Source organism: Odontesthes bonariensis, chromosome 14 (assembly GCF_027942865.1).
Source record: "Odontesthes bonariensis isolate fOdoBon6 chromosome 14, fOdoBon6.hap1, whole genome shotgun sequence".
NCBI classification, from domain to species: Eukaryota; Metazoa; Chordata; class Actinopteri; order Atheriniformes; family Atherinopsidae; genus Odontesthes; species Odontesthes bonariensis.
Genome location: NC_134519.1, coordinates 29,639,880 through 29,908,066, shown reverse-complemented (window position 1 = coordinate 29,908,066; position 268,187 = coordinate 29,639,880). Strand labels below are relative to the sequence as shown.

The 268,187-nt window shown below is 41.7% G+C and overlaps 8 protein-coding genes and 2 long non-coding RNA genes across 15 annotated transcripts; 6 read left to right on the top strand and 4 right to left on the bottom strand.

Moving 5' to 3' along the window:
• Positions 1-6,975: 6,975 nt before the first annotated feature.
• LOC142398408 (uncharacterized) lies at positions 6,976-7,608 on the bottom strand. The gene is made up of 3 exons (XR_012772788.1): positions 7,327-7,608; positions 7,155-7,207; positions 6,976-7,047 (listed from the first exon to the last, which is right to left on the bottom strand). It is a non-coding gene; the product is annotated as an uncharacterized LOC142398408 (long non-coding RNA).
• Positions 7,609-36,514: 28,906 nt separating this feature from the next.
• On the top strand, positions 36,515-43,803 carry LOC142399342 (protein shisa-like-2A). Its single transcript, XM_075483957.1, has 3 exons — positions 36,515-36,921; positions 39,102-39,238; positions 39,965-43,803. Exons 1-3 carry the CDS (start codon positions 36,740-36,742, stop codon positions 40,147-40,149), a joined length of 504 nt encoding a protein of 167 aa, XP_075340072.1. The 5' UTR covers positions 36,515-36,739; the 3' UTR covers positions 40,150-43,803.
• Positions 43,804-51,344: 7,541 nt separating this feature from the next.
• Positions 51,345-52,108, bottom strand: tmem125b (transmembrane protein 125b). The gene has a single exon (XM_075482387.1). The coding sequence runs from the start codon at positions 52,047-52,049 to the stop codon at positions 51,345-51,347; it is 705 nt and encodes a 234-aa protein (XP_075338502.1). The 5' UTR covers positions 52,050-52,108.
• A 9,253-nt stretch (positions 52,109-61,361) lies between these two features.
• LOC142399340 (low-density lipoprotein receptor-related protein 8-like) lies at positions 61,362-183,580 on the top strand. 4 transcript variants are annotated; one of them, XM_075483956.1, is made up of 18 exons: positions 61,362-61,540; positions 62,190-62,306; positions 97,556-97,678; positions 115,494-115,622; positions 127,044-127,433; positions 131,007-131,129; positions 131,392-131,514; positions 135,323-135,442; positions 135,959-136,084; positions 141,822-141,993; positions 143,075-143,302; positions 146,483-146,601; positions 147,009-147,148; positions 152,089-152,230; positions 152,567-152,719; positions 153,581-153,871; positions 154,652-154,720; positions 183,194-183,580. In XM_075483956.1, the coding sequence occupies exons 1-18, from the start codon at positions 61,474-61,476 to the stop codon at positions 183,394-183,396; spliced, it is 2,835 nt and encodes a 944-aa protein (XP_075340071.1). In that variant the 5' UTR covers positions 61,362-61,473; the 3' UTR covers positions 183,397-183,580. The 4 variants fall into 4 exon arrangements, with proteins under 4 accessions (XP_075340071.1, XP_075340069.1, XP_075340070.1 ...); XM_075483954.1 differs by lacking the exon at positions 183,194-183,580 and adding an exon at positions 156,315-158,756 and having other exon boundaries at positions 153,584-153,871; XM_075483955.1 differs by lacking the exon at positions 183,194-183,580 and adding an exon at positions 156,333-158,756.
• Positions 128,053-133,530, bottom strand: LOC142399341 (uncharacterized). Its single transcript, XR_012772863.1, has 3 exons — positions 133,318-133,530; positions 132,709-132,958; positions 128,053-131,155 (listed from the first exon to the last, which is right to left on the bottom strand). It is a non-coding gene; the product is annotated as an uncharacterized LOC142399341 (long non-coding RNA).
• Positions 162,053-178,369, bottom strand: LOC142399339 (KN motif and ankyrin repeat domain-containing protein 4-like). Its single transcript, XM_075483951.1, has 9 exons — positions 178,086-178,369; positions 171,332-172,783; positions 168,837-168,903; positions 167,879-168,199; positions 167,628-167,712; positions 164,591-164,810; positions 164,354-164,496; positions 163,952-164,152; positions 162,053-162,757 (listed from the first exon to the last, which is right to left on the bottom strand). Exons 1-9 carry the CDS (start codon positions 178,093-178,095, stop codon positions 162,665-162,667), a joined length of 2,592 nt encoding a protein of 863 aa, XP_075340066.1. The 5' UTR covers positions 178,096-178,369; the 3' UTR covers positions 162,053-162,664.
• A 2,448-nt stretch (positions 183,581-186,028) lies between the features above and the next one.
• On the top strand, positions 186,029-190,419 carry LOC142399542 (angiopoietin-related protein 3-like). Its single transcript, XM_075484266.1, has 7 exons — positions 186,029-186,646; positions 186,772-186,882; positions 187,381-187,474; positions 187,790-187,903; positions 189,532-189,627; positions 189,808-190,071; positions 190,199-190,419. Exons 1-7 carry the CDS (start codon positions 186,146-186,148, stop codon positions 190,417-190,419), a joined length of 1,401 nt encoding a protein of 466 aa, XP_075340381.1. The 5' UTR covers positions 186,029-186,145.
• Positions 190,420-192,487: 2,068 nt separating this feature from the next.
• LOC142399337 (phosphoglucomutase-1-like) lies at positions 192,488-201,523 on the top strand. The gene is made up of 11 exons (XM_075483949.1): positions 192,488-192,856; positions 194,538-194,700; positions 194,989-195,135; positions 195,381-195,506; positions 197,175-197,365; positions 197,508-197,662; positions 197,791-197,906; positions 198,017-198,152; positions 199,206-199,389; positions 199,542-199,670; positions 201,277-201,523. Exons 1-11 carry the CDS (start codon positions 192,599-192,601, stop codon positions 201,364-201,366), a joined length of 1,695 nt encoding a protein of 564 aa, XP_075340064.1. The 5' UTR covers positions 192,488-192,598; the 3' UTR covers positions 201,367-201,523.
• Positions 201,524-203,973: 2,450 nt separating this feature from the next.
• Positions 203,974-209,033, top strand: LOC142399338 (leptin receptor gene-related protein). Its single transcript, XM_075483950.1, has 4 exons — positions 203,974-204,898; positions 205,275-205,350; positions 207,080-207,266; positions 207,483-209,033. Exons 1-4 carry the CDS (start codon positions 204,883-204,885, stop codon positions 207,597-207,599), a joined length of 396 nt encoding a protein of 131 aa, XP_075340065.1. The 5' UTR covers positions 203,974-204,882; the 3' UTR covers positions 207,600-209,033.
• A 3,208-nt stretch (positions 209,034-212,241) lies between these two features.
• On the top strand, positions 212,242-261,842 carry LOC142399335 (3',5'-cyclic-AMP phosphodiesterase 4B-like). 3 transcript variants are annotated; one of them, XM_075483947.1, is made up of 19 exons: positions 212,242-212,343; positions 215,967-216,019; positions 217,236-217,294; positions 225,563-225,686; positions 230,735-230,982; positions 235,832-236,026; positions 236,122-236,158; positions 236,916-236,986; positions 238,800-238,849; positions 247,572-247,684; positions 255,125-255,218; positions 256,496-256,722; positions 256,845-256,943; positions 258,125-258,289; positions 258,582-258,681; positions 258,837-258,991; positions 259,119-259,241; positions 259,343-259,525; positions 259,625-261,842. In XM_075483947.1, the coding sequence occupies exons 4-19, from the start codon at positions 225,645-225,647 to the stop codon at positions 259,940-259,942; spliced, it is 2,220 nt and encodes a 739-aa protein (XP_075340062.1). In that variant the 5' UTR covers positions 212,242-212,343; positions 215,967-216,019; positions 217,236-217,294; positions 225,563-225,644; the 3' UTR covers positions 259,943-261,842. The 3 variants fall into 3 exon arrangements, with proteins under 3 accessions (XP_075340062.1, XP_075340061.1, XP_075340063.1); XM_075483946.1 differs by lacking the exon at positions 217,236-217,294; XM_075483948.1 differs by lacking the exons at positions 215,967-216,019; positions 217,236-217,294 and having other exon boundaries at positions 212,327-212,343.
• The last annotated feature ends 6,345 nt before the right edge of the window (positions 261,843-268,187 follow it).

Genomic DNA, 268,187 nt, shown 5'->3' with positions numbered 1-268,187 from the left:
TATCTTGGTCCCACTCTTAGAAATCCCATTTAAGAAACTTAGACTTTTTGCAAAGGTGAAACCTGCTTTTTTTTTTTTACTGACTATGGCCAAACGTGCATTTATCACCTACAGACTGGATTACTGCGATCCATAATACATCATGAAAAGTGCCTAACCCTAACCCTATGTCGTTTTTAGACTTACTATATAGATGAATTGACTTGTATCTAAGAACAACCACTTCCTTCTAAAGAAAAAGACTTCATATGTCCTAAAAATACCTTTACTTAAACACAGATGAAGATAATATTTCACATTTATACATTAAACTAATAAGTTGGTACGCTGGTGGGTGTTCCTTGTAATAAAGCACCATGTGATTGGGAAAAAGAGGAAAAAGATTTTTCTCGCTTTCACAGATTTAAAAGAAATCAAACAAAAACCCTTACAGACTCTTGCTTTTATTCAGCATGCTTCCTTTCTCATGATTTAGGACCATTGTACAACCAATGAGTTATTGTTCCTTTACTAAAACATATTGGTCATAACAAACCATTTGCAATATACCAATTTGAACAAATAATACATACTCCACAAGAATGCTTAAAACATGTTTTTTGTACCTCATGTACCTGACATGTGTTGATAATTAATGGTTATTATCAGAAGAACTGGAGCTTAGAATTGTCCATCTGGTTGGTCAGACACTAAATCTTATCTTTTACCTCAAACACCAATGAAAAGGGCTGAAATATTGCAGAGCAATAACAAATATGGCGAAAATTAGGTGCTGTCAATTTCTAGATATTTTGAGGTGAAGGTAAGGTGACTAATCAACTGAGTCTTGGGTTTTGTATGTGTAAAGCACACACTGGGATTTTTTTTATTATTATTTTTTTTTTTTACATGCAGGTGAGAATTCACAGTTACTTTTGAATTAGGTTAGGTTACTTTATTAGTCTCCACAAAGGAGAAATTGGTCAGACAGGGAGGTTACAGCACCATAAAACACATAAGAGGACAACACCAAGAATAAAAATGTAAGGTACAGGCTCAGAAACATTGGATGTCCTTACCCACTGCCCCTGTCCCATCAAGTCCACCCCCCCCCCCCCCCCATACACACCCCCAATACCAACCCATCCTCCAGAACCAAACACACATTCACTCTATGATAAATATCTAGAATTCCTTCATTCCATAATTTAAGAAAAATAGTAAAAACAAGGATACATTCATCCATGTATACCTCCCTCTCAGCTAGTACCCTCATGGTCATTACTCCATTCCATCACCACCTACAGTACAAACACTAACTGCAGAGGTCCCTTTTTGTCCCACTAAATCCCATTTTTTCCCAAGTTTATTCAACATCTTAATAGACTGAGGTATAAAGGAATGTTTGTAGCGATTGTGTTTACACAGAGGGAGTCTAAACCTCCTCCCAGAGTTTAAAAGAATATATTCCCCATTTAGTACATGATCACCATCTGATGCAATGACATTCGCCTGACTGATAGTGGCCTGCTCAAAGAGCTCCTGTGGGTTAAGGGGGGACATCACCCCCATAATCCTGCCTGCTGTTTTAATGAGGCTTGAGATTTCTGCCCTGTGTTTTACCGTGAGAATGAGAATATGCAATCAGTCTATGAGTCACGTTGCAGTTATTTGGAAAATCATTTTCAGAGCTTATTCTGCTATGACAATATTGACAGATGGGAAGAAGTCCACTCACTCTCTCCTTTTTCGCTGCCCTACCCACCCACCCATCTCCCTTAATTAGCTGCCGTCCTCACACACACGCTGAGAATTATTTGGTTTCAACTCGAGTTCAGGAGGACCATCTTGCATGAAGAGACCCATTTCTATTCAGTCTGTGAAAAATGAAAAAGATTGTTTCTCAAATGTGCTTTGAAACCCTCTGAAAAGATAATGAGATGAATACAAAGTTGTACACGAATTACAGTTTTGCTGCATGACTAAATCTGATGGGGTGTAAAATTACAGTTTACACTGATTAAGTCTGCTTCCTATGATGCTCTTATCAGATAGGTGAATGTTCTATTGGAAATGTAACAGGATCTGGACAAGAGACTAAAAGGAAAGTGAATACTTTTTGTTTTTGTTGCCAACATTAGAGATTTATAAGCAAGTCAAATCAACTTTATTCATATAGCACATTTAAAAAAAAAAAAAACATTCTGCCTATTGCCCGATGGCAGCTGGAATAGGCACCAGTCCCCCAGCAATCATGAATAGGCTGAAGTTGATTGAGAAAATGGATGGATGAAAGGGCGCATTTAAAACCGAGGCAGACCAAAGTGATTCACAGAATGAAAGCACAACAATAAGTAATGCATCATAATAGTAACAGAGACATCGGCTTGGAAAATAACATTGCTCAACTCCTGTAGAAGGCCATTAAAAAAAAAAAAAAAAAAGTTTTTAACAGTGATTTGAATTGTTCAAGAGTGGGAGTCTCTCTCTCTCTCTCTCTCTCTTATTTATTTATATATATATATATATATATATATATATAGCAGTTTAAAACTTTGGTTTCTAAACCTACACCATTCTGTTTTGTGATGGCTTGACAGCATGTTGGCTTTTAATGCCGTCTTTGTGGCCTCTTCAATGTGACAATGATTTGACTGTAATGTGCAGGTCTCACACGAGGATTTGTTTTTGTGACATCGGTGTTACATCCAACAACTGTAGGGGGAGCCAAAGAACAAATACATTTCCCAAATTCTGTAGTTTTACTTTTAGACTTTCGAAAGTAACAATGATTCATAATCGATCCTGTGACAAACAGGGAACCAGTGGACGGACTGCAATCTGGTGACTTCAGGTTGAGGTGGAGAAAAGCAGCTTACTCATTTCCAGTTACACACAGCTCTTCCTCAGGAACCTTGCACAGAACAATTTATTTTTTTCCACTGTCTGTGTGTATATATATATATCTCAATGGTTGGTGCCAAGAAACAAGTTTTCTTATATATGCAATTTAATCTTGCAATTTTTCTTGTGCATAGGTGCAAGTGATGGTGAGTGTGTCTTTCACCAGTCCTCTTTGACAATCTAATCTAACAAAACCTTGATTTAGTCAGAGAGGACAAGAATCGCCGACAGTGGAACACAAAAGGACAGGACAGATAAAGTGTTGACTGCCTCCCATTCTTTAGTGACAGGTGTGTGTGTGTAAGGTGTACTGTGGTGCGTATAGATGAATGTGTGGAAGCTTGTGTTGTGGTCTGTAAGTAACCCCCGTATCCACCAGAAATAAAGCCGTCCAGCAGTCAGACATCAAGCAGTGATGTTGACTTTCAACTCAGCATCAACCCGTGACCACAACCAGTTGGATCATCCTGGCGGGGCTTGGTGGAAAAGCACCAGTGGGTGGGAGCGACCCAGGCAAAACCCGCAGCATCCCCCCACCCCAGCAGGCCACCCCCGTAACATCACCGCACCAGCCCCATTGGGACACCCCCCCACCACTGTCCCCTAAGAGTAGGGCCCCCACACACAACAGGGCAAGCCAGGGGGATACAGAGGGGGGAGCGAGGTAATGGAAAACATCTTGCTGGTTCGACGTACCTGTGTCCGGCCACATCGAGCAGGTCCATGCCCCAGTAGCCTCGAGACCCTAACCCATAACCTATGTGTTGGTGACGCTGAAGTTTAGGGTGTTTTCTAACCGTGTGTGAACCCCAACTATGTGACTAAGGATCAGTGCGGAAAGGGAGGACAGCTCTACATTCCTTTGCCGCAGCCCCACTCCCCACAAAGCCCCCCACCCTTGAGCCAGCACCTCTAAACCTATCGTGCTATGGTGTGTGCCCTAAGTGTAATAGCTCTGAAGCTGGTGAGGTGCATTAAAAGAGGCGTGACATGAACCCACATCGGAGAGACACGTGGGGACAGGTAGCAACCACTTTTTGATTTCTAAAGTGGAGAATTAATACATTCACATATATAACTGCGAAGTGCATCGTGACAAATGAGTTTATTTTTATATGTAGAAAACCAAATTTAACAACTTGCTCGATATGTTAAGTAACATCCTATGTTACAATGCGTGGGTGGCAAGGCGTGGAAGAACACGGATGCGGACTTTCAAAAACAAGGTTAAAACAAAGCACGGCTGAGCCGGATGACAAAAACTGAACTATGAAAACAAAACATGACTAAGATAAAACAAAGAACATGACTTGGAAAGACATGAAAATACTTAGCTTGGCTGTGAACATGGTGAAGGGAGTATGGTGAATACGGTGAAAGGATCTCACCAAGGCTGTGAGAAACTAGAGAGCCTAAATACTGTGGGGACTGATGAGTGAATGAATGCAGCTGTTGAGAACTTACAGGTGAAGTGAATGAACTAATGACCTGAACATGGGGACTGAAAACAATGGCAAAACTAAATCATGGCAAATCTTAAGAACTAAACATGAACATAAAAACTAAGACATGACATAAACTAAAACATGATAAAACACAAAACATGGAACTCAAAACATGGGGAAAACCCCATGGACATGACAATCCTAAATTAAAGAAAATATATTCTCAGTGGCAATATGGTCACTCCAAGATGTATTTTTATGTTGAGAGTTAGTTGTATACACAGTGAAAGTCATTTCAAGTAAAAGCTGAAGAGAAAGAGAAGAGTGAAGAAAATAAGGGAAGTTCCATTTAATATTTTCATAATCAGGAACATTTTTAATGGACACGAACTGTGCCTAAACTATAACTGAACCTAAAGTATATTCATCTTTCCAATTTCATAAAAGACTAACAGTAGCTTGAAAGTAGTTTAGCTTGTTTTATCCTCCAAATCTCATTTCACACAAGTCTGGCACAAACCCACATAGATTTCAGGTCTCTATCACCTCATTTTATACTGCAGTCTTGCAAAACACAAACAGTTCATTTAATTTAATATGTAAGTAATAATTCCCCACACATTGGGGCAAACCAGCGGCTCTTTGGTTATGCTATTTTAATAGCTTTTACGTGATGTGCGATATTACTTTAATTATAATCTCAGATGCCACAGCTGCTGCGGGGCTGTTGTGTAATATGCTGCTGTATGCAACGAAACATGTGGGCTCAGATGGCAGCAGGCTCCTGCATGCAAAACGTGCCACAGTCACTGAGATTATTTATGAACTGGGAAAAATACAATTTATTTAATAAAAAAAAGACCTACATGCATAAAAAACAGAAAAGATATTTATAATTTTCCCTACTACAGTGCTGTGGAAAATGAAGCCTCTCCAGCAGACACTTCAGCACCAGTGATATTAATAAAGGGACATTCTTCTTTGATTTCTCCAGTGCATTTAACACAATTCAGCCTGATCTGCTTCGTCTGAAACTCCAGAAGACTCAGGTGGAGGCCTCAACAATCACCTGGATTAATGACTACCTGACAAACAGACCACAGTTTGTCAGACTGAAGAATTGTGTGTCTAACCAGGTGATCAGCAGCACAGGAGCACCACAGGGGACTGTACTCTCACCATTCCTTTTCACTCTGTACACTTCAGACTTCCAGTACAAGTCAGACTCCTGTCATCTACAGAAATATTCAGATGACTCTGTAGTTGTCGGGTGTATCAGAGATGGACAAGAAGCTGAGTACAGAGAGCTGGTGGACCGCTTTGTGGCATGGTGTGGGAACAATCATCTCATCTTGAATGTTAACAAAACAAAGGAGATGATTGTAGATTTCAGGAGAAACAGGGTCAGATCAAACCCTGTTTCCATCATGGGACAAGAAGTGGAGGTGGTTGAGGAATATAAATACCTTGGTGTTCATGTGGACAACAGACTGGACTGGAGACACAACAGTGAAGCAATCTACAAGAAAGGACAGAGCAGACTGTACTTCTTGAGGAAGCTAAGGTCCTTCAAGGTTTGCAACAAGATGTTGCAGACACTGCACGAAAAGAGGGATTTGTGTCACTGTGGACGGCAGTGAACTTCCGCGAATTTGCCTAATTTTCGGACGCACCTGGGCGCTTGCAGGCAGACAAACTTTAAGTTTGTTGAGCGAGAAAATCGTCGGAAACGAACCCGGCTCGCGGCGGGCTCTCACAGCGGGGTGCTAATGGCCCAGCGATTAGCACCCCGCTGTGAGAGCGCCTGGACCTCTCACTGGCCTCGCTGGTATTGGACAAAAAAGGCACGTGATTACATAAAAAAGCTCCTGTAAAGCTGACCGCCCATTGGCCAATAAGGTTAATATATGCATACTTTATATGGGCATATCATTCAGTAATTATGATTAATAATTGTGATTATGATTACTAATATTCCTGGGATGTTTGTGTACTTCTTATATTCACGTCATTCTTATAAGCTGCACTATGACTAGGCTAATGCAGGCATGAATGACGTGAATCTATTGAGAATGAAAAAGGAAACTTTTTTTTTTTTTTAAAGCGCTTTTATTGCCACACCACACAATGTACATAGCTTACTTTGTAATAAGAACCATGTTGATAATAAAGAATTGAAAACTATATACACACACTGCTGTAGCCTACAATATACACAATAAGCCTAAACGCCGCCGTTTGGAATCCGCATTCTTCGCATTCCTCCGGTCCCTGCAGGGTCTGCGGGAGTTGTCAGACGTCCTCATCCTGGATCAGAAGCTGGCTTCTGGGAGCTGTTGGAATAACCAATAAGTAATCAAAACATGGTCTATCCATGCACAGCATATTGACAACTTGTCTATAAAGTAACGAAAGTCATATTGACAGCGTATATGTTCTTACTCTCTTTCACTCTTCTGTGGTGAGACTGTGAGTATTTCGGGTTGGCTTCAAGACGCGCCTGTAGCACAGCACACAGGTCCGTCACGCAGCTAAAAAAACAACAACAAGAGGAATGAATAAAATGACCAGTGCTTAAAAGTATCAGTGCCAGAGCCGTGGTAAAAGTCAGCGCCGCTCACCCTCGATAGTGTCCCCGTCTACCTGGCTGAAGTTCGGACTGTTTGACACCGCCTCCTTCAAGCGACTCGTTACATCCACATTGTGAGGTGACAGTAGCCTGTAAAAACAACAGGCCTATGGTTAATTAAAAAAAAACTGCATTGACGTAACGTAACATCGGGTCCAACTCAACTAGATATTGGGAGAACATTCACTTATTCTTACCCTTGACCTGGATTATAATGCCACGGTGAGTTATGCAGGCGGCGAACTGCTTCCTATAAAATGAAAACACGAAATTCATTTTTTTAAATAAAGCAACTCACACTGGTTTTCACGTGATGGACACAATTAAGTTGAGTTTAGCCTAAAGCCACAGTCAATAACCTACTCTTACCGCGGTTTTCGGATTCTGTATCCGCCTTCTCTTGCGCTCTTCAACTTCTCTGGAATGCAACTTCAGTCCGTTCTCGACGGCCATCTTGCCTCCAACCTAGCGAATCTCTGGTCCATTCCCTCCAGCACCCTCTCCACGACCGTATCCACAGTGCTGGCCACCATACGAGACATCCCGGTCATAGCATTCAACAGGACTTTCATTTTATCTGCCTGTAAGCAAGTGAGTAAGTAAGTTTAATATACAGCACATTTAAAATCAGCGAGAACTGTCCCAAGTGCTGTACAGTGTCAACAAGACTAAAATTAAACAATAAAATGGTCATGTGCAAGTAGAAAAAAACACACAAACCTGTAGACCCGCAGAGAGTTGCTGGGGAGTTGAAAGCAAGTTGTCTTCCAGCCATTGTATTCCGCATACCAGGGCAGTTTTCAGCGATTTCTGTCTCCCTTTCTGCCGCCAGATCTGCTCCTTAAACTTTTTGTTTACACTGCACGACACAATGTTTCTCATACGTGATTGAACGAGAGCTTATGCGAGCCGTTAAGCTCCACCAATCATATGCGTATACGTCATTACACGGAATACTCGCGAGACAACCTCCCGTCCTTTTGCTATTTAATGTTGTCTGACCACAGCTGGCAATTTGCACTGTTTTGACACAAAAATGGACTCTGCAAGGACAAAGAAAAGACCTCGGCGATATTGTGACCATTGTGACACCGAATTAAGCCATACACAATAAAACACTGAGCGCACTACTGCACATTAAGTATACAGGCCAGATTTCTATATTTTTATTTCTATATTTCTATTTTATTTAAGAAATCTTTTAGAATATCGCTGTTGCATGCTTATTTTATCTTTATCTTATCTTTATTATTATACATTTGGACATCCAGTGCGGGCAACAAAGAAAATAATTTCATTGTTCAGGGAAACACGTTTCTAACTGCACACATGACAATAAACCTTTGAATCCTTGAATCCTTGAATTTTGCCCACAAAAAGCGGTTACAAAAGAGGTGTTTGGGAGAAAAAAAACCAGATATGCATCACCTGTCACCAGCAGACAGCGTGCACCTCTTCTTTTTCAAGACAACACAGCAACAAACTTGGCTGGAGTTGGAGGTGATGGTCAGGAACGTGTAGAAACAGGCCTGCCCACCCCCCACCTCACCTCACCCCACCCCACTTGAAAATGACTGTGGCAGCTCCTGACCTGATCACTGGCATTTACATATTAAAGGCTCTCCTAAGTAGGGGAGGGGAGGGGGGCATGGGGGAGCAGTTGCCAGGTCAATTTGCGACAATTTGGGCCAAGTTTTCACTTTTACCACCGCAAATGCAGGGGCTCAACGTATGCGGACATGTAAGGGGCCACATACATCCACAAATCCCTCTTTTCATGCAGTGAGATCTTCTACAAGTCTGTTGTTGAGAGCGTCATTTCCTCTTGCGTCATCTGTTGGGGCAGCAGCATCAGAACCAGGGACCTAAAAAGACTCAACAACCTGATAAGGAAGGCTGGTTCTGTTCTGGGAACGACTGTGGAACCTCTGGAGACAATAATGCAAAGAAGGATTTTGCATAAAATAAAGAGAATTATGGACAACCCTGAACATCCTCTCCATGAGACTGTTATCGGAAAACAGAGTCTCTTCAGTCAAAGGCTTCTTCATTTTGGATGCAAAACGGACCGCTACAGGAAATCATTCCTGCCCACAGCCATCAGCATCTATAATAACTCCTTGATTTAATTGAGTTACATCAACATTTAATTTCCCTCTGGGATAAATAAAGTATTTTTGAATTTGAATTGAATTGAATAGTCATTGATGACTGAAGGGTGAGTTTTCTTTGGTACCGGAACCAGACAGGATGTCTTCCACAACAGTGGTACCTTCTCTTGGGTCAAGCTAAGGTTGAAAAGGTGTTGCAGAATCCCACAGAGCTGCTCTGCCCAGGCCTTCAGGACTCGGGGGCTGACACCATCTGGACCTGCAGCCTTGTTCCGGTTCAGTCTCTCCAACTGCCTCTTCACCTGACTTCTAGAAACAGAAAAGTGGGAGGGGGAGGCAAAGGGGACAGCAGCATCTCCTGATTTGGTTGAAGACAAACTAGTGGAAGCAGAAGAATCCATGACTGAGGTGGAGGTGGAGATGTTACAGGAAAGCTGTGGGTCAGAGGAGGGTGGGATGTCTCTTTGGCTGGGAACAGGAGGGGAGGATGGTGAGCTTGTTCCTGAACTGAACCTGTTGAAGAATGTGTTCAGCTCATTTGCTCTGTCCAGACTTCCATCCATCCGATCCTCCCTCTGTTTGAGGCCTGTGATCTTCTTCATTCCTGACCACACAGCTCTGATATTGTTCCTCTGCAGTTTACTCTCAAGCTTCTTTCTATGCACCTCCTTGCTCTCTCTGATCTTGACTTTGAGCTGCTTCTGTATACTCCTCAGTAACTCCCTGTCTCGCTCCCTAAAGGCTCTTTTTTTCTTGTTCAATAGTTCCTTTAGCTCACTGGTGATCCAGGGTTTGTTATTAGTGAAGCATCTCACTGTTCTGGTGGGGATGGTGTTGTCCACACAGAAGTTTATATAGTCAGTCACACACTCAGTCATGGCATTAATATCCTCTCCATGTGGCTTACAAAGAGAAATCCAATCGGTTGCATCAAAACAACCCTGTAAGGCTTCAGCTTCCTGTGACCACTTTCTAACAGTCCTTTTTGTGACAGGTAGTCTCTGGACAAGGGGTTTATATGCTGAACAGAGAAAAACAAGGTTGTGATCTGATTTACCCAGGGGAGGTCTTGATCTGTCACTAAAGAATGGGAGGCAGTCAACACTTTATCTGTCCTGTCCTTTTGTATGAATCCTTGACATTTGTGTAAAACAAATCCAATGTCTTGTTTTCTCTGGTAGAGCAGCTGACAAACTGTTGAAAAGTTGGCAGTGTAGCAGAGAGTGAGGCATGATTAAAATCACCAGATATTGCCACAAAAGAATTGGGGTGTTGTGTCTGTATCTTAGCAACAACGGAACTGATGACATCACATGCAGTGTCGGCAACATCTGAGGGTTGAATGTAAACAGCCACCAAAACAACACTGGTGAACTCTCTTGGCAAATAATATGGACGAAAACTTACTGCCAATAGTTCAATGTCAGGACTGCAGAGACGACTCTTCACAGTAACATGTCCTGGGTGACACCATCTGTTGTTGACAAGCACTGCCAATGCACCCCCTTTCCTTTTCCTGCTACTCTTTAAATCTCGATCTGCTCGTACAGTCAGGAAGCCCGGCAGAGAGACGCTGGAGTCGGGGATATGATCCTGCAGCCATGTCTCAGTAAAACACATAATGCTACATTCCCGATATTCTTGCTGAGTCCTTGTCAAGGCTAGAAGTTCATCCAACTTGTTAGCTAACGATCTTACATTGCCCATGATGATGGATGGCAGAGATGGTTTGAACTTCTTCTTTCTCTCTCTCTCCTCTTTACTCCTGCTCTGCATCCACGATGCCTCCTTTTCAATTCCAGTGGGATTTCTGGCTTCAGTTGTCGAATTATTTCTGCTTTTCCAATGTTAATCAGCTGCTCCCTGTTGTAAACCACCCTGTTGCTATGGTTATGCATCATAACAAAAGAGCAAAATATACAAAAGTATTGGGAAAAATCAATCCAGCTGCACAGCATCCAAGGCAGGAAGGGACAGTTGTCTAAAAAATGCAATTTCTTCCAAGAAAAAACAGGAATGAAATTTAGAAAAAAGAAAAAATCTCAATGTAAGGTACAGAGCTACTCCAATGTGCGGCCACCCTCAGCGGCGCATTCTAGAACATAACTGAAGGCTCTGCCTCCCATTCTGCTTTTAGAAACTCTGGGAACCTCAAGTAAACCTGCAGTCTGAGAGTGAAGTGCTCTGTTGGGAAAATATCCAACTATGAGATCTTTAAGATATGATGGAGCTTGGTCATTAAGAGCTTTATATGTGAGGAGAAGAATTCTAAATTTTATTCTGAATTTAACAGGGAGCCAATTAAGATAAGCTAAAACTGAAGAAATATGATCTCTCCTGTTAGTTCTCATCAGAACTCTGTCATGAAGAGATATATGAGGAACATTTCACATTGTAAACCCAGTGTTATTATAGCCTGGATGACGCGTCCACAATCTCGATGAGATGGTGGTCTGGGAACTAGGTGTGCATTTTCTCGTATTTGAGGCGTGGTTTACGAATGCCTAGAGCCGTTTATTGGGCGCTTCGAATGTCTATCAAATGGCATCTGGTTCTTCCCATGCTGCTTTGCGCACGATTCATAGCCAATTGTTAGTGTTAGTGTTATTACAGATAATATTCAGTGAATATTCTGAATATTCAGCTATTCTATATATTTCAATATGCATAAGCATACATCTGAAAATAATAGCAATTCTAACCAAAATGTTTTTGCAAGATAATGATGGCATATCTCATAATAAGGGATAGGCATATAGACATGACAAAGACATGGCATATAAGCTAATAGTGTTCTAAATGATCTAATTAAGAGTAGGCTACTCTACTGCAGTTGACTTAAATAAGGTGTACATGATTAGTCTACTACAATTTCACTACACCCATATCATAACTGTTCATCTACACCGAGCCATACTTACATGGGAACTTTTATTGCAATTGTAACTGCTCTGATCGCTCCTTCTCCACTCGAATTATCCTCAGTAACCCCTCAACTGAAAGAAAGTGAGAGTTCTACCTTGTGTCGACTGGGCGAATGAGTTGCAGCTTGCACTCTTTTTCAATGACCTCTGCAGCAATAGATGAGCGGGCAGTCTTGTTCCATAGAGCGGAGCACTTGGCAAATGCTGCACGAGAGATCTTCCTGTAGAGGTCCTTTGAGTCAGCTTTTTTGGCATCCACTGTTGAAATCAAATTCAGAAGATGACACGCACAATGGTGATGCTTTGGAAGTTGATACTCAGAGAACTCGTCTTCTCCATCCATTAAAGCTTCCACTTCAACGGCCTCTGTCTCCACCTCCAGATCTTCATCATCCTCCTTGTTACAAACTGAACTGCTAACTGGAGACAAAGACAAAAATGAACAGGCACCAACACAGGTTTGGGTGAAAATGAACAGAGAGAGTTTATTGTTCACAGGTGAGGCTTAAGTAAAGTCACATCACCTGGCCTCAATCAGGGTTGTCAATTGAGAGCACACGGATAGTTAAGGCCCTCAAAGAGCATCAATCAACACCACACATGTCACATTTACAACAAGAAAAACCAAAACAAAAAGACATCGCAAGGAAAAACAAAAACATTACAAAGAGCAAAATCACATTTTGGTTCGGCAATCACCCAAACAGAAACCTAGAAAAGGCAAGAAGCTTCTCTTTTGTAGCTGGTTTTGTCATTAGGTCAGCAACCATTTGATCTGTTGGGCAATACTCCAAAAACACATCACCATTATTTACAGTAGATCTTACAAAATGATATTTGATGTCAATGTGTTTGCATCTGTCGGCTAACAGGATTCTTGCCATGTACTCAGCCTCACGTTGACAGTGCTACAGTTGGCTGCTTTTTGGTCTTCCAAGAAATCAGAGGACCATTCTTACATAGGCTAACACAATAACCAGATGCACTACGTCGGTCAGTTGCATCTCCTGCCCAATCTGAGTCACTCTAAGCCACCAACTGTAACCCATCATCACATTTCCTGTAACACAGCATCTTGTCAATTGTGCCTTTCAGATATTTCAGTACATGTTTTACAGTCGTCCACTGCTCTTCTGTTGGCGCACTGAAATATTGTAAAAGTTTGCTTACAACATAACTCAAATATGGTCTAGTGCATGAACTAAGATAGATTAGGCTACCCACTGCTTCTCTGTATTTCCTGAGGTCCCTCATCTTTTCATCGTCATCACTGTAATTCAGCTTTGACTCACAAGGTGTCGACCTGGGTTTACAGTCTTGCATGTCAAACCTTTCCAGCAATTTACCAACATAACTCTGCTGTGACAGTCACAACTCCATCACACTGGTCAAACGTGATACCCAGAAAATTCTTCTGTCGGCCCAAATCTTTCATCTGGAATTTTTCAGTAAGCATTTCCTTGACAGTTTTCATTGCTCTCTCATCACTGGCAGCAATGACCAAATCATCAACCCATATCAATACCATCACTTTCTCATGTTCGGTTTCTCTCTTGTAAACACAATTATCAGCTGGGTTTTGTTCAAAGTTGTTTTCACAAAGATAATCATGTAACATTCTGTTCCAGTTTAGTCCTTATTGCTTTAACCCATACAACGATTTCTCCAGTTTACAAACCATTTTATAATTTGTCCGAGTTTTTACGTCATAGCCTTCTGGCTGTTCCATGTAAATTTCATGATCAATCGGTGCATGTAGGTAAGCAGTTTTAACATCCATTTGATGGAGTATCAAATTTTCCTGAGCAGCTTTCTGCATTAACACTCTCACACTGGTAAGGTTTGCAGTAGGAGAAAAGGTTTCTCCATAATCTACACCCATCTCTTGACAGTACCCCTTGGCAACATACCGGGCCTTGTACTTGTCAGATCCATCAGCATTGGTTTTCATAGCATACACCCATCTACCCCCCACTGTCTTCTTGCCCTCAGGTAAAGTGGTCAGAGTAAATGTGTTGTTATCCTTCAATGATTTCATCTCCTCATCCATTGCATCAACCCACTCTTTTGAGTTGGATGAAGAGCATGCATCTAGCCATGTCAAACAGAGTTCTCCAGTTGCGCTCAGCAGTGCCATTCTGGTGTGGTGAGTATGGTGCTGATGTTTCATGTCTGATTCGGTTTTGGCGAAGTAGTGTTTGGTAACCCTGTGTAGTAAACTCAGTACCATTATCAGATCTGATGCAGGCAACCTTCCCGTATGGGGCTATATCAGCTAGAAACCTTTGTGTTGCATCCACTGTATCATTTTTATTTTTCAGGAAGTACACGAACACAGCACTGGAATAATCATCAGTAAAGGAAAGTGTGTACCTATACCCATCTTTGGACACTGAATCAATGGGACCGGCTAAGTCAGTATGTACCAACTCCAAAGCTGACTTGGCCCTCACATCAGGCTTCCTGTTCCTGCTCTGAGTGAATTTGCCCTGAACACACACTTCACATTGCATAGACTTAGGTGTTTCACCCTTGATTGTCATACCATCTACAACACTCTGTAACTTCTGAACATCATTAAAGTTGCAGTGTCCCAAAATCTCATGCCACGTCTTAATGTCATGGCAACTCATACATTGATCATCACAGTCATTGTTCACAGGTACAGTAGGCAAATAGAACAACCTGTTATGTTCATGAAAGAAAAAACGTGTACCGTCTTTGTACTGCAGAACGTCTTCACCCTCATGAACAAGGGCGTAACTTTGGGTCTACCATTGGGGGGGTTAAACTCGTAGCATATTTATTTATTTATTTAATCATTTTCTTGCTCGCTAATTTGCCATTCCTGTGTTAGAAATACATTGTGATACTTTTACTGATTTAGGCTACTTAACGTAAATGCAGCAGTTCACTTCACTATTTATGCCATAACGACACAGTAGTTAAATTCAGTGTTTAAGTACTAGCCAACATTGGCAGATGACAAGAACTTAAAGATTAATCAATTTCATCACTGTATTGGCACCTACATGCAGCAAATGTATTATGCACAATGCAACTCTCGATACATCACACAATACAGGGTGGCACACTGGAGTGCAGCTTGCACCTTTATTAGGAACTGATTTCACATATTGCCCACTTACTATCACATTAAGATTGCTATAAATTAATAATAATATTATTAAAGGAGTCAGACCTGTTACTGATGGTGAACTTGTCTTTAATGTCGGGTGTGTTTCCAGAGCCACTAAAAACAGCTTTAATCAAACCCCTACTGAAAAAGGACAATCTTGACAAGACACAAATGAACAACTACAAGCCTATCTCAAATCTCCCATTTTTAAGTAAGATCATTGAAAAAGCGGTTTTTCAACCACTTAATTACTTTTTAAAACAAAACAACTGCTATGACACCTTCCAGTCAACTTTTAGACAGAACCACAGCACTGAGACTGCTCTGACAAAGAGTTTAACAACATATGTCTGAATACAGACGGTGGAAAAATGTCAGTCTTAGTTCTACTAGATCTCAGTGCTGCATTTGATACAGTTGACCACAATATATTACTGAAACGACTGGAAAACTGGGCGGGTTGAACAAATTTCACGGAAAAACATATGTTTTGACTGTTAAGCCGGGTGAAGATTTAACACATTAGCAGTCATTCCAGTTGTCAACGCCGCTTAAAAAAGTGATTTTCTTCTCTTCTAGCATTATCCTGACAGGAGAACCATGCCAACTTTGGATGCAGTTATCTTAGCGATAGCAATAGCCTCAATATACATATCGTTGGAAACTTAGTTTATGGCCGTTCATGTGAGCACAATAACTTAGTTTTGTCAATTTTACAAAAGCGACTGGTTTCGCCTTGCAGGATCACATATAAGGAACACATGAGGTGAACGTCTTGGTATGTGCAAGACAACATTCAAGATTTTCGCGCTAGCTTTGTGAACTTTCTGAGCAGCCGTCACAGCCCTTTTCCATCAATTTAACTCTCGTTAATCCAACTCTTAGCACAACAAACCCCAAAAAAGTGTGACTGTTTTGGAGCAAACAGCAACTTAAGATACAGTTCAGTGACATTGGTTCCACACAGTGATCCCTGGCACCCTCTGGCACCACTCACCAGGTCCAGCGGCTGCGCATAAACAAACTTTCGGTAGAGAAATTGGGTTGGGTAATACCAAGTAGTCGGTTTGGGGGGGGGGTTACATTACAGATTATTTAAAACATGATACTATCTTGAAATGAAATGAATGAATAAAGAAAACAAACAAAAGTTATTCATTCAGAATATTATGATATTTTTTGATGATTTGATTTGATGATATTGGGGGGGTTATATTAGCTGGATCTGATTTTTGAGGGGGTCATGACCCCCGTAACCCCCGTGCAAATTACGCGCATGCTCATGAAGATCACTGTTGTCCCACTGTAAGTTGCAGCTCTCACAGAGAAAATATCCTGGGGATAGGAAGGAATGTACAGCACCTGCTTCAATGTAGAACTGATGAGCCTTCCTTTGCTGTCAACCAGACACACTTCAGCTTCTCCTCTGCGCTCTGCGACCCCCTTACACTGTGTGCCATCGGCCAGCTCCACACAGTGCGTCTCGGCCTGGAATCTTTCGTCGAAGCTCTTGAACAGGGCCAGGTCAGTGATGATGTGTGATGTCGCACAGGTGTCCACCATTAACCCCTTTCTGGTGACACCACGCCCTGGCCCACGATCACCAGTCTCCAGCATGAAGGCGAAAGTGTTGTCCGTCTCCTCGCTCACCCCTCGTGCATTGTCCTCCCGCTGCAGTCGCCGTCCACCTCGCCGCGTGGTACTCTTCCCCTGGCTGTACCACTGTGGACCACAACACCGCCTTGCAATGTGTCCTCTCTGGCCACAACGGTAGCATTCAATGTCGCCACTCTCTGTGCTCTGCACCCTTGCTCCCACTAGACCACTGGGCTTCTTTGGATGCGACCGGGCCCCCATCACATTGTCATCAGCTGCAGCTGTGCGCATCCCTTCTGTGCTCTCATAGCTGCGTAACTTTGTCTTCAAATCTGCAAAACTGAGAGTCTCATGGTTTTGGGTCGCGAAAATGGAGAATGGCTTGAAAGATTCTGGCAGCCCCTTCAAGACCATGGCAACTAAAAGTCCATCACTTGGACCTCTCCAGCATTCCTCAGTGCAGTGATTGAGGTCTCTGCACGTATGACATAATCAGTCACACTCTCAGTGCTCAACTTTTGCAGGGAAGTAAGTTTCTTTGTACAGACTGACGATGTGGGGCTTACCCTTGCCAGCATAATAGTCTCTCACGATTTTAAATGCTCCTCGTCCATCATCTGCAGCCTCTCGCATGACCAGGGACAAACTTTTGTCATCGAGAAACTGGATCAGTTCAGCATATGCTTCAGCATTCTTTGCAGCATCTTCAGCCATTCGCACTCTCAGCAGGCTCATGCAAAATTGTGTTCTTCAACTTCTGTATCTGAAGATGGCCCAAAAACTTTGTCTCCCACAATTCATAGTTCTTCTCATCTCCGTCGAACACCAGACGAGACCAACGAGAACTTGTCCTTTCACTCATTGTGCTAATGCTGGGACAAATTCAAACAACTATAAACTTCAGCGCAGTGCAGCGCATTCTGGGCCCATAACCTGTTACAAACTGAACTGCTAACTGGAGACAAAGACAAAAATGAACAGGCACCAACACAGGTTTGGGTGAAAATGAACAGAGAGAGTTTATTGTTCACAGGTGAGGCTTAAGTAAAGTCACATCACCTGGCCTCAATCAAGGTTGTCAATTGAGAGCACACAGATAGTTAAGGCCCTCAACGAGCATCAATCAACACTCCTCCTCACTGTCATTCACTTCTTCAGTTGTACCTTGATCGCAAGCATAAACTCTGAAGGCCTTAATGAAATTGGAGGCATTGTCAGTCGTGGTCCTCACAATCTTTTCTCGTATGTTATACTCGGTGTGAATGTCATTAAGGGCCCCGGCTAGTGCTTGGTAATTGTGAGCTCCTTTCAGCCTTTTGCAGGCGAGAGCAACAGAGCATCTCTCAAAACTAACAGGCTCAATCCATTGGGCTGTTACTCCAATAAAACTTTGTCTGTGTGCTGTCCAACAGTCTGTGGTAGTTGCAATGTATTTGATGTTTTCCATTGCACTCTTCATGTTGATTTTCATTTGTATCATGCTCTTTTCTATTTTCTCTCTTAAAGTGGTGCGTGACATCACACTATAACTTGGCACAACCTGCCCATTAACTCTATAAATCCAGGCTGCTCCACTACACTAAAAGGGTGCAAACCCTGGACAACAAAGTTTAGAACGCCCTTCTGAGACGATTTCATGCCGTCAAGTTTCTGCTGCTTACAACTGGTACCCTCACCAGCAGGCAATGTCCCCTTCCTCCTTGTTGCAGTTGTTGTCAGGCCATTGTAATGTCCAAGAAGTGTTTTCTCTATAAATATAATAACAATAATAATACTAATAATAATAATAAACTGTTAATCTGAATCATAATATATTCAAACTACAACTCAAATTCTCACAACCTAATCTAAAACATTTGCAGGGACAAGACTTAGCACCATGTAATGTGCAAGTGCTAAGACCATGAGGTCCAGCTAGCACGCTAGCTTGACATAGCTAACCTACCAGCTTTATCTTACCACTACGTTAAATACATAATTATTATGCTATTGCTGTGTGTCAAAATTCATTTAGGTAGCTAACAGTATAATATAATGTAATCTAACAAGACAAGGGCTTTTACTACAATGTTAGTAGTGTCTTGTGATCACCATCTTGAGTGAAAGATGAGCCACTGACCAGAGACAGCCTGGTTCAAGCAGACCATGAAGTCAAGCTATAGCTAACCTACCAGCTTTATCTTACCACTACCTTATAATAACTACGGTACTATCATATTATTTTGATGCTATTGCTGTGTGTCAACATGCATTTCGCTAGACAACATTACAATGTCAAGTCAGTAACCAAATTAAATATATATAACAATATGCAAAAGTCATAGACATTAATTTAGCATAGCAATAACTCTGCTTACCTCGATATGCTTCTTCAAACTTGATGGTGAATTCTTAAAGGCAAGCAACTCCTTGTTCAGAGGCCAACAGGAAAGGCACACAAACCTCAAGGAATCATCCTTGGGCCCTCTGAATTCAAAAAGGTGTTTTAAATATGGCCAAGGGTGGCTCACTGCAGATGTTTCAGTCAACGTTGGCTCTGGATCCATGATGTCGAATGACAGTTTGTCAGGCTGTCCGTTGAATGACAGAGGAGGCAAGTCTATCGCTGCTGCCAAACGCACGCTTTGCTATCATTGAAGCTGACAGAGCCACCTGATTGGTTTAAACATATTTTTGTGTAGGCAACGTTATGGCGAAACTGCATTTATAAAATGTAACGAGTAACAACACATATTGTAGAAATGTAGTGGAGTAGAAAGTATAGATAATAGCTGCAAAATGTAATGGAGTAAAAGTCGAAAGTATGCATTATTATTTTTACTTAAGTAAAGTACAAATACGGAAAAATTTACTCAGTAGTACAGTAACTAAGTAAAAATACTCCGTTACATTCAGGGCTGGACTGGGGAAATTTTTCAGGCCGGGCATTTTTAACCAAGACCAGGCCACCACCAGGTATTGAAGGGGAAAAAAATTAAGTGCGCTGTGACAGCATGTTTTTTTTTTTTGTCCCTTAACCACTGTTTCCACTCACTAATACAAAATTATTATGACTTGATCAGGTGCAGTGACAATGCATCCTTGTTCATATTTCACCAAAAATCATTCCCTTCCAAACATCAAAACCAATCAGATAAAATAGATATACAGTATATAATATCACTGCAAATATTGAATATCATTTTTTTGGATGAATGTTATTTTAAATCATTCAACAAAACTTGGATTTAAATTCTTCTTTTTGTTTGACAGTCCACAGGTCTGGCCAGTCACTACTGATGTCTACAGAGAAACAGCTAAAATGATGCATGCATCACACATCTCACACCCACTCACACTATTGTGATCACAATATTCACCAGCAGGACATACGCATCCCCCTCTTTACATTAACAATCTGGGCAAAGTGAGGCTCCACTTCTATAAAGTGGAGATGCATTTAGCTGCCTTTGAATACTCTGACCTGGTGGTGGTAGCCTGGCTCCTTGTGTCTGCCCACACTGACCTGCTTCAGGTTGGGGGCTGCCAGGGCTGCTGGTTTCATGGCTGGGGCCTGATCTGGGTCTGATCTGGGTCTGACTTGTGCTTCTTTACAAAGAAGTCTTTTCATTGTTATCTGTCCCTACACAAAATAAGACAGCCGGGTTAAACCTCAATATTGTGTTAATCTTAAACTCTTTGTCTCCATTCTTGTGCTTTAACTTACTTTAAAACCAACTCCAAGCCGAGCTGCTATAAAATTAAACCAGATCATGTAGGTTAGTCAGGTGAAGTAGCTTGGCTAAAGTTGTACTTTTATACCTTTATAATAACAAAAAACTTTTCATCAGTTTCATCTAACGTTACAGTTATGAAATCCTTATGAACTGTGTTGATTATACACTTACTGAAAACCAACAATGATTAAAGTGCTACATAATAGCTTCATGCTAACGTGACATTAGCCTTTCATAACTTTAGCCTACTCGTTTAGCCTAACAATTGGCAACAAAATCTCTTCTCTAAATGTGCAATCTTTAAAAACAATGATTAATTTGGAAATCACATTAAAACTTAACTCAAAATGATGTATTCCAGGAAAGTAGGTTCACTCTGACAGTACAACAGGACACTCTCTATGCCTGCCACTCATTTCAAAGACGCCGCGTTTCTGACTCATCTTTCAACTAGACTTGCCTGTCAATCAACTGGAGTGACACCTGAGGTGTCCAATCAGGCTCCAGAGGTGGCCGTTCGGGAGCCGGCTCTTCTTTGGGAGCCGAGTCAAAAGTGCCGAGCTTCACCCCTGGCCTGCCCCTCACCTCATTGGCCCAGGCTTCAATCAATCATGACTAAAGGGCCGATCTACCAGTTTATGCACCAATAGGAGGGTTTATATACCGTTATCCACATATTGTTTTAAATCTTTATTATATTATATTTCGTAAAAAAAAAAAAAGGCGCAGGCCAGTAAGTCATCAGGCCAGCGGGCAAATGCCCGGTATGCCTTACTATCAGTCCAGCGGTGGTTACATTCCACCACTGCACATAAGTACATCAGATTATTGACTGCGATTGGTTTATCTGGAAATACAAAAACAACAACTGATGTCGGAGACAAATATTTCTTAGGTGTGTCTTGAGTATGTTGCAGTGACATTGCAATGAAACAAACAACATTTATCCACATTTGATATTGTTGTGGACAAAAATTCTTGTTTCTAATTCTTGAATCTAACAGAGAACACATGCAGACTGATGCTTTTGTTTGGCCTTCTCCCTCTTGCTGTGGGATTAGTAAACCCCAAACAATGCACCCTTTTTTCTCTGAACATTTATGATTTCCAGCTATTTCTTTCAGGTTGTATTCTGACAATTTTCTCTCTGGAATTCAGGCTGCTATCCACTAAATTCAAGCCCAGCTATATCTTGGACTCGTGTAGACTATAGAAAAACAAATTGATCTCTAAGATGTCATCTGAGAGGCACAAAGATGGTCAGTACTATTTGTTATAAGGCAGGGTGAAGCAGCAGTGAATGGTGTTTTCACATTCTCCGCAGACTGAAATAGATTGAAGGCCGTACAGAAGCAGATAAATAGGGGGGGGTTGAGAGCCATGTTGAGTGGAGGGGAGTGAGTGATGTAATCAGAGACTCAGACATGCTCCTGAATGAACTAGTAATAAATGATGGTTGGACTTCAGCGAGAATCATTCATGCACTATACTTCAACTGTCTACATATGATGTATGCATTTCTGTTTTGTTTACAAGTTTGCGACGATGTTTGTGTGAGTGATTGTCATGGACAAGTGGGTAGGGGTTCTATCTACTACACTGCTCCACAATCCCTCTGCTACTGTCAAATAATCCCCTTTCTTTTGCCAATTTTTCCTTGTTTCAGGATTGGTCTGGCAGGGATAATCTGGGATTAGTGCGAGATGGGTTGCTCCTCACTCGAGGAAGAAATGTAAGACATCCGCAGGTCCTCTGCTGTCAACCTAAACATATTCCATCACACATCATTTCAGGAATATATTTAACAGAGCCAGTGGATTTATGTGAAGAATGGTCAACCAAGAGCAGGAATGAATATGGCCACTGCATTAGAGCGACTGACAGGCGACCAACAGCCCCCCCCTCCTTCCCTTTTCTCTCTGCCACAGATAATTCCAGCATTATTAATCACGTGTGTATGTGTGACAGTGACAACATAGTCACTTGATGGAAGCGGTGGTGGAAATGTCACTGAGAAATTGCATTAGAGGGAAAAGAAAGAAGGGAATGATAGAAACACTGTCACTTCCACAAGAAACACTTCTACAGAGCGCTGCACCTGTGCAAAAAGTGTCTTTGTTGACCACGGGGGGCTCGGATTTTGGTTTTGCTATGACTGGAACAAATCATACAGAAAGGAATGAGCAGCCCATTTCTGTGTCTTTTAGTTAAAGTATGGCAAATCAACTCTGACTTCAACATTTTTTCTTAATTTTCCAAAAGGTCAGGTCTTCAAGTACACTTAAAATCCTTCATATGCTATTCTTGGTCCAATAAAATATTAGACTAAGTATAACCGCAATTACAAAAATGTTAGCATGCTGCGTGCAATGAGAAAATATCACATTATCAAAATTTCTGATACTTCCATAGATATTCTTATTTTCATTCTGGGAAAAAAGCTGGAAAATGGATGGATGTAACTCCATCAACAGGAAGGAACAGACAGCTTATTGTGTACAAAATAGGACTGATCAATTCACATAATGATTTTCAACCCGTACTTCATACAATATATTCAGCTTGTTCTTTCCCATTATTTTGCAGCACTAACAGTGGTTTGTGTAAGCTGGTCTGCAATACGGAAAGATATCGCTTAATCAAGAGTGTGTGTGGCGTTCTTTACAAACTGAGCTTTAAATGACTTTACATGAATGTTTTTTTTTTTTTTTCTGATTCACTGTTTTTTATTTATGAACAAAATCCCAAGATGGGAAACAGGAGCATTACAAATCAATGATCAACACCCACCCACCCCACCCCAACCTTAGATACACATCACATGACCCATTAGGTCATAAGCGAAATAAAAGAAAAGAAAAAGTTAAGTTACAATTAACAGTAGTCAAGGCATGTATTTTTTACCTAATGCTATAATGACATCAAGTATCAAAATGTAGAAAGAGAAAAAAAAAAAAAAAATAAATAAATAAAAAATAAAAAATAAAAAAAATAAATAAATAAATCAAAATAAATTAAAAAAAACACACAAAAGAAAGCATGTGAGACATCTCATTGTGCATGATTCGCCAGCAAGTCTGTAACCCCCTCTGCAGTTCTTTCCCACATTTGTATTGTTGAAACTCTTGCCCCATGGATTCTTGCAGTAGAGAGTTCCATCATTATAACATCTTGAAAGTACAACAACCATTTTTTAACATGAAGCTTGTGTGGAGGGATCCACCTCTGAACAATTAGTTTTTTTGCTGCTGTTAGGCCTGCAAGCCACACTTTTCGCTGTTTCTCTGTACATTCAAACTGTGAGTCATCATTCAGTAACAACAAACTTGGTTGTAATGGAATCTCTATTTCTAATAATTCAGATAGGATTAAAGTTACCTTTTTCCAAAAAGACTTAACCTCTTCACAATCCCATACCATATGTTTATAGGTACCTGGAATATCTTTGTTACATAGACTACAGCATAGGCTGTTTGTGTGCTTCGCATGAAACCTATCAATGGGCGTCCAGTACGCCCTGTGACAAAACTTGAAATGGATCAACTGGTGATTAGGGTTCTTTGATGCACTGAAAACATTATCCCATACCCCTTCCCAGTCTATAGAGTCTGTCTCAAGATCGCTTTCCCACTTAGCTGCTACAGAGAGGGTAGAGTAAGAAGATTCTAAGAGCCATCGATATGAAAAGGTGACAAATCCTCTGCAGGGAGAAATTCGTAATTTATAAATAACAGGGTGGATTTGCACATTTGAGTCCCATGGTACTCCATAAGCATGTAGTGCTGACCGCAACTGGAGATAGAGAAAAAATGAGGATTTAGGAATATCAAAAAGTTGACAAAGATTTTGGAAGCTCATCAGTCCATTCCTGTTGTATATATCACCCAGCGTTTGAAGACCACAAGAAGCCCATGAATGAGATTGAAAAGGCATCTTACCAGAAGTCAGACCATAATTATTCCAGAGAGGAGTGTGCGTGTGTGCTTTCTTGTCACATCTAACCTGCTTTTCTATTCCTCTGAAATTTCTAATTGTATACTGTATTATGGGACCAAGGTCAATATGTTTAGTTTTGGACAAAGTGGAGAATAATACATCTTGGAGCCTTATAGGATGCACCAGGCCTTCTTCAATCTCCCTCCAGGAGGTTGGTGATGTGTCTAACCAAATTTTCAAAGGACGTAATTGGAAAGCTTGATGGTACAATTTGAAATTTGGCAGTGAGAGTCCTCCATCATCCTTGGCACGTTGTAAAGTGGAGAAGCGAATTCTAGGGTGTTTCCCATCCCATATAAACTTACGTAAAAGTACATCTACTCTTTTCCAATAATCATTTGGAGGTGGCAGTGGAAGCATCATGCTAATAAAATTTATTCGAGGGAGGACATTAATTTTTATTACAGATATTCTAGTTTGTAAGGAACCTGGCATTTTGCTCCACGTAGCAAGGTTCTGTTGTACATCTTTGAGTATTTTTTCATAATTACACTTAATAATTTCAGAGAGTGACGTCTTAACATGTATACCTAAATAAGTTAACTCTGATTTTACAGGGATCACGGAGGGTATTGCAACCTTCTTGGCCATGTTATTGAGTGGCATTAATGCAGACTTGTCCCAGTTAATTTTATAACCAGACATAGCCTCAAATTCATCAAATATGGGTAGTAAACCGTGGAGGGATTTCTGCAAGTCTGACATATACAAGATAATATCATCCGCGAACAAAGATATCACATGCCTCGACCCTTTGATTTGGATAGGTGTAATATCCTGATATTGTCTGAAAAACTGTGCGAACGGTTCAATAGACAGAAGGAACAAGGCAGGAGAAAGAGGTGAACCCTGACGTGTTCCTCTATGAACTGAAAATGGATCAGAGTGTAAGCCATTAGTGCATACCATCGCTGAGGGGTTTCCGTATAGAACTTTAACCATATCAATAAACTTGGGTCCCAAACCAAATTTATCCATAGCCACCCATAAATAATCCCAGCTGACTGTGTCAAACGCCTTGGCCGTGTCTAGTGATAGAGCTGCAGCCGGGGGACTCTGCCTCATGAGAATGATGAATAATATGGAGCAAGCGGCGTATATTATCTGCAGCTAAGCGTCCTTTCATAAACCATGTCTGATCAAAATGTATGAGTTTCCCCATATAATTATCCAATCTTGAGGCCAGAACTTTTGAGTATAACTTTAGATCAGAGTTTATTAAAGAAATAGGCCTATAGTTGCCACATTCAGTCTGATCTTTGCCTTTCTTTGGTATCAGAGATATGAGTGCGGTATTCATATGGTCATGAAAATGACCCTGGTCCACCGCCGCATGTATGGCCTCCAACAATACTGTGCCTAGGCTGTCCCAAAACTGTATTAACAGCTCTGGAGGGATACCATCGGGTCCCGGTGTTTTCCCCCTGGTCAGACTTCTCACAGCTTTAAGGAGTTCTGCCAGAGAGATAGGCTTACCCAATTCCTCAGATTCTGTTTGTTCTAAACAGGGCATATTTAAGGCATCCAAAAACGTATGGCATCTGCCCAGTTCAAATGATCCAGTAGGAGAATACAGGTCTTGGTAAAAAGACTTAAATAATTTATTTATTTCTTTTGGATCAAAAACTAGTTCCTTTCCTGGTGACCTAATAGAATTTATGGATGCATATTTCTCACAAGTTTGCTAGGCCTACTGCCATGGAAGTAGTATTTCTGTCTAACTCTGTGTATGAGGAATTCTGCTTTTCTTTTTAATATATCATTCAGTTCACGTTTGGTTGCTGTTAAACTATTTTCTACTGACCGACTATAGCATTTCTTAAGTTGGCCTTCAAGTATATTGCATCGTTGCTCCAATATTTTTACTCTCTGAGTTCTGACTTTATTTAAATTAGATGAAAAGGACATACAAAAACTCCTTATAAATCCCTTTGTAGCCATCCAAACAAATATAGGATCAGAGACAGAGTCCCTGTTAATGGATAAAAAGTCAAGTAGTCCTGTTTTAAATGCAGTAAGAAATGTTTCATTTTGCAAAAGAGTAGTATTAAATCTCCACCTCGGTGATTTTGTAATTTTGATCCCCACATCAATTTCGACTTGAACAGGATTATGATCAGATATTGTCATTGGTAGAATAGAGCAAGAATGTACGGCTGAGTTAAGAGAATGTGATAGGAAAACATGGTCAATTCTGGAAAAGGTTTTGTGACTAGAGGAGAAGAATGTGTAATCTCTGACATCTGGATGGCGTGAACGCCATGCGTCAAAAAGATTAAGGTTGGTTAAGAATGCATTTAGGCCACTAGATGCCTGATGTTGTGCAGCAGACACTACATGAGAGGACCTGTCTAATTTGACATCAAGCACTGCATTCATGTCGCCTGCAATAATCAACTCATATTCTGAAAATGATAACAGACTGGCTGAGAGCCAGGGGAAAAATGAGGCATCATACACGGAGGGCGCGTATATTGATGCAAAGGCGATTTTCTTCCCTTGGATTGAAGTACAAATTAAGGACAGACGACCCAGGCCAAAGTCACTTTGACATGTCATTGTTTTCTCAATAACCAGATGTAGATTCCGTTTAACTATAATCATTGAACCTTTCGTTTTAGATAGAGCACTGGAGGAAACAGCGATTTTGTATGTTTTATCCTGCATGCGCGAAACGTCCTCTATCTTCAGGTGAGACTCAGTAATGCACGCGATGTCTACATTGTGCCGTCGCAGGAAGCCCAAACACTTCACACGCTTTGTTTTGGTATTAAGACTTTTAACGTTCCAACATAATAATGATAACTTAACCATTGTCGTCCGATATTAATCTTGTGTCCGGTACAAGAAAGTATTTTGAGTCATTGATCCTGTATCTAAGGTTACCTCCCCCCAGTACCCTCCCACCCCCCCATCCCCCCCACAACTGTCTAGCACAGACCCGTGTAAACCACATCACGTAGTCAAAATCCTCATCTCACTTTCCCCATAAACACAAGAAACATTAAAATAAGCCCCATTATTAAGTAGTAGCCGTCGTATAAGAAAAAGAAAAAAAAAGCTTATCATGCGAATGAGTAAGAAACAAGACAAAAAAAAAAAAAACAACAACCTCAATGTAGGTTCTTTTTTAAAAAAAAAGAGCTGATTTAACGTGAACCTGAATAGCCTTCTGAACTGAAAGCTCCCATATAAAAGGGTGAATATGTCATGCATGCATTATGATATGCTTACGAATACTTGCAGAAATGTTCAACCTTCGCCATCCTCGTCTAGAACTGGCATGCAACACAGTCCAAGTTTAAATCAGTCAGTGGCAGCCGATGCGCCTTCCTCCATGTTAGCATTCATATCCATGCCATCCTCGCTCAGTGCAGGGAACGTTAGCATCCTTCTCGGGGAGCTGGTCGCTCGTCTGGGTAGCTCACTGCTGAACTTCTCCGCTTCTTGTACTGTCCCAAACGACAACTCCTGGCCTCGATAGGAAACTCGTAGGATAGCAGGGTAGATCAGGAATGTAGATAAACCTTTCGCCCATAGGTCCTTCCGCACAGCTTTGAACGCTGCCCTCTTGTCGCTGGTGTACTTGCTGTAGTCGGCGAAGAACAGCAGCTCCCTGCCCTCATTCACGATTGGAGTGTTGTCTTTCCTGGCCCGTCTGGCACCCTGTAGAATGGCCTGCCGATCCTGGTAGTTTAGGACTTTGAATATGAGGGTTTGAAGACTATTGGGCTTTTCGGTGGAGTAGATTCGATGTGCCCTTTCAATTTGTACGACTTTTGTTCCAAGAGAAGGGATCCATTTAGGCAGCATTTCCTGCAGGAATCTGATGGCGTCTCCTCCCTCTCTGTTAGCTGCTAAATTCACTAGCCTCACATTGTTACGTCTTCCCCGATCATCCAATTCTGCTAGCTTTTCTTCAAGCCGTTCCACGTCAGTTTTGACAGTAACAAAATCACGCTTCAGCCCCCTAGTTTCTGATTGAATGCGATCCACTTTCTCACCAAGGCCTTTCATCGCTGTCATATGTTCCACCAAGTCCTTTTGTAGTGCATTGACTGAGTCTTTCACACCACGAAGTTCGGTATGAAGAACCCTCTCCACCATAGCCTCCATTCTGGCTTGTTGTTGCTCAAGTGCAAGCAGGATAGTGTCACTGCTATTAGCATCCATGCTCGGCTTCAGACGTTTCCCATTGGGAGAAGTATTTGGAGATGGTGGCTTAATTTTGTTTTTCGACATATTTTAGACTGTTACTCCTCCGCCGTCGACTAATGTTAAATTTTAAATTAAAGGAGCCCGTAAAATTGGTTAAATTTGGGGATTTGTGAAGAGCTCAGAATTTTCTGACCATCGTGCTTGTCGGTCTCACGTGACCCCCCTACATGAATGTTTTAATCTCCAAGAGCAATTGTTATGTATAAAAACAGAATGTAATGATTGACAAGTCTCATCAACATATTTTATTTACAATAGAACATAGAAAACACATCAGATGAAAGTGAGACAATGTACCATTTCACGAATAGTATCAGTTTATCTTAAATCTTATGGCAGCCATCAACACATCTTAAAAATAATTCGACAGTCATGTATACCAGTGTGCAGCATTTCCACTTGTTTTGACAGCAGTCTGTACATTTTTGGGAACAGTTGCAAGACCTTTGAGAGAAGAATGTTGTTCTATTCTTGTCTGATATAAGATTCTGGCTGCTCAATAGTCCTGGGTCTCCTTAGTTGCATAGAACCACAAAGTGCTTAGCATGCAGATATAAATTGTTATGGTGATATGATAAATTGTGAGTAAGCAGTGGCTCTGTAAATTCTGTCATAGCATTATGCTATATTTACTCTGCTGTCCAATGTTAGACAAAGCATGTACAGATTGAACAATAGGGGTCCCAGGATTGACCCCTGGAGAACCCCTCAGGTCATAGCCATTTGGTCTGAGACACAGTTACGAATTTCAACAAAATATTTCCTGTCCTCGAGATAGGACTTGAACCAGTTTAAAGCACTACCAGGAATTCCCTTCCAGTCTTCTAACCTCTGTAATAAGATTATATGGTCAACTGTGTCAAAGGCAGCTCTCAGGCCAGCAGAACTAAGACTGAGACTTTGACTGCATCTGTGTTCAGGCGGATATCGTTTGTCACCTTGATCAGAGCTGTCTCAGTGCTGTGGTGGGGCCTAAAGCCTGATTGGAAAGTATTAAAAAGCATTGGGCCTCATGCAAGAACATTTTCGTATTTTTATTCAAAATTTCTCTCACTTTTTTCGTAAGAAGGTCTCGTACGAACACGCCACGTCAGATTCAACAAGCGCTCTTATCTTCGGAAAAAGTGTGTAAACGACCTGCGTAAATGATGAATCACACTCGTGCGTATCTTAAGTTCACGTGCACGAGGATAGTAGATTTGCATACTCCACGCCCAAAATGATACCAGATAAGGCTGTGCTTCCTCTCTCCTGTGCCAGGAAGTGTTGAGTGCTGAATCATGAAAATGGCATCAAGGCACAAGGCGCAAAAAGAACAACTTTACGGGCTCTGAGATTAAAGTTCTGCTTTCAGATATCCAAAAAGGAAAATCTGTCATTTTAGCAGTAGAAGCAGTGGACGGGAACTGCTAAAGCGAAGAAATGGGAAGCAATTACGAGTGCTGTTAATTCCATGTCAGCAAAATAATAAAATAAAAAATGGTTTCATATGGTTTCATATGAAAATGGACAGGCGATCGATGACTGCAACTTAAGCCGTGCAATAAGTTGTTGCCTCATCATGATGGCACTTTGATGGGGTGGTCCATGAGGGGGGTCTTCTGGCACCACACCTTCTGGTCTGCCTGGGCTGGTTCAGGTGGAGACCCTCGTTCATGGCAATATTGCGCCATGAACGAGGTATCGAGACACCCACCCTGGCCAGCTGCTCAGTGCGCTCCACCACAGCACGGGGGCTTTGATGCATGTGTCTCGTGCTCCAATTATGATTGGCAGTCCAGCCACGGGATGAAAGTCCCTCTTAATTTGTACTTGTTGGACAGCGGTGAATGGGAATTTGATGTACCATGGGTGATAAACTGATGAGAGTTTTGATGACCAAGGGGAGCGCACGACTCACAGAGGACTGGGACACTCCGATCTGTCTCCAATCTCCCTCTGAAAGGTTCCAGTGGCCAAAAATCCAAAGATGGTGAGGACCTGGGCGTGTGGTGGAATTGGGTTTGATCGGCGTGTTTCTCTCTGGAGTTGTGGCTCCAGCAAGCTGCATATTTGTAGCAATCTAAATCGCGATCTCAGCCATTCGTCTGTCTCCACACGCTCTCTTCCAAGAGCCTGACGCGCTAAAGGCATCCAAAAGTAGCAAGTCAGCCGCTGGTTACGCTTCCCGTTATATACAGATTCAAATTAACCTTCGATTAGTGCATATTTTAAGTCAAACAGAATAATGTCAGCATCATTGTTGGGTATAATGTATATATTTATTTATGTTTGCTTCAAAGTAATTAAATATACAATCCATTAGTCAACCAAACGTGATCGGAATAACAGCGGACTATTTTACGAAACTCCTACGACAGCTTAGCCTGGGCGAAAGCCGACTGTTGACTTGTCAAACAGTCTGGGAAAACCCAAGAGGAATCCGTTTCCATGGAGGGCGGGACCTTACCCAGCAACTTAAATTCATTGGAGTAACGGAGTTCCCTTAACCAATCATAATGTTTAGAAATGACGTTGGTTATGCGCCGAGGTTCATGCTTACTGTCGCGAGGCTCTAGCTCGCGAATCACGCTTCCCACATCCGCTTTCATTATCCCGGTACCATTTGATAAATCAAACTTTTCCCAAAGCCAGTTGGAAGGAGAGCTTCGACATCCTTGCCACTAACAATATTGAAGAGGCATTCCTCTTGCTCTCGTTTTAATTGTGTAATGCTCTCCAGAGTTGAGACAACTTCATGGATAGCTTCTAGCGTTCTTCCGTCGCCATGTTTATTTCCGCTGCGGTTGAACTACAATTATATGGACTACAATGGACTCCACGCGTGAGTTCTGCGTCACCACTCGCAACTGTTTGCTGATTGGCAAAACACTGAGCGAACCGAGGTAGGGGGATTTGGCCAGACTATGTGCGGAGCCAAAATCTTTGGGCGGAAGTACGTAGGATGGCGTCGCCAGGCTAACGACAGCTCTGGATCACTCGTAAATTCTGTTTGTACCTGAAAGAAAACGTAAAATACGAAAAGATTGGTGAATGCGCAAATTCTCTTAAATCTCTCGTACGGACGATTTAAGAACAAATCTGTGTGTACGAACGCTTCTTGCATGAGGCCCATTGTTAGACAGGAGAAGGTCAGTAAGCTGTTGGTACATAACTTTTTCCAGGACTTTGCCTAAGAATGGCAGGTTTGATATGGGCCGGTAGTTGTTCAGTACTGTGGCATCAAGATTGTTCTTCTTTAGAAAAGACTTAATGACAGGAGTTTTTAAGGCCTTTAGAGGCCTTAAAAGTGAGATTTTAACTAGATGAGTGAGTTGTGGTAACAAACTGCTCAGCACAGACTTTAGAAATCTAGTGGGCAACTCATCAAGGCAGCACGTTGATGAACTCAGACTGCAGATGATCTCTTCGACTGTTTTGTCAGTGACAGGTGTGAAATTTGTCAGCTCTAGGTGTCTAGCTGGCTCCAGAGTAGTTATTCGTGTTCTGGAAATTATTGCATTTCTAATGCCTTGAACTTTGTCATTAAAGAATATTGCAAACTCATTACACTTGGATGTAGAAATGATTTCTAAAGGCAGTGAAACTGGAGGGTTTGTTAATCTGTTTACTGTAGCAAACAGGACACGAGAGTTGTTACTGCAGTTTTTGATGATTTCAGAAAAATAACTCTCCATTGTTCTACGCAAAGTCTGGTTGAACACACATAGCTTTTCTTTGTAAATCTCATAATGAACCTGGAGCTTTGACTTGCGCCATTTCCGCTCTCTTTCGCTCTCCGGCACTCCCTTTTCTGTGCCCTGACCGACTCTTCTTTCCTCCATGGCGCCCTTTGCCTACTTTTTTACCATTCTAACCTTGACAGGAGGAATGGTATCCAAAACATTTAAGAGACTTGATGTGTAAGATTTCAACAGATCATCAACATTAGAACACAGGGTGTTCTCAAACCTAATCATTTGCATTAACTGTGTCCCTGTTCTGTCATATGAGTCTTCCCTGAGCAACTGCAGACCCAGCTGCTGGTTTGGGTGTAACAGAAAGGTTGAAGAAAACACAAAAATGATCAACAACATTCACATTTGAAATAACAACACCCTTTGAAATGAGTACATCTAGAGTGTGCCCTCTGCTGTGGGTGGCCTCAGTCACATGCTGAGTTAGAACAAACATTTGAAGGACTGAGTTCTGAAGGGCACTGTTGAAAAAAAAATATGTTTTTATAGTCAAGTGGAAATGTTTGTCAAACAGACTGAGACTGTTTATCTCAGTCTGTATATAGCATTTGAATCCAAACATATTTATCTTATGTAGCTGGTACAACATCTGAAAAAAATATTATTAGAATTGTTTAATTCTCTCCTAGACAAACATCTTACTGTTTTAAAAACATTATGATCTAAATATATTCTCAGGTTGTTTACCATATAATCACAGGCTTAGACATTTTTTCTGTACTATAAAATAACAATACTAAAGTTGCTCAGTTTGTACAGTATGGCAATTATGTCAGTAGGAAATCTATTTTGCTGGCAAAAGAATGAAACTGAATGAGTCATACTGAATCTGAATATCTGCTGAGCGGAACTCGTCGTGGAAATGAAAATGTCATGGAAAAATATCAATGTTGTTGAAAATATGAGTGCACTGACACACTAGCTCAGTCTTTTTGTGCCACATGGTCCAGTGCTACATAATAGTGGGATTTAATATAGGAGACAGAGACACCTCTGTGGTAGTAAGCACTAATGCATCAAAGCAACAAGATTTCCAGTTCCCAGGATAAAGCAAGTATGGGAATTGAATGACTGAATCTGGGAGACATGCCGACAGATGCTTCTGATGTGCCAATGCGTAGATGAATTTACAGTTTACAGTTCAGAAGAAAAAAAATGACCAAAGTGCTGTTTTTTTCTTAATCTAGATTAATATACATTGGCATATTATGAAATGTATAACTTTATGAAACAGATTAGTCCAGCATTATCAAAGGATTTAGTTAACCCATATAGCCAATAATTAGGTAAATCAGCATGTGCTGGAGCCGTAACCAGGATTTTTCAAATACCGAGGTCAAATGTTGCGATAAATCTTATTTGACAAAAAAAACATCCTAATATGTTGACTTTTTAAAATACAGTTTGGAAATGTAAATAAACAGAGATAAATCACAAGCCCATCAAGGAGGTGAATATGTAGGTGAACAAGTTTATTATAACAATGTGATCACAAAAGTAGAGTATTTGAGTGAGTGAGTGAGACTCAGTTCTTCCCCTTTCTTCCTCTACTGACTCTCTCTGTTCAACTCCCTCATTCTCATCCTCTCCTGTGTCATCTGTTTTAAAATATCATCATCAGCATCACCATTAATATTATTGTTATTATTAATATTACATTATTATTATTATTATTATTGTCACCATCATCACCATGCATGTGCATGACCCACTAAAAGGTCAAATGAATGAGTTGGGTTATTGGTCTAACCGATGTGCAAAATTTTAGACACCATTTGCAATAAAATCCAAATGGTTCATTTGGAAAAATGCAATCATTTTACCTAAGTAACTGGTTGAATCCACCCACTAAATTAACATCGTAGAATGTGCCAAACAGACCACAAGATGTTGGCTGTATTTTAGATGTATAGTCTCAATTCAATCCATTCACTCAACACAGAGAAGACAGAGGTATCATGCTGGGCCTGACAACTGGCTAAATGCTGGTAAAACTTGGCTTCATAATGCACCATGAGCAGCACAACTAACCTCAAGATTGTGTCATATGAGAGAGTACACGGGGTATTTCATTCAGTTATTTTGCCCCGTGTGCATCATCAATTGTTTTAAGTAAAAGAAAAATATAAGTTTCTATTAGTCTGCTTTATTTACATGTAGGAAGCCATATAGCACTGAACAAAACTGTAGCTAGTGAGGCTGAATGACCACTAACCACAGTTGGCACAAAACTGTCAAGCCCTGATTAAAAAAAAAAACAGTTAGCTTAACAGCCCAAGCCGTGTCCCAACAATTCCATTACAGGTCGCTACTTTTTTTTTTTTGAAAATCGAATTGAGAGAGATTTGTGTGCAGTGTGTTTGTGCCGACTGGAAAACGAAATAATAACCAAGGGGCTTTGTGACTGTTGCTTGAAATGCTGAGGACAATGATCTAGCATCCTCCTATTCCTAGCCGCGCTTTGAACACATATGAACATTATGAACTGTCACTCATTCTCACTGGCGATTGGCGAAATGAACTCACCTCCTTCTCTCTTTCTTTTCCCCTGGCCAGTTGGCTTTCCAAAGCTGAGTTTAGTTTGTTTAGTAGATTTCTTCATCTTGCTTCCATTTCCAAGCTGACTTTCACGTCGAAGCTGTGTAATATGATAAACATGTTTCCAATGGCGGGTGGCGTAAAAAAAAAAAGAAAAAGAAAAAAAAGTCGGGTGGCGTTTTTCCGCTCAGTTTTAAAATATAACGTGATGATAAAGGGAATTATGTGGACTTTATTTTCAGAAAAACAAATGAGAATGCATGCTGATCTTTCCACCAATCAAAGTCAGAACGATTTTAATCTTATATTAATTTGACATTTCTCTGAATAAAAAAAAATAAAATATTAAAAAAAAAAACACCGGGGAAAATACCGAGGTCATGACCTGTGTGTCCTCAATGCTGGTTACGGCACTGGCTGGAGTTTGTTTCTGCTCAGTGATGTCCAGATTCTGAATCTTTTCATGATTCAATTATAGATAATGAAATATGTAAAATCTCCTCAATCTTATGTTGTAAAACAGTGTTTTGAAATTCTTCCACAATTTGTAGGTGGAGTCCCCCCAGATTTCTAAGCCTCTGTTTATATTTACTTTTGAGAGACTCTGCCTCTCTAAGGTGCTCTTTTCATACCCAGTCAGGATCCCGACCAGTTGACAATTATCCTTATTTGCTATTTAAGAAAATAACCCACTAAGATGGAAAATCTATCATAGACTCTCAAGGGGAGGTGAAATCACCATTCCCGCTCTTTCTTATAAATACCCCTTTCTTTTCAAGCCTTTTCTTGCCCCGTCCCAACTTTTTTTTTAGACCTGTTGCTGCTGGCATATCGGTCTATGAGATTTGATCATTCATTTGCATTTCTACAATCTACAAACATGTCTGGTATGGGGAGTTGTGTATACAAGTGTTGTGTTGAACTGTGACATCGGGAGAAATGCAGTTTTAATGCGTTTTTTTTTTTTTTTTTTTTTTTTTTTTTGTCCTGTCCAGCATTATGGCAGCAGAATTGTAATCTGAATACCGTTTATGTCAAACACATTTGCTATGCCAAGGGAAGCTTTATGAATGTAAAGCTCCCCTTGATGCCCATCAACTCCTTATTTATTTATTTATTTTTGTTACAATACTTAACATGTGATAGTGCCGAACTGGACCGGGGGACAGAGAGAGAGGGAGAGGGAAGAAGGAAAAAAAAAGAACAGAAATATGAAGAGACAAAAACAATGAAAAATCAGACAACCAGCTGCTACACCTGTAAAAACAAAACTGAAGACAATCTACGGCTTTTGTGGGGAATCCAGCCTTAGAGACAGCTTTTTAAGGTGCACCTTGTATTGTATTTTCTATCAATATTCAGACATCACAGAGGAGTTCACCGTGCGGCTGCTTGTGCTCGGGGGTCAGTGCTTATGTATCCAATAATAATGTGAAGTGATCATTGGAGCTGTTCCCAGTAGCCTACACTGTTAAAACCTTACATTATACCAACACTTAATCCTGTGCAGTCATGGTTAAGGCAATTTACTTCTCTCTCTCTGTCTGTCTCTGAGTGTTTCTGTTAGAGAGGGGAAGAGAGAGAGGAGAGGAACAGAGAGAAGGGGCTGCAATCTTCTTCAGATTCAAAGTTGCCACCTCCGTCTCTCTGCGCGTTCATTCAGCGGGAGTCGCTCTGATGAAGAAACACACTTCTCCGCTTGACCACCGTGCTAAGGTCCCACCCTCCCAATCCCCCTCTTCGCTGTATTCACTCATCAGAAGTGCTTTATCTTTCTTTATTTCTTTCTTTCTTTTCCTGCTGCAACATGAGCGCTGAGTGCAGCAGCTACCAGAACACCGACGGTGTATATGTTCAGGGTTTCTCCTGCCCCAAACCGGGAAACGCTGCTTTTGCGGTGTACTGTTGTGGATTTAATGATGTGAAGTACTGCTGTGATGATCCCAACAGTTTTTTTCCCTATGAGTACGGATACATGTGGTGGCTGAGGTAAGTGTGCTCTGTTTTTATTCGACATAGCTTTCAAAGATGTTCAAGGCTAAGCTGCGCAATGCATGCTTACTTTATCAGCGGATTAAGTTGATGAAATTACAAGGCTGCCGTTTAGAGTTTTTTTAAAACTTTTTTCCCAACACTTTTTTTTAATGGTATAAGCTGGAATTTGTAAGGCAGCCAGAGAGCTTGATAATGGCTAACTAGAAAGAGCTGTTCCTGCGAAACAGCTGTGAGAATGCATGAGCTGAATTACCTTAATAAAGAAAAATCTTAAAAAGCTAAAAGATTTGAACATTTTAAAATTTGAATGGTGTCTCTAGCTGAAAGTATGCAAAAGTAGTTAAGATTTGAAGGATTTGAAATGATCTGAAGGATTTGAAGGATTTGAAAGGATTGAAATTATCTGAAGAATTTGAAGGATTTGAAAGGATTGAAATGATCTGAAGGATTTGAAGATAAAATTAAGCTAGGAACAGTTGAAATGGCTGAAAGTATGCTTAAATAATTATAAAAAAAAAATTATAAAGTGTGGTCTGACATGATGGGGATTGAACCCGGGCCACCTGCACGAAAGACTGGTAGTGTTGCCATCAAGCCATTTCGTTCTGTTAAACTGGGAGTGCATTTGACTTACTTAAAGATTACACAGACAGACACAGAGCTAGCTGCTGCAGCCGCGGGACAAATCTGAGGCGCAGACTGTCTTCCAACGCGTCTTGTGAGAAAAGTTGAGCAGCTAGAAAAATAATTTGAACACCATTAGAAGCAGAAGGCTTAGAGGAACTTAGCAAAGTAGTTTTACATCTGTGGAGTCAACTATATTTAAATCGAAGCAGTTTGAAACACTTGAAGCTGATTCAAAAATGGCAGATTTCCTCAAAATTTGACAAGTTGTTCAAGCTTAAAGGCTCATAGTTCAAAATCTGTCCATGTGAGCTCTTTAAGAGTTACATTGGCTGAAAGAGGACAAGTTTTCCTACATTTTAATGTATAATTTGTTTCTCTCAGTTAAACTGTATGAAAGTTATAGTAATTTGTTTGAAAAGTTGAAACTTATCAGCACTGCTGAATGTCTCACTCTAAAATCCAAGAAGGAACTTCATTTTCATATTTTTTAAACTGTCATATTTCAAAATTGGCTGAATATTTTTAAAAGATGAAACAATTGGTAACAGCTGAATGTCTTATGAACATTTTAAAATTTGAATGGTGTCTCTAGGTTAAAGTATGCTGAAGCAGTTACGATTTGAATAGATTTGAAGATTTTGAAGGATTTGAAAGCATTTGAAGATAAGGATTTGGAGAACTTAATTTTCATATTTTTGAAACTGTCATATTTCAAAATTGGCTGAATATTTTTAAAAGATGAAACAATTGGTAATAGCTGAATGTCTTATGAACATTTTAAAATTTGAATGGTGTCTCTAGCTGAAAGTATGCTGAACTAGTTAAGATTTGAAAGATTTGAAAGGATTTGAAAGGATTTGAAAAGATTTTAAAATTTAACATTAGTTTCAATGGGAAAAAAGTTGAACAAAAAGCTTAATATCTTAAAAAGTTGAAAAGTTACAAACACCAAAAATAATAGCAGGAAAGAGCTGAATGAGCTGAACATTTTGATACCAAATTTGTTGAAATAGCTCAAAGTATGCTGAAGTAGTTAAATGCCGAAAAACGGCGGAAGAATAATAATAAAGGGAAACAGGAACTTAATAGTGAGAATGCTTAATGCATTCTCACAATAATCTTCCTTCTTAATTTCCAGCCATCTCCTTATTCATGAAAGTCTGGGAGAAACCATTGTTTTTCATGCTCTGGGTCAGTTTGATGGATTTGAGCAGTTTCCCTCCACCGGTTCTTTTTTTCTAAGGAAGAAAACATCCAACAGTTGCTAATTAAAGCACAAAAAAAAAGATTTTTAAAAAAAGAAAGAAATTGTCATTGAGTTATTGTCATTCGTTCTTCTTTTATCTTACAAGTAAGTATGTTAGTTTTAAGTAAAGGTGTAGGCTATGGAATCTTAGCCTATGGTGCATTTTGAAATGCTGTTTTCTTATTGAGTTTCATGCAATACCTCACCTCACCCTCCCTAACCACGAATACATGTTTCCAAACTGATCAACCTCTCTCTTCTTCTCTCTTCTTCTCTCCTCTTCTCTCTCCTTTCCTGTCAGTATTGGTGCTCTGGTTGGTTTGTCTATTGCGGCAGTCGTCCTTCTTGCCTTCCTCATCACGGTTTGTGTCCTCTGCTACCTTTTCATCGTCACCAAACCCAGTTGTCTTGACAACGGCCTACCCCTCCAAGCGCCAGGTCAGGATGTGTGTATGCTATGTAGGGCTCCTTTTCAGTAGCCTACACAACAGACACTTTTCACTTGAGTGCTTCTTTCTGAAAGCATTAGATTATGAGCAGTCTGAGCATTTTCCAGAAATGAAACATTTTCCTGTGTGAGTGTGTGTGTTATTGTGCATTTCCCAAAAACACATTGAAGTAGAAGAGACTATCCTGCGATGTAGTCACAACCGCTAAGTGAGTTCCCTCACCACACCCATCATGGAAAATATTATCTTTCTGAACTAGATACAGATTCCTTGTTTGGGTAGATTCAAATATGAAAATGTGTGTGAGTGTGTGAGAGAAGCAAAAAGTGAGAGGGGGACTTAGACATGCTAGTCCCCTCACTTCCCACTCAACAACACACTTGAAAACAAATGTATTGTACACTAGTCAACCCGAACATATTGAACCTACCTTGGTACTCATGCTGCTCTGACCAGTAAGAACGCAGACAAAGAACATCTGAGAGTGTCATGAAGTGTTTGGGCGTTCTCTATTCAAGAAAAGAACCCATTAAGATGGAAAATCTATCATAGTCTCACAAGGGGAGGTGAAATTACTGCTTTTAAAAATAAAATTCAAAGCCAGAGCTGCACACAATTATCAGCTTTTTCAGACTTTCAGGAAGTGCACATGATATAAGTAATGAAAGGGTTTTTGGAGCTCTGCATCTTGCACAACTGTCTGTGTGCTTTTCAGCTGGAGATTCCAGTGAGGGACCCAGTCATGTGAGAGTGACCACTGCCTCCGGTCTGCAGGGATTCAGGAAACACTTAATGGGCAGGAAAGTGGACTCGGATAATGAGCCGTCAGATCCCGAGCGTCTTTTCCAGAGGTGTTTCACAGCTACAGTTACAGGTGTGAAAGTGGAAAGTCCCTCGTAGACCACCGAGAAACTTCTTGCTAAAAGAATAGGACCAGCAGTCCGCAGATGGAGATAAGAGGCAAATTTGTAAGCAACCAGAGTTTTCGGTGAACAGCTACGAGTGGGAGGAGACATGACGTGCTGTACAGTGAAGTGAAGTGATGGAGGGGGTTGTCTACAATGTAAATGCAGTGACGAGTGAAAAAAAAAAAAAAAACTTCTCATGGCTCGTCATGAGTGGAAGCGATCAATCCATATTCCTGGAATCAAATACATTCTTTGTCATTAGCAAGCGCTGAGCCATTAATGCATATACCATGGCCGGTCGAGTATCTTAGCCCTGTTTACGTTCTGAATGCACACTATTACATATATGCACATAAGGAGGATCCTGCAGATGTGAAAGAAAAGAAGGCTAGTTACACCAAAACAAGTAAAGGGTCTGTGCAGTGAGTGCTTAAAATCAGATTGGACCCTCAAGGTATGAGCTTTTAATTTGAATCTTATCTCAGGGACTCAAGGATGGGACTTTCCTAACAAACATAAAAAAGTTGTTTGTTCAGATGCTTAAACTGATGTTAATGTTTACATATGGCTGACAAACATCCTCATGTAAATGTCCCAATAATGAATGGAGGCTGAATGGGATTGTCAGACATTTCTAACTCAAGCATTTTTTTCTCCCAAGAACGGTCAACAATGGTTTCTATTATTCATTATGATGTTGTTTTTCACCAACTTAACCAAGTGTGTAACCGATCTCCTTTTTAGCATGTTTATTAACATTTATGAAATTGGTGTGATGCTAGGGGGCTGTGACAGAATATACTCCGGTCACGAGGTTAGGATGTTGCCGGTCAGCTGATTGCATGGAGAATGAGCAAATGACTGTGAAACGCGAATTCAACCAACAAGAACAACCTCAGAGCTCTGGCTGAGTTAACACCATGCTTCAAGGGACTTTGTCACTTTAAGTAAATACATGTTTGATCAGAAAGTAGCCGCACATTTAGAGAAACACTACAACAACAACACTACTACCACACCAACCACCAAGATGTTGTGGTGGCAGATCCAGTACATGCAAGTGCACAGATCTGGTGAATCTTTTCTTTTTTGTAATGGTCTTTGCTGTATTTCACCACCTTTAGCTGCATGTACCGTAAGAGAAATTGAATTTTGGTTCTTTTTCAGACAATATGTTGGTGTAGATTCTCAGTCATTCTCAGCCAGTTCATGGTAATCCTAAAAGCTTGAATAAATGCAACTGGACTTCTTTGATCTTGAAGACGTTTGACCTCTCATTCAAAAGGCTTTTTCAGTTTCTAAACTAGGTGGTAGGGAGTATCAGCTTATAAGCTTTGTCTCTCCTCCCAAGGCAGTTTCACAACCTTGGATCCTGTGACCAAAACTCATTAATTTAGACAGGTGGACAATCTACAGGCGAGACTGACACGGACGTTGATCAGAATCAGCCAAGTGTGAACGACCCCTCTCTGGTTTTAAGATTATACTCCCCACCATCCAGTTTAGAACTAGAGAAGCCTTTCGGATGAGAAGTGAAACATCTTCAAGATCCAAAAAGAAGTACAGTTCCCCCTTTTTCAAGCTCTTAAGATTCTTTTTCAAGGTATTATTGACCACTGGGTTTTGGGCCTGTGAAAAGCCATTAAACTCACACATACTCCAATCTTTAGAATTAAATTGATGACTTGTATTAAGAGAAATCTTTTAAACATGACACGGTAGTCTCAACTATGTGTATATTCTTGTTCATTTGTAATCACAATCAATGTTTAGGTGCTTTCAAATGAAATGCTGTATGGTTTTTTTTGTCAACTTTTGTGGCCAAATGTGTCAAACAAATACATTGTCTTGTTGTGGGGTGTTAAATGTTGACATGATAACGGATGTAGTGACACATCAAGCATCGATGTCATCATGTAAGGAGACGTCGGGCATCAGCTGAATCACATATTGAGATGCATTGAGACATTGAACGTTGGCACCATCAGATGAGCTGGGTGCCTGTAGGGAAGCGAATAAGGCAATACAAAGTCACTGTACAATTTCTGAGCCTTCATTTTGAGACTGCAACGTCTTGCAACTGTAATGAGATCAGGATGAAATACTCACTGACAAGTCTGAAGAATCGAGGAGAAGGAGAAGTATTATAGCAGGATAATAAGCCAAAGTACACTGCCAAAGGCTTCGTGTCTGGGGTAACTTTAATGTGAGTCTTGAGGAAAATAGCCCAACAAGCAAAGAAAGCTGAAGAAAAAGTTTTAGATATTCTCAACAGTGAGAACCGTCTACGGTTGTAGAAAGGTGAAGAAGTTGTGAATAATTCCACATTTAAGTGATACTGGACAGGAGTAACCCTTACCCAAATGATAAATAAGTAAAAGGTGTCCTGCCACATAAAGTGTACAGTATTTAAATAAAGAGCATCTCAACGAGTAGAAATTCACTTAAAATTACACGGCACAGTAAATAGCAGTATGACTCAGCTCATGTTGAAAAAGAATGGGCTGAAACTTTTCACATGGCCTTAACTCTGACTTGACATGGCCTTAACATTTACAAAAATGTCACATTTTAAAAACAAAATTAGCCAGTTTTCTAAGTTTGTTAGAAAATTTGAATACCTAGTATGAATATATATATATATATAAAAAAGAACTTATTGAACATTTCATTTGTAGTTTTTAGGCAGAAAGCTCCTGTTGTACTTGTGTCTATCACTTTATTACGATACAGGCAAATTTCAGCCTTGTGGTCTTTGGAGAATGTATGCTCTGCTGTATCTGGCCTTGATTTACATTTCAAAGAGTGAAACAGGAACCAGACAGGAATATTTGATTTCTTTTCATCTCATGTCCATGTATGCGTCATGACAGTGTTTTTCCAATGCATTCCATTAATATATGCAATGATTTATTCACAGAATTCTCGAAAAAGCGTCAATGAAATCTGAACCAAAAGCTGGCGCTTTTGCACTGAGAGATCAAATACTCCCCATGTAAGATATCACGTTGTTAAAAAGCGTTAGGCAAGCTCCACCTAAATATAATTTTCATTGGGAGAGATTTTTGATCCACTTTCTTATTAATCATTTTGTAAGTTTAACATGGAGATGTATAATTGAATTAAGCCACTGTGTTCATTCATTTGAGCAACTCCGATGAAGAAGCTTTTTTTCGGGCTCTCTGTCTGTGCTCCAAGCTGCTTTGAGAAAAAAAGTTTTGATTGATCCATTAGACTTAAAGTTTGACGGCTCATATTTGTTTCTGGCTTTTGGGATCTTATTATTTTCTCTTGAAAGGGTCATGGACAGTAAGCTTGAGCATTTATGAAAAAGTACTCACAAATCTGCAGATTGAGTCAGAAGTGTGATCCTGGAAGGGGCTTCAACAAGCTCACTTATAGAAGTGTTGTTAGCATCCCTATTCACTCGTATTAAAAAGTAATTTGGATTTTCCACATGGCCTTGATCTTCTCGTCTGTGGGATGTTTGTAAAAAAGGCACGAGATGAAGCACACTATTCAGCCTTGCGTCCAAGTGTTCTATGAGTGAAACTGTGTCTTGTTTCCTTACTCTGTTTGGGTTGTAGTGTTATCATCAACAAATGTTTATGCATTTTGGCAGATGCTTTTATCCAAAGCGACTCACAGGTAGGGTAAGGGGGTATTGCCTAAGGAACGCTACTGGAGGTACTCACTTTCATGAGGGGGATTTGAACCCTGGTCATCTATATGAATGGTGGAAATCTTACCTCTACACTATTCAGTCCCAGTCCAAGTTCTGCTCACTTAGCTAATAAAGCAAATCAAAAATCAGAGGCTTTGCTGCCTTCTGAGTGAAAAGGAAGCCAAGAGGGATCAAGGACCACTTATTAACATATGGCAAAATGTGGAAGCAAAACTGAAAAACAAAGCTATTGTAAATGATTGTTCTGGTGTTCACCATTGGTCTTAGAGGTTTGCTTTACCATGAGCAGGGGCAACAATTGGGTCTATTGTTTCAAGAATCATATTTTATTCTTCACAGTCCGTTAAGTTAAATGATTGTTTGTTTGGTTTAGATTTTATATGTTTGAACATTTTCAATGTGTCACTGTATTTCAGATAAAGCATTTAGTGTTTTGGTATTATTGGATTGTCTGATTCGATTTGTTGTATCCGTTCATTTTTGCTGAATCCTTCCCAGCTTCATCAAAATATGTGACTGAGGGTGGAAACAGCCCTGAAGCAGGTCTCAAACTTGGGGGCAAAGTGTGTCTTTGTACCAAATTTAAGTGATTGCCTGTGTGCTCTGCTTCTATATGTGTTTATTGATGTGATCAGCCTGTATATACCACAGTATGTTTCCCTCATTATTTTGGTTCGCTTACACAAATGTTTCCAATTTTCTATTTATGCAGTTTTTGTGTAAAATAAATCACATGCAAATCAAATTTATGTGTTTTTGTGTGTGTAAAATGTGACTGCAGCATCCCTGGTCATTAAGGTTATAAGAGGTTTAACTGTTAAATTATATATATATATAGGGCTTTGCAATTTAAAAAAAGAATCAGAATCAGCTTCACACAATTCCAACATGAAAGGGGAAAGTGTTGGTGGGAACTGATTGAAAAGAAGAAAAAAAACATCCACCATCTGATAAATGGACTTTCCACTTAAAGCTGATGTGAGCAGAGAAACTAGTGCTAATTTAATAGATCACAGTTCGCTTTGAGTTTGTCACTTTGAAGTTGCTGTTTCTTCAACTGGAAATGTCTTCTCAATCTTTGTGACTGGTTAAAAGATCTAGTTCATGAATTGTCACATTTTTGAAAAAGCTAAACATAAAATAGAGTAGAAAATACTTCATTCATCCCCAGTGGGGGAAATATTTTCAGGGATTGTATATTAGAACAGAAATAACAATAATGATAATAGATAAATAAATTTGAGAAGAACATGTGAGCAGTCACTGTTAAAAAGGCTGTGGGGGCAAAGGACCTCTCAGTCCTGCAGCGCATAGTAATGAGCCTCTCACTGCAGCTGCCAGGATGCTGTGGAGGGTGTGTTTATTGTTCACCGTCAGATAATATAACTTCCCCATCGTGCGCTGCTCCACCACAGTTCTGAGAAGGTCCAGCTTCTTGCCTATCACACAGGTGGCCTTTTTCCCTAGTTTGTCCAGGCGCCTAAAGTTTTTGTCTGTAGTGCAACTCCCCCAGCAGACAACAGCATAGAACAGTGCACTCTCAAGGACAGTGTGATAAAACATGCACAGCATATCACTGCAGACATTGAAAGACCTGAGCCGTCTCAGGAAGAAGAGACGGCTGTTGGTGCCAGTCACAGAGGTGGAGGTGCAGCTGGGCAGAGGAGGCCTGGTGGATGGAGCAGCCTCAGAGGTGGAGGTGCAGCTGGGCAGAGGAGGCCTGGCGGATGGAGCAGCCTCAGAGGTGGAGGTGCAGCTGGGCAGAGGAGCCCTGGCGGTGGGAGCAGCCTCAGAGGTGGAGGTGCAGCTGGGCAGAGGAGGAGGAGCCTGATGATGGGAGCCACTTCAGAGATTAGATATATTAGATACAGATTACCAAACATGGTAATTATGGTAGTGAAATTTAAAGCTAGTATTTTTTCTTTACTTTTTTTTTCTTTTTGAGTCTTTACTGCTCAGAGCTCCATTTCCCTCCTACAAGCATTCTTTGTCAACCCTGGTGACACATGACATGTGACAGCACTTAGTGATTAAAATCATAGAGTGTACTGAGTGGTAGCGGTAAGTGTACTGTATACGTCAAGTAGCAGAATTCATGAAATTTTCAAGCCTTGCTGGAGACAAATTACCTCCTTATTTAGTTGCAGATACGTCATTCATGTACAGAATGAAACCTGAATAAATTCTCTTTTCAGCTTGCACCCTCCTCAGACCAGCTGCTGTTAGATTTAACAGTTAAGTAAGCTTGATTTGTCATGTCTAAGGAAATAGATGGCGCCCCAATACCACTGTTACACCAGTCCAGATGGAACGCTGACCACTGTTTGGCAAACATAATATGCTCCATAATTATGGTATACTTCTTGTGCTTCGCACCAATTTAGGGTTTATAGATTAAGATATTGCAAAAGATAAGAAAAACTGATAACATTTTGCTCTAAATAATTAGATAACAGATAATATAGAACTACAGTAGTAGAATGCCATATCCACATTTCTTAATCTGTAGGAATATATTATTATGTTCACACCCAGACGGGCAGATTCTGAAAGTTGGGACACTGTATAAAATGTACATCCATTATCTATACCCATGGGCATAGATGCTGTCACTGGGCAAGAGGCGAGGTACACCCTGGATAAATCGCCAGTCCATCACAAAAAAATAACTTAATTCATAGACCAATATTTAATTCACAATAGAACATCGAAAATATAAAATTTTGAAAATGAGAAATTTACTACTTCATGAAAAATATTTACTCATTTTGTCCTATATTATGAAGCCATGCTGTTTTAACAGGTGCAGTATGTGGTTTAGCCTTGTCTTGCTGAAATATACAATACCTTCCCTGAAAAAGATGTCATCTGGATCGGAACATGTGTTGCTCTAAAACCTCATATATGCCTTTCCAGATGTACAGTTCCATAGGCACAAATGCATCCCTATACCATCAGAGATGTAGGCTTGTGCTCATAGCAAGCCAGGTGGTCCCTTTCCTCTTTTACTGCAGAGAATGCGGTGTCCATTATTTCCAATATAAATGACAAAATTTTAATTTGGCTGACCACTGAACAGTTTTCCAATTTATGTCAGTCCATTTTAAAGAAGCTTTGGTCCAGAGAAAAAAGCAGTGATTCACATTGCCAATAGTAACTGACGCCTTCCCTCCATCCCCACAGAGGATGTAGATTCAAAAGTGCTGTGGTTACAAATGTGCGATGTGATTACAGTGCCTCTGTCTGGCCTGAGAGCAGAAATGCAACTGTGAAAGTTCATCAGCTCAATTGCAGCATCTTCTTCCAGTCCACACGTTCTTATTTACTTCTCCTAGCTGATTTTTACACAGCAGATTTATCTCAGGTTTAAAATGAAAAAAGTGTTTTTCACCCCCTGCCTGGACAAATGAATTACAAAGGACTTACAGAGGCAAGACAAATTGTAAACCCAATCAAGTTACTCATTAACATCCCTTTGAGGGACATTGTGCAGGAAAGTTGGCTGTATGCCATGTCTTGCAACCTTTGCCCAGCAAGTGTCTTTATTATTTCAAAAGGAACGGAAGAAGAGGACAAAAACATAAGTCAGGACTTGGAGACACCTTCATTGTAAGCCTGTCGTATTCCGATCAGGTAAGCCTTTCTTTCAGATTAAAAGAAAAATGTTTTCTTTTGCCATTTGTGGAAGTTGACTTCTTGTTCTTCTTGTAATTTCTCTGTCAATGTTCAGTGTGTTTGCTGTATGAATATATATACCTTCACTGGCTAATTAAAGCTGTGTGTGCTGACCTGCATCACTTCCAAAAGAGTAATCACTCATCATTTTCTAATTTCAAAAGAAAAAAAAAACAAACTATCAAATGTATCTGATCTTTTTTAGTAAACGTGAATGTATAATATGTGTGTTTAAAGTCTGTGTAAAGTTAATTAGTAAGCAGTTTAGGACTACAGTCATGAATGTTGCTCAAGACTTAGCAGGCCAACTCCCAAACATCATGTGATGGTGACCGTGACAGAAAAAACTTTAATGGTTATCATATTTGTTGGTAGTGTCTCCTCCTCTGTGCCACAAAACACATTTTGTCTCGCTGAAGCCTCCTGTTGGCTCTCTGTTCACATGTTATTCAGATGTTATGTTCCTCAACATTCATCAATTGGGTAACCAAAGCCAATGGAACAGCTGACATGTGTCATCTGGTGCTCTTCCTTCCCGTATCACACACCTTTTCATTTTTCTGTAATGCTGTAAAATGTTCCAAATAAGGAATTTTGCGATTCTAACTGAAAGCTACTTGGTTGGTTGGAGTCTAAAGTAGGTTTATAAATCAGTTTGGATTTTTACTTGAGATGAAAAAATGTTCCCCAATTGTTGGAATTAGACTGAATTTTACGATTGGAGTGATCTGCCTTTTGGATGTAATTTTGGGAGTCTTGTTTGATTTCTTTGGTATGTTGAAGAATTTTTGGGACCCATCGTCGGTAGTGGACCAGTGAGTATTAAGAGTTTTATCCAGTACCACTAGACACTCTCCTGAGGAAAGCCCTACCAAGGTTGACATGAATATTTTTACAAATACATTTGATAACCACCACAACCAAAATGTGTTAAACAGGATATAGAATAGAAGGTGCCAAAAGAAAATGGAAAGGACAAGTAATATAAAGAGAACTTTCTCCAAATTTAATGATAAATGTTTCAAGTTTTTTCGATGAAACCAGGTGTCATATTCTAGTTCATAAAGAGGACTCAAATGCACACACACACTCAGAAAGCAGGTGAGTAATGAAGCAAAAATTAGCTTTAAACACTGCATGAAAAAATAGAAAGACAGAAGAAAAAAAAACTAACCAAACAAAAAAAGATGCAGCTGCAAAACCTCCCACAGGACTCAGGTAGCTGAATATGGAGGTTTAAATAGAGATCAGGTACTCAGATTAGTGGATGCAGGTGTTGTTGAAGCGGAAACTTTGAGATTGAGACAAAAGGGACAATAACTTGGGACCTCTGGTGGGTGGGAAAGATAGACGAAAGTAAAACCCAAAATGAACAAATAGCGAAGTCTAGAAGTGAAGTCTAATATCTAATACTGTGACATGGGCTTATTCAGCATACGTGCCATCCTCTCTGTGCTGTATGTAGTGAATCACCTCAGCAGTGCAATAAACAATAGGTCAATATTCTTTTAAGCTTAGGCCTAAAACAACCCCATCAGTGTGTTAAAAAAAATGCAATAGTTTTGGTTAGCTCCTTTTTTCTAGTTTTTTTTTCCTTCTCTCCAAATGCAATGTACGACATAACAAAATCACAGGTCTTGTAAAACTGCCTTCCTGTATAAGTGAAGCTTTGAGTCGTTCAAATCAAGTCACATTGAAGGTATATTCCAGTTATGTTCTTTTTAATTCTAAATTTTGTCTCTATGGTTCCCTAAATAACATTTGCTTGCATGATTATGTACCTTTGATGATACTAATTAAATGCAATTTGTTCATGATTTTATTTCTGTTGGTTTTGCCTCAGGACAGAGAAATGGGTCGGTGGAGCGGCACTATCTTTGTGGCAATTTTTGTCTGCAAGGTTTTCATCAGAAATGCTCAGTGTGCCCCTGTATTTGATGTTGTGGAACTTAAAGGCCCTGAGAGACATCTTCTGGTGGAGATAGAAGATCAGTCCAGCACTAACAGTACTCTCATTGAAAGTAAGTAGCAAAAAGAAACACTTGTTGGGTACTTTACCAGCTCCTTACTATTTGCAGCCAGATGTGTTTCAGGAACTAAGTATAATGTCTTTCATTATAATTAGAAGCAACACATTTTTTTCCTGCTGTTTTTCAGAACCATCCAGCTCTGATGATAGCCCCAAATCACTGGAGTGGTCCTATCTGGCAGCAGCACTGGGCACAGTCCTGAGCCTCTCACTCCTCATCGTGATGGCCATCAAGTTTCGCCTCTTCCATCGCTTTCTGGCTAGCTACAGACACTCCCTGCTCCAAGAGACTGATGGGATCAGCCAGTATGGTCAAGAGGAGTTGTCGTTCCCTAACGTGTCTGGTCAGATAGGCAGAGTGGGAAGAACTCAGAGGGGGCTGGATGACGACGACGATGGCTTCATTGAGGATAACTACATCCAGACCGGTGAGAAAGAGAGGGCAGAGAGAGAAAGCAGGGAAGAGGAGGGGGAGGACGTAGAGGACAGCGATGATGATCTACAGTTCACCATAGGGTGATTATATGAAAAGAGAATTCATCAAAAACAGCTTGTTTTACACTTACATTAAAAAAAAAAAATCTCATGCAAATCTCTATGTGGTTGAGGACTCCCACACACAAAGAGTAAGCTTTAAGTGAAGCTTTAAGTGAAGATTTAAAAAAAAAAAACATTTTTTATCCTTTATTTGAAATTGTCCTCCTTCTCATGATTTATTTAGCAACGCCGGAAGATTACATTTTTGACTATAGAGGGGTCCTAATACCTAGCTTGGATATAGCTAAAGGTTTATGAGTAGGTTTATGGTAAATAAAGAACTGGACATCCCAGAGCTGCTTAAAACATTATACACAGATTTTACTTTACAGTAAAGTTTATCTGTAGACGCAGGAAAAAAAAAAAAAAGATTTCAGCCTGAATTGGGCAATGTTTTTGACTGAACTGTCAATCTCTGGACAAATGGCCAACATGACTATGAACAAGGTATTTATTTTTTAGATGTAAAGTTGACAAACTTGTATTTTCTTATATTTACCTCAATCCATTTTGCTTCCTGTAAAAGAAAAAAATAGATCCTTTATTGCTGTGTTAAAATTTGAATTATTCAATTTTAAGATGAAAGATACTATATTTCCTCAGACAATGATAAATCGTCTCCATATTGATGTGGTGGAAAACACAAAAGTTGGTCTTCGTGTCCTAGAAGTGAGAATATGTCTTTGCACCTGCTAATCACATGAGCACAACACTCACATTCAAGTTGCCTGGTTTGGTTGATTACCTTTCGGCTGTGAATGAAAAACAAAGTGAGGAAACGATGTGAAACTCCATCCTCTTTGTTATAGTCTAAGTGACTGTCTGTTTAGTTTGAAATTCTATTTTCTATCTTCATGAATAAATTCACTCATTGTAAAAACACTTTGCCAGCTTTTGTTTTGCATCAATAGCCCGAAACTCACAAAACACACATACAACCCTGCTTTGAATTGTCGTGACACCTGCTCAGACTTTATTTACAACCATAACTACCCACACTTATTACTAAGATCTCTATTCAGAAAGTCAAAAATTGGTTAAAAATGTGGAAAACTGACATGTTGACAGCAGTCCTTTGTCCTGTTTCATAGTAATGGTAACAAGAAGACTGGATAGAAAATGTGTTTGGTCTTCAATGAGATGCTGACTCTCTTCTCTCTTTTGTTATTTTGACTTTGTTATTCTCCAGTGCATATCAACTTGACTTATTTAATTTAATCTTCCCTCTTTCGTTTCCAAGGAATTATGCCATTTAGTCCATTCAGATCAGACTAGTCCTGCTAGTAGATGTCTCTCTTCTGGCCTGACTCATCTGTCCACCTGAGACACTGAACACTCTGACAGCTCGACTCCCCAGCCTCCTCGCTCTGTTCAGTCTCATCCTTCTCCTTCTCCTCTGCTCCCTTCTTTTCTGGAGGTGTACCAGCACACTGTAGCCTACTACAGCTAGAGCCATGCCTGCCCCGGCAGCCATCAGCACAACACCTGACACCAGCATTTCTCTTCTGTCATAGCCCTGGCTGCCGATTGTGGCCAGACAGAGCAGCACCGTGCCGCACAGCGTCACTGCCAGCCCAACAGCTAAAATCAGTGCGGGGTCAGCCCTCCCACCACTCTTCAGCTGGTCAATCCGGCGTCGGCTGCGTACGCAGTTCATGTCCTGGATGGCAGAGCTGAGGAGCTGCTTGAGTAGAACAGCGAGGGCTAAGAGGCAGAGGGTGGTGCCCACCCCAAGACGCCATTCCCCGGACAGGCTGGTGGTGGTGGAGAGGAGACCCACGCCTCCAAGGCCCAACCCCATAATAAGAGCAACTGAGGCACAGTAGCAAAATAAGGAGTGCCGTGGCTCTCTGAACCACCATAGCTCTACTTGATCTTCCAGGACACGCCGCTGTGAAAGTGTGGGGTCCAGATAGAAGCTTGGAGTGTGACGCATCGGGTGATAGAAGGTCTGCATCTCAGGCATGGCAGCTCTCCACTCAGTCAGATCAAAACCAGGATGGTACCTTAAATATGTAGAACTTGGCTTGACGTTTGGCACTTGACGCTATAACAGGCACCACAATTATGCTATTGAAAAGTACTTAATCTCAATTTACTTACATAGTCCCACAATAAGTAACTTATGTTGCTGTTCAGCCTGCTGCATCCCATCTGGAAACTTTGGTCAAAGCACTACAATAATGACTTTGAAAAATCCCATTGTTGTTTCATCCGGTAAATTAGAGGATGTCCATCTTAAATACAAATAATCCAGGTTTAAGGGAGAACTTCCAGTGGTTAAGCATCCTTGTATGTTTCATTTGCTGCAGCTGCTTTAGGGAAAGAAATGTAGACGACAGAACTATCCTGATTCAAACTGGAGGAAGAAAATCAGCGAGGACTCAGCAGTGCAGAGGCAGGATCTCCCACAGTGTAACACTCCAAAGTGGTGGAGATGTCATGGTGACGTGTACGAAGCCCCTGCACGTGTGTTTTCACAGAGCCTTCATCACCACAGTGACTGTACTGCTGTCACAGATCGATAATATGTGACCTCTTTACGTTCTCTATCCCAGTGCCAGGCAGAACAGACACCCGTCCCCTCCACCCATCACACAGCAGCTCCATCTTGTCTAGTTAACTGGGAAAAAGACAGGTCACATTAACAGTGTTGGATCATGACTTGGACAAAGATTGGCGACATTGTTCACCATGCCCCAAGACAGAGAATGGGGTTGAACGATGAACACAATGACTGCGCTGCAGAAAGCAGGCGGTGGTATGTGGGAGCAGTTGTCGGGGGGGGAGACTGAGTGATGTCAGTATGTACTGATAATGGTGTGCCTGTGATCCCAAGGATAGCGTCATCCACTTTCTGAGCAGGCCTCGTAGATTTGCAACAGTGAATGCTGTATCTCCTCTCTAAGGCTGTCTTCCAGAAACACAGTCGCACAGCCGCCAATGCTTACTAAACCCAAGACAAATTCTTTGGCAGTTTATTTTAAACCTTCAGGCTAGCTGTTTTTTTTATTTACCCAGCTTTCATATGATGTATGTAAATGGAAGAGTTATATCAAGGTTTAAGTAAAATCCCAAATTTTTGCTTCAATAAATGAGTACTTTCATTTGTTCCCCACAAAACCCTAATGCTAACTGACAAGCTAGCACACCTTTTAGGCTTTGGTTTGGCAAACACTTGATATTCCACCGGGGTGTAATGTAACACAGGTGCAACAAATATTATGAAGGTCTGCATACGGTCTAGTTTATTTCACTTTCCTCTGTACATGTGTATACCATCCATCCATTTTCTATACCCACTTTATCCAACTTGTAGTTGTGGGGGGACTGGAGCCTATAACAGCAGTCATTGGGCAGGTCACACCCTGGACAGGTCGTCAGTCCATCACAGGGCCACACAGAGACAAACGACCATCCACGCACACACTCACTCCTAGGGACAATTTAGAGTCACCAATTTCCCTAACATGCATGTTTTTGGGCAGTGGGAGGAAGCCAAAGTACCAGGAGAGAACGCATGCATACACGGCGAGAAGATGCAAACTCCACAGAGAAAGGTCCCAGCTGGGATTCAAACCTGGAACCCTTTTGCTGTGAGGCAATGGAGCTAACCACCACAAAACCATGCAGCCTGGTGTGTACTCCCACATCATCATTACTCTTAATGCTAGGACACCTGCTTTTTTCTTGGAGCACTGAGAGAAATCAAGTCTCTCATTAACAGCTGATTTGGTTCACAACCAAAACTGTGAAATCAAAGCTTTATTTAAGGGGGGGGGGGGACTTTGTGAGACAATGTAGAATAATTGAACATTTGTAACAGCTGTGATGTTGTGAAAGTTGTGGAAAAGTCTATAAACCCCAACAATGATCAATCCCTAAACCTAACCAAGCTTTGCTCCTTTTGCCTAATCCAGCAATAACTGGCAGCCACTGTAAGCTGTGAGTGAAAGTAGTTCAAAACTATGTCGAAAAAGCTAACAACTAGCAGTAATTCTTTTGCACATAGACTAACAGTTAAATAAGAAACACTGCTACTGGATGGGATGTTAAATTGATTCTCCCCGGGGAATGTCCTTGCTCCTATCACCCAACGTAGGTGCACTTTGTTAGCAAAGAAGTAGCAACTTGTCAGTAATGTGCATGAATGCAACACAGAAAAAAATATCAGGGGAAAAAGCCACGTCATAATTGTGTAATCTTTAATATGAAACAATTTAATTTAAATTGAGTCTTTGAAATGACAGCAAATATATAAAGGCTTGGCTGCCCTGTGGCGTTTTCTTCTCCTTTTCAACCTTCACCAGTGATGAGCTGATGCTGAGCCTCAATGGTAAACTTTAAATGAGCAAGTCATCCACATCACAGAAGCAGCGACTGAGGGGACAATAAAATCCACTTTGTCCCCAAAATTATGAATGCATGACCTTCACGAACCTACAGTTCAGGGGAAGTCACCAATTATCACCAAATCTGTAATGTGAAAGAGAAAAACTAGCCTGATGAACAACAGAGACATAGGATGAGGGGCAGAATGCACAAAAGAAGAAACAGACAGGTGGACACACACAAATCTGCAAGAAAATGTAACAGCCTAATCTTACACCCATGGGGACATAGTTTTACAACAGTGACTAAAATGAGTATTGAATATAGAGTAAAATATGTGATAACCAAGGAGATGATCAGTGTTCTGTCTGCAGTAAATCAATTCTATGATTCATCAAAAGCTGGCTATTTGTAATCGTTCAAATAAAGCCACAAGGCAGGACGATTGATTCACAATAATTACTTTCGTTGTAGATCTGATGCCCTATTGACTCTGTTGGAAGGTGCCACCAGCAGGACTTTTGGTCTTGTTGTCACTATGTTAACAAATAAAGTGTATTTTTGTTCTACTGAAATAATGTGAAACTTAGCTAAACTACATTAATCCAGCAATCAAACAAAGCATGACAGGTTGCTGGCTCGTTGGCATCTTTCTCCTTTTCTACCAGATGTGAGAGGATTGCCTCTCACTTGCGTGCTGTTCTGAGACTGACACCAGAATATTACAGGCTCAGAAATAATTTAAAAAAAAAAGGATTTTGAAATCTGATGGACAGGTTTGGAAATAAATGACAAATTACTATTTCCTCAGCATGAAATGTAAGTGGACAATTTGTTGAAAAATCCTTTTCTTTATTCGTTTCTTGTCACGGTAAGAAATGCACAGATGGACTTAGGAAACATTTGTTATAACTTGACCTAAAGGGTCTCAGAAAACAATGACACTGAGCCTTTTCCTTAGTGGAATGCAGTCATTGTTAATACACATGTACATACCCTGCTATGGCAGGTGAAAATATAATAATTATTTTTTGTAAATTGACTTTGAACAGTTTACACTCAACCCTCCCTGAGGGTTATAACCTGTATTTACTGACATTAAAGCTAAAATTATTTTATAAAGCATAATTTCAAAGCTAAATCATAAAACTAACTACACTGTATTAATTGTAAATCTACTTGAAAAAAGACTTGCAATGAAACGTTATGCATCCAGAGGAGAACACGTGGGATTGTAATCATTGAGATATTATAAATGTCGATAGAATATTCAGTTTCTGTTCTTGATAGTTTCTGTTCTTGATAGTTTCATGAATACTGTTTGTGGACAAGAATCAAGCAGCAGGGGGCAGCAGTCTCTAGGTTTGGACAACAGTCTGCAGGATCGCCACACCGCTGCGTTGCTCGACAGTGGCAACTGCCCTGCGTGATTGAAATGTTTTCCTGCTTCAACACTCCTGTCTCAGATTGATGGCTCAATACTTAAGTTTTTTGCTATTTAATCCGGATGCTGGGGGATCTCTTTGCTTTTTTCTTTCACCTTCAGTGCATTTATCAGACATCTTCCTGACACTGTGAATGATAACAACAAACTGAAAGACTTAATCATTACTTAATAGAAACAGTACCACAGTCACAATTTCTGGTTAAAGACGACCAGGAGTGTGAGACAGTGACCACTGCCAGCATCCATTATTGTTATGCATTTAGTGTCCAAGCTGCTGCATCTTGTTCATATACAACACTGCAGCATCTGAGAGACGATAAACTAACTTCACAATTGTTAATTAGGTTGGTTAAACAAAACCAGCTTATTAAAGGTGCGGGAAATGAGCAAATGTGACTCTCAATAGAGGCCATCAGTGGATACTGTAACTCAGCCATGATACTTGTGCGTGCCAGCTTCTGCAGCTAAATGAGTGTGGAGAACTGCTAAACTTATCTGCTTGCTCAGCAAATGTTCACCAAAGGTTAATTAAATAAAAAAATGTTGCCCATCACACTATTTCCTGAGAAGCTGTTCACATGAGGAACTGCAGATCTCTTTATGCTATGTGAGGATGATGAATGTGACTGCTGAATCCATTATGTTTTCAGTGGTGTCGCATATCATCCCAACTGGCTGCGGTGATGAATAAAACGAACTTGCTACCAGTTTACCGATGGCAGGTAGCAACCTTGGTGAACAGAGACAAACCTTTGTACTTTAGATCTTTTTAGGCTCTATTTAAAGCTCATCAAATGATCTACCATGGAACAGAGATGATTGAAATTGTAAGTGCAATAATAAAAAGATGGCGAAAGAAAGGATTTTGATGTGTCATGAAATTTTGTACAGACATTCATGGTTTTCCCTGACATATCATCTTCTGCCTCCAGCAGGGTGAAGGACATTTTGAGCTGCTGGAATTTTCCTTTTATGGCACCAGAAGGATGGCTTTTAACTTTGTCCTGCAGCTTAAAATCTAACTATAAAAGAGATTCCAAAAAAATGAAAAATAGTACAAATTACTACACCTCCCCCTAATTCTAATAACAATAGTATATAACATAATTTTGTTTTAACTTAGATACGAGCCATCACGACAAATTTGGGACAGGAGCAGGAAAAGAGAAAACAGAGAGTCTTGCAGAGGTAAAAATAGGGAGAGGTTTGTCACTTTGTAAAAGACTTGATGGGTAAATAATTCAACAGTTAATGGTAGCTTGTCTAAGAGAAATCTCAGGGGAAAAAGCTGAAGAACCATAACAGATAGCTGGGATCTTTGGGCCCCCAGGCAGCACAGCATAAAGACAGACAGACATATCTGTGTGCCTCACTGGTTCTGGAATATGTCTGAACAGCGTCAGACTCACAGGTCATCGCTGGATCAACAAACGTTTAAATGTTTCCTGCAAATGATCCAGAAACACTGAGACCTTCTAAACTAAAGTGAAGTGGAAAGCTGTCATGTCATCACATGACATACCAATATTTTAAATCAACTTTGGAAATAATTTTATCTCATTGTTATCTATTATCTCATTAGATAATTTCTTGTAAGTGTATAAATATATTCATGTGTGTATTTCTATGTATATACGGATGCATTTACTGTATATATGCTTGTATATGCATACTTATACAGTTATTTGGCTGTCACTGATACAATGCCTTTTTTTTTACCTAATTTGCCTCTATGAAGCACTTTGGAGCTCTATTTGATAGATTCTATAAGAATGCTATACAAATAATATCCACCAAGCCCTGTGGTGTTAGGGTGCATTGGTGCACATCGCAGGGGTAACCTGCACTTTTGTAAAGACATAATTAATACTGAGTGATATATACAGGTTTTGGAGCAAAAATGTGCTTTCCATAAAACATCATTTTGGTTTTTGTGTACAATAGTCTCCTCTTTTTGGGAAAAGTGGTTGTAATACTGTATAAGCAAATATCCACCTGGTAACAGGTGAAATTAAGAACAGGCTAAAATGGCTCCTTGTCAGTATTTAACAGATAAATTGTTCAAAAGCAGGCATGATCTCATGAAATTGCTTGAATGAAGACTCTTGGTCTTTATATAAACTATCGTACAGATCTGCCGTTTACTTAGTTTCTGAATGGCCTCAGAAATGAACAAATCTGCTCCATATTATTTTCATATTCATGTTGATTGACAAGCTCTCCCCCACTTGCACCCTGCCTCCTGCCTTATCCTCAGCGTGCTAAAAGGATTTTCATTTAGTCATGACTCACTCCTCACAGCAAATTGACTGCAAAGTGAGTTTAGTCCGTGTTGACTCTGATGGCTGAGAATCAGATTAGCAAATAAAATATTGGTGGGATGCATGCACTACATCAATATTCATTGCTTTAACTTTTGCTTGATCGAGGCATATGGGCATGAATAAAAAAATACCGTATATTGTGTTACCTACTGTGTTGCAGTATGTGAGCTGTTCCTTTGAGCCTAATGCATATGTTACAGTCAGAGCCTGTTTTTCACGATGTGAGGGTAAAAGAATCTAAGCTAAAAACTTTGGATTCTCAATTGATGTGCCCGACTCAGTGTTGAGCAGCACCACGAGGAGTCGTTTTTCATTGAGCACTATTTGGGTTTGGATGTTTCGTGCATGACCAAATATTCTGATCACAGCTCAGATTCTGGTTCTGGTTTTGGCTGATACTGCAAAAATAATCATTTGCAAACCTGTGTTATTTCCATTCAGTCTTCTTCTGTTGCCTCATTCTTGCTTGGCCATTGCAACCATGACAACAGGTGCTAACTACCACAACATAATGCTTTAAATCATTCATTAATTGTGAATTAAATTACTTGTGCAAATATCTGAGTGTCTGCCGTTGTATTTATACTGAGAACAGGGGGGATTAAGTTATCTTTGAACTTATCATCATTTTAAATGATAATGCTGTCAGTTATGGCTGTGGCCTAGATTTGACACACGGTCTTGCCCAGGTAGAGAGCCACTGGATGTTGTACATACTACTGATGCACTTTTATCTGAAGACAAATGTTATCACATTATGTTTTGTGAGAGTAATGAAGCTACAGTTTGGTTAATGAAAGAGGTACATGGGGCATTTTATGTTGCTGCTGCCTTTTTAGAAACTGGGAAGCCTACAGTTCACCTTAACATTTGTGTAATTTGCATATAGATGAGAATCCTATCAAATTACTGCTTGGGGGGAGTGTTAATAATGGGGTTGTTGAACAGGATATGGTACCATACAAGATTTGCTGGTAGATTACCAAACGAGTGAGACTGAGTTTCTGCCACACCGAATCCAGTTGCTCTTCATCTTTCTCTTCTTTCTGCTTTCTATCAACTTCATGTGTTTCTTTCCATTGTTTACATGTCAAAAGATTTCCAAATGTGTTACATGTGTGAATGCAGGACTACATCCAGAGTAAAGTTCTGGCTAACATGGCATGGGATTTATAAATCGCTCATCAAACTGTCCCAGACTGTATACACAAAAGCACCACAGGGAAACAAAATTGCTTGACCTCCGGATTTGCTTCTGTCTGCTCCTGCTGGTCCCCCATCACTTTACCGCCACTACCTGTCTGTTGTGCTCTAAAATGGATTTCTCTGACTCAGTGGGTGTAACATGGTCTTGCAGGGTACTTTCAATCTCTTCCATATAACTCCCTCCCTCACAGAAGTCCTTCATTAACATTAGTTGAGTATTCAAACAAACAAACAAAACTATCATAAATAAAGTCATGGATGAAGACACAGCTACTACACAGCGTGGACAGGAACTCACAAGCTAACAGCTCAACATCTGGGGTTCACAGATGCTCCTTGGCATTAGCTTGTTCAGGATTATGTCACCTGTTGTTAACAAGCACTGCAGTCCACCCTCCTTTACTACACCTTTCCTATGGCAGTCAGAGGAGCAAATTGTTTAAATTTCTTTGTTTCCCTTAGTTGTGTGCATCCTTGACGTCTCCTCTTAAGCTTGGATTCAGGGTCTTATTTCAGGCATTACTTGGGCTTTTGGAAAGTTCAATCATTATTCAAGCACCTGTAAACACTTTTCTCACTGGTATGGTTACACATCAAATGAATTAAAAGAGAACAATGTTCTCACAGAAAAGAGCTCATTAGAAAAATCTGAAGAAGATACTAAAAAAGACCCAATATGTCCAGAGCTACTGCAGCAGGCTGCCACTCAGATTGTCTCCTCTCTTGACATCTTGTGTGTACAGTGTTGTAAAGCATACCTGATAATTTGATTTAGATTTTTCCTGCATCTACTAAACGACTTTGAACAATTCTTATCCAGCACATAACCTGCTCCATAATAACCATATGGTCTTCCTAGTCATAGCTGTTCCGTTTTATTCCTTTTTTTTTTTTTTTGGCTGTACTCAGAGGCACAGGCATCAGCGAAGCCCACAGTGGCAGTGTTTTCATCATAGTTTGCATCATCGTTGTATTTTTTTTCAAATACTTGAAAGGATAAATTGAAGAAAGAGGAGCGTTGAGGAGAGAGGAGAGGAAAGAGTTGGAAAAGATAGACTGCTGCATCTGTGGAGAGCAAGGACAGCATATCGTCAGGAGCACCCACAGAAACATATTTGGAGCGAAACACACACACAACAAACAAACAGCAACAACATTACCAGCAGCAAGTATATGAGAAGGAAAGTCATTGTAGTTACTGATTATTATTAAAGTCACAAAGTCACATGTAACAGTGGAGTGAGCATGTTAGTGAATGCATGCTTGTGTACGTGTGTGTCAATTATATGCCAAAGGTTTTACATGAAATGTGTATAATAATGGGGGAAGGGATGAGCCGCAACCACACTCCATTCCAGAGATCAATTAAAATTAAGGTAAAGTCCCAATATCACATGTTAGATTTCTATAATTTAACTCTGAGTGAACAAAGTATTATGTAGTTTATTATTTTCTCCATGATCAACTTGAAATAACACAGGACAATTTGGCAATTGTTTTTCTCTTTGGCTCCCCGTACAGTTGGTTGTATGATGTAACACTACTGTCATATAAACAATATGTGCACATATGCAGCCATAGCTACAAATTAATTTATTGTCACCTACCGGGCCACAAAGACGCCATAAAAATCACTCAAAAACGGTGTGTGTGGGGCTGGAAACCAAAGTCCTGAACTACTGCGTCTCTCAACCCTCGAGCGTCCCAGGGCAGCTTCAGGCCTTGGAACGGGTTTACAAGAAGGTACTTCAAAGCAAGTCAAGAGCACATAGCTCAAATTTATAGTGTTGCTTTAAGTCGAGTTCGTTTTATTTACATGTAGATAAAACAAATTTGACCAAAAATTTAATTCTATTCTATTCTATTCTATTCTATTCTATTCTATTCTATTCTATTCTATTCCATTCTGTTCTAATCTATTCCCGCCCCCACGCCATCGTCACGCTCCGTGCAGCCAGTGAGGCGGACGGAGGGGGTGTTCCACGGCGGAGAGTCGCTCAGCGGCGTTGCAACGCCACAACAAGAGCGGCTTTTGGGCTTTGTTTTGTGGATGTGAATGAGCTCCATCACCTCCTCTGGAAATGTGGACGGATATAAGGACATTGATACTTTTTCATTTGTTCGTCCTCAGGCTTCCTTTTTTGGAAGGTCAGTAGTGTGTGCTTTTCGTCCCATTTATGTGTTTTTCCCCCTGCTTACGGGACGTTAATTAAATAACATTCACTGTGGTGTTTAATGAGGGGCTGATTGGAAGCGCTCGCGGTACTCGGGGTATAGAAAGGACGCGCGTGCATTTGATAGCCAGAGGGAAAAAGACATAAATAGGCTACTTTTCCCCTCTATTGATTCGCACTGATATGGTTTATTACATTATGAGGGTATGTTAGCTTTTTTTTTAGTGCTTCGCTGTGGGTTCAGGGTGCGTAAAGCCCCCTGTCCGTCATGTGTTTCCCGCTGAGCATCACAGCCCACTGCATCAGAGGTAGTAGCCCCTCTGTAGTAGCCCAGACTGACTGAACCTTCGTCGACACGTTCTGTGGACCTGTTTGAGGCGGGGGGGCCTCCTCTGCTGCCGTTTCCCTACAACTATTACACATCCCGACAAAGCAGCAACAGAGAAAACACAGACGCCTCCACCGCCTCAACCAATTGACCCAAATGAACGCTGCATACCAATTAGGCATTCATTTGCAAATGACAGTTGAACTCCTTGCGGTTACTACTCCCCCATATTGGTTTGTTGCTCATCCAGCTGGACTCACATCTCCCCTGTTGTTTTTTCCCCCTTTTCTTCCAGCAACCGATGAGTGCGAGGATGGACAGTTTCAGTGCAGCAACAAAAGGTGTATACCGACCATCTGGAGGTGCGACGACGACGACGACTGCTCAGACAACAGTGATGAAGAAAACTGCCGTAAGTGTTATAAAGGAGGGGAACTGAGGACTGATAGAAGATGGTAAATGTGGGAAATGACCTGTAATAGTTCAAGTGTTACATGTCACTTAATAACATGTAAAGGCATACAGGACGGTCAAAAGAAATCGAATAAGAACACTTCAATTCCCTCATCTCTGTCATGTCAGTACCAACCCAATTTCAATTTGCTCCGCTGTAAGTTACGATAAATTGTGCTGTAATATACAATTTACTGAAACATAAAAACATCTCGGCTTATTGTTTTCCAGAAAGTATATATTCTGACCCAAGAAAATTGCTCCAAAAACGAAGCTACTTATTAGATTACAACCCCGGCAGAAAACACTGAATTACCCCTCTTGGAGGATGCACATCTGCCTGTTTTACTGTTTATTTATTTGCTTCTAAAAGATAAATTAAAGACAAAACCATTTCATTTAAAAGCTGTATGCTGCAAAAAGAAGAAAAGCGGAAACAATTTCCGGAATCATAAAACCAAATAGATCTCAGTTATTACTTTTGGCTTTTCTGACAGCATGAATTCTTCAAGGACTTCTCTAATGAAAAACGACATTCTTCATCAGTCAGATTCCAACTTTCTTATGAATCAATTCATCAGATCAGCTTTGCAGGACGAAGCCTCATCATTAACCACGTTTTAAAATGTTAAGTTTTAAGTCAGAGATTTGCCATGTTTCTCCTGATGTGAGAGTGGACGCTCTTTGCTCTGGTTCGAGATGCATTACCATCCTGATAAATGACCTCACTATCACCAGACCTTCTTTTGACTGATTATCAGTTATCTTTATATATTTCATTGCACCTGCACAGAACAAAAGCTCCAGCATCATCTCCTTGTCCTTACTCTCTATGACCGCTTGTCTTCAGCCCGCTGTAACCTTGGTTTTTTTCTGTTTTAGATGTTCTCGATGGTTTTTGTTTGACTTTTCTGAAAAGAAATCCCATTTCTTTTAGCCACTTTCATTGACTCCTGTTTCTGCCCATTTGTTTTTCCATTTATTTTCTACTTTCAGGCATGTTGCTTTGACTTCTCTCTCCTCTGATGCTTTGAAGACCTGCGTGTTTCTCTTTTACAACTTTCCCATTTTTGTTTGTATTTGCTCCAAATTTTGGACACAGTTGGCTGGAAGCAACCGACATCCTTTGCAAGACTCTGAGTTGAATAATCCTTTCCTGCCATTCAGCCAGATGAATCGGCTCCTTAAGCTCTGCAAGCACTCTCTTTTAACTGCAGACTCATATGCTTACTTACACGTGTGCATGTATTTTCTACAAAATGAAACAGCTGAATGAACATCCTCCAAGAATGGTGATCCATATGGTTTGTCAGGGGTTGTAGATTTTTATCATTAATCTCATCTGTAGATCATGGTCCTATACTGAATTCATCAAAGCTAGACTCTGGTCAGGATGGAAATGTGTATATTTACACTTCTTTATGTTAACGAGTTGTAATATCTGGTTAATGTTAACAGAAAATTCCCACACATCTTGCCTAGCTGCCAGTTGTTTGTAATTTAGTAGCATTTTTTGAGGTAGACTGGCTCTTCTATTTGCCTTTAATCGTCACTTTTTAGTTGCTGATTGTCTGTCGCACACACTGATTTTTTTTTTGAGGGGCATCAAAGCTAACATAATTTACAGAGAAGCATGCTTTTCGCGAGGATGTGTGTGTGTACGTGAGTGTTTGCCTGGGGCCCAGAGTGTGTGTGCAGGTGATTTCATCCTTTCTGAAAAAAGCTCAACAAGCGTGCTTTCCTAGAATGAGGGCCGATAGAGTGGAACCACTTTCCAGTCATCTTCAAACAAGAAGCTGCCCAGGTGAAGGGCGGATAGCGTGGTTCATCTGTCCGGTGCACAGAGCTCTGACATGTATCATGCTGTTTTGAGCGGAAATAACAGAATTACAACTCCCCTTTTTTTTGTTTGTTTTTTGACTGTGAGCCAGTGGCCTATATTTTGAAAGAACGCCTGCGCTGAAACCAGTGAAGTTGTGCCAAAGCTCTGCATGTTTGCCGTGCTGCTACGTTCTTTTGTGTCTGGGTTAATTGTGGCTGGGGAGGAATTTTTGCACCCCCCACGCAAGTGTACCACAGTCTGCATTTCTCCTTATACCTGTCTGTCTTTCTTTGTTCCTTTCTTTCATAAACTCCCACGCACTCGCACATACAGACCCGTGGTATTGTATAGACTCGCATCATAGCTCTTATGGGCGTCTGAAGGTGTTGCTGTAGTTCTCCTGTCTCAGAGCGGCAGGGCGTGTCCTCGGGCATTCACATGAAAGCAGATCATTTGGAGCATCTCTGCTCCCAAAACATCCACATGTCACTGCTTCTCATTCAAAAACAGATATACACAAATCCTGATGTTTGGAGAAAACCAGTGCTCTGTCAGGCTTTATCGTTTCCTTCGTGAATCAAGTAGAAAACTGTTAGTGAGGTTTTATTACCCCCTGCGTGTTTTCCATCTGGCAGAGCCTCTGACATATTTAGGGGCTTGAGTGAAAACACTCCCCGTGAAAACCTTTTAAGCTGAAACAAGTCAACCCACCATCTGACGATTAGGACAGTCAAGCTTTACTCGCCATTCTGTTAGAGACCAGCCTTCAGTCTGTGTCCATTTCCTATCTTTGTGTGGGTTGCTGTGTCTGCGTGGGCAGGCAGATGCAGAGGTTGGTTTGTCTGAGCAGAGACAAATCTTCTCCTGAATCGTTTCCCTGCAGTGTAGCACTAACAGGGTGAGGACATGAGTTGTTGAACGTTTACTGTCGCATCCTGTGCAGGTCTTGCCGTTCCTAGTTTCTGTCTTGGAAGTAAAGTCACTCTCACCTGTTGCTTCATAAGCCTCTTTTTTTGTTGCTGCCAGAAGACGGTCGATGTTTTGCAGCATGGGGTTATCTTGTTCACCTGATGCTGCACAGAGTCTGGATGGTTTGGGCTGAGATTGTACATGCAGCAAATACTGCGTGTGAATTACGCTGCTAGTTTTTTTTTAACGTAGACTAAACAGCAGTCGCGGTTGCATTTTAAAGGTAAAGTTTCTAGGAAAGTGGATGGCCTCACTTTTCAGGCTGCTTGTGTTCACAGTATATTATTTTACTGCACAGTGCAAAGCCACAGAATCCAGTTAAATATGCTGACATCAAAAAACCTCTGCTGCAGCTTTTTATTTTTCATGCCATTGTCACTTCATTTCTGGTTGAACCTAACAGAACATATATTAGTAATAATAGCCCTATTATTTCCCACTTCAGCGTTATACCCTCAAGGCACTGCAATTCTTCTATATTCTCCACCCCATTTCCATTGATCCCACCCCCCTCTTGTATTACCATACTGCACTCCCATCTCTCCATCCACCACACCATCCCCCATCATCCATGCTGTATTCTCCACTGACCTGTCATGTTCTGCACGCACCCACACATCCATACATAGTTAATTGCACTCATAAGAATGCCTAGACTCAAGCATGGATCACATTAATGAAAGAATGATGCACACTTACATATAGGCAAGTTAACTGAACATATATACTGGTCATTGAACCATTTTTTAAAGAAATTTAAACCACATAACATACACTAGGTGTTGGAGTCGTGTGAAAAAGAAAGTAAACCCCTTTTTGAGTTGTAAGGTCTTACAAAAACTAAGCCAAAATGCACTTCTGTCCACCATCACGGCTTCCATAGGAATTACAGAGGAGAAGTAGCAGCAAGGTGCTGCAGATCATATGCACTTGATTAGTTGATCATCATTACGTGTGAGCACCTCTATAAAAGCAGAGGTTTTGTGCAGAGGTGTTAGCACAATGCCAAGGAGGAATGACATCAGCAGTGATTGTTGTTAGGCTGTTGCTGCTCATCAATCTGGGAAGAGTTATGAGACTATTTCCGAACTATTTGGAATCCATCATTCTACAGAAAGAGAAAGACTATTAACAAGTAGAAAACATTCAAGACAATCTTTCCGGGAGTGGACGTCCCAGCAAGTTCACCCCAAGGTCAGACTGTGCAATGCTCACAGAAACTACAAAAAACCCAAGAGCTACATCTCAGACTCTCCGGGCTTCAGTTAGCATGTTACATGTTAAAGTTAATTACAGTAAAATTAGAAAAAGACTGAATAAGTATGGCTTGTTTGGAAAGGTTGCAGGAGAAAGCCTCTTCTCTTTAAAAAGAACATGGCAGCACAGCTTAGGTTTGTAAAGTTACATTTGAAAAAATGGACGGGACCAAAGTGGAGATGTTTGGTGTTCACGTTTGGAGAGAAAACCAAACACAACATATCAGCACAAACACCTCATACCAACTGTGAAGCACGGTGGTGGAGGGCTGATGATTTGGGCTTGTTCTGCAGGTACAGGACCTGGACACCTTGCAGTCATGGAGTCCACCATGAACTCCTTTGTATACCAAAGTATTCTAGATTCAAACGTGAGGCCATCTGTCTGACAGCTAAAGTTTGGCTGAAACTGGGTCATCAACAGGACAATGATCCCAAACACAGCAGCAGATCTACAACAGAATGTCTGAAAAAGAAAAGAATCAAGGTGTCGCAGTGACCCAGTCAGAGTCCAGACCTCAACTGAAATGCTGTGGTGGGACATTTAGAGAGTTATGCATGAACAAATGTTCACAAACCTCAACGAACTGAAGCAGCATTCTAAAGAAGAGTGGAGGAAAATGAGATGAGAGACTGATAATGGCATACAAAAAATGATTACTTGAAGTTATTGGTTCTGCAAGCTGCCGAATCATGGGGTGTTCTTAGATTTCACACACTGCTTTTGCATTTTGGCTTTCAGTAAATGATAACATCTTGTAATATGTCCTTTGCTGTATTTCATCAGGTTGTATTTACGTCATTTATAACCTGTTCATGACCAGGTGAGTTTCTTATGTCACCTCTTCACATGTAAAACCTTAAAAAAAAAATAAGGGTGTACTTTCTTTTTAACACGACTGTATTTTGTCTTCTGGTTGCGCAACTTTTTTCTGGGTATGATGAGATGCAAAGCCGCCCTGCCTCTCTCCTCCTCTGAAGTTGACACCTAAGAAGGCAACAAAAGAATTCTGTCGAGAATTCTCAGTCAGATTTGTGTCAGAACTCTGACACGAGACGACGTTTAATCCTCATCCTGATTACACAAGCATATCGCCCACTTTCCATCTATCAGTCCCACCTTCAAAGTTCAGAATGTCCGCTTGACTTTTTTCCTCATCCTTGGATGTGATAATGATCTGTTTCATCTGCATTCATGAATTTAACATTCCTACCTTCAGGGAGGCATTTCACATCATCACGCTGAGCTCAAAGTCGTCTTTTGTTTTCCTCTGGGATGCAGAGTCAGCAACAAAGTCTGGTCCTTCTTTTTCTGTTTCTGTTGCTTCTTCTTTCTCCTATTTCTCTCCTTTTACCTAATAAGTTCTGCAAATTTTTCATTGGCATGGTCACTTCTGAAGCGGCTGGCACTCTTCAACATTTCCTGTCATCACTGGGTGTTTCTTTCTGCCAAAGTCTCTCGGTGGGTTCATCCTCCTCTGCAGCGTTGTTGAAGCCAAAGGTCTTAGACACACTAAATCCTTTGAAATACGATGTATCCTCGAGCCCTTTATTATTGCTATTTTAATGGTTTGTTCATCAGTCTGTGAACCTTAGATGCTGTTGAGCTTGCATCTAACGCATTAATATTATGTTTATGGTTTTCTTTTATTTATTCTTATAGATTTGCCAGTTTTGTGTATATTTTGATAAAGTAATGCCCGGTGATTTATACATGAGGATCAGCCATCCTACTGCTGAGGTCAGGTTGTAGTAACAGAAAAGTAAAGCCACCATAAATGGTGCTCTGCCGTGTGAGATGGATGCTTACGGATCAGGAAAGAGCTGTGCTGTGGTTTTGGTTTCTCAGACTTAAGCCTGATTCCTACTCGGCGCGACCTCGCTCATACTAGCTGGTCGCAAATGGCGCAAACGGTCACGTGTCCCAAAATTCCGCCACGCCCCCCGTCGCAAGCTAGAAAATCCTCGCGCGGCGCAAGGGTGCGCACACAACTTTTTTTCTGACTTCACGCGCGCTCAACTGGAAACAGCTGACCAAGAAAAAGAAAAAATGAACACTGCAGAGACCGCGGTGACCGAGACGGTGCGCCTCTACAAACATCTGTACGACACGTCTATGAAGTTACACTGGGACAACGTTTGACAAAGTTTGTCTTGTTTCAAAGGACAAACATTCCACCTTCTCTTCTGTTTTTGCCGCAGCCGCTTAGCTCTGAGATACATATACAGTTCTACACCCAGAGTAAATTCATTCCGCATAGATGTGCCAGCCTCTGCTGACGTGACACCACAGGTGGCATTGTGTATGCTTTCTTCCTATGCTTTTCAGCTTGTTTCCTCAACAGTGACGCTCGCTGGTCTGGAGAGAACTGCAAATGTGACGCATTCTCGGCGCAAACTGCGCTTATGAGCTGAAGGAACTGTGAAGGGGCTGGCGCTTTCGATGACGTCATTAATGGTTCTCGAGCCAGAACAGTTGCGCGTTTGCGCCGAGTATGAATCAGCCTTTAAAAACACACTGGTTTTTATCCCACAGGGTCTGTGCTTTCTTGACTGTGTGGTGTAAAAGCATCTGTTTGACAGCAGAGATGATGTTTCCGGGCTTGTTGATGATCTGGAGCCACAAAGACAGTGAGATAAAAATATTGTTGAATTGACAGAAAGTGGTGGGGAAATCATTTTGACCTGTGGGGAGGTTGTTTGTGTTCCTATCTAACTCTTTAACTGTTAACTCTGCACAGCATGGAGAGGATTACCGCTTTATCTCCCCACACAATGAGACACCTTTTCTATGGGGTTGGTTTGTGTTCTGTTGACTCACTTCCACTTTGTGCTTTTTTATGGTGAACAGAACTGAAACAGAACGGACTTCTTTTCCATCGTTTACACTTTTTTGTCGCTTACGTGAGAAACTTCCCTGTATACATCAAAAACTTGAACCAGTTTGTGCAAAAACTGTTAGCTACTTAACTCATTGGCTGCCAGCCATTTTCAGTGCAGAGAGACCCATACTGCCAAGTGTTTTACAGTATTTTGACTGATTTTCCAAGACCCACAGAAAAGTGTGTCTTATGACTATGTACACACTGAAATTACCAAAAGAAAGAGTAGACTCTCTTCTTTCATCAGGAAAAAAAAGTTTGTTTCTACCATTTTCAGTCCTTTAGTAATAGACAGTAGAACATAGGTTGGTTTCACCAAAAACAGCTGTTTGACCAAAAAAACGGAGAAAACAAGCTTTTTTTTTGTGCAAAGTGGCACTGCTGCCACCTTGCGGGTAATTTTGCCAGTATATTCTCTGTTTAGTGTTTACAAGCCTAAGATTTAGTGACAAACTCCGCTAGATTGTCCCCCAGCCCGCTCCGTTAAAAAACGCAATTGACGTCTATAGAGTCTTTGGCAGTCAACGTTTTTTTTTTAAATTGACGTCTATAGACGTCAATGGCACCGAAAGAGTTAAAGTGTTCAATAACATAAAGCACATGGGAGGCCCTTTGATGCTTTTATATTTAGTTTCCACTGGGGAAGTGGAATTTTGGACGTCAGGTAATGAGAATCCACTTTGAATCAATAACACTGATTCCTGCTAGATGTTTCCTTATGATTGCTTGTTACTTGAGTGTTTGTCTGGGTTCTTGAGTGATTTAGGTCCGGACTCCTGAATCCAGATGTGGGGATGCCAAATAACAGCTGTCAAAAGTTATGTAGAATTGTAAGACTTCCATTCACAAAGTGTGCCCTCAGAGATGAAAGATTTTTATACAGAATAATTCAGTTAACTTTGATGGCATTCAGTTCAGTGCAGTCCGATACAGTTCTTATCATTTAATTCACTTTGATATTCATTTTCCATTGTAGATTAAAACAAATCAATTCCATAAATGTAGCATTGGTTAGACAAAAACGAAACATATACATATATTTGCAACTTCACACCACAAGAAAAAAGGCCTTCGACTTGATTTTTTCCTTTAATAGATATAAGTGGCACATTTGTTGGTGAAATATAGTCGAGTTGGTCTCCAGAACCACACTGTACTAATATGGTCTTTGTATTTGTAAAAACAGTCAACCAGATTTAAATGGTACCATTTAGACTTCGACTGGTTTATGGCGCTTTCTTTTTTTCCCCCCATTATAATAACATCTTTAATGTCAACATTAGAATCTGATCCATATTAATTCTTCTTAAGCACTATGTAGAAATGGATAAATGAATGAAACCCATCTCTTTGGTAAAAGTTTGGACAAAGTAAGTCTGTTGTGCACGTGCTTTTGCTTCCATGTCTCTCCGTGTCTCCTTCTCATGTGTGTGTTAATGTGCGACTGTGTTTATTTGCTGTACAACTGCTCTCTGTGTGTATGTGTCCATTAAGACGTCTGCAGCTCCAATTGAGCTATTATCTCAGATTAGTGTGTGTGGTAACACAAAGTTACAGAGAGAGTGAGGGGGATTAATGTTGGGGGTAACGGGGGGGTAAAATGCATCACTCAGCCGATTGCTCACATCTGCCGTGAATTTATCCTCCACTGCCAGCAATGCTTTAGTGCTCAACACTTAAAAGAAAAAATGTTTTCATGTCAACCGATTAAAAAGCAGATAATTCTCCAAGGACATACTCTGCAGTGGCTGATGAAAAATACTGTTATAGTTAGTTAACAGCAGCGCTGTGTTCTTAAAGTGGTTTATAAAGTGTCAAGTCGGGGCGACAGTGATGTAGAGAGAACCATGTGTGGGCATCATCTGCTGAAATGTTCTCTTTTCTGTAATGAGCTGAGACCTGCTTTGACGGAGCACCATTCAGTTGATAATCTTACAGAGGCTGTATCAGGGACGCGATAATTGATAAGACACGAGCTGGTTGTTTGAGAGGAACTGTCTCCTCTGTGAATCCAGGACTTTGGGCCACAGGCATCCACACAGACAGTCCCTTTCATCGTCTGCGCCCCCCCAAAATATTAAAATAAACAAACACAAACAGAGCCACAAGAGGGGATGTTGGCACTCATTATAAGAACTGCAGCTCCTCACAAATTTGGACTAGCTTTGGAGAAAAATGACACTTTATTTGACCCAACAGTCAAGCCTGGCAATCTTTGCTGACATCTCTGGGGATGTCGATCGTGTGTGGCAGGGACTCTCACATTATTTGGATTTATTTGTTTGTGGATGAGTGCACATACTTATCACAGAGCTACAGAGGACATTATTCCTCTCTCAAGTCAAGCTACAGTAAGAGAGAGCGTCAGAAGCACGTACGTTAGTGAAGTGGAATGATGAGCAATTGGCTGTGACACAGCAACCAAAGACCTCAGTCTCTTTTATTTTCGTTGATGATTCACTGGAGGCTGATGCATTATTAGTTCCACCTCTGCTCACAGTGGCATCATTTACCTCCTGTTTGCCAGCTACAGAGTGACTCACAACATCGCCACCATCGCGTTGTTGAATCTTCGCTGCCACTGTCTTCGGATCATCCGTACTACCGTCACATCTCCACCTTCAGTGCCTCGCTGGAGATGAGCCGAGGACAATGCAGTTTTTTTTTTCTTAAAAAATGTCACAACAAGCAGTTTCCTACAGTTGAGCAGGGCATTACAAGCAGATGTGGTGCATTCAAATCTCGTTCACTTCATTGTCATGGAGATGTGGAAGGGTTGGAATGATCAGTGAGGAATAAGATGATTTAGACAACTGCGAAAATGCTTAAAGGAGAGTGAAGAAGACTCAAATCAGAGGAACTAAATGTAGCTACTTTGAGGGTAGGGTAGATGTTAAGCATTTTTTATGTCGTCATTCAACATTCTTCTTATTGAATAAACTCAGTTTGAACGTTTTCAGATTCTTTACGACATTTGCAACTGGGCCCTGGTGCATCCTACTTGTCTCTTGTCTTTGCACTGCTTCTACAACTTGACTGAAGTTCTTCTCACATCCTTAATTCAATCAGCTCTCAGCTGCTGTATGCAGTGAAGCCTACAAAATGAGGTCGCGTGAACTGTCTGAAGACCTGCGAGACAGGATTATGACAAATTTGAGGTGCAGAAACAGATTCTGCCTCATTTAAGGTGCCCAAAAGCATAAAAGCCTCCATCATTCTGAAGCAGTAGAATTTTGGATCCACCAACGGGCTGCTTAGATAAACTGAGTTGTCGAGCACAAAGGCATTGATTGTGTTGCAACAGATGCAATGATCATTGTGAATGAGATCCCGGATTCTTTTGTGGAGATGGGAAAAGACATGCAGATTTACAGCCATCGATACCGCACTCAACCAATAAGGACTTTAGGGTTCCTAGATAGAAACCATTCTTCACTAAAAAGGCCAAGAGAGCAAAAAACAAAGAAAAACTTCTGAGTGACTCAAACAATGAGAAGCAAACCTTTGATCTGATGAAAGAATAACCAAACCATCCCAAACTAGCTCCTATTCCCAAAGGAGCGATGCTCAGTGCCTGGTCAGTAAACCAGGCACTGAGCATCGCCTCTATAATACCGTCCTCTCATTAAAACACGATGATGGCAGCATCATTCTGTGGGGATATTATTCTGTAGAGTCACATGGAGGAAAAAGAAAAGAAACGGCAATACACAGTGAAACAAACTGAGGGAAAACTAAATATGTTGAATTTGTAAAGTTTCTGAAAAGTCTGTCACACATAAATAGATGATGATAAACGCTGACATTTTTTCTTCTCAAAGAGAATTTAATCCTAAACAACTTACAGGTGACATGTACACTTGGATGTGTAGAGTTAAGAAGCTGGGCATCGAACCACTGGATTATCAATTCATGGACAGTGGCTCAATATCAGTCACAGCATCCTTTCCTATCCACTAAAGAAGCAATTTGTGAGTCTTTTCTCATAAAATTCAAAAGCCAAACCTGAGTTAAATGGAGATTTAATGGGGTCAAACATGGTATTACCTGAACAATGAGAAGAAATCAGAATGAGCCTTAAACTACAATATTTAGCTGTAGAGCTTTATGTAGGGAGGATTGAGTCAAATGACATGAGTTCCTTGTAATTAAAACGACTGGTTTTACGTGAGCTAATCAAAATGTCTAGACTACAGACTCCTGATGTGTCACTGTCTGCTCTGTGTAGCTCCATACAAAGAAAAATGGGACATTCTTTTGATTACTGGAATGTAATAAAACAGACTCTGACACACAAATGAGTTTATTCAGAGCACAAAGCTTTTCTGCAGGGTAGGTTTCTTCAGTGTTTTATTTCCTTAGCAAGACGCTTTCACTCATGTGAAATTTACATTTGAGACAGCAGAAGCCCCAGTTAGATTCTTTGCAATGTTTTGTTATTTGTTAATGCGTGTAGAAAGTTGTTGCGTATGAAATGGATGTAATGAATAACGATCCATCTTTCGGTTCTCTTATGAGTTAGAAATGCTGTAGCATTGCGAGAATTGATGTTCAATTGAAATTAGGTTACTTTTAACCATAATTTTCATTTTCATGCTTAATCGGCTTAAACATCCACATATGTAGCTCTTGATAGATTTCTGCAGCCACTTGAAGAAAAAAGCTGAGCAGAAATGGTCTGAAAAATGATGTGATGCTTTTGTAACGTTTGTCCTGAAACTGTGTGATGACACAAGTTCCACTCGAGTGGAAGTTTTCTCGGAAGTGGTATGGAGTAAAAGCGGGAGTGAAACGTTAGCTGGTAGATGGTTTGTCTGAGTTGTTTCTGCGCTTCATGTGCCTGGGGGAGGTGGGGTGTGATCAAAGCTTTGATGCTCAGCTCTGCCTGGAGATAGATGGATCTACAGTACATGCATAGCCATTGGCTTCTCGCACATGCAGTCGAACATGCATGGAGAGAGAATTGGAAACACACCAAAAACACAACAAAATGTGGCCTGTTTTATCGGATTGTGTGAATTTGTTTTGGGTTAGAAAATGATGTAATCTCTTTGGACATGGATCACCAGAGAAACGGGAACAAGAGGGATGATGAGAAGAAGGATGGGACGGAGAGGTCAGCCAACGTTTAGGATTAGGGGAAGAGGTGTGGGCAGGGATTAAGAGTCCTGCAGAGTCATTGATTTCAGAGCGTCTGTTACGCTGCGTTATTGTGGTGGTGCACATCAGATATACTGTTGCTGATATAGCTTAATAGCAATTACCTGTAGACTATAGGTAGAGGTCAGTGGTCAGAGGTTTTCTTAGGCACTCTACACAGTCCTGTTTTCTTTAGGTGTTGCCGTGTTAAAAGTGGAGAGGGATGTTGTGCCAAGAGCCACCAAAGCAACAAAACCGAAAGGAAAAAAAAGGAAAAACCGAGATTCAGATGAAGGTCTTATTCTAGAATATCAAACTAAAACAAATGGCATCTAGTTTAGTTTGAATGAAGACAATGAGAGCATCTTTACTGAGGATCCAACTCACTCCAGAACATCTGCTCATTCCATCAGAACAGCTAAGAACACCTGGTATCTCTCCTGCTCTCCTGTTGTAAGGCTGTTTGAATCAATTGTTCTGCGTTAAACTATTGATCAAACTGGTGAAGCAGGCTTTCATTTCAGAAGTACAGTTTTTGTTCAGCGTTAAAGGCCCTGTCACACTGTTGCGTATGAGAGAAGCGTATGAGTTGCGTATGAAAATTAATAATATAATTTTCATACGCACGAAAAGTCCTTGAAAATAAAGAATGACTAGCGTATGAGTAGCATATGAACTGCGCATGCCCAGCGTACGTTTCAACAAGCCTATATCAGCAGCCTTTCCACATTGCTCCATTATTGCAGTAGACGACGCGCTATCAACATCTCTCGAGACATTCATCTCGATCATGCCTCCCAAGAAGCAATCGTCGTTTGCGCGGGCCCTGGGCCGAGGAAAAGGCAAAAAAACACAAGAATCATTCTCACCCAAACCTGCTGAAATGCCTGATGCACCTGCCGCTGATGAGTTACATGCTTCTGAGCGATCAAGATCCCCAACTCCTCCTCCTGACCGCTCCTTTGAATCGTCGGTTGCCTGCCGCAGGCTATAAATACGCTAGCTGTACGGTACACCTTCATGCCAACATATGGCAATTTATGTCCAGCGTTCTCGACCTATCAGTAACGTACCTATATCGTACCTCTAGCGCAGTGGTTCTCAACCGGTGGGCCCCGCCCCCCTGGGGGGGCGCGGAGACTCTCCCGGGGGGGGGCGCGAGTAGACTACAGGATGAGGAAAAATAAATAAATAAAAAAAATAAATAAATGAATAAATCTGAAAAAAAAAAAAAAAATCACAAAAATTCCCTCCTCGAAAATGCAAGAAGTTGGACTATTGTTTGACTAGTTTCATTTCAAATTTACCAGGGGGTAGTATTTTGAGCCTGCGACGTCATGTAACGTCCTGTCGTGGGGGTGGGGCCGTGAAGGGGGAGGGGTGGGGTCGAGAGGAGGGGGGGCCCCAACTGCAATGAACCATCTTAGGGGGGGCCCCGCTTGCAAAAGGTTGAGAACCCCTGCTCTAGCGTATTCAGCGTTTGCCTAGCGTATGCTTAGTGTATTAACCATACGCACAAAAGTTTTGAGCATGTTCAAAAATTTATTTCTATACCAGCGTATGAGTGATAATTTTCATACGCAACTCATATGCTTCTCTCATCCGCAACAGTGTGACAGGGCCATAAAGCAAGAAAAGAAGGAAACCAAAAAAGTTGCACACATATTTTGTCGGACACATCTGCTGTGCCATCATTTTTATAATCTTATGCAATGTCACAACATTCATTTGCATCCAGAGTTGCAATCCTTCTCACTAAGAGAATCAGGCCTCTTGTGGAAAGTCTTCTCCAGCACATCCCAAAGATTCTCACTGGGGTTAAGGTCTGGAATCTTTGATAAACAATCAGTGTGTGAAATTGTCTCATGCTCCAATAACCACTGCTTCATGATTTGAGTCCAATCATCCTGAAATATTCACGTGTCATAAGGGAATAAAGAATCTATTGCTGGAAAAACCCAGCCAACCTAATTTTATTGGGCATATACCTCTGCTGGACCAAAAACCTGACCAACCTCTAGCAACCCCAGATCATAACACCATCCCATTTTTGAGCCCCTACACTTTCACAATGATTTGCATGAAAACTTGATCAATTTGAATCAATTTCAGTAGATTCATGTAGCAACAGTTCAAAACCAAAGCCTGCTCAGGGCGCATCTTTGTATTCCGATCCACCACAGTTGTAATGTAATGAGATATAACGCAGATTCACTAAAAGCTGCCAAGCTATGTCTGACCCACCCAACTTATACTGTGGCGATAACTTTATAAATGACCCCACTCCCATGATTATAATACTTGGGATTCCACCATTATTTATATTCATCCTTCAAAAACTGAGATTGGGAAGTTTGGAAAAAAAAGTATATGAAGTGATATCCCTTTTACTGTGTTTAATCCTCACAGCAGACTTTTCCATACACTATATTACCACAGCCTACTTTAAATCTCGACACCACATTTATTACTACAGAGTAGAAATAGTAAGTAAAAACATGCCCCAGATAAAGCTTCATTAAATTGCCTCATGCTACACGAGTGTGTTGTTCCACCTTAAAGCTGCAGTTTATTTCAGCCTACATATAGTTAAAAAGAAAGAAGACCATGATCTCAACACTGTGAAAACTTGCATTTTTTTATGCTAAATGCTCGCAAGAAGAAAAAAAAAGAAGGCTTTTGAGAGGTGAAGGCTAACTAATACAAGTGCAAGCATTTTGTATTACGTGTTGTTTTTCAGAATAACTTTGAGCGTTAACTCCATTTAGTTTGTGCTTGATTAGTTAACCCAGTGCTGCATGAAGACAGTTTTAATCCTAGGAAATGTACTGCTGCAGTATATATATTTTTAAGCCAATTAAACCCTAAGTAACATGATATGAAAACCACTAATGAATCACATCACTTCCCTCCTATTAGTTTAAATGAGGCCAACCAAAATGCTGCATCTCTGATGTGCAGCGAATGCACCGAGCTTTTAACGGAGCCATCGGAGCCTGACATGCATTAAAGGAACTAGTTTAGAATGTAGCTGCCGAGTTGATGTAGGAGATACAGATGTGTGGTCTGTGTCTAGAAAGCTGGATCATTCATCTGCATGTGTGTATGAATTATTTGTGTCCGGACCACACACACACCCTCCTGTTCCACAGAGCTTTCAGATTAATCCAATTTATTTTGATATATACATCCACATTTGATATAAATGAATTTGAAGCTTAGCACAGGGCATGTCCTGCATAGAAGCAGCATTCTGCTGTTTAGCTGACATTCATCAGCTCTGGTGGTGAGAGGGAAGCATTTAGTCACAGTTTGTGGAATCTGCCTCTGTTAGTGGGTGGCTGCCAGGTTCTTGGATTAAACGGTAGGCATTCAGTGGGACTTCAAAATATCGGCCCCTCACTTGAAGTCATCAGAAGCTTTCTTTCACTTCATGCTTGGTGGCTGAGCGACTCTAGCATGCTGTTTGCGTGTGAGAAAAGGGAAACAAAGGGAAGCGGAGCGGCTAATCACACACGTGCAGGCGTAAGAGAATGTGTGTGTTATGTTTGCATGTGACTGTCGGGTGCTGTTCAAACAGCAGCTGGGACTTTAATCTGACTGCGTCTTAATTACGCTCTCTTGCTACTAGGAGCGGATTTTCTAGAACAAGAAATTTGACCTCGGGCAATATTACAGTTATGTTAATTTTCGTCTGCAGTGGGAAATGTAAAATCAGCTCTCAGTACCTTGTCACAGCAGTTTGAGTGCTTCAGTCCTTAGGCCAGTGAGAGGCTTTGCTATGCAGTGGGCTTTGTGTTCCCTGTTCATGGAATCAGGTCTTTGCAGGCAGAAGAAGGGGAAATAGTAAAGATGTGGCTCACTCTCCGCTCAGGATAAAAGGCTAATCTACTACTTCACATTAACAGTCCTTCGATAAATAGACATTATAATCCAATGTGGCATGTTTCCATATGCAGGAGTGGCTGCGCTCTAGGCTCTCCTGATGCTCTTTGGGCTGGCGTGACTGAAAGCAGTGCGCACATTTGAACAATTCCTCTCAAATCCATAACTCCTGTAAGCTCAAGATGCATAATTGAAGGCTTCTCAAAAGTAATGAGAGCAGACATCAATCATTCTGAAACTCAGCCCTAATAAAATAACCCAAATCTTAATCCCAGAGAGCACTTTGACAAGCATAGGAGAACAAAGACGAAAGCTGAAGAAGTAGAGTTGAATGAATCCTGGAGCCTGTACACAACATATCCAGATATCTTTAGGAGATATCTTTGTCTGGTTTAACTAACCACAACATTAGAGATCTCACTCCACCATCGCCAGGTGTCAGTTTAGTAAGCCAACACAGGTTGTCCAACTCTGGGTATGTGCACGTTCATGTCAAACGGGTGCGGGTGGCATCAGATGACCAATCACAGTTGTTTTTCTAGCAAGCTGAAAGACTGCTGGAGCCAAAGCAGGAAGGTGATATGACATTTCTATTTACCATGGGCTCTAAAATGAAATGATAACAGAACTTTCAATTGCCCGGTGACTTTAATTAGCATAGTTTCGAAGGATTTTATGGCGGATTGTGGATATGAACATGAAAGTATAGACATCTTTTGATGCAGTTTAATACACTGCACACTCACGTTAGGAGAAAACAGAGAGGAAATGATTGATAACTCAGTGATGAAAAAAACAAAAAGGATTGCTTACAAATCTACAAGTCAACAAAAAGCAGTTTGAGTCATCAGCCTCAGTTTTAGCCTAAGTATTCTCTTTATTTGACATAAGATCTGCATCAAAATCTCATTTCTTGTGAGATTTTCATGCAAACATGTCCAGAACTTCTTGAGCTGAACCTCCCTGATGTGAGCAACATAACTAGGGCTGTAGCTATAGAATATTTTTGTAATCGAGTAATCTACCGATTATTCCATCGATTCATCGAGCAATCGGATAAAAAATAATTTTGCGTTATTAAACAACCCATTCAAAGAATGCTTAATGGAAATGATGTGGCTGTAAAATGATCAAGCAATTGGCTTTTATTTCTCAAAAAAACATACAGGTATTTATTCCAACTCCAACACTTGGCTCCATAACTAAGCCCATTTATTGCAACTTCCCCATTTAGTGCTTTTAAGAGCCAGTGCCCCTCGTCACTTAAGTGTAACGTTATTACAGCGGGAACTGGTACTCTTTGTCTTTGTCTTTTGCTGTTTTTTTTTTCTTCTTCATATTTTGAAGGTTTCCCGGTGATACAGGCTTGAGGAGGCAATGGGAAGTTGCTATAAGATGGGAGGGTTTTGTTGCGACTGAGTCATCAAAGCTCTGTCGTGAGCACTTCAAGCCAGATGATGGGGGTGGGGGTGCGTGTGTGTGTGAGAGAGAGAGAGAGAGAGATTCATTCAAATGAACAATCAAACTCGTTTCTTTATTAAAATATAAAATTAATTCATTTATACATTCATCAATATCCCATAGCCTACCATATGTCTTTGTTAAAGAGCATAATACAAAGTCTTTCAGCATGAAAGCACGTGATTTTAATGTGTGACAGCGTCCTGTAACAAACGAAACCGTGTGAAAATCCGATAAAAATTTGGGGAGTTATGATTATTGTAGTTGGGGATATACACCTTCCTTAGTCGAAATAAATGCAATGGGGGGGCATTTGGGACCCATCCAAGATGGCGGCCGCGCTGATACGTCAGCTCCAATAGGCAGCTGACGTATCTAGTCTATGAGGCGTCTACGTATATTATGTCTACGTGTAACACCATAGACATATAAAGATTTTTCCTTTTCTTTTTTTCTTTATATGTCTATGTGTAACACGCAATATAATACATCCATGGTTACACGCTTTAGTGGTGTGCTTCGTCAAAAGCGGTCCGTGTGGAACAATGATCCCTGTGCTGAGCAGGGAGCATAATGCGCATCATAGGAATTTAAGGAAGTTGAACGTTTTTGCCTCGAGGATTTTTTGTAATCGAGTTACTCGAGGAATCGTTTCAGCCCTAAACATAACAATCTCTCTGTTAATTTCCCAAGAGCGCATAACATTTGCAAGGAGCACGATTATGTGCAGCTGGTGAAGCGTTGAATGGATGTTCACCTTTTCATCAGTCTGTAAGTGTGGTGGTGCTCATCTTTTTTCGCCATGCGAGCGGTGTGTGTCGAAAGGAACAGCAGTGTTGGTTGTTCAGCTGGTCCGTCCTTTGGTTCTCTTAAGTATATTTTCGGTGGAAGAATCCAATGTCTTTTTCTGTTTTTGTGTTAATTTTACAAGTAATGTACGGACGGCTGTAAAAGTTGTTGATGTTGCATCAAAGCACCACAGTACCAAATTACAGCCTCACACAGCTGTAGATCCGCATCATAAACATCTTTCTCGGTGTGGTGGAGCCACCAGCTACTGTATTTTACTGTGACTTTCTTTCTGGATTGTGCCGGTTGGGTCTTAATGGGGATTGAAGGGATGTGGTCCGGGAGTCATAATTACTTCTGACAGATTTCTAATGATTGTTAAGAGGAGGGTCTCCTGTGTTTCAGCAATATTGAAACACAGAGAAGATTGCTTAAGTGAAGCAGAGGAATTGCTTTGGGATTCTCTTAATTTTTCCATTCATCTGATTTCTCATCTCATCTCTGACTCATAAGTCTTCTCACGTTCCTGTAAAGGAAGGTTAAACCGTTTATATCCATAAATGTGTGTTCACATCGGAAATGTGTGCTGGGACACCAGCACATCTGGCACATTTGTTAAGCCTAACTCCACTGGTCCTCTGTGTTTTTTCAGCTTTAATTATTGAACAAGTGGTGAAGTTATCTAACATAAGATTCCTGTTGTAACTTCAAAACTAAATGTATGAATTTAAATACTTTGTCCTCATAGAGGGGAGTTTTAAGCTCTGCTTTAGGGAATGAGATTCTGTCTTTTTTCTTTCAGAGATCTTTGAATATAAGCTTCAAGATAGCTTCTAAACTCCTTGCTGCACTGTTGGTTTAGAGCAAAAGACAGAGCTTTTGTTCAATTGTTGCAGGCTTGATGTGGTGGGAATGTGGAGCGAAGAATTGGTGTGGAATGTTATGTGTGTACAGTCAAGTTCTCCATTTTTCATGATTAAAGGCTTAAAAACAGGGAGTAGAAATAATGTCTACGGGGAAGCGGTTTGGTTATGTGATGAGCCTCGGCTCTTAATAATTTACAGCAAACAGAGCTGAAAGGTTGCAGCCTCTGCAGGATGTGGAAGCTCCGTTCACCAGGATCTCTGTTTGAACTCTGGACTGCAGACTGTGTTGTTTCAGGCTGTGAGGGAGGGGGGGCATTTGGCCGTAGTGTTGGTTTGCAGTTACTTCCACTGAAGCGTGCAGCAGAGGGTCTGCAGGGAAAAGATGGTGGCGGTGTCAGCTGTTCAGCTGAGGGACCCGTCCCCAAACTGTTTTATTTCCAGGATTTTTTTTTCTAAACAAGGGAGATTGTATCACCAAAAACTTTGAAGCAGGTCACAGACTGAACCAACTGGCTTGCTTTCATTCATCATGACGGAACCTTATTAGGAACGTTTGAAGGATAGCACTAATGTAGACCTAACCATATGCATGAATTCTACTCCTAACCGCTTTCAGTGCTTCACCCGAACCATTAGCAGAGGTTGGAAAACAAAGGAAATGGAAGTGGGAGAGAAGTAAAGACTACGGCTGAAAATATTGTGCAGAACGAATTTCGAAGCAAAGGAACCACTGTTTTACAAAGATCTTTAGATCTTTAGATTTTTGCAATTCCCTTCAACCTCCTTAAAACCATTGGTGCTCAAATAATCACTAGCAACACATTCAAAGTGGATATATTCATTGAGGAACCCCATGGAGACGTAGAACATTAATGTGCTCAACGAGTAATGAAAACGTGGTCACTACAATTTCTGAACCTTTTGTTAGACATGCTGTGGACCAACTGACATGAGATCGGGTTGAATCCTAAGTGTTTTGTACACAAAAGTTAGTTTTGCACAGTGTGGAAAAACTATTTGGATCTAAAAAGCTGAGACATAAAAGGCAACCATAAGAACTTGAATAAGGGCAACGGGACTTCTTCTTGGATCTTAAAGATATTTCACCTCTCATCCGAAAGGCTTCTTCAGAACTTGCAACATATTGTATTGCAAGATGGATGCTTTTAGTTGGACTAGGTAATGGTGGGCTGCACAGTGGTGTGGTGGTTAGCACCATCACCTCACAGTAAGAGGGTTCCAGGATCAACTCCCAGCTGGGGCCTTTCTGTGTGGAGTTAGCATGTTCTCCCCATGTATGTGTGTGTTCTCTCTGGGTCCTCTGGCTTCCTCCCACTGTCCAAAAACATGCATGTTAGGTTAATTGGTGTCTCTAAAGTTGTCCTTGTGAGTGTGTGTGTTTTTTTTTTCTCTGTGTCACCTTGTGATGGACTGGTGGCCTGTCCAGGATACACCCTGCCTCTCGCCCGATGACCGCTGGGATAGGCTCCAGGCGACCCGACCGACGGATTCATCGGGCATAGAAAATGGATGGATGGATAATGGTGATACATGTTGAATATTTTGGTATTTTCTCCAATCGTTCACTGAGATATTAATTACCAGAAGGTTATAGACTATACATACGAGGCGGGCCAGTTTCACGGCACCTTTGACCCCTCGTTACGTCTCTGTACTTTCCTACATGACACCAAGCGCAACGAAGGCGCATCGCTCCCGGCTTGAAAAGGCATGTGTGAAAGAGGCTGTGATATCCAGTTTGAATGAAAGGGATATAAATGAAAAAGCTGATGTACCGCCGAGCCTTACTTCATCTACTGGTGTCTTGGAGTGTCTGGATGCCTCCAGCAGATCCTTTGAATCCTGTGTTTAAGTGTGAAGTAACATCCATGTGAATGACAGGATTCAGGTTTTCCCAGCAGAACTCTTGTGGGGGGTGCTCCGGGAGTATGGAGTGCCGGACTCCTTGATACAGGCTGTTCGGTCTCTGTATGACCGGTGTCAGAGTTTGGTCCGCATTGCCGGCAGTAAGTCGGACATGTTTCCTGTGAGGGTTGGACTCCGTCAGGGCTGCCCTTTGTCACCGATTCTGTTCATAATTTTTATGGACAGAATTTCTAGGCGCAGCCAGGGCGTTGAGGGGGTCCGTTTTGGCGACCTCAGAATCGGGTCTCTGCTTTTTGCGGACGATGTGGTTCTGTTGGCGTGGTCGGGCCGTGACCTTCAGCTCTCACTGGAGCGGTTCGCAGCCGAGTGTGAAGCGGCTGGGATGAGAATCAGCACCTCCAAATCTGAGACCATGGTCCTCGGCCGGAAAAGGGTGGAATGCCCTCTCCGGGTCGAGAATGAGATCCTTCCCCAAGTGGAGGAGTTCAAGGATCTCGGGGTCTTGTTCACGAGTGAGGGACGAATGGAACAGGAGATTGACAGACGGATCGGTGCGGCGTCTGCAGTGATGCGGGCTCTGCACCGGCCCGTCGTGGTGAAGAAGGAGCTGAGCCAGAAGGCGAAGCTCTCGATTTACCGGTCAATCTATGTTCCTACCCTCACCTATGGTCACGAGCTGTGGGTAGCGACCGAAAGAACGAGATCGCGAATACAAGCGGCCGAAATGAGTTTCCTCCGCAGGGTGTCTGGGCTCTCCCTTAGAGATAGGGTGAGAAGCTCGGTCATCCGGGAGGGGCTCAGAGTAGAACCGCTGCTCCTCCGCATCGAGAGGAGTCAGATGAGGTGGCTTGGGCATCTGGTGAGAATGCCTCCTGGACGCCTCCCTGGTGAGGTGTCCCACTGGGAGGAGGCCCCGGGGAAGACCCAGGACACGTTGGAGAGACTATGTTTCTCGGCTGGCCTGGGAACGCCTCGGGGTCCCCCCAGAAGAGCTGGAGGAAGTGGCCGGGGACAGGGACGTCTGTAGGGGTGCAACGGATCAAAAATCTCACGGTTCGGATCGTTCCTCGGATCAGAGTCACGGATCGGATCATTTTTCGGATCAGCACAAAAAAAAAAAAAAAAAAAAAGACAAATAAACATGTTTTGTCTTTTTGTTTATTAACACTTTTAAATTATTAAATTGAAATATATAAAATCAACTTAAAGTGCACAATTAACATCTTCTTTTCAACATAATAAAAAAAAAACAACTTAAAGTGCAACATAAAAACACACCGATAGCGTTTGTGATCGCTTTAGCCCGGTCAGATTGTGAAGGAAGGGGCTGCCTAAATGCCGCGGTGATGAGCGGTTGTTCACCCGCTTTCGGTTTCACTCCTGTCAGTGAAACACCGGGGTGATGTCGCTGCAAAGTCTGCACCGAAGTCTAGCCTACTTTTATTTTCCATGCCCACTGTTCTACATGTTTTACGCTGAGGACAATAAATCACAAACGAGCCATAGGACTGTTTGCTTATTGAAGAGGGAACTGTTGCAGACTTTTACCCAGAGCGTGGAAAGTAGCTCTGTCCCTGGAAACTAGCAGGAATGGTAATGGCTGTGTGAGGACTGAACATGCGCACAATTTTTTTTTTTTTCATAAAGCAATCCGCGGATCATGTGTGTGCCGAACCGAAATAATTGATCCGAACGGATCACGGATCAATGATGATCCGTTGCACCACTAGACGTCTGGGTTTCTCTGCTCAAGCTGCTGCCCCCGTGACCCGACCCCCGGACAAGCGGAAGATAATGGATGGATGGATGGAACTTTGTATTGCAACAATGAGCATTGTTCCACACCTTATCTTTCAGTCAGTTGTTTTAAAGCTGCAGTCTGCAGGATTTGTTGTTGTCATACGTAAAGTCCTAATTTTTGGCATTTTAAGAGTTTACATGATCTATCAGAACGCTTGAAGTTGAAAACGGTGACCTCCGTAGTCGCAAAATGCAAGAAATGCTTATTTTTTAACCGAAAAATAAAAAGTTATTCAACTTCCTGTCCCGCCCCATCAAAACACATGAGAACTCGTGCACGTCTACGTGCACGCCAGATGCGCGTACACGACTCCTCATTCATCAACTCACCTGTCATTTGCGATCATGGAAGACACAGTAAGTAGACTAGCCCGTAATGAAGTTCAATAGTCTAGATAAATAAGCGTGGGGACGAGCCTACCTTGTATCGCGCGTGCACAATCGGTGATTGACAGGCAGCAGAGCCCAGCTCGTAACCTGATTGGTTACCTTTTACCGGTCCGGTCTGCAATTTTGTAAACAAACCTGCTGGCTTTGGAGGGACCTAGCGGGACATATAGGGGACCTAGAGAACTAATTTTTTTTTGTATTGGGGTATTTAATGTACTACTTTCAGAATCCCCGGACAGTTCCAGGCATTATGCTTGAAAAAGAGTTGCAGACTGCAGCTTTAACGTTTTGGCCGATCACAAAATTTTCCGCTTTTTTGGCACCAATTGTTCACTGGTGTTTTCCAACCCCTTGTTGCTATGCAGAAGCAATCAATAGTTAGGACACACCTACTCATTCAAAATGAATGGGAAGGTGTCATCAAGCTTTTAACTGGTGCTGTTGGTAACCACGTAGTTTAACTTGTATAAATTAAAGATTAAAGCCGCCGCCAGGTTAAAGTGAATTATTATCATCATATTTAAATGCAGTGTCCTGCTGGGTAACCTTGGATCGCAGGGTTCATGTGGCTCTTACTTTGACACGTCTCCAATCCTCCTGAACACTGATGCAGGCTAAACACATCCCCCGTGGCAACGGCACTCCCTGACAGCAGCAGCCTCACTCTCCCAAACCTGAAGTTAGAGGTAGAGGATGGGCAGATTGATCTCAGGCTGAAGGCGAACAAACCACATCATGGATACTTGGACACACACATAAGACATATGTTCTCCCAATTCTGCATGATTCACATAGGTCACATCTTCTGGTAAATCAGGAATTCCAGATTAATCTGGGAAAAAATTCCCATTCCTGGATCTTATAACAAAAGGCCCATCCATCTGTCAAGTGGGATTAGTTTTATTTGGAAGCTGCCTGTTTTTCTGCTCTTTTCTGATTAAAAAAGAAGGATTTAGGGCTGCATTGACTCTTAACTGCTGAAGTGCACACAACATGACCCTCACAATGGACTTAGAAATGCAGTATGAGCTGTCTAAACCTAGTCTGCCTCTGCCCACCTTGATTAGATTTTTCTCCTAAATAGCTTGATCCCACTGCATGCACAGTTTTTTTTTTTGATTAAAAGCTTGCTCATTACTTGACTTTTCATCACAGCAGTTTATATTTTTGAAGGCCCAACAGTTTATGCAGGAACATCACTAACATGTTGCTCAAGTTGACACAGGGCATGTCAGTCATTTGTACAGCATTAACCCTTTTTAACCCTTTTTGCAGCTTATGTGCAACGAATCAAATCTGACTCATGAAACAAGGCAGTCCATCTAAAGCATACCACTGCATTTCCAACCCAAAGATCTGCTACAGACTTATGTTTTTACTCCCTCCTTCGCAGATTCCTACTGCCAGTTTCTGGTGATGTTTTCCATATTTCACCGACATATCTGCTGCGCTGTTTTGACAGTCCTGGACTTTGTTTGTTCTCCTCGCTGAATCATTAGCTCACTGCTTGAATTCATCCAGAATTTTGCAGAGCCAGCCGAACTCTGCAACCATTTGTACAATTATTGTTTTGACTCCATAATGTGGTGCAAAATTCTTGGCTGTATCTAAACCTTCCAGTAGAAGTGGCAATAACATACTGTGTGACATTACAGACTGTTTGCATCACTGATGCTTCGATAGAAATTACATATTTAAGCTTTAAAGGAGGCACAGTACATACTGAAAGAGGCAGTCTGAGTCGCCTCATCTGTCTGTTCCCTCTACTGTTAAATTCAAATCATACACATTCAGAAATGTGCTATAATTATGCTAAGAGCCCTGTTTCTGGACCTTATATTTGATATCTCCCACTGATAGGAGTACTTTTTTACAAAGCGAGATATCACAATACCAAGCTATCAGTTCAATGAACATCATGATATGTCCTTGTGCTAGCTTTAAGGCTGCTATTGTGGGATTACACTTAACTGAGTGTTGTCGGCTAATGTGGGTCAGTTCATTATTCAACTGCACTCCTACTGAACAGCCTGTCATGAGTCACAGGGTCCTACAATGTATCCGGCACTTTTCTACATCACCACCACCTAGTCATGGAGCTCCACAAGGTTTAATTGCTTCTTCGCTTGTCTTTTCTCTAGTGCTGGTCACATCTGTCCCATTCTCATGTATCTTTTATGATTAAGATAACTCCAAAGCAGGGGCCTCGAACCTATGGTGTCGAAAAAAAGCGCTTCTTGTCCACTTGTCTAGATTTTACCAGAGGTCTGTGTTTTGTCACACATGAACAAACCTGATTTTAAATCTGGGTAATGCAAAAACTAATTCATTTCACAATAAGTCCAAAACATTCCAGAAAAATGTTATCAACTACCAGACAGGTATCATTAAAACAGTCAGGCAGATTAAATGTATTTTCAGAATAATGTGACATGATGACACAAAGCTTGATGTGAAAAACCAGCATGATGAGAGACCACCTGCTGGGTCTTCTCACATTGCCAGGCATCACATTGCTTGGTTGGCAAAAGGGCTCTTGAGCATACCCTGAAGACCACTTCCAACTGTTAGGACATACACTATATTGCCAAAAGTATTCGCTCTTATGCCTTTACTCGCATATGAAGTTAAGTAACATCCCATTCTTAAGCCATAGGGTTTAACATGAAGTTGGCCCACCCTTTGCAGCTATAAGAGCTTCAACCCTTCTGGGCAAGCTTTCCACAAGGTTTAGGAGTGTGTTTATTGGAATTTTTGACCATTCTTCCATTAGCGCATTTGTGAGGTCAGACACTGATGTTGGATGAGAAGTCCTGGCTCGCAGTCTCTGCTCTAATTCATCCCAAAGGTGTTCTATTGGGTTGTGCAGGCCAGTCAAGTTCTTCCACACCAAACTCGCTCATCCATGTCCTTATGGACCTTGTTTTGTGCACTGCTGTGCAGTCATGTTGGAACAGGAAGTGGCCATCCCCAAACTGTTTCCACAAAGTTGGGAGGATGAAATTGTCCAAAATCTCTTGGTAAGCTGAAGCATTCAGAGTTCCTTTCACTGGAACTAAGGGGCCAAGCCCAGCTCCTGAAAAGCAACCCCACACCATAATCCCCCCTCCACCAAACTTTACACTTGGAACAATCCAGTTAGACAAAGTACCGTTCTCCAGAACCTAGACTCGTCCATCAGATTGCCAGATGTAGAAGCATGATTCGTCACTCCAGAGAACGCGTCTCCACTTCTCAAGAGTCCAGTTGCGGCGTCCTTTACACCACTACATCCGACGCTTTGCATTGTACTTGGTGATGTATGGCTTGGATGCAGCTGCTCAGCCATGGAAACCCTGTCCATGAAGCTCTCTACGCACTGTTCTTGAGCTAATCTGAGGGCCAAATGAAGGTTGGAGGTCTGTAGCGATTGACTCTGCAGAAAGTTGGCGACCTTTGCGCACTATGTGCCCCAGCATTGACTCTGTCATTTTACGTGGCTGAGTTGCTGTCGTTCCTAATCGCTTCCACTTTGTTATTGTGCCAGGTCAAATGAACTAACAGTTTGTTTTTGCTTAGATGTGAAATTGTATACCATCAGATATGAAATATTTTGGTTACCTTAGTTAGAAATATGGTTAATTTGTGCTACTTGCATTCTCATGGCAGGCATGTTCCAATGCAAGACAACCCATGTCCTTTTTTCCCATCTTAAGCTCTGCTAATTCTGGCATCCAGGGAAGATGTACTTCTGTGATGAATGCAGTCAGCTACCTTGTTGTCAGATACCCAACTACAAGGAATAGTTGGCCAGTTTGAGGCGAGTGTGTTGTAGAAGCCCCATTTATCACATGACAGTGTTGGGGGACCTTAAATACTAACTCCACAGTGTCATGGAGCCCTAATTTCAGACCAGCCTTCAAAATCCTGAACAGAAAATCAATGAAAAACTCTGAGCAGTCTAACTCCGCAATTCAGTGTGACACAGTTGTCAGTCTTTGGACATGTTTTTAACCCTTTAAAGGGTGGGTTCCATTTTTAAAGCATGCGCAAATGATCAAATATGGTAACTTGCACTATAGAGGCAACTCGCAATTTGCTTCACTCTGACCTTAAAGAGAGAATATATCATGCTTGATTGAGTAACTGCAGATGTAGCACATGTGGCGTCACTGAGGGTCGGGAGTACCTTGCTATAGGGTACTGTAGCCATAAATAGGAAGGATTCCTGTCTGTCTAAGAAACAAGCTGAACCTAAAATGTCGTCAGTATAAATTACTCCAAGGCTTCCTCAAAGAGGCATAGGAGCTTTTTTGGCTGAGGCAGCCTAAACTCTTGCTGAAGTTGTTTGTGCCAGTGTGACCTGACAAGGAGGGACAAATAATGTCTTTTAGGAGGCTGAGGCCTATAATTAGCCCATGACGTGTCTTTGAGCAGTACACAAGGTCAGAGCAGTGAATGCTGAGCAGTGAACGGACACCAAGAAGTCTCCGTTTGCCCTGACACCCCATATGCTGGTCTGATGACAGGCTTTATAATGTCAGTAATTATGTCGTGAAATTTATCCTGCTAAAAAACAAACAAACCATGAACTTCTTTTGTCTTTGATTTTTCACCTCCACATTTTTGTATTCTGTTTCACGTTCCCTGTCATTTTTAAAGAAAAATCCTGTTGGTTAGAATTTGTGACCGCTATGTTCATAGATTTTATGATTACGCAAATGAATAATGAGAAAAAGGATGTAACGTCATGACACATATAAACATAAAAGCAGATCTTCCTGCCTATCAAACTGATGTACTGCTGCTTTTATTTATATGGCTTTGAATCACACATTTTGCTGGCTTTGACTGATAACTCAAAAACAAACAAAACAGAAATGGGCCTGGTCTAAAATAGCTACATGAGCTCAAGTTTACAGCCCAAAATATGCTGCTCAAGGAAAGTTTGGCAATCTGATGTTAAACTTTGATTTTCTCAGTTTGTCTAAAAAGCTAAATGTGCAGCAGTAGAGAGAGCAAAGGAGATTTAATCTGTGTGGTTTTGGATCAATACTTGATCTTCCAGTGCTGAGTCTTGGCTCTTAGTGTGATTGCGGTTTTCTGTTGCTCAATGTTGACCACACAGACCTGACTGACAGGAGGCCATACTGACTTCCTACTGACTCCCTTCCGATGGACAGATTAAACCAGATAAAGAAACCAACGGGACATTAGTCACTCTGATTGTAATTCAGCTCGATGGAGCCTTAGGATTTACAATAACTTAAAAAACATGACTGAAAGCAGAGCAGACTTTCTGCATCTGACATGTACAGAACAACATCAACGCGCAAGTGAACCTAATTGAATTATATATTACTTGCAAAAACTATTTTTAGAACAGCTTGTTGCAGGTTTTGTCAATGCCATGCAGCATTTTCCATACAGCCGTGTTATACCATTCATTTTCAAAGATATAATCATTTGCATGCTGGTTTAAGCGAACAGGATACATAATGTTTCCTGCTTCAACAACGCAACCCTACTTCACTCTGAGCTAATGAGGCAATTTGTCTTCTTATGCCCAGGAGAAAGTGCTTATCGCAGCATCACCTATAGGCTTCTCATGGCCACCAAAATGAAACCGCTGTCATTAATCTCTACGATAAATGAATGAATGAAAACATTTGTTGACTTTCCACAAATAGCTTTGGTGTCATCTAAAATAAATGACATACGATTATGACTACAACCCCAAAGTTGGGATAGTGTAATGTGAGCATAACTTCAAAGTGCAAAGATTTGAAAATCTCACAAGCCGATATTTCATTCACAATATAACACCGAACAGCATATCAAATATTGAACTATTTTATGACAAAATGTTACCTCACCCTGAATGTTATGGCAGCAACACATTAAAGGTGGGGTCTGAGATCTTGGAAAAACGGTTCCTGCAAGCTATATTTTTGAAAATACACAACCTTGCCTCTCCCTTTAGCCCACCCCTCGAAACCACGCCTTCAAAACACATGAACGAGTCACGAGTCTGTGAACGCGCAGGGGGGAGGGGTGAGGGGGGCTGACGGTTGATTGGCATGTCAGAATCCAATCATCGTTACTTCTATTGGTCAGACATTTCCTCTTGCTACACCCTCTACAATGGACTAAAATATTATTATTATTTTTTTCAAACATTCTATTTTAGTGGGTGCAATGGGGTCGTGAGGAGGTTTTCAGACAATATGATAAAAAATGCTCCAGAAAACATCTCATACCCCACCTTTAAGTGGAAACATGTCAGTGACACAATTGAATACAAAAAGAGAACCGCAAAGAGGCAGAGTCTCTAGAAGTAGAGATGGACAGAGCTTCAACAGCATGTGAGAAACTGTATCTTACAAATTGTGGAGCAATTTTTAGAATCACGGTTCTCATTGCTAAAGTGGGAAGATTTTGAATATTCCATCGCCAGCAGAACATAAAATCAGAGAGACTCATAGATGTAGAGACATCTCTGTGCGCAGCGGACGCAGTCAAACATGAATATTAGATGCCTCAGATCTTTTGGCCCTGTGGCTGGCTGCATGAAAATCACAACATGGGCTCCAGAAACCATTGTCTGTGAACACAGCTCACAGTGCTGTCCACAAATGAAGGTTAAAGCTCTATCATGCAAAGAAGAAGCGGTTTGTGAGCATGATTAAGAAATGCTGTTATCTATGCTGTCAGCCACAAAGCTCATTTGAAATAGACTGAGACAAAGTGGAAAACTGTTCTGTGGTCAGCATGCTTCCTACTTATCTATCATGTTTAAAATGAACTAAGATAGCAAAAACTATGGCAAGTATGGCAAAACTGATTATGTTTGTAAGTTGTTCATTCATTGGCCTGAGTGATTAACTGCATTTTTAAAATTTGTTTGCAATTGTGACCTTCAAGGGTAATTTAAACCAAATAATGGGGGCCAAATGATTATTGTGCTGCATTCCATCTCACAACAGTGCTCGCATTTGTCTGTGATAAGTACCTCCTGCGTGCGGATGTCTAGTTCAGCTTGAGTCAAGATGACAGACAGAGTTTGTTAACAACCTGTGGTCCCCAGATTGCGGAATTGCTGCTTCCCATATCTTCAATGCAGGTCTCAAGAGGTGCACAAGTAGCCCCGGGCCTCTGTGATGTCCTGTTTATGACTTCTGACCAACAGCTGTGTTTTTCTCACCACCTCCGCCTTGTTGGTGCTTAAAGACAAGGTTCATTCAAACAGACAAATAAATGAATGTTGCTTTGAAGGTCAGTTTTGTTAAATATGGTGACCATAATACAATATAATCACCATGATTATTTTAGCTCGAATTGAGGAGGCTTAATTCGAGTTGAAAGAATGATGGAAGTTACGATTATTATTTATCAGTAAATTCAATTCATTCAGCTAAACAGAAATTAATATTTAGATTGGTCAACTTATTAAAGAAGAAATAAATTAAATAATCAATACAAAAGAGCATTTTTAGCTGAAAACCTAATTTCTCAACCCACTTGCATATTTATATCTTTTACAATCCTAAGTAGTAAATCTACTACTGGAAAGCCACATGCAGCGCTTCGATTGCACCCCCCACCCCTTCCTGCTCAGAGCAAACACACCAGATCAGTAAGCAGTCACACAAAAAACGCTCGCTGCTGCCCTCAACGAGGTTGAACTACTTATAGACCACTTTTCAGAACCTTTCAGAACTTTTCAGCACCTTTTACAAAAAATGAAGAGCCCAGCAAAAGATATAGCAACCTTAACTTTAATAATTTTATGTAAGACTATGTGTCCCTTCCAAATATGACTGGCTGCGGCTCAACAATGACTGGAAATATTAATAGCAAAGAGTAAGTTGTCAGATACCCCTCTGCCTTCTGTCCCCCGTAATATCTAATTCTATGAGAAACTCTGCCCTGTCTGTATCTGTGGGCCGCTCCTCCAACACGCTTACACTCGGATCATGGTCATGAGCAGAGGGAATGTTTGTTGGGTTATACTGTTTCCAACTTGGAGCCAATTCACAGTTTCTGCATCCACATCTGTGCTGCTCAGTGAGGGTCCAACGCGTTGCTGAGCCCCAAAATGTGTAACTGTGCAAACTGAGCACTCTGATTATTTTTGGGTCTGGATCAATCTGAATTCCAGAAAAAAACAAAAACAACACACACCAGGCAATGCAGTCACAGAGCAGAACAAAAAACAGGGATGCATCATTCACACTCCTGCAAAGCTTCACTGACAGAGTAAAGCTGGGCATACACTGTGCGATTTTTGGCCCGATGTCGACAAGATTTTCACTCGTGCGACTATTTTGGAGATCGGGCCGAGTTTTGGCTCAATCGTGTGTCTCGCATCGTGTAGTATACATGGGGTAACGACAAACGATTAACCCCTCCCGACCACCTCCCGATCGATCGGATGAAAATCAAACTTGTTTGAATTCCTGGTTGCCCCTCGTGAGGCTCTCGCACAGTTGAAGCAGTTGCACGCGGCGATTTACCTCATCCTGTCACACTACGCATGCACGAACATAAATACGGAAAAGAAAATTGTCAACAGAAGAAGAAGAAGACAACAGAACAGCATGGCAGCACAACTTCCGGACAGTCCGACCGAGTCCGACGTGTCGTGTAGTGTGAGCAGCCAGATCGCATCAGACCATCGGATCGTACTGTGTGAGAACAGGAATCGTGAGCTGCAACGTTTTAACCCTTGCGATTTACTCGTACAGTATGAGCATAAATTTTCAGACCTCTTTGGTAACTTTTTTCATCGCCTAGAACCATAGTTTAATCCTTGATTTAAAAAAAAATTTTTTTTTTTAGAGAAATTGGATTTTAAATCATTTAACATTTGTGGAAATCAAGTAATGAGAGATGTTTAAACTGAAAAATCTCGGTTTTGAGTTAACCGCTCACAGACATCTCCAGTGTTATTCTGACCATGCACACTCCATTCATAGTTAAATTCACTGTTTTAGACATACCTTCATTATCCACTGTGAGAAATATTCACCTTTAAAGTAACTACAGATGTCTAAAGATTTGTTCGAAAGTTCAATATTTTCCTATGAAATGTGCAGTAGAGTTGAGATATGAAACAGGTTTACTTGAGTGCATTGCTTTAGTAAATGCAGCTAATTACTTTCCACTTCCATTGGTAGCTGATGCTGATGGGAATGCTCTCATTTTTGTCGAATGACTTTAAGATTTTTCAGATGTTTCTGGTTCCAGAGGGTAAAATTACAGAGATGATTCTAAAAATGTTTTATATAAAATGCAAAAAACACCTTCCAGCCAAGCTTGGTGGCTCATCTGACTCACCAAGCTTGTCGTGGTCATCTCTTAAATCAGCCCGCTATCTTGGCTTAAAGTATAGAATAATTGTCAGATGCTCCTCAAGGCAGAATACAGGCAGATTTAAGTTTTTACACTGTGACAGCTCATCAGGGTGAGCAAAACTGACATCGACATAACTAATGTATATACAAAACTACAAAGCACAGCATCAGTCTCATGCAACAGCAAACCTGTGCTTTATACGTCCAACGTGCACGCGTTTATGAGCGGTGTTTAAGAACGATGAAAAGAAGTAGAAGCAAAGAAATGTTGACAACATCGGCTCCTGGAGGTGAAGGCTCCAGGTGGGCTTGCCAGAGCGAGGCGCTCCTTCTCGTTATAGCTCCTCCAGGAGACATAACATGGGTGGGTGAACTCCTCCTGTACACAGCTCTAATTCTGTCTGAGTCACATTCCATTTGTAATGCTCATGATCAGTGACTTGCACAACATGGAGCTGCTGCTCCTTTTGATTCTTTTCAAACGTACAAAAGTCACGTCTCGGCATAAAGAGCTACCATTAATATTTGAACAGGAAGGTGTGTGTGTGTGAGGAGTTTACATGTGCTCAGTGCTGGGTTTACCTCAGTCATCTACAGCACAGTGGTGTTGCCTGTTTTTATTCACTATTGCACGTTCCATTTGATTTAAAGCATCTTTACTGTGTGTGCAACTCTCCATCATTACCACTTTTTCACCCTCCCTTCATTGCCTTACTCTCTGCCTAATGGATTGCTTTCTTCAGACACTCTTGTCACTTTCCTCTTCATCCCACCCTTGAACTCCCCTCCCTGAACATTTTAGAAATCTCTCCTAATTAAAGCCGAAAGTCATTCCAAGCAGATGGCACGAGTTGGCCTGGGTAATAATTGCCAAGCGTACCATGGCCCCTGCAGACCTTGACTGAAATGAGCGGCAAGCTCAGCTGGATTGGCTGAGGAGCTCACTTTCTGAGAGACACATTGCACGATGAGGGCACGTCTGACCTGCAGGGGCCGCATAACGGATCAGCGGGAGATTTTTAAAGACTTTGTCGTGCGCTCAAATGAAGTATTAAGCACAGTCTGAGCCAGCGCACGGTACTTTACAGGTTCTGAATTCTGCCCTCATCCCTTGTGTTGTTAATCTCCTGGGAGTCAGATTAATTAACACTATATTAATACTCGTGCACGGATTTGGATATTTGAGAATAGAGGGTTTGTTTTGGAAGTTAAGATGTTTAACTTGGTCCTGAATATGAATATGAATTTCAGTGTGCTAGATCCTCTAGAACGATTTGAAGGGAAGATCTTCTGAATTAAATTATTCAGTGTCTATAGGTGTGCCTTTAAAACTTTTCTTTTACCCCTGGGTCTCTCTATATTTCTCTTTCTCTTTGTGCCAAAGCTATGTAAGTGATGACTAAATTTTAGCAGGCGCACATGATGTATATTTCTTACATATTAATTTTTTTTTTAATAATACAGACACAGTACTTTTCATGGAGGAGTGGGCTAAAAGGATGTCTGTCTTCACCTTTAAATAAGGTATAGGGGGATAGAGGGAGCCGCTCACTTTCCACAACAATGGCGTCGAACCTTGATGACCCACAAGCCCGAATTCTTAAAGAGAAATGCTCAGCTTGTACAGGTGTATTCATACAAAGCCAGAATATAACTTACTATCTAATTTATTGTTCATAGCTTTTTTTTTCATATTGGTGATAAACCAGGAACTATGTTCCTCTGATCTATGGGAGTGAAAATTGGGACTATTCTAACCAATTGAGGACCTTTCTGACCTTAAATACCGTAAAAACTAAACTTAAGACAATAGTTTAAGAAGTACGAGCACAGCAAAAAATGGCTTTTTTTCTCTCTCCTTACAGCCCTTTAACAAGGCTTAAGCTCCCTGCTCATCTCTAAATGCTATATCTAATTGAAGGCATCAGAGCCAAGATCGGGGCCAGCTTAAGAAAAGTGGTGTAACAACACCAGACAAGTCTGCTGAGGGCTCGTTGTCAGTGATTTATTAGACCGTACTCCAGGTCCTGCTGGAGCAACGGGCTAAGGAAATTGATTAGCTCTGACCTCTGCCTGTGTCTGACTCTCTGGCAGAGCTGGCGGCCTTAGTGCTGCAGGTAGAGTGTTTGTTTTGTTTATCTGTGGAGTTCACATGTTTGATGATGCTTCGAACAGAAAGTTGGTGAGAATTTGAAAGATGACAATAACGATCTATTGGTTTTTGGTGATAGTTTTCTTTCTTATTACCTAAACAGACCTATTTCATCACATGATTTGGATTTCCAGGTCTGCCCTGCTATGTTCATCAGCTGTGACCAGTTTGGAGCTTTCTGCGGTAAACGGGTTTGGAAAGAAAACGCTTTTACCTCCATGAGATTGTAGAGTTGAGCGATTAACATTCATGTCATCTCTTTAAAAGCTGAAGGAGGAGACTGACTCATAAGGCCAAAAAAGATGAAGGGAGGAAGGAGTCGGCACAATGAATACGTTTTCCAAAAATAGGAGAAGTGGAGATAATTAGTGAATGGTGAAGTGTGAGAACCCTGCAGAGGGCTGCACAAGTATAATGTGAAGAATGATGAAAATGATCTCCTTTGATGAGAGCGATGATTGCTGGGATTCTGTTGAAGTGGCCGTTTTCTGACAGAGACTGAGCTCTGCTGCAGATTTTTTTTCTTTACAATGTTATTAACTGTTACGAATGTCTGTGCTTGTGTCTCTGAACAGCCAGGAAAACATGCGCCCCTGAAGAGTTTGCCTGTCTAAACGGACAGTGTGTCCCGGGGCGCTGGCGATGTGATGGGGAACCAGAATGTCCGGATGGCTCTGATGAAGCAGAGGAGACCTGCAGTAAGTTACTCATTCAGCTGCTCACATCTGATAAGGAGGAGAAGTGTTGAGTTCATGCTCAGTGGCTGAGGTCGGTTTATGAACTTATCACTCACCAAGTTGTTTTACAAAGTAGAGGTCAGCCAATTCAGCAGTTTGGCCAATTACAAAATTTGTCAGGGACATCGAGATCTGATCTCAAGTATTGGACCGATGTTTTTCAAGGTGTTTTTTTTGACTGATCCATTTTGGGGTCGCTGATTAACCTCTGTGGTTTACATTTGGCCGTAATATGGCCATTCTAAGGAGTTACGTCAGGAACTTGTCAACAACTTGTCTGCTATGTGGCAATATTTTAAGGTGGAAAACTTAAAAAAAAAAAAGTCAAAATGTCTGCATTTCGAGTATTTCTTAAGGCAGGAGTGACGGCTTCATTCAGTATAAAGCCACTTAGATCAGGCGAGTCACTCGCAACTCAGACTCAAAGTCTCCTTTTAAAACAACGCACACTGGAGGAAACTTTAGGGAGAAAAGCTATATGTTTCTGAGGGACAGCAGAGGGCAAAAAGGATTAGAGAGAATGAAGTCATTGCTTAAGACGACCAGCGTCCATGTTTTTTTTTTTTCTTCCACGGTAAGCCAAACCCTCGCGATTCTGCATATCCGACACAGTCCCACCAGAGCTGTGTGAAAAAGTCTGACGTGACTGCTGTTGGTTTTGCTAAAAACATTTGGAGTTCTGATTTTTGTCCAATATCACTGCGGAGCCTAACTTCACTTTGGATTGATTCCTTATTTGATTAAAAGCATTCGGTGCTGCGTGCCGAGCAGTTTCGTGGACCTCATACAGCAGAGCACAGAGAGCAGGCAGTTGAGACGCCAAGTGTAATTAAAACACACGAGTAGCATGTCCATGTCACAATAATGTAGGATTTATGAGAAACGCCATGGATGATAAGGGGGTTCTGAGCTCGGGCTGCATCATGCTCACACATCGGCTGGCTGTGCACGAGGCGCTACTCCCACAGACACAATGTCTATCATTAAGACGGTCATTTCAAGCATTCCCAACGGGCCTGTGCACATCTGGAAGATATCCAGAATGATATGATTATATCTGTGAAAGTCTGTTGCTCTGCACTGCAGAGATTTTAATAACTTTAATGTTGTGACTGCGCAGTCGGATGATGCAAGTACTGTATCAGATTGAGAACAACTCGGATCGGCATTGAGAACAAAAAAATCTTGGATCGAAACATCCATAACATTCATAGTTCACTTTTCAGTTGAAACTAAAATAAATTTTTTGGAATTTGCTTCTTCCATCTCTACCATTCACACAAGGATACATCATACATTGGAGTTTTTGACAAAGGCTTTATATGTGCCATCAAGATAATGTCATGGCAACCCTAACTGCTCGTGTTTACAAGTGCTTATCCCACCAAAACAGGTCATCAATAAACCCGCTGAGCGCATTTTTATTGATAAAAAACAGATATAAAAGTAAAGAAAAGAGGAGCAGGCTGTGAAATTTAAATGGTTCTTTAAGGGTTGTCTGACTTGTTTTCTTTTTGATCTCATCGGCGGTGTCTGCGCAGCATCTATTGCTTTTATTGATCAAATGTGTTGCACTTAGAGAAGAAAAAGCTATATGCAGCCTTCTGAATATGTTGGCATCTGTCAGTAGCATCTGGATTCACTGTCATGCCTACGTCTCGATCGATGTAGACAAGATTTAATTTAGCTCCCCCAGAACCTGATTTTCAGGATGCTAATTTCTCTTGTTATCTGTGCTCTGGTAGCAGTTGAGCTGTCTTGCCTGCCTCCACTTGCCCACGCGCTTCAATGCACCGTGCTGTCTGATGGCGAGGACTCCATTATATTTGCCAAACTCTTAGAAACAAGCATTGCAGGCTGGCTCGGTTAAAGTGTCAGTCTCACACTCCCACACACAGGTCGTGACGGACCTTCAGTTAGTTGACTTGAAAATCAAGCGGTGCCTCGAGTGTGTGACGTTTTTTAATCAGTTAGTAATTTTCTTTCTTTAATGCTCATTTTCTTTTTCTCCCCCTGGCTACTCGAGACTCTCTTGGGGTTACCGCTATCACACAGAGCTGAAAGCATTGCACTGATAAATAACATTGTCATAAAGAAACCACACACTCGAATGTAGGTCAGTATTCCACAATGTGGACATCATGATCCATATAGTAGAAACCAGTGCTTTCCAACTATAAAAACATGTAAAAGAATAAATAGACAAATAATATAGAGAAAAAAAAAACATTTAATCTGGGATATATCAGATGGAACATCTGTTCAGATGATTGCTGTGTGTTAAACACTGCAAGAATGAAATCAGTCCAGAATTGTACACAGACTGTTAATGTGCATGAAGTTTCTGATAGAATAGAATAGAAAAATACTTTATTCATCCCCAAATGAGGGAAATTCAAATTAGTCAAGTAGCTCAAAAAATGATAAATATTTGCAATGATTGTATATTAGACAGCAAGAATAATAATAATAATCTAATACTGCTACTAATAATAATCATAGTGATAATAAATGACTAAATAAATAAATTTGAGAAGAACATGTCAGCAGTCACTGTTTAAAAGCCTTACGGCTGTGGGGACAAAGGACCTCCTGAAGCTCTCAGTCCTGCAGCGCAGAGAGATGAGCCTCTCACTGCAGCTGCTCCTCTGTCCTACCAGGTTGCTGTGGAGAGAATGTTTATTGTTCTCCAAAACAGAATATAATTTCCTCCTCATCCGTTGCTCCACCACAGCACTGAGAGGGTCCATCCTTCTGCCTACAACAGAACCAGCCTTTTTCACAAGTTTGTCCAGGCGCCTACAGTTTTTATCTGAATTGCAACTCCCCCAGCAGACAACAGCATAGAACAGTGCACTCTCAATGACAGTGTGATAAAACATTTCACATCATCCAGATCCGGTTATTTTTTGATGTGCACTATGGATACGTGTTATGCGTCTTTGACATATAACGTCAACATCAGTCACATATACTGTATATTTGACAGACATAGAGAAACCTTTGCTGTTCATTTCGTTATATATTAATTTAGTTATTTTTCCCACAATAGGAGGGTTTCAGTTACGTCATCACGGGAGCGCGCAAATTTAAGTTGGTGGGCAGGAAGCTTGACTACAGCAGCACCAACATGGAGATGAGTGAATATTGTAGTGGTTTGGAGCCGGCATATAGGGAAAGGTATTTGGCGTTAGTTGAGAAATACATTGGGCGTGACCCATACTTAATGAAAATGTCTGAATTTTCGCAAGACCGGAACGATTTGCCGAAAATAGAGGCTGTGGATATAACGAGCTACCTGGTTCTTCAGACAATAGTTTGGAGGCATACAACTATTACCACAGTGGATGGATCAGCAAACTCGGAGTAAAACGTCTACAGAATGATTGTGTTTTGGTGTTCGCCAGGGTAAGTTTGTTTTCTGTGTTGTTTATGGTGCATAAATTGATTAAATGCCGAGATCCAAATGCTGACATTGTGTCTTTGTTAGCCTAATGCACAAGGCAGAGAGAGAGCGCGCGATTCTGTTGTCAAGAACTTGGGAGCTAATGTGCCCTGTTAGCACTTAAGCACTTTGTGGATACTACTGAAACGTGAAGATTGTGACGACGTGACAAATTTGTTGTGTTTAGATTAACCACTCTCAGAGATCGCATTAAAAACCGATGACGGTGTGTTTTGGTAACCCAGCTTGACCGTCGGAGCCCAGTCCACTGACTCAGTAGCCAACAACGCGCTGGGGCAGCCTTCAAAACAAAGCCCAAACGTAGCCCGTATTACATTACTGTTGATTGGCATTTAACAACATAATACTTTACTGCACTACTACAAAACAGTTAGATTTCGCACATACCTTTGACGAAGTGGTCACCGCAGACACGAGCATTTGCAGATTCAGCTCCTCCAGTCTGTAAACGTAGGTTAGCTATACACTTTTTGCGGCGTTGTTCTGTGAATTTTTTCCATTTCTCACCTCTATGGGCGATTACATTAGGTACTCGATAGTAACCCTTTCCCTTCTCTCGGTTAGACCGATTGCTACATCCAAAAACGGCACAAAACTGAGGCATTTTGGGCAAAAAAGTGGCAGACAAAACACAGGGTTTTCAATGGGACCCAGCTCCAGTTGCCCACCACTTAGGTTCGCGCGCTTAGAAAATACAGAAGTGACGTCAAGTGATTTCCCTTTGGGGATTATTAGGTATTATTTAACTTAATTAGATTGAATTTGAGATATGTAAAGGTTATGACAGTGAGTCATTAGCACATGGGTCAGTTTTCCAGTGATGCTCCTCACGGCTTCATTCAGACAAACCTTCAGACACCTGCAGATATTTGCCTTTTTCGCAAGATTGTAAAATGCATCAAGCGAGGTAGATTGTCTATGTCTTTATAGAGTCACGGTTTTCTTACAGCAGCATATCTTAAACACATGTTAGCTGAAAAGCAGTTGTTGTGTGAATGAGAGCGGCTGAAGATATCACTTTTGTACATATTGAACAGTCAGTGTTTAACTTTAAGGGTTTAACTGCACCACGCTGACAGCATAGATGCTGTCAACTGGAGAACAGTGTCATGTTTGCATGAAACTGTAAATGCGAGTTACAACAACATGTTGTCATAGTGGATGAGCGGTTAGAAATATTGATGATCTTCAGAGAACCGAAGCCTCAACTTCAGATTAAATTGTTTTCTATCAGTTTTCTCTTCTAAATCAGGCTGAGATGCTGTGAAATACCAACTTAGTGCTGCAGCTAATTATCATAGTGAAAACCATACAGGAGGAAAGCTTTACCAGGCAGAAATCTAACCAACAACCAATGCATTGTGATAGCTTCTGCACAGACCAGGCTCACATCCAACAAAGCTACGGTGAAGTGTCACACTTTAAAAGACCAATCACAGATCAGCAAAATGTAACCCATTATTTGAATGTAAGAATGTAAGATAATGCAATGTTTAGTCTGTATGAATCAAATCTAAATAAAAACTGTACCCACACTGACCCGATGAGGCGGAACACCCCAGCTTTTGACTTTTGACATATAAAAATGGAATTTGTGTATATTTAATGTTGCATGAAGTGTTAAATGGACTACATTCATATTTTTTTCTTCTCTTTTTGACCACTCAGAGCACCTTAGGTAATGATGTTGTTACATGTGAGTGTATTACTGAGTTTCTAACCTCTATTGTAACACTTTAAAGTCCTCGTTAAGGTTATTGTGGTAGGGCATTAAATGCGTCTAACTGAGCAGGAAATGAATCAGGGGAAAAAAAACGAATTAATCTTTCAAAGGATATCCGTTCAAGTTTTGATACATTTCGTTGGCTGTGAATGTGTGGGGTCAGTTCGGTGAATAATACACCTGCTGAGCAAAGCTCCCAATGTTACTTGCAGAATGCAAGGAGGGAGACAAAGGGACCTTGGGATGATAAGACGTTTATATTGGAAATCTAATTAAAGATAAATGAAGAAGGGATTTATCTCTTGGCTGCAGAATAGAGAGATAGAGATCCTGGTTGAGGAAAAGGCCATTTATATGGAAATGCTTCATGTATTTACATGATGTCATAGAGTCAGAAATTTTTTCACATTTTATTACTTTGGAATTATCGTTTTTGGTTTTCTTTGGAAAGAAAATCAGTTCACTTTCATACAGTTTGTTAGAAATATGGTGGTTTTGTTTTCAGGGTGTCGATAGACACTTGAGTTGCTGTTCAGTAAGACCTAAGTCCTAACCCTGCTGCCCATTGATGTTGTGATCATGTTTTCTAAGGGGGGGGGTCAGATTATGACTGCATCCTGAAGAGAGGAATTGCTAATGAGTTCCTCTTCATCTCAGCTGTCTTTCTGTTTGAGTGAATCCAGCTGTGCAGAGCAGTAAAGCGAGTCTCAGGGATGGACATTATATGAATATGTGCAGCATCTTATACAACAGCCTGCTCTCAGAAATCTTAGACTTTAAAGTTCAGCAGATACACTCTGAAACGCCACCAACCATCAGCATTGTGCTTATTACCCAAATTCAGTGCAATCAAAAGCTTTACAGGCTTCACATTGATCTGACTGATTTGAATTGATCAAAGTGTGGCTTGTTTTCTTGACCTGACAGTGAACAGAAAATCTGAATATTTCCACTTTGCTCGAACAAAAAGAAACCCCTATTCTAATGAAATCTGTGTCAAGCTGGACAGAACAGGCAAGCAACTTGTTACACATGGGTACAGCAGAGAGTCGCACAACATACTGGACCTAATGCAATACCATTCTAACAGAAACTTTAAGCACAACAATTTAAACTGATCTGTGACCTTGATACGCTCCATTGGAGGCATATTCCACCCAAAAACAAAGGCTTGGCATCAATGAACAGAGTGTAATGATATAACAGGTCCTCCAACACTACTTTTTATACTACAGTAAAAAACATGAGAAAATCCAGGTAACTTTTGATGTCTCCTTGAATTTTCCAGGAAAAATATGCCCGTGCACGTTACTTATGAGTAACGAGTTTTTATTGTTTCATTTGCTGATTTATTTTAGATTATTTAGCCTTTGATGTTTGGTTTTCCAATCCTCATGTTAGTAAAAGACGGGATTCATCTCTGACATGTCAGTAAAAAGGCAGACTGCAAAAATCCCCTTGATAGCATCCTGAGCATACTTTGACTTGCAGCTCTGCGCTCTCTACCTGCAAATGACCAAAGCAACACAAACGGGATTGGCTGATCCCACGAAGGTGCTCAGATTGTGCATATATCCATTTTTAAATATTATCTTAAACAAATGAAATTGGACATGATGGAAATATGCATGAGAGCTTTATGATTTTTTCAAGGACTAATGAAACACAGCATACAGCATCATGTTGTAGTCATTCTCGAGCATGACAAGACAGGATGCAACTCTCATGCTAAAAACCTTCATCTTGTTCCCCTCCCCAACTCGGCGGGACTCTCTAGCCTTCTCAGTTTCGCATATACTCAAACATGCACTGCACACGCTCAGGTTTGCACACACACTGCTAAGACATTTTGGACTTGGTGCAGCAGACATCTGTTCCACATTCATTCTGCCTCACTGAGTGCATCTCCGATTACACGCTGGAGTAGAATTAAACGGCAGAGTTGAGAATTCAAATGCAGCCCACACAGAGAGAGCTGAAAAATGAATGATTCTTTGGAGAAACATGAAGTACCAGAGCTTATAGTTTTGGATTAGAAAGTGTAATCAAGGAGGAAGTGGGCCCCTGCTGCCAGGTGTGCAGAAATGTCTCTGCTTCCCCACCACCGCAGTGACACTTCTCTGCACTCCAAGTGATGAGTTTTGAGAAAGTTGCTGAGTTTTTCCGCTCTGCTTTTCAATTCCTTTCTGGGAGTTGACAGGCTTGAGGGAACTTCATAGTGTTCCTCTTTCTTAAGGAGTCTTTCATAAATCAAGGACATAATCCTGAAGTAGTATCCATTTGAGAAATAAGAGGTATTCCTTCCAAATCACTGTGTTCTGCCTTTGATTTTGTCTTTTAGATATTATTTATTGTAGTTTATAGTAAACATTTTATCTTCTCTGAAGGAAATTTTGATGCATCCTTAAATAAACTTCCATATAAAAACCTCATTGATAATTAAGCTTGGCACCCTGCTGGGATTTTTCTCTGGGAGTGAACAATGAAGCTTTGATTTCATCTTTAAGACTTTGTAACTGGGAAGTTTTTTTCCTGGAAAGATGTCTGTATTGCACACACAGGATGCAACACTTTACTCCTCTGTGTGTATTCAATTCTTTGTAATTCTCTTCTTTTTAGGAGCCATCGATTCAAATAGCAGATATCTGCACCCTCTAAAGTATTTGATGGGCTTATTGGTCAGTCCAGACTGCTGGCCATGTTAAAACAGTGTCTAAAACAGCGTTCTTCAAGCTGAAAGACAAAAGAACTTCACTTCAAGTCTAGTTTTCTCAAACTGGGTAACATGTTCCAAAATGCACTGGTGTATCTTCAGTATCAGAAGCAACGGCATGATAGAGCATCCGCCATGTTTTATTTGGGCTCAATGTTCTTTTCCTCGTTGACATTTTCGAAGAGCTATATGAGAGTTAAAGGGTTAGGCTGCCTTTTCGTGCCTTTATTTTATTAGCAGTGTCTTTCTTGGCTTTTTCCATGTTGCTGTACTTGGTTAAGGTCTGCCGGAAGCTCTCTCATGGCGTTTTTTTTTTTTTTTTTTTTTTACACAGTCTGCATCCGTCACTTCAATTTGCTGAAACAGGGATTTAGAGATTTATTGTGACCTTTAGAAACCTTATTTTTCTATCAAAGATGTTGTCAGACTGCTCTTTTGTGGTCACAATTGGTAAAATAAAGCAGTGTTTCCCACAGAATTTTTGGAAACTATGGGGGGGGGGGGGGGGGGGGTGTAAATTCACGTGGCGTAAGTTTGTGCGACTGCAGATTTGATTTTATTTGATTGATTTGCACACATTCATTCAAATATAACAAATTAACAAAAAGGAATGTGTGCTGGAGATGTCAGAAACCCTTGTGGGCTTATGAGGAAACCTCATCTTGTCATTAAAACCCAATGATAACAATTGTAATAGAAAATATTTACAGGTTAAAACTAAACTTCATGAAAAATATGAATGGATCATATACAGTGAGTACTTATGCCTTTTTGAGAAACTTGAAAAGGTTGTCCTTAATAATAAAGGGTGTAGGAAGTACACAATGAGTTCAGGAACACATCAGAAGTGGTTTGGTGTTGATATCTTTAAAAACAAGAGAGCTATTACAAAATAAAAGTCTAAAATGGAATTAACTATGCACACTGAGTAAATGTTCTACCTAAAATGATTTTTCTGGAAACTAAAAGGCTGTGAAAGCTTTATAGTGAGTTCACAAACCCATCAGAAGTGGTTTGGTGTTCATTGGTTGAATATCCAGTGAGAACAAAAAAAGGCGTTGCACTTTTGCAACGGTCCCTAAGCCCTCCGGCTGCCGTAGTTCACTTAGAAGTATATTCGGCGCGGTTACTCTGATCTTTCGCCAGACTTGCTTACTTTGGTGAGTTGATAAAGCCTGTGGTATGTTAGTCTTAGTTTTCTGTAAATATTAATACCATCCTGAGGCTAATTGGTGCGGTTTTTGTGACGCTATTACAATTACAAAGCCGGAAAATAGGCGAATATCGAATGTAAAACCAACTTCACCCCGCTCCGCCTAGTCGGGATGGTTGAAACACACATGCGGGACGGATGAAACACCTTATTTTAAACATAAACTATTGAGCTTGCTAATTTTTTAAGCAACATACCGGACAACATACTAGTGTACTCGTCATTGCTCAAATTTCACATTATTTCTCATAATATAATTAGGTAAAAAAATATGTTTGTCAACGAAATCACGATGATTACAGCTGACCTTTATGCACGCGCACCCACTGATCTATAACGTGTGTCAATCGCCCCGACAGCGACTAATAACCGTAAACCTTTTTTTTGCCACTAAACTTCAAAACTCTGACATTGCACACTTTAGGACATGTTTAATTACTAATTCACCTGTTGTATAGTCATATTGGTTGGTTTTCGAGGAAATCGCTGGGTTTCAAAAAAAAAAAAAAAAAATCGCTGTGTTTCAAACGATTGGGATTCGGAAACTATGGCGGCCAAAAGGAAACTATGGCGGGCCGCCATAGTTTCCTCAATGTATGGGAAACACTGGGTTGATGTTTTGGGGTGACTCAAAACCAAGACTGATCGAAGTTTCTGCAACTGTAGAGCCTGGCAGTGTCGGAAGTTTAGGCCTATTTGATTTTTCATGCAGTGGAAATGATAGAGCTAAAAAGAGGTAACAGAGTTTTAGTGATGTGTCGTAAGTAAAGAGCTTCTGTTGGTTTTCACAAAGCAAATTCAGTATGTTGACACGTTTCTGTGTTCATCTTTGGCTGTATGTCAGCCGTTTTACAGTCCTGTTGTGGAAAACAAGATTCAGAAAAATGATCAAGACATGATCATTTAGTTTTTAGCTTTTGCAGAAACATTTTGGGCCAATAACACCACAGATTTGTTTGGGTAGCTTGAAAAAAAGAAAAAGCTTCAATATTTTTTTAATGTCAATCGCAGTTCTAGATGAGATGGTCCACACTTATACATTGCTTTTTTAACTCTACAGACTGCTTAACAATGAGATTTGTCACCCATTAACACACACATGAAAGGCGATCACATGGCTTCTCATACCACTGCTATGCTGACGATACCCAATTCTATTTGTCTTTCCCACCTGACGACCACACGGTCTCAGCACAAATCTCAGACTGTCTCTCTGACATATCAACATAGATGAAAGGCCCTCACCTCCAACTAAACCTCTCAAAAACGTAACTGCTTGTCTCCCAGCCAAACCAACCATACACCACAGCATCTGCATCCAAACTGAATCTTTAAAGTTTATGTTGCCTCTGTCGCTCGATCATGCCGCTTCGCATTGTTAACCATAAGAAAGATCAGGCCGTACCTAACCCAACACGCCACCCAGCTCCTGGTGCAGGCTGTGGTCATCTCCCACCTTGACTACTGCAACGCACTCCTAACTGGTCTCCCAGCCTGTGCTGTGAAACCTCTGCAGATGGTCCAGAACGCGGCGGGGTGTCTGGTCTTCAATCAGCCTAAAACAGCACACGTCACCCCTTTGTTCATTGAGCTCCACTGGCTACCCTTAGCCGCCCGAAATCAAATTCAAGTCACTGGTGTTAGCCTACAAAGTGTTTAATGTAACAGCTCCCATCTACTTGAATGCTCTCGCAAAGGCTTACGTCACGACTCGGTCACTCCGGTTGTCAAAGGATTGTCGTCTTGCAGTGCCTACACCACGCTTAAGACAGTCCAGACTCTTTTCATGTGTGGTTCCACGTTGGTGGAATGACCTACCGAGCGCTACCAGAACAGGGGCGTCCCTGAATATCTTCAAGAAACTCTTGAAGACCCAGCTCTTCAGAGAGCATCTCCTATCCTAGCACTTACTCCGTACTTCCCTACACCCTCTACTGCATTTTATCTTTCTGTACTTCCCTCTATGCCTGCACTCTATCTCTGCACTTTCACCCTTGACACTTCTGACAGAGCCTGACTAGTGTTTTTTCCTTCTATGTAGCTTATAGTTAGCTTTGACATTAGATGCAATGTTATATCCTCATTTGTAAGTCACTTTGGATAAAAGCGTCTGCTAAATGCATAAACATACACGCACACACAAACACTTCTTATTATATACAGTATTAATGCTCTCTATGCACGGCATGTGGTTTTTTTTCGGGGGCAAATGGGTTTTAGTGGCTTACCCAAGAACATTTTGACAACGTGTGGAGGAGTTGTGGATTGAACCACCTGAGGGGGATTTTTCACTGAGGACAACCACTCCACCTGTGTACCTGTGGCTCAGTGAGTGGAACGGATGAGAGTAAAGACTGCTGGAACACTGTGAAAAAAGAGATGGTAACTAATAGAAGTGAATTACAAAGATGGGTAGGTGGATGACTCAGTGCTCAGTTCTGTCTGCTAACAATAAGAAAATCCTGAATTTAGATCCATTTAGCGATTCCACTCAGTAAACAGTTAAATTTACGTTAGCTGTGCGAGGGACTGTAAACCTGGCCATGCTTTCCCACCAAATAATGCTGCTATAACTTCCTACCAAATGGATAAAAAATAAAACATTCAGTGTATGACTGTGGTATTATTTAGCTGATGTAGTAATTCTCAGGAAGCTTTGATACAATGCTCAATTATCTGTGCTGTGGTGCAGTCCCTGCTAATGCACTTTCCCCGTCTTGTAGTCTGTAAGCAGCAACTGTGTTCTCTTCTGTAGATGATGTATAATTCAAAGAGGAAAACATGGCGACGCTAGCCCGGTTCAATGTAGCAGTAAATGTGAGAATGACTTATGATATTGGAGCACTTTGTGCCCATTTCTTTTGTATTTTTCTCCGTTTTTTTAAGCTCTGAGAGAGACTGGCTTAATTTTATCTTTAACTATGAGACCCTTTTTTTGAGCTACTTGACTAATTTGAATTTCCCCCATTGGGGGATGATTAAAGTTTTTTTTCTATTCTATTCTATTCTATTCTATTCTATTCTAAGCATTGACATTTACAGGTGCACATAACTGAGAACTCACTCAAATGACTTTTTTTTTCCTGAAATGCAGCAAAAAGTGGATTTCTGTCATTTGTTCATTTTGTTCATTCAGTTGAACCATTGTTTAAAAGTGTCTTCACTGACCAACATTAAATTTGAACCCCCCCCCCCCCCAAAAAAAAAAAAAAAAAGAAATACAAAACAAAGACAAAAAGTTGACAAAATGCACAAGTAACATCGTTCTGGAAGATTCTACGCTCAGCTGGTTACTAGGTGACAGGTGAGGGTGTCGGGATTGGGTATAAAAGGAAGATCCACTAAAGGATTCGTTTCTTCAAGCAACGATGGGTTGCGATTCATCCCTTTGTGCCACACTCTGTTAGAGCATCAGCTTGGGTTCAGGAGTACTGCTACAAACCCTCATATCAATCCAGCTGCTGGTTCCTTCTCAGCACTGGGCTAACTTATCTGCCATCACATGGGTAGTCAGAGAAGCCAAACCAGGAAGGAGAAGAGTCCTCCATGTTTGGTGTCCCAGATTCTTGAATATGCTCACAGTTTGGTTTGTTCCCTTGTCAGTGTGTTTTTTTCCTGGCCTTGGAACAAGAGCTTAATGTGCCCTTGGCACTGGCCCTCATTTGTGAATGTTGCACACGAACCTAAGCATATCGAGTTCTTCTGCGACTTTCATCACAGTGGAATCACCTGGCTGATCAGCACAGAGCCAAGACAGCATGGTGTCAGCTCGGAAAGAGGGTTCGGTTGTTAGAGAACTGTCCAATAAGTTGCACTTGAATTAATCAGTGGCTGTGAGGTTGAAGCTCTAAGTCTAGGAGGATTCATCCCACCTTCTGTGCCAGGTGCACTCTTCTCTGGTGTACTTTGTTTCTGTTACTTCCCTCTCTGTCTCCTGTAATTATCTCCCTCCCCTGTGTGTAAATGTTTTGTTTACTTCCCTTTTCTTGTGCCAGTTCATCTTTGTTTTCTGTAACAAGAGTTCCATCATTCTCCCTCTGAAAGCTTTCCAGCGCTTGTGATTCTCTTCATGTTTCTTGAAGTCTGCTCTGGCCTTGTGATTTGGATACCTCTGCCTGTTTGACTGATTTCCTGTGTACCAGCCTGGCCTGATTAAATCACGGATATTTGAGCCTCTTGTTTTTCAGTAATATTGTTCAATAATCATATTTGAAAATATCTCCAAAACTGTATATTTAGATTATGTGTGAATGTATAATAACTACTGTAGCAAAAGCAGAATTAAGATATTGTACACACTATTAAATGACAGCACTAAAGAGTAGTTAATATGTGAGCTCAGAAATAATTGAAAGATCTTTAAATGACATTTCTTGGAAGGATACCTTGAAAAATACAAGACAGCCAATTTGTGGCTTAAAAAAGAAACTCAGACAAATTAAGATATTAAACAGAATGCATTGTACTCCAACACAAACTGTATAAATGGGTATAAAACCAAACAATATGGGTTCTAAAGCAAATCCAGTGAAGGCCCTTCACTGCTTTATATGTTGTAGGACAGAGGAAGATATTTCTGTGATGATTAGCTGTATATTAAAGTGGGGTTCAGGATAGGACTAATGTATTACAATAGTGAGGACAGCAGCGGAAAGTACTTAATATTAATTGAGTGTACTGTATGTTTTCTTGTGTGGATGAATCACCATCTGTTTTCGGCTGCAAGAAGCAGAATACTCATTCATTTAGACAATTAGGCTAAAAAACAATACACCCATGACATGCTTTAGGGTAGACTTACATCTACAGTATGAAGCCCATCATAGTGAATCATTTGAACACATTTTAGGTTTCATAGTGCATATTAATCACAGCGCTTGCCCAGTGCCGAATGGAAGATTCTCTGAACTTCTTCATTTAAAGCCAAGTACGGTAAAGGCTGTTAGCAGTGTGAAGGTCAGCTGTAGTGATGGAATGAAAAATGTTGCTTTCACGTAGTGCTGGGCGGTATGACCAAAAATACATATCACGGTATTTTTTTACGATATCACGGTATTTTTTTTTCATGCATAATTAGGTGTTCACAGCATTTTCCACAGAGCTAAGCTTGGTTCCCGGTTTCAAGCTTAGCTCTGTGTTTTTGGTATAAGTTGGGGATTGCGACTTGGCTAAAATATTTCCTGCTCGGTATTTCATACCTGGGGTCCAGCATCTTAATCATGTTCTTGAAGCCTTTCTTTTCAACAATATTCAGCGGGACAATGTCTTTGGCTATGTGGACAGTGATCGAATTTGTAATCTCATTCCACTGTTTGCTTTTCCTGTCGTTGGCAGTCCCTCTAGTAAACGCGTCTTGAAGTGACATTTGGCTCGACTTTTCTTTTGCTTTCCCCGTGTTACCTGCTGATGTGGCGGGTGCTGACCTTAACTTCATGCATTCTTGATATTCTAAGACATGCTTACAGCTAAGGTGATGGAGCAAATTGCTCGTGTTGCCACCTCCAGCGACAACTGTAGCCCGACAACACTTGCATAAAATGGTTGTTCGGTCGACGTCGGATTTTTTTAAACCAAAAAACTTCCAAACTACAGACACGGCTCCTTTTTTTGGCACAAGTTCTTCTGTGTCAGCATGTTCTACTAGTTCTGCAGCTTCGATTTCGGAACTTTCCATGTCTATCCTATCCACCTTCACCTTCGCGTAACGCAAGTGCTTATTACCACCTCGCACCCATAGACAGTAAACATGCGTGTTTAGAAGCGCAACACTGAAAAGGGTCCCGTCTCAAACAATGTTGCGTGACGCAGCGTTCCCCCCGGTATACCGCCCAGCACTACTTTCACGTCATCTGGGGTCGCGTAAGGGTGATCATTTTAAACAGATCCGGTAAAAGCTCACAGTTCAGATGAATCCTCATATTTCACTGTAATGATAAATAAAAGCTATGCAGTCAGTTTGTCTGTTGAGTATTTGGCTTTTAGTAAGTTGCCTTCTTCTGTCCCCAACACATTACGTTTTTTTATGAGATGTGAGCTTCCACTTATCAGTTGCTGCCATGAGAAGCAGTGAGGTTCCACTACTTTGGTGTGTGTGTGTGTTTTTTGTTTGGATCCTAGTGGAGCAGAATTCATGCTTCATTAAGGAAGCGTCGCTTAAAAGAACAGGACAGTCCGACCTCCACTCGGTGGATTCAGATTCTACTCGAGTCTGTGGTCTGCCTGCCTTTCCTCTTGCATCTCTTTCCACTTTGTATGGATGACTTTGATTTAGCTTTAGGATAAAAATCTTAGCAGTAATGCAGGAGTTCCTCTTCATTCCTTCCCCCTTCAAACACTATGTCTCTCGCCTCTTATGGACTTCCCTTTTGCTCTGAATTTCACTTTGGCATTTTCACTTTATCGCCCTGTCTTACATGTCTCCTTCCTTTTCTGTCAGGTTTTTACAATACGTGGACTGAAAATTCATTCTGACAGAACTTAATTTCCTTCTCCAAAGATTCCGCTTCATCGTCTCTTTCCTCATCTTATGCTTTCTGTGTTTCATCTCTACTGTCTTTGGTGCTCAGACATTACTCAGCTGTATTTGTTCATTTTGCTCTGTCATTTACATACTCTAATTGTTTGTGCTCGACAGTAGTGTCTGGAAAGAAGTATATTTAGTTTTACTGGAAAAGACACTCCGTATTTAAAATGCGTTACATGCCTGTCGCTTGCAAATATAGACAAGATGCAGACATCAAACTGTCAAACATCTTGACTCAATAGATTTTTAGCTTGGGAATCCAAACTTGTGAGATCACACTTCTTGTCTTTACAGCCTCGCTGTCTTATCTCTTTCCGCAGTTTAACAGAAAGACATTGAACATAATAGCATTTAATTTGATACACATGTCAAGAATGTACTTTACGATCCACTTTTCTTCTCGCTCCTCGATCTGTTCATAACTGCCGTTGCACATTTGACATTTACCTGCAGCTGTTTTTCTGTCCACAGTACATGTGTCAGAGAAATGTCACCGCTCAGCTTGCAGAAAACTTTAGCTGGAGATTTTCTGAGTCTGAGGTGTTTGTTGATGCAGAAACAGCCTCTGAGCACCGCAGTGGCCACTACTTTCCTTTGTTTCAGAGGGGTCACGGCCCCGCTGCATCAGCCGTCCTCACCGCTCGCTCCCCAGGCAGCAGCTGCCTCCCTGATTTCCTCTCTCTGCCTGTCTTCTTTCACCCTCTCTACATTCAAGGACATAAAAACACACTCAGGCAGAGATGACTGATGGGCTAAAATTACTCCTGGCCTGTGGGCGTGGTTGCAGTACTTTACATTTGAGCAAGTCTGTTTTTTTTGTGACTGTTATTTCATTGGTGAGGGCGGCTTCTGTGTGGGAGGGGATGGTGGAGAAGGTAATATTTGCTTTCCAGGAGCTTCTGCTATTGTTGTAATTATTTTGTTTTTACTATCACTCTTCTCTGTGCTCTGTTAGCCAGCAATTCATTTGCTACTGCCTGTGTTGGCTGCTTGTTCCACAGCAGATGAGACACCAAAGTGACTTATATCAGCTGCAGAGTCCCTTTTTTCTTTTTCTACAAAAGGCGCTTTTACCAGCCAAGATTAGGAGGTCTGATGCCACAGAACATTAGTTCGCCCTGCTGAAGCTCAAACAAATTCTATCATTAAACTTGTGAATGCCATGGAAGACATATCTCATTTAATAATTCAAATCTTCTGTATATTGGATTCTCATAAAAAAGAAAAAAAATGGATTTAAGCTTCAACCTAAACACAGCGTTCTGAGCTGTATGCCTGGATGTACTTTGTGTGAAAACGTGCCCCTGAGACTTTCACTCTGTCTGGTCTAATTACCCACAATGCAATTTACGCCCAACATTGCTTGTGACAGCATCAGAGATTCGATTATAGGTCATAAATGGTATTCATTATGGAGCTCGTTCTCACTCTTCACTCTCCAAATGATCTTGTTACCTAATTGTTTGCAGCTGTGCTGTCGTGTGGAGAAGTAATAACCACAAAGAGGGGAAAAGATTGGAGTGATGACTGAAGAAATATAACAGTTTAGTGGAAAAAGTATATCCAAAGAGAGTCGTATGTAGTAGTCCACGTTTATTATAACTATATTCAATTAAATATAAAAATCAGTTTAAAATTATTAAAATTTTACAGAAAGATATTTGTATCATGATAAGCATCGTCTGAAGTTCATAAGGCTGTTAGACAAAAAGGTTGTGAACATTCAATTATTGTGAAATAATGACAAAGATTTGTGTTGTTGATCCTTTGATATCATTCTGGAAGGCTTGAGGCTGAACTGTAAGGAAACATTTCTAATTAACAACATGCTATTCATTAAACGCACTGTAATCAGGATCAAACCGATTCTGTGCCAGCTCGAACAGATTGGCAGGAAGGGGGGGGGGCTGGGTCGTTCCTCTACTTTTCAGCCAAATGGGCACCCTTCTGCATATCTCTCTCCTGTGTAGGCAGCCCAGACGGTTAAATCAATTGGCCAAAGTGGCGTAGTTTTGGATGTTATAACTGCATCACATGAAATAAAGTCCAGCCATGTCTTGTTGTTGGCTTTGTTGTTGTCTTTATGGGACCATAAAACGCTTCAGTAACGGCCCTTCCTTTCTGATCTCTGTCCACAGGCAAACAGACGTGCCCTCCAGAGAAATTTGACTGCGGGGGATCCACCAACAAGTGCGTCTCGTTGTCATGGAGATGTGATGGGGAGAAAGACTGTGAGAACGGGGCAGACGAGGAGGACTGTGTGTCTGGTGAGTGAGTTCTGTTACCGTAATGAAATGAAAAACACAAACTGGGCGCATTAAGTTCCATTTTTCTCAGCTGATTGCATTTCAGGAGGGCTTTTGAATACAAACAGTGGCCATGACAGGTGTGCGGGAGTCACTGACTTTATGAAGAAGAATTTCAGGAGAATAAGATGAACTCAGATCCCACGTTGTTTTTATTTTGAAAGGTTTTATCCTCTTGATCTCATTTATTATCCAGAGGCTTCAGACACTAAAGCACAGTAGGGAACCCGCTGTATAATAAGACAGATTTGATGCAAACTTTGTTTTGAACCGCATCCACTTGACAGCAAAGTCCCCTTTGATGTGAAATCATTTCAGGTGCAAAACATCCAATATTTGGAGCTCTCTGCTGGTGTTTAGATGTTTCTGCTATTACGTTTTGTAGCTTTAGTCGTCCCACCGCAGGGCCTTCAGAACCATCAAAAATGATGCCACCTCACACACAGCCAATCACACAACTACTCTGTGTGGTAGCCCCCTCCCCCACACCCCTGCAGGGACTATCCTTGCCCTACTTCTGAGGAGCCGTGAAGAATCGGCTTCTCCTTCTTTTCCTCTCCCCTGCCTCTTCACGTCATGAAAAGGTGATTGAGGCAAGTGAGCTGTAGGTGTTAAGACTTTGAAGAATGTGCAAAATGGTGCATGTCAGTAAATGCACGAAGACAGAAAAAAAAAGAAGAAGCCGTCTCCTTATCTTGTGTTCATGGTGTTGTTGCTTGCCAGCACCTGCTGCTCCTCAGTTTTATGTGGGTGTTGAGGTTGTGTCTGGTGGGCTCATTTTAAGGCATTCATGTTCATATTAAGAATACATCAACCAATTATGAGTTTTTATTAGGAGAGGAAGCCAGATCTATTTGACTGTAACTATCTTCTGAATGACTTAAAATGGCCCCCACACACTCGCGCCAGAGCAAGCAGTAGTGAGTCTTTTGACATTCGAACTAATACCTTCTTAGCTTAGATGGCTTTTCGCTGTGCTGTTCATTGAGACTCTGTCTCGCCTGGACTAATCCTTCTTTCGTTCTAATGTCTGTATTGATGTGGCAGGCTTTAAGCCTCTCAGTGGTGACATGAGGGCATGCAGCAGGCTGTCGCACACTCAGGCAACGGCCAGCATCCCTGCAGGGGTAAAAGGTGCTTAGCATGGCCACTTGAGAGAGACTTACTCCCAATACCAGCAGAGAACAGTGCTTGATAGCATCACAAGTTAGGCCGACTGTGTGCTGCTTAGGCCAGTTTATCTGAAGACCGATTGGGCCCAGTGCCAGCACGAAAGATTATGTTTAAACCAAGGGCAGGATGCTTTTAATTATGAAGCATTGATTTTTCACTGTTACTGTAAATGAGCTCCAAATCCAAAGAGTATGTAGTTCAAATTTCAAGAATGTAGTTACGATAAGAAAAAACAAGAATAACACACAGATACATACTTACTTTGGTCAATTTGACAATTACCGTCTCCACCTTGCAATGCTCGTATGGATCGCAGTCACAGTAACACTGCTACTGCTGTGTGAGGGTGGTGGCTGACATTTGCCCCACTTCCACATCCTGTGGATTGCATTGATTTGTTAGACGAAGGAGTTTGTCAACTTTATTCATGAAATAAGTGTTTCAGATTTATTCATGATCTTTTGACCTTTTTTCTTGCATCTGTAAGTTAAAAAAAAATTAAAATCTTCCTCCTTTGTGTTTTTTTTCCTGACCCCATTCCTCCTTTGCACTGAGATGATTACAATATTCTTCTTATTGTAGTAAATGCTATTTATCCTTTGCTAAAAGTCTCGTTTTCATCAGCATCATTGCGCCCTGTTTACATAAAGCATCTACAAACCACAGCCTACTCAACGCAATGCTTTTGGACTTAAAACACAATCTCAATCTTCATTCCGCAGCTGCCCTGCATCGGCTGCTATGAAAAGGAGACAAACAACTTCCTAACTATGCGATGGCATTTTAAGATTTGTAGTGAAAGTAAATGGCTAAATAAGAGCCCTTTGAGTCTAAAACTATTATTACATGATGACATTTGAATTGATCAATTTGTCAGCCTTGTGTTGTAGTTTGCTAGCTTGAACACATCACCTCAACCTATAAGCTGCATTCCATAATGATGACTTTCTTCAATCTACCAACAAACTGCTGTAAAACTAAATGTCAAACCTCTGAAAACGGAGGCTAATTTTCAAAGAATGAATTTAAAGATGTGATGATTGTCAAACTGTTTTTTTTTCTTTTTTCAAGCTCAAACTAATTTATATGATTTAGAAGAAAACTGTGGACAGATCTGAGATTTTTTAAGAGACTGACAGATCTGTCTTTTTCTTCGTCATGCCCCTGAGGTAACTTCACCCTTCATGTTATCACCGCAGCCCTGATTTGTTCATACAGTTACAGCAGGGGCACTGATGTAAGGCAAAAAGCTGTTGCATGCGAAAAGCTCCGGTTCCTTAAGATGAAGAGAAGTCGGGGAGGAGAAATGGAAATTACCATTTGGTCTGAGCGTGTCTGGTGTCTGAGTGCGTTGCAAGTATGCAGAGTTCACTCTCCTTTGAAGTGAATCCTCCATCTGCTTCCATGCCATGTCTTCATTTTAAAGGTAGAGGATGAATGAATGAAGAAGTATGAAAGGATGTTGCAGCACTCTCGAGAATAAAAGCCACTTAATAACATATTTTCAGCTGCATTTTGTTCATGCCAGAAAAAGGCATTTTTTTGTTGTTTACGGGTGTCTTGAAATAATCTAAAAGCAGGCTTTCAACTTCACCCTTCCTCCTCTTTGCTTATGATTTTGTTTACTGTATGTGCTCCTTTTTATGTGGAACCTCATCCCAAAATACCAACGGAAAAAATTCAATTTCTTGTGACATTTTCATGAATTTGTCTTTTCTCATTAGATATTAAAAACTCAAAGTTCCCTTTTGCCATCGTATGCAGCATGGCAGAAATATATGCGGAAGTGGAGAACATACGGAATTTCTTCACAGAACAAAGCGATGAGACAGAAGAACAAAAAACAGATTTCCACATGGCTTCATCCCAAATATGTTCCGAAACATGTCCGTGCGCTCAAACCACCATGCTGGAAGCTGCTTGCATCAGCCGCTAGAGCTCAGAATAATCCACCAAGTCTTTTATTCACACTTCTGTTTCCTCTGGTGATGTGTCGAACCACATAACTACACCTCTTGATTTATGTCCTTTCACCTATCGTCAGCTTGGTTTTGATGTGAGCTGCCAGTGTGAGTGTTCAGTAGCACTCGATGAATAGTTTAAACCGAAGCCGAAGGCTATCTTTCATTGGTTATGATGAGATGCACCCGGGAAAATTCTGAAGTAAGGTAAACATCATTATCCTAATGACCAGGCCAGAGTGAGATTGGACCGACTGTTGTTATTGAACATGTTAATAGAAATTTCAATCTGCAGGTCGACCAAATGTGTACTAACACACATAAGCTCACAAATAAGTACCTCCATTTTAGTCATGGTACTGTGGCACATGGCGCCATGGCTAAAGATCTTTGAAAAAAAAGGTGTTGATTGGTTTTTATTTTGATAAGAAATGCAGCCTTGCCTAGTACATGGGCCTCTAAGGTAGAAGATGCTACGGATCCTCTCTCAGTACTGTGTACGAGTAGTGCTGCGTGTAACAATATCTGAAATTTGATGGTTTGACATTCACACCCACTTAATGGCGTGTTTGGCCCATAGTGTGGAGGTTAGAAAGGAGGAGGAAGTGATCCAAGAAAACTACAGATATAGCCACATAGACTGGCCGGCTGGCTGGTGTTTGACAGGGAGAAGCAATTCTAAGGGGCTACATCTCTACCTCCACTAGTTATTGACACTTTTTGTGTGAGCAACAGAGCTATGAAGCCATGAGTGTCTTTCAGGGGAGACTTGCGCTACAGGCACCCCTGTCACCCCCACTTTTCAGTGAAGCCAGCCCAAGTAGCTGTAAACCCATTTGGCTTCCTGTAATCAGACAATGCTTATAACCTGAACCTTCATTTCTGTTTTATACTACCACCTGCTGTCATTTTGGCTACTAGCTCCTCCTCCCCAGATTATAAACAGGAATTCATGGAATAACATGACCCGCAGCGTCAAGTTATGTTAGTAAATTAGTTATGTCCAGTATTGATTATAAAACGCTTGCACTTACTGGTGTTTAGATCAGCATTTTTATTTGATTTTAAGACATAAACCAATTTATACCTTCAGCACTGCTATTCCTTGCTATCGGCAAACTGTTGTAGGAAGTCCAGTTTATCTTGGGAGGTGTTCAAAATGAAGAGGTAATGTCATTAGGTGTCCTGTGTCAAAAATAAGCAACGAAGAGAAAGGTGCAGTAAAGAAAGATGTAGTCCTCTGTTCATCTGTTGTCAGTGGAAGCACCAATCAGCTAATAAGCTTTTAAAGTATCTTGTTGGCGTACTTTTCGATCTCAGTGCGATGTAATTAGTGTGTATAAGGTTTGTGCTGTTGTCCACATCCTACGCTAAATATTTGATAGGAAATGAGTAAAACTTTTTTAAAGATCTGTTTCACAAGTTTTCTCAGCAACAAGCATCATTAGTTCAGTTAATGATTTTCCACTGCCGTATAAAGTAGGCGTTAATATAAAAACTGAATTTCTGTCTCTGCATTTCTTCTGTTTATCATTTTGGATGCGTTTTTAAAACACGGTTGTTTATTCCCAAAAACTGATGAAGATGCATGTGAACTAGTCTTTAATTAGAGCTTGACTGTACATGATTTAGTGCCAGTTAAGATTATGCATGAAATCAAACACGCCACTCAAATCCAAGGTTTTCTGCTTACATTCTTGATCATACAACTCTTGTTGTTTTGGTTTTGTTTTATTTTTAAAAGACTCTCTCCTCGCTTTCATTTTCGTCTTCTTTACGTTAGCTTCCTCAGTTCTTTTTGACTCCTTTTCCTTGATACATTTCAGTGAGATGTGCTTCCTGTGTTTGCTTCGTGCCCGCTCTATGTTAGTTTGTATTTTCCTAATTGCTGTTTTGCTGTTTCACATCTTGTTTCTGTTACTGATTTCCAGACCTGCATCTTGTTTGTCATTATTCGTATCTGTGTTAATACTTTTTGGTTTCCTTTGTTCCTTGCATGATCCGTGTTGTTGTTTGCTCCTTCTTAGCCTGGTCCTGTTTCCCGCCTTACCCTGCTTCATGTTGTTTTTTTCTGGATTCCCTGCTACTGCAGAGCTTTTTTCCCCCATAATTTAGGTTTATCTTAGTTCCTTATCTTACCTTTGAGCCTGCATTTTGGTCCTTTTTCAGCTTTAAACCAGGACAACTAAGATCAGCAGGTATTGATTTGATTTAAGTTTGAATAGATGTGAATCTCTGAAAAGTACAATGTTGTTGGTTGTAGTTTATATCGTACTGTTAGCTATAGGTTAATGATATTTTTGTGGAGCTTCAGTGATGACGTTCACCTTGGGGTCCACATGGACTTTGACAGGCTTTGAATCTACCATCACATGATGAGTACACCTGAAGTTAACTTAATTTATACCACAGTCTTGAAAGCTAACAGCCTAATAAACCATCTTCCTGAACCAGAGAGCACCTTTAACTTACCATCTGCTTTTTTATGCTTTTGGGAGTTTGCTCATGCTTTACCCTCCTTATAGTTTCAAGCAGATTGGCTTGAATCCACTGTTTGTTTCAGCCAATTGTATAAATTTACAGAGTGCCTCTCCCCTTGCTAAGTGGAAAAGGAAATTTTGCAGACGTTCCCTACTAATTGAGTCATCCACATGTTGAATTATGTATTAAGTTGAATCTTGCCCTTACCAGAAAAAGCTCTCCCTGATCAACATTACTTTAAGCGGCAGCTTCAGAGACGCTCCCCGAGAAAGTTGAACTGTATCCTCAACCCTTAGTGACGTAGAGATTAATGTGCACTTATCCCTTCTGGCATTTCTTTGGAGCATGTCTGTCTACTGGAATCTACAGGAACAAGTCAGGATTATTGTGTTTTCATCTGTGTGTTGGCAGTTGCACTTAATGTCAGAGTTACTTTTCTGTCTGGTGTGTGCACATGACATCTCTTTACAGTGGTACTTTTGCCTGCTCTCCATATTCATATTTAGTGCTGTTTGCAAACAGCGAGGCAAACGGTTACAGCCAGCCTTCCTCACACCTGACTCCCTGTCCCTGTAGTGAAACTCATCTCCAAAATACTGTGTATTTCCAGTAATGAAGCTTACTGATGTCATTTCGCTAACTAAAATCTGTACAGGTTTTTTTTAGTGTGGCTGAATGGAGGCTATTTTGTCTTGTCTCTTGTCTCTCTTTTGTCTTCACCTATTTGCCTTCATTTAGCGTACCCTCTCAGGCAGTAATGATATCACTGAGACTTTTGACTCCCATCTTATTATCTTGTCCCAGTTGTGACTGCAGAGAAGAGAGTTATCTTTTCTGTTGCAACCGTGTCTGCTCTTTAACTGTGCATGGCAGCACAGGAAAGGGCAGGCACTCAGCTACTGGCCCGGTGAGGAACTGTGACCTGTTTGAACTGGCCAGCAGTGTGAGTGAATGTGTGTACGTATGTTATCGCTGCAGAATTGTCTTTAATGGAAGTTATTTGTTTTTGTGTCAATGACCTTTTCGGAAGAGGCTGTGACTCTAATGGACACAGTTCTCTGAACAGAGTAGATAGGTATGAACTCCCCTAAAGTCCCCTAACAGCTGAGAAGACGTTAGACTGCTGGGAACTAACTGACATGCTCAGGATACTGTGCGTGCTCACATAAAAAATGAATAGCTGTTTTTGCATGCCACCATCCAACCTGGATGCCCCTTTTTCCTTTTTCCTTCCCGTCGTCCTCTCACTCAAAATACATTTCTTTACCTTTCACGGTGGATTCTTTCATTATTCTTGCATCCAGATTCACTCTCACACACACACACACACACACTCACAGTCCACAGTTATCAGCTGTAATGCTAAGGCGAGCAGAACGGCCAGCCATCTCTTTCCTCTAGAACCGAGCCACTGGTTGCCGTTGGCAACAATCTCCCATCATCAAAGCTGCCAGAGAAAGTAAAGTGCTTTGCTGTCAGCTTTTGACTCTTGCAGCAGCGGTCGTAGGAAAGGTAAAAGAGAAAGGTTCCTCTGTTCCAACACTTCAAGCTTTTAACGAATTAAGAACGTTAATGGAGTTCTTAATTTGTCCACACTATTGAGTACTTTAATGGTATTATGCAAATTCTATTTTCTGCTAAGAAACATTTTGTGGTAATTGACAATAAAAAAATTAAAACTGAATAAAGGACCTTTGGCCATATTTGTAAAGGTATATTAAGAGCCCGTATGATTTCCATTCACAGTTTATAGTTTCATGTTGCAGATCTACTGGAAAACGTTTTTCATACTGTACCTCCACTTCTCACATTCAGTCTATGCTTGGCAGACTTTCAGCAAACCAGTTACATATTGCTGTAATTAGCTCTGGTCACACTGCCTGTTAAAGTTGGGACATTTCTTGCCTCTTGCTTTTCTACCTGTTTGTCAGCTACAGAAAGTGAGATCAAAATCTACCTGTCTCTACGCAGAGGTAAACACAGAGCTGTAAGAAGCAAATATTCACAAACTGGAAACAAAACGGCAAAACCAGTCGCCTTGGCCATATACAAGAAATTCATTTTTCTAAAACATAACTTCAAAATAAGTTAAAAAAAATACTGGTGGAAACCACTCTTTATTTATTTCTTTGCTTAAATATAAATTTTTTTAAGTAAGTGAGGAAAGCAACAACAGAACATAATGGCGGTGCAGAAATGTGCTTTTTCTTTGCTGAATCTTCATCTGAAAAGGACTGCTGGTATAGTAAATTCAATACAAATCAGTTCAATAACTTGAATAACAATAACATATATAACTTTATTTATCTCTGAAGGGAAATTACATTGAAGCTGTATAGCCTGTGTAGTATTTTAAGATCAGTTGTTTGTTTTACTGGGATCCAGTAAAGAGACATTCAAACGGGAGTGGTTTGTTCACACCATGTGGCTTTAGTTAAAACTCCGGCCTCAGCCTTCTGAATAAGCTTTATTATTTGCTTTGCTAGCCAAGTTAAAACTGTATTACAATAATCTAATCGGCTGGAAATGAAAACGTGAAAATACTTTTAAGAATCAGACTGTTATAGAAAAGATTTGACTTTAGATACATTTCTGAGATGATTTAAAAGAAAATAAAAAATCTAAGAGTTTTCTTCTGAAAGTTAAAAATGACACTTGGGTTTTTACATGCTCATAAGATTAAACCAACAATCTGAGCTCTGAAAGCCTGATGATCTACCACAGAGAAGTCTTTGGGCATCCATTATTTGACATTGGTAATGCATTTGTGAGACTATTCATGGGTGTGTGTCGTCAGCATAGGAGTGATAAGATTGGTTGTATGAGAAACCTTATGATAAACCCCAGTGGGAGTATATCCAGTTAAACAGTAGAGGACTTGAGGAATTCCACATGTAAAGCCAAAGGATTTGGGGATCCTGAATGTTGTTGTCCATATAGATTTATTTTTATATTTTTTATTTTTTATATATTTTTCATTTTTTAAATTTTTAAATTTAATTATTATTATTTGTTTATTTAGTCATTTATTATTATTATTATTAGTTAGTAGTATTTTTTTTTTTAACTAGAATTGGTATTATTGTTGTTGTTGTTGTTAATACAATCATTGTAAATATTTAAAAAAAATGTTGAGCTACTTGACTACTTTAAATTTCACCCATTAGGGGATGAATAAAGTATTTTTCTATTCTATTTCTATTTCTATTCTTTTTTTAATCATTATTTTACTTTATTTTTTGCATTGCTACTCATTCTAAGATAGGGCGCCACTTACAATTATGGCACAGGGCACAAAAAAGCTTTCTTTTTGTACAAGCAGCCGTACCTAACCCTCTAAACAGGCCGATAACAAAGATGAAACAACCCTCTTGGCAAAATGCTGGGTTCTTCTGTTGTTTACTTATCACTTAAAAATGCTGACTTGTACAACATCAGCACATGGTCTGTTATCTAAGTGTTGATCAAAAGTCCTAAAATACATTTACACTTGCCCCCACTGGAAAACTAAGTCTCTCCAGCGTAACCCGGCTACTCATGTACATTGCTAATGGTCTGCCCCTCGTGTAATAATGCTCATGCTTATTGAATCTCCTTAATTATTTAGTGCCAAATTAGGATGGAGTGTAGGTCGAGGTAAAACCAGGGCAGTAGTTATAAAACAGCAGAACCAGCAGCAGCAGCTTGTTTAATATTAATGAATAAAAAGCCTTCCACTGAACTGTAGCCAAAACACTTATCTACATTTCAGTGGCTTTGCCCAAGCTTTATTGGCAATCATGTTGTTGCACTGATTTGAATTTAACACTGATGTTTGCAACGGCAAAAATAGATAACGACTCTAACATATGGCATAATTACATAGGAAAGTAAGTAGGACACCACCTTGCACCCAGTGCTGTAAATAGCAGAATATGTTCACCCAGTTTAATCTGAAACATGATGCTCATGATGCAGCTGCTTTTCCTTTCTAGTGATTTCCGTTGTTTCTGCTTTATAATTTTCCGAGAACTTTTCCGAGAATTTTTTTTTTTTTTTTTTACCATATTCATAGGACACAAATGGCAGACTCGAGGACAGCTCGGCTAGCTCTAACTGGCTTGAGTCACTATATAAAAACTGATAAAAAATATGCTGCTGCATTACAGTTTGCTAATGCTGTGTAAGATGGGACGACAGCAATACATTCCTGTAAACGGCCCAAGGCAGTGGTGTGAAAGCTGGCATCCTCTTGGGTTTGTGTAAATATCAAATTCTTCTCCTCCCACAGCTGACCTCTGTGCAGCTGTGAGCTCACAGTGGGAACCCTCACTATCCTCCCAACCTGAATCCTTTTAGCTCAACATGACTAAATACAGACAAAGCTGGAAAAGGTAATGGGAGTATTTAGAGTAGCCATGATGCTTTCTTTGTAGAGAGGAGCAGAGTGGCACCTACATCAGAAAATGATGCCACATAAATGCGCAGTTTTAATTTGCAGCTGAAAGACGTCCCTTTCACTCATTATTTAGTTAGTCGATGAGACGGCTAAAATGAGCCTTTGCTAAAGCTTATATTTTCCCAATATTCGTACATGTTTCTGTCTCCTGAACACACAGTTATGATGCTCCAACATACTGGTCATTTTCCTACATACCATACAAAAAGATGTTGCTAATTTTTTTGCTGCACCGGATAAACTAGCTCAGCTAAGAGCTAATCAGCCTAATTTAGCTAATCGGCAAATTCATGCAACTTTTCATGGTTAATCTGCAATGAATTGACATTTTCCATTGTATTCATTTATTTACTTTAATTTCAAGAACTTTCATACTTTAAAAATTAAATCATGATTTTAAGGATCTTATTTTTTTGAAAATCAGCTTAAAAAACGTAAAACTTTGAAATACATTTCTAAACTGCCACCATCTTTTGTTAGCAATTTGTTGTGCTGCCTTGTCAGAATGTTTTGGTCATTTATTTTTATTTATTTATTTCTAACAATAAGGGCTCTCAAAATATGTAGACTAATTTGTTATTTCTTTATCCACATTTTTAAGTAGAAAGTCAAGATCTAAATGACCATTTTTTAAGATACCACTTCATGAAAACATAGTGAAAAAATTCTGTTCTAATGTTAATGATTTAATTATTTCCATCATACTGGTGAGTTCTTTGTCACAGATGGCAGGAAGTCGAGCCACAGTGAAAACACAAAAAACAGACACAACTGACACAGGCAACACAATTGAGAAAGATATTCTGAGAGAGGTGTCATGACAGAGATTCATCCCAAAGAGGAAAAGAGGTGGCTGGTAGCAATGAGAGCACGATTTTCTTTTGCTCCACAGGAGAGGAGGCCTCTCACTATCTTCTTGTGATTACTACTGTCATCCCCTCCAGCTTTATTTCAGCTCTTTGTTATGCTGCCTCTATTTGCTAGCAGCCTATAGGAGAAACTCTGTTTTTGTCTCCGTGTATCTCAGCCAATAAGTCCCCAGTTTTATTAATCTCTAATCTACCCACAGCTATAGCCCTGAAACTTTTAACTTGTGTGCTGTGTGCAAGAACTAAATTAATGATGTGATTACTGAACTGTCTGTTCTGAAGTTGTTACAATTCAGTGTATATTTTATTAGTCATAGTCTGCAAACTTCCTGTCAAAAACAGATATAGTGAAGCTGCATAAAGACAAACCATAATTTGATCTAATGTATACAGCAAATGCTACACATTCTTGCTTCGTTGACATGTCCCTTTGCTCTTCTTTGTTCTCCTGGTCCTCTAGATGCCAAGGCCTGCCCCACCGGGGAGTTCATGTGCGCCAACCGTAAATGCTTGGCCACCGTCTACGTGTGCGATGGTGATGATGACTGTGGAGACGGCAGCGATGAGCTCAAATGCACCTCCCCTCTGACCTGTGGGCCCAACCATCTCCGCTGTAACACCTCTGAGTGTGTACCGCTCATGTGGAGCTGTGACGGAGACCCCGACTGCTCCGACAGTTCGGACGAAGGGCCAGAGCGCTGCGGCGGTGACGGGGCCCCGTACCTGCCTAACCCCAGAGCCAACTGCACTGCAGGCGAATTTCGCTGTGCCAACGGGGAATGTATTCGGCTGACCTGGAAGTGTGACGGGGATCCGGACTGCAAGGACAAATCTGATGAGTCAGACTGTCGTGAGTCTCTTTCTTTTCTTTGCATCTCCTTGCCTGTCTCCCTACTGCATGTTCTCTGTTATTCAGAACTTCCCTTTCTGCTCACATTCATGCAAGAAAATCTTGTGCTTCCTGAAAGGCTCTCTGTACACTTGAGACATTGAGCTGAATGTGTCCACGTGATAGGGAGTTCTGAATAGGTGATCACAATTCTCAAAATGAAAAAGTTAAAGCTATTTAACACTTCTTGTTAAGCGTCAGAAGGTCAGGGTGTGTACACGCACAGTTTTCTGTGCTATTGACGTTCAACTGTTCTCCAATACTGAAAAGAAATGTGTAAAATGATGAAGTTAATGAAAATGTTCAGAACAGCAATTTTATTGTTCTTTCTTTGAGAAGTTTAATTCATCATGGACTTCCAAAGTTACAGCTTCACTGATTTCTTTTTGTGTGTGTGTGTGTGTGTGTGTGTGTGTGTCGACAAAGTGAAGTTGACATTACTTCTAGCTTTGTCAGACACCGTATCGTATCCCCACTCGCTCCGACAGTTTCTTTAGTAGAGCACACACAGTGAATTCTACCATCAGGACACAGTGTGTGCATAAAGGACACCACTTTCAGACACCGTTCAGCTGCTGTAGATAGTTTTATTGGTCGGTCACTTGGTAGCTTCCTCAAAACTCACTGCACACACTGCCCACCAAAATGCAATTTTATGTCTTTTTATTGTAGATACATCTACAAAAATTCAAATACAGTATGTTTTTGTCTTTGCAACACCTGCTAGTAACAATGCGCTGAAAGATGTTTAAAACAAGTCTGCTGCTAAGTTGCCTATAATGGGTAGGCATAACAGGTGGTTTTGCATGACATTATGCTTGAATGATTCATCGATTGGTTTCAGGTTTACAAACAAAAAAACAGAACATTAAAATGTTCAGGTGCCAGGACTGGAGGAAAGTGAGGGACAAAGCAGCCAATATTGGCCACTTTTGCTGAAGACCATTTAAAAAGATTATGAGAAAGTCTGGCTGCTTGGAAGCAAACTTTAAAAGAAAATAGGGGTGGCTCAGGACTTTTACCCAATACTGTAGTTTTATTGGGCAGCAGGGAGTGCACAAAATACCAGCAAAGCCTGCAGAATGAGTATATTGCTGTATGGGATTAAAACAGGATGTCTTGAAGTGTAGAAAAAATCTCAAACAATTGTCAGTTAGGTGTGGGTGGAGAAGGACACGGATGCGGATATTGAAAAAAGCAAACTAGATTTATTATACAAAAACAAAGTAACAACAGAAAGCGCGGCTGAGCCGGATACAAAAACCTGAACTGTGGAAAAATGATTTAACAAAACAAAACACTTGGCATAGCATGGAACAAAGACTTAACCGTGGCATGGATGGTGACGGGGAAGGATCTCACAAAAACTGAAAGGGAACCTGGAAACTAAATACTGTGGAGGGTGATTAGGGTTTGACTGCAGCTGATGGGGAAAACACAGGTGAGGGACGTGAGGCTGATGGCAGGGCAGGAGAGGGTGGCATGACAAATTAAACACAAGACTTGAACCTGAAACATGAGAACTAAACTAAGACATGACTAAAACCCAAACATGACCTAAAACATAAAACTCAAGACATGAGTCCATGGCGTGACAACAATATGCACCAACCTTCCTATTCATTTAACATGTTTGTACTAAGCAGGGACTTTGAGTAGGATTTAGATTTTTTTTAGGGCTGGGCGCGTTATTATCGCGTTAACTCGCTAATTATTTAACGCCGATAAATATCTTATCGCGCATTAACGCAGGTTTTATTTTTTTTATTATTTTAAAAAAATTTGGGGGCTTTTGTGCCTTTAATGGATAGGAAAGTTCAGAGACAGGAAGCAGAGAGAGGGGGAACAACATGCAGCACAGGGCCATCCGACTTGAACCGGGGCCAGCTGCAGCGAGGACTATAGCCTCTTGTACATGGGGCGACTGCTCAACCCACTATGCCACGGACCACCCGTTTTTAAATTTTTTTATTTTATTATTGTAAAAGTCTGTTGCTCACAGGCTTTTATTTTGTGAAAGTCTGTTGCTGTCTGCTGCGGAACCAGAAAAGAAAGTAATTGGCGGATCCACCACACATGGAGAAGGGTACGGAACTTTTACTTGGCCGTTTTCATTTTAAAGTTCTTCCAGACGGCGGAGTCGACAGAACCAAAGTCATCTGTAAACACTGCCAAGTTGAATCGTCTTATCACCGTAGTAGTTCCAGTCTAAAATATCACTTTAAAGGCAAAACACACAACTGATACCAGAAAGTCATTCAAGGAAACAGAAAAAAATTCTGATGTTAAAAGTGTGTTTGCACAAAAAATGTTATGGCACTTTCATTCATATGGCAGCACATTTAAAATAAAACTAAGTGCTAAAAGCTATTCACTACTTTTGAATTTTTGGATTTTGCATACAAATGCGATTAATCGTGATTAATCAGGGAAATCATGTGATTAATTAGATTAAAAATTTGAATCGTTGCCCAGCCCTAATTTTTTTTACTAAATCTATACGTTTCTGTCGATAAACAGTGAGTGAAGATGGGTTTTGTGATTAAACAGGTTTTCATATTAGCTGGTCATAGATGGGAGAGCCCTTAAGCTGATGTGTCACTAAGCCCAGACGCTCCCTCTATTCATTATCAAAATGTGCAGAGCACACATCAAACACACCTGTCATGGTGTGGGAGGATGTATCCGCAGTACTAAAAAAGACCGATGTTTTGTTAGCCACCAGATACTTGTTAAGAAACAACCAGTTTATGTTCTACCGTCACCGTTTTTGGTATGTTCACACACTTTTACATCGACATCAGGAATGCCTCACATCGATGAAACATATTGATGAAAACCAATGTGATAGATCACTATGTTGCCCACATTGTTCCTTGTTTGTGCTCATGAATATGTAACATGTATCTGTCTGCAGCACCAGATATTGACAGATCTCTACACTGATCTCTAAGATACACAGAAACGCTGTGCAGAGAGGACTGTATTGCTATATGCATGTACGTTTATACGTTGGTGTCCAGTGGCCTGGTCTTCATTCTACTCCCTCTGCTCTGTTCATCTTGTGATAACACCAAATCACGTCCCCTCAGTCACATATATTGCTTTTTAGGGGGGGTTAGAAGGGAGTTATATGAGCAGAGTGGGTGCTGCTGATGACAAGATTGTCTTTTCTTGGGATATTAATGAAATTTGGTGTGGCCTCATGCAGCTTCCCTCTTTTGGTTGCTGTGTTATAAAAGATCAGTCATTGCACACCCTCAGGCTGAGGGAAGCACCTAACTCAGACTGTGAACTAGTACGGTTGAAGGAAATTATATAATTGCTCAGTGATTATATACGAAATGACGGTCACTGCTTCTACAAAGTAGTATCTTAGTAATTTCTGCTTTTTATGTGGCAAGCAAGAAGTGTGGTGAAAAACCGACGGGTGAAAATGCAACGTCGTTCGATTCAACCCCAGGATTTCATCCTTCTTTTGTAGTGACAAAAGCCTGATTTCTCTTCTGTTTGTGTGTCTGCGTCTCTTGACAGCTCTGCTGACGTGTCGCCCAGATGAGTTCCAGTGTGGCGACGGTTCGTGTATCCACGGCACCAAGCAGTGTAACAAAGTCTACGACTGTCCTGACCACAGCGATGAGTCCGGCTGTGTCAACGGTGAGTTCTGCTTTCTGCGCGTCTCTCTGTCGGAATTAGCAAACGATTATTTAGGCAGTCCGGGGTTGCATTGATTATTCCATTGATTAATAATAGTAATCAGATAAGAGATACTTACATTGATAAAACAGACTAATTAAATAGATATTTACTATTATGATGTTGTTAATAGTACTGTCGAATGCCAGGTATTTGCTTTGTATTTAAGGTAAACCTGTGTCAGCAGTTCTCTTTCATTATCTCTGGTTCATTTATTTTACAGCCACCAGATGCGAAGGACCCCTGAAGTTTCAGTGTAAGAACGGAGAGTGCATTGACAGCTCCAAGGTGTGCGACTCCGTCAAGGACTGCAAGGACCGATCAGATGAGCCCAAAAAAGAGTGCGGTAAGATGGCCTTTAATGCACTCAGATAGGCGACTGCATTCTTATTTCAGCAGCTAGAATAATATATTTAACCAGTAAAAATGGTTAACTAGAACAAACTGGTATGATACTGGTATTTATTTTTCTGTGGTATGAAATGAAGGAAAGTTAATTGAAATAACAGAATCAACTGTTAATATTTGAATCAATGGAACTTGGACCTCAAACTGTCCAACAAAAGAGCTTTTACACATCTATCACGTTTGTATTCAAGTAGTTCATGTGGATCCATGTTTATGAAAACCTCTTTCCCATTATGAGAACTATGGAGGCCCACTTAAGTTAGCTGTGGCCTCCATTATTCAGAACAGGAGCCTGCATGTACCAGTTACCATCCCACAGAGGAAAAGCCTTCTGCTGTGGTAAACGCTGTTATTTCAGTCCTCTCATGCAGGAGATATTTAACAGATATTTCTGTTGAAGACTCGGTCATTCAGACTTAATTGAAACACACCTTCCACAGTGATGGAGTGAACCACATCGCGCTTGTGTTGCTGACTTTTCTTGCATTATCAGAAACTATATCAAATGATGTGTAATAAAAGCTGTCACAGACACAAGTTGGATCTCAGCCACATGTCCGTATTGCCATTTTAATACATTTTAACCTGTAGAATGTGCTGTTGTGTTTTTAACTGCACAGCAGGTTGGATCAGCTAAAAATATCTCTTTTCTACCTGTGATTGGGTTCTTACCTGTGAGCCATAGTTGTTATCAATCTCAGGTAAGTATTACCATTTACTTCACCCAGGGATGCTGTCCCAGGCTGCAACACGACCCAACAGACCTTAGCAGAGATTTAGCTGACATATTTTTGAAAAAGCTAACAGTAACATGTCGCTGCTTTCACCAAAAAATTGCAAGGAGAGTTACGGATCTTGTCAGGGATGTTATTAATTATTTGCTGAGCCAACCTATGAGACCCCTTGTTCCGTTTTAGTAAGACCAGCATTGCAAATTGTCAAAGAAAAACAACCAAAGTGCTCATTAAGGCATGAAGACAGGTTCGGTTGCATTCAGATTCATTGAAAAGTCGCGCACCTCCATGTCTTCGTCTATTTAGATCATTAGCAGTGAAATGGGCCTTTGAGCTGAGAAAAAAAGAGCCTGTTTGTAAAAGATATTACTAAGAGAGAAAGCCAGAGACAGACATACTGTGTCATGAAATGTCCTTTCCTCAGAGGGACTTGAAGTTGAATGAGAGAAGCGACAGCTGGCAGGGACGAAAATTACAGGAGTGAGACGGGTGTTCCGGAGTGTTGCTCCCCTCGCTTCGTTTCGCCTCCTCATCCGTCTCCTCCTCCCTCTCTCCTTCAACTCGTAACTTGTTCTCAGTTCGTTAAAAGCGTGTCCACACACACCTCCCTCGTCTCTGCTCACTCAGCCAGCAACTTGCAAGTTGTTCCTGAACCGAAACACACACAGAAAACACACAGAGACAGTCGTGCACCCGCCGCACGGAAACACGCTTAATTGTCGAGGCTCGGAGTGATTGCGTTGGCAGCATCGCCTTCCATCAGAGAAAATAAAGGCAATGCATTATCTCTGCACTCAGGTAAATGTTTTCCTGTCTCATTAGCAGTAATGACATTTTACAACAACACTGACCCATTACTCTGCACACCATTCAGTTATTAATGTTGCACCATCACTTTCAGTGAGAGGAACGGCTGTAAATATGTTGTCCGTGGTGAGACACTATAGTGACAGAAGCACTAGACAGATTTAGGTGGCGTACACAACAGAGACATGGTGTTTTCTCACCCATGGGAAAACAGAAGTAGCCTCTAAATCAGGTCTGTCCTCGGAAGCAGTCTGAAAAAAAAAAAAAAAAATCCAGTTTTTCCCACAGGGCCTCTCATGGGAGTCCTTTCATTCTCACCCCGTCTCTTTCTTGTTGCTCAAAGAGACAGGATGAGTGAGATCTCAAATAAAGCCCTTATCTTGGTCTGTTCCTCTGTCTGCAGTTCATTTCCAATGAATGGAAAGGGAATAGCGGGTGCCCCTGTGAGTGGCAGATTGAGACTTACAATGGAGCCTTGATTCTCCTCCCCAAGTGCTTTCACAACCATTCAGACTTGAATCATGTGACAATAACATCTCATTTGTTGGCCACATAGATAAACAGCTCACTGGTGTCAATAGCTGTTTTCACACATGCACTGAAGCGCTGAAATGTTGGAAAGATGTTCTGGGGCGGCGGCACTGGTAAATGCAAATATCGGCAGTATTTTCTCCAGACGTACAAACAGAGCTGATCTTCCAGAGGATTTACTGCCTGTGTGCAAGCGAATGCTGGTGAGAGCTCCTATATGCTGCCTTCCTCTTGTTTCTCCCTACTGTAGATACATTCAGATACATGCATTACTGAAATCAACATAACAAGGAGCCATATCTACTATTTTCAATGCGTTGTAAATAAAGCCGGGATTTCGACAGCTTCATTTCTGCATCATGTCCAGTCTCCAGTGCACTTTAAACAGAAACTCAGACATATTATCCCCAGAGTTTACAGCTAAATGATGAACAAATGTGAAGCATTTATCAGCTACAAAGAGTGGAGTTTATACCAAAAGCAGACAAGAAAAGGTTTGAATGTTGCACTTAGAATTATCAGGTGGCCAGAAACCCAAAAAAATCCACATGCATCCAAATGCTTCCTTAGGCCGCAGTTGGCTGATAGGTTAACTGTACTGTGTAGAGTTTACAGCTTCTCACACCAGAGTTCCAGCCTCTGCGTGGGATTTTCCAGGAAGGCTGTGTTTATACTGGAATTATGGAGCTTTATAAAACTTTAAAGATTTCAAATCATCATGAAAAACTTACAACCAGGTCTATGAATTATTTAAAGCTGGATCTGATATAACAGTGTTTTATGTCTATAAACCATAGAAATCCTGTATGTTTTATAGAAGAAGCTTTCGTTGAAGGTTTTTTTTTTGTACAGAAATGTAAACTTCATTAACCACAATAACATACTCGGTAGTAGTCTGAGTCACACTTATATGCACAAAGAGTGAGCCTTACAGATGAAACAGGTGTACTTTGTTCTGTTCGCTGCTGAGATATTCAACCAATGCAGCTTCATCTTGACACCAGTGACTGTTCAGCTGACGCAGCGCTTTACTTTTGGCGAGGTGTTCACTGACTCAGACATACACAAGCTCAGCTTACAGTGGCTTACAGATGATATAAAGCTCACCGTTTATTGACAAATGTCTAACGGGAGATTGGGTGGCATACTGTTGAGAATTAAGCACTCTGTTATTTAGAAGCAAGGATTCTCTTTCGGTTGAATCCATTTTTTTTCTTTATCAACACTTTGCAGCTGTCCGCCAGTCACTGTGCAGCTTTGCTTCAGGTGTGTTAAAAGCAAAGCCTGCATACTACTGACGCCATGCTGGAATCATTTCTTTGGTTTGTCGATGGGTTTACTTCCAGTTATTGATTCCTAAAACATTCCATTAATTTAAGAGGAGAAATTGTATGTAAATGTATGCGCCAGGCTGCCTCTCTACTTTCACTTTACTGAAAAAAAGGAGGGGGGGGGGCCTGAGTATGACACCCGAGAGAAAGTGATGATCATTACTACCACCAGCGTGAAAATAACACGAACCATTACAGTAGAGCGTTAGAGCAGAGCTGAAAGAAGTCCTTTTGAATCTATTTTTAGCTTCAGTTCACCACAGTGTCCCAGCCTCCTCCATTGTTGCCTGCATTTGACCACCATCTTCTTGTGTGTGTGTGTGTGTGTGTGTGTGTGTCGCAGGGTTGAACGAGTGTATGATCAATAACGGCGGCTGCTCCCATGTCTGCATGGACCGACCGATTGGCTTTGAGTGCCAGTGCCCCGCCGGCTACCAGCTGCTGGACAAGAAGACTTGTGGAGGTGAATAAACATAACATTCAGATAGATAAAGGTATGGCGCGGCAGGTCGGCTGCTGACCGTGCTGCAATGAATATGTGTTTGCGAGTGTCTGCGTGTCTGCTATGTTTGGCGTTTCGCTTTGGGCAGCTCTCCAGCTGTCTGTCTCTTTGCACCTCTGGTTGCTCCCACAGGGAAATGAATGCAGTCACACCGCTCTCACATGCATGTAGCATGTCCTTCACACCCTTTCCCATCATTTTAACACAAACACTTCCACATCACAGCCAGCGCTGAGGAGGGAGGTCAGGAGAAGTTGACAGGGACACACCCTCGAGTGTGTGCTTCTCCACCACCAACAGTCACGGCATTCATGTTCACCCATTATTGGAGTTTTATTAATTAATTAAGCTTTGGTTTATTTAGATATAAGGAGTTTTCATTTTCCCATCCTACCCATCATAAGGGTGAATTTGTCACTTTCTGTTTCTTCTTCCCTTTCCAGCTGACTGATTACCTTTCTTCTCTCCTCCCCGCAGACATCGATGAGTGTGAGAACCCAGATGCATGCAGCCAGATCTGCATCAACTACAAGGGGGATTTTAAGTGCGAATGCTATGAAGGATACGAAATGGACCCTGTCTCTAAGACTTGCAAGGCAGAAGGTGAGCTACGAAGGCGAGGCACCTGAGAGCAACGGACTGGACATGAGAAATAGTTTGTAAGATAACGGTCTGGATGCATAAAGCTGCGTGTAGGTTCATTACACAATACACACAACGAAACCACAATTAATGTAAATATGAGTGCTCAACTCCCACCTCCGGCAGAGCTTCAACCATGTCCCGGGGGAGGTGGGGGACATTGAGCCCGAATGGGCCATGTTCCGTGCCTCCATTGTTGAGGCGGCCGACCGGAGCTGTGGCCACAAGGTGGTCGGTGCCTGTCGTGGCGGCAATCCCCGAACCCGCTGGTGGACCCCAGTGGTGAGGGAGGCCGTCAAGCTGAAGAAGGAGTCCTATCGGGCCTTTTTGGCCAGTGGGACTCTGGAAGCAGCTGATGGGTACCGACAGGCCAAGCGGAACGCAGCCTCGGCGGTTGCTGAGGCAAAAACTCGGGCTTGGGAGGAGTTCGGGGAGGCCATGGAGAACGATTTCCGGACGGCCTCGAGGAGATTCTGGTCCACCATCCGGCGGCTCAGGGGGGGGAAGCGGTGCATCGTCAACACCGTGTATGGTGAGGGCGGGGCTCTGCTGACTTCAACTAGGGACGTCGTGAGTCGGTGGGGGGAGTACTTCGAGGGCCTCCTCAATCCTACCGACACGCCTTCCGATGAGGAAGCAGAGTTGGGGAGCTCGGACATGGGACCTCCCATTTCTGGGGCTGAGGTTGCCGAGGTGGTCAAAAAACTCCTCGGTGGCAAGGCCCCGGGGGTGGATGAGGTCCGTCCTGAGTTCCTCAAGGCTCTGGATGTTGTGGGGCTGTCTTGGTTGACACGCCTCTGCAGCATCGCGTGGACATCGGGGGCAGTGCCTCTGGACTGGCAGATCGGGGTGGTGGTCCCCCTCTTTAAAAAGGGGGACCGGAGGGTGTGTTCCAACTATAGGGGGATCACACTCCTCAGCCTCCCTGGTAAGGTCTTTTCGGGGGTACTGGAGAGGAGGATCCGCCGGATAGTCGAATCTCGGATTCAGGAGGTGCAGTGTGGTTTTCGTCCTGGCCGTGGAACAGTGGACCAGCTCTATACCCTCCGCAGGATCCTGGAGGGTGCATGGGAGTTCGCCCAACCGGTCTACATGTGTTTTGTGGACTTGGAGAAGGCGTTCGACCGTGTCCCTCGGGGACTCTTGTGGGGGGTGCTCCGGGAGTATGGAGTGCCGGACTCCTTGATATGGGCTGTTCGGTCTCTGTATGACCGGTGTCAGAGTTTGGTCCGCATTGCCGGCAGTAAGTCGGACATGTTTCCTGTGAGGGTTGGACTCCGTCAGGGCTGCCCTTTGTCACCGATTCTGTTCATAATTTTTATGGACAGAATTTCTAGGCGCAGCCAGGGCGTTGAGGGGGTCCGGTTTGGCGACCTCAGAATCGGGTCTCTGCTTTTTGCGGACGATTTGGTTCTGTTGGCGTCGTCAGGCCGTGACCTTCAGCTCTCACTGGAGCGGTTCGCAGCCGAGTGTGAAGCGGCTGGGATGACCATCAGCACCTCCAAATCTGAGACCATGGTCTTCAGCCGGAAAAGGGTGGAATGCTCTCTTCGGGTCGGGAATGAGATCCTTCCCCAAGTGGAGGAGTTCAAGTATCTCGGGGTCTTGTTCACGAGTGAGGGACGAATGGAACAGGAGATTGACAGACGGATTGGTGCGGCGTCTGCAGTGATGCGGGCTCTGCACCGGCCCGTCGTGGTGAAGGAGCTGAGCCAGAAGGCGAAGCTCTCGATTTACCGGTCAATCTATGTTCCTACCCTCACCTATGGTCACGAGCTGTGGGTAGTGACCGAAAGAACGAGATCGCGAATACAAGCGGCCGAAATGAGTTTCCTCCGCAGGGTGTCTGGGCTCTCCCTTAGAGATAGGGTGAGAAGCTCGGTCATCCGGGAGGGGCTCGGAGTAGAACCGCTGCTCCTCCGCATCGAGAGGAGTCAGATGAGGTGGCTCGGGCATCTGGTGAGAATGCCTCCTGGACGCCTCCCCGGTGAGGTGTTCCGGGCCCGTCCCACTGGGAGGAGGCCCCGGGGAAGACCCAGGACACGTTGGAGAGACTATGTCTCTCGGCTGGCCTGGGAACGCCTCGGGGTCCCCCCAGAAGAGCTGGAGGAAGTGGCCGGGGACAGGGACGTCTGGGTCTCTTTGCTCAAGCTGCTGCCCCCGCGACCCGATCCCCGGACCAGCGGAAGATAATGGATGGATGGATGGATGGATGGATGGATGAGTGCGTTATGGATATTTGCTGATGTGAAAACAAATCAGTATCGTACTGAGGAAGCTCCGTGGAACTGTTAGTCTTGTGCTATGGTAAACTATGTGGACTCTTTCTACATCTCCATCTTATATCAGTGATAATTTGTTGAATTCTGTCCCTTTGTTGTTGTTTTTTAAATGATCATCATGCATCCTCTGAAATAGCTGGTTAGAAGGAGGCAAAGGTGTGATGTGTGAGTGACAGAGTGTGCAGTGCATGACACACACACAGGGAGGTGCCACCTGTGTCAGGTCCTCCGGCTACTGCCGCTTACCCCTTTGAACTAACTATGATGCCACATATATCAAGCACCGCTCTCTGTGGCTCAACATTTGCAGGTAATTTAGTTTGTTGACTCGACCACAGACACTAACCAAGAGTAAAGTGTCCAGGGACAGATGCTGTGAACTGCAGCGCACCTGCCCGCAGCATTTTCAGGATTAAGGAATGTCCTAATCGGTCTGCAAAAGACACTGAAATGACAACACAAGTCAATATATTCTGCCTGCCACTGACTGGCTTCAGGGGTCGCACTGAGGACAGGCTGTTCAGAGGAACAGTTTAGTGGAATGAACTGACATTTTACATAAATACCAAACTGCGGTTTTATGTTAAGGGGAGGTTTTTTTGTGTTTTGTCATCTCTCACTTCGCTTTGTGAGGTTTCTAATTTGAATGAAAAGGTCATTTTGGTATTTCCTTCTTACCAAGGCATACTTAGAAATGCATCGTTGTGTTGAAGTCGATTTAAGTAATGTTCTAAAATTTTGTGCTGGTGCTTCTAAAATATTCCACAATAAATGCTGGTGTTCTACTGGAAAAGTTAGTTTGGAGCCCTGTGGAGAGATTCTAAAAAACGTTCCATAGAATTGAACGAATTGAATATTTACGAATTTATAATCCATCTATAACTAGAAATTCTTTGGAACATATAACTCTCTCCTTTGGTGCAAAAGTTGTCAAACCCTCCTTTTCACATGATCACAAACATCCTTCTTCAGTTCGGCTCTTATCGTCGTTTTGCAGCCGTTTGTGTACCTGACAGAGACGCTGAGGCAACCACTCTGTTTCTTAACAGCCAAATCTGTCCTGTGGCTCTCATCGCTTTACACAGTTTCATGAGTGACAGACTGATGTGTTCAGCCACGCTGAACTCTTATAATTAGGTACATGCAACTCTTCAGCCTCCTTCGATGAGTCATGAAGGAGGCTGATTAGTCCAATTTGATCCAACTTCATGTTTGGCCTGTTGTTAAAAGTTGCCTGACAAGTGGAAGGCAACGCAAGCTGCTAAGAAGCCTCTTGATTTTCTTTGACGTACAACTATGTCCAAAAGCTAGTATCAAGATGATTATACACAGTTTTTATAAGGTTACTCTTTATTTGCCTCTAAATTTGAATTATGTATTCGCCAGGAAAAAGAGCTTTAAATGAATCGTGTTAATTTGCACCCCGTGGCTGTCGAATGCTGCAACTTAATTTCCCCCAATTAAACTGAGCTAATATCAAAGCCTTTGCATTTGTGTGTGTGTATTATGTCTGCTCCCAAGCCTCTGTCTTGTGTATTTCTCCATGCATGAAAGCCCAGAGTGTTTGCTATCGGTTAATCTTGGCCAGGAAAGAATCGTGTGTCTGGCTGTGTGTCAAAAGCAGAATGGCAGTGAATGCAGCAATTCAGTCACTTTGTTTTGAGGCAGTGAAAACCGCCTCCACCGCGACAGCCCATAATGGCAGCAGGGGTGCAATTTCCCCTTTCGAGGGTTTTAAGATTTTTGTCATTTTAATGACAGATTTTGAGTAACACTTGGTTACAAACAACTCTTTCGTTGTTCAATCTTTGGGCTGGACGAGGAAGGAAAGGGCAGGAAGAGAGAGAGCATGATGCCCCAGTGAGGTAACGACACAAACTGTCAAAAGGGAAACTGGGGAAAGTGAACCATTAATGAGAGTATTTTCATACCTGCCTCTGTAGATAGCCGAATTAAGCTGCCATCCTATTACCATTCTGTGTCAGAGCGACACAGGCTCAAACAAATGTGGGCTGGAGCTGCTAGCCATGCAGATAAAAAGCCCTCACTGCATTCACACACTGCTACTGTCTGTTCCCCCACTCCATTTTTCCTGGGTAGAATTATGAGGAAAGATGCGAAGACTTGACCATATATTTGCATCTAAGGACCATTTTTAGAAGTGATTCTCATTAGAATGCATCCTGGTTAACCTTGTCAAAATCAGACGACTCCAAAAATAGGCGTGGGTGTACCCAAAAGGAAACAAGGGCACAGTGGGATGTAGGGACTCAGCACCAGTAGCAGTGTGTGATAACTGTATGACAGAACGACCGGTCTGTACGGGACATGTTTGCCATTTCATGGTGTTGGCAGCGCCACCACCAAGTTAACATTTATGGTTTTGTGGAACAAATGAACTATTAATGGGGCAGCCATTCAATCACATTTTTTCACCCTCTTATTTTTGATCTATGATTTGACTTGAGTAAAGACTTGATCAGCCCCAGCTGTACCTGCTGTCTGGTGCTAAAATTAGCACGTTAGCGTGCAGAAATGCTCACATTAGTGTCCCGCTTGAAGCGCAGCCTCAGAGCCGCTGGCGTCGCTGCCATGTTGTAGCGAGTAGCAGTCACGCTTTCTCTGCTCACAAAACTGGGAGAGGGGAATGGAAAACCTAATCACTTGCTTTTGAGACCTATTCTGACAGATTAGGGCTGTAATTCTCAGCTAAACTTTGTGGCAGTTACAGAGGGACTCAGAAACTGACATTTATTGTTCTATATCATCCGGGTGAGACGATGCAAAAAATTGATGATTTATATAAAGGTTTTTTATGTGTCCCTAATGGAAATGACTTTTCTCTGAGTGTTTGCTCATTCATACCTTGTAGTTCTATTGCCTGTGTGTGTGAAATTTGACAGCTTACTGTTTAAAGAGGTGCAGCCAGCTGTATAGATACCTCTGATCTAAGATATCTAGGAGCACACAACTTAATGATGCCTACAGAACACAAATGAATACTCCAACAACGCAGCCATTTAAAAAGTTTTTTTTGTGCATGCATTGTTCAGGGAGTAGTATGCAAGCCTTGTTGATTTATATACCCGAGTGTAAAAGATGACACTGTGAGGAAGCCTCATTGTTTTTCCTGGAGAGGAATGTCGAACTCCTTCCCCTGAAACATTAGGGTTAACAATTCCAGCTTAGTTATTGAGACAGGAGCACTAACAATCATTATTATTTCATCCCACACCCTGCATTTTAAAGCTGATTGAACTCTTCATTAGTTGATCACTCTTACTAACAGGTTGTTCATGCTGCTCTTTTTACAGAAAAAATGGACTCATTCACATTTTCTCTCTGACCTTATGCCTGTGTCATCTGTCTCAGATTTAACTCGATAAAACCCCGGTTGTTGTTTTCTCTGCGCGCAGGGAAAAGCCCTTATTTATTGTTCACTAACCGACACGAGATCCGCCGCATTGACCTGGTGAAGAGGGACTACAGCCAGGTGGTGTCGACACAGAAGAACGCTGTGGCGCTCGACTTGGATGTGGCCAACAACCGAGTTTTCTGGTGCGATCGATTTCACAGGAAAATCTACAGGTAAACTGCAAACAGAGGTTTAGGGTAGATTACCCAGCTGCCAATGCTGCCACTTTATTTACTCCAAAACCTGCCAGTTGGTGGAATGAAGAGAAACCAACAGCATAAACAATGTAACATGCCTCTGAGTGGTGCATGTGCATCCTTGTGTGCAGTAGGTACAAACAAACAGGCCCTAACTCTTTAAAACATCCCCATGGAGTGGGAGCATTGACCTTTCATTTGAATCACAAGTCTGATATGAGAATTTTACAGAACAAACATTGAAGTTGAGCTAAACTTTGGTATATAAACACACATGAATAAGAGCTCAACATTGTTGTGCCCTCATTGCAGTGCCTATTGATTTTTCAACAAATATGTCTCTTGAGATGCAGATTACACAGAAGGACCGTTTACAGGATACTTGATTAGACGAATTCTTTCATTGTTGCTCTCTGATGTGATGTCCTTGTGTTTGATTGCAGAGAATCTGCCCGTTTATCCTTTTCAGGAGAACTTTTAGATTATTCCACTCTTCCTCTTGTTATCCCAACCAGAGTTTCTCCCCAGAGTGCATTCTAACTGGAGCGCCGTGTTCTCTATATAAAATGGATGTTAAGAGAAAAAAAATTCTCAGGGGAAACCGAAATTGAAATTGGTGTTAGAGAGCACGGCTGCCTTGCCCTTGCCTCTCACTTCAGCTGGGGCCAAGTCATTAGCAGCCCCTGAGTGAGGCCTTGTCTATTCTGATAAGTGATCCACCCAAGAAGGACACTAACCCCTGAATGAACCTGCACAGTGGCCAGCCCAAGGCTATAACTCTGCTGTTTGACTTTACGGCACAGCAACAAATGGAGGTTTACTTATCCGTACATGCATCTGACGTCATATATAATCTGCGGGTTGGTGTGTATGCCTTCATGCTATATATTCACATCAGATATTTTAGAAAATCTATCAAACCAAACTGCCAGAAAGCCTTTCCGCTCCAACTTCAGACAACAATCCACTTACATCAGCTCAACATACTCCCCCACTGTCCTCCATTCTGACCCGTATCTCCCCCTCCCCCCATCACTATCCCCTTTGTTCTCTGCAGCGCTTTCATCCACGAGGCCAGCGACCCCTCCCAGCAGGTGCCGCTGGTGGATTCATCCCTGCAGACCCCTGTAGGCTTAGCTCTGGACTGGCTCCAACACAACCTGTACTGGGCCGACTCCGGAGACAAATCCATCTCCGTGGCCTCAGTGGACGGCACCAAGAGGCGTGTCCTCGTCAACGCTGACCTGAGTGAACCCCGTGCCATAGCACTGGATCCTCATCATGGGTACGAAGACACAGATGGGGCGTAGTTGTATTTCAAATTTTCACAAACTCACAAAACCAAACACCTCTCAAACCACACATGGAAATCAAACACTCACTGTAACGTGTAATATCAGCGTTAACGATTTTTATATCATGATAACAACGTATAATTGATCATGATTTATCTGTTTTGATCTGTTTAATGCCAGAAATTACTGAGTTGCACATCTAATTTTAAAAGATATGCTAATTATTAAGCAGCATGCCCGAATTTACATAAATTGTTTTATATCAGCATTAAAAGGTATTAAAGTTAGGTTCTATGCACTATCCATCAGCATTATTACGTACTTTCTTTCCCTTTCACTGAAATATTAAAGATGACGCCGATGATGACCTCAGATACAGATTCAGTGATTGATTTTTTTCTTAGAAAATAAAAAAGTATAATCCTCTTTCGGGACCACGTCTAATCCCGATCACACCACAGAGAACTTTTGTTGTGGGTGCATGAGAATTCAAAGTGAAAAGCTTGTGACCCATTTAGCATCGTGACTCAGTTTTTTTTTTTTTAGAAATTCTGTGCTAGATGATCGCTCCTAATCTGAAGCTCTGAATTTGTTCCAGCTTGTGCTTCGGCGGCTTTTCATGTTCTGTTGATCCGAACCCAAATCGTCTCAAAAATAGAGTTAATTGAACTGATGGGAAGCCTAAAATGAGGCGCGCGCACACACACACACACACACACACACACAGTCCCAATCAGAACAGCACCACAGGAAACCAGCACATGCAGACTGCTGAGAACCAGTCTTCTTTGCAGGAAAGATTCTCTTGATATCAGTAATAGATTACTGAGTTATTGCATATTTTACCGCTTTGATTGCTGTTGAAATTTTCTATGCTGTTGACTATGCTGAGAATAAGAGAATCATTTATTAATGCTTTCAATTTGTTATAGTTGTTGCTGCAGAACCTGTTCATCCTTAAAAATACAGAATTTTTTACAGTTTATGTGATGGAAATAAGTTGTTAATGTAAGGCATCTTTACGGAAGTCTGTGTGGTTCTGTGTGTGCTTCAATACACGGAATCCGAATAACTTTATCAATCCCCGTAGGGCAATTGTTTCATAACAGGGGTCCAACATTGTGGAAGTTGTAACATTAGATTAAGAAATTATAGTTGAACTTTTAGGGGTGAAAAAAATCAGCAGAGGATGAGAATATTATATAACTATATAGCCCTAAGAAGGAAGGGTTTCCTGTCACCTCAGTGGGGCATTCAGTCTCTTTCTCTTTGGCTGAAAGTGCTTCTCTGGTTAGGGATGAGAGACGTTTGTGATAGAGAAGAGTTCATTCCTGCATGCAGTGTCCTCTGAACCGAGCCAGCCTTCTGCTTCAAGTTTTTGGAATTGTTTGGTGTCTTAGTTTGCCTCAGCACACACACAAGCGCAGAATAGAAAATGACCCCGGCATAGCAGTTGCAAATATCACTGGCAGCATGGTGCTAAGGGCTTTGGGAGACTGGAAACATTAAAAACAAGCGATGATATGTTGCTATCATAGCAGCCTCTTGGTCACTTCACTCCAGTCGCAGTGGTTTTGTGGTGCTGAAAGGACAGCTATCAAGTACATTTGATCAAAATATTTTACAACAATTCCCTACAGTAATCTGGGTTTCGGAAACCTTTCATTCTCTGCGCTTTCAAAACAGGAGTTCTGCCGTTTTTACAGGCGAAACTACAGAAGGTATTACTCCTGCTGCCGCTTTTATTCTGTTCATGACTCCAGAACTAAGGCCACCAAATAAAAAACTATTTTCTTCTCTCTTCCATGAAAGTTTCAATTTAACATTGAGGAAAAACAGCTTTTCTTCATGAATTCAAGAAAAAACACATTTACAATGAGCTGAACTGACAGCTCGCACTCGTTTCCTTTTTTGTTCATCTTCCCAGTACACAGTTCTTGTCCATTTATATGAATTTTTCACTGTTTTTACCACTTATTCAATTCAGTTTGTTTATATGGCACCAAAACACAACACGTGTCTTCAATAATACTGTCCAATTCAAACCATTTAGTCCAATCAATTCATTGTAGTCATCATATTAATTATAATTATTCATAATTAATGTTACCTTTATCGTCATTTTCTATTTAGTTTTTGTGCCAGCAGTGTTTTTACATTTAAATGAGCGGTTGGAGGACCATTTGCGCACATTCATGGCTAAAAATGGGGACTGAAACAAGGCTCGTGCCAATGCTTATACCTTCATGATCCAGTCATCCATTTTTATCTACTTATCCGAGGTCGCGTTGCAGAGGCAACATGTCAAGGAGGGAAACCCAGTTATCCCTCTCCGTAGTGACTCTCTCCAGCTCCTCCTTGGCGATCCTGAGGTATTCCCAGACAAGAAGGGATAAATTACCCCTGCAGTGAGTTTAGGGTCTGCCCTCCTCCCAGCTGGAGGTGCCCAAAAAAAACCTCCAAATGAAGGCAAGAAGAAAGCCTCCAAATTAATGTCTTAAACACCTCAGCTGAGTCTTTTCCATGCGGAGGAGCAGTGGCCCGACCCCAAGACCCCTGCATGTACAAGCTCCTAAACTTATGTCTAAGGCTGAGCCACTTCAAACTCATTTCAGCTGCTTGTTTTCACAATTTTATTGTTTCCATTGCTACCTGTACATCATAACCATAACTGAGGTTTGGAGCATAATTGGACCAGTAAAGTAAAGCCATGCCTTTCCGCTCAGCTACTTTTTCACCACAGCGGACTGCAGCAACACCATCATTACTGCTGATGAAGCCCTGTTCCGTCTGTCCATCTTTCCGTCCTACGATCACTCATGAACAAGATCCCGAGATCGTCATGGTGATTGAGACTCATAAAAGAGAACCAATGCTTTACAAATTTGCCAGAAAGAATGCCTATGCATATTTGTGTCTTTGTGCGTACACACAGTTGTGGTCATGAAGCTGCGCATGTTGCCCAGTGAGTACTTGATTGGTCAGTGCAGAACCAATGGGAACTGCAGAGTGCAAGACTGAGCAGTTATAGACGCTATTCATAGTAATTAAAATATGCACACTACAACATCTGTATGCCAAAAGATTACCTTTTTTATGTTTCTAACGGTGGACTAACTCCTCAATAGTAATTCTATAATAACTCAATGACTTTGTTGTCCCTGTTTCAGCTTTATGTACTGGTCCGACTGGGGCACGCGAGCCAAGATAGAGAAGGCCGGTATGAATGGAGTGGACCGACAGGTGCTGGTGGCTGATAATATTGAATGGCCCAATGGCATCACTCTTGGTGAGAGGGGAATAACTGGGGTTTGGTTATTCTTTAATTAATGTTTTTACACACTGTGCTACATTGTACTTTATTTGGCAGCTGTGTACCAAAATGCAATCCTGAGAACTGCACTCTATTAGCACATCGTAAGGAAAGGTCGACAGTAATTGAAATATTCTTGGCAATGTTTAAAGGTAATGGCCAAAAACAGATTAACAAAATAATAACACCTCTATGGAATGACATTTGAAGTGTGTTCACACAGGGTAAAGGTGAAAATCTGACATTTGAAAAAGTAACCAATATCACTTCAAGAGATTTGTTGCTCAGCGTTCAGAGTTTTGTGCTTATCACAAGAACTGTCATTTCATGTTCAGCTTGGAAAAGCCTCGTCTTCACGTGTTCATGTTTGTGCGCTCCCTCAGATGTAGCCAACAGGCGTCTGTACTGGGTGGATTCCAAACTGCACCTCGTAGCCAGCGTGGACCTGAACGGAGCTCACCGCAGAACGCACATGTCGTCAGCAGAGAGCCTGGGACACCCCTATGCTCTGGCAGTGTTTGAGGTTTGTGTACGGCTTCACGGATTTCTCCCTGTCACACATGCCGTAACACTGACAGATTTGAAAGATTTCGGGCAGTTGTCTGTGATATCATCCAGCCTCCCACCTGCCATCATATCTACATCTACATCTATCTACACAGGAGCCTACTGAGTAAATGAGAATCTGATTAAAATCCTATTTTAGATGCTCACTTGGTAGGTCTCCTTGCTGCAATTTGTTTTCCCTTGTGGGAGTCACTGGCTGAGCATACTAAACAAATATAGCTATAAGTAGGAGAGCGTTCTGAAGCATATTTATTTTTGGTCACCAGCCAGCTTCCCTGCATGTGTTATATCCAGCTTGAATCAAATATATTTGTACCTTATGCAGTGTAAACATACTTTTGCTGACGGTAGTTGCAATATCCCAGCTGCTGCCACTGCAGCAAAGTCGTAGTCAGTTTAAAATCACCAGAGGCCTCTTCTTCAGTGGTGCTCCTCTCAAGCAGAACCAGTCTCAGTGGAACCAGGAATAGAAGATTTTGTTCATTAGCTGACTGAGACGGTCCTCCTACAACACCGCTGTGATTTGGTTGTTCCAGCAGGTATTAAGGCCCATATCACTGTCAGAAAAATATGCGTCTTCAAGTGGTTGTGTGAAATCTTCTCTTGACACAATACCCAGGCATGACATTAGCAGTGTGTTTTAAACCCAAACCGTGAAATCCTAATCAAGAAAAACGTGTTGCCAAAGTGTTTGCACTGCCAAAATGTAAGAAAAGATGGAGTGAAAGAAAGAAGTTTAAAAAAGTTATGTGTTCTTGTCACAAATTCATCTTCCCTGCTTCTCAGCCTCTCATTTTCCATTTCTCCTCCACTTTCTCCTGTGAGATATTTGTCTTTAATGTGTAATGTAACATGTTGTAAGCACACATATAAGTTCATGGCTTCAGGGTACATACAAACAGCCAATATGGTTGCTTAGATCTGAGATGTTATACATCTAACGCTACCTGTTCGAGCCCTAATTGGATGCTCCTGCAGGATGCGTCGTATTTATGACTTATGAGATTGTTTGGGTTTGGAGGACTTGTTGGCATTTGCAAGAATGGATTTCTGGGGAAAATGACCACTAAAGGTCAAATAATATTTGCGAGTTTAGCAAGACACAAAACATGTTCATGTCTGAACTTGTCAGTCAGAACAGCAACAGTAGAGTCAAACAAATCTAATCACGCCGTCTGTACAGCTAGCAGCAAAAATATTGAGCATCATTAGGTACATTTGGCTGAATTAAAAGATATTATTTGTTAAATACACTTAAATGAGTTATTGTGCTGAATGACAGAGATGAGTGTAAAGTACAAAGTACAATTAGATGAAAACAAAGAAGTAAAGAACAGGTACCTAAGAATACACAGCGTATGTACATTTCTGTATCATTACTTCTCTTCCATCAGCTGTGTACAGTATATCCGAGCCAATTTTCTGCTGTCCTCACTGATTCAGCACTGTAGTATGTCTCAGTGAAATTATGATAAATTCCTTGCGGTGCAATGCATAATCGATCCAGGGGGTTCTTTTCTCTCTGCCCTGTTGTGACTACAAGGTGACCCTCGTGTTCAGCATGCTGGACGTACACCAGCTCAGTGTTATTGAGTGGGGCTTGTAGTGTACATCACATTACTGTCCGTCCGATTCAGTGACTGACTCAACTAAAAAAAAAAAAAAAAAACACAAATACACACCTGTGCGCCGAGGCCTGTTGTTGTGGCGCTCAAAGGGGATGAGCCTGAAGTTTCTAAGGCAACGGAAAAGAAATGTTGGCTCCTGTCATTATTGTTGAAGGAGTAAACTAAGGAGACGAAGCAAAACCAGTCAGTTGGTAGATGACAAGTGCGGTTTAATATTAGCCCCATAGCTTCTGTATTTTGATCTAAATGGGATGGATATGAATCATTTAATGCTTAATGTTGAAACGAAGCACAAATATGCCAGACACTTCAAAACTTCCATTCATCTCCTTGACTCATTCATCACCTCATTGTTTTTGCATTAAAATGCAAATTAGCATCTTTTCACTTCTGCAAGATAAAAAGTTACACTTTCTGTCAACAGATAATTCTTAAGTGGATCTTTCTCATGGCCCAGTTTCCCTTTTATTAATTTTCTTCCTGTAAAATAGATTTATGTTTACCGTGAGTTAAGTACCATCAATTACTATCTTGTAGCTTGCATTTTCTTTCTCTACTCTCTCTCTTTAATTTTACTACTTTATCTTGTCTCAGTTGTCTGCAATCATGCACTTTTGTTGCTGTTGTTCATCTGTTTCACTTCATTGCAATTAGTTTGCTTTGTTGTTTTCACACTTAGTTGTGTTTTGAACTACATGCGTGCCGGGGGAAAGGTGAGGCTGATTAAGACGTTTCACACTTTACGCACAGGGTTATTAACATTTGCCCACAGAGACGATCAGGGGCTTGTTAGAAAGATCTTAAGCTGAAGTTTAACCAGCAAAAAACAGCAAGAAACTAACTTTAACCACCGACTATGATGCTGTGAAGACAGGATAGAAATTGCGGGCGCACATACTCAATGCACGTCATGGGGGATAATATTAGGACAATTACACGAATAAAGCTACTCACCAAGAAGCCAACCATCACGCACAGTGCTACCCTGTAAGTCTGTTCCCAACAATGCTGTAACTCAGAATGTATGAATTGTGCGTTGTACCACGGCACCTCGCCACAATGTTGGTTAATTGCATTTACGCATCACATATGATCTGTACATTGATCGAATGAAAATGTTTCCTGTTAACATACAAATTCATCATGTGATTGCGCTTTTATAGCAATGTGTCTGCAGTCCGATTACATTATGAAAACCGGCTCTCGCTTCAAATTGAGCTTTAATGTTGGTTGGCCAGCTCCCTCTGGAATGCCCCGGTTGCTAGGAATCCCAGTGTGCACATCACCAGTGAGCACAGGCAGCGCCTGGCTCCTCGTTGTGTTGCACTCCAACGCCGGCCGCACCTCTGCGCACAGTTCTAGGAGGATTTCCCTCAAAACGGCTAATGAGCCAGTCGCCATCATGTGCCATCAAATCCTCTCTGTCTCTGAACACACGCTCTCTTCGAATTGCACCATTTGCAAAGTCTTCTATTAACGCTAAAGCAGCCATTGTTTTTAATGGTATGCATTGCACCACTTTGCGAATGCTTTTATATCTACCCGTGTAATTGCAGATACATGGGTGTGTTAATTGTTTATCAGTATTAATTGTTCATGTATCTCAAATGTGCACATCACTGTCTGAGGACTAATTGTTTTCACATTTATTTATTATAACAGTTTCCCAACATCACCTTAGGTGTCGCCAAAGAATCAACAGCTGTAGAAAAGTGCGTACGCCAGCCCTGAAGTTGGCTTGAGGCACCGCACATTTCCACGATCATTTCGCTCTTGATACATCTGATCGTGATGCGTACGCCACTTTTTTATGCGTACGCACCCTTTGTACATGAGGCCCCAGGTCTCTTTACTCTCCCAAAGACCAAGGTAGCTCAAGCTAGCTTGCAAGCCCTACATCTGCGCTTTACACTACTCTGCAAACACTTCTCTACTTTACTCTAAAGTGTTTTGCTGCCACCTTGTGGCAGTTAAAAAAATATATGGAACTGTCTATGGTGTAGACTGTTCTTGATTGTCTTGGAGCTGTTGTTGGTCCTTTAGCTTTCCATCCACAAAAAAGACAAGCTTTTCATACGCATTCCTTAATTCTTCATTTTTTTTCTTTCGTTTTTGACTCTTTCCCCTCTTTGTATTGAAATCTGCTGTGATCGCCCCCTTCTGGTTCAAGATTACTTTAAACCTATCAACATTTGATTGCGGTTAGATAATCTACGAGGTCTTAAAACTGTTAGTTTTTTTTTTCAGGACTGCACGCAAGTCTGCATTGGTTAAATACCCCAAATCCCCAACTCTTTGTTGAAAAGATCTCGGTCAAATGAAGGGAACGTGATTTGTAAAAATGTAGTCTTTTTTGTCTTGAAGGCCTAAAGTGTCATGATGATGATGCTGGCTTTTCCTACCAAAAGCAGAAACTTTCAATTATTGAATAGAAAAGCTGAAACCACTAAACCACTTACTTTTTAGCTCATTCTTCTACATGCAGTTTAATCTCTGACAAAGCATCATGTTATATAAGGCTCTTGGTGTATTTCTATGTTTTGTTTGTTGTATTTTGCTGAAATGTGGTGGGATACAAGTATGACAAATCAGAAAGACTGGAGTAAAGCAGAAGTACCGTAGTTTGGGTGAGTCCTAAAAGACCAACCAATCAGAGCACATTATCCTCTTTTCAATCAAGAACAGACCATCATCAAAGTCACCTGGAAACCATTCATGTCAATGTATAAAAGCCTCTTTCTAGTGTCTATAGAGATATCTTATTGGAGAAATAAAACCTGCTGCAAGAGGGGATGAAGGTCAAGGGATCACCCTGATCTATGTGATGTAACCTCTATGGAGCACAATATCTGTATCAAATTTATTGCAAAGATTTTCCAACCTAATGGTGGTTGGATCGACCGTCAGCCCACTGCTGTTTCATACAGAGCCCATAGACTATAAATGTCAAACTTTTCATTTTCAATTTGTGATGGCAGCGTCTCAAAACATCAAACTAACCATGTAATCATCTCTGAAACCACTCCAATCAAGATCAGATCAAATGAACATCATTTCAAAAAGATACCTTCATATTTTATTTTAATGCTTAGGTTTTGCTTAAGATTTCACAAAAATCACGAGGTGTCCGTGACCTTGAAATCTTGGATTGTTGAGATTTGTCATTTTATGTTGAAGCCCAAATCAACCCAGATAAGTGTATACAGAACGTCCCGTGTGTATTCATACAGCATGAGCCGTATTCTGATGTTTTTCTCGTTTGTCTCAGGATCGGATCTACTGGACAGACAGAGACAAGGCGGCAGTCTTCATGGCCAACAGGCTGACGGGTGAAGATGTCCACGCTTTGGCCGAAAACCTCAACGACCCCCATGACATTGTGGTTTTCCACCAGCTCCGACAGCCACAAGGTGTGTGTACAGTAGGTGGGAGGAAATCTGCGAGTATCAGTGCGTTCATACGTAGAATCCTGCCTCAAAACCAGTTTCCTCAAACTGGAGAATCCACATTTACAATGAGCTGAACCGACAGCTCGCACTCGTTTCCTTTTTTGTTCATCTTCCCAGTACACAGTTCTTGTCCATTTATATGAATTTTTCACTGTTTTTTACCACTTATTTCCAGTTTAATCATCATAAATTCTTAATTCTCGTGCTTTGTTTGGAAACAAGACTTTGATATGAACAGTGAAATATGAGCACTATGTCTCTCTGACTCTGTGCCTCTGTGTATGATTCTATTTTCAGGCCCTGACAGCTGTAATCTGGGGAGTACAGCCAATGGAGGTTGTGAGTACTTGTGTCTTAAGGCACCACAGATCACTGAGCACTCGCCCAAATACACTTGCGCCTGCCCAGACGGACAGGACCTGGGGCCTGATATGAGAGGCTGTGTGCCAGGTGAGTGGGTTTGTCACGATTTGGAGAGATGGTGGACCCAAACAGAGAAAGTCTCAGGAATCAGGCTGATGTAAAGCAAATGTACTTTAATAAACTAACTGATGGGGAAACAAACTGAAAACTCTGCACAAACAGGGAGGCCAGTGACAGAAGACATGTATAAATCCAGAAGGCATGGCAATTTAATGCTGGACAAAACAGGTGAAAGACTGCAAACAAAGACTGAACAGGTGACAACAGCAAAAATATAGCTATGAACAAAGGGAAACGAGGCTTTGGCATATACTAAGAAAATGAATGAAAAATATCAGGCAGGCGTGTGGCAGCCAGTTAGCTTAAAACCAGGTGAGCAACAAGGAAAGGAAGCTAAAAAAAATAACAGAAAAGAAGCAAGCTCTACAACATAAAACAGGAAACATAACAAGTACCAACTGAGTATAAAACAGGAGTTTTACAGAAACAAGAGATGTACAAGGAAGGCATCAGTAAAGCTTAACCAAACCACAAGAACTTCTCAAACGTGAACTAAGGAGGAGCATTCAAAATGTAGCTGGTTTGAAGAATAAACATGGAAATCCAACAATAAGGTGAAATAAATAAATTAATTGCTAACCATGAATAATAACATTTAACACCGCAATGCAATGTGACCCGACATCTTTGCAACATGGTAAACATGTTAAATGTTGAAAATTTCGTTAAAAATATTAGCTCATCCTCAATTTGATGGCGGCAGCACATCTCAAAAAAAGTTTGAATGCGTCCATGTTCACCACTGTGCCGCACCCCTGCTTTAAAGTGTTACCAATGGTTTAGTTTTATAAGCTCCAGCTTTACGCTGTGCTTTTTCTTTCCTTTCAGCAGCACCAAGAGACGACATGTCAGCAACATCCTCACCTCCCGCTGGATTAACATCCGGCACCGGAGCAACTGGTGCTGAAGTCTTCTCCCCTTCCTCAGAGGGAGCATCACAGGCCGATGCCATCCCCCACTTGACCACAGGTCCCTCTGCTTACCCCGAGTCTCTCATGCCGATCAGCTCCATCAGGCCTCTGTCATCACAGGAGTCGAAGGCGCTGGGCTCCCACCCCACAGCCACAGCTTTGGTGGTCTCCACCACACCTGCCGGGGACAGCAGTGTCTCCCAACACTGTAAGCGGGATTTGTTCTAAAAATAGTCTAAATCGATAATATCTGTATGCCAAAAAATACTCCAGGTGTGTGAAATCTTTAATGAGCGGATAACTTAAATGTGTGTTCAGAAGAGAAATGTAAGGCCGCTGTCTTCATTCACTCCACAATCCCTAAATGACATTTCCTCATATGACCTTTACCAAGTCCTCTGATAAAGTGCCACTTTCACCTGAGACTTCTCATCTCCTGCAAAGAAAGGTTCCGCTCCCGCTCATAATACGGCTAAAAAATCTCACCCTCGCTGTAATGAGGACATTAATGTGAGCTATCTACAAGCCCCAGCAACCGTAGTCAGCTGATCTTGGAAATTACGTCGATCCGCTCATAAATTGTGATTTTGTGCAGACAGTCGTGGGTTTTGTGTGCGGCTGCATTAGTGTCGGCCCTGTGTGTGAGTATGTTGAATGCAAATGAGCTGCATCGTCACATTGGACTAATGGAGCCTGGATATATGGTCAGGGCGTTGTCAAAGTCACACTCAGGCCAAGCAATACTTTTCCACTATCTCCCTCGTTTATTACTATTATTTTTCCATCTTCTCTCTTATCTCTTATCCCTCTTATTTACTAAAACTCACGCCCGTGCATGCAGGGTCAAAGCTCTTCCAGCATGTCACTCTTTGTCACTGCTCTGCTCTGTCTCTCACAGATTTGCCACCCTGCATTTTCTCACACTCTCTCCCAGCTGTTTGTCCTCTCACTCCAACACAGGATTTTCTAACTTCATCTCTCTCCACAGCTGGAAGCGAAAATTTCCTTCTTGGCGAGAACCTGACGGTGGCTGTTCTGGGAGTGGTCATCCCCATTGGTAAGCCACCTGCAGCTTTGTTTTTGTCCACGATAAAGGCCAGTAGGGCAATGTAAATCTGCTGTCTGCCTGCGCCTGCTGTCTGTTGTCCATCCACACCCACACCCACACCCACACCCACACCCACACCCACACCACACCCACACCACACCCACACCCACACTGCTGCGACAGGATGAGAGAAGCCTGGTCCTCGGGTCTTCCTCACTGAGTGCTCTCAGGAGTCATTCTCCGTGCATCTGACATCTGCCATGCTGCATTATTCACCCTACACTGTGATGTTGTGTTGGGTTATGCTAAAGCAAGGTCAGCAGGCCTTTTGTCTGTAGTTAGCATATTGTAATGGATAAGATTAGTTGGTTAAATTAAACATGAAAATTGGTAAATAATCAGTAAATTGAAGTGCTTCTGAGCTACAAAAAAAAGGTCCAAAATGTCTAATACAGATCAAATGTAAATCAACTTTTGCTTTAAAGCTACTTGGTTTTAGCCGGCTCACATCTGGCTAAATTGGCTGCAGCTACGTGAATGTAGCTAATTCAGTGACACTGATCGGTAAGTTTGGCTTAAATTTGACAGTCCAGTTTGTTAAACACAGTGTCATTCAAACAGACTGTGATCAACCTTAAATTCCTCAGGCAAAAAGTCAGTACACAATTAATCTGAATATTTACAAGGACAAAGAACAGTGTTCAGACCCTTGTTTGTTTAGTTTCCGTCCACTTTAATATTATTTTTGAATATTCAGGTGAAAGGGCTTTTAGGGTGAAGTCTAATGTGTTGAGCATATGTAATTATGACCCATTTGCTCAGTTGCCTGAGTGTAAAAAGTGGGCCAGCTGCATATACCTCCCATAGCTTCACTGCTGGTTGCACTGGGACATTGTACAGACTGCATGTAAAAGATGGATGTAGCCACCAGGGAGCCAAGGGGGAAGTGTCTTAAAGCGAGATACCAATCAAGTATATCTAATCCAGCAAATCTTTCCCACAAGTTCCCACAAGTCCTGCTTCAGTGCCTGTTGTTATAGAGGATAGATGCTGTGGGAAAATCGACACGGTTTGTATGATGTGAAATATTATTGTTGTCTTTGCGTCCATAAAAGACACAAAGTATACGATCCTGAACAAAACTATTTGGGATGGACTGTTCTCATTGCATCATAAGGTAAGGAAACCGAACAGGTGAAGCACAAAAGGTGCAAATAAAGGCTGGAACCTTTAACCATGTTTTACGATGTGTTACGATGGAGGAATTTAAAGTTAAAAATCAATTTAAGGACTGATTAGCTTAGATGAGTTGCCATAACACTGCGTGAAAATATGATCCTAACAGATGCTTCAGAACTAATTACTTCAGACCTAATGATGCTTTGCATGTTAAGAATCTGTTGGTTGCCGTATGAGCCAACTTTCACCCGATGTTAAGCCGGGCCACCCACACACAACCTCTGTACCGCTGCCCCACCCCCTCTGTCCCCTGCATGCCTGTTCTGCTCCTCTCTGTGCCTGTCATTTCATGCCATGGACTCGTTCTGCCTCGTTAACGCTCCCCCTTCCCATGTCCCTGCCGCTGTGTGTTAAACGCATGCAGTTCCTATCGTTGCCACAGTGCTGTTCGGCCTGGTCTGCGCCGGAGTCTACCTGGTGTGGCGGAACTGGCGGCGCAACTCCACCAAGAGTATGAACTTCGACAACCCCGTCTACCGCAAAACCACCGGCGAGGGCGAGGAGGACGAGATCCACATCGGACGGACTGACGGCGTGGGGCACCACGTGCACCACCACCCGTACCCTCAGGGAGTGAGCATGGGGGTCGTGGGAGCGGGAGGCGGCACCTGCCCGCAGTTTATTGCCCTGCCTCTCGGGGGCAGCATGCCAGATCCAGGGACTCACTGGTACACGGAGCAGCCCATGCTCTCCACCGCAAAGTGACCCGCAGGGCCGACTTCTGGAGAAGGTGGCCGCTCAGGCACACGCGCACAGTGAGGTCAGAGGTGACTTGGACTGAGTTTGCTGAAGGGACAAACAACATATCATGCAGCCATTCCCAGCCATGTCCGATGCCAACTTTCATTGTAAAACCACCAGTGTTGATGAAGTAAGACGAACATGATTCCAGGAAAGGGAATGCATTCCTTCTCTGTGCTGGAGATGGAACTGTTTTTCTACAGTGAATTGGTTGCAGAATTATTAATGTGTGCTGCTGTGCTCCTGACTTTGACATAGGCTGGAATATAGAGCTAGAGTGGTCCAGCTTTTGACTTCTGCTTGAAAATTGAGTGAGACTGTGTGCTGTGTGTCTTACACTTTTGTGATGAGGCTGTTTCGTCCTTGATGTTTTTAATTTGGACTTTGAGTTATTCCTAGTTGGGTGTAGAGCTTTGGGACAAGCTGCTGAGGAAGCAAGGGCTCTGAAACTGGGACAGCGCTCTCGTTCGTGGGACAATCTGTACAGATTGGTGTTGGAATCTGTCACAAATGTGATTAAGTTGTCTTGTGTAGCAAATATTTTCTTTTTTTTGCTTTTCTCCTTTTATAAGAATCTCTGGCTCAGAGGCAAGTCTTTCAGGGTGTTGTCTGACATTTCATGTCGTAGTTGAACGTAGTTGGTCTGACAGGTTGTTTATTTGCCCTTTAACACCCCAGAGTTTTCAAATTCAGACATACTGCATTTGGTTTGTCTTCTTCCAAGGGAATTTTACACAGAAGCTTTCTAGTTTTAGATGTTGAAATGTTTGAGAAAAGCAATAGGCTGCAGCTATCAGCCAGCTGTGGCGTGATGCGGTTGATACAAATCATAGAGTGTCAATGATTTCATTTAGATGACCTGCTTTTGACTGTGACATATGCACACGTTAGTACACACGGGGCGCAGTGATGGTAAACTGGCGCTGCTCTCTGTGCCGAGACAATGTGCTTCTTTTTTTTTTTTCCACCCTCCGAAAACGCAAACAGCATGCATAACTGGTCCCCAACTGACAATGCAGCCATTCATTGTTCCATGCGAGACACACACGCACACACGCACACACACACACACGCACACACACAGATATTGTACATCTGTATCAGTGGCCTGCTCTCCTCCTCCTGAGATGGCTGTTATATGAGCAGACAGTTTCAGATAGTGCCATGCAGGAGGGCCCAGCTGGTGCCTGCATCACATGAACGAGTCGTGTGATGTAACCACGGAACACAAAAGTCACTCTGATGTAATGAGGCTGAGACCAACAAGTCCTGCTGGTGACCGAGTTTCACGCTGGTTTCACGCTGGTTTAACCCCATCAATGACACTGTCGCGCCAGTCCTTTAACCTTAAAATTCTAGGTGTGTGTGTGTGTGTTCGTTAATATGTATGTGTGCCAATGCTCATCCCACAGCTCTATTTGAACTCCTCTGTATGCTCTTTGTTGCACAACCCTCTGAGAATGCCTTCTGTATCGTGTTTTGCATGGAAGGGAGACGGCGTATGATCGCGTGTGGAAATGCAGGAATGCGAGTGTGTGTTGAACGTGTGTGAAAAGCTTTGAGGATGATTTTTGATTCGTTGGTTTGTAAATATGTTTTCATAACGTTTTTGATAATGTATTGTATAATGATGTAAAAGAACAGCTGTATATAAGATTTTAGATAAAGTGTTGACAGTTCTATTAATTTATTTGTACAAAGAAAAGCTTTGTTTTATCCACCAAAGTGGTTTGTGTTGTTTCTTGCTGTGCATCATTCACGTCCTCCTTTGTGTGCAACCCTTCTTTCTTTGTTAGCCCACATACAACATGGATATCTATCCCCAAAAAAATGCTTACACTTCCAAATGTTGGTTTCAACTAGAAGATTAACTCTTTTTTTTTCTCTTTGTGCCTTTTTGTTGACTTTTTCATATTTTTTTAGTGTTTTTTTCATGAAATGAACAGCAATCAGCCAACTACTGTACATGCAATGATGAGTTGGATTAAGACCAAACTGGTTCCACTTTTTGATTTTCTGTAATGGGTTACTTTAGAATATCTCTATATATTGTTATATAAAAAATACCCCAAAAAAACAAAAAAAACCTCGTAAGTCTGTGTCTTTTTGATTTATGAGTTTGTCCTAAAGTTGGAATGCTTTTGTGTCATTAAACACTTTTGAAACACAGTAAAACACAAGTTCAGCTTTAGATTGATGCATTTGCTATAAAGCTGAACTGATGAACTGATTTTTTGTGAGAACCCCTTCAGAAAAGCCAACAACCTATTGGTGATCTTTTAGGGCTTACGTCGTGTAGAAATATGAACTAGTTTTCTACAAAAGTGTTGCAACTCGCCATCTCTGAGGTTCAAACACTTGGCTGAATTTCTCCACTATTAAAAGTGCTAAACGTAGCATGTTCAGTGTAAACAGAGTCCAGAGAAAACGGGGCAGGCAGCATCATATTCATAAATCTGTTTTCCCTCAGTGAAGCAAAGCTTAGCGAGTCAGACCCCAAGCTGAAGCAAAAGCTTTAAGATATACAATGTTGAGGGGGTTTAGTAACAGCTGGAATAGGACTTTTGCCCTATTTTGTGCTAAAGGATCACATATGTTAAAGGTGTTGTTTACCATAGGAATCTCAGAGGATTTCTCCTAAACACTGCAGCTCTCCTCAACTCAGAGGAACCTTAAACACTTTTTTTTTTTACTTTGGTCAGACTGTCACAATTATGTTCTTTTAGTTCATGATTACTTGTCTTAAAATTAGTTACAGCAAACATTTTAGTTGTCTCTGTTAATTTTTATGCCACGATTAGAATGCTGCGTACCAGTAATGACACATGTTTGTAAAATATATACATCTTATGAGGTTTAGCAGCCCTCTCCAGGTCGGGAATGAGATCCTTCCCCGAGTGGAGGAGTTCAAGTATCTCGGGGTCTTGTTCACGAGTGAGGGACGAATGGAGCAGGAGATTGACAGACGGATCGGAGCGGCGTCTGCAGTGATGCGGGCTCTGCACCGGCCCGTCGTGGTGAAGAAGGAGCTGAGCCAGAAGGCGAAGCTCTCGATTTACCGGTCAATCTATGTTCCTACCCTCACCTATGGTCACGAGCTGTGGGTAGTGACCGAAAGAACGAGATCGCGAATACAAGCGGCCGAAATGAGTTTCCTCCGCAGGGTGTCTGGGCTCTCCCTTAGAGATAGGGTGAGAAGCTCGGTCATCCGGGAGGGGATGGACTCCTGGACGCCTCCCCGGTGAGGTGTTCCGGGCCCGTCCCACTGGGAGGAGACCCGGGGAAGACCCAGGACACGTTGGAGAGACTATGTTTCTCGGCTGGCCTGGGAACGCCTCGGGGTCCCCCCAGAAGAGCTGGAGGAAGTGGCCGGGGACAGGGACGTCTGGGTTTCTCTGGTCAAGCTGCTGCCCCCGCGACCCGATCCCCGGACAAGCGGCAGATAATGGATGGATGGATGGATGGAGGTTTAGCAGTCATTTTTTGGCAATACACCCTGGAAAATCTGTTGTACCCATCTGATTGTTCAGCTTGTGAATTAGATTTTTTTTTTTCCATGATTAATTGAAAGTAGGTTTTTAGAAATAGTGAAAGACTGACATCTTGTCAGCCTGCTTACATAAACCCCCCCAAAACAAATCATTGTGTTAGCCTGACCAGAACTGGACTTTTTGAAAGCATGTTCACGTTGGTATGACCAAAATCTCACATCCAAACTATGCAGTTGCAGTATGAATCACTAACCTAGACTCAAATGGGCCTATACGCTCTGCACAAGCTCCAAAGTCGTCTTTACGCATATTTTTATATACTGATAAAGTCAAATTCCCAATAAAGCCCTTTAAGATTATGTGTCAGCTCGTGGCCATTTAAAGTATTCTTTCAGATGGTCGCTCTGCTCTAATAAACTCCCGATTTTAGAACTGCAGGCTCTTAAAGACAACGTCTATGTAGTGAATTCAGCTACATGCACGATGATCTCCTGCAGAGAAAGTTTGAAGTGGGAGAATGTCTTGAACTCTTTCGAAGTCTCTCCAAGCTTCGAAAACCTCGATCAAGAAGCAGGCAACACCGAACATGTCTGCTGGTAAGGTTTTCTGTCTTTTTAATGTGAATATGTAGCACATAGAGCCAGCAAAACTTTGTTTACATTTGCTCATATTAACCCCCACAGAATACTAGTTGTGCAGCCTATGCGCTGGCAGTGAATCCCTCGGGCGGATACCTGCCCTGACTGAAATGTGTGTTGCATTCATCCACTGACCAAGTGATTCATCAGTAGACGGAAAAACTGTAGTAGACAAATCCAGTCCATTATCATTATTAAAGTAAAGGAGGGCAAATGCCTTTAAACTCAGCCTCCTTGTTGTGGCCCATTGGGTTCTTATGTAATAAGTCCACTGGTGCCTGCAGCAGACAAAAGAGGTGTCACAGATGTTCACTGCTGCACAAAGGCTGAAATGAGCCCTTTTATTCATTGTGACATTAAGGCCTGTATGGGTGGGGGATGGTGAATTTCGCTCCTGTAAATCTGTGGAACGTGCACATGCTGGCCTGCACGAATTTACATGTTGCCGTTCTTGTGTAGCTCATCAGAAATATCTGTGGTCGGTTCAACATGTTTTAGCCAATGGGAGTTTTTTCGTCTTCACCTCACTTTATTGTGCTGATGCTTCATGTGTGAACTTTTACGAACAGAAAGAAAATGGCTTCTCCGTCTATCTGTGCATCTTTGCTTTCTTTGTTATGTGATGTATTTTTCTCTGTGTCACTACAGCAGGACAGCCAGCTTAGCTGGAAGAAATCCACAGGGGGAATGAGATGGCTTTGCACAGTCGGACTGAAATCCTGCTTCTTCCTCTGTGCTTAATCCTTTTTTGTCTTAGCTTAAAAACATAAGTCTTCGCAGCAACTCCATCCCTCTGCCCTCTTACAGTTTCCCGGCGTCTCTGAGGAACAAAGGCCAGCCCAAAAAATCTGCTTTCATGACTGAGTCGTCCTGGCTGCCACATGGCTGGCTTGCAGGTGAATCTCATTGTGTCCACTTCTCCGGTGAAATTAGCACCAATCAGTGGGCGTCATGTTTATAATTGTCAGTCACACTTGAAGGGGATTAGATATAATCCCTTAGATACGGTCATTTTAACCTTCTATATTTCTGTATGTTGTTACTTTGGGTGTGTTTGGGTTTGCTGGCAGTGGTGGCAGCAACATGGAGGAACTGTGCCACCTGCTGGTCGGGTTTGTTACTACAGAAACAAAACTGATGAATGACTTCACAGTTCTAACTCTGCCAGCTTAAAAAACATGTTTGCTGGTTTAAAAAAAAAGAAAAGAAAACACAATATCTCTGGTTTTCTGTCCTTTTTTTTCTTTTATTGAAAGACAAACAGTGTATACATCAATATAGAAACAGCTAGTGAGTGAAATCAACAGGTTGGCTTCTTGGAATCCTTCTTGGAACTTCGTGTTGTTTGCAGGATGGGACAAGCATTTCGCCGGATTTTGTTTAAAGGGTGCTTGATTGCTGCAACAGAACTATAAGGTATACAGTAAACTTCCTTTAAAACAGATAGATGTTGGCATACAGTTTGATATTTTTTTTGATTATTCGTGTACATGGACAAATGAATGTGACAAATATAATAACATTTTAGAATAAATAAATTTTCTGTTGCATAGTTGGCAGAGCTAAGCTGCTACATGGATGTGCAAAGGTCAGAGATAAGTACAACCATCAAAAATAAAGACAACAGAAATCAGCACATTCACTGTAGTGCATCAGCAATCAACGGTTGTCCAAGCTTTAACTAACTGATCGTATACAGCCTCGCTGTAAAGCTCATGCAGCAGTCCAGAATTCAGAAACGTGAGCGAAACAGTTTGCGTTTTCAGTTCTGCGTGCCTCAGATATAAAAAAAAAAGACCACATGTGAGAAGATGAGTCATAAGCAGATCTCCAGTTTCCCGGTTTCAGAGAGCCCGAGCTTTGGCGTGGGCCTGCAGCAGGGCGGCTGTGTCAGTGTGGGAGCCTCGCATGGCGATGGAGAGTGCAGTTTGACCCCGCTGGAAGACAGGAAAGAAAAACACTGCTCAGTTAGTCAGGCCACTTCAGCTCACAATAAAATATTTCTAATGTTTTAAGAATCAAACTCATCAGTTTAACTTGTCTCATGGATCTTAGCTTGTGTCACATTGAAGCATGAATTAGAGTTAAGTCAGTGTGTTTGATGGTTATTTTTTACTCTAAGTTTAGTCTTTTGCAGTCATTTGCATCCGCTGCTCTCTTCCCTGCCTCCACTCACTCTTACAGACTGACAGATGAGAAACAGTTAGCGGATTAGCTTATCTGAGCCCAGAGAGGCACGTCTTGCTGTAGCGTCTTGCTGAACATTGGGTAAGCTCTATTCCAGTGCATCCAGACTGTCAGTCCTCTCACATCCACACTGTGGTTCTGCCATTCTGCTTTTATAAATCTTTAAAGGGATGGTTCGCCTCTTTTGACATGAAGCTGTGTGACATCCCATATTAGCAATATCATTTATTAAATTTGACTTACCCCCTGCTGCGTCCTGTGAGCCGAGTTCCAGCCTCGTTTTGGCGTTGACGAAGGTAGTCCGGCTAGTTGGCTGGGGTCACAAAAATAAAGCATTTTGCTTCTCAAAACAATATGCGTTCAAAAGAGCAATACATTTGCATCACAATATCGTTCAACAGAAAAAGTCAGACCTTACGATCGCTTGGCGCTATTTTCTCTCTCCCTTCGTATCACTACGGGCTGTGTAGACCGTGCAGACCGAGCAGTAAACACTGTCACAGGTGCAGCTATCGGCAGGTGGCTGTACGCATTGATATGAAGGGAAAGAAAATAGCGCCAAGCGATTGTGAGGTGTGACCTTTTTTGTTGAACGATTTTGTGATGCAAATATATTACTCTTTTGAACACATGTTGTTTTGAGAAGCAAAACGCTTTATTTTTGTGGCCCCAGCCAACTAGCCGGACTACCTTCGTCAATGCCAAAACAAGGCTGGAACTCAGCTCACAGGACGCAGCGGGGGGTAAGAAAATGTTCATAAATAATATTGCTAATATGGGATGTCATACAGCTTCATGTCAAAAGAGGCGAACTATCCCTTTAAGTTGGTTGTTGGCAGTTAAAATGAATACAAAGCTTCTTCTGCCATCTCAAACAGAATAGTGTTTCCCTGCTCGGAGGATGTATATTGGAAAATGAGTCTACATGCTTTATGCAGTGTTACCTGGTCAGTAAGCATCAGGTCACACTGGCTTCTTTCCAGCAGCAGTCTTGCAATGTGTGTGTGGCCCCTCTCAGATGCAAACATGAGGGCTGTAGTTCCCTGGCTGTCCTGCATGTTGGCGTCTGCCCCGCAGCTCAGCAACAGACGGACCATAACAACGCGGCCGTGTCTCACTGCCAGGTGCAGAGCTGTTTGGCCCGTCTGTGGGGAGAGAGGATCAAAGACAGAGAGTTTATAAAACCTGTTCTTCATCTGGATGAAACCTTTCCAGATTTGATATTTTGCTCAATGGAGCCTTCACGGGATACTTCAGAAACTCAGTAATCTGATTTCAAAAAGTTTGAGGACTCTTGAATGACAACAGAAAGGCACAACAGCATCACTTTGCACTGACTGTGTTACCTGGCTGGAGCGAATGTTAACATTTCCCAACTCCATCAGCTTGCGGACAACCTCCATCTCACTGGGCCCTTCAGGAGCCGTCAGTGAAGCCAGCATCACTGCTGTGTAGCCGGCGTTGTTCTGAACATTAACATCACTCACACCTGTGGCGTTGAAAGGATAATGTTGACAAAGTTCAATACTGTCAATGCACCAAACCCTTTGCTTGCACAGCAGCTGTTTGCGTGATGTGATCACCTGTGTGCAGCAGCAGGCTGACGATGCTGTAGTTGCAGTGGGACACGCTGTAATGCAGCGCCGTGTTGCCGTTGTCGTCTGCGAGGTTGACCAGGAAGGCCAGCAGCGACGGCGTCGCCTGCTTCACTTCTTTCAGGCATGCAGCCACGCCGCGGGCCTCAGAAGCCTCCTCTGCTGCTGCGCTGAACCAATGCTGGAACAACGTAACCAGAGCCTTCCTCTGAAGCACAGGGAACATGTTGTCGACATGTTGGAAGAATTTTATTCAGCAGTAAGATTTTAGAGAAATGGCTATTAAACTACCAATACCTAACATGAGCTGTCTGGAAAAAGAAAAGCCAAATTTTGCTTTGTTTGCAGCATGTATTCGCCATGGCCATCATTTGGATAACCTTCCGGAATATCATGATACTTATTTCTGTCCAGAGTGGCATTATTCTTCTGCCACAACTGACTCTGGATGATGGGAGAGTCAGACCGCTGCGTGAAGTCTCCAGTACATCCTAAGGACGCTCACTGGCGGTTAAGGTTGTCGCCAATTCATGTGTGAAAATGATGTCTCATGTTCCCTGAACCACTCTTTTACAGTTTTAGCCTGATGTATCCTGGCAATGTCATCCTGGCTGATGCCTTCAGGGAAGAAAAAATGTCTGTTGATTGGACAACCTGGTCATCCCTTATATCAGGGATGTCCAAAGTCGGTCCTCGAGGGCCGCTGTCCTGCAGGTTTTAGATGTTTCCCTGCTTCAACACACCTGATTCAGATCAATGCATCATTAGCAGACTTGTGCAGAATTTAACAATCTGTTGAAGAGATCCATTTCATCTGAATCAGGTGTGTTGAAGCAGGGAAACAACTAAAACCTGCAGGACAGCGGCCCTCGAGGACCGACTTTGGACATCCCTGCCTTATATGCAGGTTGTCAGCTGACCTCATTAGTTTGAAAACATCACTTTTCTGAAGCTGACCAACTGAAGCAACCCCAGATGCCAACGCTGACCTGCAGGCTTGTACAGTAGGCACTGGGCATGCCGTTCTTCATACTTTGAAGCACCTATCACTCTGGAACAGGATAAATATGGTCTCATTAGTCCAATCTTTGTGCTTCCCATCAGATTGAAGCCTTTGTTTTGGATTAGCCTCACCTTTTTCCTAAGACTACTCGGCTTTTTTGTGCCAGTACCCCGAGTTCTCTGTGCTTCGTGACTGTGGAAAATTGAACAGCATTGTGAGTTCTGCTGTTTATTTTTCATATATTTGATTTCATCGAAAGTTTAAATGACCTCCGGTCACAATCCTTCAACATTTTCTTCTGACTGCATCTCTTCCACAAAAAGGATGATTCACCACCATCCTTTCAGACTTTAAAAATGCATTGAACAGTTCTTCACCCAATTTCAGTAGTTTCAGCAACCTCGCTTCCTTGCTTTTTTTTGTTTGCTTCAATAATTTGAAACTTGACCTCTCTAGGATGGACCATCACACAGTGGAGACGTATTCTGCTCAGATCAGTTTTCAAGACATCCCGCCTACAAGATGACATCTTTTCCAAAGAAGTCCATCTATTTTTCAAAAGATGTGACGACCCCGCGTTGTTGCACCCTTTATCATGAGCTAGAAGAACACCTGAAACTCTTAATCGCTTTGTTTCCTCAGTGGCAGAACATCTTTGAAGGTTTGTGGGAAGAAATGGCTGAAAAGCGGAAGAAGTTGACCACCCCAAACTTTTTTTTTTGGAGTGTGTTGCAGGCCTGAAAGCAAAAATGGTTTTATATTCACAAAAAAAATTGAGTCGATAAGTAAAAAAAAGAAGGGCTGGGCGAGTTAACTCGTTATTATCGCGTTAACTCTTTAATTATTTCACGTCAGTAAATATTTTATCGCGCATTAACGTATGTTTTATTATGTAATTTATTATTGTACATGAACGCGCACGAGCACGAAGGTGCACGAGCGCTGTTCTGGCAGCAAGCATCGATCGTTGCCGTATTTAGTATATGATAACTTTATGTTTATAATGCTAGGTGCTAGCCAAGCTGGCTCTAGTTTAGCTTCCTGCCAAGCTTCTGGACACGTAATTCGTTCACGGAGCAGGGTACGCGCACAGGGGGAAGGAGGGGGAGGGAGGAGCAGATTGCAGTTTGATAGACGGCATCAGAATCCAATCATCATTAACGGTCCGTTCAGTATGATTGGATAGTGTTTTTCCTAGATTGTACGTTCTAGAGGCCACTAAAACTTTTCATATTTGTGTCAAAACTTTTAATTAATTGGTTGCAATGGGGGTGTGAAGAGTATTTCAAGCAATATGTAAAACAAATGCTCCAGGAAAAGAACCCCTACCCCACATTTAAAGGCAAAACACACAACTGATACCAACAAGTCATTCAAGGAAACAGACAGTGGAGCGAGGCTTCTACATAAAAATGCTGATGTTAAAAGTGTGTTTGCGCAACAAATGTTATGACACTTTCATTCATATGGCAGCACATTTAAAATAACACTAAATGCTAAAAGCTATACACTACTTTTGAATTAATTTTTGGATTTTGCGTACAAATGCGATAAATCCTGATTAATCAAGGAAATTATGTGATTAATTAAATTAAAAATTTTAATCGTTGCCCAGCCCTATAAAAAAGACATGACATATCTTGGCTTTATACTGTCTGTAATGAAATACCAGTCCACGTTCACCAGGAATCGCCTCATTTTCTTTTGAAAAGCATTTTCTACACGCTTTGGATAAAAGCGTCTGCAAAATGACCGTAATGTAATGTAATGTTGTCCAAACTTTTTGCTGATTTGGGGTTGTGCCAACCTGGCAGTCAGTTGATGACCCACCCCTCCACCTGAGCCACAGCAACTCAAGAGGATGAGTGAACCACAACAGTGTAGTTGTGGGCCTTAAAAGTTCTCTAAAAGAAGCTAAAACGCTTCACAGAACTGTAGAATCGAACGGCTATCCATCTCTACCTATGAGCTGATTCAATACCGACTCTGTATCTTTTTAGATTTGGTTTAAAGGATTCTTACCATGTCATCACTGGGGTTGTCCATGTTGTCCATGTGATCTTTGAGGAAATGACAAGCAGACAGAAAATCTGCACTCACCGTCTCCCTTGAACAAAAAGCACGAGTAGATGGGTGCATTAAGGAGGAAAAAACAAGACTAAATAGTTTACTTCCATGAGAGGAAATGCAAAAATTGGAGCTGTTCCCTGACATGTACACTTACATTTTTTCCCCAAACAGACAGTGACATGGTGTTTGTGTTTTTCTCTCACCTCCCACTGGTTTCTGAGCCAGAGTTTCCCTCCATCTGTTCTCTGGGGGTTTTTGTTTTGGCCGTTTTCTCTGGAGGCTTGGGTTCCAGCGGCTCTACACCTCCATCTGTTCGCCCTGATCCTGTTCCCAATGCTATCATATGTCTGCCTGGGCCTCTGTGTCTCTCGCCATCCACTCCTCTCCTCACAGGTTCTGCAGCTACCTGAGCAGCATCCATCCTCCAAAAGCCAGTGCCGCAGTCCCTGCGTTTCAGAACACCATGCATACCCTGGTTCACGCAGTCCTGAACGACCAGATTAGCACTTGGGATCATTTTGAATCTAGAGTAAAATGTAGGAAATTCAAGTATTAGATACCTCAGTGTTGGCAAATGACACAGTATGCATTTGCGTCATTAAGTTCTTAAAAAGGTTGTTAAACTCTTGGCATTTACGAATAAATTAGACTTAAAAATTAGCTTAAATCATTAAGAAAAATTGTTAACCAACCATTTCACCCACAATGTCAGAGCTGACTCCTTCAGGAAGGAGACCGTTTAAATGCATTGTACATGTTGTCTGTTGTAGGTCGGATAATTTAAGACCAATCAAAGCTTCAGTGGCTGGAACTGAATGTTGAAATGAAAGTTGGAGCGTAAAGATTGTCTGAAACAACCATATAGATTGTAGATGGACAAGAGATAGAGGTAGATAGACTCTTTTGACCTAGAGCGATGAGAAAAAAAATCATGTATTTGAGGCAAATGTCCCCTGTCTCACAGTTATTTTTAGACACAGGAGGCAACACTTCCATAAGTGACAACTTCAGGGGGAGTGGTGTTCATCCTTCAGTCTAAAATCAGGATGTCTTTCTTGGTCAGAGGTATGCAGCAAAAGCTTAAAGAGCCTCAATTTCAGTCAAATAACCAATAATCATAACTCTAAAGGATACTTTAGTCACACAGAGTTATTTACTAACCCTTCATTAGCAACCTCAGAGTGCAGGTTTTTGGGGCATCCATCTGTCTTCAGGGTGGATTTAGAGACTGAACAGACAACAAAAACACAGGAGACGATGAAACATCAGCAACGTTACATGCTCCTCATAAGATTCATGTTTTCCTTATGATTTATTTTCTTATGCATACAGCCATTTTTTTCCTCTAAATCACAGCTGTAGAACTACTGTAAAAGACACTATGACTCATACTTCAAGCGCTGTTGTACTCAGCTTTTTGCACTTCACAGTCTCTAACCATCTTATTTCTTAACGCTAATTCATACAACCCAACTCAGCATTATGAGGTTCACGTTGTGAAATAGAAATAAAAAGGATACATTCAGACTCCAGAAATCTGATGATGCTCTCTGGACAGCCTGACTTTATGGCTTGGAATAAGTGAAAAGGTTCCATTTTTCTTTCTTGTGAAACAAGTGAGCAAGATAGGGCTCATTGAAATAATTTTTGTTCATTTAATTCTTCTGTATTCAACAAGTGAAACCAAGTTTTTAATCCCTGTAACGGCAAGTCAACATCACCAATCAGTGACTTGACTGAAAATATTCTTTCACTTTTCAAAACATTTCTTTTGAAAGATGATGTGTTTTGTCAACTTTAGAAGGTAAAGTTTCCCTTGATATGCACTGAGGGAGGTGTTTAAGGAGTATGGGGTATCAGGCCATCTGTTATGGGACATTCAGTCCCTGTTCAACCAGCGTGAGAACTTTGTTCGCATTGCGAACCAAGCGTGAAGCAGCCGGTATGAGAGTTGGCACCTACAAGTCTGAGGCTGTGGTCCTCAGTCATAAAAGGGCGGAATTCCCACTCCAGGTTGGATGTGAGTCGCTGCCTCAAGTGGGGGAGTTTAAGAATCTGAGGGGTTTTGGTTGACAAGTGCAGATAGGAACGAATCAGAAGACTGAACAGCCTATTGGGGCAGTGATGTGGAACTTTTAACATTTTGTTGCTGTGATGAGAGAGCTGACCTGACAAATGAAGCTGTCAGTGTACCAGTGGATCTATGTTCCAGCCCTCACTTATTATGAGCTGTGGGTAGTGACTGAGAGAATGAGATGACAAATACAAGTGGCCAATATGACCACACCCTCCTAAGGGTGGCTGGGTTCACCCTTATAGTAGGTCCAGGCAGATGGCCGTCTTTCCTGCTTCTGGCTCTGCTGGAGCTTTCTTCCTGTTAGAAAGGAGTTTTTTCTTTCCACCGTCGGCTCGTGCACGCTCACGACGGGATTGAATTGAAGACACAATGCAATCTGTTGGTTTCTTAGCATGGCTACTTTTCTTTTTTTAACTAGCTTTGTATGAAGTGGACTAGTGTAGAATTAATTTTTTTTGATTGGACGGTACCTTTAAAGTGTCTTGAGATTTGTCGTGATTTGGCGCTACATAAATAAAACCGAACTGAATCGAATGGGTTGAGGAGCTCAGTCATCCAGGAGAAGCTCAGAGGAAAGCTGTTGCTCGCCTACTTTGAAAGGAGCCAGTTGAGGTGGTTTGGGCATCTGGTTATGATGCTTCCCAGGGAAGGTGTTTCAGACATGTCTCACAGGGAGGAGGCGGATCCAGGACTCACTTGAGAGATTATATATTTTGACTAGCCTGGAAAACCAGCGCCAACTGCTGGACGGCAAAATGTTTTGCCTGCGGTTGGGTCTGGCCTCGAACCACTTTTCATTTTGAAAATACTGCCCTGAATCTGGCAGATGGCAACGAAACCAATCACAACGCAGAGATGTGTTTTGAATCAACGCGGGCGGGGCAGAGGGTTCTGGTGCGGGGTTTTGAGGGAGTGACGACAGAGCAGTGCGACGTTGGGCAGTGGAAGCGAACATAGACAAGCGAAAGCACAACAAGAAAGATGGCGGCGGCAATGGAACAGCGCTCGTTTGATTCAGCCTTGGCATCAGTTTTGGAAGAGTCCCCTCCCACCAAAGCTTTCTGTCGCGCTTGGTCAGAGCGTTGGCCTATAGGCACAGACACGGTTTGAAAGACAACGGGTTGTGCTCATCAACAATGTTCCGTTGTATCCATTGATCGGAGCCAGACTAAATTAGACATCCAATCCATTTAGGCTGGTTTATCAGGCTATATTTTGACGGCAAAACCCTTTTTTGGGAGATGTGGGGGCTTACTCACAAGCCATAAAGTCAGACTTATCACCAGAAACAGAATTACTCTTGTTTGCCTTTCAAGATTAGTGCTGAACCAGCCTGCATGGGAACCCTAAAGGGTCAACCAACTTTGTAGCTATCATGCATTTTACACTACTATTTATTACTCTAAACATGAGAATGTGGACATGTATTCACATTGGCCTTCACTATAACAAACGTGGTCAAAATCTAACCGAGAAGGTTTTCTGTGCTTTCCTGTGGTCAGATAACTGTGCATTAATCGTTGCATCAACTAGCTAAACCCATCTGAGATCACAGTACCTCCCTGCTGAATCGTCTCACCTTCCCTGTCTCCTTCCTGTTTGTAGTAGGACATGAGGAAGTCAACAAGTTCCACCATCTCCTGCTGCAGGGAGTTGACTTTGGGATCTGGGTGATTTAGAGGTCTCCCCTTTTTTCCGGATTTAGTGTCTCCACACACACACTCCCACTGCTGGTCCAGGAGACTCTTGATCTTCTTAATGTGGTGAATGACCGCTGCCGTGTCTGTGCTTTCGCCTGAAGCATCAGTAGATGTTGCAGAGTCTTGTTGATGGTGCCCTTGAGTGTTTGTGGTAACAGTTCGTCTACAGGTGAAGGAGGATGCTTTATTATAATGTGGTATGGATCTCACCACTGTCTCGTCTCCATCCTGTTCCACCACCACCCTCTCTGCACGGACCCACGTCCCTGGGTTCTTAATGAGGTGCTCCATCTTCTCATCTTTCCTCCTGCTCTCCTCCTGCTGCTCCCTCAGCAGCCCCACCACTCTCTTGAGCTCCAGGCCAGTCTCATGGAGCTTCTGCTCCAGTGCCGCTACTTTGGCCTGAAGGGACGTTACCGTCAGCAACTCGTCCAGGTCTGTGCTAGTCTTCCACTCGTGCGTAGGATTTGAATCATCCTGAGCAACGCTGGGATTTCGAGAGAGCATGCTGTGGCTTTCATTCTGAGGCCTTTTGACATCTACTTTGCTGTAGTGAGAGGAGGCAGAAGGCTCTGCGGTTCCATTCATTGTGGAGGGAAAGACGTGTGGGACCAGGCCCAGACGGAGCCTTTCCCTTTCCTCCTGGAGGATGCAGATGTGTGCCCTGAGCTCGGGAATAACCCTGATTTCCATCTCCAGCTCCCCCACACGTTCAAGGGCCTCAGTCAGGCGCCTCAACAGCCCAGAGCAGTCCTGTGGGCGAGGGCTGTCCAGAGAGTAGAAGACGTCTTCACATGAGATGTTTCTTCCTCCGAGCTGATCTCTTGAACTCCAGACACTGTTTCGGTCATCTGTGGACTCGGATTCCTGTCTCAGTAATACCGTAAGCGGCAAACTGGAAGCACGAAGGAGGTGAGGTCTGATGTGCTCTCCGAGAGGTTGCTCATCAAACTCCTTGATTCTGGCCTCCATTTCTGCCAGAGATTTGAGCCCTGTGGGGGAGTGGGGCTGCCTGTAATCGTATGCCCAAGACATGTTGCCATGTTGATGGTAATCTGACTGCCGGGATCGGGGGCCAAGAGCTCCAGTAGATCCCCATGGGCTTGGACGGTAACCACACCCAGAAGGGTTGAGGTGCCTGGGCAGAGTGCTGGCTCGGGGGCCCTTGCTTCGGCGCTGAATAGGAACTCTTTTGATGGTGTTGCCTTTTTCTATGTCGTCTACATACTTGAGGAAATCCAGATCAATTTGGAATCCATAAGGGGTTTCCACCGAGTATGAAGGCTTCCCTTTAATTCCATTCTCTGTTGGTTTATGACGTGAGCTATTTCCTGTAAACAACAAATCCGGAAAATGTTTGCGTTAGTACATTTTTTTTACATGTTTAGAACTTTTACTACCATTTTGTCCCTCCATCACTGGCTGTCTTTAGTTCCCAAAGCAATTCGTTATCACATTGTCTGACTGAATCTATGGTATCTGACCAATTACACTAAATAAAAAAGTTTATTCCAGTGTTGTATGATATGGAACCTATTTCTTGGGGCACAAACATATACATTTTGGCTCTGACACTTTATATCTGTTGTTATACTTTTGGTGGGAGGCTTATTTTTCGAATTTTATGACTCAATGTTAGAGCAGTACTCCATTTACTCACAAGTGCTTTCCTTCTCTTTTATTCCTCATCTTTTCCCAAAGACTTTTTTTCCACACGCACTCATTGCTTCATTTCTTCCATGCACCAGGCAGCCATTATTCAGCAGTGGCAGGCCTGATCTTCACTTGATTACAGCCCTGCCATCTCGGACGAGAGCTGAAAATAGTTTTTGTGACTGTTTGGCCCAGCAGCTATGGCCACCAGTGCAAAAATATACTCCTACAGACACAAATACAGAAACCCATTGTTCTGACTCACTACTTTCCTTCCCGCCTTCTACTAGTTCTACATCTTCTTTCGGATCCTTGGTTTACTTTTACTGAGCTGCTCATGACTTTCTTTTCCTCAGTTATGTGTCAATTAAAGTATTTGACCGCCTTTTCTTTTTTTTTTAACAGCACAAAACAATGCCTCCTCTTTAATCTGCTGACTCTCCCTTCATTTCTTTATTCAATGGAGAATTCACTGTAGTCCCAGCGTCCTCTACCCCCCCTCCCTTTCTATCTGTACCTCCTCTCTCCTCCTTGGTTTACCCCTCCTCTCTCTTGACCACCAGCCTCAGCGGCAGCTCACTCTCATCTTGAGGCACCACAGCCACCAAGCCACAGCCCCAAACAATGTCAGCAATGCAGTAAACAGACAAACACCCCCGAATGGCCCTGACAGGAATTTGAACCTCTGTCATTCACACACTCTGATGGCCAAAAGTAAACAGCAACAAATCTGTGAGTTAAAACTAGCACACCACCTTTTTCGTGACTTTTTTTTTTTGCAAGTTAAAAACAACATAATGTCCACTTCACCTGGAGTTAAAGACACATTTAGCAAAAGACCATACAAACTTGCATAGCAAGCATGCACGACAGATGGGGTGCTAGAATGAACCCCAGCGAGCATGAGAAATAGACATCTGCTAATTTGAATACATTGAAAATGTCGTCTCTAAATATGCTTGTGAATAGAATCATCATTCCTTTGTGTGTTCACTTCTGTTACCCTCGTGTGTTATACATTCAAACTATTACAGTATGCTCTTATTCCTGTGGGGGTTGATAATGTCAGGAATCTTTCGGTCCCTGGATCTGAGAGGTCTAAGTTTAGCCCAAACGTGTGGCTGTAAAGCTACACTACATGCAAAGCATGGAGACCTATAGATACCGTATGTCTTTGCTGTACATGCTAATCGAACCCTTCAGGTGACACTGCTTCAAGAAGACAGACAAACCACAAAATAAACAGAAAACTTTTTAGTAGAGGCACATGATTCCCATTCTCTTGATCGGCACCGAAGCACAGAGCACCTGTCAGCGCAGACATCTCAATCAGTCGGCTCACTCATGCAGTTCAGAATGCAGACTGTCGGCACGCCTCATCTACAATGAAAACACTTTCAGGAAATACTTTCACATTTCTGCATAGATTTTTGAGAAGTGGGGACTTTAAGCTCAACGTGAGACGTCTAGAAGGAGAAAAATGAATAGAACAAAGGTAAATCCCATTTTTTGGGGGGGAACAGCTAATACACATTGAATAAAGAGGACATTCAATAACATATTCAAACCTGGATGAGACAGACTACCAGTTGCTGCTTACTTCAAGAGCATTTGTAAATGTTTGGTCTTGTACATACAAAACATGTGTCCAATATGAAACTATTTGAAATATGGTTGTAAAGTTTTTAATACAAATCTGATCCAAATTTCACAATCAGACTATCAAATTATTGCTTTGTAAATCCTTTCTCAGTTTAAATGTACCATAAATCACTTGATACTGCACAGAGTCAACACCGGTTTCAGACATAAGAGTATCATTTCTTGTGAGATACAAACATACACAGAACCGATAACGCTGACACGGTTTACAATACTCCGTCAAATCAGAAATCTAAATTCTAGAAAGTATTTGGATTCTATATGAAGGCTGGAACATTATACAAAGGATATCATTAGTTTTTTTTATTTCAGAAAAGAAAGTGAATATCTTCGTTGAAGAAATTTAAAGAACAGCAGAAAATCGTTTTGTTTAAAACTATCGTCCTTGAATTGTTCTGTACTCTCTTCTGTTCTAAATACATGTTGGATCATCTTCCAAGAGAGACACAGAAGACGTTATTAAGACTTTATTTGTGACTTTCCAACAAAGAAGATGAAAACAAAAGTGCTTGTTGTTGCCAATAAGCAAAATGGGGGAGTGCTAGGGTACAGCCGGGACAGGTTGCCAGTCCCCCAAAGGGCCAGCTCACTGTTTCTCACACATAAATATAGACCTTTAAGTTTCTCCCTGACCAGGTTACCACAGAGGAAACAATATAGCAGGGTTAGGGTTAGGTAATTCCCCAGTGTCATTACTTTACTCCCTCCACATTTCCGTGGCTTATGCTTTAATTTGTCTGCGCTTGGAGCGGTAGGTCCATCTCACAGGAAACCAAAGAAATGAAACGTAAAATATTTGCTTACCCCAAACAGGCCCCAACCAAACAGCAGTGCTCAGGGCAGCAGTCCTGCTGCCTCTGCACTCTCAACTTAACCCAAAGTCTGAGCTCCGTTTTTTATCTTTGGTTTTTTGAAAATCAAAGTTTCATTTGCGTTGAAACTCTTAATGTATCGTAGCTCCGGAGAAGATGACATTATTTTTAATTCTTGTTGTTTTTGCACAGACATTTTATTTGAGTTTCTCTCCATCTTTATCTTCCCTGTTCCCACAACAGCTGCTCTCCTCCTCTGGGTTAATGTGTCCCTCCTCAAGCAGACCTTCAGGCTCTCCCTGCATCCGCGTAAACCTCATAATCACAACATGCCTGTCCACAGCAGCCTTAACCAAAGCCTCAGATGAAATATTCACACATTGGGGTCATCTCTAAATGAAGCAATGATAAAGGCTTGAAAAATCTGGTGAGGACAGAGGACATTGCTGATTTAGTGATAAAGGATGCTGGTAAGGATACATACTGAGATGCAGCTCTTATCTGTTGCCATGTTAGTGCTGTGGCTTGGGAATGACAGCATAAATCTGTGTGTCGGCTGGTTACTCTGCTATGTTGGTCTAAACTGAAGTTTTGAGACAGCACTTTGGTATAGACCAAATAAAAGCAGTATGGACAAGCGAAGCCATAACAGAATTGTACAGTTTCTAATGACCCCCACAAAGAGAGGTCTAAACATACAGATGTCCATTAAATATATACTTTCTGATTTGATTTACTACCTCATTAAAGTTTAAGATCTCAATCACCAGCCAATCACGCCAATCCCTCAATCAAGTATTCCTTGTAAAATGAAACAAAAACTTTAATGTATGATTTATTTATTTGTTTGAATATTTCATTTTACAGACACACACAAGTCTAAAGAAATCATTTTTAGTGTCTTCTTTCAACCTCGTATTTACAAAGTATAAACAAACCTGGGATTTGATGCCCGCAGCTCTCTCAGAAAAATGAGGCAAAGAAAAGACAGAAAAGTTTATGGAAAACACAAATGTTCTGGCAGATTCTGTGATCGGCAGGTTTCATAGGTGACAGGTGAGGGTGTCAGCGTCGGGTATAAAAGTATCATCGCAAAAGGTTTAGTCTTTCCGAGTAAAGATGGGTCGTGGTTCACCACTCTGTGCCGAAACCCAGTCAGACAAACATCAATCGTCCTTTTACTCAACGGTCTACTGCTGCATCCAGAAATGTAACCTGTACCCGTATTACTCAAGGAAGAAGCCATATTTTCAGCTGCTTTTGAGAGAAATGGATGTCTGGTTCTACAAGCCAAAGATGTGGAAGACCACTGAGGATGTTTTTAGATAATGCCACAAAAGCCAGCATCTGTGGTGGTGTAGGGGTGCATTAGTGTTCATGGCATATGTGTGAAGGTACCATTGATGCAGATTATATAACATACGCAACCATCAATACAACAATCAGATGATGACCACGCACCGTGCTATTAAAGTGTCATCAAAAGGAAGGCGGATGTATTACAACAGTGTCCACAAACCAGTGACTATGCTCTATCATTTTATCCTTTTATCCTTTTGTTTATGGTCAGGGCTAAAAATTTAATAAATATGGTGAACTTGCGCTTCCTTAGCAGTGAGGCTCAGACCACTACACAAAGGTCTCTCAGTGCATTCTCCTGTGCCTCTTTCCTTCCTTCTGTCCATCTTTCTTTACAGTGTATACGTCTGCGTGTTTCACAGTTTTTTGTTCTCTTTCCCGGAAAAATAAAAATCTTTCCTCCCCTCCGCTTTTTGGCTGTACAGTCTGTGGTTTTTTTTCCACCACATAGCTCTAAACCTCATCTTCTGTTCATAGTTGATTTAGGAACCAAAGCCAGCTGTTTGGAGTCGAGCTCCCTTTTGCCGCCTGCTCTATCTGCCTCTTCTTTTTTCGACTCAATTTCCTTGAAATTTCTCTGTCTGTGATCTGTATTCATAGTTTTTTTTTGTCGTTGTCTCGGGGGTTTTGGACTACTGGTCCTTTTCCAAAAGCAACAGGGTCAGGGTTGCAATGTGGCATCTAAAGCCTCATTGCACGGCATGTGGGGCCGAAGCTCAGAGGATGAAACAGCTGCCAGGGGCAGAAAGAAAGCAACGGTATGTTAACACGGCAAGGTTAAAATAGAAAGTGAGCTGCCTACATGTGTGTTTACATGGACATGTGTCAATTGAAGTGGATTCCTTCACAGCATGTGTAAATTTAAATGCAACCAAATCTCATTGTAAATCAACGTGTTTAAATCATCTTTAAAAGGCAAAGATTTAGTATTGTAATAAGGGGCCAAAAGCCCCCCCCCAACACAATTTTTTTGATCGCTTCAACTCACAGTCAACTGCTTTTCTGACCCCGAATTTAAAGCAGCTTGTCCCTGATCCTCAGCATCCAAGGTCAGCATACAGCATCTCAGCTTTGATTAACTACATAATCTAGCATCCCTCTGCTGCCTGGAGAGATGGTATGAGTAGAATATTATATCAGCTCTTACCTTGTGACATGTTCAGCAGTTTCCCTCACTTGCTGATCTGAGGGCGTGTTTGTTAGACAGTCCACTACAGTCTGCTCTCAGCTCTGCCTGTCTGTGTCCTGAGCAGGCGGGGAGGTGCTGTCAGGGAGAGTGGCATGCCCCGGCTGTCTGGTAAATGCCACTGCGCAGCCCCTGCCATAACAGAAACTGGGTTTGCTTGTGTGTGAAAGAGAGCACGGAGCGAGGAGGAGCTTGCGAATATGCCTTCATACGGTTCCTCCTGTCCAACGAGAATGACAAGAAGGAGGCTAGACATGCAGAACCACACCCACTCCATCAGGCAGCAGCCAATAGAAGTTCGGAGGAGCAGCCGGTGACGGAGAACAGCAGCTTTGTTGGGACCCTGGTGACTAAAAGTCAAAGTTTGGTGCGTGTGTGGTAAGATGAGGTATGTGCTATGTCTCCACACTGTGCTCGGTACAAAATCATCTCAGATAACATCAGTGACCACCCAGTCCCTCCTTCTTTCAGAATGTGAAACCCTACTCTGTGTATGTCCTCTGTAATCATGTAAACAGGGGGGTGAGCAGAGGGCTCAGTGCCATCCTCCTGGGTTAATACTCTCAGTGCATACTTCTCGTTCTTTTTGGATCTTCTTTCAACATATCAACATCTTCCACTGAGGCATCACCACGATGCCAGGAAAGTCTTTCCTCTGCCGTAAATAGGGCAGTTGACCACAATTGTACATAATGAAGCAATGCTGTTCTTTACAGACAAATTTGCTGTGAAAAAATGGTAATAAATCAGATAGATGGTTTGTTTAAGGATGGTATTTGACAAAAACCTATAAAAACTGCACAGTCATTGTCATCATGTAGTTAAATCCTCGTCACCTCCAGCAGGTCCAACTTTTTGGAGATTTTGCACCACAAAATAAATCGTACTCACTTGTAGTGTTGTGCAGATCGATACTTAAGTATCGATATTTTACGATCCCAAATGTGTCCGTTTTAGGAACTTAGTGCGGATTTGTGAAAGTATCAATCCTTTCGCAAATCCGCACTAATTTCCTGTTCATAGCTACTTTTTTTAACGTAGTACATAGTTATTTCGCCATTTATAGGACCTTTTCCCTGCCGATTGGCAGGGACTAACTTACATCTCCTCCTGCCTGTATCAATGCGCCCCTTCTTCAGAGGCACAGCAGCTGGTTTTGATGGGATGAGAGTGGCTGAATGTGTTGAGCTGTTTTACATCCGAAAATAGAAATGACGTTCCATGTGACGTAGGGTCAGGGTACATCTTGACTTGTTCATTCTACAGGTCAGTTGCCATTATTTATTGTTGTTATTCAGGTTCTCGGCAGATCCTTTTGTTTTAGTTTCTCCAATCATCTTTTCTCATCTTTCGTACAACTGAAAATGCTCTATAAATAAAGAATAAGTGAGATAATCTGAGTTTTGCTGTCATTGGTTGGCTAGAGTTTGAAACACACTTTTTTTTTCTAATTCCCTTGTTTTAACATATTAAGCTTTCTTTTTTTTAAGTATCGGTATCAGTATCGACAAAATCACCTTTGGTTTTACTTGGTATCAGATCGGAATAAAATTAGTGTTATCATACATCAATACAGACTTGGGTAATGTTTAGTTTAAAGAATATATATTATAAAAATATATATATATTTTCTCTATACTTACATACTATATATATGTAAGTTGACACTGTTGCGTTCTGTTTTGCTATTACTTGCAAATACAGCAGTTATATATCTATCATATTAAGAAATAAGTGAGCTAATAATGCTTCACCTGTACTTTGTGTGTTGTACTCTGACAAAGAAGTCTGACTTTTTCTTTTCCTTTTCTTAATTTTGCACCACCAGTACAGCGCCAGTAACTGCTGATGCAACAGCAAACACTGGTGAAATATTGCCTATAAGTAAGTAACACTTCTTAATGTCAGCTACGAAAAACTTAAAATACTCAAGAAGAGTGTATAAACCTGATATGTGACGAATTATGATGTGAGTTCTCAGTGGTGTTGTTCACTGGCAAGCAGCTGCGAAAATTGTGTCGAAATTGCGTCAGCTTTTAAGAATATGCTTTAATATATTAATGGTGGCATATTATGCCCTTCTCAACAATTGAACAAAAATTTGAATGCCTCTTTGTTTTCATCCCCTTGTTTTGGTTTTATGTGCTGTTTGTTCAGGTTTACTCATTAGAAATCTAGAAGCCTTATTTTCATTAAGGATGGGAAGAAAAACAGTTAAAACCAAACAATCCATTGTATTAAAAAATAGAAACAAGTATAAAGAGCAAAACAAAGTTGGAATACGGGCATGTTTACTTTTGTGTTAAATCAGGTTTCTCTTTCATGACTCTTGAATCATTTTGAAACTGCAGAAACTAATTATTGTGTTTTCTCAGAGGAATTAGTGTTCATTCCTACGGATTACCAGAATTCAGCTGCTCAATGGTCTTTGCTGATTCTCCTCTTCATAGTGCGCTGTGCATTTTAAGTAAGAGATAGGACTAGACTGCTGGCAGGCCAGTCAAGCACACACACTCTGACTCTATTAAACTGTTGTATGGAGGTACAGCATTGTCCTGCTGAAATAACCATTTACCTCCCGGGAAAAAACATCGCCTTTGTGCAAGTCATCCATTGGCCACTAGCACTGATGCACTCCCCATATCATCATTTTTTCATAAAAGCAGTGGACTCTATACCACAGAACCTGTGTCCACAGACTTTCAGTCCATCTGAGATGATCTTGTTTTGAGAGAATTCTGCTGTGTTTCTGCACAGAGCTGATACATGGCGTCCTCCTTGTATTTCAGTTTCAATTTCTGGATGCAGCAGTGGCGATATTGATCCTGGTGGCATTATTGTTTCTCATCCAGAATCACCAGAGGGCTCCAAGGTAAAAATGTATCCAACGGTGGATTCAGTAATCAATCATTTTCTCAGTCTGGCGCATAGAGGTGGTCCACAACCTATGTCTGCATGGGAAGACTTTGGTGGATGCTCCTATTACACCCAATCCTGACACCCCTATCTGTCACTAATTAATGCTTGCTTGCATTATTCCTCTGAGTATGTTGTCATATAGATAAACGGGTAGCTCAAATTACCACTGCATCTAAATAAAGCTTCAAGCTTCAACAATGGCTGTAAATGAATATTTTTGTGGTCTAATCTTTCTGTCCTCTTCACCCTTTTCATTTTACACTGTGTTTGCAGTTCAACTCCTTTCTCTCCATCCTCATTGTGTCTGTGTTTGCGTTGATATGCAACAGTCCGAGCACACCTCCTCAGGCCAAAAGAACCGTGTTTCCCATCAGGTCCAGCCCACAAACCTTTTCCTGAAAGCTTCAGCACAAGTTGAAAGCAAAGCAAACCAGGAGATGCTTATGAAAAAGTTGTGTAAGGAGCTGCAACCAGTGTCTTTTGTCCCGCCATGAATGGAAAAGGAATTAGCAAGAAGCACTCCTTTTCCATCACCAAAGCAGAAAACTGACTCCGAGAGGGATTGTGGTTTGACTAGAGGGAGAGAGAGGAAAAGAAAAGTCTTTATTGGCCCAAATAACTGCTGACGGACTGACCACAAACTGCAGAGTTCTTGGCCAACAGGCAAAAGTGTTCTCAAAGTCAGTTGCAAGATTTAGAGCTTCATTACATTTGAGAAATGCGTGGTATGAGTTCAGTTTTTAATTATGTTGAAATATCACTTGAAAAATGAGCTGCCAATCATTAACTTACACATATAGATTCTTTAGGCCAACAGAGAGTTGGAGGCTCTGTTAATGGAGGCTTTAAGCAAGTTTTAATCTTGGTGAAATTAGCCTGGACCTTTTCCAAACCAGTCACTTTTTCCCGATATGAAATAACTTTTTAATCTTTGAATTTTTTCTATGAATATTCTCAGTGATGCCTTCGAGGGAGGTAGGAGAAACTACAATAGCAAAAGAGAGATTTTATTCCACCCAGAGGTCTGTCCCAGCTGGTATCTTCCCGCTAAGCTCCATTATGTAACTCTTGATTTAAAAGTAGCTGCTGGTTGTGCCAAAGTTTCACCAGCCAACTGAACCAATGTTGCACAAGACAGTGACCTTTAAACTTAAATCAATCAATTACCTACAAGGCCACAGACATGCCATAGTGAAAAGTTGTTTATAATCTAAGGTAAATAAGTCTGATAAAAGCAGCTGGATTCATTTGACAACATTCCCTTGCGGTTCAGAAAGTGCGGCAGCTAGATTCTTAAATTACGAAGTAAAGTTGTACAGCAGTATAGATGTGTGAAAGATGACTGGTACAGATGTTATGACCCACCTTCCTAAGGGAAAAGGAGGTAAAATAAAGAAACCATGAAAGCAAAGTTTGATTTAATTGATTTAATTTAAGGTTTAGAATTTAAACAGCCAATAACAGGAAATAGCATGAGGCAGACAAAAAGGAGAACAAAAAGCCAAAGGTTGCTACATAAAACTATAAAATGAATATAACTATAAGACACTATTAACTAAGAGTTAACAAATGACTTCCTACCGCAGCCTAAGTATGCCAATAAAATAAAGGCCTGTTCTAATTTACTTAGTCTGAACTCACCGAATAAAACCATAAACCTCATCTTTCTGGAAAGTATCATGTATTATACATATATATGTGGGTTTGTTTGACGTGTAAAGGATATTATAACCAACCAACAGTATTCTATAGGTGCAAACTGCAAAGCTGCTAGTGACCTTCAATACTAAACCTACCAAGTCCTCCAAATGAAATAATCATACCCTTAAATATGACTTATAATAGGGTCCACCCCTACAGCAGGGAAATATAAGTCATATGAGCGTTTCACGTCATTTGGAAGTTTTTCCTTTAAGAAACCACAAATTCCTCATAATACAGATGTCATTTATGGCATGGGGTCAAGACCAACATATAATAACTGTTACAGTATGAACGTTAAAGCTCAATTAATGCCGTTTTACTGATTGCCTTGGTTACATTTAAACCCAGTACGCTGAGACAACATCACTTGGTGAGGATTAGAAAATGATCACGGTAACAGCTAAAAGACACTTCTTCTCTTCTTTTTTTTTTTTTTTTTACAACAGAGCTGTCACCCTCATGGATGCCATTTCTGAACTTCATATGCAGTTGTGACACTCCGCAGCTCTTTCTGGGGGATCCTGAGGCGTTCCTCGGCCAGATGGGTCATATAATCCCCACAGCGTGTTCTGGGTCTGCCCTGGGACCTCCTCCCAGTTGGAAATGCCTAAATAAACCTCCAAGGGGAGGAGACCAGGAGACTTCCTAATCACATGCCCAAACCAGCTCAGCTAATGTCTGGGTTTCCCTCCTGGAGCGGTTGCCTCCGCCACCCGACCTCAGATACGCGGAGGATAATGGATGGATGGACATGCAGTTGCTCTCATGACCATTAGAGGTCACATATTCCTCAAAGGTAACTGTGTGTCGTATCTGCCTGAAAAAGCATGTTGTATTTGGGAAGAGGACAGTGTTACCAGATTACTTGTCACTTAATCCTTCAGGAAACGCTGGTATGACCTTGTCCAGCAGTGAGCAGTGAAATTCCCTACTGTTCATCTATAAAACCTTGATTGGATTTAGCAGCAATGTTAGAGTGGTTCTTCGGAACGTTCATGGTTGGATCTAATGACTGTCTTTAATTACAGGTAATCAGTGCATGTGGCATTGGTAACCTAATACATCTCTGGAGATGCCTATAGTATATAACTTGGATTAGCACATAATATGATGCCCAAATGACACCTTTTCGAGGAGAAATCTTGCTTAAATTAGCAAGACAACTCCAAAGCACATTCTACACTAATCAATAGCATGGCTCCATAGTAAGAGTCCAGGTGTCACCTCACTGAAAATATTTGGGCATTTATAAAAAAAAAAATTTAAAAACTCGAACAACATAAAACTATTAGTTCTTATTCACAGCATCGGATTTGTGGCCTTTTTTAACTGAATATAAGGTTGCAAATCAATAGACTATTACATTTTACACTGTCACAGCTTTTAAAGAAATACTGTTGGATTATAATCTATTAGAGAGAAATAACTGTTACAGAAATTATATATCCCCTGTTACAAAAGTTATCTAATGCATTTAATATTGTGTTATATACGCTATAGCTATTCATGCAACATCAGTGTTGTAAGAGGGGTGTGGGATAGAGGAAACTTAATTTTGTCCACAGGGATAATTTAATGAACATGACATTTTTCTGGATTTCATTTCATTTCATGGGTTCTTAAAAGTACATTTACCCATTTGAATGTTCTGTGCTTCTGTAACGGTATTAAAATAAGTTCCAAAGTAGATAAAGGCTACCTGGTTAAATGAGAGTAAAAGTATGCGAACCTTTAGGATTAACATAAACAGAAGCCACCAAACCTGTTTGAAAAAGGTTTGGTGGCTTTTAAAGAAAGGAAAACTGCATCCCAGCACCAAAACATTATTCTGTCTATAAAACATGCTGGTGGTAGTATCATGGTTTGGACCTGTTTATGGAAAAATGAATTCTGAATTCATCATTCCAATGAATTCTACAGGAAAGCGTGAGAAAAGTATATCTATCTGTGAGACGAATCTCAAGGAAAAGAGGGTCGTACGGGGGACCTTCTGTCACTGAAAGGTTCAACAAAAATAAAGTTGATGTTTTTTTAGTGGCCAACTCCAAAACATGCGCCGCCTAATCAAACAGAAATCTTGTGGAAGGATCTGAAATTTGGAGTTCAAGTACAGAAACTCAGCTATTCTGGGCAGAAGAATGAGCCAGAAATCCTCAGCATTTACCCGAAACTATCATCTGGGAAACTATTCCCACAAAAGGTTGTCACACCAGATACTGAAAGCAAAGGCTCACATACCTTTGCCATTACCGGGTCTTAAAGATCGGATTGTTTTGCAGAACAAACAATGAACAAATATTTTTGATGGTTAATTGGATGAAGCTTTTGGTCACATTTATTGAAAAACCGTGGAAAATGCTTACTCCAGACAATCGGCCCTATTGTGTTGCAGGGATCCAGAATGTAAACTGGATCCTCTTCCTGAAAATGAACCGGTTTACTCTGTGAGTACAAGTGGCCTGTTGTTGATTAAAAATCTCTTTCTGTACAATAGATTCAGACGAGCATTTTAAAATACACTGACTGTCTTCTACCGCAGAAAATCTTCATTGTAATGAATAAGAAATTTTACATAAAGAGCTTTGTGGCAATTTTCTTTTGATGAAATATGTTCAAGTTTGAACAAATATGTTAGGCTGGCATCAGGTTCTGGTTAAGATTAAGATTAAGATCAGATTTTATTGTCATGCATACAGACAAAATTTGTTCTCTGCTGTTAACCCATCCAGGTTGGCACCTAATGACATGCACTCATAGAGACAGATGCCAACCTGGAGCGGTGGGCAGCCATTCACAGCGCCTGGGGAGCATGGGGGTATGGTGCCTTGCTCGAGGGCACCTTGGCCGTGACAAGGAGGTAGCGTGACACCCCTCCAGCTGTTAGTTTCACAAATCTTTTTGAGTGGTGAGAGAGGGAGTTGAACCTTCCAACCTTCTGGTTATTGGACGACCAACTCTAACCACTGAGCCACAGCCGCCCCTAGAGAGAGACACGGGGTAGGATAATGTATCCTTATTTACTGAATAAGGAGGAAGATATGGACTCATATCCTGAGCTAAAATATGCATGCATGTTTTTTTCCAAGCAAAAACTTCAGAATGTACACTTTGGAGGTACACAGATGCGTTTTTAGAGGATTTATATCCACCCGAGTGGAACTTTAAAACAATTCGCTGAACTTTCAATGGAGCTGAAGTTCAACCAACTTTCAATAGTTCACTCAAATACTTCTTACGTACAGACATTGATCGTATGTCTGGTTAATCATTCATCTGATTACAGGCAGAGTATAAAGCCATGGATCCTCACCCAGCAGCTTTGTCAGCCAGTCACAAAGGGAGGTGTAGGCAGCAAGCTGTTACCTTACATCACAGAGCTGAAGACGCAATACAACAATATGAGAATACCAATTATTTTCATGTTTTTCCTGGCTGCTGCCTGTGTCCCTGCCCTCTGTGACAAAGAGGAGCCTCAAGTCCACATTGTGTCTCCTCCTGAAACCCGGTCCCGCTTTGCTCTCCTGGATGATGTGCGTCTTCTGGCGAACGGTCTCCTACAGCTGGGTCAGAGCATGCGGGACTTCATGCAAAAGACAAAGGGGCAGATAAATGACATCTTCCAGAAGCTCAATATCTTTGACCGCTCCTTCTACCAGCTGACAGCGCTGGCCAGTGAAATCAAAGAGGAGGAAGAGGAGTTGAAAAAGACGACTGTGGTACTGCAGGCCCGCAATGAAGAGATAAAGGGGCTGTCTGAGGAGATCCACTCCAAGATGGAGAGCATACGGAAGGATAAAAGTCAACTCCAGAACAAGGTGAAGGGCCTGGAGGAGAAACTGAGCAGTCTGTCGATGGGCCTGGTGACGAGCACGCAAGTAGCAGAGATCAACAGCCTCAGGGTGAGTGACCTGTGGTTAGAGGGGAAGTCTGTCTCATAAAGATCACTTAGATCACCAAACACTAAATAGTGACATTTTTAAATGGTTTACCTGTACCTATGGTTTCGATTTTTTCCCCTGAGCAGGAGGTGATCCACACCCAGGAGCAGAGCATCACAGAGCTGCTGAAAGCTATGAAGGAACAAAGTGAACAGCTCAACCACCAGCGGATGAAGATCAGAATTCTGGAAGGAAAGGTGAACATTCCAAATATTCCCTATGCAGCAGGTCTTTGCATATTCAGAAAATAAAATATTATTCCTCTTCCTCACCCCAGAAATCTTCGTCGTCAGTTAGTTGAAAATATTCACTCTTTTTGTTTGCTACCTTGCAACAATAAATGTACAAATTATTTAGCCTCTAACTGAGTTGAAAAGCATCTTATCGTGGCATCACACTGACTGTGCCCATTTTTTATATGTAGTTGTGTTGCTGCTCTAAACAATTCAGATATCAATTCCTTGCAGTGCCAACATATTAAAGGAGCTGTCCATATCCTTTAATAATCCCAGCCTGTGTGCCAGTGAATACTTCTGCATTTCCGTGTTCACAATTGCAAAAAAATTCACACTGTAACTTTAAAATTTTGAGAACAACCCATCCTTTATCATGCAAAGTATGTGGAGCTTCCTTTGAATATACACGCGGTCAGTCTGCAGAGTAAAGTAAAAGGTTTTCCTAACATTTTCCCACAGTTTACAACCAACAAGTTAATGTTCTTCAACCCTGAAGTCCCAACACTCACCCCCTACCTGACCAAAGGCTCAACCAGCAGCAGCAGCACAATGGGTGAGCTGGGAAAGAATTCACAAGATCTGTTGTACAGAATGTTTACAGATTAATTAATTGATGCACATACAATGTATGTATAGAGCAGAATCCAACTCAGATTTCACTCTTGATTGCATCACAGGGTAAATTTGTCCCAAAGCCCAAATATGAAATAAGTATTCGGTCTTACTGTATAAATGCTCAGAATTTGCAAATGTTTTTAAAAATCAGATGATGAAGCTGCTTTGGATTATCTGTCTCAAAATGTCCTAAATAGGCACCACAGCAACCCTGCTGCTAATTCGATTTTGTTTTTTTTTGTTTTTCAAACAGATCTGCCGTCAGATTGCAGCGAGCTGTTTGACCGAGGGGAACGTGTGAGTGGTGTCTACGCCATCAAACCCAACAGATCAGAGCCATTCATGGCATTTTGTGACATGAGCAGAGGTAATCCCGCCAATTAAAATTTCACACCGCACAAGCACAAAGGTTTCTTTTAACAAGTGTCACTCGCAACTTTTTGCCTTACATGTATTGCACTTAATGTTAGCGGGAGTAACAAATGTTACTGTATGTTTGCATGAGCTGCAACTGATGTGTTTGTTCTAACATCTTTGATAGAGCTGTGTGAGGGAAATGTGTTAAAAGTGCAGTTGAAAAGTGCGACAGACAGCACTGCATTCTCTCCTCTCAAGCCCACAGACTTCTGAAAGGAGTTGAAATTCAGTACACTTTGTTTCACAAATTCAGTCTCACCGTGAAAGCAAATGTATCAAAAGTAAGACTGTGACTAATAATCATTCTAATTATTGAAGAATTTGCCAATCATTTAATTGGTTATTCAGTTATTGGCTAGTCAAAAGAAGTAAAATCCCAAATCGGAAAAAAGTGAGAATGTGGAAAGTCAATTAAAAAAAGCAGCGATTCTTACATTGACTTGTGTGTCATGGAGAGCCAAGATATGTCATGTTTTGTCTCGTAATCTTAGCAAAACACATATGTGAATAAAGCACATTCCAAAACAAAAAAAAAGTTGGGACAGGGGATATTAATGATATTTTTTAAAAAGTAAGAGTAAAGATGTGAATGTCAACAGGTGATTGAAACACTGATTTGGAACTAAAGCAGAGTCTCTGGGGAGCAAAGGTGGACAGAGAATCTCTGAGATGTTTTAAAACAAGAAAGATTGGAAGGGAATTGGAATTTTTCCCTCTGCTGTGTAGCATATCATTAATCCACCTGAGAAATATGGAAGAATCTCATTACATAAAGTGCAAGAGCATAAACCTGAGCTGGACGACTGTGATCTCCAATCCCTCAGACAGCACCAAGAGCCATCATCCATGAACGGTTCCATCATCAAGAACCATTAAAAACTGATATAACCACAGGGGCAGGTAATAACTAGTGGAAGTCTTTGTCAAGCACAACAATACAGAGTTACATTCACCTTGTCCGGAAGTGGTGTCACATTCTCTGGGCTTGGAATCATAACACAGTGGAATTTTGGTCAGACCTATAAGGTTTTCCAATTAGTTTGTTAGAAGTAAGGGATGTTGTGAGGTCTGGACAGAAGACAAAACGGACCATCCAGACTATTATTAACAAGTCTAAAAGCCAGGCTCTGTGATGGTATAGGGTTGTAATCATTACTCTTTTAGCTTTAGCATTTAAAGAAGCAGTTCAGCTTTTTAAAGACTTTAGAATGACATCCACTTTGATGTGGAAACTCTCAAATGAGTTCTGTTTCCCTTCTGTTGCTCGTAGGGGCGGCACTATACAGGACGCCGTTATGGGGTTATGTTTCAGGGTCTGAACAAAGGGCTTACTTAATGGTGGACTCCATTAAAAAGAAAAAGAGTGTATTATGGCAGACACTTTTTCCTTTTAATTCTCTCTCCCGTGCCAACTTACGTTCTTTGGAGTTGGAAACATGCAGCAAATGTAGGGTCTTTGCTAAATAAGTGTCAAACCTTTAATCAATTGTTACAGTTTTCAAATGGCTTTGCAGGCTTATGCTATTTATGTGAATCTTAAAGATGATAGATGATAATGTTGTGTTTCTTTGCATTTAGACTACGGAGCAACGGTTATCCAGCAAAGGAGGGACGGTTCAGTGAACTTTGATCAACCCTGGGAGAGGTATGAAAATGGATTTGGAGATTTTCAAGGTGAGAAACTGTGAGATTCTACTCTCTTCACGATTATCCATCTCAACTTGAAAATGAATTTCATATCACTACTATAACTTCGTAATCTCTGTAAACAGCAGTATGTCTTCACCTCTGTACGTATTTTTGTGTGGATCAGCCTGTTGAATCATCTCACTCCTCCCTCTGTCTCCCTCACAGGGGAGTTCTGGTTGGGTCTCAAGAAAATCCACTCTCTGGCCTCACAGGGCAACTTCATTCTTCACATCCTGGTGGAAGACTGGGTAAAGCACAGACTGTTCATCGAATACAGACTTAGGCTTGACGGTCCGGAGAGCAACTATACCGTTCACCTCGTGCGTCTGTCTGGAAATCTACCCGACCCCATGAGCGACCACAGGGGCGTGATGTTTTCCACCGTGGACAGATTCAACCAGCAGGACTCCAGCTGCGGCCCCCCCTCAGGTATAGCAGATGCACGACTAGAAGCCATGTTTTACTCCCATGTGACACAAGTAACAGCTTTAACAAGCACATGTCATGTAGTAACAGCTGTGCAACATGTAATGTTGTAATGTCCATCATCTTTTAGGTGGATGGTGGCTGAACATGTGTGGAGACGCACACCCAAATGGGAGATACCTCCGCGTGAGACCCTCGGTGCGCTCAGAGCGTGGGAGGGGGATCCAGTGGAGGTCAGGTCCAAAGGGGTTTTTCTCGGTGAAATTTGCCCAGATTTCTGTCCGTCCTCTGGCGTCCAGCAGCACCAACTTGCCAACGCCAGCTTCCTCTCAGTCCGGAGTCTTCCTCTGATCCAATTCCGCCTTCTTTCTGTGAATATTCTCAGCGCAAGCCAGCATAAACCAGTGGCCTCCTGAGGGAAGCCTCCGTAGTGCTCCATGTGGGCCACCATGGTTTTTAGAAGGCTTGGAGAGGGACAAACTTGCCTTCTAAGCAGCCCAGTCTCATGAATCTAAGTCTGTTATGTTCTATTTTGAGAAATGTGTCGCACTGTTAAATACTGCAAATACTAATAGAGAGAGAACATAAACTTTACGCTGAAATCGTCACACCATGGTGTAAGGTGTATTTTCCCTCTCTGTGTTGCAAGGGTTAAAGGTTATAAAGAAGAAATTTGAAAGACAGGTATGACGGGACGCCGTTCCTATATTGGGTCACATTGACTCTTGGTATGATGTTTCAAATTTTGAGTGGGACCCCTCGAAGGCACGAGGAGATAAATCTAAGGGGTTGTGATACTGAAAAATATACAACATTCTTCACTGTGTATCTCTTTAACCGGTTCGTTATCTTGCAAACTACTGCTTCCTTTAAAAAGAATCAAAATGTAGCAAGGCTGCATCAAAAATGTATTTTCATTATTGCTGCCTGTTATCACCTTAATCAATCAATTATTGTTAGATACCTTCATGATGTCAAAGTCCTCTCATTTGATTTGTTAAAAAGATTTTAGCTTAGGTTGTCTCCAGCTTCATCCCACTGTCCAAAAACACGCATGTTAGGTTAATCTTTGACTAAATCGACTCTAGATGTGAGTGTGACTTTTTTTGTCTCTGTTTTGGCCCCCCTTAAACCTCTAATTCACTAATTTGTTTGGCCCCTTTTTGACAGACACAAGTCCAAAGAAATATTTAGAAAAATATACACATGAACACATCACATAAATCAAAAAAGAAAGCCGTCAGAAACTAAAGACACTGAACCAAAGAAAAGGCATCAGACTGGTTGTCAAATCATTGCAACTGTAGTTAGGAACAGAGGTAGCAATGATCAGTTTTGACATTTGCAGCCAGATGTTCTTTCAAGTGATATGTTTAAAATGAGTTGAAATTCAACAAGTATGACCATTTCTTAAAGCTTCAGGTCGTTTCGGGGCTGATTCCATGTGTGGGGGCAGCTCGGTACATTCTCTAGGTTCCGTTAAAAGGAGCAGAGACTGTCACTTCCTGTGCTTTTGCGGAGGACACGGGTCTGATGGGAGAACAAAATATTACAGCGAGTAAGAGGTTTAAGGGTTGTGATAAACCTCCGTGGTAGTCTGTATCCAGGATAAGCAGGTGTTGCAAAGAAGCATGCACAGAGGACAAGTCAAAGTATGATGTTGATTTAAAAACAAGTCATGCATGCATTTAGAAGCAGATATTCATAGAATATGTACTTCTTTAAAATCTATTGAAAAAATGAGCTGTGCTTGCTTAGCACCAAGGGATTTCATCCTTGAACTATGAATGCTTTGTTTTGATGCCAGAGTCTGGTAAATGTATGACTGACTTCATGTTTGTCCTGTTGCAACATACTACAACTGAATGTTGTTGTGATGTTAGGAGCATAATAAACTGTAGAGGGCAGTGTTGTTCTGCCTCCTGTAGAAACCTGCTGTGATTTCTTTGAGTTGTGTGTTTGTGTCTTTTGTTTGTTTCTTTGTTTCTTTGACCGCATATTTCTGGTTACGCTCTGGCTGCACCTCGTCCTGTTTGCTGTCAAGATCAGAATTAAAAGTGGGGTTGCTACCCGCTCCCCCCCGTAAAATGCTGCTGATAACTTTGATGAGAGGTGCTGTCTTTCTCTTTGTATATTATTACTCTGAGCACAGCTGCAGCCTTTCACACATGGATAAATTGCACCCACAACACCTCAATACTTCTACTCAGACACACCCAAACACCCAAACACACACACACACACACACATAGCTCTTTGTGACTGGGCTTGCAGCCTTGACAGTGATCTCCCTGCACATATGTGAAGGAGCGTCTTCAGTTACCTCCCCGCCTCTGCACACACATTAGTTTGAAAGGTTATTTTGAGCCGCAGAAGTGCCCTGTCCCTCCAGTGAAATAATAGGAGGAGTCAAGCTCTTGCCTTTCCATTCTTGCTCCTCTGTGCCATTCCCCCCATGTCAAGTGACAGGGGATTTCCTCTAAATTAAAGCTTCCCTCTGCACACTAGGTTGGATCCTCACTTTGAAACAATGGAGAACAGTCCTCTGCAGGTGCTGACCGTCCCCACAGCCCCTTACCCCGACCAGAGACCCAGCATCAGCGGCCTGAGGAAAAAGGTCTATGTGTTCCAGTCCAAGAGGAACTATCTGCACAACTTCATCCAGAGTATCTTCTCCTCCATCGACTTACGGGACCGCCAGGGTTCTACCATGGTGGTGGGGGGAGACGGACGCTTCTTCAACACTGCTGCTATCGAGGTCATTGTGCAGATGGCGGCTGCTAACGGGGTGAGTGTCACCGTGAGGGGTGTTCTGGGTTTGTTTGTGTGTGCACGCTGATCAGTGGGTGGGTGTGCCCACGAGTGACTGCCTGCCTGTCCGTGTCACCTGCCCCATCTCATGTTATCACCTTTGTGTTGTCACCGATTTTATCTGCCTCTTCACATATCCACCTGCGGTTTCTGACGCATGCTTTTATTTGGGAGAAAGCATCGGATCAGATGCACATTATGTATCATGAGAACTACACGGGCGTGTCGTCAGGAAACAGAGTCACCAAACTCACGCATGTGCTGCATGTTCGGCATAGTTGAACACGTCTCAATAACAACAAATGTAATGATTTGAAAAAAAAAGAAAGAAATTTTTTTTACTAATCTTACATTATTTATTATCATTCATCAATACATATATACTTACGTATAATTATAAGCATTACTATTAGTTTTATTACTATCAGTGGTGATGTATATTGAATGAAAACGATGAATAAAAAAGTGTTTCGATCATGAATTGAAACTACTACTACTGCTACAACTGATATTAAAAGTAATAATAATCATAATAATAATGCTACAAATATAATGACAATAATAATTGTATAGTAGTAGTAGTATTTAATTACTGATATTATCATTAATGATATAGTAATCACTAATATGAGAATTTGTTATAATCTATTATTGATACATTTATTATCAATAAATCCTCAGATAATAACAATAATAAAAATCATAATTATAATTGATATTCATTGTATTAGTATTATCAACATTTGTCATATTGCCAATAAATGTATTACACCATTAACATTATCATTATTAATAATACTTACTGGTAGCTATCAATAGTTGTACCTTTATTACAATTATTATTTGTTATCATGATTTGTTATTTTTGAAGGTTATTATAATTAAGTCATCATTAAGTTATCTTTTTGTTATTTTATTCCTTTAATCATTTATTTATGTGGCTGTTGTCATTAAAATGTCCAGAAGGTGGATCATTAGTTAGAATCGTTTTTTCAACATAATTTCCTCTTATTAATATATCTACATGGAATACGCTTACAGAATATTCTTTATCCTATTTGCCATTTAAAATTCTGATCAACTGAAAGAAGTGGGTTGTAACTGTTTAATGATAACCTGTCTCTGACTAATTAGACCAGCATGATCACATTAAAAAAATGTTTTATTTTTTCTTATTGCTGTATTTTGAGGGCTTACCGAGCTTGTAAAAACAGTGAGAATTCAGCTGAATGGGAAATGCAGAGGACATGACGTAAAAGTAAGTTCAGCAGCAGAACAATGTGGCGGGAAGAAACGCAGATGAGTAGAGGCAGTCATCAGTAAAAAAAAAAAAAATAGGGAGTCAGAAGCTTCTGACTCTGCTGCGTTCAACTAAACATATCAAACCATTCTGTTTTCAACCCTGTTGCCAGCAGCAGTACTGAGTTCTCTGTGTTCTTAAGGTTTAAATTACATCAACTCTGAGTGCCTGATGCTGTCTTGGTTGAATGATTTAATAATAGATCATCAAAAAGCAGCTGGACATGCTTGAGCTTGTTCTTGATGTGCTTTAACAGTCATTTATTAGACTCGCTTACCAAACCTTCCCTCGCTAAGATATATTGAGACGCGCACTCATCTCCGCCAACTCAAAACACACCTGTGGGACATTTCTGCAGGTTGGCCGTCTGATCATTGGACACCGTGGGATAATGTCCACGCCAGCCATCTCCTGCGTGATCAGGAAATACAAAGCCATCAGTGGCATCATCCTCACTGCCAGCCACAACCCCGGAGGACCTGAGGGAGACTTTGGCGTTAAGTTTAATATGGCAAATGGAGGTATGGTAATTTGAGTGGAGGAAGCATGCAGGGACATCAGCCAAGTGCAAAATAGTGTTACGGGAGAAGTTCAACATTGAAGCAGGCAGTCCAAGGCTTCTTTTGGATGTGTGGCATGAACAGAGAAAAGATTGCGAGTCTCTGCATTGGTATAAATCTGGGGGAAAGTTCAGGCACATCAAAAGATCAGCACAAATAAATATTAGATGAAATAGAATATTATCTCCAGTGCATGCCACAGCATATGTGCATATCAATGTGATCGCAAGCTTATTCTTTGGCTTCCAGGCCCAGCCACTGAGGCTGTCACCGACAAGATTTGTCAGATCAGCAGAACCGTCGAGGAGTTTGCTATCTGCCCCGGATTGCGCGTGGATCTGAAAACCCTGGGAAAACAGACGTTTGATCTGGAGAACAAGTTCAAACCCTTCACAGGTGATGTCTCAATTCAAAATAAAGGTGGAAGGTAAAGGAGGATGCGTGAGGAAAAAGGGAAGATGTGGACAGGTTTATTTCTTATGAGACAAAAACGTTTGCTTTAGCATGCATTAAGTATGTTAATATTGAACCTTAATAAGCTATATTACAGTTTGAAACAGAGCTTTATGAAGCATCAGTTAACAATAAAGGTTTCTTGTGCAAATTAAATAGTTTTGTTTCTCATTTTTGGATGATTCCAGTGGAAATCGTGGACTCTGTGGAGTCTTATGCTAACCTGATGAGGAACATCTTTGACTTTGCTGCTCTGAAGGAGCTTCTGTCTGGTGAGAACCACATCAAGATAAGACTAGATGCCATGCACGGAGGTGAGCAGAAATTTACCAAATTTACCAAGCACATGGCTGTGCAGAGTTGACAAATGACAATAAGGCCTTCGCATTTTTGATCCTGTCGCTCTATAACTAAATTGTTTCTGAAATCCAATCATGTGCTTTTTAGCCCTAACCATGTATGTAGCCATGTCTGCCTGATGTGGAAAAAAGTCTAAACTTAAGGACAAGTGTGCATGACGTGTGATTGGCAGCCTGCTGCAGTAGCTCTGGACATGTTATTTATTTCCTTGTATCTTCATGAGATTATCTGATCTTTTTTCTGTGAAAACACAGATTTTTTTTATACATTTTTATGCCTTATTTTTGGATGCTGTGCTGCTGGACTCATTTTGCTGGCAATTCTGTACTTTTGGACATCTGAGATGACGCATAATTGTGCCAATGGCAACGAGTTTACAACTGGGAGTTGATGATTGAGCTTTCCAAAGCCTCGGCAATGCCTGTATACAGACTCAAAATCCAGAAGAGGAGTTGTCTAGGATTAAGGGCAGGAAAAAATTGGAGAGAAAGGAGGAGGAAGTTTAAACCTTTTCTTCCGTTGAATGCCATGGAAATGTGAGACCACTGGCAGATGAAAGGGACAAGTTTGAAGCCCCGAAAAGGACGTAGCAGGATATTCAAGAGGACAGAGTTTTACAGAGGCATGGCTGCAGGAATGACTCTAACATCTCTACGCAGTTTTCGATCTATTAGGGCAGACGAAGACTGCAGGCAGAGTGGTAACAGTAAAGGAGGAGGGATTGCAGCGCTTATTGACAACAGATGGTGCAATCCTGGACATGTCACTGAGAAGGAGCGTCTCTGCACTCTGGCTGTTGTGATACTGGCATTTAGGTTCTGTCCATGTTGTCTCCCGAGAGAGTTCCCCTGTTACCAGCAGACGGTGTGTGAGACATCCACAGCTAAGCTGATGCCAAGCTTCAAGAAAACACTCTGAAACATTCATGGTGATCTCATCTCTGGAGAATTCAACCACACCTCGCTCTATCTCTGCTACACTTTAACTTTTCAAGCTTTGTCAACTGACTTTTTATTTAATTTTACATCATTTTAAAATTGTTTCCATTTTACACGATTTTATTTTGTTATCTATAAATAACAATATCTTATACTGTATTAAAAATTTCCTTTTGAGGGTTAATACAGAATTGTTGAGCAAATCAAATTAAATATGACCACCAATCAGCACACAAGAATTTGGCCTCTTGGTCATGATGTTTAGCTAATTCCATTATCAGTATCATTATCATTCTTCTCAGTGGTGATTCTCTCTAAATTTCCCCATTTCTCCCACTTGTATTTCTCATTACAGCAGTGAAAAGTTTGCATAATAATAGAAACTCTTAGGAAATTAATCAAAACTGATGCAAAAGACAGAGAAGTGTCATTGATGAGCTTCGCTCTATCATTGGAGAGGCGACGCGGAGCGGTTGGAACCATAAATTTAGACTGATTGAATTCCAGGATCCATTTTGAGTTTCTACAAACACTCAAACAGCAACTATTCATAAACAAAGGCAGAGATGAAGTTGTTGTTGTTGTTGCTTTAGGAAATAATGTTACCTTCTGTGTGAAACAGCAGATCCTTAGTAGATCACTCTTGTCCTTACATCAGTCTCCTCTCGTTGCTGTCTGCCACAGTGGTTGGACCATACGTGAAGAAAATACTGTGTGAGGAGTTGGGTTGTCCTGCCAACTCTGCCATTAACTGTGTCCCTATGGAAGACTTTGGGGGTCAAAACCCAGATCCTAACCCCACGTACGCTTCAGATCTGGTTGACAGCATGAGAGACGGGCAGTATGATTTTGGTGCAGCATTTGATGCTGATGGGGTGTGTGTACTTCTTATAATCTCTTTTTTTGAGAATTTATAGCAGTAAATCAAATAAAAATGCAGGTTTTTGAAGGATATATATTGGCATTCTTGTTCACAGTTGCAATGGACTGATGTCTACCCTTCTGTGTGCTTTCAAGGACCGCAACATGATCCTGGGTAAACATGGCTTCTTCGTTACCCCGTCCGACTCTTTGGCCGTGATTGCGGACAACATCTTCTGCGTCCCATACTTTCAGCACACAGGCGTGAGAGGATATGCTCGCAGTATGCCCACAAGTGCAGCGTTAGACAGGTAAAACTCTGGTCTGGCTTCCCCAAAAACAGCTGTTATCAACACAGCTGTTAACTTGTGTTTCAGGCCTGTGCTTTAAAAAGTACAATGTGGTTTCTTAGAAGGCTCTTTCATTGAATTCCCTGCAGAGTAGCCAAAGCAACAAAAATAGAGCTATATGAAACTCCAACTGGGTGGAAGTTCTTTGGGAACCTCATGGATGCAGGCATGTTGTCTTTGTGTGGGGAGGAAAGCTTTGGCACAGGTACACTTTCTTTTCGGCAGTTTGTTAGATCAAAAGACGCTTGAGTCCCGATTTAACTGTCACGTTAATGCTTTGAGCTTATTTTCAGCTATGCACTTTTCATCTTTCAGGTGGAGACCATATTCGTGAAAAGGATGGGCTTTGGGCTGTGCTGGCATGGCTATCCATCCTTGCCACCAGAAGGCAGAGCGTGGAAGATATTCTTAAGAACCACTGGCTGAAATATGGAAGAAATTACTTCACCAGGTGGGAAATAGACTCACTACTTAACACCAGTGTTGTTGTTTTTTCTGTTTTACTTCGTGAGCCATCAAAACAACTAAAGTTCAAGAACTAATCAGGGAAAGGGGTTGAATTATTCAAAATAGTCTACAGTATTTGCTAGATGAGCTGGAACTGATAAGAGCATGTTAAAAAGAAACATACAGGACACAACTGCCACCTAGTGGACCGTATATGTCACTACATAGTCTGTGAGGTTTTGCTTAAAGCTGCAGTCTTCAGGATTTGTTGTTGTCATACGTAAAGTCCTAATTTTTGGCATTTTAAGAGTTTACATGATCTATCAGAACGGTTGAAGTTGAAAACGGTGACCTCCGTAGTCGCAAAATGCAAGAAATGCTTATTTTTTAACTGAAAAATAAAAAGTTATTCAACTTCCTGTCCCGCCCCATCAAAACACATGAGAACTCGTGCACGTCTACGTGCACGCCAGATGCGCCCACACGACTCCTCATTCATCAACTCACCTGTCATTTGCGATCATGGAAGACACAGTAAGTAGACCAGCCCGTAATGAAGTTCAATAGTCTAGATAAATAAGCGTGGGGACGAGCCTACCTTGTATCGCGCGTGCACAATCGGTGATTGACAGGCAGCAGAGCCCAGCTCGTAACCTGATTGGTTACCTTTTACCGGTCCGGTCTGCAATTTTGTAAACAAACCTGCTGGCTTTGGAGGGACCTAGCAGGACATATAGGGTACAACTTTCAGAATCCCCGGACAGTTCCAGGCATTATGCTTGAAAAAGAGTTGCAGACTGCAGCTTTAATATGGTAAAAAATATGTAAAAAACATAACTAGGACTCAAATACATGGCAAAAATAACTTATGAAAGACTTGCAGCCAACTGTTGCGTCCTTTATCAGAGCAATGCACAGTGCAACTGCAAGGAACAGAGGCTGCAGCAAACAAATCTCCAATTAACAAGATAAATGCTAACTTTGAATGAACCAACACTGCAAAATTGTAAAGTCTGCTATATAATTCTATTCATCTTTTTCTGACAATTTTGCCCAGATACGACTATGAGAATATAGACATAGATGCAGCATGTGACATGATGGAGGATTTGGAGATAATAATCGCAGAGAAGTCCTTTGTGAAGCAACGATTTGCAGTGGAGGACAAAATCTACCAAGTCGAAAAAGCAGACAACTTTGAGTACACTGACCCTGTCGACAGCAGCATCTCCAGGAACCAGGTACATGTGCTGCATTTCTATGGTAACAAGCTTGTTATGTGTAACGATACAGAATGTGTCGTCACGGGGTGGTTGCATTCTTCCTGCATCAGAGCCACTCATCTGTGCCTGCAAAGACTCTCACGGTGTGTGCCTGGTTGTTTTCACTGCAGGGACTGCGGATTATCTTCTCTGATGGTTCTCGAATCATCTACAGAATCAGTGGGACAAGTAGTCACGGAGCAACAGTTCGGATCTACATCGACAGCTATGAGAAGGAACTCGTTTTTGAGGACACGCAGGTAGAGTAATGAAAAAGTTTTGGTCAAAGTTGGATTCACTTGGACGTGTGCAAAGTGTGTGAAAAATAAACAACACTCTCTTTTATCCATTGTAACATAATGACAAAACATCTACTCCTTACCAGGTCTTAAAATCAGGTGCATACAACTATAGATGAACAACACATGACATATCACTTCATGTCATTATTTATGTAAAGATAACTGAGCTAAAATGCATAACCAAGTATATGAAAAACTGAGTCTATCCTTACTGCCTCCACATGAATTAAGAAAGTAAGCAGCAGCCAGGTGCTTCTAATCAAATGTAATTGATCATCATCAGTGTGAGCACCTCTATAAAAGCAGAAATATAGTCAGTTTGCTCTGCTGGAGCATTCAGGTGTGTGTTAACACAATGCCAAGGAGGAAAGACATCAGCAATGATCTTAGAGAAGCAATCGTTGCTGCCCAGCAATCTGGGAAGAGTTATAAGGCACAGTCCATCATTCAACAGAGAGAGAGCTTATTAGAGAATATTATAAAATAGGACAGGTGCCAATCTTCTCAGGAGTGGAGTTCACCCCAAGTTCAGACCATGTAATGATCAGAGAAACTCCAAAAAAAACCAAGAGCTACATCTCAGACTCTCCAGGCCTCAGTTAGCATGTTAAATGTTCAAGTTTATGATCTTATGGCTAAGTATGGCTTGTTTGGAAGGGTTGCAGGAGAAAGCCTCTTCTCTCTAAAAACAACATGGCAGCACAGCTTAAGTTTGTAAAGTTACATCTGAACAAACCACAAGATTTCTGGAACAATGTCCTTTGGACAGAGCAGACCAAAGTAGAGATGTTTGGTCATAATGCACAGCAGCATGTTTGGAGAAACCAAACACAGCATATCAGCACAAACACCTCATACCAACTGTCAAGCACGGTGGTGGAGGGCTGATGATTTGGGCTTGTTCTGCAGCCACGGCTCCTGGATATCTTGCTGCTTGACTGAAACTGGCTCATCAACAGGACAATGATCCCAATCACTGCAGCAAATCAAATCTACAACAGAATGTTTGAAAAAGAAAAAAATCAAGGTGATACAATCACCCAGTCAGAGTCCAGACCTCAACCTGATTGAAATGCTGTGGTGGGACCTTAAGAGAGCTATGCATGAATTAATGTCAACAAATCTTAATTAATGCAAATATTGTAAAGAAGAGTGAACCAAAATTCCTCCTCAACAATTTGAGAGACTGAAAACGTCAAACAGAAAACAGTTATTCCTGCTATGGGTGGTTCTACGAGCTGTTGAAACACACAGTGCACTTAGTTTTTGACACACTGCTGCTGTGTTTTTTGGCAAGGTTTTGTTCAATAGATATTGACACAGAGTAACATGTCATGTGCTGTTGTTCATCTGAGGGCGTGTTGATGTCATTTTTAGACCTGGTGAGAACCAGAAAAACTTTATCATGATGCCCAGATACGTAAAACAACCAGATACGTACTTCCTTTTTGCCATGGCTCCACATGAAACATGTTTTATGACTTTGCACTAAATTAAATGTTAATAATGGAATGCGGCCGCCAGGTGCATGCAACCCTAACCTCGCCATCCTTGTTTGGGACAGGTGATGCTGGCACCCCTTGCAACCATTGCTCTAAAGATTTCTCAGCTTCATCACAGGACAGGTCGAAGTGGCCCATCAGTCATTACATGATCCCTCCTGCATATCACTCCATCATCGCTTCCATAACGCCTCTTTTTAAAAAAAATTTCTTTGTTCTTTTGTTTTTTGTATGTAAATCTAAGAGTGTCTGCATTTCATGCAATAGTGACTTTTAACGGGAAAGAAATTAAATCTGTAACTCATTAAACTGTTTTATTTTTGGTTCATCTGTTGCTCGTGTGCTTTTCTCATGTATAAGGCAGCTAACTGACCATGTTTTTAGTCTATGCAGTTTCTCTGCAGAAATGAGTCACTAGCAAAAAGCTGTGGGATTTCAAAACCATCAGCACTGTCATCATAACTAATCATGACATAACACTGCAGTGGTTTCATTTCCACTTTGAAGATCTTTTGTTGCAATGTCCTCTTTAACGTTTTTCTCGCAACGCGTGGCTTAGCACGCCCAGGATGTCTGCTGAAGTCCTCCACCAAGACTACTGAAAGGTGGATTTAAGATCATTGAGATCAAGAAAGCAGCGTATAGTCTCTCAAGAAATAACATTTCTTCATGCAGACGGTGCTCAGTGTTTTTAAAAAGAACGAGGCGTTTCCTGCCATTAAGCCTCAAATTATTATTTGGATCATCCGTTCTCCTTAATTTGGGGGTATTAAATCTCATCAGCGAAACAATAACCTGAAACTAAAGTTGTGCATGTGGGAGTTTGAGGATGAGTGACAACATGCCAGCCTGAATGAGCCACACAGACACAAATACACCCACAGAGACCAGCAGCCCAGAACATTACAAAGAACCACACAAAGCATCACTGGACTATTGTTCACCACATAACATGATTTCTTTTTAGCGTCACCATGAGGAGCCTTAGCTGTACTTTATGTGCTTCTCTTGCTACATTTTCACTAACCCAGGATAAAGCAGGAAACATTTCCACTGTGAAAGGAAACGGTGTGACAGGAGGTCACCCAGCCCTGGTGGCTACAAGATTTCCATCTGGACAGCGACAGCCGCCCAGGTCCTCGGACATCTGGTACCGGTTCTGTGATCACACATGCCCTTTGAAGTCCTTCACGGTGTTTTTTTGCCTGGTAACACCTCCAAACCGAACGTAAGGCTGAATGAGAGTGTGTCATCCTCTTATTGTGGATTTTAGTTCCAAAAAAATAAATTTTCACACAGAGATTGCAACACTTTGACCACAGAAAGAAAAGTGCTGTAGAAGCTCAGTCATCTAAACAATAGCTTCTATTGAGATATATGACATACAATGAAAATCCACAAATAATGAGCAAGTATCATAAGTTGATACTTAAGTGAACACATTACTGTGCAAAAGTCTTGATCCACCCATCATTTTCTTATACTGCTTCTTACAAGCGCTCAGAATTTCTTGTAATCTTTTGAAGTGATCTCGAACAATAGTCCTACAGACTTTCTGAAGGCCTTTCAAAGTTTTTCTTTGGACGTTGGCTGCTTTTTCGCTCATTTTCAGTCCAGTCCTCGTAGAGGAGAGTGTTTCCTGTTTGTTGAGGCATTTAAAAAAATGCCCCAAACTCAGGGGATGAAACAGTGTTCTGTCTGCACAAAATAGACAACTTAGCAAACAACCAAAATGAAACTGTATCGTTAGGGATTTGGTTGTTAGCAGCCTGTCAAAAAGATGCATTTTTTGTTCCCATTTCTTTCGTTGCATGAAAAATGCAAAAGATTAAGATCAGATTTATTGTCATTCATACACACGAAACTGGTCCTCCGCTTTTAACCCATCCAGGTTGGCACCTGTTGACACACTCATGCACAGGGTCACACACTCATAGAGACAGATGCCAACCTGGAGCGATGGGCAGCCATTCATAGCACCCAGGGAGCATGGGGGTACGGTGCCTTGCTCAAGTGACAAGGAGGTGGACTGACACCCCTCCAGCTGTCAGTTTCACCAATCTTTTGAACGGCAAGAGTGAGAATTGAACCACCAACCTTCCAGTTATTGGACAACCGACTGTAACCACTGAGCCACGACCGCCACAGTTTGACAGACAGCATTAAAAAGGTGATTCCAAAAGAATTCGGTATATCTCAGCGTGCTGTGCAGTGTGTCCTTAAAAAGATTGGGGAAACTGGGCATAACGTAACAAAAGACAGCCAACCTCCAAAGAAGAGATTTGGGATGTCCTTCAAGGAGCCTGGAGAAATATTCCTGAAGACTACTTAAAGAAATGTCAGAAAGCTGGTCTGAGAGGGTTCAGGCTGGGTTTCAAGCTCAATGTAATTATACAAACTCTCTTTGGCCTTAATATAATGTCTTTCTATTTAGCTTTTCACACTTTTCAATAAATCACTGCACCTGTTTTCCTGGCAACGTGACATGAGGTAAATTGGGCCAAATATTTCCATTTTATTTGTATCAACTTATCGAGTATTGTTGCTTTCACAATGACATATAACAACAGTTTTTATTGATGTGAAGTTGTATATTTGGACGGGACAAAGGGTAACATAGAGCTTATCGGTACCATAAGAGAGCATGATGCAGCAAATCTCAACCGATCTAGAAATGTGTCCACATGAAGCCTTGACTTGATTTGCTTTTTTTTTTTTTTTTTTTTTTAATAAAAGCCTGTGGGTTGAACCCTTACATGGTAGAAGGACGTACATAGAAACATTAAAATGCCAGAAATAAAAATAAGGAAATTAAAAAAAAGGAAGCAAGAAGTCAATACGACCTCTGGAAAAGGAACCAAGGAACACTAAAGTAAAAGGTCATGTTTTTTCATTGTTGTGATGTTTTGCTCTTTTTGGTCTACTTTGCCCGTCAAATTCTTGCTGAATTTTTGACACAAGCGTGGACCTGTGTGCACACAGCTATACTTAGTTAGCCCATATGCACACAACCATTCACTTACACAATGTGCCGATACACACGTCCCTGCAAGGTGATCACTTCATATCAGTTTAATATTCGATATCAAATCAAAGATAACATATTTTTACTGTGTTATCTTTATTGTGTTGTTACAGTGACTCAGCAATACAAGTCTACTTTTAGAGTGAAATTAGTAGAAAGCCAGTCTTAACTGAGCATCTGGCCCATTTCACCTGAAGACTCACAACTCAAAAGGGCGCCTGGTCATACTTTTACTCGCACAGATGCAAAATAATCGTATTATTTACAGTTCTTAAGCAGAACAACCTATGTCTATTCACAAAAATACAATTCGAGCTCATGCAACTCTCATTTGAGGGCCTTTGAGGACAGTGAACAGGAAGGGCCCGTTTTAAGGGCCTGGAGGGTGTCTCGAGACTTTTGCACAGTATTGTCTGATTGCTCAAGTTCCAACCAATTGCACACTGGTTGCATGGACGTTTTTAAATCCCAGCCCGCAGTCGCAGAGGTACTGCAGCTTTAAGGCTGACAGTGGACGAAAAAGAAGGAAAACTCGACGGAGGAAGCAGGAAGTTCGTCTACTAAGACGCGGAGCCTTAGCACATAAACAATACCCAGAAAACAGAGTAAAACTCCTCAGAACTACTTCCAAACGCGTGTGGCCATGGCCGGCATTAAAGGTACTACGTCCGAGCATTAACGAGTCGGCGGAGAGTTGAATGTGGAAGTTTTGCGCTCGTTTCTACTGAGAAAAACTTTGTTAGCCTCATTCGTTGCAGTTTGAAAGCCTTTGCTGAATCATTTCGAAACTTGCCGTTACGCCGTTAACCCAAGATAATGACCCGAGTTGTAAGCCATTTAGTTCCACATTGGAAGGCTGTTTAAGGTTGCTGCTGTTTTTGTATGTTACCTTAACTGTTAGCTCGCAGTTTAATAGCAACGGCTACAAGCCTAGCCTTTAAGATTTCCTTTTGGTTTATGTTGTCACTTTGGAAAGTAACGTCTCTGTATGTTGAAATAAGTGGAAAAGTACCTAATGTTGACTCTCTTTTTCAGCACTGGTTGGCTTGTCATTTAGTGGTGCCATTGGACTTACGTTTCTTTTGCTGGGCTGTGCACTGGAACAGTACGGGTATGTGCTCTCTGAATGCACACGCAGTATGAGTTGTTGTGTTCTGTGAACTTGGCTTAACATTATCGGGACTTGAAGGAACACTTGAGATGCTTTGGGAAGGGCAGAGTTGACCTTTGCTGGTTCACAAAGTGAAATAATATCAAACAGCACAATAGTTTATAATAAGCAACGATTTAGTGCCGACAAAATGGCAAACGGGGCTATAAACAAACGATACCTAAAGAGTAACCGAGAGCCAGCTATGGAACGATGGGAGTGCCTTAACAATTAATTAACCTGTTAAAGGGAATTAAGGAAAATTGGGAATTATACACAGAAAGAAAAGATAAATGTGGAAGTATAAACCAATGAGGAAAAATAAAACAACAAAAGCATTTTTATTTGTTATACATTTTTAATGTATTTATATCTTAATGTGAATTATCCTCTATATTCTCATGCAATTTAAATATTTCTTCCATTTAAAGCACTGGCGTAGCCAGAAAATAGACATTGGGTGTGCACCAGCGAATACTGGGTGTGCCAAATTTATTTTCAACAGTGTTACACCTCCACAAACATTCAAAAGAATGTATCTCTCGAACACAACATCATTAACACAAAACATATCCGCATGTTGTGTGCATAGTCAACAGTAGTTCACAGCAGGTCTAAACATTCACACGTGACGTGCTCTCAAATAAATCAATAACAAAGAAATCCAAAAAGCACACTTTGTGTTTTCAAAAAAACACAGCAAAAAACATAACACAGACATTGCGTGCCCAATGAGATGAACATAGTGAAATATAACACACTCATGCGCGTACTTGTGCACTCTCACAGAACCATAACGTATCCACATGACAGATGATCAACAAAGCTATTTAACCATCTGAACACAACTATTGGGCTCAGCAACAGAGTAAAGGACACAACGATATTGCTGCTTACCTGTGCGTACTGCGCAGCTCTCAATTTAATGGGGAAGACATTTATTATTTCATCAGAAATAACGCTGCGCCAGGTGCAGGTGTTGCAACGCACCGTCTGAAGGCAATTTTTTGGGTATGCCAGCTGCCTCTTTGGGTGGCACCCTGGCACACCCGTGGCTACGCCATTGCTTTAAAGAAGGTAAAGAAATGTGTTTATATAAAGAACTAAATAGGGACAAGAAATAAGGCAAAATAACTTTTGCTGTTTGTTTTTATACAGGTTCATTTATTTTTATGTTCTACCATGTGGCACTCCTATGATTCCATAGCCGTAATCATTAAGTCATTAAATCATGGACTGGATAGTGTAGTGGTAAGATTGCCACCTTTCATGTAGGTGACCTGGGTTCAGATCCCCTGCATGAAAGGTACTACCTCCAGTAGGGGTCCTTAGGCAAGACCGCCTTACCCTACCTCCCTACCTGTAAGTCGCTTTGGATAAAAGCGTCTGCCAAATGCATAAACATAAGTCATAAATAGGTTAGTTAGCCGGTTATAGATAAAACAGATTCCTGTAGGGTTTCACACATGAATTTACAAGTAAATGGATCAGAAATGGTTCCAAACACAAAATTAAATTAGTCTTTGATTACAAGATTACGTTTCCAGGCCAAAATAGATCAGGCAAACTAACTAACACAGACAAATTATACAAACACTGGTGGATTCCACCATTCCTAACAGTTTTCACACAGTTTCATTCAGACTCAATAGCTTTCGCACCGGTCACCACATTTGTGCCTTCTTTGCAGGGTATACTGGCCGCTGTTTGTCCTGATCTTCTACGTGTTGAGCCCCATCCCAACCTTCATATCCAGACGCCTCAGTGATGACACTGACTCCTCCAGCAATGCTTGCAGAGAGCTGGCCTACTTCTTAACAACCGGCATCGTCGTGTCATCTTTTGGGCTCCCCATCATCTTAGCCCGAAACAGCACGGTCAGTTCACTTCACATACGCTGCTGCTGCTGCTGCTGCTTTTTAGGTTGATTTCCAAATCGCATCATTCTGTAGATGAATCCATTCAGTTTGCACAGCAGTGTTCCTAAAAGTTTTCTGACGTATGTCAGATCTATGTATTGTGAACGCCAACCCATTGCTTTTGAGTTAGTCATGTAGTGACATGACTAAGCTGAAGCTGTGTGTCTCCTACAGATCCAGTGGGGTGCCTGTGGTCTGGTGATGACAGGAAACGCTGTCATCTTTCTCACCATTCTTGGCTTTTTTGTTGTGTTTGGAGGAGGGGATGACTTCAGCTGGGAGCAGTGGTAGTCTGCTTTTGGAAAGTGCACCAGCAGATGGGTGGGTAGGTGGATAGTTGAGTGAACCGACTGCAGACTGAGGGGCACGTTTGTCCTACGCTTAAAGGGGGACGATGCTCGAGTGTAGAGAGAAAAAAATTTGAACTAAACCTGCACATTATCAGGCTGAATTATTATTTTTTTTTTATATATTGGTTGGGATTAGGTTTAGCCAGCAGTACAATATACCATATTAACGTGCCTTATGTGTGGGACCAGGGGACACTGATGCCTACAGACCTCTTATGCACCATCACCATCACCATCACTATCTTATCCCTTGTATTTTAACTTGTTTTTCCTCGTTTCAAACCCCAAAGCACCCTCCTCATTGCAGCTATCTTCTATTTCTCAGTTTATCAATATCACAAAGGGATCTGAAAGGTATCTCAGTAATGTACTCTGCAACGCTTACCGCTTTATCTGCCCCCATTGTTCACGGAAGGCGTGATTATACTCATTATCTGTACACTGTTTGCTGTTTGAAGTGTAAAGATGTGGCAAGTTGACGTAAATGTGCCTCTTGACGGTTGGATGCAGGAATCAGGTAAAGATTTATTTGTGTGCGCTTAGTTTGTTTTTAATTTTTTTTGCCTCGAGATTTAATACCTTGCTCTTTGTTCCGGTGCAACTGTTTACATTTTCACCAAAGATCATTTCGACGACAAAGAAGAAAGCTTGTTCACAGCTGAAGAACTGTAGGTTTTGATATGTGCTAAATATGCAGTAATATAATCATCAAAAGCCAGTCTGAGCATTAGTTTTGTTTGGGCAGTCCAGTGAAAAGTAGACGACATTAATTTCAGATTCCTGTTCATGACAAAGATATCCTGAATAGTAACAAAGGATCATATGATTCATTCTATTTTTACAAGTTGAGTGGTTAAAAATCTGTCCATGTGCGCTTGTTTCTAATGAAAGGCCTCTCTTGCAAAAATATTCATAAATGGCTGTCCTATGTAATATGTATGTTTTATTGGCAGAGAAATCGGTTTTGGTTTAGACTTGTTTTGTGTTAAACCATCAGGGCCATTGAAACCTGTAACTGTAAGTCAATACAACAGCCTCATATTCTATTTTGTCATTGCTGGTAACTGACTAATGACGAGGTCCTGTGATTAGCCATTGTCACAGGGACTTTTACAGAAAAGTGTAATTACTGTCTTATAGAACCTCTGATTTCTTTTACATCTGCTGCATGTCAGCATCACAGGGGGAAATGCTATGTTTTAAGTATGCAACTGACATGTTGAACACACTCTCCAGAAGGAAGCTCTGTTTTCTCATTTGTGACTCCCGTACATACACTAAAGAGTCCTTAAAAGCTCTCAAAAGTTATTTTTATCATTTCTTGACTGCATTTTGTTTTCTAACATTGATTAAAAAATTCTGTGTAGCAAATGCAGAGCCTATGCATCCCATTTATTTTTAGTTAGTTGAGAGTTGAATGATACTTTTTTTTTTAATCCCCAGAGAAAATTTATGTTGCTGCTGTATGAATTGGTGAGAATGAGGGAAAAAAAAAAAAAAAAAAGTTGAAAGTGTAGCACGGGGGAGGTGTAGTTTAAATTTCCAGAGATTGCCATCACTACATTGAGAGGTTGCGTTTGTAGCCTGACAACAACTGAGCTGATGACTTCCCATGCAGAGTTGGCAGGTAACGCAGCTTAACAACATGGACTCGCAGCTAACAGTTCAGAGACACTCCCTCTCGGTCACATGTCCCAGAATACGCCATCTGTCCTTAACAAACACTGCAATCTCTTCTCTTTTACATCTGCAATCTATTCCTCGGTTTCCATTTGAGTTTTTGATTCGTATTTAAAAGATGGAAATGATACCAATCGATAAAACTTGAATTGATTGCAAATAAATTGCATCTGACTTGGCAAAAAATATAAATGACGTTTCCCGTCTGATTCAGCTAACAGTAATCTCCTGGGACTGCTCCCCGTCCGCCCAGATATGATAATCCAGATATGAAAGTAATTCCTGAATTCTCTTTCTTTTTCTTAATGTGGATTCTCATCGTAGTTGCTGTTCTATTTTTCCTCCTCGAGGTTTTTTTTTCTCAGGTTAGGACAACTACTTCCTCTACCAAATTACAACCACAAGAAATGTAGTCTTTACTGCCACCCACACGTGATTATAAATATCTTCTTGCTTTCATGTTTCAGTAAAACATATATTTACTACATTCCCCTTATTTCTGCTGCGTCCTTGTCCAAACTCATCCACTTAATTTGCCTGTGATCTCACATTCCCCATGGTGATTAGGGGAAAAAATGGTTCAAACTTCCCTTTTGCTTCTGCCCTATAGTCCCAAACATCTCCACTTCAGCTTCTCTGATTTTTGGGTCTTATTTTGGGCTCTTGTTATTGACATGTTTGCTTACCAAATCAGATGTTAAGGCTGCCAAATTTACCAACAGAACCTCTCAAAACAGGGTGTAAATGTTTTAAAATTCTGTGTTTTCACTGAAAAAAAGCCCAGAAAGTCTTAAAAGCAATACAAATAATGGGTGCAGCAGGCTGCCACGAATGTGGCACCATTCTGGAGTGAAATTACATGAATGTACATGTTTTTTCATTTACATCGATTAACTAATTATTATTCGTCTTAATTACGTTACTTCTGAAGATTTCAGGAGAATATTGTGTCTGAAATGGGTGGAGAACTTCATGTGACATCTGCATTTCTTGTCACTTGCCAAATCTTTTCTCCTGCACACAATTTATACTGTACACCAGCAAGGCAAACCTCACTAACTACCTCCCATGGGGCAGAAAATGGGGAAAAAAGGAGGCAAATCTCTGCCTGACTGACAGAAATACAGGTCTGAAACAAACCTAAATAATTTAGATAGTTTTGAAATATTCAGAAAATGACACGTTCCTCTTTTTATGTTTTGCCTTCCGGCACTATAATTTTCACAGGAAAACATCCTTCCTGTCTGTTTTGCTATTTCCAAACACACCAGTTTTAATATTGAACACACACTGGCGACATTTCCAGATGCGAGCAAGCTACACGACAAAAGAACGATAAACCCTACCATTATCTATTCAGGGTTTAATAGAAGCGATAGAAATCAACCATGCAGCTGCATACAACTTAAGTGGTTTAAACTCTTTTTCAGTTCAGGTGTGTCAGGAACACACTGAAGCTGCCTCACTAATTGTGTTTTATTCCCCCCTCCGTATAAAGCACAGTGCTTTGCCTCCACAAACAAAAGAAAGGAATTATTATTTATACGAATAACATCTGTGCAGCCCGCCTCCAGTGATTGCATTTCACGAGAGGGAGGGCACAGCATGTATGGTACAACGTCTCACTGGCAAGTGAGTCTGCGCCAGTGTGTCTGAGGGAGAAAAAAAAATAACACCCTGGAAGAACAATAAGAAAGTTGGAATACACAATGCCTGTACTGCATAATAATGCTTGCCGGGGTTACATTTAAGAATTAGTGAACCTAACAAAGACCAAGGGAGGCATTTTAATTGGAGAGCTATGCAAAGACCAGACCTGGTTGTGCATAAAGATTTCTCAAAGAAATGGCATTCTGATTCTAGTGATTAGGCACATTCAGACTCCCAGGTTTTGCCCATCAGATGCAGCAGGAACCCCATAACTTCAATCCTTTTGTAAGACTCAAAGAAGGAAGAATTCAAGGAAGCAACCAACACCCCTGTAGGTTATGAGTGACAGTATTGTCACTGTCGACTGTTTTCTGACAGACAGTCTGATCTGTTGGGTGCTCAGTTCAGTTCTCAACATAAACCGTGGGAAAGAGATACAGGAGAAAAGAAAGATGAAGAAAAAAGGCCTCATGGACACCCATTCATCTCTGTTGGACAATTCAGGACAGTTGTTGCCTTGGCAACAACCAAGGCATCAAAAATTATTCCAAAAGGCTTCTGAGTGTGGCCTTGAACACAACACGGTATAAATTATTTTCTTGTGATCTTGACTATACAGTGATGTGCGCCACGCAGCTGAATGTGGCACAGCACAGGTTAAAACAGAAGAACTGACTATTATAGATGGCTCTAACGGGGGTCCCTCACAACAAAGATTAAAAAAAAAATTTATCTAACTTTTGACCATGTCAACAGATAGCCTACTTATTGCCTTTGTTTAGAAATGAATAAGGAAAAGATTTTATTTTAGGCTACTGTCGTTTTCGGGGGAGAATGCGATGACGTTATCACTGTTTCAAATGAGGCTGTAGTAATGCATACAGCAAAACTTAAAACTCCAATTAAACTTCCCGTTGCTTATATCCAATAAGCCGATGTAATAAACTTTCAGTAGCAGGGGACATGACTGCTATTTATAGAAACAATCATCTTAAACACATCAGGGGGTCTGTGAAAGACAGAGGGCCGGAGGCTTGTGGCTTTTTACAAAGACACAGATCCATTCTCCTCTGGATGAAAGTCTAATGGACGCCGGCGGGCAGGCGGTAGTGGAATGGGAGAGTGCGTGCGGGCTGACAAACCATTGGTAAACGGGAGGATTTACGTCGTCGAAGTTAAAGCCAATCGATGTGCTCGCGGAGTCGTGAAGGGGAACGAGCGCGAATGGCACAAATGGAACCTGATAAAAGGGGGGCGCGTGCCTCTGGAACACTGTATAGAGAAAGCCGGAGGGCGGACCGCGGACAGCAGCCACTCCAGCTCTTCTGAAAGCTCAACACAGTCGTCCACCACCGGTAAGAGGACTCGGAGCTGTTAGGTGTAACGTAAATGCTCCTCAGCTCCCAGTAAACATTCAATTCTTTTGATTCTTTTAATTCCGTCTGTAGCTTTTGTCGAGCTTATCCTGTGCTTGTTAGCCGAATGCTGTTTGTAGCCCGCAGCCCGCGCGACATTTTTTTTGTTGAAGTTTTGATAAATTAGCACCGTAAGCGTATTAAGTGTCTTTGTAAAGAATAAGGCGTTTGGCCGTTCAGAGGCTTGCTTGGAATAATGGCTCATGGTGTTTTGGTGGCGGGTTTCCGTCATTTGAGCTGCACAGATGCTGTTTTAGAGGAAATACGATCTGCGGTGAAACATCTTGAGTTGAGGTTTTTCTCGCCTAATCGTGGATGTTTATTGTTTCCTGCGCTTCTTTTCTCTCTCGAGACTGTGCGGTGCGGGCAGCTCTCTGCTTTTTGACAGTTTCGTTTCATTGTGTGCCCAGTTTCAAAGACTTTTCCGATCGCATGATAACCCTAACCCGCTCAGACGTTTTTATTTAAAATGTGTTGACGAGATCAAACAAGGCAAACATAAAAAAAAAAAAAACAGTGAACGACTCTCTTATTACGGTGGGAGAAATTTAAATCCGGACAAGTTTGAAAAGGGCTTGAGTTGCACTTGAGTTTTGGAAGGTGGATGCGATGGAAAGCCTGCATAGACCAACAGTACCCTTACTGTGGCTGGTTTGGTCTATAAACTAAATGACATTTGCTATTAGACAATCCGTTCTCTTCAAATTAGCTGAACTTAGATGCCAATAAGATAGATGGGACTAATTATGCTTATTATTTTTGCTCTGGTGGTTAAGACAAAAAAATAATATGTCAGTGTATGCAGTTTCATAGTCATCATTTCCCTTTCAGTGTTTCAAAACCTCACAAACTTAAAGCCGCGACAGCTCATAAGTCATTTTACAAGTCATCTATGACCCTCAAAAAAGTTGGAACGCTGTGTGAATTGTAAATGAAACAGAATGCAGTGATTTTCAGATTTAAAAAAAGAAAGAAAAACGCTTTATTTTATTCACAACAGAACATAGAAAACAAATCAAATGTTCAACATGAGACATTTTACTTCATGAGAAATATGGGCTCGTCTTCAATTTGATGGCAGCAGCTCATCTGAAAAAAGTTGGGGCAGGTCCGTGTTTCCGTGTTTGTGCTGTGCAGCATCTCCTCTTCATTTAACATCAGTCTGATAACATCTGGAAACTGAGGTGATCGGTTGCCGGACCTTTGGGAGACGAGTTTTGTCCCATTCTTGTCTGATTTAGGATTATAGCTGCTGGTCCAGCACACGGACTCTTCTACTACGAAGCCACGCTGTTGTGATAGATGCGGCATGTGGTTTAACATTGTTTGCTGAAAAAATGCAAGGACTTCCCTGATGAAGATGTCATCTGGATGGGAGCAGATGTTGCTCCAAAACCTGTATACACCTTTTAAGCTTTGATGGTGCCTTTCCAGATGTGCCAGTTGCCCAGAAGGCACTAAATGCACCCCCGTACCATCAAAGATGCAGACTTGAGCTGACGCGAACTGAGCGCTAAAATAAAAAAGCATAATGGTGACTCTCCTCTTTAGTACAGAAGACATGATGCCCGTGATCTTTAAATTGGTCTGTTTTGTCCATTTAAGATGAGCTTTGGTCCAGTAATACCGTGTGTAGTTAAAACAAATGGGAGCAGTAGATCGAATTGATTAGATTTTTTCACTGGATGTAAAGTCTTAATGGTATTACCAATGGACTCGCAGCATTTATACGAGAGCCCGTCGTTGTACACGAGCTTCATTTCAGTCCCAGAGTATGATAATAAAATCACAGCATTGATTTGTGACTAGAATATCATGTTTCTCTCTTTCACAAATCAATTTTTAGAGCTGCATCTCACAGAGGCTCCGTCCAGGTGCATCCATTAGGAACTGTTTACTTGCATCTCATGTCACAGAGCTACACTTCAGATATTCAGCAGTGTTTCCCTGCTTACAGTTTTTGTGTACTCCGTTTCCAGTCATGGGGTATGAACCTAACCGGGGGCTGTGCTTTTATTCCCAGTCTGTGTTGAAACAACACTGCGGATCCAGCTGCTTTTTGAAAGGGATGTCAGACTGATGACTCAGTCGCTGGCTGCTTTGTGGCGTAAGCGGTCACTATACTGCTTTCTCTGTCGCTGGATGTTCAGTCGCGATGTTTGCCTTCCAGATGATGTATAAATATCACGTCTGTGCAAGGCATTTTGTGTTTCAGACCGGCTGTATGTCACACTTTGAGCAGTGATGACAATGTAGCAAACTGCAAACAGAAAGCATGTTGTGCTCATGGTGAACGGCGTTTTCAGTCATGCGTTTAAAAGATTGTGGAAACTGTGCCGAATAACCAATGCAAAGAGATCAAAAGTAGCTGCTTTCCTTTTCCTGTGGAGCTTCATCATTCCAGAGTGACTTGTGATCAATTATGGCAAATAATCTTCAGTTAATTCAGTCACTATTGAGTTAATGATGATTTAATATAGCCACTTATTCACTTTAGAAGCATCCCACGTTTGTTGATCTTAGTTACATAGGCACAAATGCGAATGATTTCTTCTTAGTTGGATTCTTTGAAACCAAAGTGTTGACTTGCCCCTCTTTCACTCATCTGGTTGTAAGCTGAAATAAACACGGCTAAAGCCTGAAAAATGAGCGAGTTTGGAGATGAATTACTGTAATGAAATGGGGTGCAAAGGCTTAAAGGACAAGACCGTTTTTTTGACATTGGGCCCTTGATTTCACATTATAACATGATGTTCTACTCACCCCTGCTTGTTGTTGGTCATTTGGAGCTGTTCCAAAGATATTCGAGAGCCGTCTGGCTGCTCTCTTGAGATATTCGGCCATGAAACGGTTTCCTATGGGCAAGCTTATACAGGCACAAACTATGCTTTTTATAATTTATTAATTACTGTACACTAGCACTGATAACGTGGAGGTGCGTCGCTTACTTAAAAAAATCCGGGTTACTGTAATTTTGAATTCTGTGGGCTGTCTGTGGTAGTAGCACGACGATGACGTCAGTAACACCCACTTTACGACAAAAAATCAAAATTACAGTAACCCGAATTTTTTTAAGTAAGCGACGCACCTCCACGTTATCAGTGCTAGTCTAGTGTACAGTAATTAATAAATTATAAACAGTATAGTTTGTGCCTGTATAACGTTGCCCATAGGAAACCGTTTCATGGCCGAATATCTCAAGAGAGCAGCCAGACGCCTCTTGAATATCTTAGGAACAGCTCCAAATTACCAACAACAAGCAGGGGTGAGTAGAACATCATCTTATAATGTGAAATCAAGGGCCCAATGTCAAAAAAACGGTCTTATCCTTTAATAACTAAATATCATGGCTAAATGGAACAGCAGAAACATTTATTTCATTCATCAGCTTGTTTCTTTAATTGTCGTAAGTCCAAAAAATTGTAATCGAATGTAAGAAATGTTCACAGCTGTGGTCTGGATGGATCTTAGAGAACGTATACACGATTAGATTTCTTTATCGAGAATATTTTGTTGTGACTTATGATCAGTGCACTCACAACTCCTATTTTTTCTGTCATTAGGTCTGACATCAGTTCCCTCTCCTCCTTTCATCTTAGTGAAAACGGCTTCATTTGTAAGTACATTTTTTTTCACTATCTGCGTAGATCTGTTGTGGCCAAAATCATTTTTTACTGCCAGCCTTACTGCCGACTGAAATATTGATTATTTCTTCAGTGCTTTTAATAGCGTGAACACTCAGTTTTCAAAGCTGTTTGTGTTGTGGAGCTATCGGCTGAAAATTTAAAACCACAGTTCAGGACAGTGGTCAGTATCTGAAACGCACTCCTTTGGAAGCCTTTTTACCCTTGAATATTTTTAGATTGTGTATCGGTACAACAACGTCAACACTCTAACATTTTCATTAGTAATTCCTCCCTCATCCTCTATATCAGCTCTGTAAACCCTAAAAAGTTTTTGACTGCTTTGTTTCATCAATAAGGAGTCACAGATGGTGTTTTCAGTGACAAAAAGGAAATCATAATTTTCAATTTCGACTGGGTCAGATTTACCAGAGAGGGATATAAAACATTAAACAAATCGGACAGATTCGGTTGAGCATTATTTTCTCGTTTCTGTCTTTAGTTCATTGAACTGTGTCACCACTAATGAGAACTTGCTGTTGATAATGAAGCAAAAACAAAGAGCCGAAGAGTTTCGACTCCCACTTCTGAGGAACAACGAAAGCAGCACGATTTGAACATGAATTTGATTGGAGGTGCAGATGAGGAGGGCGTATAGATATTTGCTTTTAGCTGGGAGTTTGGCGCTGAAATTCACCTCGAATCTAAGAACTGCTAACTGGTTGTGGCTTGCTCGGGTTGAGTTATTTTTATACGATAGTGACTTTGGACACGAGAATATATTCTCCGAAGCAAAAAAAGGTATTATTTTCACCCCCCCCACCCTTAACTTTAAAGCCTTGTATCTCACAGACTAGTTAGCAATTTAGGTTTTGTTTGGTGACAAGGAAACGGATACTGGTGACCTCATACAGTAACTACCGGTGTATTACTGCGACAGCCCAGTGCTGCTTACATTTTCCACTTCGGCTTGATGAGTATCACCCAAGTTCAGGTCAACGCTGATCAGTGTTTGATGTTCGTGTCAGTTGTCATCTGAAGGATTTACATTCATGTTTCCCATACAATTGGATCATACCGATGGCAGTCCAGCAGCAGGAGGAGGGGTATGGTGTTGGGGGAGGGCATAACATTGGGAGCATTAATATTTTCTGTTATTTACATTGCATTTGCAGTGCCTGAATGTCTACATTTTCCTCTCTCTCACAGACATTTCACACTGTCATGCTGCTCCCTGTTCCTTCTGCCTCTCACTGACCAGCCTGCAGGTGAATAAACAGCCACCTCACGTACCTTCTAGCTGATACTAAATTTGGAGCACGGGTGTACTGCGATAATTGCGTTAAATCGCTGTCACGAGGTCTCTCTCTGTCCCCCTGTGCTTCGAGCAGAGAGTGTAACAAAAAGTCTTGGACTGAAAGTAATGCAGGTTTTCCAAGAAGCTGCTGTTAGTGTGACCTCACGAGCCTCGTCGGATACCGTTCCAGCGTGTGCATTAAGAGGGGAGGGCCCATGTAACGTGAATGAGGGAACGGGAGAATTACTATTTTGAGCAGTAGAAAATAAGATTATGTGAGTGGGTTACACAATATATCTTGGCAGCTGTTAATACGCTCGAGCGGCCCAAAAACTGGCGCATGGAGGATGGGCCGCAATGCCTCAGTCCCTCTCTCGGCGGGGAGGGAGGCACAGGTGGACCCGGCAGGGCTGTGAAGTGCCAGGCGTCTGCTTTGGATCTCGTGTTCTGAGAGAAATGGGTCCAATCTAACAGAAGGCTCTGCTGTAAACAGACTCACCTCTCCAGTCTGTTGTGTTTCGCCTTGCAAGCAAATGTTCCCCGTCAGCATTTCTCTCCTGTTCTTCGATCACTTCGTGGTGTACTCAGAGTTCTTCCACCAACCACAAACTGGGATTTTTCAATCAAATTTCATTCAATAAAAATCTTTGCATCCAGGAGTCATGAAAACGTATAAATACTTAATGAGTTTTCGCTTGAATACCTACTTAACATCGAAATGTTGACGCTGAACATGGGGGTCAACAATTGTTAACACGCACCAAAGCCTCTCTGTGTCCCACACTGAATCCTGCAAACTCTGCAGACCGCTCTGTCACTGTCTCCCTCACAAGTCATTCGTTATTATTTGAAATTTTTGTATCCGGGAGCTCCGAGTTTCTACTCGTCAGTGAGTGAAGTGCGGACAACGACCTCAGTAGTTGTTTAACAGAGCGGTAAATTTGTGAGTGAGCTTCTTCTTTCTTTGTTGTCGTCCTCAAAATGGCACTCCTTAGTTATTGGTCTTTCACAATCAGTGACTCACCCACATTTCCAGCTGCCATCTCTCTTCGGGCCCCACAAATGATTCGTCATTTCTTCCTTTTTCTCTGAAACTTGTTTGACAGGCCCTTGTCTACTCTTTTTTTTTTTTTTTTTTGTAGCTTGACACTGAAATTATCTCGATGAAATAAGCATTTATTCATTGTACCGTCTTGATACAAGAGGGGGAAAAAAGCCAGTTGTGGTTTCATATGACGGAGACTGTGGCTCTCTGTCACCTATTAAGACTGTTTTCCATACAACAAAGTTTGAAACGAGTCCGTCGACTCATTTTTTTGTCAGATTGATAAGGGCGGCTTTTTCATGACTAATGATGGTATTTGCAGTGCCAACATAACAGGCACACGGTGTGACAGCAGAACAATCCTGGGACATTTGGCTCGGTGGCAACGGGCTCTGAAGGCCTGGCCTGTCCGTTCTCCCTCTGTCTCTGTGTCTCTCTGAGCCTGTACAGTAGGGCAGTGGGCTCCCTTGCATGTGGCCTCCGCGGTGACGTCATCCGTCAGCCACCACAAATCTGTGTGTTGTTTCTCTCCCTCCTCAACAAACTCCTCTGTCTTCACCCGTCTGAAAAGCTCGCTTCTGCTGGAATCTGCTCTTGAACTGAATGCAAATACAAAAAGAAATATTTCCACTTTGACATAGTTTGTCACAGTTAGAATTTGACAACAGTTGCATATTTTCCTGTGAAGGCTTATCAGCTAACAATTACGCTATGATGTCGTATAAACTAAATGTCGCGTCATTTAATCGTTTTGGATCGCTGGCAGCTGCAGCCGGTTCGACTCCCGGTTCGACTCCCGCACCGAGCGGCCCTGTGCTGCGTGTCTTTCCCCTCTCTCTGCCCCCTGCTTCCTGTCTCTCTCAAACTGTCCTAACATTAAAGGCATAAAAAGCCCCAAAAAATACTTAAAAAAAAAAAAAGCAAACGAAAATCAGCATGAAGACGCCAGAGAGGGGACGAGCATGCAAACGTCGCGTGTACCGCGAGATGCAGGCACAATGGATCGGTTTTTAATTTAAAAAAGGGCAAAAACCAGCACAAAAACCACGCTCATCTTGAATCTCTCACTATTATTACAACAACAAACTACAAATACAACATGAAGAAAGTCAAGGACAAGCATGCCAGCTTCCGCTCATCCCTGTATTAAGGTAAATGTGGTCTTAATTGAAAATGTATTGGCTGTGTTGTTTCTTTTTTTGTGGGATGTTTTATATGTAGAAATGCATATTTGCAAAAGGGGACTTAGTATTGTTGTCGTAAAAGTGGCTCTTCCCTTGATTTTGCTCTGCCAATGTGGCTCTTGTGAAAAAAATAGTGAGTATCACTGCTTTAAGGCAAAGAACAGCGGTGCCTTGGCAAAAGAAATCCTCTCATAGATGTAAGAATTCTGAATGACTTCTCTCTCTATCAGCTGTGAGAATGCTACATTTTTCCCAAAAGAAGTTCTGTTGTGTACCCTTCTTGTACACGATCGATAACTATAATAATACATCGCTCTCATGATTATCCATAGATACAGCCGTAACTGTTTCAGCGAGTTAAAAGAAATACAATATTTATTTTTTGTTACCATTGCAGCTTAGTCAGTATTAGGACAGCTGCGTGAAGAGCAACAACTGCTCTGTGTGTATGACATGCCCACACAAACAGCGTGGGAAGGATGGATAAGATTAGAAAGATTACACTGTATGCGCCCAAAACTTTCTCCCATCATGATTTAAACAGCTTTATTCCCTGTATTGATTGTGTCTGGCAAATATCAATCGGCATATTCATTGCTTCCGTTCAGATCAGTCTGACTGGATTAGTTTCAAACGGTGTCGGTTCATTTTATCTATATTCCAATGTGGGTGTTCCATGGAAAATATATGAATACGCGTCAGAGAAAAAGCAGGAACTTCTCGTTATAGTTTTCAGTTTCAGTGCAGTCGGTGTTCTGTGGCCGCAGCGTTCGGGCAGAGTTACAGGATATTCTGGGCAGACAGCAGTGAGTTCAGTTCGCATGAGCAATTTGCCTTCTGAACTGTCATAAATTAGCTTTCAAACCACTGGACGTGCTTGTTTTTGGGGAGTGTGCTGCGAAAGACAAATGAACAAAAAAAACACCAGGGTGCACACGATAGGATTGTGTACATTAAAAGGAAAAGTGAGTTTAGATACTTTGTGCACTCGTGGCCAAAGAAAGTCTGTCTTCTCAGAATTTAATTGCAAATAAACAATTGAAATGCTTTTGAAATGAAACACGTAAGCAGTAAAGTAATTTGATTGTAGATGCCCCACGATGGAATATTAATGTATTTTCGATTCGGGGGCTGCTTCTTCTGTGAGCTGAATTTCCCTTCATGTCAGTCCATTCAGTTATTTTCAATGTCAGCCTTGAAAAAAAGTCAAAACAGCCTCACAGTTCCACTGGGAGGATTTGATTTCGCAGAGGAGACAGACAGTGTTTAAGAGGAAATCAAACATCTCACGCACAACATGGAGAAGTGAAATGTCATCTGTGAACATGCTGCGTTGAAATTGTTGTTCCCAAGGTGTGAATAAAGTGGGTGTGGTTGTATTTAGTGAGTGTGAAAGTGGGCAGGAGTACAATTTAACAGGACCTGTTGCTGTTCCGTCACCAGCTGTCACATCTTGTGACCAGAGTTGGTCACTTCTCCTTTTTTTTGCTCTTAAACTGATGAGTGAGTATTGGAAGACGCACAAAGAATATTTTCCACTGAATGGATCAAAGCATGGCAAGTCGGCAAGCTGCACAACGTGTTCTACATTTCTATAAATTGATTTATAATTTAACAGTTACATGCTTTTTTTTTTGTGTCGGTAAACGAGTGTAAAGTCAATCTGTGATTGTTGTGGCACACAGAGGGCTTTTTGAAAAGCCTCCAAAGCAGTTTAATGAATGTAATCTTAACACAGTTCCAAACATCATTTCTTTAGCAGCCTTTGTTTTGGCACCACAAAAGGTACCTTTGTGTGGGTGTCCAGCAGTTTCAGATGTACGACAGTCACTGACTCACCCTGCACAGCTCGCCATTGTGCAATGGACGCAGTGTGAATAGATCGACTGCTCATATGTTCAAATTTTTCTCATTCATTTTTTTCTCTCTCGTGTAAAATATGTGCCGTTATTGCGAAGATGGTTATTTTTTTTCGTGTTTTGAACCCGTTTACTGTACGTAGTGTGAAAACATTGCTCGTACGAGATAATGGAGGATGAATATATTGCCTGAGATCCTCAACACTTGTCCAGCTGTGCCACACACGGAAAGTAGGCAGGGACATGGTCTGAACAGACCGCACTTCAGTTTTTCTAATGTACACGTGTAATCCCCTTTGAGCACACTTGAATCAAGTATTCGATCTGTATCTGAACTCGTGTAGTTCGTGACGACAGCTACCACCGCTTAAAAGATGTTAAACTCATCCAGTGGGCTGCCGGTGCTGTCTGCAGCACCAGCAGCAGTGTGGCCATCGCTTCCTTTGTAAATTCCCTTGAACCTTCTGCAGAAACGACACAGATGGGCTGCCGATAGGTAGCTTTACGCCATCATGAGGGTATTTGTTTTCAGCACAGACTGACAGACATGTAGTCCTCCAGAGAGCCGAGGGGCTCCAGAGACGACGCTACGCACTGACCAGATGCTGATTGGTTTAAAGTTAGCGCAGTAAAATGTAGCAAAAGCCTTTTATTATACAGCCATAAGGATCACTACATAGATAATGGATGTAGAAGTAAAAAGATTAGGAAGCACAATAAACCTTTTACACACTTCTTTAAACAGCTCTTTTGTACGTTAGTCCAAAGCATGACAGACACGATTTACAGCATGTCACTTCTCATGCTTTACGAGCTGTAACTTTAAAACGTTTGTCATGACACATAATGGATGTCGTTATAAACTGGGTTATGCTTTTAATTGACTTTATACTACACTTATAAGGACTATAAATCCTTTCTTAAGCGTCTGTTTGTAAGAAGCTGAAGCCACGTCTATCCATCGTCTTTGCGTTGCCCTTGAGATTTAGATTAAGTAAAGCAGCTCTGGTTTGTTTTGTTCACAGGTGCACACTTAGCATGGTGATCCCTGGTGTTCTCTTCCATATCCCAACCCAATCCTCAAAATCTCCATCTCGAGTGGCGCCTCATGACCATGCATTATGTTACCCGCCTCACAACAACAAGTAATTAATTGTAGAGGCAGAGACGAGGACATGGGCCTGTTGCTGGGGCAGCAAAGAGAAGAGGTCACTTCAACCTGAAACCTCGAGAAAGTGGAAGCTTGTGTTTTTTGCACTGATCTACTCGGGTTCGAGTGCTCTCTAGGGTCTGAGATTTTGATGGTCCGTTTCAAAGGCTCGTTCCTCTCTTAGAGTTATTGACAGAGCCTTATCTTTTTCACTATGGTTTTTGCTACTTGATGACAAGTTACAAGCCCTACGTTAGAATAAGACCAACAAACCATTTATTTTAAATGATTACTTTAAGATATTTTTTTTTTCTTTGAACACAAGTAAATCGTTCTTTAATGCATTGCAAACAAAGTGTGTAAAATATACTATGAAGAGCCGTAAACTACTCTCAACGAGGCCAGCTCTGATAAAAGTAGCTACAAAGCAAGCAACTAGGAAGCCTCGATCTACAAATGTATAAAGATTGAAGAAATGGCTGCTCTGAACTGTCAGTTAAAAGTTCAGTCATGTATCGAGCTGAAATGCCAAATAGTTCCTGGTTACAGCTCATCAAAGGAGTTTCATGGTTCACCATGAATGTAGAATTACTTGTGACTGAGAAATATGGTGATTTGTAACACGGCTGGCTGTTAGAGCCTCCCGTGGCTGTTGTTATTTTCCCCCAGCATTTCTCACAGTTTATGTGTTTTAATTCAAAATATTGACAGATTTATGGATAATAGAAATAATCAGCTCTACAAAACTGTTAGAAACTATGCAGTGAAAGGGAAGTTACCCGTCAATGTTATTCACAATGACAATTTTGAGCTGTGAGTAGGACGTTGAAAGTTAAGTGAATGTGTGCTGGCTGTAGGATACTGCATTGTAGAGGTCTTTGTAAGTCAAAGTCTCAGATCTCTTTAATCCATTTTTAGGTTCAGTGGTGTATTTTGCTGCTTGGAACGGGGATGTTTTCCTCTCGCAAGCCAAGTTCATGTCAATACCACAACTGTCTGAAACTAACTTTTGAAGCACTGTAACAAATAATTAAATGGTATATGTTACCTGAGCCCTCAGTAAGTGGTCTCTCTGAGATTAAGAACTCCCTAAGATGCTCATTAGGTGAGATGAGTTCAGCTATACAGTTGCACTGTGTTGAGCTTTTTGGGGCAGGATGTAAACTGAGCAGGTGCTCCTCAGAGTCTCCGATGGCGCTTGGACACGGCGACATTCTGGATTATTTGTTATAGCCGGACACACATAGCATGACTCGACACAACCTTTTCCACCTGTCTTCTCTACTTGTTTTATTCAAGCATTTCCTGGCTCTCAGATGTGTTCATCCAGTAATAATTTGTATCACTTTTGACCTGTATGGAAGGCCGTGGTGACCCAAAAATTCAGAAAAAGATGGGAAATGTAAAGAAAATTGACATGTTGCAGACGCTATGAGCCTGTGATAGCTCATCAGCTTAGTTTCACATGTCGACAGTCGTCTATTTTTACATTTTAGGCCAGCAATACATTAAAAAAAAATTGGGACCATAAAGCTTTAACAGCTTTGTAATAACACTTAAAAGATGCTCTGATGTCACATTTTGTCAGCATTTTATGAAACAATATTTTACGACCTTCCTCTCTAGTGTGGGACAATTAAATCAGTTAGAACTGCATTGCTCGTCAACAGTAAGAAGTCTTTGTCCATTCGCCTTAAACTATCGTTTCGTTTTTCTAAAGAAACAAACCTTAAACGGACATTAAACGCGACATTGCCAAAATGAAAGATGAAGAACCTAATGTGGATCAGCAGACTAAGTTCTCCTCCCTCCAACAAAATAAGAACACGCAGCTTATAACGTTCAGATATTGCAAAGAAAGGAACACTGGACTGCCGCCGCTTTGGCAGAGGTGGTTTGCTGACTCGGCGAAACAAAAGCGGCACAAAGCACAAACTATGCAAACAGATGCAGTGAACTGCAGCATTTTAAAGCTCGTTTGAAGTGACGCTCGTGTTCAACAGTTTAACTTCCTGTTTCTTTTTTCCATGTGAAATACTGATAGACTCGTTATTTTCTCTCTAAAACAGAACAGAAGTTTGATAGTTTTAGATATTTAGATACTTTTCCACACCCAAACAACTTTTTCTGCTGTTATTGTGAAGATAGTAAGCTGTTTTTTGCAGTTGAGACATGTTTGCAGTTGAGAAATGAAGGAACGCTACCGGCAACCACACCGACAGTTCTGCGCTGGCTTTATTGCCAGGACACAGTGTGTGGAAAATACAGGGAAATGTGGCTGGAACCCTGGGGCGATCAATCATGGCATGGAAAATATTGATACTTTTCTGTCCCATAGATTAGTCTCTCGTGTCTGCCTTGTAGTCATTTTCCGCCAGCTGTGGTCGTTGTATTATTGATGAGTGTGCAGACAGAGCGGGCTGAGAGATGAAGGGCCTTAAGGCACATAAAGCAACGCTTTACCACGTAGCTCTCTTTTCTTTGACTCCTTCAATCAGGTTGTATACTGTAAGGAAAAAAAACAACCTTTGTTCCAGTTCGAGTATATTTATTTATAGTTTATCTGTTAAAGAACCTAAACGTTTACCTTCATATTAAGGGGTCCGCTAGACATTATTTCGATGCACAAGGGTAAGATTTTTAGCGTTTGCCAATCAGTCATTAACCCAACAGTTGGTGGCTGATGAAAATGTCAATAGTTCAGCAAGTATTTGATTGTAAAACTAAAGCGCTGAGACTTTGACATTGCAACCTGATAGTGGCATTGCATCAGCATAGTAATTGCAGTTCATCCTGTGTGAGACATGAATGTCTGCACCAAACTACAAAGCAGTTCATACATCATCATTTTTAAACTATAGCTTCATTTACTTGCAGCATGATTGTCTGTTAAAGCTAAGACAAAAGTAATCACTGCAGTTAATGTAAAAAAAAAGTTTTGGCTAAAATAGACGTTTGGTTGCTTTAACGCTGTCCATCCCTCCCCACCTCCCATCTGCAGAGGCTGCCCAGAACAGGAAATAGCTGCTTTTTCGGAGGGAAGATCTGACGCTGAAAGACAGTCTGCTTGAGCATCCCTGACGATGAAGAAGAGCAGGAGCACTCAGGGGGTTACGCCGAGCGATGTAAGTGCTGATTTTTTCCAACCTTCCATCTGTTCAAACGTGAGTCCATCCACACGTGCATCGCACTGCAACTCACAGTTTCCTTTCATCTGGAATTCTATACCTCACATTTAAAGTTTCCCCTCCCACAGTTGGCACACTTCACATAAATGTTGAACATTTATCCCCTCCTGAGTAAAGAGACAAGGACACATTGAGCTTCAGCAGGAAAACAAAACTGGCAGCGAGGTGCAGCATGTCCATGCGGCGGTTTGTGACTCATAAATAGATGACTGGACTGTACACAACAGACGGCTCTCTGGCAGGACACACTGCAGAGAGGGTGTGTGTGTGTGTGTGTATCCGTGCTTTAGGATGAGACGATGAGAAAGATGGAAGCGAAGAGTTGAGGAGTGACTTTAGAAGAAGGAGGTAAAACAGGATGACCGGCGTGAAGACGGGTCACTACAGGAAACATGGATGAGAGGAGGAAGGACAGAGGTCTGACAGAGAGGCCCATCTGCTTCTTCTCTACGCCTCTGGTGTTTATGAATGGGCAGGCAGGCCAGATCATTTACTTTGACATATTCCAACTGGAGCTATTTACAAATCTAATTTGGAAATTATATTTCAGACATATATTTATTTCTCTGTGATTGGCACAAAACACCTTCACGCCCATTCAAAAACACTTTTTTTTTAATAACTTGTTTTTTTTAATTAATTTTTCTTTCGACAATTACAGTGTTAGGGCACATCGTACATACATAGTTAAACAATCATCCTTATATCAATGTCCTTATTGTCCAGTGGCAATGGTGGTGACCTCTTCTCGTCTCGTCTTCCTCTATAGTCAGTCCATTATTCACATTTATCCTCAAATTGTGCCTCTTGTAGTCTCAGTTTGTGTGTGATTTTCTCCATTACAAAAATCTCTTCCACAGTGCACATCCACTGCTCTTCAGTCGGTGGGTCTACTTTATACCACATTCTCGTAATTGTTTTTTTACTGGCTGATAACAGCACTTTAACAAGATACTCATCCTCTCTTTGTATTATGTCTCGTGTTAAATTACCCAAGTAGAGTATTTTACACGTTTTTGGTATCTCATATCCTATTATTTTTTGTAAACCCCTCCATAGTTTGTCCCAGTATCCTTTTACCTTTTGGCAGGACCAGAATATGTGTGTATGGTCAGCTTCCATGTGACCACGTGCTCTCCAGCATGGCTGTTGAATAGACACCACTCCTTTCCTAATCTTTGGAGTCATAAAAAATCTGACCATATTCTTCCAGTTGAATCCTCTCCAGATCCTGGAGCTAGTGGACGTGCACTGCGTTTTACAAATATTAAACCACTCTTCCTCAGGTATTTTTTCTTTCAATTCCTTTTCCCATTTTTCTTTGATATAAAGAGAGGAGGACTTTCTGCATGACATCAAACTTCTATATAGGACTGAGATTACTCTGCATTTTTTACCTTCGTAAGCTCTCCGGAATACCTCAACAACTTCGTTATCAGTGTCAGTTTTTATCTCCTTCTCATAATAGTCCTTTATTTGCAGGTAACCATATTGTTCATGTTTATCTAATCCAAATCTGCCCCTCAACTTCTCAAATCTCTGCAGCTTACCTCATTCAACCATTGTACATATTGCTGTGATCCCTTTTCTCACTCATTGTTTAAACCCTTTATCATTTATCCCGGGTATAAACCTATCATCGGACGCATCTCTATACTTTTCCATCTTGAAAAATACTCATTGTTGCACCAGTATATCAAGGGTCTGATTTGTGTGGCATAGAAATACTCCTCTAGGCTTGGCAAAGCCAATCCTCCTTTGTCTTTAGGGAGCTGCAGAGTTTTCTACCTGGTCCTAGGTTTCTTCCCTCCCCATATAAACCTTGATATCCACCTGTCCTATTCCATAAACTGCTTTGGTGGGATCGTTACTAGCAGAGATTGAAACATGTATAAGAGTCTCGGTAGGATATTTATTTTAATTATCTCTATTCTTGAGCTGAAGTCCAAAATAATAGCTGACCATCTCTCCAAGTCTCTCCTAATTTCTTGATTTATTTTGGTGTAGTTTGCATCATATAGCTTGTCTATTCCTTTCGTGATATTTACACCCAAGTATTTTATTGATTTAGCATTCCAATTGAGTTTATATGTATCCTTTATCTCTTGGGACGGGGAGTATCAAAAACACTTTTATAACACGGTTTATGAACACAAATTGGATCAAAGTTCAAAAGTTCAAAGTGGATTGGATCCAATGAATCGGATTGCTGAACACTGGGCACATTTTATCATTCGCTGCTCATCTCCACCTTCCTCCACCATTTTACCCATCACACTAACGCCAGCAGTCACATAACTTCTTCTGACTTCATTAAGGTGGTGACAGTAGACTCTTTGATTTATAATTTTTTTTTAAAGATGCACAGTAGAGCTGTCATTTTCTCTAAAAAGTCCATTTTGAACAAATGCAAACAAACACAATTTGATTCATCTGAGCGCAGACAATTTTGCCAACTTTATTTTGAAGGCAACATCCTGTTTACGTGCAAACCGAAACCAATTTTCTTCATCAGTGAGGTGCCATCTTCCTTCTGTTGCAGTTGAATCATACGCCATGCTATAAATAATGAAAGTGGTTTATTTTCTCCCCTTTTTCCTGCAAGATTCAATAAAACCATGCGAAGCCATGCAGCTGAAATGCTCTCCTATACGTGTCTTATTTTCAATTACCCGTACCTTTCTTCTTTAAAAAAAAAAACACTGCAGCCGGAAAAGCCTTTCAACATCCTCGATCCTACACCCACTCCACCTCTCTGACTCTGCAGCTGCACCACCTCTCTTTAAGAATCACCGTCTTCTGTCACCCACACTTCCTTTCCCTTTTTGATCGCGCTCTGGCACATATACACTAGATTCAGATTTCTAAATTTATGAACATCCCTGTCCTATTCCTGGCTTTTTTTCTTTTCTTTTTTTTTACGTTTACTCAGACTAAATCGGTAATATTTCCTCTTCACTATGCAGTTTGTGAAGAGTAGAGATAAATGGTGAACAACTAATGGATTCATTGGTAGTGAAACTGCAAAATAACTGAATTATTAACTAGACACTGATTAGATCTAAGCCTATAAGGTCTGACTGATTGAAATGATTGTACATAAAAGAACAGAACTAGATCAGTAGCCCTAGTAGTCATGTTTTGTCAGATCTCATTTTTGTTTATTAAAGGAAGAATGTGTCTGAGAAAGATGGGAACAATAAATCAGACAAATTGGATTCCATAGAAAGAGCAGGAGGTGTCAGCAGGGCTATCTTCAGTATGAACAACAAGCTCCTGTACGTGTCTGTGCATCATAATCTTTTATTCACGATTTTTTTTTCCGCCTTGTCTCATCTCTATTTTGCAGGTTTCCATCTAATTTTTTTTTTTTGCCGGGTGCATTCACGGTCACTTTCATTGGACAAAGGAGATGGGATGTCTTAAGCTTACCGTCTCCCTTTTATTCCTTAATTCGTCATTGTTACCCTCCGACCGCACTCAGTCGGTTTATTATTTCATGGTTTTTATCGATCTTTGAATCATTTTTCCTGTTGGAACTTTCAGTTCAGACGACTGATTCCTTTTTTATGTGCCAGAAAGAGGAGACGCAGGTGGGAGCCGTTAAAGATGCACTGTAGCTTACAATTACAGTTTTTTTTTTTTGTTTGTTTGTTTTTTTTTTTTAGAACTGAATCCAATAGATGGTCTTCTTGCCTACAAATATTACTGAATGCATGTGTGTCTATGGAGCAAAAGCACAGGTGGAATTCACAAAGATACTAATAAACTTTTATGTTTACCAAAGTGTTCATTTTCATCACTAGTAAATGATTGAGAAGATAACAGAACCCTATCATAACACACAATTTCATAGTTTAAATGTAGACTTGCAGAAATCATATGGTGACATCATCTTACCTGTTTTGGGCTATGTTTCAGTTCTTAACTGATCCTTAATCCTTTATTCGCTCATAATTAAACCTTATTTAACAATTAGGATTATGTTGGTAACATTGGTCATTCCTGGGCTCAATAAGTAAAAAAAAAAAAAAAAGAAATGTCCACAACAAAGCTACCTTAAAACATGCCACGTGTAACCGAAATGACACCCTCTGAGATTGTAAGTATCCGCACTAGAGTCAAGGTAATTCATTCCGTATGATCTGTCTTATTTCATAAATGAAAAAAAGAAAAGAAATTGCATCAGAGAGACTGTCATCCTTTTAAATTTCATTGTGAAAGTTAACAGCAGAGTCTGATATTGGTTGGATTGAACAGTTCTAGTTGGTCCTGAGGCTTTGGTCGTGTTAGATAGTCCGGTGCAGTCAGCCCTGATATCTGCCACATCAGATTGGAGCCTCACTCCTTCTTCTCTTCACACTCACTCTAACACTTGCTGTCAGCTTCAGTCTTCTTCATTTCTTCTTCATCCAGTCTCTCGTGCCACACACACACACACACACACACGAAGAAGCCTAATAACCTGGAGCCTGCCGCAGCCACATTCAAGGAATTCCTCGCACCCGCTCCCCTTCCTCGTTATCTTGCGTATCCCTCCTTCATTTCAAACCTTTTGGCCTGTTCAGTTTCCGCTTGCATGTAGGCGAACATAAAGTGGAATAGGGTGAGCTGTGGCGGCCCACTTCTCCTTCCCCCGTTGCCTCGGCTTGTTAACAACCCATCGCTTCAGTACAGCGCTCTGGTCTCCCTTACCTGAACCCTCCCAGCATCAGAGGAATGTCATTCCTCTGTGAAATGAGGAGCAATAATAGATAAGTGGCAGATTGTTTACATGGACTTTTTATTCATGCAAACTTTACATTTTTTAAACTTGCATTTCAACGTCCACCTTTCATTTTTTACTATGGTTACGCTCGGCACCTCAAACTTCACGCGTTCACACAGATTCCGCTCTGAACTTTTTTACACCCATTTTCTCATCCTCGGGGGGTTTTGTTCATTTCACATCAAAGGCAATAATTCATGCATTTCTTTGCTTTCAGGAGAACACAGAGCCTCCCGTGGGGCAGTTCTCTGCAGGCAGCACGCTCGGGGTGGAGGTGTGCAAAGTGCACCGCCGCTTCTCTGGCAACCTGCAGTTGCCTCCGTTGTCATGGCGACAGGCAGAGAAGGAGAGGGACAGGGGCCGGCCCCTCACGCCAGAGGAAGATCCCGTGACCCGGAGCAGACCCACCAGCCTGCCCATCGTCTCTCTGCCCCGCATCGACATCACACAGGCTGACCCCGACAGGTGAGCCGATACCGACGGCATTTTCATTGAACTTTTTGTGAATCGTTGAGCTTTTGTGCTTTTCAGAACTATGTTTCAGTTTTAGTTAAACATGTAGAAGCATGTTGAAGCCGGGACTTTTTCAGAAGCCGATAACAGTAGTTTTCTCCCCTCTGGCTCTAACATTTGACTTGCAAATTAGCTGGAACGTTTGCTTTTTTTATGTTCGTCTAAGCTCACAGCAGTTTTCTGTTGTTCACCTTGTTCTCTTTTTCTGTCCGGCCTTCTCTTTCTTTCTCTCTTCCTTTTTTTTTTTTTTACAGTGAAAAACAAAACCCAGGCGAAAGATCAGTTAGCTCATTTCTAAGTTCTGTCTCTGGTGCAAAGGGCTGAAGTTTGCAGGAAAATTGATGTGGAAGATTGTTTTATGATTGCTGCCACTTTGCTTTGTTGAATGGCAATTAGCCACATGCATCCACATGCACTTTGAAGCTCTATGATTCACCCCTTTAAAGTACATATGGTGATGGCTTCTTTTCAGGGAGATATTGTTCAGAGACTCTCATCTGTTGCTTTCATCACTGGTACGCTCATATACAACACCTCATCGCTTCTATGGTTTGAGCTGATGTGGAATAAAGATGGAAAGCAGGAAAACCTTTGCTCTGATTATTGGATCACTCTGTGATGCTCCTTAACTTTAATACCAAGCTGTTGCTCCTTCCGTTTGGATTGCATCGGGTGATGTCTACCAGTCGGATTAATCATGAGCTGAGCTGTATTCCCTTGAGAATCTAAGCATTATATAAGGATATATATTACATAATGGCAAGATTTTCCAATTCTTTTACATAGAACTAATGATAAAAGTCTCTAAAAGGTTTATAAAGTGCAGTTTTTAAAGAGTTCGTTTTAGGTTTGTTTTTGGTTTTCTCTTACTTTCGGTGTGTTGAATAGCTTTAAGGTGCATGTAAGGTCCTCTCCTCGTTGGTACACCTAAAACAAAGACCGTGCAGCTTCCTCACAGTTATTCACATTTGACCAATCAGCTGACCCATCAGGGCAGGCGCAAGCAATAATGAGGGCGAAGCTAAAGTGTTTCAGACCGAACGTCACAGGAGGTGCTATCATGTGGGTTTTGAAGATTACAGCATACTCTTATCAGAGATGCAAAATAAGACCACGGGCCAGTAAATAAGCACAAAATGAGCTCTTTGAATACCAGAAAAAGGTTTTCATTGTGCTGCATCAGACTGTAGAGTTTAAGGATGCTTGATGCTTGACCAAGTAATCGTTGGAGTGTTGTTGCTACTCATCCAGGTCACAGCTGAACAAACCTCAAACAGGAAACTCAGCTCGCAAGTGTATCTGTTTGTTTTTTTTCTTGGCCACTGTGTTTATATCTTGTGTTTTTGCAGAGCCGCAGCAGGTGTGAGGTGATTCAGGAGTTAGTAATTCAAACAGAACCTTATTGACAGTAATTCATCTCAGGTTTCCAAACTATGTGCCGGCTCAGGGAGTGAGTTAGAGCCCAGAGGAGTAACTCAGCGAAGTGATTCAGTGGTGTAGAAAAATACCCCAAGAAATGGTATTTATAGTGTTTCTCGTATCGTCAGGAAACAGCTGCATGTGTAACTCATAACTCAGATGAAGTCCAAAAATAACACGTTCACCAGTGGGAGCTTTGCAAAAAAACAAGATGAGACAACAATGGATCTGTTTGAGAGGAAAGAGTGAAACGTATCAGAGGCAGCAAAACGAGGGCCACATCTTCTCCAGGACGTTCTGTAACATTTGACGGGTTTCCCTTTAACATACAGAAAAAGCACCACAACAACAACAAAAGGTGCTGTTCCCATTTCGTCTGTGAGTTGTTTCGTCATACAAATTTTTTAGCTGTTGTTTTTGTTTTTTGCTTTAGTGAAAACAGCACTCGGGCTGAATTAACTCATTGTGATTTTAATTTATTTATGTCAACAATATATTTGTTATATTTTATACAGTTATCTAACTTAAGTCCTTGGTCGGGTTAAAGTCGCAGGTTTATGACCGTCAGCGCGCCTCTGTCTTCGCTGGTCTTCGTCTTCTTCTTTCAAAGCCCTGGAGTGTGTTTTGCTTCACTATCCGGCTGCAGTTTGAATTCTTCTTCACAAAAGATGAAAACCAGAGAGCATAGCATGTCTGAAGAATGGAACTAGGGGTCTGCTGGGTCTGCCGGGGCTGATTGGTGGATTTGCAGCAGGTGTCTAACCCTCGGGTTGGCGAAGCATCCCCCACCTTGAATGTTTCTTCAAGGCACAGCAAAATGCACCATGTGACAGGCAAACCTCGCCTGTACGAATGAAAAGGCCGATTCATCTCAATGCAGCATCACAGGGAGGAAGCAGATGTAACTTTTCATTCAAATGTGTTCCCACAGATTTGCTTCGATCAAACTACCTACACGCAAGGCTAAAAATGTGTGACATTTAAAACGAATAAGTACCTAAATCTCATCTTTTTAATGTTTGTAAACCCTCAAAAGTTCCTGCGAATTTTCCGGGACACCATGAATATTTGTGAGATTTTCTTTTTAATGTAGACTTTATTCAGAAGGCTTGTAATTCTGTTTTCTCTCGCCTCGTTCCCACTTGGATGGAAGCAGACTCTGAAAGATGAGGACTGGTCCTCCTCAGTCCGACAAACATCACTCAGGCCTTTAGAGACTCTTCAGCTCTGGTGCTGTGGACACATTAACATTCACAGTCTTCTCCTCAGAAATGGAACACGGTTGTTGTTTTAAGTTAAGCACGGGATTCGAACGTGTCTCACTCTCATTTTGCCTGCTTTGCTTTTCCTCAAACCTGGCTCATCGGTTCTCTTTTTCACTTTCACTTCACTTTACAAGAAAAGTCAAAACTCCTCTCGATGCATCTTTCCGTGTTGCTTGTGTCATTTTAATTTTAAATTTAGGAAAATAAAACATTCATTGAGTCTTGATTGTTTCCAAAGTACATGAAGCAGATGAGTCGTCGTGCAAACATTGAATTGAGTCGCTGAAATGATCTCTGTGGTGTTTTCAGCAGATCTGATGACAGCAGCTGGCAGGGTGAAAGAGCTTCTCCATGTTCCTTTCTAACAGAATTTTAAGCAGTGCAGACTACTCTCAGTGCATATAAGGGATGATCCCAAAAGTTTACAAACGAATTAAACTCTTCATAGTCCATCCCACCTTGAAGCCACTGTGCTTTCTGAGGACATCCTAGGTTACTAAGGGAAGGGTGGGTGGGATGATGAACACACCGACTCATCTGCTGTGTTTTGATGAAGTGGGGGAAAGGACAGGATAAACAGTGTGGCTGCCATTCCGCTCCCAGTGTTCCAGCTCAGATCTGCTTGTCAGCGTCTGCCAAGCTGACGTTATTCCAGCACGTGGCCTGGTGCGGGATTAAAAAGGGAGGGGGTCTCTCGGGCTCTGTCGGAGTGAGCGGCCACAGTCTCAGCCACCGTTGCTTGATGAGGACAAAAGAAGTAGAAGGGGAAGGGAGAAAAGAATGTTTCGAAAGTCCCCCAGGTTCAGAGCTGGGCATTTTGACTTCAGTGAGGAAGTGATCAACAGAGTCCACCTCAAAGCTCCAAGGTGACTTCTAAGCTGCCTCCTTTAGATTGTGTCTTTTGTTCTCGTTTCACAGTTTGTTCTCGAGTCTTTCCCTTTTTTCTCTCGCTAAAAGGCTGTTACAGAACTACCGCTGCAGATTACAGATCCGGCATGTAACCTCAGGGCGTAATGCCAAAGGAAATTAATATGTTTCGGGCCGTTTCTGTAGCATTCGCAGTTAATTTGGATTTGCAGAACTTGCGTGTTATTATGATGTGGTTTCCCGCCCGTCTCAGATTAAGAGATTAGATTTCTGAGGGTAAAGCATGCCGTCAACGTTGTTGAAAGCAGGGATTTGAATGACACAGTGCACGGCGTAGCTGGCGCTGACCGTCCTGCATGTTTGTAATCAGACTCAGAAAATTTCACATTAATCTGAGCTTCTCTGGCAGAGGTGTGGGACTTAGTGTCTCACAGATAATCCTGAATGTAGCAGAAATCACAGGGTAAATGTGGGTCAAATGGCACAGGGCTGTGTGCTTTAGCTTCTACTTCAAGTGGACAAAATTTGGCATTTCACCTGGACTTGTTCAAGCTATGCAAAGGAGTTTGTGGTTTCTGCTGGTCCTTCCTCACTCTGACCTTTCACCCTTTTTAACCTCCTCATCTGGTTACACAACAGCTTGTCCACTCCGTGGGGGCAGAGTTGATCAATCTGTGAAGGCTTTACAGAGCCGTGCGGCAATCATGAGGAGGGATTGTAGATTTCCTTCTCTTCTCTTTTCTTTTTCTTTCTTTCTTAATTTATTCTTTTTGTGTACACCAAGGTGGAGTCTGGATCGGATCGGAAGATTCTCGCTTCTTCCTTCTTCACATCTCTGTTCTCACTTTTACTTCCCAATAAAAGTCCGGGGACGAGCATTGGATATTTCTATAGGCAACAAACTCTGCAACAGCTGAAAATAGAATGTGTTGCTTTGAAACAAGTTGATCCTCATGGATCCATTTGTCAGAAAACAAAAAATAAAGAGCAGTAAGAGAAGAGGCTTTTTTCAGAGTGAGCTAATGCATTCGTGACTGCACTCGCAGTTCTGTAATCAGCGGGGACAAAAACAAAAAAAAACACAATAGATATTGAATATTCTTTTTTGTGGCTAGGGTCTGTCAACATGTTGCACAGGCTGTAGCAGCTGGTGATGATGACAGGGATGATTTGGGACTGAAATGTGAATTGTTTCATGTAATAAAGGCAATGCATTAAAATCTTCTGCTTCATCCCTTTCTCTCTTTCAGCTTTGAGGTGGAGAACGGGCCGTCACGGTGCTGCAGCCCTTCGGACCCGCAGGCGTCTCCGGGTTCGGGTCTGGTCCTACACCCCAACCTGGGTGGCCACGGGCAGCGCAGAGAGTCCTTCCTGTACCGCTCTGACAGCGACTATGAGCTGTCACCAAAGTCCTTGTCTCGAAATTCCTCCATTGTTGGAGAATTGTGAGTTGTTTACGTCGCAGCTTCATCGCAGCACAGTCACTGGTTATTTCATTTGTTTGTTTACTGTCACCTGTTTTTATCACATCCCATCTCAGGCACGGAGAGGACTTGATCGTGACTCCCTTTGCTCAGGTGAGAACGGATCACGTCTCAGAAAATCTTCAAAGGAAACAGCCAGAAGATGGCTTGTTAAAGAATAAATAAAACACAATTTTCCCAAAGTCTTTTAAGACGGAAAGCCTCTGATGGATCCGGATAGCAACTGACTCATAGTTAGAATGAACTCTGCCCCCTGGTGGCCTTAAATCAGCACAACAAGGTGTTGGTTTGTTTTAAACTCTGTGTCACCAGTTTATGGACATCTTCTGGACTTTATTAAAACGTATAAAAGTGTCATCAAATATCTGCTTCCATTCTTCCAAGCTGTATATCATAACTGGCCCCTAAAAATTATGTGATTTTAAACAATACTAGTACGGTAGTTTGTGTGTACATTTATGACTCGGTTAATTCCACTAAAGCCCCTTCATGTTTGCATGAGCACCCCGGAGCTATTCTGTATCATTTTCCGATGGCAATCAGACGAAGTGGAACCTGGTGATATGTGCAAAAGTCTCGAGCCGCCACTAATTTGCTGCCAAAGAGCCACACTTTCTTGTAGTCTTGTAAAGTGGTCTTGAGCAATCGTACAGGCTTTCTGAGAATCTTTCTCAAGACTTTTACGCGGCACCGTGTGTGTGTCACTTTCAACAGAATTGGAGCTGCGAGCCAAATGAATGCGAGGAAACTGTTAAAAAGCAATATGTGCTCAAGCTGCAACCTTTCTGCCTTTATGGATTCATTTTCTGACCATTTTCTTTATTCTTTTTTATTTTTTTTACACCTTTAGGTTTTGGCGAGCCTTCGGACTGTTAGGAACAATTTCACCACCTTGACAAATGTACAGTGCACATCTAACAAGTAAGTTTTTTTAATTGATATTATTTGTATGATTTTGTAAAAAAAAAGGATAAAATTGCCTCTTTTTTTGTTTGTTTTCTTTTGATGCTTTTTTTTTCTTTGAGATAAATTAGAGGAAGAAATGATGCAATCATGAACCTCTTAAGTTACAAAAACTCTACAGTAATAACAAATAATATAGGCTTTGTAATAGCATTGCCAATTCCACAGAATATGTGGTCATTTTCAGAAACCCTGAGTTTAAGGTTCCAACTTTCTTGTACAGCTGTGACAGATCAGCTTTACAGGATGAAGCCAGGATGTGTCATGGACCATCGTTTTTCAATTTCCACCATAAAATTGACATCCCGACTGTTTGCTGGCCAAGTCGCTGAGTTGATATGTCTTTCCTGAAGAAACGTTTGATCGCTCTTTGCTCTGTGAAAAATGACCTCCGCTTCACCAAAGCTCCTTTGTGAAGCGGCCTGGTTTCATACAGTCAGTCAGCCGGCTGCTGCTGCTTCCCACGGCCTGCGAGCAGCCCCTTTTATCTTCGTATTGAAATATTTTGCAGGCATATTACTAGGCGATTTTATATTTTTTCCTTGACTTGATCTGGAAAAGGAGAATTGCAATAGAGCAATTTTGTTGCTTTCTTAGGTGGAAATGTTCAGCTGTTAAATAAAACACTGTCACATCTGTACTACGGTTCACGGAACAACAGACTGAACATCTGTGATTCCACAAGTCGAAATACCAACATCTGTCACTCGGGGGCGCCAATGTATCAAAAATGTGTGAGATGCTATGATCTCGTGAAGAAGTCACCAACATCAAATCATGGATAAATTCAAGCGTCCAAAGAATTTAAATGATTGTAAACTCACATCAACATTTTATTTTAGCTTTCTTGCTGGAAGATGTGTTTTTTTCTTTTTGACGGACGCTCCCTCTGACACCAGATTTGAGTCAGACTGGCCAGAGGTGGACACTGAGTCAGTCCCTGCAGCCTCTGGTAGAAGGCTTCATGGAAGCCAGTTCAGAGAAATGAGACAACATCTGATTTGTGTTTGTCCCATGGCATCCAAGACTGTTGCCATCTCTGTTGAATCAGGCTGAAGGAGAAATGATGAGGCCAGTTGTTGTTGTTTTTTTTTTTTTTCGAACAATATGTTCATAAAGATGTTTTTACAGATATATTTGTACCTGCATAGTTTAGCAGCAAGTAGGCAAACGTGTGCCTTATCTACTGATGCTCTTTGTTGAGTCACAGATGAGATAAACTCCCAGTTTCTCACACATTTAACCACCTTACTTTGTTTAGAGAGTATTTTTTTATCCCGTCCACACATTTGCTGGCGTTATTAAAAGGTCCCAGATTCTCTGCAGACATTTCCTGCTAGCTTGTTAGCATGAGGAAAAATGATTCGGATCAGTCGAACATTTGGAGAACTCTCTTTTTAAAGCTACAGCAATCAATCTGTTGGTGTTCAGGTAGCAAATATCTATCAGTATTTGTTAATCTACTGCCTTAGTCATGACCTTTAGTGTGTAGTCCCAATTAAAAAAAAACAAAAAAAAACAACACAGTTTACCCTTTGAGTAGGTTGATTTTCCACACCTGCACCTAAAACACTATTTTAGGCCTCATTTTGTCACGTTGGATTTATGTTGCCTTGGTGTCACATATGTCTGCATTAGCCATTTATACTCAAACTTTTCCAATCAAATCTAAACAAATGATCGACTGACAGCCTTCATCTCCACTGTCCTCTTTTGTTAAATGTGCCTTAAACCTGCCTTTAATACTCACTGATGTATTTCTTTCTTACAGAAGATCTCCTGCTGCAAATCAGCCTTGTGTCACCAAAGTCTGTCTCTCTGGTGAGTACACGCATGATTACTACATTCTGATTTAAAGAAGAAAAACGCGTTCAGCGCCATCCCCACCAAAAAGTGTATAGTGTAATAGTTCTGGGATGTGTGGAGCCCTGGAACCCGCATACAGCGTGAATAAGTCGTGCAAGCTCTCACAAACACGTGCAAAAGTTTTGCTGCTGGTGGAGAACAATGTAGAGATGAAGCTCTTGGGTTCTTTCCAGTTTCTTTGAGATTGACTTGCTGGGACGTCCACTCCTGGGAAGATTCACAACTGTTTCTAAATGTTTCCCACTTGTGAATAATCTTTCTCACAGTAGAATGATGGTGTCATGACTATGTGGAAATGATCTTATAACTCTTCCCAGATTGACGGGCAGCAACGATTGCTTCTCTAAGATCCTTGCTGATGTCTTTCCTCTTTGGCGTTGTGTTAACACACACCTGAATGCTGCAGCCCAGCAAACTGACCAAACTTCTGCTTTTATAGAGCTGCTTACACTGATGATTCATTAATCAAGTGCATTTGATTAGCAGCACCTGGCTGCTACTTATCCTCTTACTTCTTATGGGAGCCGTGAGGGTGGACTTAATGAATAACAACTCTGTGTCACGTGTTGTTGTTCATCTGTAGTTCTATTGATTTGAAGAGCTGGTAGGGACTAGACAATTAGTTTTTATGTTGCAATGAATAAAATAGGGCCTGAGGATGAGCTTTCCTTCCTCCTTTCTCTTCACTGTCCTTCTATTGTAATCTCAAGACGGGCATTTTAATGGCGGAGAGTAAAATTGTTGCGTGTGACTAGAAACTGCACAATAATTGCCATTGAAATGAAGTTCAAGTTACATTAAAGAGCTGCACTCACACAGCGGATGACACGCGTCATGTCTTTGGAAATGCGCCACACATTCGCAGTATGCTTTTCGTTTCACAGCATGTGCAAGTTTCCACGTGCACACTGCACACCACTACCACGTCCTCTTATTATCTGTGAGCTTTTTCACGGGTGTAAATAGCAGCTGTAATCTTCTGAGATACGACAAACTGCGGGCTTGATAGCAACAGAAACTTTCCCATGCATCGACTGTTTATGAGCAGAAGGAATGGAAGAGGACAAAAAACACAGAAATACCAAATAGTTTCAGATTCAGATCAGGTACAAGTAAAAGAGGGGAAGAACAAGTGAAAGAAGTGGGGAGGGAGGTTGGGATATTGGTTCCTGCTGTACTGGTTCTTCAAGCCCAATTGACGTCAGTACAGCCTGCACATGGGTGCTCTGCACTTCCTATCAGCACAGATGGGCTGTGAGGAGTGTCCCACAGCAGGAAAAAACACAAGACAACTGCGAGTGAGTCTCTTATTGTCCTTGCTCCTCCACACTTCTCTCAGGCCCTGACCTTCTGAAAGTAATCGCTGACGAGTGAAGTCGCCTCGTTGGCCTCCACCGTGACGCATTGAGGAGATAGAATAAGAAAAACAAATATGATTAACTCTGAAACGCTGATGCTGGATACTGCATTTGGCTGCATTTTACATCGGCCATCTGTGAGCACACAAAGAGCACGCCGTACACCTGCCACTACATAAAGGTTATTATTGAGTTCATTCATGAACAATATCACAATGAAAGACGCTGTCATACCTTCATTGTGCTGCTTTTTTGTCTGATTTTCCTCAACTCTTTGTCCGGAAGAGGAGAACAGATTTTTCCTGTTTTGAGTCTGTTTTCAGTTGGTATTCCCAGCGGTGGAAATGATACGGTACCTGTCTTTCTCTGGGCACGATAGATCCAGGAGCTCTTAGAAACTCTGAACACCTCCATGTAGGACTTTGGAGTGGACCCGGTAACATAAAGAACGCACAGAAAATCAAAGGAAACAATCAAAATGTTTAGCGAAGAGAAAGAAAAGGCTGAGCCTTGTAGTGGGCCGCAGCAGGGAAGCTTAACTTAAATAAAATTGTCAAAAAGAGCAGAAACATGACCTCGGTCAGTGGGTGAAAGTGCATTAGAGGCCTCAAACACAAAAATGGTGGATATGAAAAAATGAAACAAATAAAATCTGCTGAGGAGCAAATGCGTCACCGCGGGCTGTTTATACTGTTAAAGATCTTACTCCCCGAACGTGAGGGGATTTCAGGGTTGCTTCTACGAGTTTGCCGTTTATGATTCACAAACCAAACGCACGGTCTCGTGAGCTGGCGGCCAACAAAGGGCTCTCTCTTCCCTCGCTCTTTCAGATTGTAGGCTTTGCTCTATATTATTCCTGATAAGGAGCACTTTTGCGTAAAAAACGGTTTGAGCGTGACGTCTTTGGCCGTCGGGGTTTGGTGATTAATCTCCGGTGGTTATCACTGGCATTAGCTGAGCATTGTCACAGACACAGCAGGGGACGTGGTGTTTCCTCAGAGGAGGGGCTGTTAACCTTGATGGCGCACGCAGATTAATGTTTACACACTTGCTGTAGAAAATGAACGCTTAAGTTCGAGCTGTGGACAAAGAAGGCCACGTGTGCATTTTTCCTCTTTCAGGAGATATTCCACAGGCAGCCATTTCTAAGGCTTTAAATCACTACTGAATACTTATTATTTTTTATAAGTTACATCTGTGTTCACCATCAAAATGTTTGAAAGGTGTTGGCCCCAATGCTTAATTTATTCAACAGTTGATGTTTGCAGACTTTAATTCACATTTATGACAGTGGCCTCGGTTCTCCTATTTTAGTCTTAGCAAGAAAGGAAAGAAAAGAAAAAGAAAAAACACAAGTCATTCTTCACAGTGTAGCTTTGTAAAATAAATCAAATAAAAATAGGTCACAGAATTTAGTAACTGGCGGAACTGGGTTCAGCAGCAGTAAAACCTCCTTTTCCTTCCGCTGTTGGTGCTGTTTGCACAACAGTGAGGGGCGATTTGATACCAGAACTGTTTCAGTTCGTGGACATTTCTGGAGCTTTTAATGAACAGCCGTCCTCGGGTCACACCGCTGTTAGAAAACATGATTTGTTTTTTTTTTCTGTTGTTGATTTACTTCTGTGCTGCCCTGGCATATTGTTGTCAAGTTATACATTTGTTGTTCCATTAATGGCTGCAAGCCCTCCAGGTCACAGGGTAGCAAAGCCGCCCCGAACCACGATTCTCTGTCCTCGATGCTTTATTAGAAGGATGGCGCTTTTACTGTAGCTGTGCTGAGCCTTTGCCTGTGGTGGGACTCCTACTGTGGCGCAAAACATTGTTTAAGGTGCTAGTTGAATTCTATTTCATTCTATAAATCTTACAAGGTTAGACTGTTTAGACATTTTAGGTAAGAAACGATAATTGTGACACATTTATATCATTTTACATTATAACACCGAGTTCTTCCAAAAGTTATCATTTTGTTGTAAAATTGTTCCGTTTGATACCCACTCATCGAGTGTCATTGTACGTGTTCAAAGGTTGAGAAAGAGTTTCGCACTCTTTCAAAACATGCTGTTGACTTTAAGAACTGTAGTTCTTTCATTGCAGGACAGACCAGATGCCCAGTGAGCCTATTACCCAAGGAATCTGACGTATTTCAAGCCGTGGATGAAATAGGATGAATCAGGCGCAGCAGACGTACACATCGTTTGCCCTGAAACTAAATGGGTGACTCCGTGGGTAAACTGCGCAGGGAGTGGAGCCACACATAATGAGCAATGCTCTTCTCGTGCTCATTCGTCTTTTGTCTCCTTTTGTAAACATGCTCTAAAGGAGAAGTAATGAATGACACATCTGAAACTGGCTGTTCTGACAGATCAAAGCAAGGAAATCACTTGTGTCCATTTACCAGAAGGCTGAATATCGAAGAGTAATGCGCGACAGAGAGTTATGGCCTCGTTTGAAGTTGTGAAGTTCTGAAGTGTGCGCCGCATATTTTACAGAACTGTAAGGGTCGACTTCAGTCTGCGCTGTTAAGATTAATTTGTAGCAAAACAGTCCTGAATGATTTGATCCTGTTTAGACTGTTAACTGAACGCTTGACGAAGCTTATCGTTTCACATATAAACTTTTTGAACAAAAAGACGGACGGACTGGCACACAGACAGAGAGTTGCCCACAAACTGACGGCTGCAGACTCGACTTCTCCTTTTCAGTTCGCTCCCTTCGTGCGTGCGACAGCCGCTCTGCTCCACAGCAGGAATCCATTTCAGGTTTTCCGGGCCCACAGCCAGAGGATAGGATCTGGCGGGCTGGAAGCGTGCAGCCTGGTTAAGTATTTGAATTATGTCATTGACGTCAGCACAGTCATAAACCTCACTGCGGCCCATCCCTCACTGCGGCCCATGCCGAGGCAGTTCCATGGTGCATTGTGAAGGAGCTATCAGACAGGTTCTAATGAAGTGTTTGTGTGAATGTGTGTGTTTGAAGCCTTTTGTTTTGATAAGTGATGAGATTATGGCACAACTGTAAACTATGCAAAAACATAATCAGTGAGGGCTGTTTGTGAGAGAAGACAGAAGACGATTGTCTGCGTGGTTTCGGGGTTGGACTGATTTTTAAATGTCCAACACACTTATAACATATCCAAATCAGTCTCAGTCATCGCTTTCTTTTACTCTTTTCTTGTTGTTTTTTGATTGTCTTGATATATCTTGTAAAAGGTTTAAGGATCAGATACGGGTTCACCAGAATTGCACATACAGGTCGCATTCAGCACAGCACATTTAGTTTCCTGGAACTGCCACTTTATGCTGTCACTGATATTCTGAGGAAATAGAAACATGTGCAGCAAGTCGTGCATACAGTGTGTAATTCTCTAAAAAAAAAAAAGTCTGATTATTTTGTATCTGTACTGTTTGAATATATACCTCTGAGATGGCTTTATTTAAAACTTATCAATTACTTTTAAAGATAACATTTCTAAATTTAAATATAATGTTATGTATCTGTAAGATAAAACATGGCAAAATTAGAAGTCTGGCTCAAAGATGAAAGCTTTCCCACCATGTGTGTTCTGAGCTGACTCTTCACCTGTATTGTACACTCGAGGCAGCCCTTTGCTTTGATGCTTCAGTAAGATTAATTCCCCAGTTGTTGGTTTTTTCCCTCATTCTTTGTTGCAGCCTTTTTTTCTCTCCTCTACGTGTGATAAGATGACGTACGTTGGGGGTGAGACAGGGGTGAATCATTAAACAAAGGTGAATCATTACACCCCCTCTCCCCCCAACACACACACACACACACACTCCTGCATCTCAGCTCAAGATCTGCAAAGTCAAACGAGCAACAGTGAGAACGTGCAGGCATCACCATCAATGTGTTTTGGTGTTTGGCTCTTAGGTTTTTATATTTGATCGGATGGTGGTGAGTCAAAACTGGTGGTCCATCAGGTGACCGTCAGTTATTACTGGTCCCATAATTCCTTGAGAATTCTGAAATGTATTAACTGGAGAGGCAATTCTGGGGCTATAACACAGTCCAAATCCACAATCTAAACTTTAAGTCAAGCTTATAAAGCTGCTGACAAACAGAAACCATTGTTGAAAGTTGACAGTAATTACAGTTCTGCGCATCGTGTCAAAACTTTGATTTAATAGCTCTAAGGAATCTCCCTGTTGGTGCAAAAATTCTACTTTACGTCTGTCAAAATGTGTCATCTTTGGCATTTCTGAATGATGTAACGAAAGAAATGAGAACAAGGGATTGTGTCTTTGGAACAAGCTGCAAGTAATGAGATGAGGGCAGGACTGAGATCTTTTGCACAGTGCTATAAGTCCATTTACTTACGGGTAAAGTGTGATTTGTAGACCCTTTGTACTTTATCCATTCTTTGTAGTTTTTGAACATTCTTATAGGTTTGCCTACCTGGAAAAATGCTCCTTAAATGTCACAAAACAATGGTAATAATGTCCCAGTGTTATATGCTCAGATGTAAAACACTGAAAGGGCCTCCGTCCCTTACTTTTAGTACGGACATTTTTTTTCACTATATCTTGTTCAGTAAAACTTTGAGCTGAGGAATGTTCTTGTACGTAGACATTTTCTCATTGTCACCACACTACTTTTATTAGAGCAAATAATTTGAGTACTTCATCCATCACTGGCTGTTTTTACGCTGAGACAGCGCAGTTCTGCAAACTAAGCTGTAGTCAGACGGGGAGAAAAACAGGTTTAGGGGTTGGTTGAGAACACAGAGAGGGGCAGTGTGAGGTGGATGTAAGCGGAAGGTATCTCTGCAGGAATGGGGGTTTGGACCCGGCCCTGGTCATTAGTGCAGTTGATGTCTCTCACAGAAGCCGGTCTGTGGCCCCAGAGGGGAGCGAGATAGAGGGAAAGGAGGGAGAGAGGGGAGGCAGACGGGGTCTGTCTGCACACTGAGGTCTGTTGTCCTCTTTGCAGCATTCAGCATATGGCCAAAGCATTAGAGTTCACCAGAAAAATTGACTTCCACTGAAAAAAAAAGAAAAAAAGAAAACAGACTGGAAAAGTACCTCAAGCTGTCTGGGAGCAGGTTTGTCAGACTGAAAGTGCGTCACGCCACCTTAAACTGGTGACTCTGTGAAATGTCAGCCCATTAGGATGTTAGTGCTGTATTTATGATCAACCAGAGGTAACGATGCGTCCAGCACGCCATCAGCACGCCATCAGCTCACCGTGTGTTCCTGGGCATAACTTTGCTCTACTTAGAACTTCAGCTCAAACAAATGTGATAGTTCTGGGTATTCTTTAGAAAAGAGCAATAACAACAGGAGGAGCCAAATGGTTTGATTCCAGAAAACTGAATCAGTACATTTTTGTTCTGTGCTGCACATCAACCATTTTATTATCATGATATTCTGGACTGTGTAAAGCTTCAAAATGACCTTGGACCTGTTCATACACACAGTGTGGATGATCCAAGCCTTTGATGTTTCCCAATTCCCTGTTAAAATGCCTAATGTCCCTATATACTCACATTGGAGGGAACGGAGCAGGATGTGGTCACATTTCCTTGGCAGTGTCTCCTGCCTCTGTGGACCAAGGCAGCAGCCCGTTGGTTGAAACCCGGTTTCAGACAGCAGCTCACCTCTTCGTGCAATGAGCTCCTCTGACTTTATACTTTGTGTCCTGTGTGAATTTTGCACAGGTGGATCCTATGAACAGTTTGGACCACAAAAATTGGCATTCAGTTCTATAATATAGCAAAGGATGTCTTTGAAGTCTCCGCACTGGAGCTCAAGCAAAGGAAAAAAAAAAAAATTTGAGGAATGAGGCTAGTGCAGACGGTGGCGAGGAGCCGGTGGCACGGTTTCTAAAAACGGTGGGTGAGCTTTAACAGCTCAGATTAAATTTGATTTTTTCTTTGTTCAGAGAGGTCACGGTAATACTGCTCTGATAACAGTCAGTAGTGGGAGGTTTCCTAAACTGCACAACACGACTGGGGTTTTATTACAGCTCTTTGTTAAACACTTGTGGTTCCAGATCTGTACGCCATCACTGTGCTTTGAAGTGCTTTGATCCAATGTATTGACGTAAATTGGGGAGTAGCATGCTGGCTGTCTTGTTGTGTTAAGCATATGGGGTAAATTTCTTCCATGTGTGCAGCCCTATGAAGCAGACATCAGCCTTTTCCATAGAAAAAGAAAGGTGGGGAGATCCAGATGGGTTCGCTCCCTCCCTCCAGGCAGAAATTTGTTGAATCACCTCCTGTCTCAGAGTTTGTCCCTTTTTTTTGTTTTATCGTTTCATTTTAATTTCTTATAAAGCGCTCTGTTCCTCTTAAATACCATGGGGCCTTCCTCGTGTGAGTCATAGCTTCAGACGGTAGAGCTGTTTCAACAGATGACATCTGACGGCCCTAAGCGGTCACTCCACCATTCAGTAATTCCACTCCGTGTTTTGCGTGAGTTCGGGGTCAAAGAGGAAGCGCATTGGTTTCTTTGGCACACGGTGAAGCCCTGGCCTGGCTGTCCTCCAGTTTGGGGAGTCAAAATTTGCCTCTCGTGTTGCTTGTGCAAACACTAAGTTTTGTGTTTGATATATATTTTTTTTTCCTTCCTCAGCGAGGTTTAGAAGGGGGGCATGGTGGTGTGAGCCGCTGCTGATGCAGTTCAGCCTTAAAGTGGTCGGGAGAGAAAGAATCTTTCTTGCAGAAGTGAAAATGTAGCTTTGAACTTCTTGTCCACACAGTTCTAGTGAATTTAGTATCACATAGATGGCTTTATGAAAGGCAAATTAAAAAGCAAAACTGGATGTGTTTCTGCCACCTAAAGATCCTCTTCAGGCAGTAAGGTTGCGTTGAGATGTTTAAATGGGTGGGGGGTCACAGTCACATCAACAGCAGGAGGCAGCAGACTACCTAGATTGCAAGTCAGTCATTCAGTAGAGCACTACTGAGAAGGGGATAAGTTAATAAGAGAGTGGCTGAGAGGGGGTGGGGGAACCAGACGGAGTGGGAGGGGGGTTGAAGAGTGCACAAGAGCGAGAGAAAGAGGGGGTGCGCAGACAAGGAGGCAAGAAGGAGAGAGCCCGCAAACTGTAAATCTGCCCTCCGTTTTTCTGAAAATACAACTTCCTTTAACTTTGTGAGGTGGCAGAGCGTAGCAAGATGAAGGAGCTCTGTGTGCACACTTCCCCCTCTTCCTCTGCGTCTTCCGGATGTCCTGCATGCCAGTCCCCCATACGATCAGGCCACCCTGGGACCCCTGGGCCACCACACATGGTGTCAGGGGGATCGAGTATGGACATGGATCCGCTCGGGCCTGATTACGTGTCCATGTGTCTGTTGGCAGATGAATCCTATCAAAAGCTGGCCATGGAGACCATGGAGGAGCTGGACTGGTGTCTGGACCAGCTGGAGACGATCCAGACCTACCGGTCCGTCAGCGACATGGCCTCAAATAAGGTAGGACAACTGGAGCAATGTATTGAATGTAAATCTCACAACAGTGTGTTTGTTAAGTTTCTATTTAGGTTTTACATTGATACATACAACACTGTGGTTGTAATAGAAGCAGAACATTCTATCTTTGCATTCGTAACAGAAAGGGAACCCTGTAAGGAACCCTGATAAAAAGCATTTTTCAAAGAGGGGAACTATCACACTGACTGATTTTTGGGAGGTGGGTTTGAAAAGTTTTCATAGGTTCTGATGATTCTTTTTAAACACAAAGAGAACCCTAAATGTTCACTTTAGAAAGCTGTCGTGCGAATAGCATTTTGCTTTTCATAACTGGTATTTGTGAGCATATCTATATGCACTGTGAGCTCTTATGAAAGCTTCATTGTGCCATTGTTCATTCTACCTACTGAAACAACGATCACTACAAGACCCTGAAAAACCACAATGGTGTCATGCTGCCACACCAAAGTTGACTCTAATCAAGGATTGAATCGGTATAATTCCGGGTATAATTACAGGTTCAACCCTAGATTTTCATAGCTTTGCAACAATACAGAATTATTATCACTGTTAATAATCTGAACCCTGCTGTCAGAAGACATGTGGGTGAGATGAGATGTTATTTATTAACAGTCCTGTATGTATCTGTGTAATAGCTGTGTTGCTTTGTGGTTGTCCGTTTGCACAGTCTATGTAAAATGTAAATGATTGTTGCCACATTGACGCATTTGCAAAGCAACAGCGGCTCTGTGGTAGTGTATGAGCTGGCAGATCATTTTAAGGATCTTTTGTAAGCAATGAAAAAAATGCATGCGTTGTGTTGAGTTGTTTTACATACAAGACTGGAGAGTTCCTGCCTGCATTCCATGGAACTGGATGACCTGCTTCAGTAGAAACGCCATATTATAGAACCAGGCTGCACTGTAGTGCTATATGCAGCATAATTCTAACCGTGCACAGATGTGTTGGTCATTTTAATATGGTGTAGATATCGGCTTGGTTGTCCTGGAACACTTCTTCCATTTATATATCATCATGAAAAGTCAGGTTTAACATACAGATCTGTTTGTTGACTTGACTTTATGTTTGTGCTACCTCAGGTTTTATCCAGTGAGTAATAGTTATGACGGGTACCTCATGATGGGTCATCAGTGCTCTCTATTGCTGCACTCACATACCAGTGACTAAAACCTGATATTTTTCAGTTGATATGACTCATATTTAATTATCTTTTCAGGGTTGTGTGGACACAGAAATGTTATCATGTATCATGCAAATTCAGATTTTTTTTCTCCCTCTTGTCTTGTCTCTTTAGCATTGGATCCATATTCAATACGTGGCTCTGCGACACTCATGTCAGACTCCATGTGGCTTTCTTGCTTATACGCATGCAATGAGCATCGTCATCATAAACCTGCAGAGCTACTACAGCACTGCTAGTAATAGCTGCTAAAACAGCGAGAGCAAGGCGCCAAGCCTTTCATCCTTCTTGGTCTTTTCCCCTATAACCTGACAGATGTTTGCCATCCTCTAGAGCTAACTTTTAATCGGCACCTTTAGTTTTCAACACGAAAATCAGATGCAGAACATTCGGAGTTATGATTGTCAACCATCAAATGTCATCCATATTCCCTGGAACTGATAAATGTGCACTGCCTCGGCAAGCTGTTTGATATGTTTCCACTACAGCAGCAGTGGAATAGACAAGGTCACATGCATTATACGACTGCTGTGTGTTGCATTAAATAAAAATAATTTTACAAACCATGTCCAGCTGAAAAATAAGCAAGCTAGAATTGCTTTTGCTGCTTCTTGGCAAGTGAGCAAACTTGGTCACTGGAAGTATTTGTTGTTTATGCGGAGGCTTTTCCAGATGGAGTACGTTACTGAATTAAAGCTGAGCTTAATGCTAAATGCTACAATCCGCTACCCAATATGCTCAAACTGGCAAGTTAAGTTTGTAAAGTTTATTTGTTTTCCATGTTAGCAAGCTAACAAACTCTAATAAGTACTTCATACCAAGTACAAATATGGTAATGGGATGTCCTTATTTGCAGGAATTTAGTACAATTCCTATTCCAAAATGCTGGGATGCTGAGTAAAAATGTGAATAAAAGCAAAACGCAATGGTTCGCAAATCTCATGAAACAATGTCGTATTGATACGAGAACACAAAAAAACAAATGTAGAAACATTTTACTACTTTATTTGAGATAGTGAAAATTTGAGCTCATCTTGAATTTGATGGCAGCCACACATCTCAGAAAGTTTAGGTGTCCTAAAAAAGACACAGCTGGAGGAACAGGTTGCAGCTTATTAGGTTAATAGCAACTTGTTTATACGACTTGATATTAAAAAAAAAAAAGAGCACAAGAGAGGTGGAGTCTCTGAGAAGTGAAAATAAGCAGAAGTTCAGCAGTCTTCTAGAAAACACCGACATCAAGTATACACCTCATTCATGTGATCACGTGGATCTTTGGATATTTTCTTGTGGAAACATAAAACTCAAAAAAAAAAATGGGAAATATGAAATAGATACTTGCTGCTTGTATGGCTTAAAAGATGAAGACTCCTTTCCAATAAACTGGCCTGACAGATAAATAAATCCAGCTTGTTATTTTGAAAATCTGAAAATATCTGCCATCCGATTCGGTTGAACTGAGTCTAAATAAACACCGTGAGCTTCTAGAAGACGAAACAAAGCAGCTGCTTGGAACCAATTATTTCCAGTCAACTTTCATACACACGAGTGTTTCTTCGTGCGTATTACATTTGTAACAATGCGCCGCACATTATTAGTCAACCTCCCTCAGACAGCGGAGACAGCATGGCGGCATCAGATTATAAACACCAAGGGAGGTGTTGTCCATTTCCGTCTGTATTCCACATTGTGGTCTGGGGGAGGATTGGGATCAGGAGGGATGTTGTCAGACCATGATGGGTGACTGTGACCGTGACACAGGTTTCCTGTCTCTTTTTTTCCTGTGCGCCCCCCTCACTGCCTTCTATGCTATACTCCCTGGTTACCAGATGACAATAACAATGCTTTAACCAGGCAGTCAGGTTGATTCTACATCATTGGAACTTAAAAGACAATGAACGCAAGGTCCTTCAGGCCTGCAGCAGGGCAGCCTCCTCGTCTGGCAGCCCAGAGAGAGAACCGTTGTTGACCAATGTTGATTTGGAAAGTGTGGAGGTCATCGGTTTATCCTGTTACGGTTTAGTTGTTATCAGCGTTCCAGATTGTTGTGCGCTTGTGCAAGAATGGAAAGAAGCATTTTATTCTTCAATTTTACCTTTAGAATTCAAAATTGACATCAAATAGGTACATTTTTTCTCCATTTATGCAGCATCTGCAGGCACTTGCCATGAACTTTAACAATAGGCCCGTTTTCTCACCCAGAGGATGTAATCGAACCCACAATCAAACCCAGGCTGTCTCCGTTTTCTCCGTCCAAGGGCACAGGTGCATCCGGGGGTACAGGACCACACACCCTGCTGCCCGCCTGCTTGGTCACGATGACCTAAGAGCGGGGAGCTGCTTCCCTGCCCCTCACTATCATTATCCTCGCCACACTTCCATGCTGATGCTGGTGGCGGCCTTGGGCAAACACTGCCATCTGAATCCAGTTAGGGGCGTTTAGCGCTTTGTGGGTTAGCGTGTGAGCGAGCCCCCGAGCAAAAGACGAGCGCATAGGAAAGTTTAACTCACGAGTGGTCACTTCAGCTTTGAAGCACCGCCATCCTCAGAGGGGAAAGAATGACAAAATTATTGAAACAGATGTAGTGGTGGGTCTGTAGCTGCAGCAGGCGTAATGGACATGAAATTATAGTGCCATGATCTCATTTGACTGAGCGGGTGGAGAGGAGATCAGACGAACTGCAGCGGTGATTATGGCGCTTAATTGTAATTAAAAAGAGTTCTACCTCTGTCATCTCTGTAAAGGAAAATGAGCTAAATGAGGAATATAAACAGAAGACATGTAATTTACTGTTAACTGTTCAGAAATACTTCATCAACACCTTCCGGGAAATGTGTCTTTTTGCTGTTGCCAAACTGTGAAAACTTGCAGGGTACGTTCCACTGTGTGTTGACACTGTGTACAGCTACACAGAGGCAGTATTGGCTCACTTTGGACAGCTATGCTATTCCATTATGATGTCAAGCTGTTCCTGTGCAATCCCGTTTGTATCGCTGTTTCACTTCAGGTTGAAAGTGTGACTGTGAAGTCAACTTGACTCATCCTTTTACATTGTGATATTCCACCTGAACATGTCAGCGTGGCTGCCTTCTAAACTTGTTAATCTGGGACTTTTTTTGTGGCGTGTAAGTGTGTCTGTAGGTTGCTGCCTGAGGGCATATCAGGAAGCAGGATGTAAACGGCCTCAGTGAATTACTCTATTAAGTTAAAGGGAAGTAGGTGGAGACGCATGCTCGGGCCTGTGTTGGAGGGAGGAGCTTTGGACTTGCAGTCAGACTGTGTAGGCCACTCACTCAGCTCAGCTTTATCGCTATATGTTTCCTGCCTGACGCCACATCAGAAACCAGAATAGAGGGAGGAAGCAGGCAGAATCTCAGACAGCCTCAGCAGTAACTGCTCTTGGACCTCTACGGGTTTTCTTTAGCACTGTGCTTGGTTTTTGTAAAATGACAATGGGATTAAGTTCTGAAAAGGAGACAAAAAACTTGCTAACAAGTTGGAAAAAGGTGAGTTAACTTTTGAAGAGCTTACATTGTGCTGTGGGACCGTGGTCGGCCGTGTAGAGACTGTGTTTAAAGAACAGATTAATTGTTTTAAATCATAGGAAAAACACGGTTGAGAATTGTTTAGTACTCTCTTTATTAATCATATTGAGGATTTCCTGTCCTTTTAGAATTTTACTTCAGGAATATACTGGCCACTATATTTAGGTATAATGGCTCAGTTTATATCATATCATGTCTTATAAGTTGACTTTTTTGTGGGGGGCGGGTGAGACAGTGGCTCCGGCTCGATCTTATTTAATTCAGTACTTCTGATCTTACCACAGGGTTTTTTCAATTTTTTTTTGTTTGTGTAACTTCCTACGTTAACCTTTCATTCTGGATATGAGAACTCTTTGCTCACGCAAAAGGATGTATGAGTTACCGCCACACATTGAGTAATCTGTCCTCATAGACCTGTCAGCATGCCCTGAGTGTGTGTGTCTCCGATGAACTACATGACCCCGGGTTACTGGCACTGAGCTGTGTGCTTAATTCGCTCTCTGTAGGTCACTCAAATCAGCACCATTCCTCTACTTTAACGAATCAATTACAGTTTCCCTTTTGAACTTAGAAAAGCTGACTCATTCCCAGCTAGATTTTTTTTTATCTAATTAAATGTTTTTTTTTCATTCCCGTGAACTTTCTTGGATTTTTTTTTTACCGACAGCCTCTGGCAGTCTGCGTAATGAGTGCAGCCAGCTCTTTGAAAGCTGTATTTGAGTTTCACAGTCGAGAGGATGGAGGCTCTCTGCTTGACTGCTATTAGGCAGCTGGGAAGACCAGAGCGTCTGGCTTAGTTTGAAGAAAAAAAGATCCCATTGCGAGCGTTGGGAACAGCACCTGGCAAAAGGCATGATGGCATTAGATTTTTTTATTTTTTTTTTAATCGTTATTCTTAGCATGTAAAGGTAGTCCTGCTTTTTCAGGAAATAATTACACGATATTCTTAATAAAATGTAGGTTTCATGCAGTCAGGTTTCAGAGTGCACTCACAGAAATCGCATCTTTTGTCATTTTTGAATTTCTTTCCTGATCGTGCCCACCCGGATATGTGGTTATAAATGCCTTGTTTGTTTATGGATGTGATGTGACGCAGTCTCTTCAGAGTGGGGACCACCGTGGGAATGATGGAGGGGGCCATGTGACTCTGTTGCCATGGCATTCAGGCTCCCAATGCAGGCGGCGATGCCGTTTTGGGGAGTTGCAGACTTACAAGTCTCTTATCCGCTCGCCTCCCATCATCACCCATTCGTCTTAAACGCAGATAACTGCTGCTTTTGGAAAAGCAGCAACAAACAGAGCAAGAACGCGCGCAACTTATTAAAATGATAAAATAGACCAAGGCAAATCTGGAGGACCCCCTTTTCTCCTCACGCTCGTCATAAACGCTTCGGTGCTTTGAAAGCTCAAATTGCGCAGTGTGCATTGCATCTGCTCTGCATTACTGAGCAGGGGGCGAATGTGAAGACTCAGCGGGAGGGGGCTTGATGAGCACATGAGTGAGCAAAAGAAAAATCGCTCAAAAGGGAGAGGAAGATGTGGGGGATTCTCCAAGCTCTCATTGTCTGCAGTGCTGTGCACGGCTCAGTGTTAACAGAGGGTGGGAGGCAGAGAGGCAGAGAGCCAGAGAGCCAGAGACTCCACCAGTCCCTCTGCCACAGGGGACTCTACAGCTTGAGCACACCCCCCCCCCCCTCCTCCTCCTCCTCTCTCTGCCTTCTACCACTCCTCTTTTCCTTTTCTCTCTCTGTCGTGTCGCCTGCCTTTCCTCCCTTGCCTCGTTCCATCTGGGCTTGGAAAGGCTGGACCCTGCTCCATCCCTGCATGTCACTGCATAACTTTCGGATGGTTTCAGGAGGAGACGGAGGTTTAGAGAGACGGACAGACGCAGCTGGAACAAGAGAAAAGGAAGATAAATATTGATTGCATCTAAGGGGGATTCCATCACTCTGTGCAGTGGCTCGCGATCCTTGAAAACAATGGATGAGGCGAAGAGGAGGCGCATTTGGCAGAGGATGTAGGGGTTTGCCACAGCCCTTCTCCAGCAACTGCAGCCGGGGCGTTTTTTTTCTCGCAGTCGGCCGTTGGAAGGCTGTGGTTTGGTGGCGCCTTGAGCTTTAGGGCTGTAGGGCTGAGTTCAGCCTTGGGGATCCACTCAGAGAGGAGCACTCACTGCTTCTGCTGGGGAGCACCAGGGGCTCAGAACCGCTCAGCACCATGCCTGAGGCCAACTACCTGTTCTCCGTGTCCTGGGGATACATTAAGGTGTGTCCCAGAGGAGATTGGATGTGTGCACACAGTCTATGTTCATGTCTTTTCCCCCGGAGCTGGTGAAGTGTCTCTGATTTCGTATGTGGATTTTGTAATATTTTCGTTCCCGACTTGAATACGTATGGTTGTCTTGAACTGATTTGGTCATGTTGCTCTTGCTCAGTGGTTGCATATGTCTGTCACATTGCAGCATTTTGTATGACTGGAAGAACACTACACAGGATTTTGTATATTTTTGTATGTGCGCAGACCTTACATGGCACAAGAAAAGCAAAACAAACTGTGGTCATATTCCCATGAGACATGTCCTCTGTGCAAAACAACAGGAAATGCTTCAGTTCTCTTTTTTTGGAAACAACAGTAAAACAATTTCAGAGATACAATTTGAATTAATGTTTCATCTTTTTTTTTCTTTTTTTTCCCAGTTCAAGAGGATGCTGAACAGGGAGCTAAGCCACCTGTCTGAGATGAGTCGCTCAGGCAACCAAGTGTCTGAGTACATCTCCAACACCTTCTTAGGTAAGCACTGCAGCGCGCCTTCACCCACACCAAATGACTGCATTGTAAGGCTTCAGTGAGCCAGCGTTACTCAGGAACAGCTGTCCTGATGTGCCAGATGTTGGAAGGTTACCTAAAGCGTCCGCTAAGTACTGGATAAACTTGTAGTTTTGTCTGCAACACTGCTCTGAAACCAGTTTGATCTGGTCTGGGGGAGTGAAACCGAATCCCCTTGCTCTGACAGCAGAGACATATGATGGGAGGGCGGGGGGGCTTTTATACTGGGATCTAAAGGGATCAGGAGGAATGAAGGGGGGGTGTTTGTTTGAATGTATGTGTGCACACTGTGCATTAGGGCCATACAGACACTGCATTATCCATCAGGAGGACAGCAGTGTTTCCCCCCCAAACCATCACACGTCCATCTTTCTGTCCCACAGCAGATCAAATCTATAACAAAACACGGGGGGGGGGGAGGAAGCAGGGAGGGGAACAGGGTGCTGGATGCATGGTGGAAAAACTAAAACCTTTCCTAACAATGGAAAAGAAGAAAGCACTGCCTTGGGAGACAAACACAACAGCACGGCTCAGTTTATCTTCGAAGCTCTTTTATCTGCAGTGCATCTACCACCTGTCAGGTGGGAGAGACATCATCTTCCTCGGCTTTGTGGGGGATGCAGCTCAGATTTTCTTCTTTTTTTTTTTTTTGTTATCACCGCTGTGCACATTGTGCACAAATACAGACGGCGGGAGTTTCACACTGGCACACATGCATACGGCCGTCTGCCTGCAGCATGTGTGAGATGTCACTCAGCAAACGGAGAGACTAAATCTCATGCAGCCAACAGACCCGCACACCGACGAGTCCCTCCTCTAAACATTTCAGCTCAGAATGAGCCATCTTTCCACTATTCTCTGAACTGTTGACAGAATGTGCGCCGCAGTGTCTGATTACCACAACATCTCATTAGCGCTTCCTGACCCCCTTTTTTTTCATCATGACATTCCTTTTTTTTCAGTCTTTACTGCTGCTCAGCGATAGCTTGTTTTTAGCGATGGAGACAGAAAGTGAGGGATTGTTCTCATTAAATAACTGTCACGGCAGCTTGAATGTGTTGTCACGGAGGTGTGAGAAGTCGCCTACCGCGTGTTCACTGTTTACTCGGTGTAGTGGCAACACGAGCGAGGAGGATTATCTAACAACCCCCAGCAACTGAGCTGAACTGAAAACTGCTTTTTTTTTTTTTTTAATCATCCCTCCTTCCTTTTTTTTATGTCTCTAATTCTATTTTCTACAGACAAGCAGAATGAGCTGGAGCTTCCCTGTCCGGTTCCAAAGTCCAGGGAAAGGAAGAGGAGGCAGGTCCAGCAGCAGCAGCGCCAGATGCTTCTGATGCACGAGCAGATTGGGGGGATAAGCAACGATGTCAGCATGGTGAGGAGGCGCATCAATAAGTCCAGCATCTCTGGCAGCAGCGTGAATCGCTTTGGGGTCAAGACGGACCAGGAGGAGCTGCTCTCAACGGTCAGTGAAGAGACAAGATGGTGCAGTCAAAAAAAATACATATACAAGCTTTAACTCGATATCTGGTTCTGGTGTTTGGTGACTCGCTGGCTCAGATGCTTAAGTTCTGGCTTCACTTACAGGACCTGGAGGACATCAACAAATGGGGACTGAATATCTTCAAAGTGGCCGAACATTCCCACAACCAACCGCTCACGTGCACCATGTACACAATCTTTCAGGTCAGTTCCCTTCTCTATCCTCAACGTCCACCGTCTCAACGCTCTGTGCAAAAGTCTTGAGCCGGCCCTCATTTCTTTGTATTTTACTTCCAAGCCACCAGATTTTCTTGTAATTTTTATTTTTTTTAAAAAGGATACTTAACACTGATCTGTGAATCATTCAAGCATAAAAAAAACTAAAACGATGAACCAGTGTTCACAAACAACTTAGCAGAAGAAAAAAAAAAAGAGTATTTTTGTACCAACAAGGTGATGAATTGAACTCCAATTGGCTTGAATTGGACCGTATTATTTAAGTGCCCTGAGATGACATTTGTTGTAATTTGGCGCTATATAAATAAACTGAATTGAATTTTATTGAATTCCCAAAGAGCTATTAGCTGAAAACTTGGTATATCTCAGCATGGGGTGCAGTGTGTCCTTAAAAAGGTTTAGGAAAGTGGAGGACAACACTGGAAGTGTTAAGGCCTCAACAATCTGCAGCAGACATACAGGATCTGAAAGTGATGTCCTTAAGAAAGAGGAGGAAATCCAGCAAAGACCTGACACGGGACCTGAGAGAGGCATCTGGACCTTCAGCCGATCCATCTACTGTTCACTGAAGCCTCATCAGAAATGGTCTCCATGGAAGGGTGGCTGTCAAGAAGCCGTTCTTAAGGAAGGGAAACAGGGAGAAAAGGCTGAGCTGTGACAAATGACACAAGAAGTGGACTGAAAATCAGTGGCAACAGGTCTGATGGAGGGATGAATCCTCCCCAGAGCGCAGACCTCAGCATTATTGAAGCAGTGTGGGATCATGTTGACAGAACGACACAAAAGGCAGCCGACATCCAAAGAAGAGCTTTGGGATGTCCTGGAGAACTATTCCTAAAGACAACTTAAAGAAATGACAGAAAGCTTGTCGTTTGGATTTTCTGTTTTTGTGGCAATGTACAAAGAAATGGGGAATAGCTCGAGACTTCCGCATAGTACTGTACACACACTGTTATAGAGGGCATGACACACTCATATCAGTGTGGACATTTCTTTTGCTCATGATTCATAGATCAATAGTTTGGTTCCAAAAAATGGAATTTGATTTGAGAAAAGCTGATGTACGTGCTGTGTTTGCTGACATCTTGAGTTACTTCTTGTCGCGAGGATCGTTTTTTCTAATTTTCTTCGTCTGTGGGCACGTGCAGGAGCGAGACCTGATGAGGAAGTTCAAGATTCCAACCGACACCTTTGTGACGTACATGCTGACCCTGGAGGGCCTCTATCACTCGGACGTGGCCTACCACAACAGCCTGCACGCGGCCGACGTAGCCCAGTCCACACACATCCTCCTGTCCACGCCTGCCCTGGATGTAAGTATTTCTGCTTCCTTGTTGTCAACCTTCAGCGACAGACACGGTCGGAAACTGCTGACTTTTACTTTTGTTCGCTGTTACCTGTTATGCTGAATAACTCGAGGCGCAGTTATCCCGTAAACATGTGACACCAACACACTCACTATTATTCTGATTTAATGGGGTGACGGACATTAACTCAGCTCACAGGGAATGCCAACACGTGGGCGGATCATTGTCTCATACCTCACATTGTTTAGCCACTTTGTTAACCGTGAGGCTCATCACTTTCTATTCTCTCTAAACACAGGCGGTCTTCACTGATCTGGAGATCTTGGCAACCATTTTCGCCGCCGCCATTCACGACGTGGACCACCCAGGAGTGTCCAACCAGTTTCTCATCAACATCAGTGAGTCATCTAAAAATTCAACACCACTCTTTTTATTTAGTCTCCATTCACAGAAATGGGCAGAAACGCTGTATTTGGTCATATCAAAGATGAGAGATGTTTGTTACTATTGGGCCTCATTGAATTTTTCTCTCTCTGTCGCTTTCTGCTTTCAGACTCTGAGCTGGCTCTGATGTACAACGATGATTCAGTGCTGGAGAATCACCACCTGGCTGTGGGCTTCAAGCTGCTGCAGGAAGACAACTGCGACATCTTCCAAAACCTGGCCCCGCATCAGAGGCAGGCTCTGCGGAAGATGGTCATCGACATGGTGAGGAAATGTCTGCCGATCTGTCTGAGTCTGCCTCTTTCATCTTTTCACTGCAGTCTTGGCAACTTGATCACTTCCATCCGAAAATCTATTCTCACATCAATTTAAATGTCTTTCTGTTCTCCAGGTTCTGGCAACTGACATGTCGAAGCACATGAGCCTGCTGGCTAATCTGAAGACCATGGTGGAGACCAAGAAGGTGACCAGCTCCGGGGTCCTGCTGCTGGACGACTACAGAGACCGGATGCAGGTAGGAACCACGTTATTCCCACTAATGTGATAAACAGCTTTGATATACATCAGAGAGGAACAGCTTTTTAAATAGCTGATTATTGTTTTTGTTTTTTGTAGGTACTGCGTAACATGGTTCACTGTGCAGACCTGAGCAACCCAACCAAGCCTCTGGATCTGTACCGGCAGTGGACTGACAGGATCATGGATGAGTTCTTCTACCAGGGAGAAAAAGAGAAGGAGAGAGGCATAGAGATCAGCCCCATGTGTGACAAACAAACGGCTTCGGTGGAGAGAACTCAGGTAGGGAGCACAGACGTGGAGCTCCTGAAATGAAAATTCATATCCTTCTCTTATCTCACTTTTACTGACGTCCCCCCCCTGCTTTTTGTTTTCTTTTAGGTGGGCTTCATAGATTACATCGTCCACCCTCTGTGGGAGACGTGGGCCGACCTGGTCCACCCTGATGCCCAGGACATCCTGGACACACTGGAGGACAACAGGAACTGGTACCAGAGCATGATCCGCGAGAGCCCCTCTCCTCCTTTCTCCACCAGCGATGGAGAAGGAGGCCCACATGGGGACACGGAGGGGGGCCCCGTCGAGGGCAAATTTCAGTTTGACCTCACAGTGGACCACCAGGACATACGAGGAAGACACAGGGACAGGGGGATGATGGACACATCTGTCAGGGATCCTCCCTCCGCTCAGAACCGGTAGAAACAGCGACACGTGACATCTACCCGGAGGAAACATAGCTGAACTGTTGGTTTTCGTAGCGAGCGGCGGTTTTGGCTGAATTGATTTTATTGCAGTGGAGCAATCCTGCAAATCTGGCTCTTTGGAGCTGCCTGGCTCGGAGGGTCTGACTGAGTGTGGGGCACCCCTGCACACAAGGCCTGGAAACCCTGTGGCAGTTTATGGGCCATCCTTTAGAAGGGGCTGGAAGATTGTGACCTCTGTTCTGTAAAGAAGGGACTGCAGAGGCTCGGCTGAGTCTGACCAGATGGTATGAATCTGGGAACTGGGGAAAGTCAAACTTGCACAAGTTTTTTAACACTTGTCTTTAAAAGAAAAGAAAGAAAAAGAACTTCTGTGCCTTTTTTTTTCTTTTTTCTTTTTTTACAACTTCATCTTTTTGTAAGTGTTTTTATAATTTATTGAACCCATTCGTGTAGCGGTAAAAGTGTGTCCGACAGTCTTCCTAATGTTCAGGCAATAGCAGAGGCTTCTTCTCATGAAAGCGAAAAATCAGTTGGCTTCCCAGCGCAGTTTGCACCTTGTGGCACGCCGTAAAATGCAAAGAGCGAGGAGAGCAGTGACGACTCACAGAAGGATCCATGTACAGCCAAATCATTTGATCTGATTAACACAAATACCTTCTTCTTTTTTTTTTTAAAGCAAATGATTCCTTATATAAGCAATGAAATACCTTCTGGATGAGATTCCTTAAAAGCTATTTTTTTAAATTCCAAAGATTCTGTAAGAAAACAAACAAATAAAAAAAAAACAGAAAACAAAGCACTTTGAGGATTTCACTGCCACCTCGCAAAACCTGAAAAGTCACTTTTATTACGGGTCCGGCGTACAGGTACAGCGCCGGACTGATTCCTCAGAACCTCCCGCATTCCTCGAGGCAAACAAAGAGCCGCTTGTCTGGCTAAATTCTCGCCAACGTCATGACATACACAGAGAAAATCCCCAGTTTTGTCTCCTCTGATGTGGGAAACGGCCCCTCCCTCCCCCCCCTTTCCATCGGCTGGCTCGCACCTGCTGTGGTTAGCGACGTGCCGTTCTCCTGAATACGCTTTCCATGGCGACTCATTCTGAGCTTTGGCTTTTCCTGTAAGACTGTGCGCACAGTTTCAAACGGAACAGACGAACATCTCGTCGTTTTTAATCGCAGCACCTTGAACGCGTGGACGGTTCTGCAGCTGGTTGCAGAGCCGTCCGACACTTCCTTAAAGGTACCAATGTGTGGTCATGTGTGATGAGATTGGATTCATTATATCACATTCTTCTCCTGTGTGTGTGTGTGTGTGTGTGTGTGTGTGTGTGTGTGTGGGTGTGTGTGTGTGTGTGTGTGTGTGTGTGTGTGTGTGTCTGAGTGGTGAGAGTTGCACAATCTTGTCGCACCCAGCTGTTTAGTTATGCTGACAGTAACAGTGTATTTATTACCTTTTCCTTGTATATGATAATATTGATTGCTAATATTCGCCGTATATTTGTTCTTATTTATAAGCACTACCACATGTCAGATCACAGTTGGGCTGAACTTGGTGGTTCGTCTGTATTTCGTAAAGGTATTTTTGCTATAAGACCTAAACAAGAAGCCAGACATGTTTGTACAGTCTCGGCCAGCATCGCCTCCTACGAGGTGCCGCTGCTGCTGCTTTTTAGTCTTTTCTTCCTGGCGGATTCTGAAAGCTGGACATGAACTGCAGCGCATCGAGTACGGTGACGGGTCATTGTATAGCTGTAGGGATATTTGCTGAAATGTAGAGCATTGTTTCAAATGTATTTTTTCAGTGTTTTCCTCACAGTATATTGTTAAAATGGTGTATGTTGTGCTCAACAAATGTTTTCTATCTGATTATTAAAATGGGCATGTATAACAGAGTCTTCTGGTCGGGGTGATGTCTGTTTTATTTGAACTGATTGCTGAGCAAAGGTTTTACGGAACACACCGGCACAATTCAGCAACGAGGCCGTTGGAAGTGCCTCACAGAGAACCCAAAATGCACAATGAAAAGGACGAAATCAAGGGAAAAGTTCGGTCATTAGAGTCCTGTTCCAAATTAACTAAAATGCCTAAGATTGGAAATACGTTTTGGCCCAAAACCATTTAAGCTTCGAACAACTCAACAGACGTATTCTAAAATAAACTCATCATCAGCCATCGTAGAGACCTCAGAACTGGAGTGACGTGATCCACTTTTCTGTTCTCAGTGAGAACCCGAGCAGCTGAAATTAAGGTCTGAGGTGACACTCAGTGACACCCAGATTTCTGGCTGCTCGTAGTTTTGAACGCAACATGCAGGCTCGAGGCTGAGCACAGATTTGTAATTGTTCGTTTGCTCCAAAGACGGTGACCCCTGGATTGTCTTTGTTTTTCTCAAGAAAACTGGGGGAGATCCAGTTTGTTCGAGGCATTAAGTGAGCGCTTGGGTTGTGAACTGTCCACATAACTCGGGTGACATATTTCGTCACCAGCACAACAACAGCAGGCTCTGTGCTGTGGTGCGGATGGAACCCTGACTGACAGACGTCACATCGGTCGCTTAGTGTCAAGGACCGGTTTCACTTTTTTTCAATAGTGTTATGATACATGAGTGGCTTTGTGCTGATTTCAGAGCCTGTAAATAGAAGCCTGACAGAAGAGCTGCGTTAACAGCACGCAGATGGTCTGAAGCTAATCAACCAGAAACATTCATAAGAGCCTGTTGTCAAAATATCCGAGCAGCAGGCTTGAGGTGCTTTATTGGGTTTTCATGGTCTTGCAGGGACCTCATTGGATGAAATTTTGATTTTAAACTTGAATTCAACTTTTAACCAAAAAAAGTAACATAATGGCTCCTCTAAATCTATCCAACTCAGATCAGCACATGTTGGAACAACACCTCACTCAGCACACTCAGTACTTGGCAGTTCATGCATTGAAGAACCTGCCACTGAGTTCTCAGTGGATTTAGGCTGTTTGATTGTGACTGAATGGCATTGACACCAGGGCTCAATCAATACAAAGCCATCTGTTCCAGCCTTTCTTTTTTTTTTTTTTCTTTTTTTTTTAGAAAATGAATGATTTGCGACTCCAGACCAATGTCTGAGGTTATCGTATTGGAGAAAGAATTTCTGTCAAACACCCTCTTAAATACCAGTTACAGTTCCCTCAGCTTTCAGAACAGCGCTCACAAACACCACCATGCATCTACAACCTACCAATGATGTGGTTTCTGTTGACGTCACGGTTCCAGTTCTGCAACACCGAGGGTGAAACAGAAAAAGAGCGAGGAGTGACAGATAGAGGAAAACAACTTTATCGAGCTTTCAGTCACTTCCCCGCAGTGACAGCACCGACTTCTCTTCCGTCAGACTTGAGCTAAAGCGCTGCTGGACACTGAGCCAGCAATGTAAACAGGAAGGGTAGAGATAGGGATGCTATGTGCTGGGCCCTCAGGGCATTCACTCTCCCATGGCTTGACCAAAACAGGTAACAATCAGAAATACGTGATAAACAGGAGATTTTTACAGATTCCAATTTACAAAAACAGTAGATTGGAGATTTAACCGAAACGTTTAGCGATATAATCTACTTAGAATGTGTGGCGCTCAGTTACTTTTCTCAAAGAATTCTTCAGAGGTTTGAGAAATTTTTACTTCCATTTGGTCCCAGCTCATTTCTGCCAGGTGATCACGTTGCGTTCCTCTGACCACCAAAGATCAAAGTTATAAAGTTCTAAAAAAAAAAAAAAATGTTGAAAGCGAGATTTTCAGTATTTAATGAGAAATATCAGCTCATCTTGAATTTGACGGCAGCTACAAGTCTCAAAAAAGTTGGAAACGGGGAAAAAAAAGGCTTAAAAATCAGGATATGCGAAAAAAAAAAGCTGAAGAAACACGTTGCAGCTCATTAGTTTAATTGGCAGCAGGTCAGAGACTTGATTGGATAAAAGAAGGAGCACCTTAGAGAGGCAGAGTCCCTCAGAAGTAAAGATGTGCCTGTGGAGCTGGCAACCACCGTCAGTGCTGAAAGGCGTGCGCAGTCTTCAGAGCAACAGATGCTCCTATCAGGGAAGGCCTTGCGTATTTCAGTGCTAAACCACATACTGCATGCAAGGCTTTGTAGAAGAAAAATCCAACTGAAAATATTTGTGAAACTCAAAATGCGAGTGAAAAGGACTGTGGAGCATGACTGTGAAAAGCTGAGGGGTTGCTACACAGTGGTGAACACGGTCCTGTCCCAACGTTTTTGAGACACGTTGTCATCACCAAATTAAAGATGACCTGATATTTTTCATGAAGAGTAAGACGTCTCACTGTTATATTGTGAATAGAATATTCGTTTATGAGATTTGCAATTCACTGCATCTGTTAATGATAATATTATACAGTTGTGTTCCCAGAAGGCACTTATTCCATCGCTGTGAAAATTCCTTGAAAGGACAGAACAGGCGGTGCTTGAGTTTAATGAACTGAAGTGAAACACACAGCATTCGCACGTTTTGGCCACGCATGACTACAGGAAACCTGAGTCTGAACCATCCTCGTCCTTACTTCCATCCATCAAAGAGAAGGAAACTGTTTATGGTAAACACTCCACAGACACAGGCAAGCATTTTCCATGGTGGCGGTCCAGGCTGCCATGGCAATGGGCAGGGAGTTTGTCTGAAAGTGTAACACAGGTCCTGTGGTCTGTTGGCGACTGACGTCAGCCGGGTAAAGGCAGCGTGCGCCGCCCCGACAGCGACGTCTGTGCAGTGTCTGGCCGGACGCTCTCACTGCCAGTGGATCCAGTTGACAGCCACTCAACATCCTCTCTCAATTCTACCAGCCGGGCTGTGGAAAGGGCCCACGGCTCGGGGCCAAAGCAGAGAGGAAAAGAACCACTTCCAGCAAAACAAAGCTGCTCTTTCCATATCCACTTTATAAAAACAAATGTCTTCCTGGAGTTTCTCCTGACCAGCTGCTGTTCGTTTTTAGTTAGGCTGATAGTAAAACTGAAGTCAACCGGGCTGCCAGTGGGAGGAATACAGCATAATATGGGGCAATCCAGGATAATTCAATAATGTTGTGTGTAGATGGCAGGGATCAGCTTAGAGTGGCTGAGACAAATGGGCTAGGAAGTGAGCTCAAACAGACAGTTCTGCCTTGTTCTGAAGAAAATGATCAATCTGGAAGAGATCAGATGAGGCAGCTTCCTCTGGGGCCTTTTGCATGTTTGTGTGTGTATGTGTGTGTGTGTATGTGTGTGTGTGTGTGTGTGTGTGTGTGTGTGTGTGTGTGTGTGTGTGTGTGTGTGTGTGTGTGTGTGTGTGTGTGTGTGTATCTTGTGTTTCATGAACTCTAAAATTCTCAAATCCAGGATTAGGACAATAACAGGATGTGTCCTTCCCAGAAAATGCCACAAATCATCAAGTTATCAAACATGGCGGTAGTCACCGCAGATACGCCATTGTTTCTCTGAGAGTGGCCGTGCCTTGGCTGGCAAATGTCTCAAATGTCTTCACAGAATGTATATGACAGCAGTTATATAATGGGCACAGGCCAGAAACGCACATGAATAGATGTCAAAACAAACCGAAACAACCTCAGATGAACGGCAACACGTGACATATTACACCAAGCCAAAAGAGAGATGCAACACGTGAAAGACCCTGACTGCTGCCATAAGAATTAAGAAGGCAAGTAGCTGCTCCATGCTGCTGTAATTCAAATGCACAAAGTTTATTCACAAAAGGGAAAACATTCAAGTTGGCAGCCGGTCCTCCCAGGAGTGGACGTCCCAGCGACAGCTGAAGCTCGGCTGAAACTGGGCCGTGCAACAGGACGATGATCCCAAACACAGCAGCAGATCTACAGCAGAATGTCTGAAAAAGCAAAGAATCAAGGTGCTGCAGTGACCCAGTCAGAGTCCAGACCTCAAGCTGACTGAAGTGCTGCGGTGGGACCTCAGGGACCTGAATCCATGTTGTAAAGAAGAGGGAAGCAAACGTCCCCCACCAGGGCTACTTCCAAACAACTTCAAGTCATTGCTGCTTAAAGGTGGTTCTAAAAGCTACTGATTTATAAAGTGTTCTTAGTTTTTCACCAGTCTTTCTACATTTTGGCTTTCTGTTTTTGCTCAATAAATGATGACAGTGTATTATGATATTTATTATTGTATTTCCCTCACTTTTAGAACTTTTTAGACGTTTTTATTTAATCAAAAGGTGGATTTTTTTTAATTTTTTTTAATGATAACTTTCAGCCACTGGAGTTGCACATATTGCCGTCCTTCTTTACAAATGATCAGCTTTTCTATGTGAAATGTGGTCATGTTATATTCTGAAGGAAGGGGGGAAAAAAACCATCATCAAGGCGCTGAATCCCACGTTGAATCCTGGGGTCTTTCACTTGATTGTCCTCAGATCAATCGTTGACCTTGTTTGACTTGAAGGAGACGGAGTCAGAGAGGGCAGAGCTTGCAGCTCCGCAGCTCTCTGGTGTCAGAGTCTGAGGGGGAGCGTGGGAGGAGATGCTCGCGTCGCTGTGACAGAATCTGTGGTGGGGTGAAAAAGAAACTGAGAGAAACCTACGCAATATGAATACATCAAACGTACCACATCTGGAGGGGTGAGATAAACAGAACTTTCTCACCGTGGCACAGCGTAAACTCTTAAGATGCTATAAAAAGTCAGTCTCTTCTGATTTTGGGCTTCATCTAAAGTCCCCTGGCTCGTCCACCGTCGTGCTGACGTGCCTCTAAGATAATGTTATTGTCTCACAGTTATACCCTCTTGCCGTGTTTTCCACTTATGATGCACCAGAACTTTCCAAAAAAAAATGACTGTGTCTTAAAGCTGTAAATGTTTACCTGGAAAAACGATGAGCCTGCTGTCAACACCTACAGTTTTACCAAAAGTCTTTTTTTTTTTTAAAATGTTTAATAGATTCTTCATCATAGTGAAACTCTATTTTTTCTTGTCAACACACGAGAAGAGATTAGTCAGCGCTCTGATGTTGTTGCGCTGTGAATTCCAGTAAGGATCTGACAGCTTCACAGTCTGAAAGCACTGACCCAGCTTCCTCTGTGCCCGCTGAACGCCACTGGATTACAGGAACGATAAGGCTGCAGCATTTCCCCCTCCACCCTGCCCAGCTGCACTCAGCCCCCACCCCCCACCCCCCCACCGCATACATACACTCTTGTCAACATCAGGCCTCTCAAACGTAGGCCTGGCTGCACGTTGCTCTGTGTTGATGGAGTATAAAGATAAGATAAGAGCGGCTGTTGTGACTGGGCTGTGTTAAGAGGAGAATGTGATCACGGTCGCTTCTTGTAAAATACTCCCAGTGTGTGTTAGCACATATGCGCATGTGTGTGGAATGTGCAAAAGCTGAGTGTCATAAATGTATATGATACATATGTAAATGTAAATGTATTTTATTTATACAGCCCTTTCCAGACAATCCTTACGGTGTACCAAAGTGCTTTACAGCAAGTAATAAATAAAGAGAAGAATAAGTCAAAACAAATAAAAACAATAAAAGAACAGTGAAAGCAATAAAATACAACAAAATCAAATAATATAAAATAAGATCAAAGTGTCATCATACTACTGGGTATTAAAAGCAATCCTAAATAAGTAGGTTTTTAGCCTAGATTTGAAGAGGCATATATATATATATATATATATATATACATATATACATACATTCATAGATATATATAAATAGATAACGTGTGGTGGTGGAAAAGTACCCATATGTCTGACTTAAACCAAGCAGAAAAACAGCCTCAGTGACAGTAATTAGACTGGCATTAAAATCATTAATCCTTGGTGAAAGTAAGTAAAGTACAAGTACTCATAAAGCAGACATAGATGAGGAACCAGTGAAGCAGCTTTCTGATGCAGCTGTTGGGGCCGCCGGAGCCTGTTTTGGCAGCTTTTTCATACACTTAGCGCAGTGGTTCCCAACTACAAGCTGAACATATAAAGCTTTTACCAATGGATAAGTAATCAATTGTTGCCTGAAACTAAGTGTAATGAATGACTCAAACCAAAGAGTAGAAAATCACCCCAGTTAATGGAGTACTAACCCCAAATTTCACTGCATTTTTTATGAAGTCAGTGTAAGAGATAATCAGTGTTTCTGTCTTGTCATTTTGTTGGGACAGTAAAGCATATGCTGCCCTGAAAACTATCTGTATCAATGCTGCCATCACAGAAGTGGAAATGACTGTTGCCAGGAGAACTGATACAGT

Coding starts and splice junctions, on each gene's coding strand:
- LOC142399338 (XM_075483950.1), top strand. Junction 205,351..207,079: donor TGTGCACTGGAACAGTACGG/GTATGTGCTCTC, acceptor CCTTCTTTGCAG/GGTATACTGGCCGCTGTTTG. Junction 207,267..207,482: donor TCTTAGCCCGAAACAGCACG/GTCAGTTCACTT, acceptor TGTCTCCTACAG/ATCCAGTGGGGTGCCTGTGG.
- LOC142399542 (XM_075484266.1), top strand. CDS start 186,146: ATGAGAATACCAATTATTTTCATGTTTTTCCTGGCTGCTGCCTGTGTC. Junction 186,647..186,771: donor CAGAGATCAACAGCCTCAGG/GTGAGTGACCTG, acceptor TCCCCTGAGCAG/GAGGTGATCCACACCCAGGA. Junction 189,628..189,807: donor TGGATTTGGAGATTTTCAAG/GTGAGAAACTGT, acceptor TCTCCCTCACAG/GGGAGTTCTGGTTGGGTCTC.
- tmem125b (XM_075482387.1), bottom strand. CDS start 52,049: ATGCCTGAGATGCAGACCTTCTATCACCCGATGCGTCACACTCCAAGC.
- LOC142399335 (XM_075483946.1), top strand. CDS start 225,645: ATGAAGAAGAGCAGGAGCACTCAGGGGGTTACGCCGAGCGAT. Junction 256,723..256,844: donor AGGAGGAGCTGCTCTCAACG/GTCAGTGAAGAG, acceptor CTTCACTTACAG/GACCTGGAGGACATCAACAA. Junction 258,290..258,581: donor TGTCCACGCCTGCCCTGGAT/GTAAGTATTTCT, acceptor CTCTAAACACAG/GCGGTCTTCACTGATCTGGA.
- LOC142399339 (XM_075483951.1), bottom strand. Junction 167,713..167,878: donor GGCTCAGAAACCAGTGGGAG/GTGAGAGAAAAA, acceptor TTTTTGTTCAAG/GGAGACGGTGAGTGCAGATT. Junction 164,811..167,627: donor ACAACCCCAGTGATGACATG/GTAAGAATCCTT, acceptor CCTGTGCTTCAG/AGGAAGGCTCTGGTTACGTT.
- LOC142399342 (XM_075483957.1), top strand. CDS start 36,740: ATGAGCGCTGAGTGCAGCAGCTACCAGAACACCGACGGTGTATATGTT. Junction 36,922..39,101: donor GGATACATGTGGTGGCTGAG/GTAAGTGTGCTC, acceptor CTTTCCTGTCAG/TATTGGTGCTCTGGTTGGTT. Junction 39,239..39,964: donor CCTACCCCTCCAAGCGCCAG/GTCAGGATGTGT, acceptor TGTGCTTTTCAG/CTGGAGATTCCAGTGAGGGA.
- LOC142399340 (XM_075483953.1), top strand. CDS start 61,474: ATGTGGACGGATATAAGGACATTGATACTTTTTCATTTGTTCGTCCTC. Junction 61,541..62,189: donor CAGGCTTCCTTTTTTGGAAG/GTCAGTAGTGTG, acceptor CTTTTCTTCCAG/CAACCGATGAGTGCGAGGAT. Junction 97,679..115,493: donor TGAAGCAGAGGAGACCTGCA/GTAAGTTACTCA, acceptor CTCTGTCCACAG/GCAAACAGACGTGCCCTCCA.
- LOC142399337 (XM_075483949.1), top strand. CDS start 192,599: ATGGAGAACAGTCCTCTGCAGGTGCTGACCGTCCCCACAGCCCCTTAC. Junction 198,153..199,205: donor GGAAGAAATTACTTCACCAG/GTGGGAAATAGA, acceptor AATTTTGCCCAG/ATACGACTATGAGAATATAG. Junction 199,390..199,541: donor GCAGCATCTCCAGGAACCAG/GTACATGTGCTG, acceptor TTTTCACTGCAG/GGACTGCGGATTATCTTCTC.